This window comes from Girardinichthys multiradiatus, chromosome 13 (assembly GCF_021462225.1).
Source record: "Girardinichthys multiradiatus isolate DD_20200921_A chromosome 13, DD_fGirMul_XY1, whole genome shotgun sequence".
Classification (NCBI taxonomy): domain Eukaryota; kingdom Metazoa; phylum Chordata; class Actinopteri; order Cyprinodontiformes; family Goodeidae; genus Girardinichthys; species Girardinichthys multiradiatus.
This window is the reverse complement of record NC_061806.1, coordinates 38,973,624-39,205,700: the sequence shown is the minus strand read 5'-3', so window position 1 is coordinate 39,205,700 and position 232,077 is coordinate 38,973,624. Positions and strand designations below refer to the sequence as shown.

General features: G+C 40.0%; 2 protein-coding genes across 4 annotated transcripts; both read right to left on the bottom strand.

The window, feature by feature from the left end:
- Positions 1–677: 677 nt before the first annotated feature.
- On the bottom strand, positions 678–196,035 carry LOC124879941 (dolichyl-diphosphooligosaccharide--protein glycosyltransferase subunit STT3B). 3 transcript variants are annotated; one of them, XM_047384803.1, is made up of 17 exons: positions 193,618–193,679; positions 183,566–183,625; positions 85,122–85,230; positions 63,147–63,434; positions 48,076–48,141; positions 32,379–32,478; positions 30,137–30,235; positions 28,458–28,604; positions 23,987–24,035; positions 22,290–22,444; positions 18,202–18,413; positions 11,916–12,103; positions 10,255–10,426; positions 9,601–9,774; positions 8,739–8,852; positions 4,672–4,878; positions 678–3,859 (listed from the first exon to the last, which is right to left on the bottom strand). In XM_047384803.1, the coding sequence occupies exons 4-17, from the start codon at positions 63,417–63,419 to the stop codon at positions 3,785–3,787; spliced, it is 2,031 nt and encodes a 676-aa protein (XP_047240759.1). In that variant the 5' UTR covers positions 63,420–63,434; positions 85,122–85,230; positions 183,566–183,625; positions 193,618–193,679; the 3' UTR covers positions 678–3,784. The 3 variants fall into 3 exon arrangements, with proteins under 3 accessions (XP_047240759.1, XP_047240758.1, XP_047240757.1); XM_047384802.1 differs by lacking the exon at positions 183,566–183,625 and having other exon boundaries at positions 193,618–196,035; XM_047384801.1 differs by lacking the exons at positions 183,566–183,625; positions 193,618–193,679 and adding an exon at positions 140,096–140,628.
- On the bottom strand, positions 191,313–228,587 carry LOC124879943 (TGF-beta receptor type-2-like). The gene is made up of 7 exons (XM_047384805.1): positions 228,312–228,587; positions 219,136–219,277; positions 217,770–217,960; positions 211,588–212,342; positions 210,201–210,342; positions 200,932–201,056; positions 191,313–196,241 (listed from the first exon to the last, which is right to left on the bottom strand). Exons 1-7 carry the CDS (start codon positions 228,385–228,387, stop codon positions 196,062–196,064), a joined length of 1,611 nt encoding a protein of 536 aa, XP_047240761.1. The 5' UTR covers positions 228,388–228,587; the 3' UTR covers positions 191,313–196,061.
- Positions 228,588–232,077: the final 3,490 nt, after the last annotated feature.

Genomic DNA, 232,077 nt, shown 5'->3' with positions numbered 1-232,077 from the left:
TTACTTACAGCAGAGGTTCTCCAGCTCCAGTTCTCCTGTCCTGCATGATTCACCGCCGTTGATTTCAGTAGATAATTAACAGAACCAGGCGGAGACTGTGGGGCTAATCGGTTCCTTTAAATCGTGGGTTAGAGCAGCAGAGACATCTGAAACATGCAGGAGAGCCACGAGGCCAGTTATTTTTCACGCTTTCAACATTTCAATCACTAAATATGAGAAATGTAATTATCAGCTAAACAAAAGTATGGGTGAGGAGCTCAGAGTAGAGCCGCTGCTCCTTCACATCGAGAGGAGCAAGTTGAGGTGGCTCGGGCATCTGTTTTGGATGCCTCCTGGACGCCACAGCCGGAGGAGGCTGGGGCCTGGGAATGCGTTGGGCTCTGCCCACAGGAGCTGGAGGTGAAGGAAGTCTGGGCATCGCCGTCTCCTCCATTACATCTCAGATGTTGGCCTTAGTTTACAACAGGAATGTAGCCAGGAGCAATGATTTCCCTGGACAGCCTCTCAGCATGCCTTCCAAAGACTCCAGCTGAGCATGACGTCATTGTTCATGCAGATCCGCATGCAGTCAAAGGTGAATGCTGCCATCAAGTGGCTTCAAAATAAAAGCTCCAGAGGAAAACACTTTTATTAACACGATCACAGGAGTTCATAAAAACACCAGACAAACACAGCTGTTTTTGTTTAGGAGTATATTTAGAGGTGGCACAACAGAACAAAATGTAAAAATGTAAACTCTGAAGGTGAGCAGGGACAGGTTGAAGACTGCATCCAAAGAAAAATGTTCAGGAAAAACTGCACAGAGCCAAAAAAGCAACTTTTTCATCAGATTTAAGGAAAAGGATTATCACATAATGAAGAAAAGTAAAAGTACATCACATTAAGGCTTCATCTAACCTCCATCCCCTCCTTGCTAATGAGAATCCAAAAGACAATGCAGTTTTTGGCAGAGCGCAACCACATGTGTTCCAGCAGCCTGAAGCCTCCGACGGTGACAAAAATAAAAAAATCAAGAACAACAAAGCGTTTTAGATGCATTTCAAAGGAAACAAACTGATAGTAAGATGTCACCTTCTGTGTGATGTCTCCAAACAAATACAGCTGTATGTTGTGATGAAAGCGTCTCTGGTTTGAAAGAAGACAGAAAAAGTCCCCAAGGCGTGCATAAAAGAAACTCCTTCCAGTTTATGTGAACATGAGAAAACAGTACAGTGTCCTTTCAATAAAAGATGCAGGGCTGTGTCCCACATTCATACAGACACTCCGACTGAAGCCTTTTCAAACTGGGCAATGGAAACATTTTGTAATCAAGTATTCGTTGCCTACATTGCTAAACATGCACTAATGTACTTTAATGGGATTTTATGATCGACCGACACAAAGCAGTACGTAACGTAGAAGAAATATTAGATACTCCTTTTAAAAAAAAAAAATGTGAAAGGTGTGGTGTGCCTTTCCATTTCCCCACCTTCACACCAACACCTCTAGATAAAATGAAATCTACATTTTTTGGGAAGCTGAAACAGTGTAGCTGAGGAAGAGGAAAACAGTTCATGCGAATGCCACATCTGATGGCTAAAGTAGGGAGTCGAGCACAAACCACTCAGTTAACCACAACAGTAGTTTGTGAGCATAAAGTTTCAGGTGATTTCTTTTATAGCCTTTTTGACTTTAAGTGTTCAGTGTCAGTACCAAAGTCCGCTAATGTCGACAGATCTCTCCATTTGCATGTTAAGTCATTTGTACTAGGCAAATGAAGGATAGGTTTGACAGCAGTTGCAGTCTAATTGTGTATCAGTATTTTAACTTCCATCCCCCAAATTAGTAGCATTAGGTTGAGACAGACATGTTGATGTGGGGTTAAGTAACCGCAGACAGACTTCGAGTGTCACGACCGATGGGGGTCCTCAGAATAACGTTTTGACTGCAACATTAATGGCAGTGAAACTCAGGAGTAAAACGTGGAATATTTATGTGGAGAAAAGTGAGACTTGCATAATCACGTCATGGCTCACTAATATAAAGTAGGGCATTCTGGTGTTGGGTGGAATGATACATATGGCAGTGTTTCTCTGCATTTGAAATACAAAAATTCTGTGTGCTTCAGTTCTGACCGACATTGTAAAGTAATGATCTTGATCATAACTGGAGCCAACCCAAATCTTCACTTTACCACATTTTCTCTGCTTGGAAGTAATATTGAAATTCTGAGTGGTCCAGCCAGAGTTAAACTCTTCAAAATTGATTCTCCAATTAGTTTATTTTATTATCTTTTGAGAGATGCCTGACAGAACAAGAATAATTTCACAATTTAAATCCACCAGGGGTATGAATAATTCTGGCTTTATCCCAACTATAATGAGTTTCCGTCCTTAGTACAGTTAAAGAGCAAATGTTCGGCGACTGTTGCACTTTCCAGGATTGGCCTCAAATTTCTGTTTACAAGCACAAAAACGAAATTTTTGTTGTAAGTTAGCACTTTTTTTCCTGATAGAAAGGAGTTTAAATTCCTTTTTCCATCTTGTTGAAGAATTTTGATATGCAGTATAGTGTAAGGACACAGCTCCTGACATCTGTTAATCTTTTATCCTTCCTGGTACATCAAATGTTACTCCTTCACCGAGTCTACACCAGAAACCTCCTTCACATTTCTGTTTATTTACTGATTTTAAAAACAAAACAGAACGTAATCACCATGTATGGTCAGCAGCAGATGCATGTCGAACCAAAATAATAAAAAAGAGAAAAAAGCCAAAAACGTAAACTGCAACAAGGAAAAATCTGGCGATAAACTAGGCTTTGCTCAATCAAGAGCTCCCCCTGTAGGCCTAATTTATAATCACTACTTTTTTTTTTCTTTTTTTTTTAACAGTTTGCTTGCTTCTATTTTTAAAAGCACGAGCAGCAGAAATGTACAATCAATGCAATATAATGAGGAAAAAACGGGGGAAGATGTAAAAAGCTTCACATTCATTCTTGGAACAAAATCTGAAGCCCCTCTGTGTAGATTTATTGCATTCACTGTTCTCTTTGCTGTCATATAAAAAAACGAAAGAGAAAAACCAGGAACTGCGCATTTAAAAACTCACGATGATCCAATATATTATCATTTTAGAGCCTTTTTTTTTTTGTCTTTACAGAACATATTTACATATTAGGCCAATTGGTTATAGAATCTGTTGGAAACGAAAGGTCAGAGAGCCAGGCAGACGTTAAGGAGATGAGGATGGTAGAAAGGTTAATATTACAGATGTGCTGTGCGTAGACGGTGGCGTTCCTCCATACCGCATACTGTCCTCTGTACACGCGTCAGGAACAAAGTCCTCAGCTTTCACTCCGGCGTCTCCTCGATCCCAGCAATGAGTTCACATGTGCCACGGAGCGAGGTCGATGGGTCTTTGGTGCAAACGTTCCTCATCATCCCGCGGATCACCCGATCTCCTGACTGATAATCAGGTCATTAACAACACCCCCCCCTCCCCCCCCCCCCAACACACACGCACAAAAAAAATTTAATCAACATTTAATCAATTAGAGCAGCCCTATGCCTCGCCACATTCAAGTAAAAAGTAGAAAACAAACAAAAAACAAAAAGCAAGACAGACGTCCTCAGGATCAAAACAGACAACGGTTCTGGTCAGGCCAGATATGACGCTTCCTCGATAAATGAGGGCGCTCTAACAAGAAGCGCTTCAGACCAAGTGCCATTCACCCGGCCGCCCTTGTGTTCTTCTTCATTGTTCGTTGGAGGTTTCTTTGCGTTCGTGTGAGTTCAGAGCCATCTTTATTTCTTGGGGAGTTTTTTGCCCTTCTTCAGGACCAGCTTGTTCTTGATGTGTCCTCGCTTCCTCTTGGCAGTCTGCTCAGGGCCAGAGAAAAACCCAAACTCAGTGACATCAGCGGATAAAATGCAACAGATCTATAATGAACAAATCTAATTATTTTGAGAGATCATAGAAAAAACTATTTAACTTAAATTAAAGTCACTTGATGGTTTGGAGAAATGTGAGCTGAAAACTCTCCATAAAATACATAACATAACCTGTTTCAATTTATAGTAGGGTGGACAGTAAGCTGGATGGATAGCAGACTGCGGAGATGAATGGACAAACGGACTGATGGATGGACTAACAGATGGACGGATGTACCGACAGACAGGTGAGTCTGATCACGGTTGGATAAGTTGATATACAGATCGCTGGATGGATTGACAAACAGACAAATGAATCAATAGATGAACAGACAGGTGACTGAGCAAATGGATAGATAGATAGATAAATAGATAGATAAATTGATGGATGATGGGTAGATGAACAGTGATGAAGAGAAAGACGGATGGATCGATAGACCTATGAACAGATGGACGGTTAGATGACAGATGGATAGATCACTGAATGGATAGATGAAAGGATGAGAGTATGGAGGGACCAATGGATGCATAAATACAGCACTTACAAACAACCTTTTATAAAACGGCAGATATGGGTTAGCATGGGATTATGTGCCTTGCCTAAGGGCAGATCGACATTTGGTTCTGCACAGGCAATCACAGATGATGTCTCTTTATAAAAGCAGGAGCTTCACTGTGTGGATCATTTGAGTGGGTAAACACAGATCCTCTAAGCTCATCAGAAAACTCCTAAAAGCAAAATGCTCTTTTAAAAGCGTTACCTTTTTAGAGGTGTACTTCTGCTTGGTCACCACGCTGCGGAGCTTGTGGTCCAGTGTCTCTCTGTTGTCCAGCTCCTTCACCTTGTAGATCCTGACGAGCCAGTGCTCCGAAGTAAACGCCTCCTCCAGGTGTTTGAACTTAATGTCCTTGTTGCCAATCTCAGCGTTGCGAGTTCGGTCGAAGCCGGGTGGCGTTCTGAAATCCAGCTGGAAGAGAAACGGGTGTTTTTTTGTTTTTTTTCTCCCTGAGATTTAAGAAAATAGTTCTGTTTCTTAACCCCTGTATGTAGCAGTTACCTTGATACATCAGTTGATTAAATTGAAAAATGTATGAAAATATATTTTCAGATGAAAGCAGACAAGAATCTGATTAACACAGATAAATGATTTATTGGTGCTACTTCTGTTCTAGACATTTAAAAGAGGATTTAAAAACCTTAAAAAGAAGCATATTTCTTTAACGATGGTTTCATCAAGCTGCAGCATAAAGTAGGGATGTATAAACACACATTTTGGTCACAAAAACATTTAGGCTCACAAGAACAAGAGAAGAGTCCAACAAGAAATTTCTTTTTTGTTCTTCGCAAATAAAGGCCAATAAATACGCTGCTAGCCCTTAAAGGTTTCACAAATCACAGTCTGTAACCAGTGTCGAAACATTTTGATTCGTTTGACTTTTGAAAGTACAGCAATGTTCAAGCAGGACTTCATTTAAGTGGTCTTCATGCAAAAACTAGCAGTAAAACCTCCGTCTGTGTTTCAAGCAACCTTTGTTCAGAACAGAATAATCGAGCTCACATTCTGATCATTTCAGCTTTTGATCAAGAGATGTTTAGATGGAAAACTGAAGGCCTTTAATTCAGTGTGGATTAAAAAGGGAAACAAACCGCAACTGATTCACACCTCTCAAAAACTCCTTCAGCTCGACTAGAAACATGTTAAACATTATATCTTAAGAACTTCATACATTTCTCACCTTCAGTCATTCATGTAACTTTTAACAGTGAAAAGAAAAAGTCACAATTTGTTATTTCTACTTTTCAACTTCAACAAAAAGCTACCAAACACCAACACTCAGATTAATGTATGAACTCTATTTTTGGCATAAAGGCAGTTAGTTGTATCCAAAGAATTAAGTTAAATGCCAAAGCTGCTCAGCCAAATTTAAAGCAACAACAGATGAAACATAATAAAATAGCAGAAACTTAATTATAAAAAGATAAACACAACGTTTGAGAGCCCTTCAATAATGCTGTGGAGTTTCCCGTGAGAAACAAATCCATTATATTTTTGTGTTTGAGCCACTCGAAACAGCCTCTTGTGTCTGTCACTCTGCTCTAAAAGCTCGACAGCTTCGCCCTTCAGACGCTGCTACTGTTACTGTGTCCTTCCCACCTCTATTTTCTGAGCTACAGTTACATTCAACGTTGTATTTTTCCTCATATGTTCTGATCTTTAGACACAACTCTTTCTCTCTGTGCCACATTTACAGCATCTTCTTTCTGTTCTGTTAGTGTTGTCATACGTGCACAGCGCCAGCCACATTTATTGGAAATCTCGCTGTCAATCAGCATGTTTCAAACTGCAAAATGAGACAAAAAAATGCTTGCAAACCCCATAAACTGTTTGCATCGTGGGGATTGTTCCTCTTATTGTTTCAGCAATTTCTTGTTGTTTCCAAGCAAGCATTAATAAATCCTGCGTTTCCTTTTTAAACTATGATTGAATGCAATTACGATGTAGTTAAGGGGCCATGCTGAGTGAGTTGCAGAAAGGTGGTAGCCTATTGGATGGCGGGGATATTTATTGGTTTTTGTTAGGCTGTATTTAAATACTTCATCCATTTTATTATCATCATTATAAATGCCACCAAATATCACAACAATTTAATTCCATATTTCTCACACCTAGTGTAGATTAAATAAATGGTTCAGTATTTTCTTTTTTTTTTTTAAAGGGATTACATTTATTTAGATCCATTTTGTAAAAATTTTATAATTTAACATTAAATGTTATTTTTCCACTGAATAAATTGCTCAGTGTGAGATTATGCTGCTGCTATAAGAGAGCAATCTAATTTTAGGCTTTTCACACATCTTATTGGTGCCAATGAATGTGGCTGACACTGTACACTTACCGGCCACTTTATTAGGTACACCTTGCTAGTACCGGGTTGGACCCCCTGTTGCCTTCAGAACTTCCTTAATCCTTGGTGGCATAGATTCAACAAGGTACTGGAAACATTCCTCAGAGAGTTTGGTCCATATTGACATGATAGCATCACACAGATGCTGCAGATTTGTCGGCTGCATCCATGATGAGAATCTCCTGTTCCACCACATCCTAAAGGTGCTCTATTGGATTGAGATCTGGTGACTGTGGAGGTCATTGGAGTCCAGTGAAGTCATTGTCATGTTCAAGAAACCAGTCTGAGATGATTTGTGCTTTATGACATGACGCGTTATCCTGCTGGAAGTAATCATCAGAAGATGGGTCCACTGTGGTCATAAAGGGATGGAGATGGTCAGCAACAATACTCAGGTAGACTGTGGTGTTGACATGATGCTCTGTGCCAAGAAAATATCCCCCACACCATTACACCACCACCACCAGCCTGAACCGTTGATACAAGGCAGGATGGATCTATGCTTTCATGTTGTTGACACCAAATTCTGACGCTAACATTTGAATGTTGCAGTAGAAATCGAAACTCATCAGACCAGGCAACGTTTTTCCAATCTTCTGTTGTCCAATTTTAGTGAGCCTGTGTGAATTGTAGCTTCAGTTTCCTGTTCTTAGCTGACAGGAGTGGCACCAGGTGTGGTCTTCTGCTGCTGTAGCCCATCCGCCTCAAGGTTTGATGTGTTGCGCATGCAGATGCTCTTCTGCATGCCTTGGTTGTAACAAGTGGTTATTTGAGTTACTGTTACCTTTCTATCAGCTGGAACCAGTCTGGCCATTCTCCTCTGACCTTTGACATCAACAAGGGATCAACAGAACTGGTGCTCACTGGATATTTTCTCTTTTTCAGACCATTCTCTGTAAACCCTAGAGATGGTAGTGCGTGAAAATCCCAGTAGATCAGCAGTTTCTGAAATACTCAGACCAGCCCGTCTGGCACCAACAACCATGCCACGTTCAAAGTCACTTAAATCACCTTTCTTCCCCATTCTGATGCTTGGTTTGAACTGCAGCAGATCGTCTTGACCATGTCTTCATGCCTAAATGTATTGAGTTGCTGCCATGTGATTGACTGATTAGAAATTTGCATTAATGAGCAGTTGGACCTAATAAAGTGGCCAGTGAGTGTATATTCCAAATTGTGTATTTGTAAAGATTTGTTTAGAATATAAGGACCATGTTTCTCTCGTTTCTTCCTCGTGAAGCTCACAGGTCTCAGTTTCCCTGGATCTCATTTCTGTAAACCTAATCTACTCCCCAGACTCTCTCCCTCCATCCTGACCTCGGAGTTTGCCTCTTTGGACAACATTCTGAGCTGCTCTGAGCTTCAGCTGTCTCTCTATCTCTTTGTGGCTGCAGCTGCATCGATTCAGCCAAACGTGTTGGCCGAGTTGCATCTACAGCAGGGATGTAAGCACCTGGCAGGGCGGATATCCCATCTCTCCACCTGAAATCTGACACGAGAAGCTGTGACAGATTTTCAAAAAGCTTCCACCAATCCCTCATATTTCCTCTGACAGCCTCCAAAGCTGCATGCCCCCTGAAGCAATTCCTTTAAAATCCCTTTCTGTCAGCCCGCTCTGCTTTGAAACTTCAGCGGCAAGAATCCTTCACCTTTAGTGCTGGAAGATGCCTGCTATTTCCTGCTGAAACTGTGCACTCAAAAATAGAGTGGTGCCTTTCCCTTTGATTGGTGATGGCAGCTGCTTGTTAGTTTTTGATTGCACCACAGAGCTGGAGCTCATTATTTGTAACAGTGAAGTGGATCATAACACCAATAAAAAGAAATCTCCCAGGAGGGGAATTGTTCCTGAGACTTAACACCTCCCCCAGCAGGTGAAGAAATGATCTGCAGAAATGACTTTTTGTCGACGTTGGTCCCTCACCTGCATCTCACCAAATCGATAATACGACATCTTGTACATGAGGCAGTTGAGCAGAGTCGGTGAACCGGCCTTGTCCACTCTGAACTCTCCCTGAGGAGTGAAGTAGTCACTCTCCTGGAAAACAAAAGGAAATTATCAATAACACCAATAAAAAATAAGACTTGTAACTGACCGCAGGATTTACATGTCTGTTTGGTTGCAACTACAAGAAAGGCACTTTAAAGCCAGAAATGAATTTAGCTGTACTTATAAAGATGTCATAAAAAATATATTTTTGTTAATATCCAGGTAAAACATTTAGTGTAATTGTTCACTATGTACAGTTTACAAAAGATAAACATGAAGAAAACACACCAGAAGACATTTTAATGTCCCTTTCTTCATGGTCACATATAGTAGTAAGTTTAATTTTTTTATATTTCATGAACAGAAACAAAGAATATATGAAAGAGTTATAAAACAACAGCATCAGTTTGAAAGGTCAGAAAACTATTTCATTTGTCAACAGGCTAAACTAATGGGATTACATAGACCACCTGATTATTAATGTATTAGTAACAGCTCATTTGCCAACAACAATCACAACTGAGGTAGGGAGCTTCAAACCAAACTGCTAAAATGTTCATGAAGCCGAATTTACTGCAGAACCATTAAACTCCTTTAGTTAGATGTGTGCCGGATCACCGATGAAGATATTTGCTTTTCTGTTTGGATCAAATGAGTCAAAAAAACAAGATGAATAAAGCTTCCTTCATTTCAAATCTAATAACACACATTAGATCCAACATCTTTCATCTCCATCATCTGAGACTTCTTCTGTTGCGTCTCTGTTCCCAGATAGGTGCTGCTCTCCATCACTCACCCTGATGTCTTTGGGGTGTTCCCCTTCAGCGATCCTCACCATCCACAGAAACTTGTTTATATCGTCGCCAGAGTAGCCGATTACTCCACCGAAGATTATCAGCACGTAATCCACATCCAGAGACCTCATAATCTCATAGGCCGCGCTCTCGTTGGACGACATGGCCTTCCCCACCTGAAAACATCAACAACTGAAGTTAGACTTTAATTGGCGCCTCCTGTTTTGAAAGAAAGACGCAACACTTCAATACTTCATGGGCAGAAAGGAGAATTATTGAACAGAAATACAATCACGTATTCTCTGTAATTATATTTCCTGTGGATAAAACACTGCAGAGACAAGAGGCAGCAGGTAGAAAACAAGATGAAGCAGAGCTGGAAGGCTTTAGGATTTAACTACAAGATAAAAACATTTGTCTGCATTCTGTAGTTTACAGAATGAAAAATAAATCAAACCCAGAAAATCTGATAATAATTGACTTATTTTCCCCACAGTGAAAATGCAGCAGAACAAGTTTAAAGTTGTGATGATGCATAATGTGGCAATTAGATAAAAACTCACTAAAGAGCTGCAAACGATTCAGTTGCTACAAGAGGACGCCACTTGTTTCTCCGGGTATATTTAGGCAAAAAAAGACGACAGAAGAGGTCTTACCAGAGCTATATGACTGTTGTTCCACGTGTTGTTGTCTACCAGTGTGGTCCTGTTGGCCATGCCGGCTATCTGGTAGCCGTAGTCCCACCACGACATCACACGCGCGTGCTCGTCTGTGTTCTGTCTCAGCCAGTAATAAGCCTCCCGGAAGTCGTCGAGGATGTTACGAGTCCTAACGGGAAAATAATCACACTGAAAGGCGTACTGCAGAGTGGTCGGTAAAAGGGTCTACTGGGGTTTTTACATTTTTGTCATGTTACAAACTAATTGCATGTGATAAACTGAGGACATAAATGAAGTGGCCCTTAGTTTCTTTTTTTAATGATCTAAAAACTTTGACATGTACATGTATTGTAGAAAACATTCCACAGAAATGACAGCTGCAGGTCTTTAGGGGTGTTTCTCTGCCACTTTTGCACATCTGAAGACTTAATTCTTCTGCCCATTTTTTGTAAAGTAGATCAGGTATAGACAGAACAGATAAAAACCTTGGGCAAGACTGAAAAAATGATGTTGACAGATGTTTTCTATGTCGATCTAGGTGTAGACTTTGACTAGGCCACTTTAACACACAACTGTACCTTTATCTAAACCATTTAATTGTAGCTCTGGCTGTGTGTTAAGGGGCCGATGTGCTGCTGAAAGGGAAACCTCAGCTCCATTATCAGCTTCTAAAAAATAGCAAATTGCTTAAACTGGATTTGATTTAGGTCGGAGAAATGTGCAAGCCACACTTTTTAGATTTGCATCTATAAAATATGTTAAAAGCCCTGTATCCTTTTTCTTCCACTTCACAGTTATGCTGTACACTTTATGCTGGTCACATAAAAACCGAATTCATACATTAAAGTTTGTACTTATTACAAAAACAATATGAAAAAGTTGAAGCAGCACAAATAATTTGACATGGCCATATATCCCTGCAGAACATATTAATGTTTTATGAGCAGGTGCTTCTTCAATAAGAGCTTTCAATCTCATAAGACTTATCTGGATAAATAAATTATCTATTTATTTATGGGTTTGAAGCAGAATAGCAACAACTGATAAGAATAATCTGTTCATGATAAACTGAGAAGCTGCTGGTTATTAATTTTGCCTTAATAAGAAGATAAGTTAATTAACCACATGGTTTATTGAATCCATTCAATCTGGGGTTGTGTATTTATGGGTGTGGGTGTGCATACATCCAAAAGGAAGAAGCAAATTTGACAGCCACGTAGCTCAGAATAGCATGATTAAACTATTGTCTGTGCACCTACTGTAACGTCATCAATTTATGCATGAGAACTTGTGGGTCTACCATTTAGCCTTCAATATTTCTTCCTAGGGGCTTTACAAGGATAATTAGGCCTGTGAATCATCGCAGATAGAAAAATATATTAGATTTTTATAGATTCAGAGAAGGTCCACCGATGTTTGCTATAACCTAGAGAAACCATGTTAAACAATCAGATCTTACATCAATGTTTTCATCCCTGCATAAAATCTATATGTACCCATATGAACCCGCAGCAATGAGCAGTCCTGCATATGGGCTAATTTGCAAGTAAAGTGTTGGAATCAGTCTTCCTGCATTACGAACAATCACAAGGGACTCAGCTGCTAGCAGTTATTAAATATCCACCAACACAGTGAAGCAGCATCGGCACGGCTCTCACCCGTCATGGTTGTATGACGCCAGCACCACGCTGGGGCTGGAGTAGGCGTTGCTGGTCACCCAGGTGCAGTGGACGGCAAACATCATGAGCAGCATCAGCATCAGCATGGTGACGATGGACTTGATGTTCGGACCCAAACCCTCCTCTGCCTTCTCCTGCTCAGACACATGCTTGCGCACCTTGCCCGCCTGCAGGGGGAGACATGCACTCTTATTACAGACAGAAAAATCTAAACGCTATCAGATATATCAATTATTTAATGAAATGCATTATGAATCCATCTAAATGAGCAAAGTCTTTTGGAGTGTCCACGAGTTGTTTGTGCTGTGTGAAGACACGTCGGAACTGCTGCATGAACTCAGTGATGAGTTAATATTATTTTACAGCAGCTGAAAATCACTGCTCTGCTGCAGAGGAAGACTGCAAAATATTAATGTGTGCAGCTCCTTCCTCAGAGATCAAAATGCTGAGATTAAATCGGGAAAGAAAAATGTTCATGATGACACAACATCCGATTTTCCAGGTGATGAAATGTTAAGCTGAAACTAACACGTGTACTGGTATTGCTATATTCCTACAAGCATAAAACATAAAGCAAAGAGAAAATACAGTTTTTGTGGAACCAGCTCAGGTTTTATGAGGGAGAATACACTTAAAACTAAGATTCTCTACAATCTAAATAGATAGGCTGCTTTAAGCTTCGAGAGCTGGAGGACTTAAACACGTTTCTTTTGCTCTTCTCCAACAATGCAATATTATCAGTTGCTGCCATTAGCTATGGGTTTGGCCTTTTTATTTACCAAAGAAAAGACTCGTGGCTCAGTGCTTGTGTGTCTCTTTTGTGGAAGGAGTTATCATGGAGCTTTTGCTGGCTACTGATACACATGCCCTCCTTTTTGTTCCTACAGAGAATACTCCAATCTCAGTGCTTCTATGTGTGGTTATGTCGCTTTCTTGGACAGAGATCTTAAACTATTACCATAATCAACCATTGTATCCCTCCCCATGGATGGTACCCCGGCTCTGATTTTATGTTCAGCTGCATCTCTTCATGCACAGAACTAATGACACAGCTAATGCTGCCATTAACTTGGTATATTTTATTTTTCATAAAAAGTACTGTTGACTTTGTGTTTCTTTGTTTTAACCAAGTCTCTCTCTCTCCTGGGGGGAGTTTATGCTGCCATCAAGTATGTAGGTGTAGATTTTCCTTGTTTCTTAAAGATGATTCACCACGTATCCGAAAGGTTTCAGTTCTGAACATAGGTTAGGTGCATCAGGCTTATAACCTGTAGTCATAATCATGCTCTAAGGACAATAATAGGGTCTTCAAGGTCACATGAGACACTGGCCCTATCCTGAGTTCAGTTCGGGTTGTTGTCACTCATCCCAAACATGATAGCATGAGAGCTGCTTTGGCCACATGTCTCAAGGTGTGAATGGCTTTAAAACTGCCAGTGGAGACGAGTCAAGGCTGAAGTGCAGGTGTTAGAAAGATGAAACCCGAGGCCACATCCTCCATTTAGTTTCTTTTGAATTTGGAAGGCTTCATTTCCAGCTCTGTAGAGCCATCCATCGTCCCTGTGAAAAATGTACATGTTGCCATCTTCAAAAGAGTGTTACTGTCCTTGAACTGCTGAGTCTTGACCCTATGAGCTGGATCTTCAGCGTCTGGCCATCCTTTTCCGTAGCTGCTGTTTGGCTTCTCAAATCTAGCGTTTTGTGCTTCGATACTTTCAAAGCACAAGAGGAAGCATGAAAAGCCAACAGTAAAAAGAGGATGTGGCTTTAGGTTTCATCTTTCTCAAACCGACTGTGCAGTTATGATAAGTTGACAAGTTATAAGTCTGATACTCAGAAACAAATGTTTAGAACTGAAGAAACCGTTTGGATCCGAAGTGAGATGTCTTCAAATTAGAGAGGTCATCCAGTTCCTTTGTAATTTATCCCTTGTCTACATTTGTCCACCATCTTTTCTTTCCCATAGAAGGTAATCCTGTCCCAGTGCTTCTACGTTCTGCTGGATGAATTCACTATAACTGCCATTGAATGTGTGTACTCTGCCTTTCGTTCTCCTGGGAAGGACTTCATACTCAGTAGTGCTTCTGTGTTTAGCTACGTCTGTGATAGAAAGCTACACTGCCTTAACTGTAGCCAATAATACTTTGTTTTTCTCTCTCAAAGAAATGACTCCTAAGTGCATCTAAGTTTTTCTGTGTCACCTTTGTAAATCCTGTTTCCTTATCTTTCCTACTGAAATCCCTCCTGACTCACCGGTTCTGTGCGTCGCTGCATCTCCTGGAGTCATTGGTAGAGTTATTATTGCAACTGATTTGTTTTCTTTCTTCCACAGAGTGTTTCTGGCCTCATCCTAATGTGTTTCCTTTTCTGTGTCTCCTTCCTGTCCTCTCAACTCCCAGCTGGTCATGGTAGGTGGCCACTCATTCTGAACCTTGTAGAGCAGGAAGTTTCTTCTTGTTAAAAGGAGGAGGTTCCTTTCCACATTCGCCACAAGCACAGACTAGGTTTCCTTACGTTAATTACTGGCATTATATAAGTAATTAAATTTGACTGCATTGTAATTTTCATTGAATCTTTACATATTTTTTTACAGGTTCTTTATTTAATTTACTTTATGTAATCAAATCTGAATCCAATAATAAGAACAGGTCATAATGGAATGAAATGGATTGATTTTAATTCAATTTGAACCAAACCGGGTTAACCATATTTATATTAAAACTGTAAGGTCTGTTTAGTAATGTTCGTGGAGATCAACTGAATTGGAATGAACAGAATCTGAATTATGGCAGAGTTTACTCTACTGGCATTTGTAATGACATTTTGAGCTGCTGTGTGAGATAAATGTTTGCTGTCGCTAGCTTTCTAAAGTGATGAGAGGAGCTTGTATTTTCTTCACAGGTTGCTCTTGTGGAACAGACTCATTACCTTGATTAAACCACCCGAATAAATAAAACTTAATTAAGAGCCTAACTAACCAAATGCAAACAGGACTACTTCAGAGCACAGAATGCGTCGACAAACAAGCTCTCTGCAGGACGACAGCAGCTTGATGATACTGATTGATTTGCTCATGAAAGTAAAGCACTTATGATCTGCCTCAATAAGGCTGTCAGTATACTTAGATAAAATTATGTCCCATTTCATTCAATGCATTTAATGCTCCTAAATCAATACCTGCAGATGCATTATGCAACTCCAGATGTTGCAACCTCTATTTTCATGAGCCTTAAAACAAACACCTCGAGGAACGTGCTGCTGGGGTCACAGGGTGTGGAGGACATTTTCATGACTTAATTTTTCTCACCGTTTTGCAATGATTCAAGAAAGTGCCTCTAAATTCAACGAAGTGAGACAGCTAAGAGGATGGCAGCAACATCAAACTGTTACAGCTGAGTCACTGCTGAATCACAGTTTACTCAAACAGTTGGGGCGTGAAGAGGGAAGTAGACAAATGTGTAAATAAATTCAAACTGTAAAGATCCTGGTGAAGCAGGGCCAGAAAAATAAAGGGACATTCAGCTGTTAACTCGTAGCAGCAGTTCAGTAGTAGTTTTAATAGTCAGTCATACAGGTGCATCTCAATAAATTAGAATACAGATGAAAAACTTTATTTCAACTTGACAAGCAAAACCTTTATGTTTGATATAGATCTATTAAACACAGAGTGTGTATATACACTGCTCAAAAAATAAAGGGAACACTCAAATAACACATCCTAGATCTGAATGAATGAAATATTCTCATTGAATTCTTTGTTCTGTACAAAGTTGAATGTGCTGACAACAAAATCACACAAAATTCATCAACAGAAATCAAATTTATTAACCAATGGAGGACTGGATTTATAGTCACACACAAAATTAAAGTGGAAAAACACACTACAGGCTGATCCAACTTTGATGTAATGTCCTTAAAACAAGTCAAAATGAGGCTCAGTATTGTGTGTGACCTCCATGTGTCTGTATGACCTCCCTACAACACCTGAGCATGCTCCTGATGAGACGGTGGATGGTCTCCTGAGGGATCTCCTCCCAGACCTGGACTAAAGCATCCGCCAACTCCTGGACAGTCTGTGGTGCAACTGGACGTTGGTGGATGGAGCGAGACATGATGTCCCAGATGTGCTCAATCAGATTCAGGTCTGGGGAACGGGCGGGCCAGTCCATAGCTTCAATGTCTTCATCTTGCAGGAGCTGCTGACACACTCCAGCCACATGAGGTCTAGCATTGTCCTGCATTAGGAGGAACCCAGGACCAACCACACCAGCATATGGTCTCACAAGGGGTCTGAGGATCTCATCTCGGTACCTAATGGCAGTCAGGCTATCAAAGAAATGCCACCCCACACCATTACTGACCCACTGCCAAACCGGTCATGCTGAAGGATGTTGCAGGCAGCAGATCGCTCTCCATGGTGTCTCCAGACTCTGTCAGGTCTGTCACATGTGTTCAGTGTGAACCTGCTTTCATCTGTGAAGACCACAGGGAGCCAGTGGCGAATTTACCAATCCTGGTGTTCTCTGAGAAATGCCAAGCGTCCTGCACGGTGTTGGGCTGTGAGCACAACCCCCATTTGTGGACGTCAGGCCCTCATACCATCCTCATGGAGTCGGTTTCTAACCGTTTGTGCAGACACATGCACATTTGTGGCCTGCTGGAGGTCATTTTGCAGGGCTCTGGCAGTGCTCCTCCTGTTCCTCCTTGCACAAAGGTGGAGGTAGCGGTCCTGCTGCTGGGTTGTTGTCCTCCTACGGCCTCCTCCACGTCTCCTGGTGTACTGGCCTGTCTCCTGGTAGCGCCTCCAGGTTCTGGACACTACGCTGACAGACACAGCAAACCTTCTTGCCACAGCTCGCATTGATGTGCCATCCTGGATGAGCTGCACTACCTGAGCCACTTGTGTGGCTTGTAGAGTCCGTCTCATGCTACCACGAGTGTGAAAGCACCACCAACATTCAAAAGTGACCAAAACATCAGCCAGAAAGCATAGGTACTGAGAAGTGGTCTCTGGTCCCCACCTGCAGAACCACTCCTTTATTGAGTGTCTTGATTATCACCAAAGATTTCCTCCTGTTGTCTTTTCCATTTGAACAACAGGATGTGAAATTGATTGTCAATCAGTGTTGCTTCCTAAGTGGACAGTTTGATTTCACAGAAGTTTGATTTACTTGGAGTTATATTGTGTTGTTTAAGTGTTCCCTTTATTGTTTTCAGCAGTGCACATCCAAAATGTTTATTCATGTTTGATGATAGTTTTTATAGGTCTTATGTTTTAATAGTAAAAACCAACACAGAGAACTTGGCCAACTGAAAAGTTTGTCCATGTCTTTCTGAGTACAGTATATGCACTGAAAAGGATTTTTAAAACAGTGACAAATATTTAGAAGACTGTTGACATGACAACTGTCCAACAGACAGCCACTGACACGCTAAAAGGGTAGCCAAAACAGGACAATGCTAATGTAGCTGGCCTTTTTCAGAGTTTTGTATCCAAACGTGTCAATGAAAAATTTTGTGGAAGGAAAACTTTTGAGTAGAAAACAGTTCCACAGGCAGAAAGGTTACCCTCAGCCTTCAGAATGAACAAACACAAAATCTATGTTTGTTAAAGTCCAGAGTGAAGTTTTCCACAGTCAATGGTGATTTTGGAATATGTGTCTTCTGCTGGTGTTGAACTACTGAAGTCCAAATTTTCACAGCAAAATGTTAAAGAACCATACACTTCCTCATTGAGGCTGAGTTTTATAGAAATGCTCATTTTATGTTCCAGTAGGACTTGGCATCTGCCCAAACTGCCAAAAGCACCAATACTGGGTTTAATGACCATGGTGTCTCTGAGCTTGTCTGGTCTGGCAAACTGGTTTCACCTGAAACCCAAGAGACCAGAACCAACGATGCAGATTAGCTGAAGGCTGCTATTAGAGCAACCTGGGCTTCATTAACATGTCAGCAGAACCACAGACTGATCTCCTGCATTCCAAGCTGCATTGATGCAGTAATGAGTGCATATATTGAATAGTGCATGGACATCGTTTTATTAAGCATTTGTGTATTAAACATATTTTTTTATCGGTCTTATGTAATTTTAAAAACTTTCAGAGAAACAATTTTGAGTATTCATACGCTATTAGCCATAATCATCAAAATTAAAAACACTTGAAATATCTCAGTGTGTGTAAGGGATCTATATAAAACAACTTTTGAACTACTGAAATACTAAAAATTTGTGATGAGGTATTCAGTGTTTTCCACCCTGACTTGCCTTGTCGTAGAGAGTCCCAGAATTCCTCTTGTCGTCCTCGTCGCTGCTATCTTCAGCAGGAGGCTTCTCCCTCTTCGTGTCGTCTCCCATGTAATGCTCAAAGACGCTGGAGAACGCCACAGCAGACAGCATGCACACAACCGGAGTCAGCGTCAGCATGAGTCTCACCATCACTCCAGCAAAGTAAACGGCACTGATGGCGTACAGGGCCACTGGAAGTCAGAGAAATGAAAGTGGTAGGTAAGAAATTGTTTGCAGAACAAAAGGTCAGACAAGGATGAACATGGTGTGAATTTAGCTCAGTTAGACCCGAAAGGAGATAAACCTGCAAAATAAAGAGACTGAGCCGTAAAAATAAGGCAGCATAATAGGTCCTTGCTTGCTTTGCAGAACCCTGAACAGCGAGAACACTGGCTGATCATTGTCCTTGAAATGTGCCCACCTTACTCAACAGGTGCACGGCTAATCAATAACTGTTATTGGTTAATTAAGTGCTGAACAGAGACGGACTGCAATGACTGTTTTCTTAAGCACTAAAAGGTTGTCTGCCCTTGATCCCTGGAACGTCCTTTGTCACAAATTTAAAAAGTTTTGTAAAGATACCCAGAAAGAGGCTAAACTAAATCAGCTGAATCATGGAACAGGAGGCTGATGTAGCCTTCAACAAACACATCAGCAACATTCCACCTAGGCATGTAAAGACACACGACATTAACACTGCAGGGGGGTTTCAATGAAGTCAAAAGCAAGATTGAGTTAGCAATGATATTTTTAGTTAAGAAAAAATTATGAATTTTATTTTCTTACTTAAACAAATTTCGACTGTTATCCACGCCACTGCTAAGTTTGTGGAGAGTTCCTTCCCTGCTGTGTGGTGTGTATTCAACTATCTGACCTACAGTTTCATAACAAATAAGAAGGATAAAGCTTCTTATTCACTATTAAATGAGCCGAGTTCCACAAGTTTGTGAAGTTCTCAAAGATTGCAGTGGTCTAAAGTATGGGAATATTACGTTAGGTGAAGTTAAACTAAAAAGGTGGGGACTGTAAGGGTTCTTTACAAGCCAAGAACGAACCACGATGGGCTTCTGAAGAGATGACATCACATCCAGGTGCTACTGATAAGCCGACTGTATAGTCTGCTTTGTCACGCCAAATTTAGATGCATATTTCATTAACACTGCGCCTGCAGAAACAGGTTATTTTTCCATGACAGTTACACTCATAACAAGTTTCTCCACTTTTATTTTAGTCCTTTGGACACTTTATTTATCGATAGTTAAGAAATTTTCATATTTCTCAATTTAGCCTCCACCCTGAAGATACACTTCATGATGTATGTTTATGTATGTTTAATAACTACAAATATACACTACAGACCAAACGTTTGGGACACACCTTCTCATTCAAAGAGTTTTCTTTATTTTCATGACTATGAATATTGTAGCTTCACACTGAAGGCATCAAAACTATGAATTAAAACATGTGGAATTATATACTGAACAAAAAAGTGTGAAACAACTGAAAATATGTTTTATGTTCTAGGTTCTTCAAAGTAGCCACCTTTTGCTTTGATTACTGCTCTGCACACTCTTGGCATTCTGTTGATGAGCTTCAAGAGGTAGTCACCTGAAATAGTTTTCACTTCACAGGTGTGCCCTGTCAGGTTTAATAAGTGGGATTTCAAGCCTTATAAATGGGGTTGGGACCATCAGTTGTGTTGTGCAGGAGGTGGATACAGTACACAGCTGATAGTCCTATTGAATAGACTGTTAGAATTTGTATTATGGCAAGAAAAAAGCAGCTAAGTAAAATGAGTGGCCATCATTACTTTAAGAAATGAAGGTCAGTCAGTCCGAACAATTGGGAAAAATTTGAAAGTGTCCCCAAGTGCAGTCGCAAAAACCATCAACAACCATCTACAAAGAAACTGGCTCACATGAGGACCGCCCCAGGAAAGGAAGACCAAGAGTCACCTCTGCTGCGGACAATAAGTTAATCCGAGTCACCAGCCTCAGAAATCGCAGGTTAACAGCAGCTCAGATTAGAGAACAGGTCAATGCCACACAGAGTTCTAGCAGCAGACACATCTCTAGAACAACTGTTAAGAGGAGACTGTGTGAATCAGGCCTTCATGGTAAAATAGCTGCTAGGAAACCACAGCTGAGGACAGGCAACAAGCAGAAGAGACTTGTTTGGGCTAAAGAACACAAGGAATGGACATTAGACCAGTGGAAATCTGTGCTTTGGTCTAATGAGTCCAAGTTTGAGATCTTTGGTTCCAACCACCGTGTCTTTATGCGGCACAGAAGAGGTAAACGGATGGACTCTACATGCCTGGTTCCCACCGTGAAGCATGGAGGAGGAGGTGTGATGGTGTGGGAGTGCTTTGCTGGTGACACTGTTGGGGATTTATTCAAAATTGAAGGCATACTGGACCAGCATGGCTACCACAGCATCTTGCAGCAGCATGTTATTCCATCCGGTTTGCGTTTAGTTGGACCATCATTTGTTTTTCAACAGGACAATGACACCAAACACACCTCCAGGCTGTGTAAGGGCTATTTGACCAAGAAGGAGATTGATGGAGTGCTGCGCCAGATGACCTGGCCTCCACAGTCACCGGACCTGAACCCAATTGAGATGGTTTGGGGTGAGCTGGACCGCAGAGTGAAGGCAAAAGGGCCAACAAGTGCTAAGCATCTCTGGGAACTCCTTCAAGACTGTTGGAAAACCATTTCAGGTGACTACCTCTTGAAGCTCATCAACAGAATACCAAGAGTGTGTGGAGCAGTAATCAAAGCAACAGGTGGCTACTTTGAAGAACCTAGAATATAAGACATATTTTCAGTTGTTTCACACTTTTTTGTTCAGTATATAATTCCACATGTTTTAATTCATAGCTTTGATGCCTTCAGTGTGAAGCTACAATATTTAAATTGTCATAAAAATAAAGAAAACTCTTTGAATGAGAAGGTGTGTCCAACGTTTTTGTCTGTACTGTACATTATGTAAATATATTTACTGGTAAAATGTTACTTTTCCTATTTTTGGCAGCTTGAAGTCCGAAAAAGATGGATCGTCCTCAAGTTATGTTTTGACCACCAGTAGACAGGCTTTACGAAGTTTACAAAAAAAACAATCAATGGTCTGTTTTACTGAACTCCGATATATTTTTTTATGCTGAAGTTGGCCAATATTCCTTGAACGATAGACTATCATGGTGTTGATTTTTTTTGTCCATAATGTATATATGTAGAAATTGTCTCATCATAACTTCCCATTCCATTTAAAATAAATACTGGAAGGCTGAATGATATCAGCCAGGCTATCATTGTGTTTAAACTATCATGTTTTAACTGTGCTGTGTTTGGTCCAAACTCAAAGGCTGACACCAAACTGAGTCGTTCTCTAGAGCAGAAGCCTCTTAGGTATCTATGCCACAGTCCAGCACATTGGCCTTATCGTCTACTTGCAGCTGGTTTGACAAGCACAAAACAAGCTGGCCAGCTGCACTGAGGTCTAACTTTATTAACTGATGAACAAAAATGATCTAGGCTGTCTGCATTTTTCTTTGAATGCGGAAGATTCCTTACCGACTGAAAATACAAAGAAGCGTTCAAAGAAGGCTCTTTTACTCTGTGTGCATTAATAGAGACAATATTAAAAGCCTGTTTTAGTAGACCATTAAAAGCGCTGGTGAAGGGCTCACCAACTTATGTAACTCCAATGAAAGAGTGAGAAATTCAGATGTTTGAAAATCACGTTACTAAAAAAAAAAAAAACAACCTCTAAAGCACTAAAATAATCAGACATCATGGTTTGTGCCCCGTGAATGTAAAAACATGTTCAAATTATAGGAAATCTATGCAGTAGCTGATGACATTTTAGCTTGACTCAATCATGTATTAAGAAATGCAGTTTTTGCCAAAATAAGGAATATACTGTATACTAAAAGAAAAGGTGGACTAAACACACTGGTGGCAGCAGAACTAAAAAAAAAAACACTGAGGGCGTCGCATGTTCCAGCTCAACGCCACAGATCACATTTACGTTTAATGATGTAAACATTTTAAAAAGCTTCGCACCAAACACGCGTTCATCATTGATGTTCTTGATGCAAAACCAAAGGCCTGCTGGGAAGGTGCAGACCAGGATGTGGAGATCAAAGAAGAAGGACACCCACGTGGTTGGCTGGTGCTCTGACACCGATGCAATGATGGGGATATGGATCTTGGCGTAACTATGGAGACATGACGATAGGAGGAAAACACAGGTTATAATTCATGTACTCTCTCTGAAAGCAGGAAAATCACAACAGTTCTTCCTGATCAAGGATAAAAAAAATAAAATAAAATCAACCATATTTGGCCCACTATATACTAATTGGATTTAATTTCATAATGTCTGATTTGTTTAGTCAAAGTGAACATTTCTCATTTCTGTGTATACATAAACTATTATGTAAAACGTTTTTATCCCTTACTTATTACTTGTGTTTGTGTATCTTTTGTCACACTTAATGTTTAATGATCACTAAAAAAATGTTTAATATCAAACAAAGAAAACCTAAAAAGAAAATACAAAATGCAGTTTACAAACAATGATTTCATTCATTAAGAGGAAAAAATGCCATCCAAACCAACCCGGCTCTATGTGAAGAAGTATTTCCCCCTTTTTCAATCATGAAATAACTGATTAACCACATTTTTGGTTTAACTTCACAGCCACAGCAAGGCCTGATTACTACCAGACCTGGAGAATCAGGAATCACTTAAAACCTGTCTGACAATGTGGAGGAGGATAAAAGATCTCAAACCAAAATAAAACCACACCTAATGCCTGCAAAATTTACTCGAGTTATCCCAGAGGTCACAAAACAACACAGAACCTCTAAAGTACTGCGGGCCTCACGTGCCTCAGTTCAGGTCAACAATGATTCAACAATAAGACAAGAGACTAAGCAAAGAGAAAACCACTGCTGGCTAAAAAGAGCACAAAAGTCCATCTTGCATTTGTCAAAAAACATCTTGATGAACCCAAAAACCTTTGGGAAAATATTCTGTGAACTGATGAGACGAGAGTGGACCTATAGAAGACATGCATCATATTAAATCTAGTGATAGTAAAAGGACCTCATACCTACAGTGAAACATGATGGTGGAGGTGTGATGGTCTGGGGTTGAAGGAGAATGTCATGAAATAACCCTAATGATCCAAAGAACACCAGATAATCCCCTCTGAATGGGTTTCTAAAACATAATGACAATTTCTGAGAGGCCCAGTCAAAGTCCAAACTTAGATTGAGATGCTGTAACATGACCATAAACAAGCTGTTCAGGCTCAAAACCCCTCCGATGTAGCTTAAATAAATCAATAATGTAAAGTGGACTGAGATTCTTTCACAGTGACGTAAAAAAACAACACGACATTGTGGTTAGGTGCTACAGCTTGAAAAATCAGGACAATGCGGTTTCTAGGTTTACTTTCTGGGAGGACAGAGTTAAAAAAATAAAACCCAAATAAAATATCCCCATTCTACTTATATCAGCAAGCCAGGGTTTAAGGGATTGATTGGTTGTGCTGTAAAATCCCACACTTTGCAGAGCATCTAGAGAACACCGAGTGCCTCATGCATTGTTCAACACAGCCTGCATCAGCAGCGTTTTCCCTCCTGGGATGTTGCAGGATGGCTTTATTGCCGTCTCAGAAAAACACGCAGACACGCAGTTGACTGAACAAGTGCTTCATCGACGGAGGAAATGTCAAGGTTAGCTGAGCTTACCCGGTGTCCCAGAGCGAGTAGAAGCGACCGCTCCACGGAGCGATGTATCCTGCAGGCAGAAAAGACGATCAATAAGGAAATACTTAGATTTTAATGCTTTTTATTTAACTTTTGGCATCCTAGGTTTGTTTGTAAGTGTGCAGAAAGTTTGCTGAACTAAATTAGCATGAAGTGGAGGGGAAACAAAGGTTGTGATAAAAGTTTGAAAAGAAGCTCTTTTAGTAACAAAATGTATTACTTTAAAAAGAATTGTGCAGCTTTACAAAACAATGTTGAATTGGTGTGTCTATTGATGATGACAGATAAATAGGACAGGACTAATAGTAGTAGCAGTTTGGGTTTAAGGTCAAATCAGCAACAATAACAGCATAGATTAGACATTGAGAGAGAATTCAAGTATGATTATTTAATTAATTGGCAATAAAAACATAACTTTGTTTGAGTTAACTTACTAAAAACATTTCCCAGAAAATGCAAGTTGATATTTATTAGCCACACCAGGGCTGTAGAACCAAGACTCAAATGGAAACTGCTAATAACAAAGTAGGCTTGCGGATTTCAAGAAGTAAAGCATAATGCCCCAAACTAAAGACATTATAGAAGACAAAAGTCTGATATTAAAATTAGTTTGAACAAACAGGTGTTTCAGCCACCTGTTCCGTTTCCCTATTAAGACTCCTGAGGACATCCTACAACCTCATCAATAAAATAAATGTTATAAAATTACTCCAAAACAAATTTAGACAATTGCTGTCTAACAATTTATAGTAACGATAAAAACAAAGTGATCGAGTTTAGTGGAAAATGTGCTTGTTTTGTGATCAATCATTGGAATAGTTTTTATCAATCTACCCTAGTTTAAAGAAAATAATAAAAATCACTAATATTGACTTACAGTAAGTAAATAATGTATAACAAGTCCAATGGATCTTCCAGTCCAGTGGCTTAGTGCATGAAGCAAAGCTTTTTAACTGCAACCTATTCAAGAAAACCCTCAGCAGAGAACGTGTCGATGCCTAAAATAACCCGCTCAAAAGAATTAAAGGACCACTTTTAAATCAGAGTATAATATATAAAGTCAGTTTAACTTCTGGAATATTGATCTGGTCAGTTAAGCAGTAGAGAGGGTTGTTAATCAGTGTCAGCTGTTTTGGTGTTAATGAAATTAACAACAGGTACACTAAAGGGGCAACAATGAGACGACCCCAAAAACAGGAATGGTTTTGCAGGTGGAGGCCAAGCATTTTTCCCCTCCATTTCTTTTTCACTGCTTTTCAGTAGTTTTGCATTTGACCAGGGCCAGTGTCGCTACTGGTAGGATGAGGCAACACCTGAACCCTACAGAGGTTCCACAGGCAGTCCCACTCCAGCATGATGGCACATCAATACGCACCATCGCTTGTCTCAAGAGCATGGAGGAGAATCCAGAAGACAGGGAGTTACTCTACTACCAGAGCCCTACAAACTGACCTCCAGCGGGCCACTGGTGTGAATGTCTCTGACCAAAACATTAGACACAGCCTTCATGAGGGTGGCCTGAGGGCCCAACGTCCTCTGATAGGCCTTGTGCTCACTGCCCAGCCTCGTGGAGCTCAACTGGCATTAGCCAGAGAACACCAGAAATGGCAGGGGCAGCACTAGCACCTTCACACTCCCCTGACATAAATCCAATAGAACTACTCTTGGCCATCATGTTTAGGTCCATAGGACACCCTCCAGGCTGCACCTCAGAGTGTGCAGGACGTCAGTGATGCCCTGTTCAGCATCTGGGAGGAGATACCCCAGGACACCATCCATCATCTCATAAGGAAGCATGCCTTGACGTTGGCAGGCATGCATAAAAGCACATGGGGGCCATACAGACTACTGAGTACCATTTTAAGTTCCTGCAATGATTTCAACAAATAGGACTAGCCTGCTGCTTTAGTTTTTCAGTTTTAATTTATCGGTGACTTTGGAATAAGGCCTCTGTGGGTTGATACTTTTCATATTCATCAAATGATGAGGGATCCTTTTGTTCCTAACACATTACCCATTTCATATCAGCATGGATATCCAGCATGATTCTTTTTTTCCAACTGAGATCTGATGCGTTTTAAAAGTGTTCCTTTAATTTTTTTAAGCAGTGTATATTTTATTGATGCTATTTAATCAGTGGAATTGACTTGTTTCTAAATGTAAGTGAAACCATTTAAGTTGCAAATTAGAGCGCACAGTGCATTTAAAAATGTCTTCTCTTAGGCTTTGATCTGGAATACATTTCAGCTCAGTTTCCTGGGGGTTCATGGAGCCCAAACAAATTAAAATGGTACACACACTCACACTCCACTGTTCTTAAAATCTTTCCACCAACATCGAGCTGCACTCCATCCTGTAATTGCTCCATCGCTCAGGTGTTTTAAATAAGATGGAGAGATCTCTAAATAACAAGCAACTAAGCTGTAAACCAAACCAGGCAGAAACACAGATGAGGAAGTCTGTACAGGAATAAAAAGGTAGACACACAAGCAGGTAATTCATAGGATGATACCGATTTGACTGATCAATACCTGGCTCAGTGGTAAAGATACCGAGGAGAAAAAGTACTGTAAATGTATTCTGCACTCTGAAATAAAAAGGTTTGACAGACGGGGTCGAGCAGGTAGTATCTCTGATAAAAACTGGCACGACGCACCCAACAGTCACCGAGTCCTAATGCTAAATTCTGATGGCAGAGAGACAGCAATGTTTTACCAGACGAAGCCAGTGTCCAAGTGACAGAATGTCGGCATCCATGCGAGTCATCAGTCCGTACGTAATGCTCTACCATCTGTCTGCACTTGGAGAAGTCCTGGACAGGCTGTGTATATTATCCTGAGTAGCAGAACGCTGAATTTCAAACGTAACAGCTAAAACTTTGCAAACAAAGTTTCCATACACCTGAAGGAATGTCGACTGTTTCTCTTTCCCTTTAGTATGTACAGCGAGGCAATGCACCGCCATGTAAGGAAAGGCGAGGGGATGATTTCGAGATCTGGATCAGGAGAATTTATACTTTAAAGTCTGAAAGAAACAGATATCAATAGGATGTGAAGAGGAATTTTATGGCCTGCATAGTGGCCACAGCACGATGACATTTCTAGGAAAAACATCAACATCTCCAAAGTTCACGCAGCTGGCTGAACATGCAAAAATACAAAAACTAGTTCACCAACAGGCACAAAAAAACATCTCGTATGCAAAGCTCCAACATCCATGTCTGTTTATGCTTGTTTATCATTCTGCCTTCCAACTTAAATTTTCAGACGCACAGAATGCTGATTAGCAGCCCGCTGGGCCTGCAGGTCAGGCCATGAGAGGGATGGTACTGGATGAGCACATGGCACCATTTGGCAAAAATAAAGGAAAATAAAGATCTGAAATGGCTTAAATCCCAGGTCTGGATCACCATCAAACCTGATCTCTGCCCAGACAAATTAACTGTCCACCAACCACCATTTCTGCTACACCGCTGTCAAAATCAGGAAGAAAATGGATTTATTTGTGGTCTTTTCTTCCTTTAACAAGCTGCAATGTTGCACTGAATGTATAGTAATCATGTCAAGCTGTCCAGGTCTGTAAAATCATCCTTAGCATCACTTTAAAAGGAGCCCATTAGATCTGCAATTTTACTCAATTAAAAAAAAGGCAGCAATAAATAATATTGCGACAAAAAACTAAGGATGGTGAGAAATTGCTGAGAGATACTGCAGAGTTTTTCAGGTCAGGATTTAATATTTGTCCAGGCTGTCAGTTCATCAGGTATGAATACAAAAGTTCAGTGTTTAAAACTGTAAAAACTACAGACTGCAGGATAAATAGATGGATGGGCACCCCTATGTAAAAACAGATTAAAGTATAGACGACCACTTACAGACTTATTTAGTTTTTGCTTTTTTAATCACACTTTCTCAGAAAAAATTTTAATATTGGATAACGACACTTTCTTTAAAATATTAAGATAAACTTTACTTTTCCAACCGTTTGTTTCAAATTATATCAGGGCCTGGGTTTGGATTGGAAAATTTAGCTCAATGTAGTTTCATCACAGTTAAAAAGGGCAGCAATTACATTTTCCCTAAAGGCCACGTTGGTTTGGATATCTTTCCCCTAACATATGAAATCATGACATGAAAACTGCTTTTTGTATTTACTCACATTATCCAATATTAAAATTAGTTTGATGATCTGCAGCATTTAAGTTTGACATAAAAGAAAAAAACTTAAGAAATCTTACAGATTTCTTACGTTTCTGGAGATGGATGGACACCAGAATGAGATAATGGATGGGATGGAGCGAGGGAGGTAGGTACTGATGGATGGACACACGGGTGGATGAAAAACAAAACTGGCAGAGGCAAGGTCTGATTACAGCCAGGTGAGCTTGGTTCTAAATATTTTTTTCAAGTTTTCAAAGGCCATAAAAGCCTGAAGTCAAAATGGCGATACAGACCTGTGTAAGTGAGATAGATCACTGTGAGGAAGACGACACAGGCAGCAAGAGAGATCCCGAGGAAGAAGAGCGTCTGAAACTCCTGTCGGGTGAGTCTGTCCTTCAGGTACTGTAGGAAGGCATAGGCTTGGAGAAGTGCAAACACACCTGAGAAAAAGGCACAGGCAGACAAAAGATTGAGCAAACATCCAAAGGAAACTCCAGCTGAATGTTTGAGGAGGCTCGGATTGATGCTGCCTCCTGCTGAGTACAAAGTGGGTTTGTCATTTCAGCAGAGTTCTCTACAAAGAAGTCTATGAGATCCCCTTTGGCTATTCAGGCAGATGTTGAAGACTAATACCTCAGGACAACATATTTTAAATGCATGAGACGTTTCTGTGTAAACAAACCCATCTCTTTGGCTTGCCTTATCCTTATTCGCAGCACTTTTCTTCGTTCCTTTACTCTGGCTTTCTTTGAGCCGTTTTCTCCAGCACCTCTTTGCTTGTCCGGATCATTCAAAATAAAAATAGGAAGGAAAGGGCGACCTGGTTTCCCCATTTTGCATCACCTACCATCCATTCTCAAAGCTTGCATGAAAGGTTCCTGCCTGTCTCCTGGAGGGCTGCCGTGCTGCTAACATGCTTGTCAGTCTATGCTGCTCTGCTTTCCCGCCTAAGGGGGCAACGTTTCATCGGCCCTGATGGGTCTGTGGCTCAGTCATTCTTCACAGTTCCCACTGAGCTCCATGAATGCCGCCACCAGATGTTCTGAGCAGCTGCTACCTTGATGATACTAAAACACATTTGCTTGCTGAGAGATAGAGGGGAGCCAAAACCAGGGGGTAAAATGTTTTGATGTTTTTTTTTTTTTTTTAAACAGCTGCAAGTGACACTTCAACTTGCACCTGCTGCAGAGTTAAGAAAACTCTCCAAAAAAGGGCTTTACTCTGTTTTCAAAAGGTGCCAAAAAAAAACCAAGCATGAACAGAAGAATTGTGCCTTTTCCAATGTATTCATCCCTGTTTCCCAGGCAGCAGATGGGCCCACTTGAGAGTTCAAACTCGGCAGGCTTTAATAAACTTTCCAAAAGCAAAACTGGAGAGGCACTGCATAGGCTGCACGCAGGACCGGCATGGAAAGGTGCTTTCTTGTTTCATCTTTAGAAATGTACTTTAGATCCGTTTTCTCCTAAAGAGAGTGATTAACACTGGTAGCAGAGGAGGAAATTATTCCCGATTTATCCTGAAGAACATGTATCCACTGGTTGGAATGCATCTACAAATGATAATGCACTTTCCTACACAATCTCTCGACTGCCCAGAGTCCAGAGTCCTCTCTTATGCTCTCTCCAGCTAACTCCACGGGTTTTCTTATAGGATTTAGCTCTGAGGTCTCAGATGGCCATCGAAGAAGGCTGATCATTCATATCCGTTTTTGCAGGGTCCCTACACATTTCTCATCATAAATTCCATCTATTCTGTTGCATCGGTGATTTTTAAAAACAATTACCTACTAATCTGCCACATGTTTCCTCTCTGTATAAATTAACTCAAATTAAAGGCTGTTTTCTACATTTATCAGTGGGGGATTCGGGTTCTACAATAAAAGATTAATTTATTGGACGGCTTTTTTACAAAAAACAAAAGGGCTCTTATAAGCAAACACTACTCCCCTGCTGGTACGGAGGGTGGGTCTTACCTGCAGCAGCCATGTGCTCGCTGGTCCTGATTGGCTGGAAGCCGACAAAAGGGATCTGCATTGACAGTATGAGCCCCACTATGTAAAACGTGCTGTAAGCTGAGAAAAAATAAAGCAGATGGAGAGGAGAGACAAAGGGAACACCAGATAAGACATCCAACAATGAAAACAAATTACAGCATAAAACAAATCCATTACTGCACTCCAGTTTTGCTCCCACTAAGAGGGAAAATCAACCTCAATAGAGGTGTTTAAAGTCTATTGATTTTTCACTGCCGTACTTCACAGGGAGTAAATACAAAATAGCTAATCTAATGGCATTTGCTGAGAAAATGAGAGTTGGCCTGGTACAATGTGGCAGGGGGGCCGGTGTGACGAGGCATCCTGGAACAGTGAAACTCCCAGCCTACTGTGGCTTCGAGGGGGGAACCGATTCACAGACACACCAGCTTAATTAAGATTTCATACTCTTCCTGAAGAGTGAGGCTCGTGTCTGGAGTAGCTGTGCCTTCCCTCCGCAATCTCTTTTTCACACATCTGCTATTGATTCGAGTCAGAAAAAAGATGAATTGCCAGGGAACGTAACCTGCAAGGCATTTAATTTAAGCAGAAGATTCTTTTGTGTAGGATCCTTATTTGAGACAGAGAGACACCTAGTTCTGAAAAAGGAGCTCTGATAAGAAAGAAAAGAAAAAGGTAAATGTCATTTCTATCTTAAATATATGCATTTAAATTCATCTCTTTGTTACTCATTTGCTATGAAATGGGGTACAAGGTTTCTGAATAATGCCCAGGCTGCAAATATCAGTGGAAAAAAAATCATCTCACTTTTGAAGAACTGTTTGGAGTGAAGGTATGCCAAAGCCATCTCACCACAAATAGGCCAGAATGTACTTCAAATCTCTCAAACACTATGCTTTGTGAGTACAACTAATAGTCCATGCATGGATAAAGCTTGACATCATCTCATTTATCTTGACTGTTAAATGGGGGCCTGCTGTGAACTCCTGCCTACTGTAAGCTGACAGCTTCCATGAGAGACTACAGGAGGGACTGAGTTCACTGAGGCTGCAGAGCTGCTGTGTGGTAAAATGCCTTGCAAAGTATTAACTACCTATTCAGGTTTTTCTCATTACTACCACAAACTAATGGATGTTATTGCGATTTTATGTGACAAAGCAACACAAAGTAGCATAATGATAAAATGATAAAGTAGAAGAAAAAGAACAACGTTTTTCCAAGAAATCTGTAAATCAGTTTTTTCAAGCATTTGTTTTAGCCATCCTAAATACAATACATTGTTTAACCATCTTCCTCTGCAATTAAGGCTTCAAGTCTTTCTGCATATGTCTGTACCAGGTCTGTACACGGCTAGACGTACGTTTTTTTGCTTTTCAATGATTACTTTCTTTTTGCACCTCTTCCAGAAAGGCCAGAACACGACTAGCTGTTGTCCTGTTTACAGATTGCTCCAGCTGAGATGTGGATCATTGCAGCTCCTCTAGAGTTACTATGAGCTTCTTGATAGCTTATCTGATAAACACTCCCCATCCCCAGCCTGTCAGTTTAGGTAGACGGCCGTTTCTTGGTCGGTTTGTAGTAGTGCCATAGGATGTTGTTTCCCAACTTAAACCTGCACTGAACATCTTCAATTCTCTACATCTTTTAGATTTTTATTTGTAAAACATATTAAAACCATGTATCCTTTTCCTTCCACTTACTTATGTGCTACTTTGTGTTGGTCTACCAAATAAAACCACTCAAAATACATGGAAGTTTGTGGTTAGAAAGTGACAAAATGTGGAAACATTCAAAGAGGTACGTATGCTTTTGCAGGGTGCTGTAAGTGGAACTGGGATGCTTTGAGGAATAGCACAGCTTTGTGCAGATATTTGCAAAAAAAGGTAAAGAGGATCGGGTAGCAGGTGGTTGCTTTTACTGTAAAGAGGCATGTGGGCGTGAGGATGTCTGCATCGCTGATGATGAAGCGCCTGTGGTCGTCAGTAATGAGTACAGACATGACTGGGCACTGAAGCCTGTTGTGGGGTCAAATGCTGGGGGGTAACAATGTTTGGAAAAGCCTGTGGATCTCCTGTTTATTGCAAACATTTCTGATCCACAGGGAAAAGCTCTGAAAACAATGTCTCCACGTCATACACAGTTTGTGAGGGTATTATAATAGGAGGTCAAACAGAGAAAGATATTCTTTAGTTTAATTGCTTGTGCTTTCTGTGCAACTTACCGATGTAGACTCTTCTGCTGTAGCGTTGCATCAAAAGTAGAACAAACACATGCAGAGGAATCAAGTTGATAATAAACACATAACCTCCCCATGCCGACACCTAGAAGATACAACAAAAACATTTAAATGTCAGTAAGCAAACAGCAGAAAAATCTTAGCCAAGGTAATTATTGTATAGTTAAAGCTCTACAAACAGGTTTATATAAATAACAAGACCATGTTGGATCATGACGGATATAATCATAGAAACATTGTCTCTTTAGGCCTGGTTGACACGGCAAGATTTTCAAATTGTCGGTTGATTTTCTAAACCTGAGAGACCCCACGTGTGATAAAGAAAATCTTAGATATGACAGCTTTGGTCCTACAGTGTGAGATGTCCAGCCACACAGCGAGCAAATCACACAACATAACAAACAGATTTCCCTCACAAACATTCAGATGTCAGACGGGAAATCTCACAAACCCTCTCCAGATCAAACGTGAGTTCAGTCACCATGCTTTCTGATTGGCTACACGTCTCATTCAACAGACAGCATGCTTGTTTGTCCTCGGGGAACACCCCATACATATAGGGGGTCCAAGACAATCCAACATGTTGAATTTCCCCGATTTGAGGCCAGAGCGGTCCTGATGTCCTTCCGGTGACAGTCAAATAAATATATGAGCGAAGAGTGAATTTGCTTCTAAAAGTGCTGATAAAGACAACTATTTAAGAAGAAATAGTAAGTCAAGACCCCTCGTTTGAGAAAACATGCAGTTTACATTTACCCACAAATTAACATGTGGTCGATGAGCAGCAAAAACAAAATCAGAACAGAGTTGAATTTTAGTTGAAATTAAATTATTTTTCTTCAGAAAGACGTTGACCAAAAAGGGCATTTTTTAGTTGCACACAGAAATCAGCTGTTACCAGGAACCAGCAGATTTGTAGCCCTGACTTGTGACTGGCAGGTTGGACGCTCAAAAATAAGATCTTTTTCTAATCAGTGAATGCTCTTTAGTGTGGATGTTGCTACAGAGTGAAGAGCCCTCTGTCGTTGTTCAGCCTAAGTAATGGAATTAAAACAAAAGAAAGGGGACTCACAGAGATGAAAGAAGCCATTTCAAAAGAAAACTGTTTTCTACAACATGTTAAGACTTCATTCAGGCTGTGAGACAGCTAGAGAGATCAAGGCTCTACGCAGATAACAGGACGGCTATTGTCAGTGCTGCTCAGTTTCATTCTTTTGATCGTCAATCTTTGTCTCTTATGGAACATGTTGGATTTAGAAATGCTGGCAGAATTTCAGAAATCTCAGAGTGAAGGTCAGGGTTCACATCAAGTAGACCGCCGTAGCAACTCGTCGAAGCTTTTCAAAAAGAAAAGATCGGAAAGCGGCTTCGAATTTGGTGCGCCTCTAATTGTTCCCGCTCATTGGACTGAGTATAAAATTATAAAACCATAACATGAATCTTTTGTTGGACTGACCCCAAAAACGTTTAACAAAAGTGCTGATATGCCCTTTTCAAGTGGATGTCTTTTTACTCAAACTGCATGATTTAAAAAAGAACTTTCTTGCTCAAGCAGGTGTGGCTGGAAATGTCAGGCCTGAACATCTAAAGGCTCCCATAGAGTCGGCCATACTGCGGTGTACAGTGAGCGGCGTGGACTCCACGCGCACTGTCTGCGCCCGTTTGAGACTTCACAGGCGAACGTATCAATTTCCCACATGCTAATTTGCCTTGTAGCTAAAACAGAAGAAAGGAAAGTTGTATATAAGGCCATTGAACCAGCAGGAAACCAGCAGGAATTCTTCCAAATAGATAGCAGCAAGTTTGATGAGCTAGTTGAGCACCTAACCCCGTTTCTTCTCCACCAGGACATCCACCACACACCTTCGGTGCGGAGCAGAGAGAGGCAATGACACTGTGCATCCTCCCAGCAGTGTGTCGCTGCCAGCTATCGCCTGGCAACTGTGTCAAAAATATTGTCGGAGGTGAGTATCAAAGTAAACTGAGTCAGATTTTTGGCCTGATATTTATTAATACTGGGAAGGCAGTGGTGGGGGAACTAATTTAAAACTGTTTTCCAGATGTCTATCCAATTAAAATTGAAAAGTATGAGCTGTTTTATGTGTGAAACTGATCAATGTGGAGACTTTTTGGCACTGAGCAGTTTATTGTGTGACATTAAGTATGCGTGCGTGGTTGTAAAATCTGAGCGGACGTCTGTGGAGCAAAGTATGCCCGAGTCTGTTGGAGCCTTAAGAACTAGTGACACCAATCATTTGGCAAAAGGTTAAAACTGGCCCAGTTTACCTCAATCAATACAACTGTCTACAGCTCAAACATGGGAAAAATTTTAAATTCTGATTTTTCCTGTTCAATAATTGCACCAAATCTGAAAACTATTTGTTTCAGTTTAGAAACACAAAAAGTGAAAGGTGCTTAGGGTTTGAAATGACAATTTGATAGCAAACTGATATTAAGATAATACATTTCTTAAATTTAGAAAATAAAAGCTTTTGCCACAAAATAATTTTAATAATCCCTCAGAGTTAAGGAGACGGCTTCCAATTACCAACTTCCACATCAAAACCCCCCCAGCAGACACTGATACGTCTTTATTAGGCAAAAACACACAGAGCTATAAACAAACAGAATCTGTAAAAATTAAGCGGCAACACTTTACATGTCAGATGTAAAATCACAGATGCACCAGTAAACCTAAAATATTCCGACTAAAACAAGACCAAAGCTGTTGTTGAGGTCTGTTAAGTATTGCAGCATCTGATGTGTGGGCCATAAAAAAAGCTTTGTGACTTTGCAACAACTTTTTAATCAAGTGTCTGTGTCAACGGCAAAGGGCAAATGAAAGGACGGCAGTTTGAGTAATAAATACAGATAAAACAAGAAGTACTATGCTGGAAAGTACAACCTAGAAAGGCGATTACGGAAATGCAAATTGTTTGAGCCCTTTATCACAACAGCTTGTTAGACAGAGCCCCTTTGCACCAGATAAAACAAGCATTTATTACGCTTTTATAATCACAGGACAAACTTGCAAGTTTTATTAGAGAAAGCTGGAGATTCCCATGCAATATTAAGGCAGAAAATTAAAAACTAATCTAAATAAGCTTCTTGCTGCTGCAATTATCTTTTGGCAGTCACTCGAATCTGTTGTCTCAAACGGTGACAACCAATTAGAAGCCTGTGAACCATAACGTGAACGAAAAACAAAGATGACTTCAATTTAACACTCATTTTCAGTGTTGACACAGGAACAGCTCATCAAGACTATCTGGGAACTGACTAAAACGTTGCAGACACAGTGAGGGGCTACCAGCAACATCTTGCAGTGTTAATTTTTTAATGAACTGTGGAGTCAGGAAAGCTGAATCTGCACAGCAGGATTGAGAGGACGTCTGGGGGAGCACATTGGGAATGAATCTACATTTCCTCGGTACATCAAGCCAAAAAACACAAATTAAAAATCCTCTTTCCAAACAGCAGCTCCTCTTAACTATAGATGACCATGAAGTGAGAGCAGTGCCATTAAGCAAGGCATAGGGAAGACTGGCCATTGAACTTAAATTACTTTAAAGAACTTTCTACTCCTAAAGTAAACCTGATAAATCAGGGTTTTTCTTAATATCGACCGCTCAAAGTAACGTTTATTTTGTCCCCTTGCTGATTTCTTCAGGTCTTGCTTTTTGTGTCAAACTTAAGATATTTCGGGTCATCAAACAAACCTAATTATCAGACAAAAATAACACACGGTAAATGAAAAAATGCAGCTTTTAAATGACGGCTTAAAAAACGGCTATCAACACCAACCTGGCTCTCTGTGAAAAAGTAAATGCTTGCCTCTTTAAATCTTCAATTGTATTTAAAAAAAAATTTTTTGGGACAGTTGACTACTGATTACTCCAGACTCAGGATCGAGAAATCACTTAAGTAGATACCGTTTTATGATATAACAAATAAAGACTCCCTGGCAGTAATTGAAAGCCATTTAGTTATTAGGTTTAGGGGTCAATTACTTTTTAACATACTGTCTGGTAGTTTGGATAAATTTTGTCCCTTAATAAATTAAATCTTTATGTGACTTTAAAGCTGCAGTAGATAATTTTTGTTAAATATATATATATTTTTAACTGTTAAAACTGTCACTATGACCTGACAGTAGAACATGAGACAGATTATGTGTGGGGGAAAATAAAAAGCAGCTCCTCTGGTCTCCTCCCACTAGTCCTAATGCCATTTGCAGAAATACACAGCGCTGGGTCAGAAACAACCAATCAGAGCCAGGAGGAATGTCTCATAAATAATCTGAACTGAAACTATCTGTGTAGTTATGCTGCTATAGGCTTAGGCTGCTGGAGGACATAACGACCACTTTCACCCTCTTCGCTACATTCTCACACTACTCTCCAATTTTGCATTATTTGCTGTTATTTCAGCTTTTAACTTTATGTTCTCTCTCTTTTCTCTTCCTAGAAGCTACACCTGGCCTGGCTCTGTGTCTACCTGTGACACCTTTCTGGAGAGGGGCATCGTCCGAGCTTCTGCTGGCAACAACTTAATGCTCACCCTCTACCGATGATCCACATAGCCCTGTCTTTTAGTGTTTAACCCTTTCTCTCTCCTAGACATGGCGATTGACTGAGCTTAACTGTAACTAACTCTATGTTCTCTCTTTCAGACTCTAACCTTGGAAACTGGCTCAGAGTTTATCTGTTCTTTCTTTCTAGGTGAAACGACTAAAGGAGCTACATCCATTAACATTTACTTTTCCTTCCCATAGAAAGTACTTCTGGATCAGTGCTTCTGTGTTCTTTTTGTGTCTCTGCTCTGTTCTCTCAAACCCCCAGTCGGTTGTGGCAGATGGCCGCTCACACTGAGCCTGGTTCTGCTGGAGGTTTCTTCCTGTTAAAAGGGAGTTATTCCTCTCCGCTGTCACTCCATGCATGCTCAGTATGAGGGATTGCTGCAAAGTCAACGCCAGTGACTGTCCACTGTCTCTACATGCTCATCCAGGAGGAGTGAATGCTGCAAGTCACTGACTGGATGCAATCTGCTGGGTTTCCTTAGATAGAAAAACTTTTTATCCAATTTGAATAAATAACTGAATCTGACTGCACTGTTCAATGGTTAGAATTAATTGGAATGTATGAACTTGACTGTTGTGAAGTGTCTTGAGATGACATGTGTTATGAATTGGCGCTATATAAATAAAACTGAATTGAATTGAATAGCAGTGTAAATCACGCTTGTGTATGCGCTGCTCACAACCCTCCCCTGCACAGCAAGAATTGTCACTCAAACTCAAGATTGTCGATGTGCTGCAGCTGTGTCGATGATGTGAGGACCAAGTTTGCAGTCAAAGTAATGGCAGGCCATAATTAATTAAAGCACATCGATGTTTCTTCCCTACCAGTAAATCTGCCATAGCTGTTTACCCGCAGTCTACAGTGGCCCTGGTTACTAGCCTGCTAGGGTAAGAATCTAGCGTCATTCTGATTGTGTTATTTGAGACTTAACAGTCTCAGTCATAAATGGTATGAGTGATCAAAACAGTACAAGAACCTTTCGTGCAGATGGTCTGCTTTCGCAAGTATTTTTAGGCACTAGTGCCAGTAAATTAGCTTTAAATAGCAGAAAATTAGAGGCTGATGGGAATCTCATTAGAGCTGCATGTATCTGGTTGTAAGATTGAGCACTAAAAATTATTTCGACCTGATAATGGCTGCAAATGAATAATGTATGAAGGAAGTTATTCAAACACTGATGTGATTACAAGTCCAGGGCAACAAACGTGCATGAGTGTATTTCATGACAATCCATTTAGTAGCTGCAGGGACATTTTTCTTTGGAGGAAAGTCTGAATATCAAAAGCTCACAGGCTCTTTTAGATATTCTAGCTTTAATCAAACTTATTAAAATGTTTATTTTTTTATTTTATGTTTATTATCTATATTTTTCATAAGCTGCAAATACTTGGATATTGTGGTGACATTCATATAAATTGTCATCAGCGTCTATTCGGCTAACTAAAGAATGCAACTTGAAGAAAGTAAATTTTAGGCTTAGGATGAACACCATGGCACTCAGTCGACATTAAAGGACCATGGAAATACAAGGGACCCCTCTCCTGGTCTGGCTGTGGGTCATACAGGAAAATAAGTATTTGAACACCCTGTGACTGTGCAAGTTCTCTCACTTAGAAATCATGAAGGGGTCTGAAATTTTCATCTTAGGTGCATGTCTACTGTGAGAGACATGATCTAAAATATAAAATCCGGAAATCACAATGTATGATTTTTTTAATCATTTATTTGTGTGTTACTGCTGCAAATAAGTATTTGAACACCTGCCAATCAGCAGAAATTATGGCCCTCAAAGACCCGTTAGTCCGCCTCTAAAAAGTAAGACTCTAACAACTAACATGGCTAAGACCAAAGAGCTGTTCAAAGACACCAGAGACAAAATTGTAGACCTCCACAAGGTTGGAAAGAGCAACGGAGCAACTGCCGAGCAGCTTGGTGAAAAAAGATCAACTGTTGGAGCAATTATTAGAAAATGGAAGAAGCTAAACATGACTGTCAATCTCCCTCAGACTGGGGCTCCATGAAAGATCTCACCTCGTGGCTTTTCAATGATCCTAAGAAACGTGAGGAATCAGCCCAGAACTACACGGGAGGAGCTGGTCAATGACCTGAAGAGAGCTGGCACCACTGTTTCCAGGGTTACTGTGGGTAATTATACTAAGACATCATAGTTTAAAGTCATGGATGGCACCGGTTCCCCAGCTTAAATCTGCACACGTCCAGGCCCGTCTTAAGTTTGCCCATGACCATTTGGATGATCCAGAGGAGTCGTGGGAGAAGGTTCTGTGGTCAGATGAGACCAAAATAGAACTTTTTGGTCTTAATTCCAGTCGCTGTGTTTGGAGGACAAAGAATGATGAGTACCATCCCTACTGTGAAGCATGGGGGTGGAAGCATCATGCTTTGGGGGTGTTTTTCTGCACATGGGAGAGAATGACTGCATGTATTAAGGAGAGGATGACTGGGGCCATGTGTTGCGAGATTTTGGGGAACAACCTCTTTCCGTCAGTTAGAGCACTGAAGATGGGTCGTGGCTGGGTCTTCCAACACGACAATGACCCGAAGCACACAGCCAGGATAACCAAGGAGTGGCTCCGTAAGAAGCATATCAAGGTTCTGGAGTGGCCTAGCCAGTCTCCAGACCTAAACCCTATAAAAAATCTCTGGAGGGAGCTCAAACTCCTTGTTTCTCAGCGACAGCCCAGAAACCTGGCTGATCTGGAGAAGATCTGTGTGGAGGAATGGGACAAAATCCCTGCTGTAGTTTGTGCAAACCTGGTGAAAAACTACAGGAAACGTTGACCTCTGTAATTGCAAACAAATGCTACTGTACCAAATATTAACATTGATTTTCACAGGTGTTGAAATACTTATTTGCAGCAGGAACACTTAAATAAATTATTTAAAAAATCATACATTGGGATTTCTGGATTTTATTTTTTTTTTTAGATTATGTCTTTCACAGTGGACATGCACCTAAGATGAAAATTTCAGACCCCTCCATGATTTCTAAGTGGGAGAACTTGCACAGTCACAGGGTGTTCAAATACTTATTTTCCTCACTGTATCAACAAATTATGGTTCAAACACCCAACCATCTTCCAAAGCTAGACAGCAACAGCAGAGGGCAGAAATCTTAAAATGTTTGGAACAATCTTATAGCGGTTATCGCTTTCTGCACTTCAAGCCGGGCTTATCTGATGACCACAGAGGTACTTTGAAGAGGATTTAAAGAGCGCACCATGCAACAGGCGGGGGTTGTCTCTGGGAGGGTGCGGATGTATTTATCGGTATGGAAGTTCACAGTTAAAAGTGAAAAGCCTTGCAAAAGTATCTGCAACCTGTAAATGTTTTTTTACATTTTGTCACACAACCACAAAGCTTAATATGTTTCACAGGAATTTTTGTTGATGGAACAATACAAAGAAGTGAATCAGTGTAAAGTGGAAGGAATATGATGGACTTTAACTGGGCCATTCTAATTCATAAATCTGTTTTGATCTAAAGCAATATATTGTAGCCCTGATGGTATCTTAAGGGTCACTGTCCTGCTGGAAGGTGATCTTCATTTTGTTCCATCAGTCTTCCTATTGACCGACTAGCTAACCAATCCTTGCAGGAAAAACAAACATCCCCAATGCATGATGCTGCCACCACCATGTTTTCGGGCAGGGATGGTGTGTACAGGGTGATGTGCATGTTTCCTGTTGCCACTGATAAAACCTGTTGAGTATTGTGATGGCAATTAGTTGCACTTGATTTTATTTAGTGACGGTGTAAAAGAGGTCAAATACAAATGCAGCCCACACTTTTCAAGGTATTATTCAGGTCATGTATGGTCTGCCTTCTCAGGCCCCCTGACAGCCATGCCAGATGGCCGCTCACACCGGGTCAGCTTCTGCTGGAGGTTTCTTCCTGTTAAAGGGGAGTTCTCCTCTCCATCGGTACATACATGATCAATATAAGGGATTGCTGCCAAGTGAAATTGCAATGGACAATTCACTGTCGCTACATGCTCCTTCAGGAGGAGTGATTGCTGCTAGTCAGCCACGCTGTCCCAGGTTCGAGTCTCGGACCTGGCGACCTTTGCCGAATGTCTCCCCCTCTCTTTGCCCTCTTTCCTGTCTACCTACTGTTGAAAAATGATAAATAAAGGCCTCTAGTGCTGCAAAAAAAAAAATATCAATCACAAACTTAGCTTCACCCAATTTTTTATGACAAGGATTGAACATGGCAATATGTTTCACTAAAAACCTGCCTGTATCACTTGATTGAAATGACTATCTTTATGTATAAATTGTAGGTGGTTTTTCTGGCGATATATAAATAAACTAAAGTTAATTATTTGTAAAAACACAAACCACAACTTTCTTTCCTTGTCACAATTATTTGACTTCTGTGTTTCATATTCAGCAGGTATGGACTAACAGTGTACATCAGCATGCATGACCTAAAACACTATGATTTGAACCAAATTGGTGGATCGAGGAACTTAAAACGCCAATCATGCATGGATGGGCATCTCTATCCCTAGTCTTGCTAAGTGGCATCCTTTAAAGCATTCGCCTGAGCCCAGTGTTCAGAGCATTTAATCAGCATTTGATTGAGCTAAAGAGCTTTTGACACACTGACATTACAGGTTACTCCATTAGAGGATGCTGAAATGTTTAGGGAATTAGAATTTGGTAATCAACTGTCCAGTATTGGCTCCTGTTTCCAACCTCAAAAAATGATATGCAGTTTCCAGCAATGTTCTAAACTTTCCTATCCACATCAGTGCTTCGAATCGCTTGGTCCTTCTCCTAATGTTAACCACCTCTGTCATTTCTCCTTCGATTAATGCAACGTCAGACCAAGAGAAGAACTTTTCCTCTTCGTTTTTGTATCTCCTTAATGAGTGTGTCACATTCAATTAAGACACACTTGGAAATATAACCATGGCTATATCCTGATCAAATAACGTGGTAAAAAAATATCTACAGAGTCTCCAGCACTTTGTCTGCAATGCCAGACATAGTGGTTGCAGTGCAGACAGAGTTACTGACGGAGACATAAAAACCTGGTTTATTGCTCTTTGTAGGTGGACTCGTCTAGTAGGAACATCTAATCACTTAGGACAAGGAGGAAGACGTGGTTGTAAGGAATAAAAAATCTTACCAAGAATAAAGACCAAATGTTTTCACTGATTCTGACTAGGACCAGGTCTCACCTTTTTGTGTTCTTCCATTTTTCCCTCTTTGTCCTTATCTTTTAGCGCCCTTCTATACACCATTCTGTCCTCTCCCTGTTTTGTCTGCTGTTCTATTCATCTTTCCACCAACCCTCTCTCTGTAATCTCTCGTCTCCTCAGACCCCCACTGCAGTGTGATCGATGAAGCTGGATTTCGGTAATCTGCTGGATTTGACATTTGTCTCGCTCCTGGCCAAATAGCTTTAGCTTTGAATGAAGGAGACGCTAGAGACTTTCATAGGCGCCCATGCAAACAATCTGTCGCTGAGGCACAGTGCCTGAACTGTCTTTTTATCTCATCTCTCATTTGTCTGAATTGATAAATAATGCAGAAAAGCGATGGCTAAACCTACTAACAATTGTTTCAGATTCCCATTAAATTGCAGCGGAAAGGGGATAGGGGTGCAGAGGATGCTGTGAAGAGGTAGCTGAGAATTGTAGCTGCACATTTAAATGGCAAACATACAGGTCCTTCTCAAAATATTAGCATATTGTGATAAAGTTCATTATTTTCCATAATGTCATGATGAAAATTTAACATTCATATATTTTAGATTCATTGCACACTAACTGAAATATTTCAGGTCTTTTATTGTCTTAATACGGATGATTTTGGCATACAGCTCATGAAAACCCAAAATTCCTATCTCACAAAATTAGCATATTTCATCCGACCAATAAAAGAAAAGTGTTTTTAATACAAAAAACGTCAACCTTCAAATAATCATGTACAGTTATGCACTCAATACTTGGTCGGGAATCCTTTGGCAGAAATGACTGCTTCAATGCGGCGTGGCATGGAGGCAATCAGCCTGTGGCACTGCTGAGGTCTTATGGAGGCCCAGGACGCTTCGATAGCGGCCTTTAGCTCATCCAGAGTGTTGGGTCTTGAGTCTCTCAACGTTCTCTTCACAATATCCCACAGATTCTCTATGGGGTTCAGGTCAGGAGAGTTGGCAGGCTAATTGAGCACAGTGATACCATGGTCAGTAAACCATTTACCAGTGGTTTTGACACTGTGAGCAGGTGCCAGGTCGTGCTGAAAAATGAAATCTTCATCTCCATAAAGCTTTTCAGCAGATGGAAGCATGAAGTGCTCCAAAATCTCCTGATAGCTAGCTGCATTGACCCTGCCCTTGATAAAACACAGTGGACCAACACCAGCAGCTGACACGGCACCCCAGACCATCACTGACTGTGGGTACTTGACACTGGACTTCTGGCATTTTGGCATTTCCTTCTCCCCAGTCTTCCTCCAGACTCTGGCACCTTGATTTCCGAATGACATGCAGAATTTGCTTTCATCCGAAAAAAGTACTTTGGACCACTGAGCAACAGTCCAGTGCTGCTTCTCTGTAGCCCAGGTCAGGCGCTTCTGCCGCTGTTTCTGGTTCAAAAGTGGCTTGACCTGGGAAATGCGGCACCTGTAGCCCATTTCCTGCACACGCCTGTGCACGGTGGCTCTGGATGTTTCTACTCCAGACTCAGTCCACTGCTTCCGCAGGTCCCCCAAGGTCTGGAATCGGCCCTTCTCCACAATCTTCCTCAGGGTCCGGTCACCTCTTCTCATTGTGCAGCGTTTTCTGCCACACTTTTTCCTTCCCACAGACTTCCCACTGAGGTGCCTTGATACAGCACTCTGGGAACAGCCTATTCGTTCAGAAATGTCTTTCTGTGTCTTACCCTCTTGCTTGAGGGTGTCAATAGTGGCCTTCTGGACAGCAGTCAGGTCGGCAGTCTTACCCATGATTGGGGTTTTGAGTGATGAACCAGGCTGGGAGTTTTAAAGGCCTCAGGAATCTTTTGCAGGTGTTTAGAGTTAACTCGTTGATTCAGATGATTAGGTTCATAGCTCGTTTAGAGACCCTTTTAATGATATGCTAATTTTGTGAGATAGGAATTTTGGGTTTTCATGAGCTGTATGCCAAAATCATCCGTATTAAGACAATAAAAGACCTGAAATATTTCAGTTAGTGTGCAATGAATCTAAAATATATGAATGTTAAATTTTCAGCATGACATTATGGAAAATAATGAACTTTATCACAATATGCAAACATTTTGAGAAGGACCTATATTATACATTTTAAAACCAAAAACAACATTTTAAAACTAAATGAAACAGGCCGTGGGTGAAGAGAACGCAATAATGGGGTAATGTGTTCACATCATTATGACCCAGGAAATAGTTGGGCAGCTGAATTTTGGACCAACTGGAGACGGCGAAGGAAAGACAGGCTGACTCCATTATAAAAGGGAGTTGTAGTAATCCAGTCTAGAAAAGATGAAGGCTTAAACAGCCCTTTCAAGGAATTCAAGCGGAGAATAAGGCTCGACTTTGTTTATTAGCCTCAGATGATAAAAACTAGACTGGACAACTGCAATGACTTGTACCAGATAACCACAAGATTCCTAATAAAAAGGACCGTCCGATGAGTCCAAGGAGCTAACGGCACTGCTGCATCTTGTCAACAGGTCCGTTTTCCCAAACACAATGACCTCTATTTTATTTTTATTCAATCAAAAGGATGTTCAGCTCCCTCCATGTTTTAACATCCAGTAATTTTGTAAATTCTCTTAACACTGGGCTGCAACTTACTTTAAAGTAAATAAATCTGGATGTCATCTACAGAACAATGAACAGTGTCAGATTTTAAAAAAAATAGACCCCAATGGAAGCAAGTAGAAAGAAAATAGGGCCTAAAATGGAGCTTTGAGGTACACCACGTTTAAGTGGGGCTTCTGTGGAAGGAAACTGTCCAAGTTAGACAGAAAAACACCAACGGGGGCTTTTAACACCAACAGACTAAATCAATCTTCATAGAACGTCATTCTACGCTGTGTTAAAGGCAGCAGTGAGATCAACAGTTGAAAGCAAATCATTGCACACTCTAAGAAGAGATGTTTCACAGTGTGCAATGATTTGCTTTTACCTGTTGATCTCACTGCTGCCTGCGATACATGACTTAAAACTAGACTGATAAACAACCTACTTTAAATTTTCAGAAAGAAAAGGCAGCTTGAAAGTAAAGTTAAAAATAAAGCCTAAAATCTTCCACAAAGTGTAGCAGAAGAAGTCAGGCCAGACGAATCATAAGGATTCAAAATGGCGTCCAGAGAATAAAGGGTTTGTGGCTTGATGACATTCTTGGACATAAAACTGAAAGTAAACTGGGTCTTATTTTTGACAGCAGCCTGAAGTTAAAATGTTTTTAACCATCTCTAACATGCGTCCAAGTGCACAAGTGTGTCTAAAAAGGAGCAATAGCATCTAAAATATCTGTACAAGCAGAGTTAAAATCATCCAAGAGCTGATCAACATTTCCATGCAGCCAGAACTCCAGAGAGAGAGAAGCTCAGAGTCTGTAAAAACAGCAGAAAAATGTGACCTGTCTGTGCGTTGATCAGGCGAAGGGACCACACAGAGACATACGAGCGAGGTGCAGATGTTAAAAGACTGAACTCGCATAAAACAGGCAGATGATCAGAAATACCAGAATCATAGATCTCCTTAAATCTCCATGCAAACCAAACGTTCAAATCAAGTCAAGGTCATGTGTCTTTTCATGTGTTGGACCAATCAATAACTGATTCAAGGTAAAAGAGCTGATCAAGTTCAAGAAGTATTTTGTTAGTGCCTTGGTCTTCAACAAGCATGCATGTTAATATCTTCAACAATCAGATTTTGGTCATGACCTAAAATAATCGCTGACAAGTCTGCAAAGTCCTGAAAAAAGTTGTTGGCCGACCAGCACAGACCGACTAGTACAGACCGACCAGTACAGACCAACTAATACAAACCGACCAGCACAGACAGACCAGTACAGACCGACCAGCACAGACCAACTAATACAAACCAACCAGCACAGACAGACCAGTACAGACCGACCAGCACAGACAGACCAGCACAGACCGACCAGCACAGACCAACTAATACAAACCGACCAGCACAGACAGACCAGCACAGACCGACCAGCACAGACTGACCAGCACAGACCGACCAGCACAGACTGACCAGCACAGACCGACCAGCACAGACCGGCCAGCACAGACCGACCAGCACAGACCGACCAGCACAGACCGGCCAGCACAGACCGACCAGCACAGACCGAGCACCAGGGCTTTAACATTTCATCTCCACCAGCTGAACCTCAAAGCTGGTAAAACACTTTGTTGCTGGGAATAGATTTAAAACATTTTATTGGTTACTATTCTTAAATTTAGTGGTAATATTTATTTAGGGGTGGTATATTCCGAGCATCATGAATTCCTGCTTTGTGTGTCAAATTATATTTTCAGGATCGATTCTTTCGGCCTCAGTTCCTTCACACCACCGATAAAAACCTAAATGCTGACGTTTTTGTAACTGAATGATTTCCTAATATCATCCAGTCCTCAATGACCTGATGACACCCAAGAATAATAAAAAATATTCAACTCTAGCTTTCCATCAAACACGACTTCCTTCGCTGATGCTCCGTGTCAGCGCACCCTGTGTTGTTGGATCAGACATTTAATAAAATAAATGGAAATATGTCAGAAAATACAGTAAAGATTAAACTCAACAGTTAAAAGCTACAATGTGGTGAAAGTTTAAAGCAGAAGGCTAAACTTAAAATGGCAGATGAAATATTGATTTCGTGGAATTTATTACCATCCGATGTTTACATCGGTGTGTAAAGGTCAGAGAGGTCAAAACTAATGCAACTGTCTGAGAGCAACTAAAGGTTGCCTCAACGTGCCTCTTGTCTGAGATGTGAGTCAGGGTTGCTGAAGCCCTCTGTAAATATGAAAAGCTCAGGTCTAAATACACAAAAAGGTCTGCAAAAGGACAGATACAGATCATCTGAGCTGCTACAGCAGAAGATAACATAAAAGAGGACGTTTTCTGTGAATGACATATCCTGTTATTTGGAAGCTGCCATTAGATAAGAGTTGTTTTTTTTGCTGCAAAATGGATGAGAATAAAAAAGAGCTTCATAGAACTGAAAGGTAAGCTGACCTATGCCCTGAGCTTGCTTTAAAAATGTTTTTTAAAGAAGGCAAACACCTGGGTCCCAGGGTTCCTCTGAATGAGGATTGTGTGATTAGATATAAACTCTTCCTCAAAGAACGTCCAACGAACATCAAAACCTGAAGCTTGAGGTCAGAAGAAGTACAGATGCACATCATAAATGCCCATCTTGAATGCCAAATAATCCAATCAAGTAAAAACAATGGTTCAGTGTTTTTTTTAGCAAGTTAATAACCAATTTTTAGTTTAGTTTATAAATAGAAATATTCAGCTATTTAGGTAGATTATTTCTTTTACTATGAAAACAATCAATTATAAATGCTGTGAAACAAGTCGTTTGTTGTCCAAAGGATCTAAGGGATGTGTGTATCTATCAGTGGCTGTATGTGAACCTCGCTCACTTGGGATGGGATGTTATCCTGCCGTTTATAGTCAGAAAAAAAAATATCTTGACAAGGATTTGGATTTTTGTGATAAAAATCAAAGGCAAACTACAAAAACTGACAGTATGTTTGAGGCTGTTACTTTTGCCAGTTTAGAATCTCTTTTTTCACTGTTGGCTCCAAAAGAGCATAAAATTGTGAAAATACAATTTAATGCTATTAATGTCTACCGTTTACTGGTAGAATTGCAAGATTTTATATCACTGATGTTAAAATCGCCAATCCAATAACACCCAAGTTTTAGTTTTCCCTCAGTAATTGTCTCAGTGGGACCCTGACTGTATATTGTGATAGATGTCCTGCCATAAACATGATGATGATGGTGGTGCTTCATTTTTACCATCACTTTTATCCTTATCACAATAAATGCCTCAAAGTATAACATTTTAAGTTCAAATTTTCCCTTCCTAACTCTTACCATGTAGAAGTAGGAAAGACAACAGCCAATAGTCCAGAATACTGAGCCCGTCTTCACAGATTTCACCTGAGAAGAAAAACAGAAGGAGAAAAATTCAGTGGTTTGTCTGTAATGAAAACTTTGATGTCAGTCGATAGCGTCCCAACATACATTTAACATTTTAACTTCCAAACTGTCCCAGGGTCGTATAATACAAGGATCCACCATCATATGGCTGATATTTCTGTGGTTAGGCTTTACTTATGAGACTCTCAAAACACACACACAGACAGACAGACAGACGCATGGGTTGACGGACGAATAGACGGATGCATGGGAGGTCAGTTGGCTGGAAGGACAGTTGGATGGACAATGGACAAATGGCTGCACAAACTTAATGATTGGTGAAGCCTGAGACTAGCCTGCTAGTCTCAAGCTTTCTGCTGTAAATATAGGCTCAGGCTAGAAATTATCTAGACTTAGATCATTTCTACTATCACATTACATTTTTAAGCTGCATCAATCAACCCTTTTCACATTTAATATAGTAGAGTATGCAAACTTAAAAATTGCATCATAGTATGTTGATCAAGAACATAAAAAAAAGATAACAGTTTTGTGTTGCTGTTGCAGAAGAGATTAAACATGGCCAAACTGCAGGCCGGAAACAAGCTTTCCTCTGTGAGACAGAAGCTGATAAGAACCACAAACCTGGTTAACAACTAAAAACTCTTAAAGACACACCTACACAGTCAGGCAACAGAAGCCATATTTCAGAGCGGCTGGTTAAATGGGTGAGAGGTGTTGTTAAGAAGCTTGACTGCATTCAGCAATGCTCGTTTACTGAAAATAAAAGGGAATCAATGTTGACTGGACAAAGGAGGTCTACAAAAATAGCATGACACACACCTCTGGATCAATACACTACGAACTGCAGTGATGCTTTATGCAGCTAGTCCAGGTCAGAATATCCCAGAACAAAAAGGAGCAGGACAGAAGACAATAGTCTGATTTCTTGCCAACAAGGAATTTGTTTGTAGGAGGAAATGAGAGCATTTCAGAGCCTTGTAGCTTTATGTGGGTTGACATGACAACACAGTTAAAGCCCCAGTTTAGGGGGAAGGTTTTCCTCTCCTTGGAAGAGTAAGAATGGCATGAATTTCACTGCAAACATAGAATCCCTTCTGGATGCTCATGTTTCTTTCTTGTGTTTAACTTCTACATTCTCTGTCATTTTAAGTCAGTTTCTTTGTTCTCGTTTCATGTATTGATTTATTTAGTCTGTATCTGTTTATTTTGTGTTGAATCATCCATTCATGTAGTCTATGCACCTATCTGTTTTTATTGGTCTCTTTAATCTATTTACTATTGTGTATTCATCAATCAGTGCATCATCCATTTATTTAACCATCAATTTGTTTCAATTAATATATCCATTATCACCCATTCAATGCAGACTTTGTTAATCGTGTATTATAGAAATAAATTAAACTATACGCCTCCTTCCTGCTGTTAAATACCAGATTTGGCTGTTGTGTTGAAGGGGTCTCTAGGAAATGCTGCAGGAAAAACTGTATTTAGGTCATTTCAGAACTGAGACCATGAGTGATGTGTTTTTGTTTTCAGAACCGACTGATAACCGATTCTGGCTGTTTAAAAACCAGACTGTGACTGTTAAATCCCCTGCCCCACTTCATGTTCAAGCTTTCCCTTTTTTCCTATTAAAACACACATCAAACTGTTCTAAAAATCAGCCCAGCCTGAAGTACGCTACTCCCATCAATATAATTTAGTCCAACCGGGAAGGAAATACTTCAGTAGGGAACACTGTCCATTATGCCAAAGAATGTAAGTCTGACTGATTTAAACAATAAATCAACAGCTTTTTCAAACTCAAAGGTCAGAGCACACACACTAGATCCTGCTCTTTTCACCACTCAAAATAATATTCGGAATGAGATCTAATTGTGACCAAGACTGTGAGGAGAATTACCAATAGTCCAACTATGAGGGGTTTTAAAATCCTACTTCACACATCTCATTATTTATCGAACCACTTTGTTTGCCGTTAACTTTTCCCGGTTCTTTTTCTTCAGCTGAAATGGACTAAAACAAACCAAACTATCATCTATACCCACGTATGTTTGCATGGTGGCAGAGGGGGGGTTGTTACCTAGACTCCAGAAGCAACATACAAAAAAGAAACATCTGTAATAATTAACACAGGTAAATAACAGTCAATTTAATCACCCTCTGACCTATACTATAGACATAAATTAAATATCGGCTGGTCTTTAAATCAGGCCGATATTTTCCTTTTCTTTTTTATACATAAGTGAGGGCAGGTGCATTTCTTCGGTAATCAGTAAGGAAGGTCAGAAGATAGGAGACAATGAAGGAAGGAGAAAAGCAAGGAAGGGAAGGAAGAAAGGACACAAGAAAGATGCCCATGTGGAACCAGAGTCACTGCTAACCAAGCACTACCTCTGGTTCAGCCCTAACTGCTAAAGATGGCAAAATGTTGCCCATAAATGTCTCCACGTGGAGTCCGTGCTCCTTTTAAAAGCAGTTACCCCAAAATACTTTCCATATATTTTAGATTTTTCTAGACTCATTTTTACCTTTTATAAATGTATGTTAAGATATTACAAATATCTTAATATACATATTGTAACATTAAAAGGTTCTTGATAATGGATGGATGGCTGGATATAGATAGCTTTTAGATGGGAAATCTAAATAAGTCTCATTTAGTCTCTTCATTTAGTTTTTCCATACTCTTGATTTTTCATTCTTACCCACAAACTCCTAAACTAAATTCCAGACGTTTCCAGATTTTGTAGGAAGCGTGTAAGAGAGAGATCCATAATGACATAGGATAACAAGAGCTGCTAAACAAGCTGCAGCTTTTAAACAACATCCATACTACTGAAGCCGAGCAGCATGCAGCCTAGTGTTCAACCTATGGCCGGCACCCCACCCCCCCGGGGCTGCGGCCATTGTATAGCCACAACAGTCTCACAGTGTGGTACCAGACCAACTAATTAAATATGAGCCAAGAGAAAGAGTGGAATTACTGGTGCAACAATGCAGCCATGGTGTTCAGGGTTACAGATGCTGTGCAACTGTGTGCTGGTTGACTGTTGTTCTTATGCAGACAAATGGAGCAGCTCTCCTCTGTGTGAGTGGATTCAATTATAGATTATGCAAGGGTGTGTTGGGGGGGTTAACACAGAGATTAAGAGAATAGAATTGAATGGGTTTCTTACTGGTTAAAATGAAAGAGAAGGATAATGAAGATTGGGCTGAGACCAGAGAGAACAACGGTGTTTATCCCATGCAAAGTAGAGGAAAGTAATGAGCAATAAGAAGATACGAGAAGGTAGGTTAGGAAGAACCAGGAAGAAGAGGATGAGATAAAGACAGAGACAAAGGACAACAAAGATAATTAAAGCTAGACAATCTTGGAGAAGGATGAAGAGGAGGACAAGAAACCGCAAAGACAAATGTGGGTAAATGACACTGATAATGGGAAGCAGTGGTGCATGGCCAGGATGATTGTTTTTCAGGGCCCTCATCAAATTGAAGGGAAGATGTGAATGGGGGTAAGATGAGTGCAGCGAGATTCTTTTTGATGGCGCTGCTCTGCTCCTGACATGCCGCCTTAAGAGGCGATGATGGGTGCCGCGAGGAACACCGGCCTCACTCAGAGATGTATCGTCCCGCCACATGAGATGACATGAGGCCATTATGATGAAGCAGAAACAAACACGTGTCCTCTACAACCTCATATGCAGACATGCTGAGGGGAGGAATGGTTATGGCAGATGCGTCAAAGGTCTCTCAGAAGGTTAAAAGTTACGACACTGGTATGTTGTCACTGACAGTTGCTATTATTTATAACATTTTCTAATAATTCTGAAAACCTACTAAAAGCATAAGTGTACTTAATAAAACGATAGACGTATTCTGTCATGAAGCAGTTTATAGAGTCAGAAAGAAGCTGCAGCTAACCTCTAAAATTCAATCAATTGCAGCCCTCTGCCGAGGTTTCTGCCGACTCTGCAGTCTGTGCAGCTCAGTTCATCTCAACTAAATTCTGCTCTGTTTTCCCGGTTCCTTACCTTTCCTTTTCAATCTCAATTTCCAAGACAAATTACCTTGATATACAGAGCCTTACAAAACAGTTAAAATCTCTCAAATTTTTCTTCACTCTTATGCACTACCAACAGAAAGTAGCGTATAATTGTGAAGTGGAGGAAAAGGACATACATGATTTTTTTAATATTTTAATAAATATCTGAGCATTTGTATTAATTTCCTGTTGTTCCTTAATAAAATCCAGACTTGAGAAGTCACTTAATTGTTAAATGTATCCACCTAAAAGGGTAAATGGACTGAAGTTATACTGACCACACAGGGGTGAGAATGTTTTGCAAGGCTTTTGTGTATTTTTTTCCATTTTGTCATTATTACAGGTAAAGTGCCAGGGTCTAGTTTCCCATTTGATTCATGACCTTCTTATTCTTTGTTTATAAATGCATGCTTGTTTTGAATTTTACACTCATGTCAGTAACATTTTGTGTCTCTGACAGCATTTTTACTCAGATTCAGCTGTCTGTGCCAGTTTAAGTAGGACAGTAGTGTATGTATGAAGTCCTTTGTATGGAAGCACGCAGCATTCTCATCCCTTGTCCTTCAACCTGAAATGATTTCCCAAATGTTCACTGGTTCCATTTTCTAGATGCTGCCACTGCAGCAAAGACACTGTTTAAAGATTTGGCTCCCATCCAGTGGCTGTAAATAAAAGCTAGTGAGATTCTCATTATAAACACTGTTTGATGTCAAACATGGGTCAAGTGCAGTCAGCCTGTTGCAACCACGTATTTGAAGAAAGAGCCACAGAGTCATTACTTAAACTGAGTAGATCATGTTGGAATATGATAAAGGCTACAGTTAAGACATGTAGATCTGCTATAACCTGTTCGTTCAGCTGAAGGAACAAACTTTCACCGCACTGTCCGGCATACTGTAGTTCCAACTCAGCGCAAGTTTTTCCTCAAAACAGAGACATTTATTTAAAACTACTTAGCATTAATGTCTTCTTTTTTTTAACCCTAAGAGGCTATTTATAGAACTTCGATTCAAATAAAATATCTTACCATCTTCAAAGTTAAATGTGAAAGATGCATAGCCTGTACTATTCATTTACAGATTTTTAGATTTGTGTAAATCTTTACAGTGGTCTTAAGGTTTTCTTAAAGTCTTTAAACGTTTTTCTTTTGAGTTTTTCCTCCAGTCATTCTCCATAGCCTTTATGAAAATCATACATTTCACAATAAGAGCATTATTTACAGATCAGTATCATTTACAGCACACAAGTAAATCCAGAGAGATCACAGGGTTGTTTGCTTACGCCACATGCAGATGGGATTGCAGAACCAAAGACCTGTGGTTTAACACCACTGACACATGCCTGGCATTTCTGCTGTGGTCAGTAATATCTGGCTGATCTCTGGGAAACCATTCCGAAGCAGACACTTGTATTAGTCTAAATACAAGCAAAGTTCGACGCCATACTAAACATGTCATCTGCATCTTATGCTACTGATCAACATTTCCCACATTATTCAGGCCTTGGTCTCTTTGCACCTGTGAACTGTGCTGCTGCAGTATTTGCTTTCTCACACCGGTTCTGCAGTCCCGGTTTACCCTGTTAAAGCTCAGTGACAAACCCTCATGATAGATCAGAGGTGAAACAGGTAAGGTAAGGCCTGCAAACTTTCAGTCAATAAATATCACCTGAAGTCAATGACAAAGATGCACCAAAGAGACAAAAACAAAAAACAGCTGTTGACTGGATGATTTTCTGCCTACCATTTGGTCAGAAACCAGAAATCAGAATGTGATCTGAAAGGTCTAGCATGCTGTGTTAGCAGTAACCCTCTTCGGCGCTGAAGTTGTAACTGAGTGAAGACGAGTCCACAGCGTTAGAGAGCAAGACTTTCAGCAGATAACAGAAAGGCTGAATGCAATACAGCAAAGTTGCTCTGTTTCATATTCTTGAACTTTCAATCACTCTTAGAAAAGCCATATTTGAAAATGTTGGCAGTCTTTCAGAAAGTATTAGATTTGAGGATCTTCATCTTCTACTCTAGGGAATACGAACAGTGTGCTGTTTTAGCAATGCAAGACCCACAATGATTCAAGATGCTAAAGAGGGTTTAAAATGTAAACTCCATTATTTATTTTGTCTTTTTTTGAAAAGACCACAGGAACTGTTCTCTCACTGTTGCTTTATGTCTCTTTCTAATAAAAACGAATAATGGTCTCCTGAAGACTAAGGAGACTAAAAAATATTTTTTTTTTAATGCTGTTTTTACATCTTCTCATACCATAGTTGTTGGAATCAGCTCAAATCTGTTTTAAAATATCACAGACACAAAATTCTTATTTCTACTTTAAGGTATTTTAAAAAAACTGCAAGGACCCAACATAGAAATGCAGGTTTTAACATGCGTTCATTGAAAATTGTTATCTTTTGTATTTTTTTTTAATTTAGGTAAACATATTGAAACAAACTGTCCCTTATGAACTGCCTAAAGATCACATTTAAATTAGTTATTTGATAAGTTCAATGTAGCACCTTTACTAGTTCATTTCTGGAGTCTGACATATTCAATACAACTTTAGAAGACAAATTGTCTTCTTGGAAGCAAAATGACAAAATTAAAGTTAGTGTTACTACTTGCTCCTGATTGTCATACAATCTGTTTCACATGCCAGAGCTGACACAGAACATGCATCTGTTTATGATTGTGTTTGAAAAACAAGTGCACAGTGCATCTGAGGATCTAAGTTTACAAGAGCGGAACTATCGATGTGGTTACACTGCTGAGTCAGAGCATGCAACGATTGAATCAGGTAATTGGGAAATGTAGATACAAGCTCCAGGGACTGGACAACAAACTGTTTTCTCACTTTGTCATTTCTGACACTGAGCTACAAGCTACAAAGCTGCATCAAAGTAATACAACCTTAAAACCACATGTAGTCAATGTACTGATATATGGCTTAAAGGGACAGGAACCAACATGGGTGAGTATTTGGCTGTGGTCCTACATATCTTTTATCGAAACCTTCCATACTTTACCAAACTCTCAGTCCTTGAGGGTTTATTTAATTTGTATTTAAATACAAAAGTTAACTTTTAAATGATGGCAGCTATGACTTTAGTGGGAAGGTTTTTAATATGAAACCTGGAAACAAACTGGACAGCTGGATGGATGGAAAGACATAAAGGAAAGAAGGGATGAAGAAAAGAAACAAGAAATAAAAGAAGAACACAAGAAAGAAATGGAGGACACAAAGAAGTTAGGTAGGACACAAAAGAAAGGAAGGAAATACAACAAAAAAAAGAACCAAAGACAAGGAAGGGAGAGCAGAAAAAGGAACACAAGGAGGGAAAGAAGCAAGGAAAAAACAAGGAAAGCAAAGAAGGTAGAAGGGAAGGACACAAAAGAGGCAGAATACAAAGAAGTAAGGATTAAAGAAAGGAAGGACAACATTTAGACAGAGGAACGGAGAGTTACATCTGGAAATAAATATTTAACTTATAATTTATGCTGTCCATACTGCAAAGCTTTTTGATGGTTTTACACAGCAGTGACGCAGCCCCTGAATCACACCCTCTATTTGGATGAAAGCCTGCACTGCTAAGCATGTTTTCACATTTAAAAACTGATTAATATCGATGCCTCAAAGGTAAAATAAAATTGGACAAATAGCCTCTGATCTTCCATTAAAATCTGGCACGTTTAACAAAAGCTCTTTCTCACTTCACCAAGTGAACTCAGCTTGAATGGGAATAATCAGGACTGCAACTAATCAGGCTTTTTCCAACACTGGAGGCCAAGGCTTAGAGGTTGCATGAAGGAAATTGGTGTCTCTGAATACATTTATGCATTTAAATAACAAATATGGCACTTATATGAAACATTTCAACCAATACAAACAAAATCTGACTTGATAATTTGCAGGCTTAAGCATAATAAAAAGAGCCTGAGAAGATTCTCACACCCCTGTAGTTCCTGCTGCTGTACGCATATATCAAGCCAACAGATCTCATTTAAACATTTAAGGTTATGTATGTGCTCGTCTTCCATTACATACATTTTAAATATCTCCTCTTATTAGAAAACATTTTTGCACTACTTGACAAAACTAGTTAGCACTAGTTTTTATATAGAGAACTTTCCACATATAGTTATTCTGGTCCATGCGGGGAAAATGGTTGGAGACCCCGATGTAGAGACCAAATGGGATGTCAGCCATGCAGAGGTTTACCGCCACACAGCGGGAAAACATACATTCATGGTTCCTAAACATTTTCTATTTTTAAATAGAAAAGCCTTCGATGACAAGGCCTTCTACATGGCTGAGTTCAACAGGTAAAGCATAATGCTAAATTTAGTTTCAGATTTGGTAGTATGATAAAGGACTACTTCAATTATTTATATATTTTGACAAGCTAAGATTAGCATTATTTAAAAATATAAAATACTTTGAAAAAAGTGGCTTATTTTCACTAAATACAGCACAGTTTGAGATATCAGATTTCTTTATTTTGTTTTGGGAAAAAAAACATACCAAAAGTAACGTCAGTGCTCTGCTGGTTACTCAAACCAGGCAGCTTAAGAACCTTCGGTCAAATTTAAAACAAAAAAAAGGGTTTAGTGACCACTTTCTGATTTGGGAGTTAAGGCCGCATTTATCTGTGGATGGTGGCAGTAGCTCACAATTATCAATGAAGTGGATAAAAACTTAAGTCTGACATTAGAAGGGAGACATTGATGGGAAGTTATTGTCTAATTATAAATTCATGTATAAAGTCATTTTATGTTAGAAAATTCAGAATTTGATCTTTCAGATAATAAAATAATCTGGAAATTAAAACATTTTCCATACTAAATTTTCTTTTTCCATACTTTCCCAGATTTGGAAAATGATCAAATCAAATTTCATATGTATCCAAACTTTTAAAGACTGTGTAGGAACCCTGTCTGGTGTACAAGTACATCCATCCTCTTTCTTTCAGAATCACTTTTAAGATTTTACTTTTGGTTTTTTAAATCTTTAAATGTTCTGGCACCGTCTTACCTCACTGAACTTTCCATAAACACAGTCCTCAAACGGCACTGAGATCTGAAAACCAAATGCTTCTCATCTTTCCGAGGACTCAGATGGTGACTGAAGAAGACCGAGCTTATTCAGCGGCTGCTTCTAAACTGTGGAGCAGCAATCCACAATCCATAAATAATAAATAAAAAACAAATCACTTAAAAACTCATCTGATTTTACTGGCTTTTTTTTACCATGTCCTGTCCGGCAGAGTAGCGCTCAGAATTGTAGTCTGAGAGCCAAGAAGAAGCACAACAGATTTACTTTCACAAGTGGAGCATTAGAGATAACATGTTAAAGCTCTGCTTGATATTTATAAAACAAACTTTATTAGAAACTGCTTTGGGATTATTTCAATTGTTACAGACAAGAGCGAGCTTGTATATAGAGGGTTTATCCATAAAAATATGCAATAGTGAGTGTGAGGAGCCACAGACCTGTCCCCCTGGACCTGGGACAGATACGGAGGAGATCCGAACCATAGACATCCAAAGGCCCCCCAGAGCACAGGAATCCCAGAAGAACCATTGCCCGGACTACCACAACCCCCCCAGAGAAGAGCAGTGGAGAGTCCCAGGGGAACCACCCAGCAGCCACAGTGCAGAAGCCCCAGGGAGCTGCAGCGACAAGCCCACAGGCCCCGCCCGAGCAGATCCAGCCATGGACCCAGAGACCTGAGAACCCAGGACATATCAATTCCCAAGCAGAGGTCCGACAAAGCCCAGGGGTCCAGGCAACCAGCCACCAGGAGTGAGCCGGCACACACCAAAGCACCCAGCCCCGGATACCGAGAACCATAAGTACACCAGCGGGCAGACACCAACCACCTCCAGGTAGTGTGGCGGGGAGGAAATAGGCCCCACATTTGATGGGGGGCCTAAACTGGAGAGGGAGCAGTCCAAGACCCAATCTGACACAAAAAACAGGCGTACACAGTCACAATCACACATTCCCACCCCCATGGGTATGCATAAAAACAGTCACACCCACGCACCCAACGTAAAGACAAACAATAATAGACTTCGTACACTCACTCACACTCCCCATACATACTCTATACTCCCAGGTCCAGGTGCCGATACCCCATAGGGGCAACCAGCCCCCTGACCCAGGAGGTGGTCCCCTTCCCTTCAGGGGTGGAGACAGGCAGATAGCCCTAGCATCTGAACCTGGGCTGGGCTAGCCTGGGCTGGTCCCTGATCGACCCCGTCCTGGACCCCACTCCGACTCCCCATCTCGACCCCAGTCCCCAACGACCCCCATCCTCATCTGGAGTGGGGGACTTTTACAAATGAGGGGTCAACATGGTCAAAACTAGCCCGCCACAGGATGAAATAGTCCCAACCACCCAATGAATTCCGATCCTAACCTCATGAACCCCCCACTCCCAATGAACACCAAAAAGAATTTCCCCACAGAGCCACCCCCAACTAGGACACAGCGAACACATGCCCCTGAATCCAAACACCATGAATACCTTCCCCACAGCACAGGGGAACACCCCCATAGGTGATCTCCATCCCCGAAAAGCCAACAAAGCCACACCCACACAGCGCAAGCTCCACACTAGAGGCCGACAAGGGAGTGGATTTTCTCTCCTGTCCCATCCCGCTCCCACAGAAAAATGTCTTGTCCCATCCCAATCCCAGGCCAGCATAAAAAAAAAAAATAATCCTGTCCCATCCCACTCCTGGTAAATTGACTCCCACTCCCGTCCCGCTCCCATTTAGAACGGCTCCCACTCCTGGGCCACTCCCATTTTTGTTTAATTCATTTAATCTTTTGGTAATTTCTTTCTTTGAAGGACCAGTTAGATCCCTGTTTTTAGCTGTAGTAAAGGCCAGTTAATGTAAAAAGAATAATAATGAAGAAATAATAAAATATCAAACAAGGAAACAGACCATGCCTATCTTAGTTGAATAAACAAAATGTACATATTTGTATTTTACTCATTTATTAAGTGATTGTTTCCTTTGAACAATGACATTACTTTTATGTTTCAAATTGCTGAAACGAAAGAAAAATGTACCTAGCAAAAGAACTGTACATGGTGAACAAAAGTGCAAAAAGGCATTACCTTCATAATTTAGAAACTGTAGCTCAATGGTTCACAGCCCTGGTCCTCAGGGATCCCTTCCCTGCAAGTTTTAGATGTGTGTCTGCTCCAGAACACCTGATTCAAATTCTGACATGACCTCCTATACAGGCATCAAGAATGGAGGGTCAAACTGGACAAAATCATTATTAAATAAATAAATGTTGTGAATGTCCCATTAGTGAAGTAAATGTAACATGAAAGAAATTTAACATAAAATGTGCCATTAAATTAAAGTTACCATTTTTTATTTAATGCATCATTTGAAACAATAAATGTACCATTATATCATGAAATGGATTATTATACAATTAAATGTGCCACTGAATAATTAAGCATAATTTTAAAGATGACATGACATAATTAGTGGCACACTTAATATTTAATGATGTATTAAATAAATTGTACATTTAATGGTACATTACATTTTTTTCTATTTCACAACATATTTATTTAATATCTTCCCTTGATGAAGCCTTTCCCCTCTACAGTGGCAAAGGCTCTTAAATCTTTAGTACACATGCGAGCAATTTTGTTGAAACGTGATTGTACTTTTCGTTTGACAAATGAAGAGATGCAGGGCTGATTCAATCCAGTGTGCCTTACTCACTGGGGTACTTGATCACGACTAAACACGTTTTACAAGCAGCAGACTGCGTGTTAACAGCGCTACATTCAAGTCTCCTGAAGTTCGGTAATATTTTCGACTATCCTGTCAGCTCTATGATTTTAATAGATAAGTCCTTATTTCTGACTTGCAAATCCAATTTTACCACGTCCAGTTTTCCACCTGCCTTTGCTCCCTCCATTGCTGCGTTTTGAACGCAGGTGGAAAATGGGTGGGTCGTGTAGGTCGTTTGACTCGCATTATAGTTTAGGCTTCTTGAAAAAAACTACACAATAGCGGCGTCGATCCAACATTTTTTTTCTTAAAGTTTATAACAAAGTCTAAGTTTTACATATCCAAAGACAATTGATCCTAATTTGTTTTCCCTCCTATTGGTTAGCTCCCGCTCCCGTTCATGTTTTATCCTGTACCTTCCCAATCACGTGATCTTTACTAATGCTGTCTCCCATCCCGCGGGATTCCCATGGGAATCCAGTGACCTGTGGGATTCCTGAAAAAATGTCAGCCTCTACTCCACACACAGCCCCGCTCCAAGCACCCCTGCCCCCACCACACAGCACGCTGCGATGGCAAGGGCCCCGCGCATCGCTACTCCAACCCCTGCCCACAGGCGCAACAAGGCAGACACCACAGAGCACTGCGCCCACAACAGAACCACCGCCCCCACACCAAGATGGGACAAAGTCACCCGGCAAGAGGTCCCCGGCCAGCGGCAAGCACCTGGGGCCAGCGTCCTCCACCACGCCCCAGGCAGCCACACAAACACACTACATCACCCCCACTGCAACAATAGCCCAAGGAGAAACATTATCTAGTTCCGATCTACCATCGCCGCTCAGCTGATACAAATGCCGGTGACCTCACATCTAGAAGAGGACACAATCCACCCCACACGCTGCAGGCCCCTCCACGCCACCCTCTAGCCCGCCACCCCGATCCCCCCCAGCCAGCAGAGCAGCACACCGCCAAGTCCGCCCAACCATCCGGCCAGCGCCAGCAGCCCGTCAGTCCATGAGAGGGAAACATGCACCAGCCGGGTAACGGGCCAGGCAGGCCAACCGCTGCAGGCCAAGCACAACCCGCCAGCCACCTCAGTGCAGGCACAAGACATGCTCCACCGCCCCACCCACCCGACCACCAACTGCAGCCTAGTGCCCGGGCAGGGGCCAGAGCCACAGAAGGAAGCACTGGAGGAAGGCCACCACAGCACGCCAAGGACCTGGCACCCCGCCAACCCCACACCCAAAACCTGGAGGTGATTTTACTGGCTAAGTGTGGGGAGCTTGAGCTTCAGGCCAGTTATATTATATTGTTTTTGTATTTATTGCCTTATCTATTCTAACTGTTACTATAGGTGTTTTAATTACTTATTGCTTTTGCCATTTTATTTTACCCGTGAAGCACTCTGGTCAATCAACCTTCATTTATAGAGCACTTAGTGACCAATGTGCTGTACAGGCCCATAAATTAAAGAAAGAAAAAAAAACATCAAGACACAACCACCTATAATAAAACAGAAAACAGTCGTTAAAAGAAGATAAAAGACTAATGATTAAAAACAGCCCGATTTTTCTGCTCAGCTGGAATCAAAAGCCGAGTTAATGAGATTGGTCTTTAAAAGTGACTTGAAATCACTCAAGGTATTTCTCCATCCTTACAGTCAGAAGATTGTTCCAGAGGTCTGGAGCAAGAGCAGAAGAAACTCAGTCTTCTCGAGTCCTAAGAACATCTAAAAGCAACAGGAGCTCTGACCTCAAACATCTTGTGGGAACATGATGTAAAAGCTCTGTTAGATGAGGAAGTGCCAAACTGATTGGAAACATTGGAAGAACATAGTGGTATACAAGTAGAAGCTGATTGGTACTGCAACACTGTGAACATGTGGGAGATTTGTAAATGGAATGACTTTAGGAAACAATGTGGGATAAAAGGAAGATTTCAGAAATATGTCCACTGCGATTTAAATACTCGCGATAGAGAAATTTGTTAATTCTTCTCCAGCGTTCACCTCTAGCCTCGGCAGCAACAGATTTAACTCTGGGCTTTTATAACTGCAATAATAGCAGAAACACAACAAACTCTGTTAGTGAAATCTGTAGCAGTTAGGACTTTCAAAGCATAGTTTTTATGGCAACAAATGTGTACTCTGTTTTCATTCATACAACATTGTGAACATGTTTTATTTCATGTCATATACAGTACTTTCATCCTGTTGATATTGCACAAAAGGGTATTATTTAATGTCAAGAGCAGTATGGTCCTACAGCTAGAGCCGATTACGGTTGTCTTTCAAGTGCTTTAAGAGGAAGCTTAAGCAGAGTTCAAAAGCTATAAGTAAAACTAAACATTTGAACAATGAACTGATCCAGAATTAATGAAAAAACCATTAATGGCTGACAAGGTCAAGTTTAATATCAAGGAAGAGAGGCCTGCTGATCAAACCGTCTGCATAGCCGAGCGTTTAAATTTCACGCAGGCATGTATGATGCTTTCATGAAGATATCTGCAGGGCTTTGAGGCAGCTGCTGATGCAACTGAGAAAGCGGACAAACTTGTGTGAAAAGTGTCTTTCATCTTGAAGAGCTGCAGTGTGGTGTTTTGGTGCAGCTTCTGTAAACAACTGGGTTATATTTTAGCTGGAGGAAGAAAAAAACATTTTGTGGAAATACTTTTCTCAGTTGAGATGAAGGATAAAAAAAATAATATTTTCATAACTAAATAGGATAGAAAAATATTTTACAAGATAAAACTGCTGAACAAGATGAGATATTTAGTTGGTTAAAGCCCAACCAGCTGAGTGAACCTTGTGGATTTATTAAAAGGGAAGTTCATAAGAAATAGCAGCCTACTCCACCTTAATCCGGGTGGATTGTACTCGAAAAGGTCCTCTCATTGTGAACGTGTGTGAAGGTTTTTCTAGTGCAGCTTGTTGTCTTCTGTGAACCACGTGGCCTGCAAAGATCGCTAGCTCTCTTTTCATGGCTGCGGATAAATAATTCAACATCTGAGGCAAGCAAGACCGGAGAGGGGCTACATTCCTGGCTACATGAATCCTGTCTCTTAGGAAAAAAAGACTATACATTTAATATGATGAAACTATTACAAAAACATATTCGAATATTCAATATATTGCCTTTTCGGAAGAACATCATCTATTTTCCATTGAGACAAAGAATTCAGTGCACATACCCAGAGGTAGTAGGTGAACTGCAGAGCAAAGATGGCGATCCCCTCGTTGTCGAAGGAGCCCGCCACCGAGCGAGAGATGTAGCCTGGGACGATGGCGATGAAGCAGGCTGCCAGCAGCCCTGCGCCCTGGTTCCACAGCTCCCGCGTTAGCAGGAAAGTGGAGACGGCCGTCAGGCCGCTGAACACTGGTGCCAGGAACACACACACATCCCGGATGTGCACTGTGATGTGGAGCAGGTTGAGTACATAGTGGATGAGGCCGGCAGTCACCATCAGCCCTGGGTATACCTGAGGGCAGACACAGAGTTTAGAGCGACAGAAAACAGGGCAGCTGAGTTAAACAGGCTGTGTAGGAGAGAACTCACAAGGGAGAAGCAAGGGGCAAAGTTACCTTTAGACATGCATAATAATGTTCCAATATTGTCTACACAGATACTTGTGTAATCATTTATAGTTTATCATACAAAAATCTACCTATTAATTTTTACTTTGCTAACTGAGGGGTAGTTTTAAAAGTAATAACATGTCTGCATATCATGGTCCATATCACTAGTGGCTTATCTGTGGTATAAGCAATAAAACAAGGTGCAATCCTCAGGCTCGTTGCACATAGAGAAAGGCATTCGATTAGGGATTCCAGTTGGACAGGAGCGCAAACTTCTCCATATTGCGCATATAGGCTGGATGTGGTGAGACAAACAGAAGATTTTTCCTCAGGTCGAAGTTTAAATACAAAATGCATATGCTCGGCTTTCTAAGAGATGCATGGTAGTTTAGAGAAGACGAGCAAGAAAGAAGGAGGAAGAAGAGGAAAAAGTGGTAGAAGTCAACTCACAGGGTTTGGTTTACTACATAGTTTAATAATAGTTGCAGCACAACACATGAAAACACAACAGATCCACTACGAATGATCAGTAAAAAGGTCAAGATTGTGTTTTCTGCAGCAGTTATAAGAACAAATGAGGCTGTTTGGAAATATTTCCAGTTACTGAACATGCAACTTCATGGTTTTCATTGTGTTAAAACTAGAAAAGGACTACCAGTGATCTCCCTTATAAAGATATGTCACCGTTTTAAAAATACAGAAAGCCGGACTGATAAACCAACTCTCAGTCAGTGTTATCCACGAGGCGCAGAAGAGTAAAAATGAGAAATTTCTGCACAATAAGTACATAAAACAACTACTATTACTGCTACAGTGGCTTTTTATTCTGTGTATCAAAATCAAAAACACTGCTGCATCCCTCTTGTTTAATTTTCACTGTGATGTGTTTAATCTGTAACATTGCGACTAGATCTACACTGTGTAAAAATAAAGAAGTAAAACATGTTTTATTCCAACTTCATGCTTTATTTTTAGCAGAAGTCCGATTGATTCCTGCTTAGAAAACCATCAAGTCTGCTGTGTTTCATGTTTTTATGTATATACCATGCTGCAGTGGAATTGTGGCATATTTACAGTTGCTATAAATTAAAACCTTCAAACAGTCAATGCCTAGTTGGTTCTGCTTTTTTTTTTTTTTAAACCGCAAATGAGCAGTTTGGTAGCCTTTCAGTTTTTGGAGGCAGCAGCCCTAGTCTTAAAATACAAACCCCAAAGGTGAATATAACAAGTCCGTCCCTGTAGATCTTTTTTTTTTTTGTTTTTTTTTTACAATGATTAAAGAAGAATCTACAATAAGAACCCCAGTTTGTTTATTTCCACACTTCAGCACTACCACGGTTTCACATTTAAAAATGCCTTTGTTTCCATGAACTTTATTGTACTTACAGTATGTATGGAATATGCACATCAAAATGCAAGTATGAGATTTAGAGACTTTGTTACACATTTTTAGCCTTTTAAAATGTTTGAATGACAATGTTCACTTCCATTCTTCAGATATTCAGTGTTGTGGAAAATGTTCAATTTGTGAGACCATTTAATTCTTTTGAGACTCAATTTAGCGGATCAGCAGATCTAATGTGTTAATATCCCACAAACTCACTGATTCAGACCCAGAAAATAGTTCTGCTCTGAATGTGCTCAAAAACAGCCAATACCAAACTAAACATAACATTTCAGTTTAAGTCACTGGTGAATTTGAAGCTTGGTGGGTGCAGGCACAGCTGGTGCTACAGTCTATTTAATCCTCACCTTTCCCTGTAAAAATGAGTTCAGTTGATTTTAAAGATTTGCATATAATACAGCCAAGGATAAAAACATGTCAGAGAAGCTGCAGCTCATAAATGCAAATAAAATTCTGTTTAAACCAAACCATCTGGAGCATTGTTAGAGGTAAGCATCAATGAATTAAAAAAAGATGCGTGTCCTCCGCAGAATGTATAATTATGAGCTCCTCGTGCCAAAGCGAACTGTGGCCCCTGTAGCCGAGGCCGAACGCCACTGTATCGTCTAACCATGAGAGATGATCCAATTAGGGCCCGCTGTAGTGTACTGAAGATGTCAGAAGGAAAAAAAAAAGGTTATGCATAAAAGTAAGTGATCTCTGATGCATATTCAGTGTACCCTCAGTCTATACACGCTTCCTGCTAATAAACTCTTGTCTCTATGTTTCTAATTAGCCTACAAGTTCCAAGCTTCGCCGGTCAATCTGCTTCAATGAAAGTCAACCATTTCTTGCCTCATGGTTCAGAGGATGTGATTCTGTCTATTGGAGCAAATTCCCAAAATTCCAAGAATTAATCTTCCGGATTAATAGCTAGTTTTAAGTCTGTATTGTAACCCAGATGTGCAAAGTGTTACCATTTAAAATAGGGTTGATTTTTTCTGATCAGGTTTGCCCTAAGAAATGTTTTGGTTTTCTAAATGAACAGACATAGCTAACATACAGTGAGCTCTCATTATGAAATTTTCAAAACCTGACAAAAGCCCTTACAAAATATGTATTCCAATTGTCCTCGCAGAGACAAAGAGTGGGTTATCGACTTGACAGCCCTCTGTTGTTACAGGCTGGCACATTAAAGAGGCTTTCCTTTCTTATTTGCAGCGCAGAAAGAAACAGCAACTGACAGCCGTCCTCTGGGGAGAGGAGAGTGGGCCGAGGGAGAAGAGGGAATAAAAGACAAGGCCAACTGGACCGGTCTTTGTAGCGAGGCACTTCACCATCACATTCACGGATATCAAGTCATCTATCCTCCAACTGGTGCAAGCTACCCAAGTGCTTAGAGACGTAATGTTTTCATACACGATTAATGAGGGCTGTCTACATCTTCCATCCTACTTTGAATTAAAACACAGGGCAAGGTAAAGGTTGGAAAAAAGAGGAGAGACTTTGTGGATGGATTAAAAGCTGCAAAATGGTAGGGCAGAGTTGGATACTAGAGATGTCAGCCAATTTCCTTTGTTTCTTTAGGAACTACAAATACCAGCAATCAAAATATTTTTTTAGCCTTCCTGGGGTGAACAATCATTAAGTGTTTATAATGCAAACAAAAGCAACCTCAACCAGGGTGTGTGAGAGAGCGGTTACTGTAAATCATTGCTTTACTTTTTAAATCAGACAAAAAGATTACGGATTTGACATTTTAACTTGTCTTTAGCATCTTATCTTGGCGATTAGCATGTTTAGCATTACTAAAAACAGCAGTGTTTGTTTTAATTCCCTAAAGAAAGATGGTAGACCTTTTTCTGTAAATATGTTCCATTACACACAGAATTGACGGTTCAAAATGATAAAACCATAAAATAACCGTTGAAACACTAAAAGATTGAAGTTGGTGTTGAAAGAGTTTATGAAATAACATTTCTGGGTGTGATACTGACCACAAAAATCTGCTGGAAACCCCAAATTCAGGTATTAAGAATCATGCTGGCGAAAGGTGTAGAAGTTATGGGAAAGGCTCAATACATACTGGACTATAATTCATCATTGATTCTGTGTACATCATTGGTTTAACCATTTCTGAATTATTGTGTGGAAGTATGAGGGAAACACATACAAAAAGCAATAACGCTGGGCGATAAGACAAATTTATCGACCATCAATGATCGGCTGAGCCCTTCCCCGTTCGATTTTTTTAATATCGGTGTTTTGTTATTTTATTAGCCTACGGGTTAAGGCCAAAACATAGACGGGCGTAGCCTGATTGACCTGCAGACATATGCGCAGAGACTCAAAGCGTACGCCTGCCGGACTTGTCCGCGCAAAGCAAAATTTTTTTGACTGCATACGCAGTGCTACGCAAACTGCTCGGCGGGAAAAAGTCTCCACATCGAACTGTTTTATATGTGACACACTGCTCAAAGGAGCCGGTCGTGAGAACGCACTGCGTCTCGTCCACTATCTGCACCGCAATGACAGGTGTATTCCCCTTCTTTGTCGCTAGTCAGGTTTAATGGCCTTTAACACCACCTTGTTTTCTATATGTTTTCCAAAAGCTACACGGCAAATTAGCTCAGCCCCCCCGTCAGTTGACGACATGCCAGAAAGTGTGGGAAATGTAGGAATTTGGCACCAGAATTGTAGGAAACTGGTACGCTCCACTATGAACCTCAAACGTCCGTAGACTGTGGGTGTGGAGTTCACGTGCTCACAGTGTGCCCAACTATGTTCTGCCCTTATGTTTCGTGTTAGGAATAACCTTTATTAATATGCTCATAGCTGTTTTTCCCTTTTATACAATAGTGAAGTATAAGTTCTAATGTTTCCCTTTTGTTACAATAGGATAAGAATGCTCAGACATACAGTACAAGGACAAATGGCCCAAGGATTGTCATAAATGACCTGAAGCTGGGGCACTGCGGTTGATAGTGGAGCAGCCGGTATAACTGGGTTGATTAGAAACCTACAGCACACTTAGATTGTGTAGTAGCGGGTGTCCATACTTAATCTAACAGATGGACACCACAATGGTGACACATAGTCTACTGATAATCACTGAGGGAGTGCTCATCCATTGCATTGGAGTGCCAGATATAAAACTACATGTGACCTTCTATTGGGGCTCTTTGTCATCCTCTAACAGACGGCGACGGTCCAAGACGGGAGCCTCAGCGCTGATCTCTGTAATCATTCCTCTGCCTTAATTTAGATTAAAAGAGCTAAAAGTTAGAAACTGGTTGAGAGTGGTTCCTTTAATAGTCTTTAGATAGAGTGAGTGACTGTTTCCGGGGTTCCAAAGGACCGAAGGGGCTCCGTGGCATCTGACCGCCAACAGGGTGCGGAAGCTCGGAGAAATTGGTGTTCCTGCCCGCGCCCCGGAAGCAGAAACCACTTTTGGATAGGATAGGGTTGCCACGGAAGGCCAACACATCACAGCAGCGGCCGCAAACAGGTAAAGAGATACTTATTAAAAATCTCCAGTGTTTTTCCTGTAAAAACGCTCTGGCTGTGTTGTTAGTTTTGAGTGAGCTGTTTTTGTAATTCTTGTAGGCAGAGAAATGGTTCAGAATAATTGTTGTGTACTCAATAATAAGTGTTAAGACGTGTTAATAAGCGGTGCAATTTTAACGGTGACAGCCCGGGAAGAACAGTACACTCTTCCAAATTTGGGCTAAAATCTAAGGTTGTAGGTTTAAAGTTCCTTTATTGCATGCAAAGGAAGATAGTTTTCCATCGCACACAATATGAAAGCGACCCCCTGAAAGAGGCACGCGAACTCAGTTAGGGTCTGTCGGTCCAGATCGTTCCATAAGAACAGTCTAAAGATACCACCGAGGGGAAGTATTAGGTTTCGATAGCTCCTTGGACTTCTTAAAAGTCCTTAAAGCGGCTTACTTCCTTGTGAGTAAAACATGCAGAGATAGATGCGCCTCCTCGGCATGGTTTAAAGGTCCTGCGGTTCTCGTAAAAAACCCAAAAACGCCGCCGTGAGGGGGTCTTGAGTTTAAATAGGTCTCTAATTTTTCTATAAGAAAATTTTTAAAGCGGCTGGCTCCTTTTTGAATCAACAGCTGTATAAATATAAAAGTATACCATCAAATGGCCAGTATGAATGTGTGTGTGTCTATAACAGTGAGCGAAAGGAAGTGACGGGGGACATATTACACTGACGGACATTGACTGACTACTACATGCTACATGCTAAGCTAACAGGCCCTAGCTCACTGAATAAACTGCGGTGAATAAGCTTTGGTGTCTGAGAGATAACGAAATACGCTGTCATGTGGACCAGGAAACGGTGCTGTACCCCCTGGTTAGCCAGTGTGTTTGAAAGCGTGTGTGAAGTGAGAGAATGACTGAGACGTCACTAGAAAATGAGCTCCCAGCTTGTTCTTTAGGAGCAATGCTTGGAGACAGGGAGGAGAAATATATTAGCAAATTTCAACCACAAAGACGCTTTAACAAGTTAAAACAACAGTTTGATGGAGCTTGTTTGGGTCCCGGAAATAATTGTAGCGTCACCAGAAAAGGGTAAGAAATAATTTTTAACCATTAAGTAACACAAAGTGGTTCCACTCTAAAATGCTATATTTACAGGGTAACCGGACTTTTTTGTGGCCAATGTCTGTCCATTTTGCCTGTCTGTTTTTGTGAAATGAATGTCTGTTTCATGTTGTGTAAAAAGTAGGGTATATGTGGCAGGATACATTTAATTTAAATTGCTTTCTGACATGAAACTAATTGGAATTTTGAGTTTTTAGGTCTGGGGAAGCAGTCCTGGCCATGGACTGCCTGCTTGAAAGGTAAAAACATTTTAGACTATCTGATGCTCTGATCCTCAGCAGTACCATAATAATATTAGGTCAGTTCTTTATGATAACACCAGAAAGGGACAACCTCTCCCCTCAAAACATGATTTTAATAGATGGCTTGACTTTTTCCAGTCAGGTTCAGAATAATCAAATTAGACTCAAATTTATCACAAGATTAAATGCACCTTAACAGAATTACTGGACTGGACTAAATGGAGAAAACTTTAGCTAAATGAAACAAACTTTAGTTACCTGAAATAGATACAAAGTGTAATTAAAAAGGAAACTGTACAGTGTGTTTATAAAACTGGGAAAGACAAACTAAGATTATAAGACATAACATGCCCTTAATTTTTGTGTTCATCAATTTCATTAAGCTTTCTAAACAGATGAGTGAGTTTTTTTTCCACAGGACTCAGTTACAGTTAAATGTAATTGAACCAGATTTTAAAAATGGTATCAATAGTTCAGATTTAATACTTACATTCACAATTAAATGAATACAATACTCTGACCCTTTTTGATGCCTACACTACACATAAAAAGAGACCAATCGAGGTATGGAAAGAGATTAAAATAAGCACTAGAACTAATGAAATTAGCACTTCGCATTATTAGAATAACAACAACTAATAAAAACTACTGACCCCACTCTTAAATATAATAAGGACTTAATGCATTAGAAAATATAGATCGATCTAAATAAAGCTAGATTAGAATAGAACATTCAGAGCCGTTATAATCTTGCTGATGAATACCACAAAAATTGTTATGGAACCAGATGATTTCAAGAGAGCAGCTTTATCATGGCCAAACAGAAACATTTGCAGGGAAGATCCAATGTCCTTCGATCTGATTATGACTTTATTTAACCCTATCATGGCACATATTATGTAAGGAAAGAAATAAAAGGTATAAGTGGCAGCACTGACAACTGATTATTTCAAGGATAATCCCTTGAGATGCACCATCTCATTTTTGACAGGGTCTTTGCAGAACAGAAGATAAAACAATCCAAATAAATATGAAAAAAATCACATAAAAATACCCATAACATTCTCAAGGACACACACTCTCACAAACACAGTCACATACACTTAACATCAAGACACAAAATAAGACATCACATACAGATGCAGAGTTCCTGTGCATATCTCTCAGGATTAAGTCCAGAATAAATTAACCTTTGTTCTTACTGAAAGCAAGAGTAAGATGTTTTACAATAAAGTAAATATGAATAGCAGTGATACAGCTAAGTAACTGAGGCAAACTATTCAAGCTGATGAAGCTTTAAACGGAAATGCAAAACGTCTCATTTTCCTTATTCTTGGTGTAAAACACATAAAGATAACTTATCAGTATTTCTCAGGCCATGTTGTGAATTAAATTGGGTTAAGTACTTCTAAATACATAGTATTTCAAAGTTTGAGGGGATGAAGATTAGTTTCTGTGGCATGGCCACACAAATAACATCTGCGTGTTCTAGGATCGGCAGCACCAGTTGTGGAAAACTCTTTTGCGAACTGGAAGGAAAAAACATTCTCAGAACGATAATGTGACAATTTTAAGGCAACAGGATTCCAAACAATATTAAATTTAGGATTTTAGCTCGACCAGTTAGACTCAGATTTTATCTGACTCCAAAGGATGACTTGTCAAAAACTTTACAACAAATAATTGCAGTGATTAAACTTGGAAAAACTTTCACTCATTTAAGAGTTTCAGCGGGAGGAAAAATGCTGTTAACTTTATATAACTTGAAAAGAATAAATCTACATTGCCTTCTGACAAGATTAAAATTAATGTCCTATCTGTAGCATGCTATCTGTAGCACACAGGCCGGTTTGTGTTCTTTCTATGTTTTAAAGTTAAGATAAACTTTACTTGAAGGATGATTTTAAACAGAACATTGATCATAACGCACCGTCCGCGCTTATGCATTTTAACCCTTTTATTAACCCTGGTATTTTAAAGGTATGTGTTGATTCTGGTGCTAAACTATTAGCTTCTTTGTTAGCTTAACTGCTAACGGTAAGAACACGTGTTTGCTAGCACTAAGACTAGTCAACAGAAAGGTTGTTGGTTTTCAAGCTAGTGAATAATAGTCCCTGAACATCATTTACTAGATTTGATAACTAAGTAAACACCATTTACTAAGTAAGCCCATTTCTCCAGAAAGATTTGGCTCTTTTCCAAAATACCCTTTTTTTTATATTTCTTTAAATATTATTTCAATAAGTAAAGGCAGCTAATTAGACACTGTTGAGAAATGGTCATCCAGAAGGTTGGTTTTATTCAGCAGATCATTATTTAAAACATTATTTCATTAAAATAATATTTGATCTGATCTTGCAATGTGAATGGTTGTCTAAACGTTTGCTGATTATTGTCTAAGTTGGTTATAAGACTAACTTAACTTCATTTCCAGATTTTTCAAGATAATCCTTGGTTCTCAAACATAAACATTGCATGGTAATGTTGCATCACTCTTTTTGGTCAGGATTTCCAATCATCTTTAATCAACTTGTTTATATTGTACATAGCCCATTAGTCTTCATTATTCTTTAATTCTGCTTGGTAGTTTAGTTGGATTGTTTTAGCATAGTAAAGAGTTTGTTGATTGAAATATGTTTGACTTTGAGTTGACTTATTTTTGTTAATAAATTCTTGTATTTTAAGAAATTGTGTGAATTCATTCCATATATGTGCAGAGTTTATGCTGTTCAATAATGTCGGAGCTCGTCTCACACCTTTCTATTTTGTCCTAATACCATCGCCTTACTGGGCTGGTATTCACAGGACAACCCTTAACAGACCGAAATATTATTTGATAAAATATTAAAATATTAATATTAAAATATTAAATATTAAATAATATTCTCAGATTCATATTTACAACACTAATTAATGATCTGATTCCACGTCACGGTGTTCCCCTTTGCATCTGCTCGGACAATGGAAGACACTTCAGCTCAGACTCCTTGAAAAAAGTGGAGGAGTACTTTGAGATCAAACACAGGTTTGGGACAGCTTACCATCCAGCCTCTCAAGGACTTGCTGAGAGAGCTAATCGCGCAATCAAAGAACATTTGGCTAAAGTTTGTGCTGATACAAAAATGAAGTGGCTGGATGTACTGCCCTTAGTGATGTTTTACATCAGATCATCACCCACTGAGCTCACGGGTTTAACTCTCCATGAGCTGCTGACATGAAGAACCATGCCCTGACCTTTTACCTCCTCTCTTCAGTCGGGGTGTGCACCCAGTCTGGATTCACAGAGAGAACAACTGACATGTTAAAAGATTTTAATCTACTGTGAGGCTCTAACCAAAGAACTAACGGGAGAAACAAACTCTGAATGAGGGCAAAACTAAGGTAAGCAGATCATATTGCAGGAAGGTAGAGCCATCCTCCGAAGGAAACCTCAGAGAAATCAGAAAGCACCTGAGGAAGAACATACGAATAGGTTTGATTGGATATCTTTTGACTTAACATTTCATTTCCAGCTAACATCAAAAATGTGCTTGTGGAATTAAATTAATTTATTCCAGTAACCATAAGGTCAAACGGTAAGATTAACTTATCTCTTTGCTTTCAACTAACAAAATACAATTATGTGGAATCTGTTTCATACATGTATGAGTGAGCTGGGTTACTTCTACAGAGGGAACGTGATAAAGAAATTAACAATAAAAATTCTATTTGTTGGGTTAAAGCTTGAAGGAGTATGTCCTGGTAAATTTCACAAAATCAAAAATCACAGAGGAGAAGGATTTCTAAAGTAAAACTGTGAATAATCAACAAACAAATGTTTACTTCTGTGAATGTGGGAAATTGTGGAATAAATTGTATGAAGGGTTAAAGTAGCGTTCAACTATTTAATCAACTAACTTCATGAATAGAAATTATAAATTCCTGTGTGCTTCTGAGTTATTTATTTATAGATGATGTTTGCAACTTAGATTGTAAATTAACTTGATACAAGGCCTTGAACTTTTACTTGCTGCTGAACAGAAATGATTTATGGGGAATAATTGCTTTAATAATTAATAATTGCTATTGACTGGACAGGAAAGATGTGCCCTGGTTACCCTCTCATCCAGGATGCCCTGACACCGATTGGCCTACTCCGTCAGTGGGAACCTTTCAGAAAATGTTTTTGAATTTGATATTTCTGCTAGAATACAAACTGCTTCCTGTTAGAATCGATTCTAATCTTTTAAATGACACCACAGCAAAACAGGAGAGACAGCTGAAGGCTGTGTAAACAGGATGTTGAAATTATTTCTTGTCAAATTAGAATAGCTTTGGATATTATCCTAGCAAAAGAAGAAGGTTGTGTGGTGTTTTTGGAGAGACTTGTTGTTCTTTTATTCCCAACAATTACAGCACCTGATGGATCTCTAACAAAGGCCCTAAATGAATTGCAATCACTATACATTGAATTAAAATCGCACTCAGGAATCGACGAACAATTCACAAAAACGTTTGAGACGTGGTTTAGAAAATGGGGAACCCTACTGGTGAGTATATTCACCTCATTGCCTGTTGTGGTGACCGCAGTTTATGTATGCTGTTGTGCAACATGAATTCGAGCTCTCATTCTCAGGTGTATTGATTGTGCGATTGGTTCCAGTGATACCAGAGGTTTGAGATTACCAGAATATCAAATGGATGTGGTGCCAGAGCACACTGATGTTGTCCACTGAATATTTAAGCACAAGTGATGATGTGGATCTCATGGAACCAAACCAAAGTGCTGGAGAAATTATAATACTGTGCTATGAGGAGAAGGACCAGACAACTGCAATAGATAATTGAACAGGGTTTACGATTCAGGGTCTACAATATACTGACACACATTGTGCTGCTCATTTCCGCTGTGCTTCTAGCTTTTTATTATTTTTGTTGTTTTAAATTTTTCAACAGGGCATTATCATCTATTTGCAATGTTTTAATCATTTAAATTTCAGACACACATCAGCCTAGGTCTGTTCTATGGGAAACAGAGGAGGTGCGCACACTGAGGGGCAGTAGCCGGAGAGATGGTACTCCGTTTGGGGGACGGAGTTACGCAACGGACGGAAGGAACTGCCGCCCATATTCTAGTTTAGGTCCATATGCACTAGACACATTGATGTGAGGTGGGTTTTTCCCACCTCAACAGGGGAATTGTTATGGATGTATGATTCTGTGGCCTTTTCTTATTATCTCTTTGCTGCCTTAGTTAAATATATCTGCCCTTGTTGCTTATCTGCCACACCACTCACTGCTACAGCTTACACAACATCCTTAGGTGCATGACTACAACCATGGGCTTCATGGACTCAGGGGGTCCGAGAGTGACAACCGCCTGTCAGATGCCGATGGTTAAGGGGTGGGGCCCCTCAAATCAAGGGTGTAAGAAAGAGGGGGCCGTGATCAGGCTCACTGGATTGACAGAGGATAACCCATAAGTGAAAAGGAGGGGCCGCCATCTGAGCCGATATCCTTTACAGTGATTTCTGTGACTTAATGAATAATGTTGATATTATAGGAATCAGAATATTTGATTTGATGGTATGAATGCTGTATCAGATAAGTTAATGACAGATTGATTAAGTGGCATTAGTTAAGCACATGTCACGAATGAAAGTATTAAGAGAATCTCGCAGGTTATTTTTAGTTATGTGTTCACCTTTCCATAGGTTGATTTTTAGGACATGTGTTAAGTAATAAATGGAGGCTGCTTTAAAGTAAAAGGTTTTTAATTGTGCTAAACAAGTACATTGTTTCTGATTATGATGAAATATCTTTGACGAAGATCCATTTGATTAAGCCACTATGTGGACTGCTTTAATGATAATAGTAATTGATAATTACCTACAATTGGGCGTAATCTGCCCGGTATGAGCATATGATTTTATATTATATATATATATATTTATATTATTTTATATTTCCATTTTAAGACTAACCTTTTCAGGTAGCTGAACCTGCCAAAATACGCTTGGGGATGGATGTCGCTCAGGGGGCAGAGAAGACAGACGAAGACAATCAACTCTTAGGGTCTACATTAACTGATTCACATGATGTTAGACAGAATTTTCTGCTGTGCTTCAGGCTGTTGTCCTTTCTCTCTCTTTTCTCTAAATCATACACATACAGGTTTGATGGGGTTAGACTTGTCTCCACTAGCTGTATCAACTGTTGCATAGACACAACCAGGGATCGGAGAGATGGCGTTCCTCCTTGGGGGGGGGGGAACCACGTGACAGCTGGAAGGAGATTCCCTGGTCATATATAGGTTTAACACACATACAGGGTTGAATGATTGTTTCGGGGGGTGGGTACCCAGTTGCAGGTGGTCCACTACCCAGTGCCTAGGGGGTTAACTGATCTAAATTAGTGAGGTGCCTTTAAATGACACCTCATCGGGGGGTTGTTAGGAATAACCTTTATTAATATGACTCATAGCTGTTTTTCCCTTTTATACAATAGTGAAGTAAAGTATAAGTCCCGTTTCCCTTTTGTTACAATAGGATAAGAATGCTCATAGACATACAGTACAAGGACAAATGGCCTGAGGTTTGTCATAAATGACCTGAAGCTGGGGCACTGGGTTTGATAGTGGAGCAGCCGGTATAACTGGGTTGATTAGAAACCTACAGCACACTTAGATTAAGGATGGACACCCACTACAACACAATCTACCAGATAGACACCACAATGGTGACACAGTCTCCTGATAATCACTGAGGGAGGGCACATCCATTGCATTGGAGAACCAGATATAAAACTACATGTGACCTTCTATCGAGGCTTTTCGTCATCCTCTAACAGACGGCGACGGTCCGAGACGGGAGCCTCAGCGCTGATCTCTGTAATCATTCCTCTACCTTAATTTAGATTAAAAGAGCTAAAAGATAGAAGCTGTTTGAGAGCCGTTCCGTTAATAGTCTTTAGATAGAGTGAGTGACTGTTTCCGGGGTTCCAAAGGACCGGAGGGGCTCCGTGACGTCTGACCGCCAACAGGGTGCGGTAGCTTGGACATTCTTAATAGCACTCTATGTCTGCACAAGCGGCACACCACTTTAGTTGCATCCTGTGGTTTACCTTATTCATCCAGTTTAAGCCAAAGTAATCCCAAATAGGTGACGTTTGTATTTTTTGGAAACTAGCGTCTCTGTTTTTTTGGACATTTGTGTACAAAATTGGCAAATCAGTCACAAAAAAGTCCAAACACTACCTGTGCTAAAATGTCACAGATCGTTATTTGTTGGATTGATTAATTACAGTTGGAAAAATTTACATATCACCCAACCTTAAAATTTAAAGCATGGGGCAAATTACTTCCAGGCAATATTCCAAGAATGTTTTCTGACAAAGATGGGAGTTACAATCTGACAGGAGATCTCAACTTTCAGAAACATTGTGCTTGTACCACAAAGACGAGCATGTGTGCATCTGTGTGGGGTGGATCTATGGAAAAGGCTGAATGATGAACAAAGTACAATTAAATAAAATATACATTCTTGGGGAGTACATGGTGTAAAATAATTCACCAGGGAGAACTACTGCATGTATATTGTCTTTTTAAATAGTGGCAATAATTATGGACTTGTACTGTAAATAAATAAGACCTGAAAAGTTGTTAATTTGAATTAAAAAACATACACATTTTACTTCTACCTACTTTTCAGACATCTTATTTTGTATGTTTGTGGACAAGTTTTTTTTTGTATATACGGTCAAAATAATCAAAAAACAAACATATAGCCTTTCTGTTATCTGCTGAAAGTCATACTCTCTTCCAGCCTGAATGAACTCTGGACATGCGTTTATATATCACAGATTATACAGTTTGCTTCCTACAAGCTTCCTCTGACTTTATGAGGTGCTGAATTACATCATGGTAACAGATGTCAGGCAGGGAAAGAGGAAAATCTTCAGACCAGTTCACTAGCCAATTTCACAGTACATTACTGGAGAAAAGGACAGAAGATATGAGAGATTAACATCGAACATTGTTGGAGAGAAAAATGGGGGTACGGATTTTGACTAACTTAACTAAAGTTTTGATGGCAAATACCGTTAACTGCATTATGGTTAGGACTGAGGAAAAACCCAGCTCTCATCTGCACTCCTTGATGTTTTAAAAGCACAGGCTTGATGCAAATGAGAGCTCTCACACAATCATTTTATGAGTTTGAAAGCAGTGTGGGAGGTGAGGTAAATTTCATGTCTCTGAAGCATGGTTATGTTCAAAAAATGATTCGTCTCAGTCATGCAAACAAAGCTGGATTTTCCACATTAACCTACAAAACCAAGTGGCTTCCTGTAACTCCTGCAGCTGCCATCAGGGTGTCTGTGTTCGTAGTTTGAGACATTTTTAGCTCAAACAATGTCTGGCCTTTGCTTCATTTCATTGGACTTAAAAAGTGATCCTTTTGATCTGGGAAATGAAAATGTCTTTAATTAAACTGGTTTGTTTTGTGCTTATTTGGTTTAGATGCAAAATATGACAGGTTACATGCAGCTCCAACTCAATCTAACTTTTGTTAAGCTTCAGCTTTCATGATTCTTTAGTTCTATATTATGGCTCTGCTACATCCTTGTGAACCACCCCTGGATGCTGTACAAATTTGCCTAAATTTGCATGTTTCACAGAGATATTTGCATTTAGTTTGACCAAATGCCTGGCATCAAAATGCCTGTAGTCTCAGTATGGCAAAATGCCACGTGCCATCTGGCATTGAGCGTCTGCCAAGTCAACTAGGAGTTCTAGAAGACCTTTTCATATTCAGACGTTTTTGACACTCAAAGACCTCACAGGTTTTGTTATAGTATGCAGGAACGAATACATGCACCTAAACTTGTTAAAACACCTGAAAAAGCAGCTCAATAAATGAAAAATGCTCCTTTTCACAGTGAATGACATGAATGAAAACCATTTCAGACCAGAAAAAAAACAAAAAACAACAAAGTCAAGTCTTTTTGCACCACAACTGCTGGCAAGATGAAACTTACTTTTACAAATCAGTCAAAGTACTTTTAAAAGGTTTGTAGGGTGTATTCACACTTGCCACTTTTGGTCAGTTTTAAACGGACCAGAGTTCATTTCCCTCTTTGGTCCGGACCTTTTGTGCAGGTGTGAATACACTCAAGCAAACCCTGGTCCGGACCAAACAACAGGACCGAGACACACTTTTTGAGGTGGTCTTGGTCCGCTTCCAAACGGACTCTGGTGCGGTTCGCTTATGGTCTGAATACAAACCAGCTCCGATCCGAACCGACTGCAGAAAAAGTACGTCTCTTTGGACTTAACAAGCCACCGTAGCCGGTAGTAAAGCTGTACGTTATACTCAATCATACCTGGCCAGCTGATTGTTGCAACACCGGGCACGCAGACCACAGCGTCTTCTTCGGCATTCAGCACGCATTCTCCAACGTTGTTCCAAACTTATAAATAGAACGTCTCAAAATCTGTGTTGACTGAGCTGCTCTTCACCCTCACAATAATATTACAGCTGTAATAATGGCACAAATATGCAGAACAGAGTTTCTGCACGTCGTACATCTACAGCTGTTTTCCTAAATTTCCGGGTCTGTGCTGTGCCCCGCCCCTGTCATTTCTGTCCAATGGGAGCAATGGCTTTGTTTACAAGTAATAGTTCCCACGCAATACTTTTGCTTTCGCTCGCTAAAGTTGTTAATCACCTTGAGAACGCTGCGCATTTTGGAACAGCAGCACAGATGACAAACTGCTCACAAAACAAACTGATATGGCATTGATATGGTTTATGTATCATATGCTGGTTCACATTCGGTCAACAAAGCGATTAAATGCTTAGGATAAGAAGAACCGTTCAAATCCCTATAAAAACAAAAGTGACGTGCAAAAAAAGTACACATCATGCAGCAGTAATAAGCAAATAAAGTGTCACAGATGTGGTTTCGGGCAGTATTATTGTCCAGAGTTCAGCAGTTTGACAGCTTGTGGATAATAACTGTCTTTAAGTCTGATTGAAGATCATTTTATTTAAGGCCGATTTCAAAATGAAACTCAATAAATCTCAAAACGGGTGTAGTGTTTGTTCCATTTTTGCAGTTATCTGGTTTGGAAACTCTCCCACAAAGTATTGCGAGATAACACAAAGACTATTGCGTGAGAACGCAAATGTATTGCGAGGGGACACAAAAGAAAATAATTTCCCCATGTCCCCTCGCGGGCTCCGTAGAAGGCAAACCACACCAAACCAAAAAAAATAGTCCGCTTTTGCTCCAGACCAAAGGACTTTAGTGACCTCAGCCAGCGGTGCCGCAGGTGACAGACACTGAGTATCAGAAAATATTTTATTCGTTTGTACATTTTATGTTACTATTTTTTTTTTTTTTAGAAAATGTACAATTTGGGTTTTAGACGTTACGAGGACTAGCTCTGTATTTAGGTTGACAAAGATTGGGCCAGTAACACTGGATTGTGAGAAATCCTCTGTTGAGGGACATCAGTGAATACGGACCTAAACAAAGTCCTGCTCCTGGAGATCAGTGCTGGCCAGAGACAAGTAGGACCTGGTTGCCCATATTTTACAACCAGCACTTTACTCCAGATATTTTAGACTGTGGAACTGCACCTTGGTTGTTTCTTTTTTAACCAACGCTGCAATCCGGTTGTGGCTAATCAACTTTGCATGTAGCTAAAGGAATATGGTGACAATTAGCCACAGTGGCTAATACAGTTTGGAGCGAGAGAGAGAACCCTGCTTATATAACTGGCAACGTATGAAGTCATCAGAACATACAACCCAAAACCCTCGCTGCCGGAGTCTGATCATGACGGTGCACAACGGTTCCGTTCAAACCTATCGTTTTGAGAACCATCATTGCTTCTGATAAAATAATCCACAGATTAAGTTCGGTGACTTCTTCTGTCATTGTCACATTCAGTTTGTAGCAGAGGCGCCACCTGGTGTCCTTTGCTGCCGAGACGAGGTCCCCTTTAAATTTGGTGCGACAAAATATAAGTTTGATTCACTTTTCATAATTGCTGAGCTCATCTTATAAATTATACAAACTTGATTTTAGCTCATTTTGAGCTCAGGTTAAGTTTGGTTTAGTTTATTTACTATAACTCTGATGCTCTAGTTGCCAGGACAGCACCCTAAAAAAATATTAATGCAAATATTTATCAAGTATTTTATTATTTTACTGCACTTTAAAGCTACTGTGTTTTCTAGCAAAATCATGGCAGATAGTCCAGTATTGGATCAGGTTAGATTAATATTGGCAAACCCCAATTATTCTGAGATTAGTGACAGGCTAAGTAAAAGACACATCCTCGTCTAAACAAACAATACACTAAAAATATCAGTTTAACTGCTGAAAGTCATTTTAAGAGCAACAATAATAATGAGTGATAAATGATCCAACAGATAAGAGCAAGAGTTGTCTTCTAAGCTGTAAACTCCAGGTCTGAATCAATGAAAGCTCTCATATGTCACAGAGAAGGAAAATATTATTCACACTAAACTAAATGTGTGCAGAGATCAGTCCAGCAAAAACTAATCTGCTTCACATGAATAATGTGTGAGTTACTTAGCAATCCTTTCTTAGAAGAAATTAGATATAACTGTGCAGAGTGCAGACGGGGCCGGTGGTTTAATTTGAGCAAAAGGAAAAGACTGTCTGCAAATACCATGAAAATTAAGTTTGGACTAAACATGTTCTAATTCTAATTACCTGTCTAATCAAGAGTTTCAGTTGGAGCCCTGTGGAAACTAAGACCTAAACCAAGTAGCCATGAACTGTAACAGAACCAATAAATCCATTATTAGATGGTTTTGCATATGCAATTGCCAGCAGTTGATTATAACACCTCACAACAAATGAGGACAATTTGGATTCCAGTTCTTTGAGCTTCTCAGACAATATGGGAGAACATCAGTATACTTTCATCACCGTTACATCACCGTAACTATAGTCAAGTCAAGTTTATTTATGTCGCGATTTTCAGCAACAAGGCACTCAAGGCGCTGTACATAAGGAAAAACATTACAATGATACAGAAAAATCAAACAACAGAGGTAATTAAAAATATAAAGAGAATAAATGATGAATAAGAAAATGAAAGGAAAATTGGACTGAAAAATTAACTAATAATGTTTAGAGGGCCCAGTCAAACAAATAAGTTTTTAATCTTGATTTAAAGCAACTTATGGTTTCAAAGCTTTTACAGTTTTCTGGGAGTTTATTCCAGATTAGTGGAGCTTAAGAACTAAAAGCTGCTTCTCCATGTTTAGTTCTGGTTCTGGTTCTGCAGAGTAGATTTGAGCCAGAAGACCTGAGAGGTCTGGGTGGTTGATCCACTGATAACAAGTCAGTAATGTATTTTGGTGCTAAGCCATTCAGTGATTTATAGACTAACAGAAGTATTTTAAAGTCTATTCTCTGAGCTACAGGGAGCCAGTTTAGGGACTTTAGAACCGGGCTGATGTGCTCCATTTTCTTAGTTCTAGTGAGGACGCGGGCAGCAGCGTTCTGGATCAACTGCAGCTGTCTGATCGACTTTTTAGGCAGACCTGTGAAGACACCGTTGCAGTAATCAATTCTACTAAAGATGAACGCATGAATTAGTTTTTCAAGGTCCTGCTGAGACATTAGTCCTTTAACTATATCTGATTGTTGCACAGTAACACCAGCTCAGTGATGCACACCATTAACATTCCTCACCATCCTCTGTGAAATGAATCAGGAGAGTCAGGTAACAAGGCTCCACCTCATTGTTCGAGCTGGACTCGGTGTTGGCAACACCTTAGGAAACGTTTTTACATTTATCTTGCACTGAGTACTTTAGATTATGAACTGCTGCTGCATCATTAAGGAGTGCAATTAGAGCTCAAGAGTGTAACCCCGCTGCGCCCATGAAACGTGGTGAAGGAGGTGGCGTTGTAATAGGTGGAGGGAGATGGATAAACCTGAGGTATTCAACGCAGATGAGCCTCGCAGGTTGCTGAGCTGGTGTCTGCAGAGGAAATCCAGAGAAGATGGAAAGTATAAACAACAAAAGACAAAAATGTGTTTGATCAGCACCCTGGATTCATAAAAGGGTGACTGTTTCACCACAGTAACTGTTGCTGGTAATCAGAGAAGCCAAGGGGAATCTCAAGTTAATTCATCGCAGCTGGATCGTGACTTCAATTTATGATGCCTGGAAGCAGCTTATTCAGCTCCATGGTATCCAAGAACTGCACCCGGAGAACCACTGATATATTTCTCTATTATGCACAGAGACTAACGTGTCTTTAAGCCAGCTGGAATACATTGACTATGAAAAGAAAAACTGTTTTCCCTTCACTGTCCAACATTAAATCAAACCAAACATTTCTTGCTTTAGACCGGACTGACAAAATTATTTCCATTTCCTGAATATCAGCTTGAAATCATTTTGTTTCTAATCACTTTCTTCATATTCAGAAGTTTCCATACATTTCCTTTGTATTTAGTAGAATTACGCTTTTCAATGAATGACTTGTGTGAAACGTTTTGGGTTTCACAAACATGTCAGGAGAGGACACAATTCTCTGTGAATAATGACTCACTTACAAACATCAGCCAGAATCTTCACACGGTCTTTTTGCTTTTGTTTGGAGGTTGATTGAGACATTTTACACTAATACATGTTCCTCTCGAGGATACTGAACCCGTCTCCTCCTTGGCTGGAAATTCCCAAGGTGTTTATCCTTGCATAGAAATGTTTTAACAGCTGATTGTGGCGCCTTCAGCCATTTGGAAAGTGTAACCCAGGATGAACCGGACTCTTCCTGATATATTGGTTCATTTCTTTTAATTTTGCATCGGCGTCACACAAGGAAGCGGTTTGTTTGAGATGATGCCTGACAATGCATCCATATGGGTTTTTCCAGTAAACTCAAACCTCGTTTTTATTCCAGCATTTAGCATACAGAAATAATTTTGTTGTTCCTAAGCAGGAAAGGGTCAGTCTGCTATAATAACACAAACTGAGAAAAAATGTTATATGCCTTTATAGAGCATATGTAAACATCTGTTTTCAAATGTCATTATGTTTAAATTCGATTACATACCAACGTGATAGTAGAAGCTGAGTGTAAGAACGTCTTCTGAACACCTACAATGACTGCTGTTCAGTTCTGTGAAAACCACAACTATTTGACAAGCCCGACTGCTCTGGTTTTTAGCAATACAACTTCAAGCCTTTCGAAGAAATTCGCAGCAGTATTTGTACTTTTCACTCAATACCTGGATGTCTGAAGGCATTTTCACGAGCAGCTTGTCACACAGAAAAAACATTAGCTTTTTCCCCCCGTTGCCTCTGAGAAGTAAAAAAATAACAAAACACCATTTGGCCTGGTTAAATGGTGTTTTTGCACGAACAAAAAGCTCCCCAAAGAGCACTTAGGTAAAAACATAATATCTCTACATAGTTTGCTGTGTATCAATAAAAATAGTTTAGGTAATTTCACAAGGACAAAAGAAGCAGCGGCTGGCTAATAAAACTGAGTAGAGCAAATAAACTCTCTGAAAGCCCTGCTCTTAAGAAATCAGAAAATATTACAGGAAAGAGAGGCAACAATTTTCAGCTGATCCATTTACCGAATGTCATGTTGCAACTAATAGCCGTCTGCTGGTGCCACAATCCAATCCTAACCATTTTAACCTGAGTTATAGATGCATCTAAAGAAAAACAAAAAGCGATAAATTGTTTTCTCCAGCAGACTCAAACTAAAGTCTGATTTTCAGGGCATTATGACTAACAAAAGACTACATTGTTTCAGTTCAGCTAATTGTAAAATACTTTTAAAAGAATCTTTAAAAAGCCTAAACAATGTAAGACTTGTTGGAGGCTGAATATAAAGGAAAAAAGGATATCAGACATTTGACTTTTTCAACTTCAAAGTCAAAGAAAAATAGTTTTTGTATTTAAATATTCCTGGCATAGAACGTGTCAGCTGGTGGGTGGCAGGAAGGAAGGGAAGGAAAGGAAGGAAAGGAAGGAAGGAAAATACTGAAGTCAAATGAACCCTGGCTATACAAACACATTTGACATCGACAGAAATATTGTAGTACCTTTTGTAGGGCAGGGAAAACTTTATGACCCTTACATGTGGAATCTGGTCTACTCTTTTCAAAGATCTCAGTCCTACTTTGTCTGCTCTTACATAAAAAAAGCACATTTGAGCCAACTTTCAACAGCCTGACACATTCAGAGCAAAAAAACCACTTTATGGGCATTGTTAAATGCAGCTATGGACGCGATAAACATATGAAGAAAAGCCAAGTTTTACAGCATGATTGATTTGCTTCAAAGAGACACTCACTGTTCCACCAACAATCCTGCCCAGGGGGTACCAGGCCCTCTCATCAAACCAGTTGAGGAACTCATAGAAGCCATTGGTGGTGAGATGGTGTGTTGATCTGTAGTTGAACCTGAAGAAACACAATAAAAAGAAGAAGACAGATGGTTCATTATAATGGCAAATGAAGCTGACACACTGCGTTAGGATCAATTCATCTTAGAAAGACATGCAAGTAAAAAATGAATAAATAAAAATGAAGGACTTTAGAGAACAGATTATTTTATTCACAGATTTTAAGAAGGATCTGAGGAATATTAAGCTACTTTGACTTGTTGGATCTGAGATGAAAAAGTTCTCCATTCACAATGTGAGCCTTTGTGGTGATGCCAACAGCTCTAAGGTCAGGCTTTGGTTTATAAAAACGGTTCTACTCATTCTGTCACGTCTTAAAAAAAGCCTGCTGACTGTACATGAAATTTAAATCCCAAGTACTGGTATGTGCAGAGGTTAAACAAACCAAACATGCCTAGAGTTTCCCCTAATTTAATCAGCACCCGGGAATAAATATGCGGAATCCCATTTAAAAGAGGACCTAATTCAAACTGTAGCTGAGCACAGGCGAGGGGGTTGGAACGCTGTCAAACAGCCGAGAGAAAGAGCTGACAGTCCTCAGAAAACTGCTGCCGAGGAGAATGGAGGAACTCCATATTGAGCTCTCAGAGGCAGCTTCTCCACCCAACAGCTAATTAACCCGGGATGCATTATGGTTCAAGCACAGGCTCAAACGAATGGTGCAAATACTCCAGGTGCTAGGCAGAGAAGTCAGCTAAAGGCCAATTACCTGGGAGGTGTACAACAGAGCGAGCATGATAACCTTGTCTGGGAATAAAAAGCTGTTATAAACCAAAGAAATTCTTTGATTCATATTTCATCAAGTGAGGCAGTGTTATTTAATCATCCCATGAGGTAACGTTGTGCTGAGTAGATCAAGGTACTGCTAATCTCTGCAAAGTCCTGACAGTATTTAATCTTAGGAAGCTTAGTTTATATGATTCTGTCAAACTGAAGAATGCACGCCCACATTTCATTTATGGTTCCTTGCACAAGTTTTCACATTTTGCCACACTGCAACCAAGAGAGTGATAGATGTTTTTTTTACAAATAAAAGTCTGAAAAGTTTAGATTTATTTATTCCACCCTCCACCCCCTGCTGAGTTAGCACTTTACAGGACCCCCTGGGGTGTCTCTAACAGCTTAGCACATCTACAGACAGACAGGAATCTTTGCCCATTCTTCTGGACCTATGCTTTGATCCAAACCACTCCATCGCAGCTGCCCTCTGATGAAGAAAACCATCCCCACAGCATGATGCTACCACCGCTATGTTTCACAGTGGGGATAGACTTGGCTGGACATTCAAATTGGCGCCGACTTTTAATGCCTTTGGTGTAACGTGGTAATGACACATGATGTATCGACAGTTAATGGCTTTTTGTACACTGTAGCTAACAAAAAAAGAAAAAATACACACCAAGTTAAATATTGCTTTACCATGAATCCCTTTTCAAAACAAAGCAGCACATTCTAAACACCTCTGTTGTTCCAGCATTGCACCCTATTTAGCTGCGCCCATCTTCGCATCAACTCTCTGCTGAAGAAAAGCATCTCCATACTATGACGCCATCATGATGTTTCACGGTGGGCATGATCAAGGGGATGTGAAGTTCTAGTTTGTTACCCACCGCATTTTATGCAACCAAAAAGTTACATTTTTGTCTCAACTGACCAGAGCACCTTCTCACACATGTCAGCTGTGTCCCCCTAAAAAGTTACCATATTTTCCCGACTATAGTGTGCACCCTATAAGCTATAAGCCGCACCCACAAAGTTTTTGTTTTTTTAAATGGAAATGTACATATGTAAGCCGCATCAGGCTAAAAGCCGCTGATATCGACTGAACTGATTACATAGTTTAACTGAGCATAACTGAACTGATTAGTTTCCGAATGGTGCCTGTAGCATAAAAGTAAAAGTGCTGATCAAACAAATCAGCTCCATTTCCTTCCTGTACTGCCAGATCGATGGCCTTCAACTTAAATGAACTTGTTTGTGTGGTTTCCATGATGAGCGGGTATGGGTTTGAAAAAAAAAAATCTCCATCGTGCCTGCTGCTTTCATGTGCTAAATGAAAATTAGCGCTTTCTTTTTCTTTGATTTCCAATTTTGACTTCCCACCCGTCTCGTTTTTTTCACTTTCTGCTAAAGCACCCGCTGGCAGGTGAAGTAAAATCCAAAGAAAAGCCGCACAGTTGAAAGCATGGGAAAAGAAGTAGCGGCTTATAGTCGGGAAAATACGGTAAATTTTTTATTTAGAAAAAAGAAAGAATTAGAGACTTCTAAAGTAAAAATATGTGAACATAACCCCTCAGCTGCACCACAATTTACAACTTAAAATACAGGTAATAATGAAATCTAATACAATTTAGCTTTCTCCATCAACATGTATGCTCATGCAGGTAATCTTACAAGATTTTAAACGTATGAGTGTGATCACTATGCATGGGGCTTGTTGTTTAGACACTGCGGCTGGAATCAACCCTAGAATGTAAGAAAGGGTAAAACTGAGTCAGCCCGGTGTGAGAGCTCTTCCGCAGAGACGCTCTGAAGGTAGATGGAACTGGTCAGGCACTTCAGCCTCACTGTACAGCAATTGTCAGTTCAGCGAGGCACAGACAAAGCAAATTCAAAGAAAGATCTCTAAAGAGATAACTCTGCACACTGCCAAGGAAAATCCACGAAACCCATTTTCCATTGAACTCATGGACAGGCGAACAGATCATTTCATCCATGCCCTTATCAAGTCGATGGGACGAATAATGTAGCTCTGCCGGGCACATTAGCAATTTAATGCATAGCTACCTATGTGGTTTCAGGCCACAAAGCCTTTGATGACTAGCAGCTTCTCTTAGTGCCAGCAAAGATAAGCAACAAACACCCCTAACACAACACCACACTCCTGGGTGGATATCAGTAAGGATAAAGGCGAGACACGGCACCTATATAAACTCATATCATACCAAAGAGAAGAAATCAGGAGTGGCTTCGTTTTGCCTCCGTTTGAGAGACCTCCAGGCTTAATTCAAATCACAGCCTGTTTCACTGATTAACAGTTTCCTACTATGACGGCGCCATCATTGTCAGCATGACTAAGTGAGCTTCACTGCCGTTTATCATCTACAGTGTGCTTTATTCAGTATCCGCCACATACTCAAGTGCCTCATAGTCCCCTGCCCCCTTTATAATTAGCTACATGTGTAACTTAAAGTGAATAATCTGCAGATTACTTAAACGATAAGGGACAGAGAAGACAAAATTCGAACTAAAAGACACCAATATGTTCTGAGAATTACAGGATCATGAGTTGGTTTTTATGCAGGGCTTCACACTATTAAATTTCAGTACTGGCATATGCAGTATCCATGCTGCCAAGGACTGCCAGGATGCAATGTTTAGTAGGCTACTGTATTTTTTAAAATGCCTTTACCATTTGGATGGCAACAGATTTCACCAGTAAGACTGACTCACTGTTGGAGCACTGCGGTTACACACTGGTGACCAGAAATGGTTGATCTTCCATGTGATTGTCCCTTACCAGTAACTAAAAACCAAAAATCAGTGAAGGCACCAGCTTAGCACTACTAGATCCTGCTAACTCTTCAGTGTGGACGCCGTTACCGAGTGAAGAAGACTTAACCTCAGCAACGTCCAGTATCAGGAAGGTGTTTATAACTGAAGCCAGCGTTGGATTCACACCTCAAACAGGCATCCTGAGTGATGGCTGGACAGCGTGAACTACGGGCGGCCCATTATCGTTCCGTCTACAGTTACTGTGAAAAAGTATTTTGATTTATTATTTGATGTGTACAAAAACAAAAAATTATTACTGAGATTGTTACTTTTACAGTTTTTTACACTTTTGGATCCAATAGATATGAATATCAGAGGAATATTTGTGTTTGTGGGGATTTGACTGTGATTCACACTCACAGCGAACCGGTCTGTTACCAGAAAAGACTGATATTCGTTTTTTCTCATTTACATAGAAAAATACAAATATTTAAATTAATACAATTGATTAATAAATATTTTGATCTCCCATCCCTAGTGTGACCACATTCAGAAGATTTTAGGGACAGTTACCCTCAGATCCTAATAACACCTGGTACCAACAGTACATCCTGAGTAAACCAGTTGTGTCCAGACAGCGCTAAATACATGCGAACACAGTGAAAACCGGTTTCCTTCAGAGGTGGCATGGGACAGGTTCAACAGATTCACCAGACAGCTCTCAGTAAAAAGGAGCATTAACTAAACCAGTGTTCCTGTCAGGAAATGTGAAGCAATTAAACAGGTAACTGGAAGGATCTAAAAGTAACACTTTTTTCCAGACAGGTTTTACTTGTTGGAATCCAACAACTACAGTTCATTTCTAATCTCCTTTGGAGCCCACTGGGCCTGATGTAGTAACCACATTATAAACTTGACTCATGCAAATATTCTGTGCATGTAAAATGTCTACTCACAAACTAATGCAGGTGGGCACAGGAGCAGCCCCTCCCCTTTATACTGTTTTATGGGTTAAAAACCCCAAATTTATCATTCTTTATTCCTTGTAAAGAACATTTTAACCAAAATAAAGCTGCATAAATTAGACTCAGATGTATGCAAGTCAAGATTATGTCTGAAAAACTGCGTAGTTTAAGTAATTTGATGTGTCTGAAGTTAAAGAAACATCAGAAGACCCCTGGATCTCCTTCTAATGCTCAGATGAAAGGCCACTTTGTGACATGACTGCATCTTTATTAGCATTTAAAGTGGGCAACTGAGGTCCAATCACTCAGGATGGATTTTAAAGTCAAGTTAATCTGTTGTTGCTAGGATGGCCCACTTTCATCCTGATCAGCAAGGACACTTGGTTATACCAGGTCTGAGCAGGTCCTCAGTCTGTCGTGGAACAAGCTGGATTTAAAAGTGTTTGTTCATCTTTTCTTTCGTTTTAAAACTGCCAATCTCCGTTGCGTTCACACCAAAACAACTGCTTCCCATTGAACTCAGTATGGTAAGATGCTAAAGATGGTTTAAAATGTCAACTCCATAATCATTTAATCTTTAAATATAGAGATATAGATATCTAACAGTAAAGCCCAGTTTTAGAGTTACTGCTGTCTCCCACACAAAGTTTCCCCTGTCCATAATATTCAGGCACATCTCAGAAAGACTGAATAGCATGAAAAAGCTACATTTGTGTCAATCATTTCAGAAAGTAATACATGAGTTTCACTTTCTGAAATAGGTGACAAAAATGATTGAGCCTTTTCATGATATTCTATTTTTATTTGTGCCTGTATAGTCTTATACTCCATATGCCAGTTCTTTAGGAGTAACTGGAATCTGTAAAAGTCATAAAGGCCAGTCAATGACTTACAAAAACCAGAGACTGGAAACCTGACATTAGATCCAAATGGGTTGAGATGCTCATGAAGAATGATGTAATAAACAAGTGTGGAAAATGTGGGTTAAACATACCCAATCTATTCATCTCACTATTCAACAATTATATTCTAACGACATTTCCCCAATGTTGGAGAAAAGAGTCATATGTTGCAGTTTGTCTGACGAGTTGAAGCATTTATTTCGTCGCCTGGAGTTACTACAAAAACTTTAATTTAAAAAACAACCCTGCTGCTTTTTTCAGGATGTCAAGGTTAGAAAATCTTATTTAGTGAGCCGTCTGGATTTTCAGGGTAAATTACATCACAAGTCCCAGCATATCCAGCATTTTGATTCCCTCTCAACTTCCAATCAGGCTGTATTCTCTGTACCTCTGAAGGAAAAAGCAAACCATATTTGAGCCATCTCTTTTGCTTTACAGTGGGCAGCAAATTTTCAGCAGGATTTACAGACACACTTACTGAGACAGTAATATGATCAAGTGACATTGTTTTGAACCAGTATCCACAGCATCCGATGTTTTAGATTGAGGTAATAGGATCACAGTTTCCTCAGGTTTTATACATCTAGCTTTGATCATCCTCTCAACAGGTTATCCCTGGTAAAGATATAACTTCCTATAATTCATCTGATATTTCTGTCAGGCCAAGCATGTTCAAAACCGCTAAATATGAAAAAACATTTTTATTGGGGGGCAGTGAACAGCAAGCTCTAAGGTGAAGAAGTCCAAGAGCCGTTTACTGCAACACTACAAGACGTGACAAAAACAGATTCAACTTTATCTGAAATGTGCTGTTAAATTTTCACCCAAGTAATGAATTCAGAAGATTAACTTCAGTCATCATAGTCAGAAAAGGCATTTTTATAGTAAGAAAATCTACTGAGCAGCAAAAAAAGCATAAAAACATGAGCAGTAAAGTCATACAAAACCATTTAAGATGAGCACAAGCAGAGTTCCAACAAACCGGACCTCCATAATTCTGACAACACTAATTTCTAGATTTTTTATGTGCTTTCCAGAGCATTCTGGACATTTGAATAGGTAATCTTCACCTACACTCACCGGCCACCTTATTAGGTACAACTGCTCAATGGTTGGCTGAGACTGATGAGTCTAGCTTTGTTTTAATATTTGTATTTTCCACAAACTGCTAAACAATATAGCTTCTTTGCATCTGGATTAATTTACATGACCTCATTTCCAAACCTGTGGTAGGACGGCCTACAAACAAACAACACTTTTATATAAGCATTGTTTATTTCCTCCAGTAGCTCATCATTCCAAGAGTCAGGATATAGATTCTCACATCCGTCACTTTGGTCTGTATGAAAAACAGGGCTGCTGGGATAGGGGATTATACAGTTCACAAATAGAGCAGCCTAAAGTATTTGTCTTAGTCTAGGTAGTGGGTGTGATATGGATCGACATCCTGTCATCTACTCATATTACAGTGACAGATGTGTACGACACTTGTGGTTTGACACTGGATTCGCTTCAGTAGTATTGACAGCCTAAATTATTTTACCCATGCACACAGGCTATTGCTTACACCTTTGCACAAATAGCTTGGCGGTATCCGTCACAACAGCGCTGACTTTTAATGCCTTTGAAGTGATACGGTGATGACACACATGCTTATTAGCACATGTCATGTGGCAACATTTGAAGGACTGTAGCTCATGAGAAACGGGGGATGGAAACAGAAACAAACCAAGTTAAATAAGCTTCACTATGAATCCTTTCAAAAATAAAGTCACGTTCTTACTTGAGTAAAATTAATTTAGCACCAATTAACTGAACCGTAATGCAGACCAGTTAAACTATTACCATACCATCTTTATTTATGACGCACTTTAAAATAAACCAGGGTTCACTAGGTGCTGCACATATACTAACAACATAGAGCATAAGAAAATCAGAAAAGGTTAAAATAGACATGTTAAAATAGAGCCAACCTCTCATAATATGCAAAATGCTTTAGCAAATACAGGGGTTGGACAATGAAACTGAAACACCTGGTTTTAGACCACAATAATTTATTAGTATGGTGTAGGGTCTCCTTTTGCTGCCAATACAGCGTCAATTCGTCTTGGGAATGACAGATACAAGTCCTGCACAGTGGTCAGTGGGATTTTAAGCCATTCTTCTTGCAGGATAGTGGCCAGGTCACTACGTGATACTGGTGGAGGAAAACGTTTCGTGACTCGCTCCTCCAAAACACCCCAAAGTGGCTCAATAATATTTAGATCTGGTGACTGTGCAGGCCATGGGAGATGTTCAACTTCACTTTCATGTTCATCAAACCAATCTTTCACCAGTCTTGCTGTGTGTATTGGTGCATTGTCATCCTGATACACGGCACCGCCTTCAGGATACAATGTTTGAACCATTGGATGTACAGGTCCTTCTCAAAATATTAGCATATTGTGATAAAGTTCATTATTTTCCATAATGTAATGATGAAAATTTAACATTCATATATTTTAGATTCATTGCACACTAACTGAAATATTTCAGGTCTTTTATTGTTTTAATACGGATGATTTTGGCATACAGCTCATGAAAACCCAAAATTCCTATCTCACAAAATTAGCATATCATTAAAAGGGTCTCTAAACGAGCTATGAACCTAATCATCTGAATCAACGAGTTAACTCTAAACACCTGCAAAAGATTCCTGAGGCCTTTAAAACTTCCAGCCTGGTTCATCACTCAAAACCCCAATCATGGGTAAGACTGCCGACCTGACTGCTGTCCAGAAGGCCACTATTGACACCCTCAAGTAAGAGGGTAAGACACAGAAAGAAATTTCTGAACAAATAGGCTGTTCCCAGAGTGCTGTATCAAGGCACCTCAATGGGAAGTCTGTGGGAAGGAAAAAGTGTGGCGGAAAACGCTGCACAACAAAAAGAGGTGACCGGACCCTGAGGAAGATTGTGGAGAAGGGCCGATTCCAGACCTTGGGGGACCTGCGGAAGCAGTGGACTGAGTCTGGAGTAGAAACATCCAGAGCCACTGTGCACAGGCGTGTGCAGGAAATGGGCTACAGGTGCCGCATTCCCCAGGTCAAGCCACTTTTGAATCAGAAACAGCGGCAGAAACGCCTGACCTGGGCTACAGAGAAGCAGCACTGGACTGTTGCTCAGTGGTCCAAAGTACATTTTTTGGATGAAAGCAAATTCTGCATGTCATTCGGAAATCAAGGTGCCAGAGTCTGGAGGAAGACTGGGGAGAAAGAAATGCCAAAATGCCAGAAGTCCAGTGTCAAGTACCCACAGTCAGTGATGGTCTGGGGTGCCGTGTCAGCTGCTGGTGTTGGTCCACTGTGTTTTATCAAGGGCAGGGTCAATGCAGCTAGCTATCAGGAGATTTTGGAGCACTTCATGCTTCCATCTGCTGAAAAGCTTTATGGAGATGAAGATTTCATTTTTCAGCACGACCTGGCACCTGCTCACAGTGCCAAAACCACTGGTAAATGGTTTACTGACCATGGTATCACTGTGCTCAATTGGCCTGCCAACTCTCCTGACCTGAACCCCATAGAGAATCTGTGGGATGTTGTGAAGAGAACGTTGAGAGACTCAAGACCCAACACTCTGGATGAGCTAAAGGCCGCTATCGAAGCATCCTGGGCCTCCATAAGACATCAGCAGTGCCACAGGCTGATTGCCTCCATGCCACGCCGCATTGAAGCAGTCATTTCTGCAAAAGGATTCCCGACCAAGTATTGAGTGCATAACTGTACATGATTATTTGAAGGTTGACGTTTTTTGTATTAAAAACACTTTTCTTTTATTGGTCGGATGAAATATGCTAATTTTGTGAGATAGGAATTTTGGGTTTTCATGAGCTGTATGCCAAAATCATCCGTATTAAGACAATAAAAGACCTGAAATATTTCAGTTAGTGTGCAATGAATCTAAAATATATGAATGTTAAATTTTCATCATGACATTATGGAAAATAATGAACGTTATCACAATATGCTAATATTTTGAGAAGGACCTGTACATGGTGCTCAAGAATGGTTCAGTAGTCCTTGGTAGTGACGCGCCCATCTAGCACAAGTATTGGGTCAAGGAAATGCCATGATATGGCAGCCCAAACCATCACTGATCCACCCCCATGCTTCACTCTGGGCATGCAACAGTCTGGGTGGTACGCTTCTTTGGGGCTTCTCCACACCGTAACTCTCCTGGATGTGGGGAAAACAGTAAAGGTGGAGTCATCAGAGAACAATACATGTTTCACATTGTCTACAGCCCAAGATTTGCGCTCCTTGCACCATTGAAATCGACGTTTGGCATTGGCATGAGTGACCAAAGGTTTGGCTATAGCAGCCCGGCCGTGTATATTAACCCTGTGGAGCTCCCGACGGACAGTTCTGGTGGAAACAGGAGAGTTGAGGTGCACATTTAATTCAGCCGTGATTTGGGCAGCCGTGGTTTTATGTTTTTTGGATACAATCCGGGTTAGCACCGGAACATCCCTTTCAGACAGCTTCCTCTTGCATCCACAGTTAATCCTGTTGGATGTGGTTCGTCCTTCTTGGTGGTATGCTGACATTACCCTGGATACCGTGGCTCTTGATACATCACAAAGACTTGCTGTCTTGGTCACAGATGCGCCAGCAAGACGTGCACCAACAATTTGTCCTCTTTTGAACTCTGGTATGTCACCCATAATGTTGTGTGCATTTCAATATTTTGAGCAAAACTGTGCTCTTACCCTGCTAATTGAACCTTCACACTCTGCTCTTACTGGTGCAATGTGCAATCAATGAAGACTGGCTACCAGGCTGGTCCAATTTAGCCATGAAACCTCCCACACTAAAATGACAGGTGTTTCAGTTTCATTGTCCAACCCCTGTAGCTCCATCATACATCAGAGATCTGGTTGTTCTATATGTTCCAAACAGAGCACTTCGTTCTCAGACTGCAGGTTTACTGGTGGTTCCTAGAGTCTCTAGAAGTAGAATGGGAGGCAGATCCTTTAGTTATCAGGCTCCTCTCCTGTGGAACCAGCTCCCGGTTTTACTCCGTGAGGCAGACACCCTGTCTACTTTTAAGACTAGGCTTAAAACTTTCCTTTTTGATAAGGCTTATAGTTAAAGTGGCTTAGTTTATCAGGGAGGGAGCCTTCCTTCCTCCCTGTTGGTTGGAGTAAGGGGGAGTCAGGTTTAGCCTAAACCGGCTCAGTTATGGTTGAGGTGCAAACACACCCTCCATTTCTGCTACCTGTATGCCCCCTTCTCTTTCCCAATGGTTATAATCAGTTTGACAGAGAGAGGTATCCCAATCATTGTGGTTTTTAGTATAACAATGACCATCAGATATATATAGGTGTTTCACTTTCATTGTCCAACCCCTGTAGATCATTAAGGGTTTTATATGTGAGAAGGAGAATTTTAAATTCTATTCTGGATTTAACAGGGAGCCAATGAAGGGAAGCTAAAATAGGAGAAATGTGATATCTCATATTTTTCATCAGAACTCTTGCTGCAGCATTTTAAATCAACTGAACGCTTTTAACTGCATTTAGTGGACATCCTGATAGTAAAAAATTACAATAGCCCAGCCTTGAAGTAACAAATGCATGGGCTAGTTTTTCAGCGTCACTCCTGGATAGGATATTTCAAATTTTGGCCATGTTCTGGTGTATATGCATTTTAAAAAGATTCTTAAATTCAAAGGGTGACGAGGCTCATCTGACATGCAAAGGCAGATCATTCCACATCTTTGGAGCAGCTACAGCAAAAGCTTGCTCCCCTCCGGGCAGCTGTTATTATTGTGCAAAAAGCGGGCAGGTATATGTGGTTGTGTGAGTTCGGGGGGTGGGGGGGGGGGGCAGTCCATTAAGAGATTTAAAAGCAAATAAAAGAACTTTAAAACGGATCCTGACATATACGGGTAAACAAAGAAGTGAAAATAAATGGGGGTAATGTGCTCAGACTTTCTTTTCCCAGTTAAAAGTCATACGGCAGCATTTTGCACAACCCCCAGATGCCTAATAGATGCATCGCTAATCCCAAAATAAAGTGTGTTACAGTAATCCAGCCTGGATTCAACACATGCTTGAATTACTTTATCAGAAAGATTCTTGATAGGGCATGGCGCCGATGGTGTAGGGGTTAAGCGAGCGACCATATACGGAGGCTACAGTCCTTGAATCTCAAAAAGATTCTTGATAGAATGGGCTTTATTTTGGCTAATCTCATAACATTTATCTGGCTCTCAAGTTTTAGATGTGGATCCATCTTAACACCAAGATTTGTAATGATCGGCCTAACATTACTGAGCCAAATTCCCATGATCTATGGTAGGGGTCTCAGATGTGCCGCCAAAAACCATCACTTCTGTTAATTGCTTGCTCAAGTGTAGAAAGCTTAAAGCCATCCAGGCCTTTATGTCATCCAGACATTTAAACAGATAATCTAGTGAGTAATCCTTGTCCTTTTTTAGACAGAGATACATCTGGGAGTCATCTGCATAAAAGTGAAAAGAAACCCCAGGTACTGGGTATGGGCACTGTATCGGTTCAGGTGTGACAGGTACCCATCCCTAACCACACCGCTCCTGCAGGTTAATGTACTGTCAGTGAGATGGTAGAGAAGGTTACAGAGCCACTGTATGGAACACAGAGTAACACCTATTGTTGCATACTGCCTATCAGCTGGCTAAATAAAAGCTGCTACACCTTTTCCCCTCACAAGACAGATTTTGTTTTTGTTGAAACATTTCCGGTTGCAACTAGCACATTTCCAACTGTGACCTTAGTGGTGTTGACCACTAAGGTCACAGTTGGAAAGCAGACAGACTGATTATTGAACCAGATTAATGCCAGCTTGTTATGCTCCCAGTCTAAAGGACAAAACATAGTTGCGCATACTTGACTCCTGAGACGTCAGCCAGGCATGTCCTGGCAAATCTCAATTTTTACAACATAGTAGGTGGAGCTCCACATCGAACGGTTTTATATGTGAGACACTGCTCTAAGCAGCCGGTCGTGAGTACGCAGCGTCACGGCCACCCTCTGCTTCAGACTGACAGGTGTATTCCTCTTCTTCATCCCTAGTGTGGTTTTATGGCCTTTAACACCACCTTCTTTTCTTTTTGTATTTCCAAAGCAAATTAGTTCTGCCGCACCGTCCGTTGACGCCATGGCAGAAAGCGTGGAAAATGTAGGAATTTATCACCAGAAATCTAGGAAATTGGTATGCTCCACTATGAAGCCATGGACAGTGCACGCAGAGTCCGCGCTGCTCACAATACGCCCAATCCTGTTCTGCCTTTTACTCTACAAAGAGTCAGAACAGCAATAAAATATAATATGTGCAATAAGCATGTGAAAACTACAACTAAAGTATGAAACATAAATCATTATCATCCTATATTGTTCCAAGTGGATAAATAATTTTAAAATCATTTTGGAGAGCAGATAAATACTTTTTTTTTTTTAAGTATGCCTCTCCTAAAAACAGGAAGTACCATATACGAATATCTACCCATCATCTGGACCCTCAGTGACTAATGGGGTATTGTTGTACACAGGACTGATCATTTCCTTGATTTATAAAAAAATAAAAAAATAATAAGAACAGTCTTTTGGGAATACGTGCTTCAGGATTAAGATTTAGGAAAGGGGACAACCTGATTCTGAGCGAAGATACACATGTCACAGCTACGACTGATACCTCAAGCAGACTCAGATAGACTACTGAGGTGGATTCAGCTGTTTATATGGTTAACATTCTTTAAAAAAAAGTAAGAAACTGATTTTTTCCCTCACTGGTTTTAACTTTGTGTGTCCTCTCTGATGTCGACGGTTTCTGATAAATCAATAATTACTCTTGCTTAGATTTGTTTGCAAGTCCTTTCTTCTTCAGTGTCTGAGCAAAATGAAGGAGAGTATTTATCTGCAGCTGCCATCTGGTCGTATATATCAGTACTTTAATTTCCCTTTCATGCACCACATGTGTAGCATTAGCCTGAAGTGACTTCTAAGGGCCAAAGAACATGCTGAGGGTAAGCCAGCTGCAGGCCGACTTGAGGTTTGAGTGGCACAACTGTAGCATGTTTTCATGAGGGAAACACAGACTGTGTGGAGAAAAGTGAGACTTGCAAAACCGCAGCTTGGATTGCCAGTGTTTAGTAGAAAACTCTGGTTACACAGTTGTTGGGTGGAATGTGCCGATGAATGCCTGTGAACATCAGAGTAACACTGTTGGTCAGAAATGCAGCAAAAATGTGAAAAGCAGTCTTTCCTACTATGGTGAATTAAAGGAGGACCGGGCCGACCCCAGAGTATGTTCTCCAAGCTACTGCCCTCAGACTTCCTCCTCCTCTCCGGATACATTACTCTTATAAAACTTTATTATGGAGGCTTTGCTGTCACTACTACCTATCCAATGGTATGTATTGATGCCAGAGCTCAATATTCCGCATGTAACATAAATCTTCTACAATTCTTAGCTGTCTTTCCGCACGCCTTGTATCGTCTTTACATTTTTGTACCACCATATCAGTATGTTTTTGGATATAAACATTGCTACAAGCCTGAACACATCTAAAATTCAAAAGTTGTAACAATGATAATGTAAAAGTCTTTTTATCCAATTAAAACTCATAAATGTTAAAGATTAATAACTAATATCATTTCAGCAACAGTAGGAATAACTGTTGAAACTGCATTTAAAAATTATATCTTGTCTTACACTTTTATTTTAGATATTTTTTAAAAACACCCTGATTTTGTAAAACTGGTGCCTTTTTGCTCAAGGTTATACCATTGGAATCTCATACTGGCCTTATGCCCGATGTATTGCAGTGCCTTTAGATTACAGTTAAACAAAAAAGATGAAACTGACATTTACCAAAGAACAGATACCTGAATGCTTTCTTCAGGTAATTGTTGACAAACTGAACGTTCTTCAAGCATCTCCTGACTTTTTTTTACCCTCTAGGACAGACTTGAACTCTTCTTTTAACAATTAATTATAAGCCCCAGTTCTCCTTTCTATAATATCAATATTTTATGTTAAAGTTTTACAAGTCATGATAGAACCCCTTTTTATACAATTAAGCACCATTGTGTTAGCCATCCTGCAAAAAAAAAAAAAAAAAAACTATATGAAAAGGTGTTCTAAATAAATATGGTATTTTACATTTTGGTCCAATACTTTGTCACTAAAAAAAACTCCAACTCGGGGCGCAGCTCATGACACAGCAGCAGAGTGCCTGACCCATGTACTCAGGCCTCAGTACTCGACACGGATGTCCCGGGTTAGAGTCCCGGCCCGGTTACATTTGCCACATGTCTACCCCCTCTTTCCACCCCATTTTCTGTTGGCCACTAGTGCCGCCAAAAAAAAAAAAAAAAAAAAAAAGTATAGCCTAAAATATGATTTGAAGTAATTAGGGTTTCTGCAGGTGGTCTAATAAAGCTACACAGAATAACATCTCAGCATGAAGTTGAATAAGACATAGAAGTAATAGTTATACTGCAAACCTTCACATTCATGCCATTATTCTTTAATGGTTTCACAAGTTGTTGGTAAAACTTTTAAGATGTGCACAGGAACTTCACAAGAAAGAAGAGGTTAAATTGCAGGTACCTGTAAGAGTTCAGAGGGCTGTAAAAATCAAGGTTTGGTACACCGAATCATTTCACACTTCACTGCACCCTACATTCTGATCTCAGCAGCTACAACAACATTTGGGATGTTAATAAATCAACGTCCCGAGCCATTTGGCTTTCTGTTGCGTTGTCGCAATGAGGAAGAAGCTGTCTGGTCAACTGAGGCCAATCACTTTTGTAGCCTTGAGGGGACCGATTTCCACCATCTCAACTGTGATTTAAACATTAAAAAAATCTAACAAGGTAACAAAATGATGAAAGTAGGCAGATCATGTGGCTGAGTGCAGTCGGTGCCTTGAAGGAGTTTTTATCCATTGGGTATTAAATTTCAATGCCTCATTGTTATACTGGCATTAAATCTTCAGCAGATAGACATAAAAAGCTTTTATGTTCTTTTTTTTTTATCCATCATTTATGTAAATTAATTTTATAATATATAATAGATGATCATTACAGATGACAGCCTGAAATATGTAAATTCTTCCTTAAAAAAAAAGCAAAACATAAAAAGCTTCCTGTCATCAAATATCAATCACTGAACTTGTTTTATTCAACGTAAAGAACGTGCTATTTTCTGGCTTTTCAGTGTGATGGGGAAAAGGGTGGTGCAAAGGCTTTACAATAAACGCACCTTGAAATAGCTTTAGACAAGCGACAGGGGCGAGGGTTCATTCCCGGTACGTCTGCTCGAGATTATAAGCGCTTACAAAACTGTGGCCTGACGTGCAAGGAATTCCTCGGAAACAGAACAACTAAGGATTTGGGCCTTCTGTTCAATAACGCCATTCAGAAGTGAAGCACACAATTAACCAACTAGGGCTTGGTGAGTATCGATCAGATCTTCGAGGAAACGCGACACATCTGAGCTTCAACAGTAATTACTGTGGAGAGAACCTTCTCAGAGAGGATGATGGTGTGGGTGACACTTTAAACAAAAACGCTGATTGATTGAGCTAAACTACATCTTGCTCCCATCACTGTCAAATATTCTGAATGCCTGAAGACATGAAGCCTACTCTGTCAGTGAGTGGCATCCCTGTGATTTCCCCACAGCGCTGCCCTCTCCTCAAAACACAGACGACTAGAAATGGGAGCACAGCTCTGGGTATGTAAGCAAAATATTCAAACATGAATCCCCACAAGAAAAGGCCAGGAAGAAAATGGTTCTCCTGTGAAATTTAGAGGTTTTACAAAAAACAGCATGCACTTCAGTAAGAATGTGAAATAATAAATGCAGAGCAGGGATGTCTCCATCTGATTACTGCTGCCCACTAGGGATTTTCTTCCTCTGTTATTCCAACAGCTAATCTTTCAAATAAGCAGTTATTCTAAAGAATTATTTTTCCTCCCAAAAACAATTTATAAGAAAAATAAAATCGACACACAAAAGCTTAAAATTGTACAGTTTAAAACATGAATAGTGTTTGAATGCCACCTCCATTATGACAAAAATCAATAAGCTTTTATCATTTATGCCTTTACAAGAAATCCCAGAATATTCAAAGTGTTAAATATTATACGACTGAACTTAAAAAAATAAACAGCCAGAGTGGAACTCACTTTAATTACAAATCTTGCTTAAATTTGATTTTATCCACCATGTTTAATTTGAAATGGCAGCACAGAAGGTCAGTAAGTGACTGGAGGAGAACTCTGCTTACCTAAAGGCACTGACACACACGTCCTACTGCAGACCGCAGGGATGGGAAACACACAACCACTGAACAAGAACTATTGTACATATTGTTAAGAATTTTAACTGAAATCATAGAAATTATCTGTCGTCTAAAGATACCGAAATCGTTTTTTCTTGTTAACGTCATCAATGATGAGGAAGAACTGTGGCAGGCCTAGAAGAAATCCATGGCATTCCTACATTATAACAGCAGGATGTTTTTTGCAGCGCTCCCTAGTGTTCAGGAAACAAAGAACACTGAGTGTAGTGCAGAGGTAATGGGCACAAATCACTTTCACACTGTATACAAATCAAATATGTTTTTGCCTTTTTATTTTATATCCTGGTAAAGCACCTTCAATGTTTAGAAACAGTATTACACAAATATACTTTTGCATGTTTTCGCAGTAATGCAGCAGCCACCAGATAGGACCAGGTAGAGCTGGAGAGTTGGCACGGAAAAGTTATCTGGCCATCTTATACAATTAAACCCTAGAAATGGAGGAGATGGCAGGTCACACAATGGAAATGGGGGCAGAAGTTGAGCTGACTAATTCCTGTAGGAGCATTTAATTGAGGAGGGTAAAGCTTGATGGAAATGTGACGAAATCCTAAATTCCACAAGTCCATCCATAAATTCAGATCATGCTTCAATAGAAGGCTTTGCAGCCTGTTGCATGCAGCATTTTTAAATTTCTTAGAAACCCTTGAAATTGTTTAAATCCCATTTAGTAAAAAAGCCTCACCTCTGCCCTTTATTACTAAGCAAGAACCAATATCACTAGGATAAATCAATAACTGACCTAATTTGACTTAAAATACCAATATTTTAAGTCACCTGGCATGGTAATCTTAAAAGGAGAAACTATGCTGTGTTGACTAGTGATGAGTGGACTTTAGTTGCAGCAGGTGCTTCGACGACAGTAGCTCCACATGACCAATGCATCAAAATGTGAAATTTAACCTAATTTTAAGCATAAAATGAAACCGCTTAGTCTCACACAGTGGCTGGGAACAATTACAAGGACAGCTCATATTTTACCAATACATTAATTTAAAAACGTAGAGAAATTACCAGATCCTGACACATTTCCAAGAGAGTAATTGCAACAGCGGGCATTTAAATGTCACTGAGCAGCCCAAAGCTAACGCCCAAGAAATGTCTCCATGCAAGTCTTTAGATGTGTATAATTATCCTCCTCCTAATAATGTAAGTACAAGAGATAAGGTTTTATGGCATACAAGATCTGAAGGAGAGAGTTTTACCTCCTGGCCGTTTGAGGAGATACAGGACCAGCCAGGCCAATCGTTTCCTCTGTATTCCAGGCTTACTTCGCTCTGCTAGAGAAATTGCCAGCTAGAGCTGGACTTCAACAGCAGCTTTAGAAAAGGCTGCATGCTGTGAGCCTCCATCTTTAAAAAAGGCTTTTTGCTCCCAGCGTTCTGTTATTTAGAAGAAAGCCAAGTTCACATTCATTGTAAAAAGAGTTAATCTTTCTGCTGGCCAGACATTTTGTACAAATCTAGGATAAGGTAGTTGGCCCCCACATTTGAATCGTTTAAAAGGTTAATAATTAACTTGAGTAAACACAAAAATGGAGTTTTCAAATGATTATTTCTCACACAGGTTGGTGTGGATAGCCTTTTTCCCCTAATGAATGAAAGTCATTTAAAACGCATTTAGTATTTAAATCAGGTTATTTTTCTTATTACCTAAGACATACAAGTGTGACCAAAAAAATTAATTAGCAAGTGGGCAAATGTTGAACAACATCGCTGTATAAAATAGCTTTTAAGAAATGCAAGGCATGTTATAAAAAAGATTAGGGACATAAGGTTCCCATATTTAGCTATATTATGATTTTAATTTATTATCTCACTAAATTCACTGGACAGGAGCATGCGGTTTATTTCAAGCCTGGAATGTGACATCTTCTACGCCAGCGCTACAGGTTAAACATTTCCCTCAATTCTTTCCAAAATGCTGCAGAGCCAACAAGCCCAACTGCAAAAAAAAACAGCAGATTGTCTATAAAAAGATGGATTCAGAGGCAAAGAGAGATTTGTACCGCCGGTCATTTAATACGTAAGGAGGGAGATGAGAAATGAGATGCTCCCAAAAGCACCAAGTCGCTCAATTTCCAACAGCAGGATCTGAATCAAAGAGAATGGATGAAAGGAAAACCAATTCCACATTTAGAAAAGGAGTCCACTGGGACGTAGGCTTCTCTTTTATCAAAACCTACTGTTACCACAGAGCAGAAATAGGAAAAGCACTGGGAGAGAGCCAGACAGGAACAGCGGGAAGTGGTGTATTCCAAAGACTGGGAGTAATTACTGGCACAGATACAGCGCTGCAGTCATAACAGAGGGGGCTGATCAATGGGATATCTGAAATGCAAACATTTGAAACAGCACCAGTAATTACTGATGTAATTATCAAAGGCTGATATCTGGACTGAAAACAATTCCAAAATAACTCATTTCTGAATATTTCATGTTAAGGTAAAAACATACTGGCACCTTTACGCTCAGGTGCATTTTTGGTCAAGACAAGTGCACAACTTGAAGTTTTATTCATTTGAAAAAGAGCTGCTCGATCAATTTGCAATCATCACAATATACATTTTACAGATCTACAATCACAAAAGGACCAGTTGGATGGATTATCGGGTTGGATGTCATATTTTAAAGTGCAATGTCTGCACACCCTGCATGCCAATAATCTATTTAGTAAGTTGGATAGTCCAACTGCCCTTGACGCACACCATGTGCTTATTGTAACTCTTAAAAGCCAATTATTTAGTTGCTCCAACTTCAGCTGACGAGAAACTTTGCAAAGCTGAGCACAGGAGTCTATGTGAGAAAAAGATGCACCAACATGCATCGGGAAATCAGCAGATTTTGAACTTGACCTTTTCCTCATCGGTGACAAGTCTGTGGGAAAAAATCCGATGGATTCCGATGGATAAATGCGTCATAAAAAGCACTACCAGGTTGCACAAAACGCTCCGTTGTGGAGGTTGTAACGAAGTGAAAAAGACTTAAAGTTGATTGTGCTTTGTAGCAGTGGTGTGTCAAAACTTTAGGATGTTTTTCCCCACAGAAGCACATTGATTGTTCATTCAGGGTGCCGTTTAACTCTACCAGGGAAAGAGACAGAGCAGAAACCAGGAAGCTGAACACGTTAACAGCAAACATGCCCTGTTTTTTCCTTCTGAAGAGTCCAATTCTATAACGGATAAGGCTGGATAAGGAAATGTTGGGTGCCTTTTAGAAATCTCACAGTTAAGTCAACAGCCAACTAAGTCTCAAGGGTTAGGGTTTATGGGTAGTAACACAAACCACAAAGAGCGCCCTAGCCGCCAACATAAGCTAGTTGCTTAATTCATTTTCTGAGAGATTAGTAACACGCGGTTTAATTCTATTCAAAGATACTTTATTGATCCCTGAGGGGGATTCCAGTACAACCCATCCAAACATACATCATGACACAAGACAAGAGGGGGACGGGTCACCGAGGCTTTGCTGCCCACTCACAAGTGCTGCCCTTGTTAGATGAGAAAAGAGACCACATTAGGTAAGTAGAGGGAAATAAATCATATTTCACACTTTATCCTTAGCAGGATACAGTTTGAGATTGCAAAAAAACCTCAACACAAAGAAGCAACAAGTTGACAAAACAACATCATGCCGGGAACGGTGAAGGTGGTGTGAGGGGTTGTATATGTTTATCTTGAGCATGTGTGTGTGTGCAACTAAGTCCATGAAGCAATGTCACAGAGGCCATTGTCCTTGATGGTACGTGGGAAGGTTCTTCAACCGGCCACAAAGTTCTGAGCAGGTCCACAGATGTCCTCAAGGAAGGGAGGGGGCAGAGCTGTGTAACCTTGACTGCCCTCCCAACACACACACACCCATCGAGTGACAACTTTGGTCCTAATATTAATAACTGACCACCATTCATGACGCTTAAGGGTCTTTGAGTTTTTCCTCAAACATTAAGTTTGTACTTATTAAGAAATTATTTCGTAAAAATTTAGATTTTTTAATTTTTAAGGAATCCCTAAAAGAAAAAGAGAGAGAAAGGGCTTGGTAAGAGTTATGTTTTATAAATATTTACCTTCTTACCATTTTACTGGTAGAGCAGTTAAAGTAGTTATCATTTTCATGTTCTTAAAGAAAACTGGAATTAAAGCTTTACAAAATCATTTATTAGCCACATAATAAACAAATAAACATAAGCCAGAAACATTTAGATTATTACACAATTCTGCAGGATGAAGCATTGTAACTGCTCCATCTCTGATCATAATCATTCTGCTCAGATCTGTGGAGTCACTGAGACACGATGGAGGAAGTCAGGAAGACATTTATGCCTCACTGGCTTAAATACCCGAGTAAGGTGCTCTAAAACAGCTTCGTCCTGAAGAGATGAGGCACGTTCCACCACTGCAAACTCGACAATCATTAAGACAGTGTGCCTACATCATATTACAAGTTATTGCTGCCCCAGAGCTGCCATGTCTGCATGAACAGGCATGCCAGTGTCATTCTAAAATCCTCTGGGGTCAAAATTTGCTGCAAGGGCTGAGTAATTATACGCCGTCCTCTGTACCACTGAGGTCTCCTCATCATTATTTCCCAACACATGGCTGCATCTGCTGTTTCATATTCTATGGCTATGAGATAATGGGAAAGAACAGAGGGGTGTGCTTCTTTCATCTTCCTCTCTGTTCTTCTCTTGCAGTAGTGGTGACAGAGCAATGCTTCACTTATCCACAGAGGGGGGGATAAGTCAATGCTTATAAGTTCAGCTAAATCTATGCCAGCGACTTCAAATACAGTAAGTGTGTTTTTTTCATAAAGTGAAAACCAGAAGCTGACAAGTCGATGCCAACTTTTTCAGAGAAATAATATTTTAAATACGACAAAGGTCTCCGAATCAGGACCTATAGAGCTGGGCTCATTGTCGCTGCAACAATAAATAAATCAACAAGTTTGTTCTTTTATGCCCACAATGAAATCTACACACACACACACACACACACACACTACAAGTCAAACTTTTTATATCATTGCAGATCACACTGATTCAACAGAACCAACAAAGACACACAGCCAATCAGGACATTTGTTACATTTAATAGACAATCCTATGGAAGCATCAAGGGTGTACTTAGTTTTCCCACGACTGTATGTGTTAACAGATGAACAATAAGACCAACAGCAGAACACCTCAGAAAACCAAGACATGCATCAACAGACTTCTAGCCATCAGAAACCTTGAGCGTCATGAATAGCTGGTTCTACCAGCCATTCGGGTCTTCCTTGTTAAAGCTGGAACTGAACATCAACAACACATTGAAAATAAGACAAATGCATGCAAACCCTAGCGTTCTTGTTTGATTTAGCCGCCTTTAATGATCCGGGGCACGTAATGAGCTACAGTGCCGTTTACAGCCATCCCTCTGGGGGCTTCCAGACTTTGTGAAACACAAAAAAGGCAGCTTCCTCGTAACTGTGATTCTGAATGCTTAATTGTACAAGCAGAGGAGAACACAGTACTGGGAGGCAGTGGTGGCTAAATTGCTGTAATAATACCCAATAAAGAAAAGACGATGAGTCTATTACTCTGATTAAATGTCACCCAAGACACATAGAGGCTTCCGCACTTAAGGACTAATGTGACAAAAAATGAGGGTCTGCTTGTGGCAATGTAGAAAATACTGCAGCTATATGCATTTTTACTTCTAATTCAGGTCAAAAACTCCCAACAGATCACTGCGGCCGTGCAGCAAGAGTTTCCCCAGCACATCCACAGGGTCGCTGCAGTCTGAGATAACAATTATGCGTACCTCCCGACTTGTGGTGTCCGCTAAAACAGATGCCTATGACCTATATTGGTCTCATGGCAATAGAAGAACTGAGAGCCTGGGGGAAAAGTTACAGGCTCTCATAAATTACAAAGCGAACCTTTTACCCATGTGGGTATGTATTCATTTTTCAAGTTTTATCCCCATCGGTGCCTTACTGCTGGCCATCTTTTCTCTTTAAAGTTGCTGCAGCCGATCTACTGTCTCAGATTATTATGAAGGTAAATTATTGAAGCATATGATCTTGGCATTAAAAGATGACATTAATTAGTAAAGCTGCTGTGCAGCAATGCTAGGCAACCTCTCCTAGGATATGTGTACACAAATTAGAATAATAAAGTATTCATAGACATTGAACTTTTCCCCATTTTTATCATCTTACAATCTAAACGTTACATGAAACATTATGTGATGTGATACGCAACATAAAGTAGAACATAATTTAGAAATGTAAAGCAAAGGATAGAGAAATAAATCTAAAACAAATTTGGCATTTAGCTCTTGTCTGATGGCCTCAGCTTCAGAAGATTGCTACAAAACCTTAACAAACAACCAGCATCATGAAGGAACACAGACAGGTCAGGGATGGTCCAAGTTATGGTAACATTTACAGCTGGGTTACGAACTCTGGTTCACCTCGGGCATCACAGAATACTTGGTTCTTCTGCGTGAACCATAACTTCGACCGTGGGCGGGTCGAAGCTGCAGACCATAGAAGCAACAAGTACGGCCGCGAAAATGGAGAGCGTACCGTATAAACTTTTAGGTTACCAAAAACACACTAAACATGCATTGTATAACTACTCGTTTCCATTTCACTCGCAAATGCCGAACATATGCAAATAAATATTCTTTACATACCATTGTTCTTGCACGGAGTCACTGCTTTCTGTATTAACTATAATTTATGGATGCTCTCTTTTTACATTAAAAGGAACATTGCATGCAGCTCAGCAAGCTCCGACGTCTCGCTACCAAGTTTCCCCCCGCATTGTGTAACTCCCACCATTGATGACTCATGCTTGGTTCCCAACACTGGTGGAAACACGCGTTGGAGCTCAACAAAGCACCAAAATTCAAAGGCACGCGAACCGAACCAGTTCATGAGGGTTTCTCTGGTGGAAAAATGCCAACTGTGAACGGTGGTGGCACCATCATGCTGTGGGGATGGTTTTTTGCAGCAGGGACAGGGAAGCTGGTCAGGGTTGATGGGAAGATGGATGGAGCCAAATACAGGGAAAGCCTGAAGGGAAAAACCTGTTAGAGGCTGCAAAACATCTGAGACTTGGATTAAGGTTCATCTTGCAGCACGACAATGATCCTAAACATACAGAGCTACAGTGAGAGGGTTTAGATCAACATAACCGTTACGAATCCTAGAATCCAGTTCAAAATTAATCTGAGAATTCGTCAGGAAACTTGAAAACTCCTGTTCACAGATGCTCTCCATCCAATCTAAGCTTTAATTTTTTGCAAAAAACATTAAGTGTCTAGATGTGCAAAGTTGACAGATACACACCCCAAAACACTTGCAGGAGGGTCAACAAAGTACCGAAATGCACACCAGATCATCACAACAAAACCCAATAAAATGCAGTTTGTGGTTGTATTGTGACAGAATATTAAAAAGTTCAAAGAGTAAATGAAACCTTATCATACAATCCAGACTGAAAAGACAGTAGCCCCAACCCAGCTTCCTTCTTCCTCTGAGCAAAGATAAAAATCAAGCAGCACAAGCACTCACAGATAACGCATCTGTGCGAGGTGCACATTGATAGCATCTCAGTAGAAAATCTGGCTGCGGGCAAAAAGAATGCATAAAAAGGGACAATGAGTTTATCCTGGATGAAAACTCTTGTGCGTTCTCACCCCATACCCAACATGGGAAGAGAGGTGAACGAGAGCAAAGGCTTCCGCTCACTGTCGTCTGGGAAGCAACTCTCCAAATCCCAGCCAGAGGCAGAAACAGATCCAGCACCCTATTATGAGGAGGTCTGAGAGATGGGAGTGCATTTCACAGCCAAAAAATAAAAATACATTTATAAAAATGAGCATTTTTTTGTTTGTTGGGTCTCATCAAACGGAACCAAACCTTTGCTGGGAGTGGCAACATGACATTATGCCAGCTTTTCCTTTAGCACCCTTAGGGCTGGGTTGTGTGTCTGTGTGTCAGAGTAAGGTGGGAGAACAGCGTGATGGAGGAAAGACTCCCGATTGAACCGTAACCCAGGGATCCAAAAGAGCAAATCGCAGCTCGGATTTTCCGCTGCAAATACACGATGCTGACGCAGACAGCAAGATTAATGTCACAAGTAGCACACATAACATCCACTAGAGAACAAAATCACTTCACCAAGGCTAGACTGTGAGGCCCTGTGAACACAATAATGTTTTTGGTGAAAACAGAGAAGTGTCGTTGCATTTGTCAGTAGAAAGTAATGCGCACATGCAGAACCAACCAGTTTAAACCCCAAAGAAGATAAAAATGAATGGCGGGTTTCAGAGTACTGTTTGGGCTGACTGTTCTTCAACAAAGGGCTCATTTTCTACCCAGTTTTTTTGAAGCAGGGAGTGGTTGTATGCATGTTTCCAAAAAAAAAAACATACTGGCTACTAGTGGCGTGGTGGGGGAAGTGCACCGTTTCACGTTTCTACGAGTGTCGTGTAGACAGAGATCACAATGAAAACGTCATGCAGATGTTTCAACAGAAACAGAAAAACAATCCCGTTTTCAATGGATTGTTGCACTAACAGGGCCTCAGATGGCCTCCTTTAAAGTCAAGTGGAGCTTGCTTTAAAGGATCACAGCATTATCCACTCAACCTTTCCTGCATAAGTAGCTATGAGACAGATGGTCAATAGAGCAGATCAGTAATACTTGATTATGGATATTAAATGCATCCAGTAAAGTACACGCAAACAAAATAGAAACAGCCTACTTTTAAAAAAAATTTTTTTATTCGCATTCCAAAATAGTCATACTTAAAAATGTACATAGAAAATATGATATCGGTTTTTATTTGTACAATCTATACTGCCTTAAACATTGTTTCTGAGAACTGCTTCACATCTGTATGGCATGGAGTTGACCAACTTCTGGCAGCTGTGAACTGGTGTTCCAGCCGATCGGATTAAGGTCCGGGAAATGTGCTGCAAACTCCAGAATATTAATCGTGTCAGTCTGTTGCATTTGAGACTGTTGTTAGAACATCCATCTCAAAGGTGTTTCTCTTTATGCACGAAGCAAGAGCTGTCGTCTACTTTGGCTTGCAGCACGCATTCACCAACGCCGTTGTAAAATATTAGTAGAACGTTGCAAAATCTGTGTTGAATGAGCTGCCCTTGACCCTCACAGTGATATTGTGGCTGTAATAACGGCACAAATATGCAGAACAGTGTTGCTACACACAGCACGTCTACAGTTGTTTTCCTAAATTTCCGGGTCTAGGCTGTGACCCACCCCCTTCATTTCTGTCCAATGGGAGCAATGATCGTCACCCACGGGCACGTGACTTTGTTTTACAAGTAATAGTTCACTTGCAAAAAAGTACAGTGTGAAAGCAAACCGCACCAAATAAAAAAAAATAAAGGGTGTATTCACACTTGCCACTTTTGGTCCGCTTTAAACGGACAGGGTTTCGTTTCCCTCTTTGGTCCGGACCTTTTGTGCAGGTGTGAATACACTAAAGCGAACCGGACCAAACAACCGGCCCCGATCCGTACCAACTCTAAAAAGCGTACGTCTCTTTGGACATAAAAAGCCACCGTAACCGGTAGCAAAGGTGTGTGTTGTAAGGTAATCATACCTGATAAGCTGTGTTGCTTAGCGACGCTACTGGCTAGTTGTGGGACAAGGCACGTAGGGAACGTCAGCATTCAGCACGCATTCTCCGACGGGGTTCCAACATTACAAATAAAACGTCTCAAAGTCTGTGCTGAATTAGCTGCTCTTCATCCTCACAATAATATTGCAGCTGTAATAACGGCATAAATATGCAGAACAGAGTTGCTGCACGCAGCACGTCTACAGATGTTTTCCTACAATTCCGGGTCTGTGTTCTGTCCCGCCCCCGTCATTTCTGTCCAATGGGAACAATGATCGTCACCCGCGTGGCTTTGTTTACAAGTAATAGTTCACTTGCAAAAAGTACAATGTGAAAGCAAACCGTACCAAATGAAAAAAATAAAGTTCGCTTTTGGTCCGGACCAAAGGACTTTCCTGGTGTGAATACACCCAAGCGGACCAAAGACATTCTTAAATGGAAAAGAAAGAAAAGAGTCCAAAATGTCCAACTATAATCAATATCTTTATTGCAATGTTTAGCAATAACATCACAATATATTAGTGATATTGTGAAGCCCTAAAACAAATAGTGCCTTTATCCAGTTGGATAGGCTCTCAATGCCTTTGATGCCCAAATCAGTTATAAAATTTAGTTTGCCAAAATGCAAGAAATCACAGAATGATGTGTGGTGGAAGAAAAAGTGTAAGCAAAGTATATTCTGATATAATATTGAACAAAATAAAGACAATGCAAGATGTTTCCTGAGCAGCCATGGTATATATGGTGTTTTAATAAACCTCTGACAAGTTAGCCTCACTTTAAGATGCAACTCTGAATAACTTCGGTCACACATGAGCTAGTTTACCGTTTGGGAGCTGCAAATACATGACTAAGGCAAGGCAAGTTTATTTGTGTATAACATTTCAGTAACCAGAAAATTCTAAGTGCTTTCTGGAGAGACGAGTCATCGATGTAATCTAAAAGATGCGGCTAATATAAACTGAGGCTGCCGCTAAGAAGAGTTTCTCAATCAGATTGGCACAGGGACTAAAAGTTTCAAGGTCACATTAAGCAGTCACAGTAAATGAAATCATAATGACCGGGGTAATTGCTGAATCGTTGGAACTATACCAATATGGATATGTGAAAGTTTGGGGTCACTTATTTCTCCAAAAAAGAAAATCCCATCAGGTGTCTAATGATCTCTTTCATATACTGTACTCCAATAAAGCACTGGGAGTATTTTAAAGGAGAGGTGCCATCCTCAGAGCGGGATTCATTTGGGAGTTGGAAATATCCCCCTTGATCTCGCTAACTAGAGCGCATCTAGAAGAAAAAAAAAAAAGCTTTTGAAACTCGCAGGTTGAGATGAGAAACTGGGAGGTGAAGATGACACCATCAAAGGCCTACATTAACTGCACAGTTGACTGTAGAGCTTAATGTAAAAGACGAAGGAAGGGGAAGCAAGGAAGGCAGTGCTTTTCACAAAAAGAACTACATCAGCTGTTTGAAGAGCTATTCTTAAAATATTTACAGCGTATTTTAGTCCAAGAAGTGCCACGGTGTTCAAGCAAACTGGGTATTATGGAGTTTGAAAACTATATACACTTTATTATGAAGAGGGAAAAGGTTGCATTCGCTGAAAAAACTATTTGCGTGAAGGAAATATTTCTATGAGCATAAAAACATTCACATAATTTTCTACACAATTTCCATTTCAAAATTCCACTTTTTCTAGGTTTCAATTTCAACAATTTTCCAACAATGTGAGTGGTTCAGGCTTTATTATCTTAAAAGGTGTAGGTGGTAAAACAAAAAAGCAGAATAATGGCCTTTTATAAGAAGAAAAAAATATCTTTTGAGTGTTTGTGTGCGAGTTCTCTCCCTTAGCAGCTCTAAAAACCAGACTTTGTTTCATCCCTTTGCCTTTTTCAAAACCTGAGTTATCTACATATTTTTCTGATTTTTGTTGCAGCGTAAAGCATAGAAGAAGCCTGCAATATAATAAACACATTTGTTAAATGCACAACTATAATTAAATCAGTGTGTCAATTATTCAATACTCACCATTTCATAAATAAAATAAAAACTTGGATTGATACTTTAAAACATTTTGGGATTTCATAGTTTATTTCATTCCTGTGCTGCAGTCCATCCTGAAATAAGTTCAACTGGACTCCTGATTGGTTAGCCTGCACATCATATCAACTGCAGACCAATCACCTTATGTACAGCAGTTGTAGCTTCGCCTAATAAGTTCGTGATATGCTTTAGCACATGACTATGAAATAATTAAATATAAATGTTGAAATAATCATATGCTTTAAAGCTATAACAGAGGTCTGTTAAATATTTACAAATTTAAGTAGCTGATTCTGTGTTTAATAGGTTACTGAATATGCCACTGAACCCTCTGACCACAATCTGCAATCAAGGTGGGTGAAATGTCTTGCCCAAGACATTTCACCCACCGGCAACCCACCGATTACAGGACGAACTCCTACCGCTGCCGCCACAGCCTCCACTTCTTATAAACAGAAGCAGGAATAAAGTCACGAAACGCAAACAATTTTCATACTCCATTTTCTTTTTTCCATACTTATCCATACTTGGAAATGATCAAAATAAACCCCAAGGGCACGCCGAAGCACGTGGCGTAGCGGTAGAGCACACATCCCATATAACCAGGTTTTAGTTCTCAGTGTAGCTGTCCCTGGTTCAAATCTCAACCAGACCAAACCAGAGAGCAGAGTAGATAAAAAAAAACCTATATACTCTCAACTTCAAGTGGGTCAGTCCACTTTGGAAAGGAAATAGAGAAGGACCCCAGCTGATATGGAGTACACCTGTGGGGACAATCATTCAAATTTGGAAGGAAAAGCCCCGCTTCTCCTGGTGTGCCACATGTCTCAGGGACACATTAAGTTGTAGCAGCAGGCTCGGAGGAAAGGAAAATAAATATCATTATATTCATTAATCTCAAAAAATGTGTTCTGAGGACTTGGCTGCATCAGGAGAAGGCTCCATAAAGAGGCAAAATGAGTAGGCAAGAGATGTGGCTCTGCAGACAGAAAGGCTGTGAGATGAGACAGTAAGTGGAGTGAAAAAATAAATAAATCTCAAACTGACATCTTGTTGAATATGTGTGAAATCAAGCTATTGTTGTGAAGAGAAATAATGCCTAAAGTGTTCGATTTTAGTGCTGGCATACTGCGATACACTCACAGCACACAGGAGAATATAGTAAATTTAGAGCAACAATGCTGATCTCACTGTTGGCTCCATGTAAGTCGAGCCAAAAATCAATAAGAGCCCAAGGTTCATGATATTCTGGAAGCAGCGTCCTTGCGGCAGCTGGACGGGTGTGCAAAGCAGACATAACGAACAGATTACAGTCCTCATCCTTCACACTCTAAACATGTCAAAAAACAGATTGCAGACAACAGTCCATCCCCTATAATCACACAAGATCAGTTTTATTTCTATATCTTAAAAAGGAGCCGTTGTTGCGGTCATTAGTAGCAACAGTCAAAACCAATCATCCATCCAATGGCCGGAAAGTAAAACCTAAAGCAGGCTGCCTGCAGCTACAATAAGTCTAGCAATCCTCAAAGCACCATTTAAGACTTTTATAGCAGGAGGTTTTCTTAATGCCCACAGTTTCCATTAGCAAAACCTTCTCCCAGCAAGCAATTGTATTACAGAAAACTGAGCCTTCCATCTTCTCTCTGACTAGCACTGGTTTGGAGTTTATTTGCTTAAAGCAATCAACCAGAACCTGACATTTAAAAATTAAAATGCAGCTTCTGTTGTGGTTGGTTGGACCAAACTTTAAATAATAATACAACTATTAACTTTTAGTCTAAAAAAACTGAGTTTTCTCCAAGTTTACTATAAACAAAAAAGTTGGAAATTTGCAATTTAAATTTTTAATCAAATGTATAACGTCCAAAGCATGTCTTTATTATTTAGAGATTTATAAATAATAAAAACTGACAATTGAGAATGCCAAATATGATGGGATACTGAAAATAAAACAGGTCAGTCATTAGTGCAAATAGGAAAGAAATGTTTACTTAAAATACAATATTGATGACTAACATTTCTATAGAACGTACATGTGAATAATATTTATTAAAGTAGGTTTTATCGTCTTTACCAGGTTTAAATTCAAAATTTGTTTAGAGCTGTCCAATATCTCATACAGCAATGGCCAAGGACTGCTTGGATTCAACATTTAGTAACATTTTACATTTCAAGTTACATGCATTCACGTTCTATAGGTCAATAATATATTTGGGAAGTTTGATGGACTCCATCTGCTACTGATGGCCACTCCTGAGCTACATTTTTAGTAGCAGAGACAATAAAAACCAGAAAACAGTACAGACGTGGTGAGAATGGAAAGAGAGTCAGGAAAACATGGGTAAATTGTAATCAGTATCAGTATCACAGTAACAATAGCATTACACTTTTTTCTGATCTTGTGGAGCCCCAAACAGAAAGTAAAATTGATTATGTCCGCTGCACAAAGCCTGCGTATTAAAACAAGTAGGAATACTGATAAACAACCTAACATGGCTTTAAAAGTTACCTGAAACACTTATTATGTCTGACCTCTTAGATCCTGTCCACATGGAGACAGAAATGGTTTCACGTCAAAAACAATTTAAAAATCCTGGATCAGCTTAGGCCCCCCATCAAATGTGGGGCCCATTTCCTTCCCCCCACTCCCTGTGAATGCTTGCCGGGACCTGGGCCCCCTGGCTCTGTCAGGCCTCTGCCTGGGGAGTGATATGTCCCGGGGTCTCGGGTCTCTGGGTCCATGGCTGGATCTGCTCAGGCGTAGACAGCTCCCGGCGGGGCATGTGGGCTTGTTGCTGCAGCTCCCTGGGGCCTCTGCATTGTGGCAGTTGGGTGGTTCCTCTGGGATTCTCCCCTGCTCTTCTTTGGGGGGGTTGCAGTTGTCCTCTTGGGGTTCCCGTTCTCTGAGAGGCCTTTGGATGACTGTGGCTAAAATCTCCTCCGTGTCCATCTCAGGTCCAGGGGGGCAGGTCTGTGGCTCCTCACACTCGCTATTGCATATTTTTATGGAGAAACCTTGTATACACAAGTGCGCTCACACTCAGACCCATGGGTGTTTGGATTTGGGTGTTAAGAGATACACAAATGTTCTATATTGAGCTGCAGTTGCCACTAAATACATTTTGCATTCATTAGCACCGTGCATTTTTTAGGAACATTGTTATATATGTTTCTGCAGGTGTAGAAGCAGTCTTCAAGGGTGTTATCTTGTTATCTTCATCCGTCTCTCTCCTCTTTTTTCTTCCTTTTCTCCCCTTTTACTTTTAGCCCAACCTCTCTCTCTTTCTTGCTTCTCTTTTTTTTACTTTTCGTTTCTTTCCATGTCCATTGCAATTTAAATAATGTCAAAGTAGTTTCTAAAAGTTTTTTTTAATACATATCAAGCATTATAGCATTTAGCCAAAATGCTCCACTAGTGAAAGTAAATCTGTTGGGCGTCTTCTTTGCACTCAGATACCAATTCTGAGTGCTACTCGTTACATATAATAAAAAAACGATTTAGAAAAAATGGAGCGCCCACACAAGTGCACGCAACACCACCTAAAACGCTGTAGTATGTATGCCAGGCCCAATGGTGGCGCTGTGACACCGCCACAGAAACACACCAAAAACAGTGGACAAACACAGCGGGCATGCGCAGACAGTTCATGCACGGTAAACATAGCAACATGGCTGCAAAGAGGCGCAGAGAGAGGTGTGGCTACGCATGTACACAAGGAAACACTGAGACCAAAAAATCGTTTTTGTCTTACAAAATACCAGATCCATGTGGACACAGCGCCTACATGACGAAATACCTTTGCAGGTAGACCTAAACTCGTCATGGTGTGGACGGGGCTTTAGAGGATTCTTAGGGTGGCTTTATCTTTTCTGCTGGCCCATCAGTAGCCCCTGGGTGTCATCTCTTCAGATGGTCTTCAGGCATGGTGCTTGTGCCTGCCTGAAGAACATGCCTGAGCAACAAAGCATCAAAGAGCTTCCTAACTTCCTTTTTTTTCACCTAATGAATAGTACTCCCATACTTTAGACCACTTTGGCCTTTAAAACCTTTGAAAAACTTATGGCTCTGCTCATTTGAGGTTGAATCTGGCCAGTTTGACTGAATTTCATATGGATTTCCTTTAAAGTAGAGATGGCTTTCGTTTTGTGTTATCACCCAACATTAAGTCTGAAATGGGGTCTAAAATGGCCATTATGAATTGGTCCCCAGTCGTTCCATTGAATTTGCATTTAAACTTCCAACTAAGGTTAGTTTGCATGTAGCACTGAAGGAGATGTCACTGACTAAACAGAGCAGGCACCTAATGGTGTTGGAGGAAAAGTGCCCATGCCCCAGTGACTCTTCAAGGAATCTGCTTGATTGGGTTACAGTTTTAGAGCGGTCAGCATAACAGTGGCTGTTTTATAAGTCAGTATGGTCCATCTTCTTTTATAAATATGCAGATCTAATGCTAAACCTGTCATTTTCCCAAAGAAAGCTTCTACAAGTTTCCATCTAAACTTCCTAAAGAGAGTTTTATCATCTACAACAGTCTCTTACGTCCATCCTTCCACAAGTTAAAGTGCCTCCCGTTGGCCATTTAATCTCTGACGAAGGAGCGATTTAAGGGGCTTATACTCGTTCAGGTGACTATTTTCCAGCTCAGTTTCCTCCCCTGTGATAAAGACATTTCCATGAGTCATGTAGAAACTACAGAAATGTAATCTCTTGGTGAAGACGGGAGAGCCACACAGAGAGGAAAGGTCTGTGTTGAAGCATGTTCTCTCAAATACAGGAATGAAAGGATTAGAAGGTGCAAGCAGTTATATCGGCGCTAACTGGAAGAAAATGGCTTTGAACAAACACTAATCTACTTCATTTATCCTACTCTGAACAAAGCTTTTATTGGATAATCCTTCTAAGGAATATTATTAGAGACCGAAAGCTGACTCATGAGCCTGACCTGTGCATTTCCATTTGGCAGATCTGAATTCAACTGCAAACCAAGCATTCATAAATATAATCTACAGCACTACAGTGTGGTTTCAAAGTCAGTGAATTTCAGCCTTTTTCCAGGTCCAAGCCCTCCCATCTCTTTTTATAGCCGGGCTACCTGCCAGTTGGTCAACTTGATAACCCTCATGATATAAAAACCTCCTGACTGGCTCATTTTCAGCAACCACTCAGATTTGACAACCTATTCCAGCTGTCGCCATGTCCTATCTGCCCTCGTTTCATCCATCTGCCATTTCACATCCTCTGCCCTGAGCACTCTTTCACCCTCTTTCATCCCTTCGACTGCTCCTCCGTTCACCCCATGCTCTGCACCAACAGGAAGAGACCGTGGGCTGTTTTTGTCCTTGCCTGACTGTCAGCTGCTGTAACGACCTGAAACAAAGCCACGGCCCCAGATAGCGATGATCTGTAATGTCACGCCAGGTGAGCATGCCAATGGCGTGGTTGGGATAATAAAGCCATCCTCTCAGAATGGACCGGTGATAATGAGCAGGAAAGCAGCCCACAATAGACACATCTGCAGCAGGAAAAAAAGATGGGATCCAGCCAAAATGGAGAGATGCCCGTTGTTGAGCAAACAATGGGCAGGGATAATTATACATATGTATATAATTACTCTAAAAACAAAACCATTCAGCACAATTAATGCTTACTCTGAAGCCTAAAACAGTTGCTGACCAGATAGAAATGATATTACAAGTTTTAATGTGTTTCAGAACATTTTCCTAAGTAATATTTGAAGTTTCCTCCTAACCCCTGATTTAAAGAGAAGCAGACAGAATCATAATCATCAGAACCTCAACAACGATCCATACTGAAGTTCCTGTTAATCTGGTAAAAATCTTTCACGTTCTCATACATGTTTGTTCATTCATTCATTCATTCTTGCCCAGCGACCTCTCTAGGGTGGACCCTGCCTCTCGCCTGTAGGCTGCTGGAGATAGGCACCAGCTCCCTCGTGACCCACTATGGAATAAGTGGTATAGAAGATGAATGAATGAATGTTGATATCAAAAGTTAAATTATGTTTTTTTTTCCATGCCATTACCAAGTAAAAAGAGCTATTATTTTAGATTTTATCTGTTTACATTAAGATATAAACCTCAGACTGATGAAACCATTTTAAAATCTAATTTCTACTTCACAGCATAGCATGTTGCTGTGAACACAGTCGCCTCAAAGCAAGAGGGTTTCCAGTTCAACAGCCGCCTTGAGGCTTACTGTGGAGTCTTTATTCTCCATGCTCTGGCGTAGTTCTTATCCACGTTTTACGGCTTCCTGCCACAATCACAAACTTGCATTTTATAATAAATGGAGATTCCAACGTGACTTTAGGTGAGCATGGATGTTTGTCTCGCTCGTCTTCGTTTTGGCGCTTTGAACACCTGGCAACCTGCTCCTGATGCGTTCTACCTCTTCACCCGAGGGAAGGTTGCAACTCTACTGCAACCCTCAACAGGAGGAAGCCGGCGCGGAAGCCGAGTGCAGCGTCGACACGGACACAAGTCGCAAAAATATGCACGGTGCAACCAGAACTCTTGCCAAGGAAGTAGGGAAATTCATTTTAGAGAATAAATAATAATATGATGGAAAGCAATAAAAGGCTTCCCATAAAAAAGGACTGAAATGAAACAAACACAAAGCATTCAAGATGTGCCAAAATGAACACCAGTCAGTCATCTAACCAGGGAGCTGGAAACTCAGACCGAAGAAACAAAATTTTCATGGCAACCAAAGAATCAGTTACCAGCTCTATGTGCAGGAACTTAAAATACAGCACCTCATAAAAGTATTCATACCCCTCAAACCTTTCTGCTTGTTGTGTTACAAGCAAACATTTGAAAGTACTGGTCCTTCTCAAAATATTAGCATATTGTGATAAAGTTCATTATTTTCCATAATGTCATGATGAAAATTTAACATCTTTCATATATTCATATATTTTAGATTCATTGCACACTAACTGAAATATTTCAGGTCTTTTATTGTCTTAATACGGATGATTTTGGCAAACAGCTCATGAAAACCCAAAATTCCTATCTCACAAAATTAGCATATCATTAAAAGGGTCTCTAAACGAGCTATGAACCTAATCATCTGAATCAACAAGTTAACTCTAAACACCTGCAAAAGATTCCTGAGGCCTTTAAAACTCCCAGCCTGGTTCATCACTCAAAACCCCAATCATGGGTAAGACTGCTGACCTGACTGCTGTCCAGAAGGCCACTATTGACACCCTCAAGCAAGAGGGTAAGACACAGAAAGAAATTTCTGAACAAATAGGCTGTTCCCAGAGTGCTGTATCAAGGCACCTCACTGGGAAGTCTGTGGGAAGGAAAAAGTGTGGCAGAAAACGCTGCACAACGAGAAGAGGTGACCGGACCCTGAGGAAGATTGTGGAGAAGGGCCGATTCCAGACCTTGGGGGACCTGCGGAAGCAGTGGACTGAGTGTGGAGTAGAAACATCCAGAGCCACCGTGCACAGGCGTGTGCAGGAAATGGGCTACAGGTGCCACATTCCCCAGACCTGGGCTACAGAGAAGCAGCACTGGACTGTTGCTCAGTGGTCCAAAGTACTTTTTTCGGATGAAAGCAAATTCTGCATGTCATTCGGAAATCAAGGTGCCAGAGTCTGGAGGAAGACTGGGGAGAAGGAAACGCCAAAATGCCAGAAGTCCGGTGTCAAGTACCCACAGTCAGTGATGGTCTGGGGTGACGTGTCAGCTGCTGGTGTTGGTCCACTGTGTTTTATCAAGGGCAGGGTCAATGCAGCTAGCTATCAGGAGATTTTGGAGCACTTCATGCTTCCATCTGCTGAAAAGCTTTATGGAGATGAAGATTTCATTTTTCAGCACGACCTGGCACCTGCTCACAGTGCCAAAACCACTGGTAAATGGTTTACTGACCATGGTATCACTGTGCTCAATTGGCCTGCCAACTCTCCTGACCTGAACCCCATAGAGAATCTGTGGGATATTGTGAAGAGAACGTTGAGAGACTCAAGACCCAACACTCTGGATGAGCTAAAGGCCGCTATCGAAGCATCCTGGGCCTCCATAAGACCTCAGCAGTGCCACAGGCTGATTGCCTCCATGCCACGCCGCATTGAAGCAGTCATTTCTGCAAAAGGATTCCCGACCAAGTATTGAGTGCATAACTGTACATGATTATTTGAAGGTTGACGTTTTTTGTATTAAAAACACTTTTCTTTTATTGGTCAGATGAAATATGCTAATTTTGTGAGATAGGAATTTGGGGTTTTCATGAGCTGTATGCCACAATCATCCGTATTAAGACAATAAAAGACCTGAAATATTTCAGTTAGTGTGCAATGAATCTAAAATATATGAATGTTAAATTTTCATCATGACATTATGGAAAATAATGAACTTTATCACAATATGCTAATATTTTGAGAAGGACCTGTATTTTATAGGGATTTTATATAGTCTAACATTTAGATTATTGAATTCGTTCACAGTCCGATCCATTTCTGAAACAAGTCGAAAGAAACTTGAAACTCCAGTCATGTTAAACTTCCCTGGTTGTTTGGTGGAAGTTTAACAGGTTGACTAAAATGAGGGGTGTGATTTTTTTATAACATGAAACATGGTTTCCAAACCTTTTCACATACAAATCTGAAAAGTGTGGCACGCATTTGTAATCAGGCCCCTTTACTCTGATGCCTCTAAATAAAAATACAACAAAAGTCACAATCACAAAAAACTACTTGGATGCAATATTATATAGACAATTATATTTTTAGTGCATTTTATTAAAACTCTGCAAGCCAATATTATAATGGGCATGAAACGGAGAGCAAAAGTTATAGAAACAACTGCACAGGTATACAGCTCAGGTGGGAGAATCAGGCGACAGAGCAATTAGTTGTGCACCCTAAAAGGTTTACCTTCGAGTAGGACAATGACCTTAACCATACAGCCAGACCTACGATACAATGGTTTAGATCACAGCATATTAACGTGTTAGAAAGGTCCAGTCAAAGCACAGACCTAAATCTAATGGAGTCTGGGAGAAGAGAGAAAAATGTATCTTTGCAGGCGCTAATCAACTGATCTTTGGAGTATTTTTGCAAAGAATGTGCAAGAATCTGTCTGCCAGATCAGCAAAACCAGTAGAGACATAAGAGTTGCAGCTGTTATTACAGCAAAATGTGGTTCTGCCAAGCTCCGACTCAGTAGGCTCAATCTAAATGCTGACCACAGTTGTAAGATTTGTATTTAGAAATAAATAGACAATTTAGCGAAATTTGTCTTCTTGAAAACATTTAAAGGGGTATGAAAACTTCACGGTGCACGGTGGCGCAGTTGGTAGCACTGTTGCCTTGCAGCAAGAAGGTCCTGGGTTCAATTTCCGGCCAGGGATCTTTCTGCATGGAGTTTGCATGTTCTCCCCGTGCATGCGTGGGTTTTCACCGGGTACTCCGGCTTCCTCTCACAGTCCAAAGACATGCCTGTTAGGTTAACTGGTCTCTCTAAATTGCCCTTAGGTGTATGAATGAGTGTGTGCTTGGTTGTTTGTGTGTTGCCCTGTGATGGACTGGTGACCTGTCCAGGGTGTACCCTGCCTCTCGCCCACAGACTGCTGGAGATAGGCACCAGCTCCCCCGTGACCCACTATGGAATAAGCGGTAGAAAATGACTGACTGACTGACTGAAAACTTCAAAGGCTGTATTTTTCCAGTTTGCAGAATGAGGCCAAAACACCTTGAAACCACACCTCCTTCTGAAATCAATCAGATTTTTCCAGCAGACCGCCATCTTATTAGTTTCTCTGCCAGTTTCAACTAAGTTTCTGCAAAATGTTAGAGGGATTAGACTGAAAGGAGAAAATTACTTAGGAATAAGCCGAGCAAAGCCGTTTCAACTATTCAGTAAGTCTTCAGAGATGCTTTAAGCAGCTGATCTTATTAAACAGGCTCTGCAGTAAGCAGCCTATCAGCCACAGAACACGTTCAGTTTAACCTGAGGCAGAAACCATATCTTCTTTCCACATAAACAGTAAGACATAAATACAGTGGTACATATGAGCACAAACTGATGAGGTGGTTTTAAGAACAATGCAATCTCTTTGGCCTCAACACCAAAACCTTCCTCAGTTTGAACACTTGGCAGGCAGTCATTTCTTTTCTCCTCCTCTGCCTCCTACCATCCCACCACTGTTCCTTTCTCTCTCCTCTCTGTATGCAGGTGAGCTCACCCACAGAGCTGCATGCCGACTTCTGTCAGTAAGAAGACAAGGATGCATAAGAACAGATCCTCCTTGTTCCCCTCCACCCCACTTTTCCCCTTAGACCACCCAGAGGGCATGCAAGACCACTTCAACAAAAACAACGTAGTGTGGGGGCGAACGCAGAGAGATTGAGTAAATTATTAAAGGACTGTCTGGCCAATAATGCCCCACAGTAAATGTAAGCGATTTCATGCATATTTCTGCCAGCTTTCTTTGAGATGAGCATGGGTTTTAGGTTGATGTTGCACATCAATTATCCATTTCTGATGCTCTCACATTGAATTTGAAAGGAAAGAGTAATACAATTAAAGGGTCAGATTAATATCTCAAGCCCTGACAACCTAATTCTGACCACTTGCACAGAACAATTCCTGCAGAACAAGAAATCAGAGGAGGAAAAAAGTTCACGTGCAGTTGATGCCTTTAATTACAGCCTTGCATCCGATGAGCATGCATTCTGCTCCGTCTGTTCTTCGAGGGGCGGATGGGTTCTGCAGACTGGACGGTCACGGAACAACGATCGCGTCAAAACAACCGTGACGGTGCAGAACAAACAGCTTGACAAAAGATGCATCAACCAGCACTCTGCATGGCAACACACAGATGTGGTGCTTTTCTTCTCGTGGACGAGGAACACGGGGGATACATTTAGTTCTGCTATCTAGGTTTTGCTTCTGGGCCAACTCAGTCCTGCTCCAGGTCTTGCGATTCTATTAGAGATGACAAATAGGGCAGTGTGTATTAATAAAAGTAGTGTCTCTTCTTGCAAATACATGTTACATCTTTTTTTTTTACAAGATATTTCTAGTTTTATGTTAGGGAGAATTACTCTGCATTTAAATGACCAAAACATATTAAGGCCAAGCTCCAAAACTACTTTCAGTGCACCAACTATGAGAAAAGGGCTCTCATTCATACGCCTGACTGTAAGAACTCCATTACTGCTCTTTTGTTCAGGACTGAGGCTGCTGCTTCTTCTGACACTGCTCTGTTAACAGCATTGGTGGGAGTGGTGTGCAGGAAAAATGAGAAACACTGAGATCTGAGTAGATAAACAACCTCCTGCACTGTGATTCTCCAAAGAAATGCAGAAGGAAAAAGTTCAAACATACACTGCAGGAGAGGATTAACGTACCATGATGGCACAACTGTGTCGTGGCTCTCTGGTGGTTGAGGTATTATGGAAAAAACAATTCTACGCCGAGGCGGATTCAATAATGATCTGAAACCTGGGAGACAACCTTACTACCATGCTGGGCTGTATTTCTTCAGTTAGATACAAGACCTGGGACTCCTACAGTTTTGGTCAGAAGTTTACTCATAAACATAATATTCATTCATAACTGTAAAAAAAACATTTTTTAAGAGTTGTTCTTGTTGTAGTTAAACACTTACATGAATAATTAAGAGAAACAGTCAAGACAAAAACTGCAAAACAATGCAGAATTGTTAATGCAATAATATTCACAACATGCAGCACGGTTCTGTCCTCCAGGAGCTAAAAGCAGCACACAGCGCTAACATCAGCAGAAGGCACGATGCTACTGCCATAAGAACAATGACCAGGTTCTCAACACAATAAATTCATGTCTAAAATAAGGTTTGGTGTCATTTTAGCATTATTTGCAGCTTACCGCTTTGCTGCGTCCATCACTTCCACTGACGGAAGAACTGACCCCTTAATCAGATGACCTCTTTCAGCAAATCCTTCTTGATACTGGAGGATGTTGCTGAAGGAACTCATCCTTAAACTGGAAAAATAGGAATTTCCACACTGATGTGGGAACATTTCCATGAAAAAAAAGATTAAACCAGGTATTTCGAAGAGGTTCTGATGCTGGGGCACGGTGTAACGAATTGCGTGGGTTGACACACCCAACGACCGAACCGAACATATCCTCTTTCAGCGTAGCCATAATTGGGCTTGGACTACAAAATCATTGCGAGAAATTAAAAATGGCGGATACACGATAATGATCAGCTGGAAGTCTGTGACCTTATTTAGCTGTTCAGCAGCTAAGACTGTAACGTAGCAGTTGGATGATAGATGAGAGAGAAAACTGAACGGACCAAACATGACCCAAATAGAACATAAAGATATCTCCACAACACCTGAAGAGACTAAATTCCACTTTTCTGCTCTCCTAACGACTCCAAGTACACAGCAAAATGTATTTAAGGGGTAAAACAAGGGGATTTTGCATGATGTTTCCCCTTTAATGTCATCATAATAGTAATAATCAGTCAGTCAGTCATTTTCTACCGCTTATTCCATAGTGGGTCGCGGGGGAGCTGGTGCCTATCTCCAGCAGTCTATGGGCGAGAGGCAGGGTACAGTAATAATAATAATGATAATAGTGTGTTAGAATGCATTATTTAGTAGGGCACTGAAACCCAAGTGCAATGCATGCATAGTCTGCAAACCAATAATATAGTTGGCCTGTTGAATGGATTTTCTTTGCCGTTGGTGCCCACTCTTAAAGTATATTATTATTATTATACATCATACAGATTATCAAAAAGGCTACTTCAAGACACCAGATATGCTTATTCGTACAGTTTCAACACTAGACACCACATAATGCACTGCATTTCATTTTACATTTTAGAAGATACATTTATTGCTGCCCTCATGGAACCAACAGCAAACATTAAGTAGAGTTGATAACAACGGCACAATAATTGCCTATCCCTCGCCTGTATGTACAATTTCGACCCTGTTTGAATGAGAAAAAAAATCAATTTAAGTTGTTTTTGTTTGCTATAATCATTCCACCCTCGCAGAAGCTGAATAATTAGGAGATGGAAATCATAAATGCCACTCATGCCCATGATGAGTGCATGCCCTCTGCAGTTAAGATAATGCGCACCGCTCATTAGGTGGCAATGTTGCAGAGGCTTTCAGAAAAACAGCATCAAGAACACCGAATCACAGGCAAATCAGGAGCTAAAAACTGGGGCATCAGCTTCAGTTCAGCCTGATTGAATCAAGCACCACCTCACACGTCTGTGCTGTAGAAGGTCTTGATTTAGCTGCTTGGAAAAGCTTGCTGAGGAGCTCAATTCACAACCTTGGTCACATTATCCACAGCAAAGACGATAACCTCAAAATGGGAGGTCATGAAAGATGATGTGGTCATGAAAAAGTAGCCTGCTTAAGGTTGTTAACATGCAACATAAAGGGGAGAGGAAGACATTGGTCACTAAAGCAAATAAGACTGAAACCAAATCCTAAATCTTTCTTTGTAATGGGTGATGGCTTCCCCTGGCCAAATGCTGCTTCTGCAAACAAAAACTCATCTGCGCATGAACCCAGTGGCCTGGATCAGCTCCCCGTTTCACATATGCAGCATACTGCACTTCTACAAATTTTGCTGCCATGTCTGACAATATCCTCCAGGGAAAGCCTGCCTGGGAAGTAGGGGCTTGACATGAAGCCTCTTGGCTGAGGTGAAAGCAGCGAGGAAAAGTTAAGATGTGGAGGAGAAAGTAACTCAGCACAACAATTGGCCATGACAGTCATTAACTTCCTACAAAAAAAGGATGCGTTTCTCCAAACTGACATTACTCTAGCCAACTAATAAAAGCTGATGGTTTTATAACAACCTCGGGGCAATTCCAGGCCTTCTTCCCCATCATTCTATGATTGAATGAACATGCTAATATGGCCCTGCCAAAACAGACAGCAGCCAGCAACAAGTCCTGGTAACCGGCAGCTCTTTCCCTCGCTAGCCTTCTCTTGACATCTGGAAGCTGCAAAAGTTTGTATTTTATTTGTTCCTGGCAGATTTTCCTGACAAATTTGCACTGGAGCCGGACCCCAGTAGTCATGGTGTAAAGTTGCACAAGAAGCTTCAACTAAAACATGACTTTTTGGTCCCTTAAACTTTTAACGCTACAACAGTGATCGTTTTATATACAGTACAGACCAAATGTTTGGACACACCTTCTCATTCAAAGAGTTTTCTTTATTTTCAATCGAAATGGTTTGGGGTGAGCTGGACCGCAGAGTGAAGGCAAAAGGTCCAACAAGTACTAAGCATCTCTGGGAACTCCTTCAAGACTGTTGGAAAACCATTTCAGGTGACGACCTCTTGAAGCTCATCAACAGAATGCCAAGAGTGTGCGGAGCAGTAATCAAAGCAAAAGGTGGCTACTTTGAAGAACCTAGAATATAAGACATATTTTCAGTTGTTTCACACTTTTTTGTTCAGTATATAATTCCACATGTGTTAATTCATAGTTTTGATGCATTCAGTGTGAAGCTACAATATTCATAGTCATAAAAATAAAGAAAACTCTTTGAATGAGAAGGTGTGTCCAAACTTTTGGTCTGTACTGTATGCTGAATGTAAGAAGATAAAAACTTAACCTTTAGCGAAGGGGAGCCCTTACGTGATGTGATTAAGCTTGAAAGTGAGAAGTCTTGTCTGAAAGCTGAAACTGGAGGCCAGAATGCATCCTTTTTTCCATGGTACGTAGCATTAAGTGATTAAAATAGAGTTTCTGTTATAATTAAACATACAGGAATAAAATGAGCAGAAAATCCAAGCGCCATATGATTATGTTTAAAGAATTTCCATTTCTATTGCGGCCAGGCTTGTAACTCACAGTGGTGAAATTCATATCCAAAGAGTGCGAACATTAAGCCTGGAACCTAGTCTCAGGCGTCTCCGCTAATTTTAATAAAAAAATCCTGATATTTACTTAGCAAAACACCACGTGACACTCTGGCATCTACTTGCAAACTACAGACATCATCTGGGTTATTTCAGCTTCATCTACACATGTGATGATGTGAAAGGAAAGCAGTTTATACCACAAACTCTCAAATGTTTAGCCCCAGTATTCTATTATTATTTTCTGCGTTTCTATCTGGCTAGTTGCTGAGACTTGATCCGTGTGCTACAAACGTCTGCTGCATCCCTTATTCAGACCAGATAAGGCTAAAACCCGGTAGCCCCGTTTCCAACCAGTGCCAGTATACACAACAGATTTATTCTGAAAGATTGCAAATGTTTTTTGGTCTCTTCATTGGTTTATTCTTTAATTATGTTATGTGGGGAAAAAAAACAGTTATATGTACCATCTTTAAATTTAGAAACTACATGGGTAAAATCTATTGCAAAACTTTAAAATGGAAACCTTCCAAGTAAAAAGCAACCATCAAAAGCCTTTGCAGGCATATGACAATGTATAGTAGGGTATCAGTTGAGAAAAGGCCTTATAGTATCAAAATAAATACTCCTCAACCCTTCCAAGAGTTAGGAAGACCGCATTGTATTCTCTGTTGTCCTCAACAATAAGTCCCTGTCCCACGTTTTGCAGCCCTTCCCAGGATAATCAAAACTGCTTTGAGATAATAACCATACCTTGCATGTGAAATGTGAAAATACAGAAAATGAAAAAGTGTTGGTAGGAGGAGTATAGAGGAGCTGCTGCTCCCACCAATTGTGTTCGACAGGTTTAAAGAAAAAAAAAAAGCTGAGGTGCAACATTTTATGTGAGGTTTTCTTTTCACAGCACTTAATTTTCTGCAGCAAAGAATAATTCACGACGCCTCTAAGAGACGCTGCGAAATCCCTGCAAAGGCGTGAACTGATATTAGATGTTTCATGAAACTGTAGAATTGAATAGAAATGTTATAAAAAATGTCTTATATTCCAGGTGTTGAGGCAGCACCAGAGAACATGAGAACCTTAAAAGGTTTGTTTTGGTCCCACCCTCACGTTCATCATGCAGATTCCTGGGCCTAAACCTGCCACAGAGTGCAGAGTGGGCAGAAAAATCACACCTTAATATTTCCCAAGCACATTTTAGGGAGAAATCAGAATCAGAATCAGCTTTATTGCCAAGTTCGTACATACAAACAAGGAATTTGACTCCGGTACACTTTGCTCTTTTGTTTTATTTTTGCATTACAGAATATACAAATTTACAATTTACAAGGTACAATATACACATATCTAATAGAAAAGGTGCATTTGCAACATCTGTATGCTGTTGTTCTGTACTCTATTGAATGTTCATCAGAGAAACAGCCTGGGGGAAGAAACTGTCTCTGTGGCGGCTGGTTTTAGCGAACAGTGCTCTGTAGCGCCACCTGAAGGTAAAACTCTGAACAGATTATGTGCAGGGTGTGTGGGGTCTGCAGAGATTTTAGCAGCTCTTTTCCTGACCCTAGACCTGTATAAGTCCTGGATGGAGGGAAGGTCAGCTCTGATTATTCTCTCTGCAGTCCTGATTATTCGTTGCAGTCTGGACCTGTCCTGTTTTGTGGATGAACCAAACCACACTGAGATGGATGAAGACAGGACAGATTGAATGATGACAGTGGAGAAGATGACCAGCAGCTCCTGTGGAAGGTTGAACTTCTTGAGTTGCCTCAGGAAGTACAGTCTCTGCTGGGCCTTCTTTCGAACAGTGTCTATGTGTGAAGACCATCTCATGTACTCAGAGATGGTGGTTCCTAAGAACCTGAAGTGGTCCACGGCCGATAAAGTGTTGTTGAAAAGTGTTTGTTTTACATCAGTTTCTCAATGAGTAAGATTTGAAAGAATTTGAGGAACACCCTTGCTGGGTTTTAAAGAAGACAAATAAAAGAATTGACATAAATGCTGCTGCCTCCAAAAAGGCTCAAGTTTATTTTAAATCAGTGTTAGGGGGGACCTGTTTTTCAAGCCCTCAGCCCCAATGATTATGCTTTCAAATTACAGTTAGAGAAAAGCTAAAATCTTTGCTACATTGCTCAGGTTTTCACCGAAAAAAGGAAAAATAACTTTTGCAACTAAATCTGCAAGCAAAGATCAGGCAAGTTGAAAGCTGAAACAAGGAGAGGAGAAATAAGACTTTGTTAGTTGTAGACCTCTTTAGGCATCCTTCCAATAGCCTTCAGGCTTCAAACAAAGCTGTGTAGTGAGGAAATGTGCAGCTGGTAGAGACAACAGGAGCAGATGGTGAAAGGACAACAATCTAACTTGCCCTTAGCTTAACCTCATATAACTACACCCACACTTCAAACTTGGGAGGCTTATGCATAAGTTTTGCATTGCAGCTATAACCATAAATTCAGCCATCTTCACCAGCACCAGTAACCAGAACTGCAGCATGTCCATTTTTAAAGACATAAAAAAAAAAAAAAAAAAAAATCTATATTTTGTCATCCATTTTGCGATGGGTCACAGGAATACTGTACTTGAATACAATCCCAGGCTGACGGGTATGAAAGGCTAAGTTCTATCGATCAGTTGTAAGTATGCGGGTCACACATCAAAAACATGCTCCAGATTGTAGAGTTCATTTATTCCATTCAGATACTTTCATCCAATTAGAAGCTGACGGATTATATTTCCGCAGTGGAGGTTGATGATTGACCAACTTCTAGTGTTCACTGAAGATGAGGCCTTTGAAGCAACCAGGCATTGAAAATAAAAATTGCTGGCAGTCGTTTCAATTTGATTTAATTATTTCCATAAACAATCGTGAGGCAGACTTCTTGCTTTGCATTGAGGCACAAAGCGTGCAGACAACAGCCCAACACGGCTCATTAACTTCTGATTACAGGAGCACTTTAGTAAAGCCAACTTAACCTATATTCGCACACACGCTGTTTAAAATAATACAAATATGCTATTACGAAATACTGGCTGAACAGCAGCTCTGCTAAATATGTAGAGCATCAAAAGCTCTGGCTGTGCTGTATGATAAATATGAGTATAACAGTTTGTCTAATAGGATCATATAACAAACTACACAGAATCTGCTGTGGAAACAAGACTCTTCCCAGCTTTACCCCAGCAGAAATGTTTAAAACCGCTCCGCTCATATCCGGGTGACATTCACTGCCATTACTACAGAATGAAGGAAGTTGGTCTCATTGGATCACAGATCAATTAACCGACCAATTGTCCTTTTATTGGTTCTGATCAGCGATCGACAGGTCAAATACTAAAAAGTTAATTATCGGATTTTTATTGCTTATTCATAAAATGCATCAAATCTAAGAAGTCTCACCATCTTCAATCTATAACCCATGAATCAAGACCATGTACTTTGATGCACTGAAGAATTTAAGAAAAATTTTAATATTTATGCAACATTCATAGTTGTTCATTACTGCATAGGATCTCTCCATAACTTAGTTTTTCTCATTGTTTAAACATTATACTTCATTTAATCATTTTTCTCTTTATGCATCTGTGCAAGATCACGTCTTTGCTGCCGCTACACTGAGAATTTCCTCTACCGATTGACAAAAGATTATTGAACCCACCATAATAAACGGCATCAGGTCGAGCTCACTATGCTTTACGGGGTGCAAGTCGTTAATAAGGGAATATGTTCCATTTTACTCATTTTGAGTATTAGTATGGTGTTTTTAAAAATGGAGTCAAAGGAAACACGTCCACACATGTCTTTGGTTCATTCTGGCTGCGAGACAGCGAGAGAGAGCAAGCTATCAAACTTTTACACTCATGGAACAGGAAATGTTGCCTTTTGGAAAAACGGGTTAAAAAGGTAAGGATCTACATTCCTCAGGGTATGCATAGGGACAACGCCCTAATGTACGCTAATGTAAGAGGCCAACTTCATAATATTGTCTTTGCTAGAAAACAGTAAAACCCTGTTTTACAGAAGCTGCTCCCTAACAACTGCAGTGCAACACCCTCTCCACTCCCAACAGGAAAACCAGAAAAAAGTATAGCATCTCCTTATAATCTGGCTCCCAACAAGTAAACTGGAATCTGCTGGATCCGACATTAGTAGATTAAGCGCTACAACAACATTCTGACTGGCGCATTTCTAGAACAATGGGGTCATTCTTAGATATCAGTGTGTAATAGTATGAAGTCAAAACAGCTGAAAGCCATTGGGTTAGTCATTTGAAAAAACCTTTATTTTATTTTATTTTATGCCTTTCCATCTGCAATAAGATCCAAGAGTCAAAATTCACTGTTGTCATTCAATCTATATTAGAAAGTCCAAGAGAGTGCAATAAAATAATGTTTCTTACACATTAATGTACAAACATCAAATTTGAATTATCTTTAACATAAAAAAAAAGACACTAAATACATTTGGAATGCCTAAAAAATTGTGTTACATATAAATACTTTAAATGGTTATTTCCTGTTAACAATAAATAGAACTTTATCCAAAGATAATTCACACAAAAAAAACAGGTACAATTAAGCGAAGAACGCCTTGAAAATAAAAAGGGAAGTTTTACAAAAATAAAACCCATTTTTAGTCTTCATCACCCTCCTGTTCAGAACTTCAATATCTGTATGAAACAGACTGAAGACAACCTGAGTGGTTCTGATAACTGCGTGCTGCGTAATTAGAAATCATGGAACAAGCTCTTGAAGCTCTTGTCACACAAGAACACGAAGGACGTTCGGGAGAATACTCACATGCACATGCACTTCACAGTGAGATTTTCTGCTGCAGATGTGCTCTCTCAGCATGATGAACGAGTGAGGAGGAGGAGTACATGTCTGGAAGGCTTAGGAGGACGGGTATAATGCAGATATATAGCTTGTAAAAGCCTGTTTTTCTTACAGTATGATTCAAACTGTGACTGAGGCTCCCTTTAGAAAACAGCTAAATATATCCATCAGTAAATATACAGATCAGCCTGAAATGTGAAGCAGAAATTGCTAAAATGTGAACACTTTTGCTTCAAATGCTCTGCAGGGTGTCCTATGTTTACATATAGTCTCAATTGCCATAATTCCATATATTTGTCAAGAATAAGTGAACCATTTTACCAATGAGGTCCAATTCAAATGTTAACCTATGTGCTACAAAGTTAACAAACCCCTGTTGAAATGCCAAGGTTTATTTGATTTTTTTCAAAACTTTCTGCCTCTGATTTGACATAAATCCTGCTCAACACAACTGAAAAAAAAGTGTTGAGCAAAACATAAATAGGAGAGCTCCAATAACCGGGCTGCAAAGTGTGCACAAGCGCTTTGCGATTTGATCTTAGAAGTGTCCTCTGCTATGAGTCTATTGCTGTGCTACATCTCAACTTGGCAAGATATGGCTTAAAAATAAAATCCCTCTTCAGCTTTCTGGCAGACACATCAAAGTTTTTCAGTCAAATCTGCCTGGTGGAAGAACAGCAAGTCCAGACCAATATGCCACCACCACTGTGTTTCACTGAGGGCACAGATTTCTTTTGGTGATGCCAGTGTGTGTTGTTTGTAATTGTGGGACATAACAGACGAGAACCTGTTGTCCCACGAGGTTTTCAAAGATCTCACACCAGGCCTGGAGGTTTCTTTGGAACAAAGTCTTTAACTCTACCCGTCAGCCCAGACGTAGGAGCACAGGAGATTGTCGTTACACGTAGAACACAACCAGTACCTCACAAATCTTTCTTCAGCTCCTTTACAGATCCCGACATTTCTTTTCAGTCCCCCTGATCGGTTTATATCCTTGCTCATCCATCAGGTTTGGACAAAAGTTCAATTTTAGTAGTGTCACCACTGTCCCATGTTGCCCCCAATAATTGATGCCTTCCACCACTGGGCCATTATGTAAATATAATGCTGTCAATCATTTGTACACTCTCCTGAATGTGTCCTTTGCACATAAAAGTTTCTTTTGATCCTATTAAATCTCTAAGCTAACCATGGATATACTAATGGCTGCAAACAACCAATCATCATGGAGATCCTACAGGGACAGCAGAACTTTATTTCAGGTCAATCACATTCACTGTAGCTGACAGCTGATGTGAACGCTGACACCAAATCCAAAGTGGTCTTAGCAAGTCTCTTATGTAACCAGGTTATTGCACCTTTTCACTTTTGATATTTTCCCTTAAAACATTTTAAGTTGTAGTACACAAGATGCATCACATTTAAAGTAAAAGTTTTGTATACATTTATCATGGTTTCCTTTTTCCTCCCCAATAATCACTTTCTGTCTCTGGTACCTCCCTGTGATAGAGAGGTCCGTGGGACAGAGAGTCAACAGCTTGCAAAGAAAACCATCTATAGACCACATTACACAGCTCAGATTTAAGCATCTGTATTCATCAAATACTACAAAATAATAAACAGAAAGAAAAGTCTGTGATCCAGAGAGCCAGAACTCACCCTGATCTTACTAGAGGCAGCAGTGGACACCTGGAAAACACTAAAAAATGAGCTACGTGCAGCAGCCTGATTTATATATGAGTATGGTGACATCTTCACGCAACACACTTAACTAAAACCACCAAGCGACAGCTTGAAAGGACCATTAAGTTAGAGGTTTGTTAAGAAAACCAAACTTTGCCTTTCGATGACGACAACTTTGCAGAGGAATTGCCTTAACCAATAAAGAGCAGAAGAAGAAATATTACAAAATAAACAAATATTTGACTGAAATCAGAGCAGCCAGAAAACAAGTGAAACTCATCAAGGAGTCTTTGACAAAATCAGCACTGCTTGCGTTGTTTTCATATTGCTGAATATGCCTGACATTTTTAGAGTTTCCACAACCAATCATAATCTCACAAATTGCTGGCTTGTTTGATGTGATTCTTATCTGCAGATACAGAGGAACAGAAAAACAGCCGAAGAACCACAGCACCAATCAAGCGTGTCCGAGAACGATGATGGCCCTGTCCAATCAGCAAACGGTACATATCAAACTACTTAGTTTCTTGCTGTCAAAGAGGTAACAGTTTTATTGAAAACAAAGATGTCTATTTTTCTTGGCCGCAGAAAAGCACTAACAGCATGAGAAAAGTGCACCATAAAATAAACATGGAATAAAAAATGAAAGAGGAATTTTAGATGGTGGTTTTAGGCACTGTTCAAGGTTACACATACTGTAGAGGTCAGGAGAAAAGCATGAGAACAGATAACATTTTCAAATTTATCAGTAGCTAACTACAGTACCCTGCAAAAGTGTTCACAACCATCGAACTCTTCCACATTATGTCATGTTGCAACCACAAACTTTAATTGGAATAGGGTTTTATTTAAGAAAAACACAATGGAATTTATCATTTTAGTGCTGAAGGAAAGTGCTAAATGCTTTGGCAAATTAAAATTAAACATTGTCATGCAAGTTTGTGAACTATGACCCTGAACATACAACCAGAGCTACAACAGAATAGTGCTGAGCCAAGCATAGTGTTCGAATAATCCAGCCAGAGTATCAGCAGCAAGATTCCTCCTCTCCATCCAAATTCAGCTCCAGTTATCTTGCAAAAAAGTCCAGTCTTCAGACACCCACAGCTCCAAAAACCCTGCAGCCATAATTGCAGCACAAGATGGACTCAGGGAGACTGGTTGCAGATGCGCGCCACACTTTTCAGGTTTCCCTTAGTCAGAACTGCCTGAAACCATGTACACTTTTCATCCAGATTGCAACTGTCTTGTGCTTAAAATAAATTGAAGAGGTACGAATATTTGCAGGGCGCTGTACAGATACACCTCTGCTGTATCTCTGAGCTTTAATCAAAGCCGAGATCAATATAGAAGCACAACACTGTTTTAGACAAACTTACTGTTTTGAGCATTTTTTGTCTAAACCAGACGGATGAATTAAAGAAGCACTGCTTTTTCGGGGTGAAAAGAAAATGTTGAGAACAACAAATCATGACTTTTCATAGCTGCAAGGCCTTTTAAACTTTTGAGTATCAAAGCCAGTCTTTGCTCTCTTTTCTATGACAAGTTGCCAAGAAGCTGCACCGTTCTGTAACAGTAGAAACCGGTGCCACTTTACAGCCTTACAACTCAAGCAAGGGAGCTCCAACTGCTACAGTAAAGTACCACATGTAATATACTATATGGATCTGCTAATGAATGTGACACACAGGACCACCCATGATTAAAGAAAGGTCAGTCCTGCAAATTTACCTCCAAGTTAGACCAAGATCACCTGAACCATGCAGAAATCTCTGCTGGCTTTAAACCTTGGCTTTAAAGTGCAATCAAGTTATCAGCATAATTGAAAAGGTAAGTGTCACCCTGAACAAGATTGAGCACCTGCCCTTGAAAATGAATAAATGAATGCTTGTCATGGAGCCTGGCTAAAAGCCACACAGTATAGAAAACGGTGAAAGAGTGACGGTGCATCCCGCCAAGTCCACGCCTCACAGCCCATGTGACACAGTTACAGCAAAGAATAATCCTCCAAAGTGATGACAAACTCGCCAGACCGGATCAGTTGGCTTCCATGTCAACAGCCTGCTGTGATTACTCGGGGCTGGAATAGGGAGGTCCAAAAGTGACAAAAAGATCATGTTTTATTTTATTAATGTGATCATTTAAACCAAATTCAAAATACTTGCATTAAACTACACTCAATTTAAATATAAAAAATTAACTAACTCTAAAATTTTAATTTATCAAACAGTTAAATCATATTATTTTACTAGTTATTTTATGGTAATGTGCTGCAGCATGCCAGGTTTTTGTTTTATGTGGTCAGCTGCCAAACACAAGGCTACTCGTCTCCAGATTAATTACTGCCCACGTTGGCCAATCAAAAATAAGGGTTTACTTGACAAGTCACTTAGAGGGTTTAAAGTATTCTATGATGGAAAGTAGCACAAGAAATGTTAAAAATAAAATCAAATAATCAAATCTGATTGTAACAGTTATTCATAATTTTCAAATTTAGCTACTTATATATATATTTTTTATTTATATAATTTATTTCCCCATTGTTTTTACATTTTCACAAAATATTAAAAAACGTATTCATTAATTCGATTATGGCACTTTTTGGCTCTCCATAATTATGTCGATATGGTCCTGTGTACCCTGCCTCTCCCCAATGACTGCTGGTTATAGACACCAGACCCTAACCACTCTGCAGATAAGCAGGTGCATACATTGGATGGTGGGGAATTTAAATATAATAATAGTTTTTATATTATTATTATTATTTTTTTTTCCAATGTGTTTATTTTTAACCACATTGACAATGTTGTGGCACTCTTAGCCCTCCACAGAAACTCAATCAGCGTATAAAATGGAATATATCTCTACAGAAAACCAGCCTCAAATCAAGTATATCGACCACTAACCCGCATACAGGTCCTTCTCAAAATATTAGCATATTGTGATAAAGTTAATTATTTTCCATAATGTAATGATGAAAATTTAACATTCATATATTTTAGATTCATTGCACACTAACTGAAATATTTCAGGTCTTTTATTGTCTTAATACGGATGATTTTGGCATACAGCTCATGAAAACCCAAAATTCCTATCTCACAAAATTAGCATATCATTAAAAGGGTCTCTAAACGAGCTATGAACCTAATCATCTGAATCAACGAGTTAACTCTAAACACCTGCAAAAGATTCCTGAGGCCTTTAAAACTCCCAGCCTGGTTCATCACTTAAAACCCCAATCATGGGTAAGACTGCCGACCTGACTGCTGTCCAGAAGGCCACTATTGACACCCTCAAGCAAGAGGGTAAGACACAGAAAAAATTTCTGAACAAATAGGCTGTTCCCAGAGTGCTGTATCAAGGCACCTCAGTGGGAAGTCTGTGGGAAGGAAAAAGTGTGGCAGAAAACGCTGCACAACGAGAAGAGGTGACCGGACCCTGAGGAAGATTGTGGAGAAGGGCCGATTCCAGACCTTGGGGGACCTGCGGAAGCAGTGGACTGAGTCTGGAGTAGAAACATCCAGAGCCACCGTGCACAGGCGTGTGCAGGAAATGGGCTACAGGTGCCGCATTCCCCAGGTCAAGCCACTTTTGAACCAGAAACAGCGGCAGAAGCGCCTGACCTGGGCTACAGAGAAGCAGCACTGGACTGTTGCTCAGTGGTCCAAAGGACTTTTTTCGGATGAAAGCAAATTCTGCATGTCATTTGGAAATCAAGGTGCCAGAGTCTGGAGGAAGACTGGGGAGAAGGAAATGCCAGAAGTCCAGTGTCAAGTACCCACAGTCAGTGATGGTCTGGGGTGCCGTGTCAGCTGCTGGTGTTGGTCCACTGTGTTTTATCAAGGGCAGGGTCAATGCAGCTAGCTATCAGGAGATTTTGGAGCACTTCATGCTTCCATCTGCTGAAAAGCTTTATGGAGATGAAGATTTCATTTTTCAGCACAACCTGGCACCTGCTCATAGTGCCAAAACCACTGGTAAATGGTTTACTGACCATGGTATCACTGTGCTCAATTGGCCTGCCAACTCTCCTGACCTGAACCCCATAGAGAATCTGTGGGATATTGTGAAGAGAACGTTGAGAGACTCAAGACCCAACACTCTGGATGAGCTAAAGGCCGCTATCGAAGCATCCTGGGCCTCCATAAGACCTCAGCAGTGCCACAGGCTGATTGCCTCCATGCCACGCCGCATTGAAGCAGTCATTTCTGCAAAAGGATTCCCGACCAAGTATTGAGTGCATAACTGTACATGATTATTTGAAGGTTGACGTTTTTTGTATTAAAAACACTTTTCTTTTATTGGTCGGATGAAATATGCTAATTTTGTGAGATAGGAATTTTGGGTTTTCATGAGCTGTATGCCAAAATCATCCGTATTAAGACAATAAAAGACCTGAAATATTTCAGTTAGTGTGCAATGAATCTAAAATATATGAATGTTAAATTTTCATCATTACATTATGTAAAATAATTAACTTTATCACAATATGCTAATATTTTGAGAAGGACCTGTATAATCCCTTGACAAACCGCTTTTAATTTCATTCGCTCTCACTTGAGTTTGAAATGAATTACATTGCTCTGATCGAGAGCAGAAGAGCGTATATTCCCCGCAGTCTACAACAAAGTTGGACCTGCAGCTGAAGACTCCACACAGACTACAGCATCCTGCGGTCATAAACCACAGTTGCACAGAAGCCTGCAGCCTGGCCAGACTGGTTACCCAGTCAATCACGAGAAATCTCAAGGTCCCTCAGACACGCCGCACTCTACTCTGAAAATTAAAATGATTGTGCGAAGGACATGAGACAAAACCCTTACCTGATCATCATGGGGAAAACAAGCGTTTGTTTTCAGGAGAACGTAAAATCAACATCTAAATGAAGTTCAAAAACTTATGTTGTTAAAGTAACTTGCGCAAAGAGATTATTATGCGCCATGTTTATGTAAAAAAATAAAAATAAAAAATAGGTCGATTTAAGCATCTTTCATTGGCACACCAAGCAGCAGTTACTTGTAAATGGATCTGATCTGCTAGCTTACCATGGATCAAACTCGTGGATGATGCTCTCGAACCGGATCACAGCGAAAAGTCTGGAGCTGAATCCTGCCAGGCAGGCCAGAAAAATAATGCTGAATGAGAGTAGAGACTGCCACCCGGCCGGCTGTGTCAACCCGCCAGAGAGGCCTCCTTTGCCCCCTACTCCTCCACCACCGCCGGCACCCGGTCGGCTGTTTCCGTGCACCGAACTCCCGGAATTGCCGGACGCTTTGTGCTTGCCGTCGCTGGGTGCGTGGTGCTCCGCCATTTCTGCGTGCGATGTCGGTAGGATTCTAGAGCGTCTGTCCCTCCACTTTTCCTCCTCCTCCTGCCGTGCTCCCGAGTCTCCCTCCGCTCCGCAACCGCTGTAAACTCCCCTCGGTTGTCTCTGCTCAGGATTCCTCTCTCTGGAGACGCTCCTGGTGTTTGTTTAAACGTGTTTTCAGATGTGTACCGTAGCATTTATGTCCCTGTCCTCATACTTCTGCGCCACAGAGCAAGCACTGCTCGTTCACTCCGCTTCACGACTGAACGCCGGTGGGAAGAGGCGGGAAGGACGCGATGGGCGGAGCGTCCGGGAGAACTTGTGGCCTTTCACAGACCGACAGGTACGAGAGGGCGGGGCTTTAGGTTTATGAGCCAATAGCAAACAAGATGGTTTTAGATTGCCAAACAAGTTGACCAATAGATAAATAGATAAATTGTGGCTGGAAGTGATTGAAAATAAACGATCATCTGCTGCATAGATGGGCTCCATTAACCTAGAATAACTTGTTAAATTATTACTTATTAGCTAGCTAATTAATTACTTAATATTCTAAATCTGTCTGATGAAATGTTTTTGTTTTTTTACAAAACAGAGCCCAATTGACATATTACAATTTAAACCACGTGTCTGAGAAACAAATCACCACCTGGATTAATTAAATAAACTACATGGATTATTATGTCTCAGATGGCAAAAGGTTATTAAACCCTAACTGATGCAGTGAGTGGCTTCTCATTTCCTAACCAACCATGTCAACAGGCACATCCTGTGGTTGTTCAAAGGATGTTAGTCTGTTTCAAACCTAAAATACTTGCGTGTATCAAGCAAAGAAAACATCTATGGAATTTTACTGAAACTACTAACAATGGATTAAGAACTGTTCAACCAGAAAGACACTCGGAGGAACCAGTTTCTTTGCAGAAGAAATGTGGCTGGAGAAAAATTCCTGAATAAAATAAGTTACGATAGACTAACTTGTTACAGCTGCTCTTAGTAACACACAAGTCGGGTGCAAATAGTTATGAAAAAACGTGCAATCAAAGAAGTACAAGGCAAATGTGCAAAAACAAGTAGTAATAATAGAATGAAATAAAAATAAAATAAAATGACTTATGTACAGTAAAAAGTGGAGGTCATTTGTGCTAAAGTGAGAATAATTGTAGGTACAAATACAGCGGTTGATGCACTAGTTATTATACGGTAGAATTAAACAGTCAGACGGCAGTGGTGATGAAGGACCTGGGGTAGCGCTCCTTCCTGCACTGAGGGTGTCTCAGTCGGCCCTCAATGAGGCTGCCAAGTGGTCAGCCCAGGACAGAGCTGGCCCTGCTAACCAACTTGTTCAGTCTCTCTTCTGTCCCGCTTTGTGCTGCCTGGGGCCCAGCAGATGACAGTGCAGAGGATGGCAGAGACTACCACAGAATCATAAAAAGTCCTGAGCAAAGGCCTACACACTCCAAAGAACCACAGTCTCCTCAGAAAGTGGAGGCGGCTCTGGACCTTCTTGTACAGGACCATTGGTGTTTTGGAACCAGTCCAGTTTATTGTTGAGGTGAACACCCAAGTACTTAAAAATTCAATTCAATTAAAAAAAAGGTCAACTGTCTCAATGTCCTCCCACTGGATGTTCACTGGTGAGTGAGGTGGTGTCCTTCTCCTGAAGTCTATCATCATCTCCTTTGTCTTACTGGTGTTCAAGTACAAGTGGTTGAGCTCACACCAGTCCACAAAGTATTGATCAGTATCGACAACACTTTAAGATTTGGTGAAATCAAATTATAAAAATTCAAACAGCAAATCTCATGGCTGTTTTTAATATTGAAAGAGCATTTCCACAAACACACAATGTAAAAAGAACTCATGGGATTAAGACCAAACAGCTGTGCAGCCTTAAGAAAACCATCGAGTAGCAAGGCTTATTGAGAAAAAAGGTCAAATTTCCTAAGGAGCATAAAGATTAGACTCTGGAGCAATAGTAGGGCATGCGGTCTGATGAGTCCAGATTTACCTTCTTCCCTGTGCATAAGTTGACGCACCATCATGCTTAGTGCCTAACCTAGATCATGGCACTGCCCTCACAGGCTTGTATGGTAGGCATTATTTGAAGACATATTGTTGCTGAACTTAGAACTGAGGTCATGAATACTATGTGAATATACTGAATGGTCAGGTTATTCCATTAATAATTGTTCTTCCCTGAAGGCATAGGAATATTCCAAGATGACAATGTCAGGATTCTTTAGGTTCAATTCCTGCAAGAGTCTGGGACATAATTTTCACATATGGACATATGGATTGGCAACCACAGAGTCCAGACCTTGGCCCCATTATGAATCTTTGGGATGCGATTAAGAGAAATCTGCACAGTCTTCCGATGCTCCCATCATCTCTACAACATTTGACATTTTTTTGGATGGGAATGTATAACTTTACTCAAAGGTACCTACAGAATTTTTTCAAAAGTGTTAGCCAAATGGGGGCTGCTGATTATCTTGGGTGGACCACCAAAACTTAAAGTCATAAAAGAATTAAAGGGCCTTTATTATACTGAGATCATGTGTGTGGTGTGGGGGGCACGCAGGGGTAAAGTGTGTGACCCATATACAGAGATTAGAGTTCTCGAAGAAGTGGTCACGAGTCCCAGCCCTGTTTTCTCTTAAAATGGGGCATGGACATTGCACATTACCAAGATATGTTAAATAAATCTATTGGAAAATAATTTGACCAAATAAAAATAAAAAATCCTTACAAAATAACACTGATTTGTCTATAATTTACTTTCTAATTAAGAAATCCACATAGCTTCCAAATATAAGTTGCCTTGCTGTTGACATCAATAGGCAGGTGTGTGAAGATGAATTGTCTCCGTGAGAGCAATATTTCTGTAGCTCGTGGATGTTCAGGAGTGAGTGGCGAAGAGGTAAGAAAGACTGATGTGTTTCATCATCCTGTGTCCCACAGCAAAGACAACAACCCCACCATTCATCAATCTCTGAACGTTTTTATTGAGCTGAAACATTTTTTTCTGGCATTTCAGATAAATGCCTAAGTTTTAAAGCTGCTGGCCAGATCGTAAACCACTCAAACTCACTTTTGACATAGATTGTCACCATTAAACTAACATGTCATTGTCATTTTGTCTTGCTATTTTGTTGTAAATGATATAGTCAAGATAAAACATACCCTCCCAACATTTAGCTTCCAGGGGTCCATACCTTTTATGACATCACAGGTGGCATAAAGCCCCTGTCCTCATTGTTCTTTATCTTGGAATAAAAAATGTATAAAGAAACTAATCAGACTTTTTTTTAAGTGTATTTGTAATTTTATTGTTTTTATTGATTTTCCTCCTTCAAAGGCGTTTCCCTGTGTTATGTTCAGCTAAAATTAAAGGTCTGAGCTGCATGCATGGATTTCAGGAAAGGCTGGCAACAATGAAAACGGTTTGTGAAGACGTTCAGAGCCCACTGCAACGGCTAATATTAATTATTGAAGATCTTTAACATTCATTCCGAGGTGATTTGTTGGAAAAACACCATGGAGGTATTTTTTTTCCCTGTCCCAACCATATTTCCTGCAGAACTGAAGCATCACCCACAACATCTGCTGAAAATAATCGCCAGGCCAACGCCGGGCACTCCATCTTTCTCTAACAGTCCAAAAACATAAATGTAAGGGTTAACTGATCTCTCTCAATTGCCCCTAGCTTTAAGTGCGTGCGTGGTTGGTGGTACTCTGTGTCTTTGCCTACACCTGCAGTACAACCTAAAGCATCTTCATTATTCTAATCAACTCTAGAGCGAAGAAGTAAGACTGTTGCAGACTGTCACTGTACTGTTCTATACAAGGTGACAAGGAGAATACAAATTTTCCTCACTGTATGAGAGGTCAATATGTACTGAAACCAACCCGTTGGACACATTTACACTGGAATAGAAACAGATTCAGACCAGTTAGAGATCTGTAGATGACTATTGGCATGATAACCGAGTCAAGCCCCAGTTCAAACACGTAAGGCCAATGTAACCTAAAAGCAGGGCAAATGCATAAGAATTTATGTTGAAATCTGTTAAAAGGGGATTGCCAGCAGAGTATTATCTAAAGCCAACAAAATATTCGATTCTTGTGCCTCTTATGATGCAACACACACAAATTTACGCAAAACATAACCTAAATCCCTAGTGCGCTTTCTAAGAACACATGTTGTGAAATCCTGCACTGGATATCCATCCTTCATTACCCAGTGGGGTTTTTATGTGACTGTATATTTTCTGGTGGGAAAAAATTTATATTATCTGTACACTCATCATAAACATTAATTCTGTACTTGTAATGCATCATACAACCATGAAGTACTGAGGCATTATTGATTTATCAGAGTTGTGATCCTGTCCCAACAGAAAAAGGAACAGTATTCCTACCCTCCCCTACAAAACTATTTGTTGTCATGCTGTGCAGCATCTTCAACTTTTTAGCTCGAGGACATAGAGGTGCTTTATGTGAAAGCAACTTTAGTGAATAGTACAGTGCTTTATCCTTTATACCAAGGACATACAGGTCCTTCTCAAAATATTAGCATATTGTGATAAAGTTCATTATTTTCCATAATGTAATGATGAAAATTTAACATTCATATATTTTAGATTCATTGCACACTAACTGAAATATTTCAGGTCTTTTATTGTCTTAATACGGATGATTTTGGCATACAGCTCATGAAAACCCAAAATTCCTATCTCACAAAATTAGCATATCATTAAAAGGGTCTCTAAACGAGCTATGAACCTAATCATCTGAATCAACGAGTTAACTCTAAACACCTGCAAAAGATTCCTGAGGCCTTTAAAACTCCCAGCCTGGTTCATCACTCAAAACCCCAATCATGGGTAAGACTGCCGACCTGACTGCTGTCCAGAAGGCCACTATTGACACCCTCAAGCAAGAGGGTAAGACACAGAAAGAAATTTCTGTACGAATAGGCTGTTCCCAGAGTGCTGTATCAAGGCACCTCAGTGGGAAGTCTGTGGGAAGGAAAAAGTGTGGCAGAAAACGCTGCACAACGAGAAGAGGTGACCGGACCCTGAGGAAGATTGTGGAGAAGGGCCGATTCCAGACCTTGGGGGACCTGCGGAAGCAGTGGACTGAGTCTGGAGTAGAAACATCCAGAGCCACCGTGCACAGGCGTGTGCAGGAAATGGGCTACAGGTGCCGCATTCCCCAGTCCTGGGCTACAGAGAAGCAGCACTGGACTGTTGCTCAGTGGTCCAAAGTACTTTTTTCGGATGAAAGCAAATTCTGCATGTCATTCGGAAATCAAGGTGCCAGAGTCTGGAGGAAGACTGGGGAGAAGGAAATGCCAAAATGCCAGAAGTCCAGTGTCAAGTACCCACAGTCAGTGATGGTCTGGGGTGCCGTGTCAGCTGCTGGTGTTGGTCCACTATGTTTTATCAAGGGCAGGGTCAATGCAGCTAGCTATCAGGAGATTTTGGAGCAGTTCATGCTTCCATCTGCTGAAAAGCTTTATGGAGATGAAGATTTCATTTTTCAGCACGACCTGACACCTGCTCACAGTGCCAAAACCACTGGTAAATGGTTTACTGACCATGGTATCACTGTGCTCAATTGGCCTGCCAACTCTCCTGACCTGAACCCCATAGAGAATCTGTGGGATATTGTGAAGAGAACGTTGAGAGACTCAAGACCCAACACTCTGGATGAGCTAAAGGCCGCTATCGAAGCATCCTGGGCCTCCATAAGACCTCAGTGCCACAGGCTGATTGCCTCCATGCCACGCCGCGTTGAAGCAGTCATTTCTGCAAAAGGATTCCCGACCAAGTATTGAGTGCATAACTGTACATGATTATTTGAAGGTTGACGTTTTTTGTATTAAAAACACTTTTCTTTTATTGGTCGGATGAAATATGCTAATTTTGTGAGATAGGAATTTTGGGTTTTCATGAGCTGTATGCCAAAATCATCCGTATTAAGACAATGAAAGACCTGAAATATTCCAGTTAGTGTGCAATGAATCTAAAATATATGAATGTTAAATTTTCATCATGACATTATGGAAAATAATGAACTTTATCACAATATGCTAATTTTTTGGGAAGGACCTGTATATGGGAAATGTCACCAAAGGAATAAAAAAAAAAAACATGCATCCTTTTAAACATACAGCAGCAGTTATAAATGCCCTCGCTGACCTCAAAAACTTTGAGACTGAAAATGAAGGCCATGATTCGTGTATATGTGGCTAAAATAAAAGTTTAGAGTACAGCCTCAACCTTGAGCCAGCTGAGATGGTTCAAGTCATTTGATCAGGCATGTCTTGAAGATATAAAAACTTGGATGACTTTAAATTGTTTGCTTCTAAATTCAGACAAGACAGAAGTTATCGTCTTTGGACTGGAGTCTTTAAAAAAGAAACTGCTTAGTCAATCACTTAACCTGGATGGCATTAAATTGACCTCCAGTAATAACGTAAAAAACCTTGGTGTTATTTTTGACTAGCACATGTCAGTTAAATCCCATATTTAACAGGTTTCTAGGATTTTCTTCTTTCACCTCCGGAACATTGCCAAAATTAGAAATATCCTATCCAGGAGTGACGCTGAAAAACTAGTCCATGCATTTGTTACTTCAAGGCTGGACTATTGTAATTCTTTACTATCAGGATGTCCACAAAATGCAGTTAAAAGCCTTCAGCTGATTCAAAATGTTGCAGCAAGAGTTCTGATGAAAATTAAAAGAGAGATCATATTTCTCCTACTTTAGCTTCCCTTCATTGGCTCCCTGTTAAATCCAGAATATAATTTAAAATTCTCCTCCTCACATATAAAAAGCCTTTAATGATCTACAGGGGTTGGACAATGAAACTGAAACACCTGGTTTTAGACCACAATAATTTATTAGTATGGTGTAGGGCCTCCTTTTGCGGCCAACACAGCGTCAATTCATCTTGAGAATGACATATACAAGTCCTGCACAGTGGTCAGAGGGATTTTAAGCCATTCTTCTTGCAGGATAATGGCCAGGTCACTACGTGATACTGGTGGAGGAAAACGTTTCCTGACTCGCTCCTCCAAAACACCCCAAAGTGGCTCAATAATATTTAGATCTGGTGACTGTGCAGGCCATGGGAGATGTTCAACTTCACTTTCATGTTCATCAAACCAATCTTTAACCAGTCTTGCTGTGTTTATTGGTGCATTGTCATCCTGATATACGGCACCGCCTTCAGGATAAAATGTTTGAACCATTGGATGCACATGGTCCTCAGGAATGGTTCGGTAGTCCTTGGCAGTGACGCGCCCATCTAGCACAAGTATTGGGCCAAGGGAATGCCATGATATGGCAGCCCAAACCATCACTGATCCACCCCCATGCTTCACTCTGGGCATGCAACAGTCTGCGTGGTACGCCTCTTTGGAGCTTCTCCACAACATAACTCTCCTGGATGTGGGGAAAACAGTAAAGGTGGAATCAACAGAGAACAATACATGTTTCACATTGTCTACAGCCCAAGATTTGCGCTCCTTGCACCATTGAAATCGACGTTTGGCATTGGCATGAGTGACCAAAGGTTTGGCTATAGCAGCTCGGCTGTGTATATTAACCCTGTGGAGCTCCCGACAGACAGTTCTAGTAGAAACAGGAGAGTTGAGGTGCACATTTAATTCTGCCGTGATTTGGGCAGCCGTGGTTTTATGTTTTTTGGATACAATCCGGGTTAGCACCCGAACATCCCTTTCAGACAGCTTCCTCTTGCGTCCTTAGTTAATCCTGTTGGATGTGGTTCGTCCTTCTTGGTGGTATGCTGACATTACCCTGGATACCGTGGCTCTTGATACATCACAAAGACTTGCTGTCTTGGTCACAGATGCGCCAGCAAGACGTGCACCAACAATTTGTCCTCTTTTGAACTCTGGTATGTCACCCATAATGTTGTGTGCATTTCAATATTTTCAGCAAAACTGTGCCCTTACCCTGCTAATTGAACCTTCACACTCTGCTCTTACTGGTGCAATGTGCAATCAATAAAGACTGGCTACCAGGCTGGTCCAATTTAGCCATGAAACCTCCCACACTAAAATGACAAGTGTTTCAGTTTCATTGTCCAACCCCTGTAGCTCCATCATACATCAGAGATCTGATTGTTCCATATGTTCCTAACAGAGCACTTCATTCTCAGGCTGCAGGTTTACTGGTGGTTCCTAGAGTCTCTAGAAGTAGAATGGGAGGCAGATCCTTTAGTTATCAGGCTCCTCTCCTGTGGAAACAGCTCCCGGTTGTTGTCCGTGAGGCAGACACCCTGTCTACTTTCAAGGCTAGGCTTAAAACTTTCCTTTTTGATAAAGCTTATAGTTAGAGTGGCTTAGTTTATCAGGGAGGGAGCCTTCCTCCCTCCCTATTGGTTGGAGTAAGGGGGAGTCAGGTTTAGCCTAAACCGGCTCAGTTATGGTTGAGGTGCAAACACACCCTCCATTTCTGCTACCTGTATGACCCCTTCTCTTTTCCAATGGTTATAATCAGTTAGACAGAGAGAGGTATCTCAATCCTTGAGGTTTTTAGTATAACAATGACCATCAGTGGGACCCTTTGTGGGGTTCCTTTTGACGACATTGTTGTAAATAAGCGCCGTTTACCTAAATAATCTGAACTGAAACTATCTGTGTAGTTATGCTGCTATAGGCTTAGGCTGCTGGAGGACATAATGACCACTTTCACCCTCTTCGCTACATTCTCACACTACTCTCCAATTTTGCATTATTTGCTGTTATTTCAGCTGTTAACCTTGTTCTCTCCATTCTCTTCCTAGAAGGTACACCTGGCCTGGCTCTGTGTCTACCTGTGACACCTTTCTGGAGAGGGGAATTGTCCGAGCTTCTGCTGGCAACAACTTAATGCTCACCCTCTACCGATGATCCACATAGCCCTGTCTTTTAGTGTTTAACCCTTTCTCTCTCCTAGACATGGCGATTGACTGAGCTTAACTGTAACAAACTCTATGTGTTCTCTTTCAGACTCTAACCTTGAAAACTGGCTCAGAGTTTATCTGTTCTTTCTTTCTAGATGAAACGACTAAAGGAGCTACATCCATTAACATTTACTTTTCCTTCCCATAGAAAGTACTTCCGGATCAGTGCTTCTGTGTTCTTTTTGTGTCTCTGCTCTGTTCTCTCAAACCCCCAGTCGGTCGTGGCAGATGGCCGCTCACACTGAGCCTGGTTCTGCTGGAGGTTTCTTCCTGTTAAAAGGGAGTTTTTCCTCTCCACTGTCGCTACATGCATGCTCAGTATGAGGGATTGCTGCAAAGTCAACGCCAGTGACTGTCCACTGTCTCTACATGCTCATCCAGGAGGAGTGAATGCTGCAAGTCACTGACTGGATGCAATCTGCTGGGTTTCCTTAGACAGAAAAAGTTTTTATCCAATTTGAATAAATAACTAACTCTGACTGCACTGTTCAATGGTTAGGACTAATTGGAATGTATGAACCTGACTGTTGTGAAGTGCCTTGAGACAACATGTGTTGTGAATTGGCGCTATATAAATAAACTGAATTGAATTGAATCAGGATGTTGCCCTCAGAGGGGTTTTTCAGGCAGACATTGGTGGAGAGACTGTGTGTTGCAAAACGTTTGATACCTGTTTTCACATTTTGTCATAATATAGCCACAAACCTCAGTGTCATTTACTGGCATTTTATGTGACAAACAGGAAGTATTGCATACATGTGAAGTCAAAAGGGGAGGATCAGTGTTTTTAAAAATGTTTTGCAAATAAAGTGCTGAATAGTTGGGCATGCAGTTGATGTTCCTAAATAAAATCCAATGCAATCATGTGCCTTCAGATGTCCACCTGTGTGTATGTTATTCTCCGTATAAATCCAGCTGTTGTATGAAAGCCTCAGGTTTGTTAGAGAACATTAGAAAACAAACAGCATCATCAAGTCCAAGGGACACAGCGGACATCTCAGGGAAAAAGTTGTGTAGAAGTTAAAAGAGCAGGGTTAAATTGTGAAACAACAATCCAAGCTTTGAACAACTCACAGATCACAGCTCATCTGAAAATGAAATGAGTATGACACAACTGCAAACCACTGCTGAGGGCCATAAAAAGTCTTCTCTCCAGTTTGCTACAAGCCACGTATGTTAATGTCAAAATATATTAAGATAAATACAGGATGATGCTGCAAAACTTGTTATGGATGCAGATGAGATGATATAACGGTGGTAGAGACAATTCCTAAAACACCTGCAGCTGTAATTGCAGCAAAAAGGGGTTCTACAGTGTATTGCTATAGGGGACCGAATACAGATCCACTCCACACTTTTTTGATTGTTTTTATATAGAACCCTTTGCGGTGATGTATGGTTTTTGTCATTTTTTTACATTACAGCCTCAAAATGTAACATGTGAAAAAGTTGAAGGGGTACCCCCCCCAAACTTGTAACCTCTGCATCATATGGGATGGATGGATGGACAAATTGACAAATGGACAGATGATGTACACTCAAAGCACTGAGGATTGAGGATTATTTGGTTTGAAATCCTTCTAAAATGTTCCCAAATTCCCATTTGTACTGTGCACCGTCATTATGTAGAGTTTCCATTTCATCCATAAGACCATCATTTTAAAATGCAAATTGGATACCCATGATTAGATGGGAGATTGAGCCAGAGTTAACAAAGCAGTGGATCTACGCTGCCTTCTACAGAGACAATGAGGCAATAAGAACAAGATCAAAATAAAGATTTGGAGAGATGGGGAGATCTCTGGATAACAAAGGAAAGTCATGGGTGATGATTATAAAAACTCATGGGAGTCATCACTGATGGGAGAATAGATGGTGGGGCAGATATAGATAAGCATTTTAGGTTCAAAGAGGGATCACAAGTTGAATCTCAGTAAATACAAACAATCACATGCATAAGCCTCAGTTGGAAGTACAAGACAGTCAGCAGAGAGCGAAACATGTGTTTTACAAATACATGTAATCCAACAAAGATATTAACAGACAAATGCTGATGATTGCATCCCTGTGTGGGCATGCAACAATGTGTTTATGTGTGCATATACAGGGGTTGGACAATGAAACTGAAACACCTGTCATTTTAGTGTGGGAGGTTTCATGGCTAAATTGGACCAGCCTGGTAGCCAGTCTTCATTGATTGCACATTGCACCAGTAAGAGCAGAGTGTGAAGGTTCAATTAGCAGGGTAAGAGCACAGTTTTGCTCAAAATATTGAAATGCACACAACATTATGGGTGACATACCAGAGTTCAAAAGAGGACAAATTGTTGGTGCACGTCTTGCTGGCGCATCTGTGACCAAGACAGCAAGTCTTTGTGATGTATCAAGAGCCACGGTATCCAGGGTAATGTCAGCATATCACCAAGAAGGACGAAACACATCCAACAGGATTAACTGTGGATGCAAGAGGAAGCTGTCTGAAAGGGATGTTCGGGTGCTAACCCGGATTGTATCCAAAAAACATAAAACCACGGCTGCCCAAATCACAGCAGAATTAAATGTGCACCTCAACTCTCTTGTTTCCACCAGAACTGTCCGTCAGGAGCTCCACAGGGTCAATATACACGGCCGGGCTGCTATAGCCAAACCTTTGGTCACTTATGCCAATGCCAAACGTCGATTTCAATGGTGCAAGGAGCGCAAATCTTCGGCTGTGGACAATGTGAAACATGTATTGTTCTCTGATGAGTCCACCTTTACTGTTTTCCCCACATCTGGGAGAGTTACGGTGTGGAGAAGTCCCAAAGAAGCGTACCACCCAGACTGTTGCATGCCCAGAGTGAAGCATGGGGGTGGATCAGTGATGGTTTGGGCTGCCATATCATGGCATTCCCTTGGCCCAATACTTGTGCTAGATGGGCACGTCACTGCCAAGAACTACCGAACCATTCTTGACAACCATGTGCACCCAATGGTTCAAACATTGTATCCTGAATGCAGTGCACCAATACACACAGCAAGACAGGTGAAAGATTGGTTTGATGAACATGAAAGTGACCCCATGGCCTGCACAGTCACCAGATCTAAATATTATTGAGCTACTTTGGGGTGTTTTGGAGGAGCGAGTCAGGAAACGTTTTCCTCCACCAGTATCACGTAGTGACCTGGCCACTATCCTGCAAGAAGAATAGCTTAAAATCCCTCTGACCACTGTGCAGGACTTGTATATGTCATTCCCAAGACAAATTGACACTGTATTGGCTGCAAAAGGAGGCCCTACACCATACTAATAAATTATTGTGGTCTAAAACCAGGTGTTTCAGTTTCATTGTCCAACCCCTGTATATGCCCTGCACCTCTTCTCATTCATAAGTCAGAAGCCAGAGTCAGGAGCAGCACTACGGTTTGACACTTTCTACTCCACCTGCAAATTCTGAACTGACGACCTTTGAAGCAAACACAAATCAGACTGTGAAAATTGCTTTAGTCGGATCCATTGTCAAAAGGCCAGCCACCTCCTGATGAAAGCCAGCCAAAAAAGCGAGTTGTTGCCAGGCAAGGCAGCTTTGCTTTCCTCCATCTCTGAAGCCAGACTTCAGTGTTTGTGTTTGCCTTGAATTTTTTTCCCCTTAAGACAACAGAACAGATTTGCCATGTTTGCTTTGCGTTCTCAGACATCTACATTTTTATCAAGCCAAAACCAAGTCCTGCAGCAGAAGTAAAGTCTTAAGAAGCCAGAAATGAATTATTCTCCCCTATAATTTTGTTTGTTTTGATTGCTTGTTGAAATACCAAGCAGGGAGAAAGACATTATAGCAGATGGGGAATATCTGAATTAAAAAAAGGAAAAACATCTGTGAAGGCAGCAAAGGCTGTATTTATTTCTCTCAAAATACAAAAAATGCTCAAAATCACTTGGTAAGTTGTGCATATTATGTAACCATAGTAGAAAAAGATGATTCCTCTCTAAATAGTGAGCATACGTATCAAAAGGAGAGTCTATTCTCACATTTGCATTAAGTGAATATACACTTTTGGGTTCAATTTCACAATCGACACCCTGGCATGATTACTGCCAGACCTGTATCATGAAATAGGGTAAACGATCTCAAACATCAACACATCATGAACAGATCTAAAGAAACAAAGTCATTCACACCAATCAGTCTAGAAAGAGTTACATATACATTTCTCAAGACTCTTGAGCTCACATGCACCACAGTGAGAGCCATTATCCATAGATGGAGAAAACATGCAACAGTTGTGCACGATCCCAGAGAGCAAATCACTGACTTATTCAGGAGGTTACAAAAGAACCCAGAACACCTAAAGTTCCAAGGTGAAGACAACTAAACAGAAAGAACACAAAGGTCTGGCTTATTTGTGCAAAAATAACATCTTAATAATCCGTTAGACTTGTGGGATATTTTGTTGACTTAAAATTGGAACTTTTTGAAGGTGTCCATTCCTAAAACAGCATTTCAGAAAAGAAATCTACTTAAAAATGTAGGATTGTCATGTCCTGGATGACTGTAAATCTACACTAGCATATCCACAGTTAAATTAGAGCAGGTTGTCCTGGTTCAGACCACCACCATGTTTAAATATAAACCCTCATGGACAATTTGGAGCCATCAGTTAACAACCTCAAGCTTGAGCGATGAAAGACAATGATCCAAAGCAAACCAGCAAGCTCACCTCTAAATGGCTCGAAATACAAGATGGATTCAGACATTTTTTGGAGTGGCCTAGTCAAAGTCCGGGCTTAAATCCAATTGAGACGTTGTGGCATGACCCTAAATACAGGTCCTTCTCAAAATATTAGCATATTGTGATAAAGTTAATTATTTTCCATAATGTAATGATGAAAATTTAACATTCATATATTTTAGATTCATTGCACACTAACTGAAATATTTCAGGTCTTTTATTGTCTTAATACGGATGATTTTGGCATACAGCTCATGAAAACCCAAAATTCCTATCTCACAAAATTAGCATATCATTAAAAGGGTCTCTAAACGAGCTATGAACCTAATCATCTGAATCAACGAGTTAACTCTAAACACCTGCAAAAGATTCCTGAGGCCTTTAAAACTCCCAGCCTGGTTCATCACTCAAAACCCCAATCATGGGTAAGACTGCCGACCTGACTGCTGTCCAGAAGGCCACTATTGACACCCTCAAGCAAGAGGGTAAGACACAGAAAGAAATTTCTGAACGAATAGGCTGTTCCCAGAGTGCTGTATCAAGGCACCTCAGTGGGAAGTCTGTGGGAAGGAAAAGGTGTGGCAGAAAACGCTGCACAACGAGAAGAGGTGACCGGACCCTGAGGAAGATTGTGGAGAAGGGCCGATTCCAGACCTTGGGGGACCTGCGGACGCAGTGGACTGAGTCTGGAGTAGAAACATCCAGAGCCACCGTGCACAGGCGTGTGCAGGAAATGGGCTACAGGTGCCGCATTCCCCAGGTCAAGCCACTTTTGAACCAGAAACAGCGGCAGAAGCGCCTGACCTGGGCTACAGAGAAGCAGCACTGGACTGTTGCTCAGTGGTACAAAGTACTTTTTTTGGATGAAAGCAAATTCTGCATGTCATTCAGAAATCAAGGTGCCAGAGTCTGGAGGAAGACTGGGGAGAAGGAAATGCCAAAATGCCAGAAGTCCAGTGTCAAGTACCCACAGTCAGTGATGGTCTGGGGTGCCGTGTCAGCTGCTGGTGTTGGTCCACTGTGTTTTATCAAGGGCAGGGTCAATGCAGCTAGCTATCAGGAGATTTTGGAGCACTTCATGCTTCCATCTGCTGAAAAGCTTTATGGAGATGAAGATTTCATTTTTCAGCACGACCTGGCACCTGCTCACAGTGCCAAAACCACTGGTAAATGGTTTACTGACCATGGTATCACCGGGCTCAATTGGCCTGCCAACTCTCCTGACCTGAACCCCATAGAGAATCTGTGGGATATTGCGAAGAGAACGTTGAGAGACTCAAGACCCAACACTCTGGATGAGCTAAAGGCCGCTATCGAAGCATCCTGGGCCTCCATAAGACCTCAGCAGTGCCACAGGCTGATTGCCTCCATGCCACGCCGCATTGAAGCAGTCATTTCTGCCAAAGGATTCCTGACCAAGTATTGAGTGCATAACTGTACATGATTATTTGAAGGTTGACGTTTTTTGTATTAAAAACACTTTTCTTTTATTGGTCGGATGAAATATGCTAATTTTGTGAGATAGGAATGTTGGGTTTTCATGAGCTGTATGCCAAAATCATCCGTATTAAGACAATGAAAGACCTGAAATATTTCAGTTAGTGTGCAATGAATCTAAAATATATGAATGTTAAATTTTCATCATTACATTACGGAAAATAATTAACTTTATCACAATATGCTAATATTTTGAGAAGGACCTGTAGATGATACTATAAATTGTCTGATGTGGCCAACCAAAAGCAATTCTGCAAAGAACGGTGGACCAAATCGGTGGACCAAAAGTTTCAAAGTTATGTATATAAAGCCAAGTATTTATTTCCTGTTTGGGCAAGTTGACTTTGAGAGATTTTTTCATTTCAAATTAATCATTTGAAAAGTGCATTTTTTACTTGCTTAGGTTATTTTGAAATGTGTTTGTTGATCTGAAATATTTAGGTGTGACAAACAAAAAACCATGGGGCTGCCATTCTCAGGAATCATTGCAAGGCAGAAGAGCAAGTTGATTGATTTCCAATATAACTCAAACTGGGCCAAACACAGTCAGACACTTATGCAGTTCTCAGTTCACCAGTTATAAGTCTTCCAAAGCCTGAGTATAGCTTGGACACCAATAATTTGTTGTATCGCTGTGATCCATGTGGTTTGTTAAGAGTTTTCCTAAATGTATCTTCCTCTTCTGGTTCCTGCTTTTCATTGGAGCCTGTTTCTCAGTAGGTGTTTTTAACTAAATACCACAAATGTTTTAGTTACTTTTTACCTCCACCATGGCCAGACTTATGAAAGAACTGCGGTGCTTCTGCATAATGAAAGTAAGCCACATTGTCTTTTTCTATTATTTCTATCATTAAATCATTATCATTCTATCATAAATCATTATCCATACATCTAGAGGAAAATCTGCCCATATTCATTCAGCATGGCTAAGCTGTGTTAAACTATATTAGGGTTGATTAACCAGTCGGTTTCAGAATTGTAAATCAATCAGTCTGCAGTAATAATTCTTTCCCCCTTTTTGATTCATCTTTATCACAAAAAAGGGTTATTTAAATGATTAAAATCTAATAAATATCAGGAGCTTGTAGGATTCTTGGAAACCTGAGTGAAATGTTTTAGGCCTAATTCTGATTTTAATACCTAACTTCACTGAAAGGGGTGTCTTGGGGAAGAGAACCATTCAATCTTATTCACTTTCAGCACCAGACATAACTGCAACAGAACAAACAGCCCCCAAACCCTCTTTAGGACAGACTGGGCTTTTAAACCTCTGCCAGAGCCATCGTGGATGTCTGTAGGTGGTTTAAATAACCGGCGTGTCTGTGAGGGGGGTTCTGACACACAGCTGTTTAAATAAGGATGTGGTCGCTCTGCGGATGGAAGGTACCATTTCTCTTGGCACAGGTGTTGAATACTTAGTTATTTCTGTCTTTTAGGTCATACTGGGACAAGATATTAGAATGATCAAGTTAAAGCTTGATTCTCAAAGACCATTGCTGTTTGTGACATGCAGTGAGCACAAAAGAATTCCTGAATGCTAGTTGCAAATGTAACTCAGAAGAGAATATAAAATACCTCCCATTAGCCCCCTGCTTCTCTAAAATCAAGCAGGAATGCCTCAGATGGTATCTTTTGTCCTCTTATCCAGTAATGTTTCCTATTTTGAGTACACAATGTCTGTAATCAGCATACAAATTCACAAAACAGTGTGCAAAACCTTGAATCTGATATGCAAAATGCAAAACTTGATTACAATTCCCAAACATTCCAGCAGATAGTCCTAAGAGACATTAAGGACATCCTTCAATCCAACGAGGTGTGAAAATTTTGACAGGTGGGCGGGACTTCCGGTGGCTGGGCCTTCTTGTGACGTAACCGGATATCATCATTAATCGGATGTTGTCATTAACCGGAAGTTGTCATTACAAGGAAGCGAATCTTTCTAATTGTATGTTTTTAGATGTTTTTTACATCTAAAAACAAAACATGTAGTTTCTCCACTTTAAAGGAACAGTCAATTTAATGCAGGCACATCACACAAAATTCTGATAAAAAGAGAGCACCTGACAGATTGTAAATTCATTTTGTTTTAACACGGGGTTATTTAGATGCTATTTAGAAAAGAATGATGAATTGGCTTCTGTTGTAGAGATGAACTGAAAAAATAAAAAATAAAGGTTATAAAATCCTCAGACATGTCACTGTTTATTGAATTAAAGCAGACAACTTGTGTATTGTCTCAGACAGTCTTCACACCAACTGTAGTCAAAAGTAATTAAGAGGAAAATAGCACTTTCCTGGCTATAAGTCTGGAGCATTGTCTGACAATACACATCCACTGTTTAATGAATTAACGCGTCTGCGCTGTTGCTGAGGTGTCTCGGGGGGTATGGCCAAGGGGCGTAACTAAGCGCGCTGAAGGTGGTGTAGTCAGTCATCCCTGGTTCTATCGAGAGATACAGCGCAATCTTTACTGGGAGATCGGCTTCAAATCTGGTAGCTAAAAGTTTATTTTTAACCAATTACACTGAAATATTTTTAGAACACTTGTAAGGAGAAGCTGAAAAAAAAATGTCGGAAAATATTTCAGGAAACGAAGAAGGTGAACATTCTGCTTCTATCGAAAGATACAACGCAATCTTCAGTAGTAAGTATTCATCTTTAAGAATTCTTTAAGTGCTTGTGAATGCTCGTTGGATAATAATAATGTTTAACTTATATTCTTTAGAACCCACGAGTGATGAGTTGGATGGTATCGTTTTTACACAGTCTGACTATGGTAATTATTAACTGCAACAACAACATCTAGTTTAGTCAACTGGTGAATGCTATTTTGTGATTTAAAAAATAAATGAGATAAATTCTACTTACAGATTTAACAAGAGACATATTCCTGAACGTTGGAGAGGTCAGCGTTTGTAACCGTCTGCCTCCGAAAAAATCAAAGTTGAGATGGAAACTTGTCTTTAAAAAAGACAATCCGATCCCAGCTAAACATGAAATAGAGGGCGAAACCATTCATGTACCACAGTCACCTGACCGTGCGCCGGAAAAATTAACAGCTCCGGAAGAGGAGAGTAAGTAAAAAAATAAAATAAAATAATATATATATATATATATATATATATATATATATTTCTAAGCATATGTTTTCACAAGTCTATGCGATATTGCAGACTTGTTTTAAACCCTGATAAAATATTTTACAGATATAGTGAATGATTTAATCCAGAACCCAAGCCTGGATAACATTCAGCAGAACTGTAGCAGTTCAGTGCAGGAAGAGTTGGAACCGCCCGGAACCGTTCAAATACCCCGTGTACGGAGTAAGTTATAGTTATATTCAAATCTTCACAGAAACAAGATTTTTTTTTTTTTTCAAAAGACCTGCATTGTAAGGTAACTTTATTTTGTTTCACAGAATATCTTAAATTGAGGAAAAGACGGCGACTCTGTGCTCTTTATACCAGGGCAAGGCTTGTTAAAGGTTTATTGAATGGTAAGTTTAATTCTTCTTATACTCATTTACCTACTGAATTAATTTGCATATTTCATTAATTTATTTTTTTTCTTTATCTTTCCAGAGGCAACGTTGATGGTGGAGCAGATTTCATCGAGACCTGGACAGCAACAGCGCAGACAGAGAGTTCCCCTATCCTTACGTGACCGTTGTAATAAAGCATCAAGTTTAACGCTTCTGGCAGCATGTCAGACATTGTTAGTGAAACATTGCGCTGATAGCAAGGTAATTTAAACTGATCCCTGGGTCTTCTTCTTCTGATACTCATGTTAATATGGAAAGCCAGATCACACATGCGCTGAATGAGATAAGGAATGTTGTTGCTCATCTTAATGAAAGTCCTGTTAATGCTGATGTAGCAGATAACATTGGGTTAAATGCATCTCCTGCTAACAGTGAAAATGTAATAAATCTAAATCTGTACGGTGACTTTTTAAGCTCATTAGAACAGGCTGTTGAAGATTTAAATAGAACACCGTCTCCATCCAGCATTCAGCAAAATGAATAAGCTGACTTACAAATTCCTTCAACGTCACACGCCGCTGATCATACTGGGCAGCATGGCGGCAATTTCAATCCAGAGGTTGCAGTCAACCCTGATCAGATTGAGGGAGATCCTCCTGTGACTGTTGAACGTGAACGTTTTAATAACATTGAAATAAGGAGACCTTTTACCATCCCGCCTGCCTGCCCTGGTCATGTTCCTGATCTTGCTACAATCTATATAAACATCATGCATATTCTCACTGAATTAGCCGATACTGCAAGATCTTTAGCCAGACGTAACGATGTTGTGCAGCTAGAATTAGTAGGGGAAAATCTGAACCGTAACGTCACGTTTACCATTAACGATGATGGGAATATGATTCTGCCTGATTTTGAGGATTTTCTGGATGAGTTAGTACAGTCCAACGCTGAAATGCCTGCAGATAATAACCTGGAATTTGTTCTACAGGTAGTTAATGACCCTGCAGGAGGGTCAAAACGTAAGGTTAAAGGAACGTTAGACTGTGAACTGATTAATAAGAAAAAGCATCACCTGTATATTGTAGATAATACCGGTAATCAGTTATGCTTTGCCATAAGTCTTGCACACGTCTCTGACTCTAACCTTACTGATAATCAGGCTTTAGAGCTGGGGAGGGAGTGGCAACGCAGGGCTAGTTTAGATGATCAGACAGCAGTAACTTTCAGCGACATTGGTAAATTTGAAAACATTCTAAAGAGAAAAATTGTAGTGTTTCACAGAACCGTTACAGACTCTGCAGCTCTGTGTAAATTTGAGACTAGTTTCCCTGATCGATCAAACCCTCTCTTTCTGCTGTTATTTCAAGGTCACTACTATGGGATAAAAAATCTCAAGGGTTTTATAGGATCGAGATACATCTGTGCATATTGTTACGGGAGCTATGAAAAGCCAGACACACACCATTGTGAAGGCTATTGTCCGGTGTGTCACTCATACCAGTGTATGCGTGAAATTAACGAACCTGTCGCCTGTGCAGGTTGTCACAGAATCTGTCGTAACTCTTCTTGTTTCAGTAGACACAGGGAACTTCGCAAAAGACCTAGTGCTGACAGGCCCATGAGTGACTGTGAGTTGGTAAAACTGTGCAAGTTGTGCAAAAGGATATACGTTATTCCAATCAGCAAGCAGGATAATCCTATATGGATATTTTCAATATGTCTTCTGGAAACTGGAAGGTAGTGGGCAGGGTTAAACGTCAGAGTAACCATATCACTGAAGTCGCCTTGTACTTTGACGGTCCGCAGTAAAGGCGCAAAAGTGTCGCCTACTATTTGCGGGCTGACCACGTCGCTGTAACTGTATAGGTGATAGAAACCAGCCTTTATATCTGCCGGAAAAGGAGCCAGTTTTGGTTCAGATACATGAATCCATTCCCCTGGTTTCACGCCCATCATATAAGCCAGAGTGTTGAAGAAGCGTATTTCATACGGACCGCTTGCTTGAAATGCAAATCTCTTTTGAACTTTGCTGAATTTAATGCGGATACCCGAGTTAATTTTTTTGAAAAACAGTGCCATCTCTGTCTCGAGTTGAATAATGCTGTTATAGTAGCCACTTCTGATCCTTTGCGTATTGATCTCCACATCGCCAACCTTCCTCCATTCAAAGTAGGCATCATAATCCAGTAAATTATGCCATGTATGAGGGTATGAAATCTCTGCTAATGCAACCATCCATTGGCCTTCTAAATCAATATGTTGAGCTAAATTTACATGGAAACTCGAACTGGTATTATTTTTAAACACTTCCATGCTAGCATTAGAGGGAAGGGTAATGTAAAAACCGTCATCCTCTGCCTTGCGTTCCACGATGCTGTATGAATCATTAGGTTTTAGTACACACCTATTTTATACGTTTTGTAGTTCATCAAACTTGATCCAACTGTTGAATTTCTCAGGCCAATTTTTCCAGCGTACAAAAACCTGTTTGACACCCTTGACGGTGCGTTGATTTAATATTTTCTCCACTTGATACATCTTGTCCTTAAATATTTTTACTTTTTGAAGTTCCTCAGCGTAAAAAGAACCCTCAATAGGTTCTCAATCCAAATCTTTGAGTTTGTATACAGGAGGAGATCGGGGTATCCGCTCATACACTGTAAACACTTCATCTGTAAAACTCTGTATTTTTTGTCAAACACTCCACGTACCTTGGATATTCTGACAAGATCCCCCTGTTTAAACATTGTCACTGAGGCCCTGAAATATCTGTTGGAAGTAACATCGTACAGATTCTGAAACACTTGAAAGGCATTTTCTGAGGTCACTTCCATTGGGCTCATCTTAATGCTGGTGTGGTAGCTGTGGTTGTAGCTTCTAGTTAAATTTTGCAGGACGTCAATGTACCGCCGGGTGTTGTTAGCAGTAAAATATCTCCACATCCTTGTTTTTAACGTACGGTTAAACCTCTCAACCACAGAGGCTTTTGCTTCACTTGCTGTGGCAAAATGTTCAATACCGTGTTTCTCCATTAGAAGCTTAAATGTCTTGTTAAAAAATTCTTTCCCTGCATCAGTCTGAAGTTTTTTTGGGACCTGACTTTCTTTAAAAACTGATTCAAAAGCCTTTAGCACCTCTGCAGCAGTTTTCCTCTTCAAAACACGTACATACGCCCTCTTTGAAAAGATGTCAATGACTGTTAATAAATAATTGTAACCGTCATTTTCCTTGGCCAGAGCTTGCATGTCACAGAGATCGGCTTGGAACTGTCTCAATGGTCTGGTGACAAAAACTCTGTTTTTCGGGAACTTTATTCTCGCAGGTTTATGTAGAGTATAGGTATCTTCTCCCGATAAAAAATCTTTAACTTTTTCAACCGCTACCTTCTTCCCCGTTTCATCTTGTATAACCCTCCTCAACCTTTCTAAACCCCCTAAACTTCCAGGATTTGATGGGTTGTAATATACATTTTTCATGATCCTTCTTTCAGACATCCCAGTTTTATGCTCACTCTGACAACTACTTGTTAAATAATGAATAAAACAAACACCTGAGGGTATATTTATACTTCTTTTTTTATTTTGTACCCGTATTTAATAAAGAAACAGAAAAAAAACCACATTCAGATAATAAAGATCAATTCAAATATTGCAATCTTTAAAAAAAACCAAAACTGTTATACAGGTCCTTCTCAAAATATTAGCATATTGTGATAAAGTTAATTATTTTCCATAATGTCATGATGAAAATTTAACATTCATATATTTTAGATTCATTGCACACTAACTGAAATATTTCAGGTCTTTTATTGTCTTAATACGGATGATTGTGGCATACAGCTCATGAAAACCCAAAATTCCTATCTCACAAAATTAGCATATTTCATCCGACCAATAAAAGAAAAGTGTTTTTAATACAAAAAACGTCAACCTTCAAATAATCATGTACAGTTATGCACTCAATACTTGGTCGGGAATCCTTTGGCAGAAATGACTGCTTCAATGCGGCGTGGCATGGAGGCAATCAGCCTGTGGCACTGCTGAGGTCTTATGGAGGCCCAGGATGCTTCGATAGCGGCCTTTAGCTCATCCAGTGTTTTGGGTCTTGAGTCTCTCAACGTTCTCTTCACAATATCCCACAGATTCTCTATGGGGTTCAGGTCAGGAGAGTTGGCAGGCCAATTGAGCACAGTGATACCATGGTCAGTAAACCATTTACCAGTGGTTTTGGCACTGTGAGCAGGTGCCAGGTTGTGCTGAAAAATGAAATCTTCATCTCCATAAAGCTTTTCAGCAGATGGAAGCATGAAGTGCTCCAAAATCTCCTGATAGCTAGCTGCATTGACCCTGCCCTTGATAAAACACAGTGGACCAACACCAGCAGCTGACACGGCACCCCAGACCATCACTGACTGTGGGTACTTGACACTGGACTTCTGGCATTTTGGCATTTCCTTCTCCCCAGTCTTCCTCCAGACTCTGGCACCTTGATTTACGAATGACATGCAGAATTTGCTTTCATCCGAAAAAAGTACTTTGGACCACTGAGCAACAGTCCAGTGCTGCTTCTCTGTAGCCCGGGTCAGGCGCTTCTGCCACTGTTTCTGGTTCAAAAGTGGCTTGACCTGGGGAATGCGGCACCTGTAGCCCATTTCCTGCACATGCCTGTGCACGGTGTCTCTGGATGTTTCTACTCCAGACTCAGTCCACTGCTTCCGCAGGTCCCCCAAGGTCTGGAATCGGCCCTTCTCCACAATCTTCCTCAGGGTCCGGTCACCTCTTCTCGTTGTGCAGCGTTTTCTGCCACACTTTTTCCTTCCCACAGACTTCCCACTGAGGTGCCTTGATACAGCACTCTGGGAACAGCCTGTTCGTTCAGAAATTTCTTTCTGTGTCTTACCCTCTTGCTTGAGGGTATCAATAGTGGCCTTCTGGACAGCAGTCAGGTCGGCAGTCTTACCCATGATTGGGGTTTTGAGTGATGAACCAGGCTGGGAGTTTTAAAGGCCTCAGGAATCTTTTGCAGGTGTTTAGAGTTAACTCGTTGATTCAGATGATTAGGTTCATAGCTCGTTTCGAGACCCTTTTAATGATATGCTAATTTTGTGAGATAGGAATTTTGGGTTTTCATGAGCTGTATGCCAAAATCATCCGTATTAAGACAATAAAAGACCTGAAATATTTCAGTTAGTGTGCAATGAATCAAAAATATATGAATGTTAAATTTTCATCATTACATTATGGAAAATAATGAACTTTATCACAATATGCTAATTTTTTGAGAAGGACCTGTATATGTATACCAGTAGAAAGCCGAGAGAAAATACAGGTCCTTCTCAAAAAATTAGCATATTGTGATAAAGTTCATTAGTTTCTATAATGTAATGATGAAAATTTAACATTCATATATTTTAGATTCATTGCACACTAACTGAAATATTTCAGGTCTTTTATTGTCTTAATACGGATGATTTTGGCATACAGCTCATGAAAACCCAAAATTCCTATCTCACAAAATTAGCATATTTCATCCGACCAATAAAAGAAAAGTGTTTTTAATACAAAAAACGTCAACCTTCAAATAATCATGTACAGTTATGCACTCAATACTTGGTCGGGAATCCTTTGGCAGAAATGACTGCTTCAATGCGGCGTGGCATGGAGGCAATCAGCCTGTGGCACTGCTGAGGTCTTATGGAGGCCCAGGATGCTTTGATAGCGGCCTTTTGCTCATCCAGAGTGTTGGGTCTTGAGTCTCTCAACGTTCTCTTCACAATATCCCACAGATTCTCTATGGGGTTCAGGTCAGGAGAGTTGGCAGGCCAATTGAGCACAGCGATACCATGGTCAGTAAACCATTTACCAGTGGTTTTGGCACTGTGAGCAGGTGCCAGGTTGTGCTGAAAAACGAAATCTTCATCTCCATAAAGCTTTTCAGTAGATGGAAGCATGAAGTGCTCCAAAATCTCCTGATAGCTAGCTGCATTGACCCTGCCCTTGATAAAACACAGTGGACCAACACCAGCAGCTGACACGGCAACCCAGACCATCACTGACTGTGGGTACTTGACACTGGACTTCTGGCATTTTGGCATTTCCTTCTCCCCAGTCTTCCTCCAGACTCTGGCACCTTGATTTCCGAATGACATGCAGAATTTGCTTTCATCCGAAAAAAGTACTTTGGACCACTGAGCAACAGTCCAGTGCTGCTTCTCTGTAGCCCAGGTCTGGGGAATGCGGCACCTGTAGCCCATTTCCTGCACACGCCTGTGCACGGTGGCTCTGGATGTTTCTACTCCAGACTCAGTCCACTGCTTCCGCAGGTCCCCCAAGGTCTGGAATCGGCCCTTCTCCACAATCTTCCTCAGGGTCCGGTCACCTCTTCTCGTTGTGCAGCGTTTTCTGCCACACTTTTTCCTTCCCACAGACTTCCCACTGAGGTGCCTTGATACAGCACTCTGGGAACAGTCTATTTGTTCAGAAATTTCTTTCTGTGTCTTACCCTCTTGCTTGAGGGTGTCAATAGTGGCCTTCTGGACAGCAGTCAGGTCGGCAGTCTTACCCATGATTGAGGTTTTGAGTGATAAACAAGGCTGGGAGTTTTTAAGGCCTCAGGAATCTTTTGCAGGTGTTTAGAGTTAACTCGTTGATTCAGATGATTAGGTTCATAGCTCGTTTTGAGACCCTTTTAATAATATGCTAATTTTGTGAGATAGGAATTTTGGGTTTTCATGAGCTGTATGCCAAAATCATCCGTATTAAGACAATAAAAGACCTGAAATATTTCAGTTAGTGTGCAATGAATCTAAAATATATGAATGTTAAATTTTCATCATGACATTATGGAAAATAATGAACTTTATCACAATATGCTAATTTTTTGAGAAGGACCTGTACAGAAAAGACAAAACAAGTCATCAATCATCTGAGATCGGATCGTAGCACTCTGAGACAGAGTTAAGCTGCTTGAGACAATCATTACCGCTCATCTTATCGTACATATCAGTGATTGCACTATGGAAGCCTTGTACCGATTTCAGTTCATATAAAACCGTCTCAGCAATCGTTTTCACTCTGAAGTCATCTGCTTGTATGCCTCGAAGTGTCAGAAGTTTCCGAATAGCAGGAAGGAGCTTGGGGTTTACGAGTCGTCGCACGATGCGTTGAAAGTTGACTTGGTAATACTCCTCCTCCAATATCTCCAGGCACTGATGCTGTCGTTGGCTCGAGTGGTTCGTAATGCACCCATAACAGGTTTCTTTGACATAGTTCAAACAGGTTATGTTGAATAAATGAAGTATTGCTGTTTTCACCGTATTGATGAGAGCGCTTGAGATCCAGCCGTCAATTTCATCACCCTGATTACTCTCCTCCTCCTCTGGTGAAGGCTGAGAGGCAGGTATCGGGTCTGGAGTTTGTGGGGAGGTTGAGTAGCTGATGGTTGCCTCGTCCTCCACGATCACCCTCTTGTCTTCAGGTTGGATATCTGTGTGTACAGACTCAGCCACGCATAGCGGTGAATAGAGGTCGGGTGAAGGCGGATGATACGATCTGAGGTTGTATCCTGTCGGTGTCCCTGAACTGAATAGGGACTCAAAGAGCTGCGACGATGAGGCGGCTGGTGAGCAGGTCTGGAGAAGGTGGATGATACGGCCCAGTGTTGAAGCTTTTATCATCATGATCAGGAGAGAAGACTGCCTCTTCTTGCTGGCTGTAGAGGTCCCAGTATGGTGTTTTTCCGTACGCTCCATACATTCTCAAGGTCTGCCGCCCGCCGTTATGAAGAAGAAGAGTCTGTGAGCTCGCAGTTAGACCCTGATATATAGCGCAGGAAGGTGGGAGGGTCCTCAAGAAGGGGAGTGGGTCCTCAAAAGAGGGAGGGTCCTCAAGAAGGGGAGTGGGTCCTCAAAAGAGGGTGGGCTTTAGATCCACAACAGGGAACGTCAGGATTCTTTTCACTGACATAACATCAATCCAGCAGCGTGAGTTTTCGAAAAGGTTGGAAAGACGCTGTCCAATTTCATTCATCTTCTCAACCCAAGCATCATACGGTAGAGCCAGCACAGTCTTGAATACACCGCAGTTCTGATTGAATGCCTCCAACACAAACAGATATGAGGGGGTCGTCTGGTTATTCTTGCGTTTGCTTGCCTGAAAAGACCAGCGGCCATTTGCTGTGGTTTTTGACCCCCACACTGCACTAAAGAGAGGTTCTCTCGCAACTATTTCAACATCGGAAGGACACATTCTCATCCTTTTTGCTGGTCGAGGAGAGCTTTCATCTTCATCCTCCCTTTCGTACACTGAGACTGATTCAGGGTTATCGTTAAGGTGTGGGATTGCCAGCTGTAACACAGCCCAGTTGTTGTGGGTGAGAGTACACAGAGCCAATGATCCATTAAATACCTCGTCTTGATCCAATTGATACAGGCAGAGCTCTCCTATTTCGTACATGAAAATATACCCCCAGCTACCGCTCAGTCCATATGGTTCCAAAGACCACTCTTCCTGCAGAGTGTCGAACGGAGGCCTTTGTACCTTGCATAGGTAATATGTTGATTTCTTCGGGGCATCCATTTCACGGCGCGTATGCCTGTAGACGGTTACTGGAGTTTCACACAGAAGAGACGTACGTCTTAGCTGACCTGAGGCCTGTTTTTCATCCATTGTTGTTGGTGAAGTTGAATCATCATCTGCAGAGTATGTTACGATAGGAATTCCGATAGGTATCTCAGACGAGGAAATAGATGATGTAGATGGTTGTTCATCATCTTGGCACATCTTGCTTTTCTCCCCGGTTTGATGAAAAGCTCTCTTAACTCTAACCATTATTCAACAAGCGTTCTTTTCCAGCGAATGCTGCAGGTAAATTGTTGTGTTTTCCGCTAGTATTTAAAACAAACAATGAAGAACGCCCCTCTGTTTTTTAATTTGTTGATTCTAGCGCGCTTAGTTACGCTCCTTGGCCATACACACCCCCCCCCCCCGAGACACCTCAGCAACAGCGCAGACGCGTTAATTCATTAAACAGTGGATGTGTATTGTCAGACAATGCTCCAGACTTATAGCCAGGAAAGTGCTATTTTCCTCTTAATTACTTTTTGACTACAGTTGGTGTGAAGACTGTCTGAGACAATACACAAGTTGTCTGCTTTAATTCAATAAACAGTGACATGTCTGAGGATTTTATAACGTTTTTTTTTTTTTTTCAGTTCATCTCTACAACAGAAGCCAATTCATTGTTCTTTTTTAAATAGCATCTAAATAACCCCGTGTTAAAACAAAATGAATTTACAATCTGTCAGGTTCTGTCTTTTTATCAGAATTTTGTGTGATGTGCCTGCATTAAATTGACTGTTCCTTTAAAGTGGAGAAACTACATGTTTTGTTTTTAGATGTAAAAAACATCTAAAAATATACAATTAGAAAGATTCGCTTCCTTGTAATGACAACTTCCGGTTAATGACAACATCCGATTAATGATGATATCCGGCTAATGACAACATCCGATTAATGATGATATCCGGTTACGTCACAGGAAGGCCCAGCCACCGGAAGTCCCGCCCACCTGTCAAAATCTTCACACCTCGTTTGATTGAAGGATGTCCTTAATGTCTCTGTCCTACCTATACTATTCATGACCCAGCAAAGTTGGGATGAGCTAAGGATGGTTTGCTTTGGTCCGTTTCTTTGCGCTGAGGGCAAAGAGAGACCCAATGTTCTATATAAGGAGAGAGATTTCACCGTGCATCAATCTGTCTCCAATAGAAAACAAGGAAACTTATTTACGGAGCGAAAACTATGAGGGGTCAAAGTAACAAAAATTTATTTGAAATGAATTGAAGGTGTGAAATACTGAACATGGTAAAACTGAGTGCTGTAAAAACCACCATGTGTTTAATTTCGCCTCTGTGAAAATTAGAATCCGTGAATTTGCAGGTCATTAAAATAACATGGCAAATATTAATATTATAAATATAAAGGTTATCAAATTTAAATTGCCTGTTTTCATTCACTGCCTTGATTTTAACATCGCCATTTTTGCCACTTCAGTTTATTCATCGGGTTCACGGTGTAATTTTTTGTTACTTCCGGCAGATCGGAATATGGCAGAAGCCTGGGCACGACAGCGGAGTTGTAGTCCATGACCCACAATTTCCCATGATTGATTGTGTGTGGAATATGCGATGGAATTGGACGATGATGGCAAAAATTATGAATAATAGTGTCAATAATACACTTTCTGTGACCCAAAATAAAGCTTTAAGATGCTTGTAAGCGAGAATGTAGGTTTGTTGAACTCAAATATCTACTCGGTTTATCAAGATTCCACTTAATAAAAATAAAAAAAATGGTTTGGCGTTTCTCGGCGCCAGCTCGCTTGGGCGGCTGTCAGCGAACCGAGCAGTGTTTCCTCCCTGTTCCGGAGAAGGCGCCTGATTCCTGGCTCTTGTGTTGAATAGAGACTGAGGTGGAGAGTCTGGAGACCTGTCCCAATACTCGCACTTCCACCCTTGTGTCCCTGAATTGGGCGTTCCAGTTGATGGGTTCGAGTGCGTAGTGTGACCCAATTCTCCAGAGTGGTCCTTTGTGCCCTCAATCCACTCTTCGGCTACATGCGCATCTAAACGGACTTCGCCGAAGTATATTACCCACAGTTCACTGTTGCATATGACGTTCTGAGCAAAAACCAATCACAACTATCAATGTAATCAACCATCAAATGAGAATAATAAAAACTGCTTGAACTTTAGACAGCAAGCCGACTAACATATATTTTTTTACTGGTTTTCCAGGCTAAACATTGTAAGATACCAGTGGGTTCAGAGTGAGCCTGGGCAGTCAGGTCATAACACTGAAGTTAACGACAAGTTAACGACACTGGCGCGGAACTCCACTTTCACGCCGGGGATGTTGCCGTATTTCGATCTACCGGAAGTGTCAAAAATTACACTTAACGCGATGAATGATAAAACTGAAGTGATGCACTTCATGGTTTATTATTCAGAAAAAATTTGGATAAAATAAATCACCAATAATGATCCACAATTAATTAATTAATATCATCCACCTGTTTTTCATGTAGTTCTGTTCATCTTTGTTGCATTTAGGTCTGTGTTTTCTGTTCCCTCCTTGTTGGGTTGTATGTTGTGATCCTTGGTTCCTGTGTTTCCTTTGTGTTCTGTAAGTGCCTAATTTTTTTCAATAAATGTAACCATCCACCTGCTGATGTGCTGTGGTCCTTCACCACCCCAAACCTTGACAAATACGGTATAACTTTCACACAACGTAAGCTGCAGCTTTGCAGAAAAAACATAATTCCTTGTTGACACAGTATAATGTTGTTGCAACTTCACGGAGTATCTCTGTACTTTTACCGTTAGGCCCTGAAGCTGGGAGAAATCTTATTTTTTCCTCAACTGTGGGACCATTGTGTTTGTAGCAGAAGGTCATTTCTAAACTGAGAGGCGAAGACCACTGCGATCTGTTGCCAGACAGGTGCAAACTCCTCTCAGCTGCAAGTTTCAAGCTTGAACTTATTGTTCTTTCCATCTAAAAAGACAAATGCTTTTTTTTTTTTCAATGCACACAATGCAATTAAAACCTAACTTAAAAAACATTTAATAAAACAACTATTGATCTATAAAACATATATTGGTATCAGGCAGCATGGGATAAATTTTCACTTTTATGCTGATGATACTCAGCTTTACTTATCCATAAATCCTGATGAGCCCAACCAGTTAGATAGACTACAAGCATGTCTTGAAGATATAAAAACTTGGATGACTTTAAATTTTTTGCTTCTAAATTCAGACAAGACAGAAGTTGTCGTCTTTGGACCGGAGTCTTTAAAAAAGAAACTACTTAGTCAATCACTTAACCTGGATGGCATTAAATTGACCTCTGGTAATAAAGTAAAAAACCTTGGTGTTGTTTTTGACCAGGACATGTCATTTAAATCCTATATTAAACAGGTTTCTAGGATTTCCTTCTTTCACCTCCGGAACATTGCCAAAATTAGAAATATCCTATCCAGGAGTGACGCTGAAAAACTAGTCCATGCATTTGTTACTTCAAGGCTGGACTATTGTAATTCTTTACTATCAGGATGTCCACAAAATGCAGTTAAAAGCCTTCAGCTGATTCAAAATGCTGCAGCAAGAGTTCTGATGAAAATTAAAAAGAGATCATATTTGTCCTATTTTAGCTTCCCTTCATTGGCTCCCTGTTAAATCCAGAATAGAATTTAAAATTCTCCTCCTCACATATAAAGCCCTTAATGATCTAGCTCCATCATACATCAGAGATCTGATTGTTCCATATGTTCCTAACAGAGCACTTCGTTCTCAGACTGCAGGTTTACTGGTGGCTCCTAGTCTCTACAAGTAGAATGGGAGGCAGATCCTTTAGTTATCAGGCTCCTCTTCTGTGGAACCAGCTCCCAGTTTTGGTCTCTGAGGCAGACACCCTGTCTACTTTTAAGGCTAGGCTTAAAACTTTCCTTTTTGATAAAGCTTATAGATAGAGTGGCTTAGGTTATCAGGGAGGGAGCCTTCCTCCCTCCTTGTTGGTTGGAGTAAGGGGAGTCCGGTTTAGCCTAAACCAGCTCAGTTATGGTTGAGGTGCAAACACACCCTCCATTTCTGCTACCTGTATGACCCCTTCTCTTTTCCAATGGTTATAATCAGTTTGACAGAGGGAGGTGTCCCAATCCTTGTAGTTTTTAGTATAACAATGACCATCAGTGGGACCCTTTGTGGGGTTCCTTTTGACGACATTGTTGTAAATAAGCGCCGTTTACCTAAATAATCTGAACTGAAACTATCTGTGTAGTTATGCTGCTATAGGCTTAGGCTGCTGGAGGACATAATGACCACTTTCACCCTCTTCGCTACATTCTCACACTACTCTCCAATTTTGCATTATTTGCTGTTATTTCAGCTTTTAGCCTTGTTCTCTCTTTTCTCTTCCTAGAAGCTACACCTGGCCTGACTCTGTGTCTACCTGTGACACCTTTCTGGAGAGGGGAATCATCCGAGCTTCTGCTGGTAACAACTTAATGCTCACCCTCTACCGATGATCCACATAGCCCTGTCTTTTAGTGTTTAACCCTTTCTCTCTCCTAGACATGGCGATTGACTGAGCTTAACTGTAACAAACTCTATGTGCTCTCTTTCAGACTCTAACCTTGAAAACTGGCTCAGAGTTTATCTGTTCTTTCTTTCTAGGTGAAACGACTAAAGGAGCTACATCCATTAACATTTACTTTTCCTTCCCATAGAAAGTACTCCTTCTGTGTTCTTTTTGTGTCTCTGCTCTGTTCTCTCAAACCCCCAGTCGGTCGTGGCAGATGGCTGCTCACACTGAGCCTGGTTCTGCTGGAGATTTCTTCCTGTTAAAAGGGAGTTTTTCCTCTCCACTGTCTCTACATGCTCATCTGGGAGGAGAGAATGCTGCAAGTCACTAACTGGATGCAATCTGCTGGGTTTCCTTAGACAGAAAAACTTTTTATCCAATTTGAATAAATAACTAACTCTGACTGCACTGTTCAATTGTTAGTATCAATTGGAATGTATAAACCTGACTGTTGTGAAGTGCCTTGAGACGACATGTGTTGTGAATTGGCGCTATATAAATAAACTGAATTGAATTGAAATTGAATAGAAGGTATTCAGTAAATAATTCCACTTATTAATAACAAGAACCCTGTTTGTTTACCACCAGTGAGGATGGTCACTATTTGTAAATCATCCTCTCAGCTTGAGGAGAGAAGCTGTTTAACACTCTGGTAGACCTGCTGCAGATGCTCCTGTACCTTCTCCCAGAAGGCGAGAGGCAGAACAAGCTGTGAGAAGGATCGTGACACTCTTTAATGATGGATGTGGCTCTGAAGATACAGTTCTGGTTAGAAATCTTCCTCATAAGATGTTAGAGGGGCACCAATGACTTTGCTGGCCGTTTATACAATGCTGTTGAACTTTTGTCTGTAAGCTTTGCAGCTGTCAACCCAGGATATGAGGATGTAGGTCAAGCAGCAGTAGTAATCACATCAATGGCGCCCTGGGCAGCTCCCTTGCTCTGCCACCGCTCTCAACCAATTAAAATTCAAGAAATTATCTGAGATTCTGGGAGGGACAATATCTGTTGCAGCAAGCAGGTGGTGCTTATAGGGGTTCCAACTCTCCATTGATTGAAACCAATAGAAAACTTGGCTAGGGCACAACTGAAAAAGTGATTTTTTTTCTCTACATTCAGCAAACTCACTATGCCATTTATTAAAACCTACAAGAGTGGTGTCATCTGCATACATGAGGATAGGGTTAATGTCAGTAGTTGCAGCACAGACAAGGGATAACAAATTGAACAGCAGGGTGCTCTAAGCTCTTCTTTTTGTAGAACCTGTGCTAACAGTGTGTTATTGATGTTTGGCTGCTAACTTAAATGTCTGCCACTGCCATGTTAGGTGACCGTTCTAGATTGCCGTGTCCACCTCCAAGAGCCTGAGATTTTCAATCAGTTTTTGTGGCATAACAGTATTTAAAGCTTAGCTGAATCTAAAGACCATAGGCACAGGTGCATGTGGCAACGTAGTATAGTTATTTGCTTTGTAACTTAGATGAAGACATTAAACAGATGTACAATCTGACCTAAAAGTATTTATGCCACACATTGTGTTAAACTCACCAGCCTCATTCCACCTGTTCAAATGCTTGTTATCACAAATTAGCCGATCATGCAGTAGAAGCTCAGTGGATTTAAGCATTAAGACATGGTGAAGACATCTTGGTAAAGTTCAAACTGAGCAGAATAAAGAAGAAAGGGTATTTAAGATACTTTAAGCGTGGAATGGTCACTGCTGCCTGATTTTGACTCAATGACTTTTCAGGCTTACAGAGAATGGCACAAAAAGAGAGAATCTACAGTGGGCGACCGTTGTTATAAATGAAAATGTGTTTTTGATATCAGTCAAGAATTGGCAGTGGGCACTGGTTTGAGATGAAATAAAGTCAACAGTAGCTCAGATAACCACTCATCACAACCAATGTATGCAGAATACCATTTGTAAACAACCAGAATGTTAAACATTGAAGCAAATGGGCTTCAGAAACAGGGGACCACTCTGGATGCCACTCCTGTCAGCTAAAAGCAAGAAACTGAAGCTACAGTTCACACAGGCTCAACAAAAATGGACAATAGAAGATAGGAAAATCTTGTCTGGTACAGTGAGTCTCAATATCAGCTCCAATAATGAGATGGTATGCTCAGATTTTGAATTAAACACCATTATAGTATGGATCCATTTTGCCTTGTACAAACATTTCAGACTGGTGGTGGAAGATTAATGATGTGGCTGCTATTTTCTTGCCACACTTTACTGCCAGCTGAGCATTGTTTAAACACCACAGCCTATCTGAGTACTGTTGCAAACCATGTCTTTTCCTTAAGGAACACAGTGTGCCCATCTTCCAGTTGCTAATTTGAAAGTGGTGGAACAGATGATTCACATCATTAATGTGAAACCGACAGGTTTTCGGCAGCATAAAGCTTAATGCCACCAAGGGTCAAAGTCTCAGAGAAATGTTACATCTTGTTAAATCTTTGATACAAAGACTTAAAGCAGTTCTGAAAGAAAAAGGGGTTCTAATCAGAAACTAGATACTTAACCTTCCCATCAACTCTTAGGAGCCGTTGAGAGTGCATTTGAATCATCTTGTGGACTTTATACTGTTGTCTGTATTCTGGACCTGAACTCCACCCAAACACTGCAGCTTCTGACATTATGTTTGCTGGATTATTGTCTTCTCAATAACTTTGCATTGCACCCCACTAACCACCATCATCCACATATGCAACCCAGAGGGAACCTCATCATATTATTTTAAAAAGAATTATATAAAAGCATATTTTATTATTGTGAGTCCCGGAGGCTTGAAGATTCTCTCACTCTGTTCTGCTGTGATCCAGTTTAAGAGGATGATTAGTCCGGGGAATGCCACTGCACTCACTGATCTGCCAAACAGTCATTAGAAGAAATTAGAGCTCTTGAAGAAAACTGTAAAAATCCCAAAGCATCCAAGTATTATCAACTATTTATTTACTTGTAGTCAACAGAGCTGCATACATGCAGTTTGTTTAAATACTCTCCAAAAACTCATTCTATAAAGTAAAGCTTCAAAGAGCTTTCAATGATATCTTCTGTAATTAGAAAGCGTAATGAAGAGAAAGCATAATGACCTGAGATAACTTCAGCCTGATGGAGAGTTTCTCACTAAGCAGACTGGGTTACCTGTTCAGGCTCATCAGTGGTGCAACATTTCACACTGAGCATGCCTCATTTCCCTAACAGCCGGTCCAGAACACAGAGATAGTTAAATTTACAATACGTGAATCCAGCTAAGTCCCTCTTTACATATTTGCAGGATACTCCACAACTCTGCTCAATGTGTAAATTTTGGCTTTGATGGAGGGTGTGCTGGCAAACGTTCAGACATTTCTGTTCCCGTGGAGTGACAGAACTGTTAATCTCCATCCGCCTTGATCATCTACGGTGCTGCATTATTCGGGTATTCATATGCAAAATGCACAGTCGAGCTAGCAGACTACATCTTTAAAGTAATTTGTTTGTTGTGATGGAATATGAGATAGCACAATAAGCCTCTGTGTTTTGGTACATAATGAGGCATGATCTATCATCCCAGAGATCACAGAAGTTTTGCTCATTTTATAAAAGCTGTGCCCGTCTCAAGATGCTTTTGCATTCATTGGATTCCTCTGTCATTTTTCAAAGCGTAAAGGAAGCAATTTCTAATTCAAAGGATGTGAACTGTCGAGGCAGTGACAGTGTTCAATTGAAAATATTTTTTCATACGTTTTCTGATGAGGATAATACCTAAATCTACCAGACAGCCAGAAATGCTATGATGAAAGCATTGACAATGAGCTTATTTTATTCTTATTAAAAATGTCTCTGTAGTTGTGCAACTAGTGAAATGTAAACAAAGTCCATCATTTTAACATCTATTAAAACTTACAATGCCTTACAAAAGTATCCACACCCCTCAAACCTTATCACATTCGGTGTCGTATCATGTTCTCGAATTTGACTAGGCCATTCTAACACATGAATATGCTTTTATTTAAACCATTCCGCTGTAACTAGCTGGATGTCTAGGATTGTGTTGCTAAAGGGGGGCTCCGCCTTATTTTCAAGTCTTTTGCAGGTTTTCTTTGGGGATTTCCCCTTATTCAGTTTCATTTACCTTCCCATCAACTCTTAGGAGCTACCATGTCAAGGTTGAAATAAACCAACCCCACAGCATGATGCTGCCACCACAAATGTTCAACGTTTAAGGTGATGTGCAGTGTTAGTTTTCTGCTACAGTATTTGGCATGGAGGTCAAAATGTTTTAGTTTGGTTTCACCTCGCTCTCACCAGCTTCCATGTTCATTCTGAAGAAAAGCAATTCCACATCATTTTGCAGCCACCACCATGCTTCACGATGGGGATGGTGTATTTACAGTTGACCTCTAGTGTCAGTTTACTGCCACACAGGATTTTGCATGTAGGAAGAAAAGTGAAATTTTGGTTTCATCTGACCAGAGAACTTTGTTCCAAATGGTTGAAGTGTGCCCGTCGTAGCTTGTGGCAAACTGCAAACAGGACTTTTTAAGGCATTCATCTCACCACACTTCCCCAAAGCAAAGAGTTGTGGAGCGCATTACCAATTTTTATCCTAGAATCTCCCACCTAAGGTATGAATCTCTCCAGCTCCCCCAGAGTTACCATAAGATTCTTGATTGTGTCTCCTACTCACTCATTGCTCAACCTGTTAGTCTAAGTGGACTCAAGTGGCTAAGTACAGGTCCTTCTCAAAATATTAGCATATTGTGATAAAGTTAATTATTTTCCATAATGTCATGATGAAAATTTAACATTCATATATTTTAGATTCATTGCACACTAACTGAAATATTTCAGGTCTTTTATTGTCTTAATACGGATGATTTTGGCATACAGCTCATGAAAACCCAAAATTCCTATCTCACAAAATTAGCATATTTCATCTGACCAATAAAAGAAAAGTGTTTTTAATACAAAAAACATCAACCTTCAAATAATCATGTACAGTTATGCACTCAATACTTGGTCGGGAATCCTTTTGCAGAAATGACTGCTTCAATGCGGCGTGGCATGGAGGCAATCAGCCTGTGGCACTGCTAAGGTCTTATGGAGGCCCAGGATGCTTCGATAGCGGCCTTTAGCTCATCCAGAGTTTTGGGTCTTGAGTCTCTCAACGTTCTCTTCACAATATCCCTCAGATTCTCTATGGGGTTCAGGTCAGGAGAGTTGGCAGGCCAATTGAGCACAGTGATACCATGGTCAGTAAACCATTTACCAGTGGTTTTGGCACTGTGAGCAGGTGCCAGGTCGTGCTGAAAAATGAAATCTTCATCTCCATAAAGCTTTTCAGCAGATGGAAACATGAAGTGCTCCAAAATCTCCTGATAGCTAGCTGCATTGACCCTGCCCTTGATAAAACACAGTGGACCAACACCAGCAGCTGACACGGCCCCCCAGACCATCACTGACTGTGGGTACTTGACACTGGACTTCTGGCATTTTGGCATTTCCTTCTCCCCAGTCTTCCTCCAGACTCTGGCACCTTGATTTCCGAATGACATGCAGAATTTGCTTTCACCCGAAAAAAGTGCTTTGGACTACTGAGCAACAGTCCAGTGCTGCTTCTCTGTAGCCCAGGTCAGGCGCTTCTGCCGCTGTTTCTGGTTCAAAAGTGGCTTGACCTGGGGAATGCGGCACCTGTAGACCATTTCCTGCACACGCCTGTGCACGGTGGCTGTGGATGTTTCTACTCCAGACTCAGTCCACTGCTTCCGCAGGTCCCCCAAGGTCTGGAATCGGCCCTTCTCCACAATCTTCCTCAGGGTCCGGTCACCTCTTCTCGTTGTGCAGCGTTTTCTGCCACACTTTTTCCTTCCCACAGACTTCCCACTGAGGTGCCTTGATACAGCACTCTGGGAACAGCCTATTCATTCAGAAATGTCTTTCTGTGTCTTACCCCCTTGCTTGAGAGTGTCAATAGTGGCCTTCTGGACAGCAGTCAGGTCGGCAGTCTTACCCATGATTGGGGTTTTGAGTGATGAACCAGGCTGGGAGTTTTAAAGGCCTTAGGAATCTTTTGCAGGTGTTTAGAGTTAACTCGTTGATTCAGATGATTAGGTTCATAGCTCGTTTAGAGACCCTTTTAATGATATGCTAATTTTGTGAGATAGGAATTTTGGGTTTTCATGAGCTGTATGCCAAAATCATCCGTATTAAGACAATAAAAGACCTGAAATATTTCAGTTAGTGTGCAATGAATCTAAAATATATGAATGTTAAATTTTCATCATGACATTATGGAAAATAATGAACTTTATCACAATATGCTAATATTTTGAGAAGGACCTGTAAGTGTGTGTTATATCCAGAGCTGTGTTCAGCTTGGTGTCTTTGTGCTTCTGTGATAACCCCTCTCTCTGCAGGGTGTGACCAGTAGGTGAAGTCACTACAACTACAGCTCATTAAGGCTCATCAGGAGGAGCTTAAAGGGTTTCCGTGTCGACATGAGTGATAATCAGACCCTTTATCTCTGTGTTTTGCTTTTCCTGAGTATCTTGACTTACCTCTTGCTATTTTCCCCTTGACAGAAAACATTTTTTACAAAGAGGCTTAGTTCCTGGAGTTCATTGCTCTTCTGGGTTTTTCGGCCAAATCTCCAGACCGTTACTCTGGCTACTCTTCTAGAACTTACGGCTGGGATTTTTCCAGCAACCATCCGCTGTACTCACTTGCCTGTCCACCTTCCAATGTCATCACCTGACCTCACCACTGCCATAAACCTGCGGAAGGATTCAAAGAAATAATCACTACTAACACTATTCACCAAACACCTACCACCCTCAGCTTCTGTGAACATATTCACCGCCTTCTGGGAGGAGTCCACTGTCCAACAACCAGTAAGAACTTTTCCTCATCTACAAAAGTTTGAATATCGCAGAAAAATTTAAAATCTTTTGTCACCAATTTCAGAAATTGAAACTGTATAGATTTATTACACAGTATCAAATATTTCAAGCATTTATTCCATGTAAGTTTGAGGATTATGGCTTACAGGTAATGAAAACCCAAAGTTCACTGTTTCTGAAACTTAGAATATTGTGAAAAAGAAAAATATTGGAAACCTAATGTGTCACACCCTAATGAGCCAATTAATTGGAAATGCCTGCAAAGGTTTCCTCAGTCTCTAAATGGTCTCTTCTTCCTGACCCGTCTGCTGTGTTCCTTGGTTTTGTTCTCTCTTCTCTGCAGCCTTCACAGAACAGCTGGATTTATACTGAGAATCAATTACACATTGGTATGCTTCATTTTGCATTTAGGTGACCTCTAAAGGCTATAATGTTTACTGGATTTTATTTAGGGTAATCAGAGTAAAGGGATCTGAATTCAAATGCATATTACATTTCTCAAACATTAATTTGTGACCAATGACCACAGGAGACATGTCCCAGATAAGCAGGTATAGACACTGGATGGATAGTAGTAAAACAATTACTTTATATTTATGATTTACTTTGGGTTCTATAAAAAAAATTCCCAAAAATACATACATGTCGGCACGGTGCTGATGGTGTATGGGTTAAGCGCGACCATATACGGAGGCTACAGTCCTCAAAGCGGCCGTACCGGGTTCGAGTCCTGGACCTGGCATTTGCCGAATGTTTCCCCCTCTCTCTACCCCTCTTTCCTTTCTGCCTACTGTCAAAAAATAAAAATAAAAGGCCACTAATGCCGAACCCCCCCCCCCCCCCCCCCCCCCAAACAAAAACCATACATGTGGTTAAAATGCTGAACATTTTAAAGACTTATGAATAGTTTACAAAGTGTATGGAAAAATTCGTGATTAGGAGACTTTACAATACAAATATGAAAATCAAATTTTGGCATTATTTCTTGGAGAACAACATTCAGAAATATATATAAACAGACATTTTCGGAAAACATTCAGAAATCCTTTTGATCTGTCGACACTGCTGAAAACTCCAACAGCATTGCCTAAAATCCTGTTGGCACGCTCTGCAAAAAGGTACATAAAAGAGCGAGAGATGGTGATGGCTAAGGAAAACATAAGATGGCATGAAGCCTGAACTGTCTGCAGGCAGAGTGTCAATCAAGGAAACTGCCTCTTATTTCTGCCTTTTCAGAATAACAGCTGCTTCATCAACATTTCTCTGGCTTTGGTATGGTTTCAGCAGTACAAATGTCCATTGAGGCATTTGCCGTTCAGATATTGGAAATGTGATGTGCAACTTGGTTGAAAATCCCTGCTGGCGAGAAAAAAATATTGACTTGTGCTGAAAGTAGACAAGCCTCTCGATTTTCCAACTGTCTCTGCTCGAGAAATGATCTTTCTGCCACTTTCTTGAGTGACCAACATGAGATTTCTCAGTTCACAAGTTTGGTTTTCTGATATTACTTCAACAACTGCGATGAAACGTCTGAGGCAAAATTAAAGCTGCTGCACTCAATGCAAGTGGAGCAGACACATGAGATGAGCTTTTGAAGGATTTCTGTACTTTTTGGACATGAACGTACAACTTCAAATGTGTCTATAAGTAATTTGGCTGCAGCATGAAATCTAAACTAAAGATAATGTAACACTTCAAAAAAAAATGTGTTTAGGTGGATATATTACAAAAACAGCAGGTTGATTTTTTGTCTGTTCAAATAAAAAATAATTTCCAGTTTTGTTTGATCATTGCTTTTTATTTTTTATGTTTGGATCAGGATATTTTTGTAACTGAAATGAATTGCCTCATGTTTTAACATCACACTGCAAGGCTTTTCCATGGATTGCTGTATTTTTAAATTGAAATGAGATGAGGAAATTCAGCATCCCAGGAGATTTTCCTCCTCAGACATTCTTCTCTGTTTTAGTGATCAGATTTTGATTTGACAAGTCTTGACTGCAGGCAGGTCAGTTTATTACCCTAGTGTTTATTTTAGGACATGCTGTTGCAGGACAAGCTGTGCACCAGCTGCAGAACATCAAAACCCATCAGGCTAAGTTCAGGGATCCCCCAAGGGTGTGCACTAAGCCCACTAATGCAGAGTATGAATCAAACCTCATCATCAAATTCACTTATGACAAAACAAAAGAGACGGCTGTTGATCTGTGGAAAAGGCCTTCCAACCACCACCCCCTGTTCATTTGTGGGTCTGAGAAGGAGAGAGTCAGAATCACAGTGTGAAGCCAAATTCTTTAGTTCACCACATTTGACCAAGGTCTGGTTTCTGTCTGACCTGTGGAATCAAGAAATCCCTAAAATAAAACCTGTCTGAAAGCATGATGTAGGCTAAAAGGTCTCAAATGTCAACACATCATCCCCAGATTTAAGGAAATTCAGAAACAGATGAGGAACAAAGTTATTGACCTCCATTGGTGTAGGAAGGGAAACTAAGCCATTTCTAAGGTGTTGGGACTCCAGCGAACCACAATGAAAACCACTGTTGGAGGAAACATAGTGAAACTTCCCAGAAGGGACATAGCTGCCAAAATTACTCTTGAAAACCAGACTTCACTTTTCTCAGTTAAGATCAGTGTTCATTACCCAAAAATGAAAGTCTGGGCAAAATGGCCTCTATAGATAACCAAAAATAACACCCAAAAAGGCCCATCTCACATTTACTAAAAAAACATCTGAATGATCCCCAAAATAAAATATTCTCCAGACTGAAAGGTGTGTGTCCAATTACATCTGGTTTGGTCAAACTAAAGTCCTTTAAGGAAAGGAACATCAAACGTCCGGGGCAGTTTTGCTGCTTCAGGACCTGCATGACTTGCTGTGGCTAATGGAACAAAGACTTCTGCTCCACAGCAGGAAATCCTGAAGGAGAATATCCTGCCATCAGTTCGTGACCTTAAGACCAAACACACCCAAATGTGTTCGGTCTTCACTGGTTGATTTGGCACAACCAGTTATGAGGTTTTGAGGGCAATTACGTTTCACATTGATTTTGATAGCTTTTAACTTTCAAAAAAATTAAATCTGGAAAATGCATTTTGTTATCTGGTTATCATTGTCTAATACTAATTAGTTTTATGTTACATTTAAATAATACAAAAAACCAAACCAAAAGAATTCTGTAAAGGGGTAAGTACTTTTTACAGGACTACGTATGTTGTGCCGTCAAATCCATTGCAATACTATTTACTCTGTTGTACTTCTTACATGCACCTTGAGTCCACACAATATTTCCCATGTTTGGTAGAATGATAAGAAAGTCGAGTTATACTGTTGCATTTTTTAATGATTTAACTGAGATAAAACAAAGCTTTATAATAAACGACTTGGCCTAAACAGCAGTATATATAGGCTATAATTTTACTCTGCATTAACAGTGTTGACTGTCATTCTTGAATACTAATGCAAATTCTAATAAGCCAATTGTTCTCTTTTCCTTTTAGGCCTGGAGGGTTGAACTTCTTTCATTTCTAAAAAATAATGAAAAAAATTTCATTAACTACTTTCCTTTCAGCCTTTGCTTCAGTCCACCTTAAATGTTGGCCCAGAAAAGCCAGCTGCATGGCTTACTCAGTTTTATCTTTGTACTTCTCTTTTCATGACAAACATTTTAAGCTACACATTTGGAAGTGAACCGTGGTCCCCAATGGTGGTTATTAAAAGATTTTATTTGCTTTGATTTTTATGAAATCTTTTCTTATACTTAACTCAGCCTAAGGGTTTGTAGACAACACATAATCAATGTTTCCTTTTTGTCCCGTTGAGCTTTTTAAGAATGCTGCAAATCTTTGAATGATAAATCTCCCTACTTCTTTGCTATATTAAAACAAAAAGTGATATTGAACCTTTTGTCCACACAAGTCTCCCACAAAAGGAAGACACTTTCTCACCCTGTTACTAACCTCCCGATAAATAATCTTGTTAGATCTATTATATTCCACATTATGCATTAAGCATTGATACTACTACTTTTTAACATCACATCCAAAGTCAGGTTTTGTTTTATTTATTGATTGTTCTCCTTATTTTGACAAATTTGACATTTTTGTGATGCCTTTCCACCATATTAACACTAACCTGAATTTTCTGCTCCTTTGCTTTAATGCTCTTTTGCACATTGTGCAGATATTTTACATCACAAACCAGCTCAGGTATATTTATTTTACCGAAGCGCTCTCTCCAAAGGCCGTTCAATACCAGGCGGCTTCTTATTTAGAAGTATACACCTCTGTGCCCAGTCTTGACCCAATCGATTTTTCTCCTGGTTGCCCTCAATTGGCCATCCGACAGAGCTCTATTCCCACCTTTCATATAAAGTTAAACTTAGCTGGCCTTTTCAGTGGCAACAGAAGAGATGGGATGAGAAGGGGGAAGTGATAGTTGTAGAATAAACCAAAAAATATGAAATAATTTCACTTCTTAGCTTTTCTGTGTTCTGTTTACCTCGGAAGTCAGAAGCATGATCTGGAAATCGAGTCACATCCAAACCCAACTGTGTTCCAACTGCAAGTTAAAAACAGAAGCGAATTTTAGCAGTTTAAACTAAAAATGCTTTTCTCTGCATTAAAATACCATGGCAACATGCACAAACTTGCAAATTGATCGTATCCTAGTTCTATTTGGTACTGAAATCATTTATAGTAACCTCTGACTTTCCAAGTCAGAAGCCGCAATGCATACTGGTGGCAGTTGTACTGATTATTCGACAGATTAGATGGAATAAAATAAAAAGGAAAGCTGATGCAGTCAACATGAGGCTTTCAAACTTAAGAACACAGTATCAACTGCTAAGCATGGTGGTGGCACATTCATGCTATGGAGCAATTTTGCTGTCAGTGGTACTTGTACATTGGACGAGCTTAGGCTTTCAAACTTAGGAAGCGTGTATCAAACGCAAAGCAGGGTGGTGGGTGCATCATATTGTGGGTATGCATTGGTGCCAGTCAAACTGGTGTATTGCAAATAATGATGTGCTCAAGAAGTCCAGGTGAGGCTTTCTAAATAAGAAGCCTGTACCAACTATCACGCAAGGTGGTGGCACCATCATGCTGTGGGACGGTATTCTACTAACTCAACAGTGAGACAATTGAATCAGGGCACAATTGGGGTCTTCCAATTGGACAATGGTCCCAAACACACTTCAGAATTGGCTTTGGAATTGATAAAGAAGCTTACGTTTTTGGAATGCTCTGGCCTCGGCCATATGGAAAACATTTAGCAGAATGCTCAAAAGCCAGGATAACAACCCGTTTAAAGTAACTCTACCAGTTTTGCAACCAGTCAAAGAAGCAACCATAATGATGCCAGAAATGTGGTGGGGGTGAACTTAAAAGATATTTAACCAAATATTAGAGGTGGTGTGTCCTGAATGGATAGTTTTTGACTAGTGTGGATTAAAAAAGGAATCCACAATAAATTAACTGAATTTTTATGTTGTATGATCATGAAAAAGTAAAGTTGAAATAAATCATTAAAAGTTCCATATTAAAATACCATTTATGCCTGTATATAAGCGTCTCACTGGAGCTGTATTTCTACCTGTTTCTCAGCCTAAGGCTACAGACATGCTGCATCTTTATTTATAATCCAGATATAAATAGATATGTATAAGTACTAAACCCTCATCACATAAATCAAAAAGCATACAGGAGATCGAACAGACTGGCACTGCCTTTTTCTGCTCAAATAAAAAAATTCCAGGTTTTTTTTTTAGAAGAAAATTGCAACATAAACGGAAAACACTGTGAGAAATAAACAATGAGTTCTTCCAGGAGAAACACCTTCATATCTAACATAATGCCATTTGTGACACAGCCGTGTTTGTCCTTTTTTTCCATTAAGCACTCTGAGAAGCTTATAGCTGTGAACATAATGACCCAATAGTTCATTCAGGCATGAAAGAAATTAAAGTAGGATCTGAACCATCAAGCCTATTGCCATGAAACAGAACTATCTGAGAGGACAGCAGGGGTAATGGCTCCTGATGCTCCCGCAGCCTCATCTCTTCATCTCTCCATCTCTCTGCCTGCTGCTCTTATCTTGGCAGGCACATCATCCCTCTGGACAATTGCAGCGTACAATTTGCAGCTCAAAGCCTGAAATTTTGCTCAAGAAAAGCGTCTCCTGCTGCTGCCGCTGTTGATGGCAATTTCAAAGTTGTGCATCTTGAAAAAGAAAAACCCCCAAACCTGCATGGCAATATGTCAGGTAAGAATCTGAATCACACGAGTTAGAGTGGAAATACAGTAGATCTTTAAATGGCTGAGATGCTGGTGGGGGTTGGAGGGAAGGGGGGGGGGGGGGGGTGTTCTGATGTAACCAGGACCCAGAAACCTGAGAGAAGACCTCGTCATCTCCTTTACTGGAGCCTAAAATATTGTTTATAGGTTTTATCAACCAACGCAATCCGCCAGCAGATTTGATTGATGCACGAGGCCTCACCATGGCAACCTGCATGCTGGCAGGATGAGTGACTTTGGCAGAAAAGCATCTCCTTCTGGATCATCAGGACCACCTAATGGCTGTGTGAGTGTTTGCCTCTATGCGAGCACATAGGAGCAGAGACGGGTCGGGTTTTTTTCTTGGCTAACTGCTCGAGTGCCGCCCACTCGAAGGGTTAATCAGGTTTGGCAGTGTGAAGCTGACAAGGATTCATATTGTTCCACAGGAATGGAATCTGAGCAACATTAAGCTGAAAATGTCTGAAGGCTAAAGCTTACAATATCTGATGCATTTTGACAGATTAGTGATGATTAAAAGCAAAAAAATAGAGTGATTGATAATTCACAAGTGCATCTCAATAAACAACATACGAAAAGTGAATCACGTACTTCTGTTCAAAGAGTGAAACACAAAGGTTTATTACACACAGTGACATAGCTTAAGTGTCCATTTTGTTAATTTTAGTTGTTGTGGTTCCTCTGCTGAGGTGTTAAAGAATCTCAGGGTGCTTTTATAGCAGCCTTCAATGTGTCTGCAACGTTTGCTCAGGTCTCTCATTTTTCTCTTGACAACACTCCATAGATTTCCTGTGGGGTTGAGGTCAGGCCTTTATTCTTGCCAATCAAATGCAGTAACAGTAACATGATGGTCATTAAAGCAGGTATTGGTACTTTTTGCAGGGTGGTGCCAAGTCCTACCGGGGGAAAAACAGCCAAGAGAGAGAAAAATGAGGTGCCCTAACTTTTCCACTGACTATTGACTTGATGAAAACACAGTGGACCAACACCAGCAGATGACATACATTCCTAAATCATCAGACTGTGGAAACTTCCTAGTGGACCCCCTTTTAATTCTGTGCCTCTTCTCTCTTCCTCCAGACCCAAAGATTTAGATTTTCATGAAATTCAAACTTCTGTTCTAATCTGAAGAGGATATAAGACTACTAAGCAACATCCCAGTCCTTTTATCCTGTGCCCAGGCAAGATACTTTCTGATGCCATCTTATGTTCAGGAGCAGTTTAACATAAGAAATGTGACACGTGCAGCCTATGTCCCAGATATGTCTGTGTGTTGTGGCTATTAAAGCACAGAGTCCAGCTGCAGCCCATTCTGTTTGAAAGTCCCAGAAAACGCTTACATTTTGCTTCACAATCCTCTCAAGCCTTTTCACCCACACTTGTCCTTCCACTAAACTTTCCATTGCACAGGCTTAGATAAAACACTGAAGATTCTGTTTCTTTAGCAGAGACCTTTTGTCTGCAGGACAGCTGTCAAGTTAGCAGCATTTGACCTGATTGTATAAGTCATAACCTACCCTTCTGTCTTAATAATCCTTTTTAATTTGTCAGTCATTTTCTACCGCTTATTCCATAGTGGGTCGCGGGGAAGCTGGTGCCTATCTCCAGCAGTCTATGGGCGAGAGGTGGAGTACACCCTGGACAGATTGCCAGTCAATCACAGGGCAACACACAAACAACGATACACACTCATTCACACACACACCTAAGGGCAATTTAGAGTGACCAATTAACCTAACTGGCATGTCTTTGGACTGTGGGAGGAAGCCGGAGTACCCGGTGAGAACCCACGCATGCACGGGGAGAACATGCAAACTCCATGCAGAAAGACCCCCGGCCGGGATTTGAATCCAGGACCTTCTTGCTGCAAGGCAACAGTGCTACCAACTGCACCAACGTGCACTGTGAAGTTTTCATACCCCTTTAAATGTTTTCAAGAAGACAGCCCCCTTTTTAATTTGTCATATATGATTTTGTTATTTTAGAGAATTAGAATTTTGTTTTCATTAGTCCTGAGCCATAATTATCAAAATTAACAAAAATAAACAGTAAAAAAAAAAAAAATTACTCTATATTGATATATTGAAATGCATCTGTAGCTTTGGCCAATCAGATCTTGGTGTTCAACTCGTAGCATAAATGTTAGCTCTGTAGATCATGCACTTCCCAACCAGCTAGCTGAAGAAGACACCACAGGCAACACGTTTTGTATACAGCATCTAGTAGAGCCACTACGCCCTCTTCTGGCTAGAGTACTAACTGCAGGCAGATTTGGGTGCATCTGATTTCTCTGTAGCCTTCATTAAATCAACATCACAGGAAATAATTTCCATTGATCGACCATGTGTTGCTTTTTGTTACCACAAATTGCATCGTTTTTAGTACATTTAATTGAATTATGCAGGAATGTTGGACACATGCAGAGTTCAATTTGTAAGCTTTTTACGGTTTCTCCATACTGTTACCAAACTGCAGCTAGGAATATACTCCTCTCTTTTAAGTCAGTGTAAAGTAAGTTTTCCACAGGGTACCTGGAGGCTTTTTCTGTTATCTTCATCTCCCCAGTGGGAGCCTCTTTGCCATATGAAAACTTAGTTTTTCTCATAATTCTTAACCATCAAATCTCTTTGACTCTCCTATGGTAATCCACTTATAATGCAAAGATTATACACCATCCATCATCAGCTTACATATAAAAACGTCAGCAGCGTCTGTGGTGTATATTTGGTGCAACCCACGCAATGAATGCCTGTGGCAGAGTTTATGTAAATAGAGCATTTGAACTGTGGGAAGGGGCAATCAAAGAAACTCCCTGTGAGACAGCAACTCAGCTCACTGAAGCTGAAAAAAAGAGAAAACTTTCCAACTGTTCCCAAGTGCATTTTTTTACACCGTTGGTGGATTTTCAACCTTCAAGAATGCCGCCTTCATTCAGATGCTTTGTATCAAACAAAGAACCTTTTGATAGCAGAATCAGTCTTGGAAAGTAAAGCTTTGAAAAGAGAAAAAAGCATTCAGTAGTGTGCAAGTCTAGAGCGATGCCTTATTTCTCTAAACTTTCTTTCTAAACCAGGCTTTCCTCTGATCTCTTCCAGTGGCCTTATTGAAGAGTTCCTCAGGCTTCCTTGACATTTTTGAAGATTTCCTTTGGTCTTAACTTACTTTTATACCCAAAACCATTTACAGGGGAATGTTTTTGTTTTTAAAATTAAATCTGGTTAAATAATTATTTGGGAGTAAAACAATGCTGCAAAACACAAAGGATGGACCAGTGTTGTACCTGTCACAAAGACACAAACGGCTTCTTTTGAAAGAAAGCTGAAAACGTGGCATATAAGATGCATCTCGCAAGATCTCTGTCAGGTCTTTATTGAATGTTATCCTATTTTCTTAATCCTATAAATGCCAAAATGTGTTAATTTTGACATCCACATTTCTGGGATCACGTCTCTTTAACAAAGTTGGCCCTTTCCTTAAAATAACAATCAAATTATGTCAAACCCTATATGTGTCTCATGCCCTCTGTTGGAGGATGTAAGTGGGGAGTGCTTGTATTGTACAAAAATCCAAGATGACTAAATGCACCTTCAAGGACACTGTTGTGACGGCTGGTGTCCTGCAAGGTTTAGATAAATTTCTACGTCAACACCCCAGAATGAAAAAATTAATTAATTAGCAGACGACATGCTGAGGAGGTAATTCAGCCATTTGCTTCAGGTTTATTGGACCAGGGACATATTGCGAAGTTGCAGAGCCATTTACGTAGAAGACGCCGAGCTAGTTTTCTTAAATACATCACAATATTATACTAATAAATCATTTATTGACCATCTATAGTAGACAAATGTCAAATTCAAATAATATTTCTTGTGTATATAAAGTTTAAATGTATTGGAGTTTTTACTTTAGTATTAATGGACAAAATAAGCCATGAAATCCTCTAAAAACAACTTGTTTACTAAACCATAAAATATACCTATATACCTGAAGTATCACAGCAGATATTCTTTAGTATTTAAAAGACAAAGCAATTTTTTTTTTGTATAGCACATTTCAGCAACAAGACAATTCAAAGTGCTCTACATGATGAAAGGACATCGCAGTTACCAAAAAAACCAAAAAAAAGTACATTGCAGTAGCATGATAAAAGAAAGTAAAGAAAAGTCTCAAATTAATGAAGGCACTCAATGTTTTTAGGCCTATATGTTCTTAACATGCAGTCAGTATGAAGCATTTAATATTGTTTTTCTTGTTTGACTTTTTAAAAATGTTTTAAAAATAGTAACTTTCTTAGTTAACAAGGTCTTTATAGTACATTCAAAACTGCTTCTTAGATGGTGTGTGGAGCCATCTTGAATGCTTAAACACATGGCGCAGGTCACTTGTAGTACTTAGAGCTTCCAACAGAGGGCATAAGACAATTATGGGATGTAATACAGCAGATTTTCGAGGAAAATACGTACTTTATGTTACCATTTCCAGTACGCCCCTATTAAAAAGTATAATTTCTAAAACAATCAGTTATTTTAACAGAAACTTCTCAAATCTTGCAAATATAGGACTTTAAAAAGCTCCAGTTAGAAGTCAACTTAGAAGTGTACTGCCATCTTGGTTTTTTAACAACAACTAACACTTGCCCACTGTAGTACTCAGATTCTCCAGAGGGCAGAAAACAAGTTTATGATTAAGACATCAAGTTTCTGAGGAATGTACAAACTTTGTCATAGAGGTAGAAGTCTCAGAAATGAATCAAAATGACACAGCATTACCTGATTAATTTACATAAGAACCCTTTGCTATTAACAAAAATGGCACATTGATTTTGAAATGCAGTCAGTAAAACATAAAGAATAAGAAAGATGTGTAAAAAAGCAGACAAAGACCAAAGAAAAACATTGAAAGATCCACAGAAATCCTAGAGAACTATCGATCCATTCCAAGACTAGAAGAAAACCCGTCTCTCTCTAAGGAAAGTATAAAAATAATAAAGGTAGATTCAAACTTCTAAACAGCCGCCTGGTGCATCACTTTCAGACAGAAACCATCTCACTTCTCCTTTGGCTCTGAGCACCGAGGTATAGTTCACTGATCAGCTTGTGCTGAGTGCTAAAAGCAATACTGGGAAGATCTGGTATGCAGTAAGAGAATTAAAAGCCTACAGATTCTCGCAGAGGCACAATCTAAAGAAACTGAAAAACCGTGGCTCAGACATGTAGGCAAGATGCTGTTGATAGAAGCAGCTGGAGTCAGATATAGGGGCAGAGAATAAAAGGTCTGTCAAACACTGTAGATGTCATTTTAACAAACACTGAGTCGACCCACTGAAGCCCTCATCTTATCTCGAGCTTATTCAGCCCACTGTCAGTGTAAAAACACACAGCTCTGTCTATCCACTTTGAAGGTAGCTCTGAGCTTTGTTATATTTGTCACACCATGTCTTTGGGTACATCTGAATAAAGTAATATGAGCGTTTAGATATGTTCTGTTGGCTCTACTCATTACAAACAGATGAACATGCTCAATCAAGAAGTGGTAAGAAAATAGCAAAGATTTCATAAATCTGAAAACATCCTTTAAAGAATCTTTGCTCCCAACAATCCAGGTCAGGTTTAATCAGTCTAACTGAATCTACTCTGTTACAAATAAGTGAATAAGCTCATATTTGCACCTAAACTGTACATAAGAGCCTGGAACTCTTGCAGAGTTTAAAATGTTAGACCCAACAGCAGCTAATGTAAAAACGTGTCTGTCTTCCTTCCCACAGTTTGGCATATTAAAATACATGTTTTTTAATATATAAGTGTATAGAATTCTCCTTTAGCACAGAGAAGAAGAAACATTTATTTCCAGTGAGGAGTTTACATCGACTTATTGTGGGTATGATCCTCACTGATTTTAGGCATCCAAACATGTATCAGATTTATTGTTATTATGATAGAATAAGAAACAACTTCAATGACTTTTTTTATTAAAACAAGTTAGAATTTATCATGGACATTTTTCTAATGCACAGGGTGAAAATAAAGCTTACAGGGTATAAGAGATACATACACTCAACAATATTGGGAGGAAGTAGCACTTTAACCACTGGCTTTTCAAACCCATGAACACAACTTTTATGCATAGTTCCCACAATTTCAGTATAGTTGAAGTTAGAACTTTACAGAAGCTTAAAGTTAGCCTGCTTTATCAATCATTGTCATTCTAGGACACACAGGTGGGTCCAAATTCAAGCATCTAGCCATCAGTTTGAGGCTAAATTAAATAATTTGTAGGCAACTCCTCCATTATTCCACTCACTTTGTCCACTGCATGTAAAGAACAGGGAGTAAAACAGACAAGATCCTACCACCACAGTGCATCACAGTTACTGCGATGTTGCTGGTTTTGATAGTTTTACCTTCAGTCCGTCAAACATATCTTTATTAATCATGGCCAAATATCTCAATCTTTCAATTGTCAGAGCATAAAACCATTCTCAAGAATTTTTTACCCCATGTAGCCAACTTTTTTCTTGGTGAGGTCAATCTCAGTCAGCGTTGATACAAAACTGGATTCCCTGCAGAAAGTCACACGTGCACAGCGTAAGCTGTGGTGATTTCTAGGGTTGTTTCTCAGGCATCCCAACCATTTTCCTTTCGTCTTAGTTTGGGTCAAAAGGTTTAAACGTGGACAAAATTGGGGAATGCAACAGGACAATGATCTCAACATTACTTAGGCCATTAACTTTTGGCAGTGTCCTTCCCAAAACCTCAAAAAATGGACCAACGTTGAATAATTAACCACCGGATGAGTGGTTAAATATCAGAATTACTGCAAAAGCTTGTAGAGGTCTACAAAAACTGAATTAGGGGTGCTAAAGGACAACTGACCAAATATTAGTAGGAACACTTTTTTATTTTAGTCTGACTGTATAATTCTGACTCAATGTGGAATAGAGAAAATTCACAATAAAAGTTCAAACTTAAGCATTCAATGCTTGTTTTCGAAATCACAGATGTTTTGTATTATTACTAACCCTCCCTGGAAAATGGTTAAAAAAATATCATAAAAAGAACAAATTTGAGATATTTTAATGCCCATGAGGATTGGGTGTTAACTTCTCACCAAACCAATATAAAGACGTTGAATCTATTCATTGTAATCTATTCATCAAATGCTACTAACAAACAAGTTTAAGATTTAACAATTTTGGGGTATGGGCCTCTTCCTTGCAAGGTCAGTTTTGTATGCTGGTGCTGAAAGATTTCCTGTAAATGGGTACATAAATAGGAACCAAATCAAAACAATGAGCTTAAAGTTGCCAAAACATTTAGTTAATTAAGATTGGTAATATTTACAAAAGCTCCACTTATTAAATCTTAAAGCTCTAGTGATTGAAATAGTCATAAAATAGATTTCGTGTATCAAAATAACTTCAGGAATCTGTACAAAGTGTAACTCAGAAATGTCAAACCAAGATTGGGAAACACATCAAAACACCAGAATAATAATACAAAAAATATATATATTGACTTTACACTTCTATACAGAGGTCTGATACAAAATATTTCTGGAGATTTGTTGAGGCGTTGCTTTTCTGTATGAAAAAAGGCACGTTACAAAAAAAAAAAAAACTCATAGCATAGCATGCTCAGCTCTTAGAAAATACAGAAAAGTGGGTTTTTTTCTTCAGTTTAGCATCCTTGAGACATTATGTTTTCCTTATTCTCTCTAGTCTGAATAAACAGACCTAAAATCTAAAGTCCTCTGAGGAACAACAACCACATGCGCACACACAAACACATACATATGTATGGTAGATATCAATATATTACTGTGAAAAACTCCTGAATCACTCTTCCTAAATTTATGGTAATCTAGTAAAATGGACTTGATTATTAGTTGTACAGGCTTTCTACAGGGTTTTCCTAAGGTCATTAGCTGCATGTTCCATCATTTTCTGTCCAGTTCTTATTTGAGGAAATTATATGGATCTGCCAATAACAAACACAACTGCATCACATTACTAATTTCTTTGGTTAAATGTGTGAAAATAAGTATAAAATTCAGACCAGCTTAAGGATAAGGCTTTTCTTAGGTGTCCAAAAACAGGGCTTTGCTGGATTTATTCATCCAATTATTAAGGCTATTATATTTCATATACTGCTAACCTACTATCAATCTAGTGCCTATTCTTGTTGGGCCCACCAAGTAAAGATGAGTAAAGCACATGAAGCAGCATAATCTCACATTGATATTATAGAAAAATCAAACCTATTGTGGGGTCTCCATCTCCAGTCATCAAGAGCCACCATCCTGCAAAGTTAAGATGCATTCCTGCTCCAGCACACCTGAATCAATTTTTCCTGAATGATCTTCTGCAGAGTTCTGGTAACGAACCATTCATTTGATTCAGCTGTGTTGGAACAGGGGTGCCGCTAACAGTTGCAGGATGGTTGCTCTCAGAGATTGGAGTGGGAGTCCTTTGCTTTGTGTCAGTAAATTTATCCTGTGGGGAATAAATACCATAATAAAACACAGTTTGTAATAAAATCAATCCACTTAACTATTCCTAAAATGTGTGTAACTGAACCATTTTTGACAAAAACATCATTATTTACTTTAAGTTGATCTGATTGTCTAGGAATGTTTAATAAGGAATTCATACCTTTCAGTTTCAGTCTGATAATTATCTGAATTAATTAAAAAGTAGGCCATGTCATCAGTTAAACTTGCAGTTACAAGCATCCTGCATGCAGAGGCAAGTAAATCCTCATCTGTGCAGACAGCATAGCATAGCGTGAGATTTAGATATATTATTAGTCATTGCTGTGATATTTGAGTCCCAGCTGTGTCTGTTCTGTAGCAGTGCCATGTCTAGAAAAACTGTAGCAGCCTGGGTTATCGATCAGTGAAACTGTGTATGGTACAAAGTAATATTTGCTGAAAAGCATTTATTATTCTTGGGCAATGTGTCCTAGCCCGGGGTCTGCAACCATTTCTAACCCTCGCTCAACAAAAAGTTCATCTAGACCTGCAAAACCTAGGTTGCCAACCCCTATTCTAGGCCGTTAAAATGAAAGGCAGATTTGCATTAGATTGATTTAATGCTATGTCACTTCCTCCTGCAAACAGCTGTGCTACAGTTTAAATGGGTCATCATTTCTTCTGGCCTGTTTGGTGCAATAAAAGTAAAAACAAAATCCAACAAATGGGTTTTTTAGTTTTAAAATAAAATCACACCAGAAAAGCCAAACAATTATTGGAAATAGCTGCTAGTCTCTGATTTAAAACGTTTTCTAGAAAAGCTTGACAGGAAAGGGACCTTCAATGCATGTATGCTGAAGTGACATTTTGTTCTATTGGTTCAATATTTTTTTTAATAATAATTAAAAATCAGCAGGGTTAGCAAACGGAAACAACATTTATTGTTTAACTTGCCTGCCACGACATCCAAGGACCCAATAACCCTAATGCCTCAGAAGTTGCACTGACTGCCATTCAGACCACAAGGTCTACTTTCTCCCAAAAGGGGTGTGGATGTTACAGTAGAGCTAAGGACTAATAGGGGTACATGGGAGGTAAAAAAATCTCCAAAGCTTCCTCTTAGACACTTGCAGCAAAGAGCATTAGCAACACAAAAAGTATCCAATATATATTTTAAGGCTTATACACATCTTTACCAGGTATCCCAATAAAAGCAAAAGACCTGGTCGTTTATTAGTTTTACTTGTCCACTTTCCTGATATAGTTGTAAAGTCACACCATTCCTCCATTTTTTAGCTAAATGCTCCTTTAAGAAACTCAATGCTGGTGCAAAAAGACTATTTTATGCTTTCACAGAAGTTAACTTTGGCACTTTTTGCAGATATAAGTAACGTAATAAGCATAAACAATGTTACCCTATAAGGATACAGCTTTAACTGGTTCTTACCCTGTGAGAGTTCGATGCCTTTCATTGGTGAACGGAAAGCACACTTTTCTTTGGATTCATTTAAAGAACTGAACAAAAATTGAGCTAAAAAAGGTTACGATCTTCTGGAAAGATGGGAGAAAATTTGGTTGAAACAACATTATGAACAGAAGGAAATGAGGGTGGGTAAAGAGTTTTGTACAGAATTGCATCCGCTCCTCATTCACGTATTCATAAACAGTTCATAGTCCTTGCGAAGTAATAACCTCCCTTGCACATTACATCGCTGCATAGATTTTCATTTTTCTGTGAGTTATTTTATTCACAGAAATCCACCTTGCATTGTTTTTCATGACATTCATCCAAAACCATAGATGCAATTTAAAAACAATATAAGCACTTGAATACAAAATAAGCAGTATATTAGTGTATTAAATTTCTCTGTAATTTACATTGCCTCCTTTTAAAATGTGGGCAGTCCCTTTATTTTTTATACCTGAAGTTTTTAGCTAAAGCTGAAGGTTCCATCCACTTTAGTGTGCATACATATAAATTCTTATTTATAAAGTGCAGATAGTACTTGGTGAAAAATGATGCATTATTCGTTTTCCCATGTTTGTTCCTGACTTGATCCTGATAATTTGTCTGGTAACAAATCACTGTCATGTAGGTCATCTTCCAGTTCATCTCCTGTATCACACATCTGATGGAATAAACAACTCGTCTGCTGAAAGTCCTTCCTTTCCAAGCTGTTTGGTTGTAATGCCTCAGCCACCCTGGTGGGGGCAGCGATTCTGTTGAGAGGTTACTTCTCATCCACGACAATGATTTCCTCCAGGATCTTCTCCTCTGAGTCGGAGCAGTCTGACAGCTTGTCCTGGTCCTCTATGTCGTTAAAGCGCTCAGCGATGCACTGTGCTGTGAGGCGGGCCTCTGGGTCGTGGTCCCAGCACTCCTCTATAGAACCACACACCATCTGGATGCCCTGCAAGGTGACAAAAGTGACAGTCAGTCACAGAGATAGACTGTGGAGCGGAGGTGCAGACTGCTCAACACACCAACCTGACATTCCTTCCTACTTCTACTTACAATAGAAAATATTCAGAACATCAATATCAATTCATAAGCTATTATTTTTTTTAGTGATGAAACCAAGGAGAAAAAATTATTTTTAGTAACTGAGCAGGTTTAGCTGTACTTTTACTGAAGAAACCAAATCTGAGACAAATCAATTCTTTCTATTGTTGGAAACTTTGGAGGGCTGATTACCCCAGAAATGGACCCTTTGCCTGTACAAGAGGCTAATCTCCAGTTTTAAAAAAGGGTTTTAAAGAGAAAAAAGCACAACGATGGACCGTTATTATCTCAAAAGTTGAGTCTCAAAATTATTCATACCTTCATATTCATACCTAAAATTTAAATTTCAAATTTTATTCAACCAATATGTTCGTTTCTGGCTGGAAATGAGACAGGCATCTCATAATAAAACATAATGAGTAGAGAGCAGATTTAATAAAAAAATAAATTTTTCTCTACATTTGATTAAAAAAGACTTGTTGAAATTTATTTATACCCTTCTCCGTAATCGAATCTTTCTTGGCATTAGAGCAACCAAACGCTTCTTACAATCACTGACCAGCTTTTTGTCTGTTTCCACTTCTACCTCTTCAAGTCTGCTTCAGCTGCAATTCTTTGCTAGATTTTTCATTTCAAAGAATGCTACATGGTTTCAGTAATCAGAATCAGAATCAGCTTTATTGCCAAGTTCGTACATACAAACAAGGAATTTGACTCCGGTACACTTTGCTCTTTGGTTTTGTTTTTGCATTACAGAATATACAAATTTACAATTTACAATATACACATATCTAATAGAAAAGGTGCATTTGCAACATCTGTATGCTGTTGTTTTGTACTCTATTAAATGTTCAACAGAGAAACAGCCTGGGGGAAGAAACTGTCTCTGTGGCGGCTGGTTTTAATAAACAGTGCTCTGTAGCGCCACCTGAAGGTAAAACTCTAAACAGATTATGTGCAGGGTGTGTGGGGTCTGCAGAGATTTTAGCAGCTCTTTTCCTGACCCTAGACCTGTATAAGTCCTGGATGGAGGGAAGGTCAGCTCTGATTATTCTCTCTGCAGTCCTGATTATTTGTTGCAGTCTGGACCTGTCCTGTTTTGTGGATGAACCAAACCACACTGAGATGGATGAAGACAAGACAGATTGAATGATGGCAGTGTAGAAGATGACCAGCAGCTCCTGAGGAAGGTTGAACTTCTTGAGTTGCCTCAGGAAGAACAGTCTCTGCTGGGCCTTCTTTCGAACAGTGTCTATGTGTGAAGACCATCTCAGGTCCTCAGAGATGGTGGTTCCTAAGAACCTGAAGTGGTCCACGGCCGATACAGTGTTGTTGAGGATGGTGAGGGGGGTGTATGGGGGTGGTGTTCTCCGAAGGTCCACCTGGGGGGCACCAGTACTTATTGATCTGGATCGGGAGAAGATGCACCCCAGTCTCACCTGCTGCTGTCGGTCCATCAGGAAGCTGTTGATCCACTGACAGGTGGAGGCTGGGACGTTGAGCTGGGTGAGCTTCTGGTGGAGGATGTCTGGTATGATGGTGTTGAAGGCCGAGCTGAAGTCTACAAACAGGATCCTGGCGTACGTCCCTGGACGGTCGAGGTGTTGCAGGATGAAGTGTAGACCTAAGTTGACAGCATCATCTGCCGACCTGTTTGCTCGGTAAGCAAACTGCAGGGGGTCCAGCAGGGGGCCTGTGATGTCTTTCAGGTGCTTCAACACCAGCCGCTCAAAGGATTTCATGACCACAGACGTCAGGGCTACAGGCCTGTAGTCATTTAATCCTACGATGGTGGGTTTCTTGGGAACCGGGATGATGGTGGATCGTTTGAGGCAGGAGAGGACCTCACATTTCTCCAGTGACTTGTTGAAGATCCTTGTGAAGATCGGGGCGAGTTGATTTCCACAGGCTTTCAGGCATGATGGGGAGATGTTATCAAGTCCTCCAGCTTTCTTTGTTTTCATGCGCTGAAAGGGCCTATTTACCTCTTCCTCGGAGATCTTTAGTGCAGGCAGAGGATCTGATGGTGGGGGGTTGGTAGTTTTGTGGGAAGAACTTGTTCCTGAATGGGATGTAGAGGAGATGATTTGAGGTGTGAATGGCTTCTTGTCATGTCTGCAGTAGAAGCCATTCAGACGGTTGGCCAGGAGACGACTCTGTTCAGGATGGGTGGGGGGGCTCCAGTAGGCAGTCAGGTTTCTCAGACCAGTCCATAAAGCTGAAGTGTCACCAGTAGAAAGGCTGTTCTTCAGCTTCTCACTATAGCTTCTCTTAGCTGCTTTGATCTCCTTTGTTAGTCTGTTCCTGGCCTGCCTGTACCGCGCCCAATCTCCACTGCTGTGAGCTTCTTCCTTTTCCCTGCGCAGATTCCTGAGGTGTGGAGTAAACCATGGCTTGTTATTCCCAAAGGTGCAGAAGGTCTTGGTCTGCACACATATGTCCTCACAGAAACTGATGTATGATGTCACCACATCAGTTAGTTGGTTTAAGTCAGTGGCTGAGGTTTCAAAAACAGTCCAGTCTGTGCATTCAAAGCAGGCCTGTAGCGTCTGCTTTGATTCCTCAGTCCACTTCTTAACAGTGTGAACCATGGGTTTGGAAGCTCTTAGTCTCTGTCTGTAGGTTGGGATGAGGTGGATTAGATAATGATCTGAAAAACCCAGAGCAGCCCTGGTAACAGCATGATATGAGTCCTTTAAAGCTGTGTAACAATGGTCCAGTGTGTTTTTGTCTCTGGTGGGACACTTAATATGCTGTCTGTATTTGGGGAGTTCATTTGAGAGGTTTGCGCTGTTAAAATCTCCCAGTATTATGATGAAAGAGTCCATGTATTTTTTCTCCATGTCTGTAATCAGCTCAGAAAGATGTTTTTCCGCGGCAGAAGTGCAGCCATGCGGTGGAAAATATGAGCCAATTATATAAAAACTCTCTCGGTGAATAAAACGGTTTACAGTTTATATAAAATGACTCCAGATCAGGACTACATGTTTTCCCAGCACTTTTACATCTCTGCACCAACTTTCATTTATAAAAAAGCAGATTCCGCCTCCTCGCTTCTTCCCCGATAGCTCCGCGCTGCGATCCGCTCTGAGCAGCTGAAAGCCCGGCATCAGCAGTGCTCGGTCCGGGATGTTTTAACTCAGCCATGTCTCGGTAAAGTAGAGAACCGCTGATCCGTGGAGGTCCGTGTTTTTACAGGTAAGAAGAAGCAGCTCATCCATCTTGTTACTTAGAGAGCGGACATTTGTCAGGTGGATTGAAGGCAGTGGTGTGCGAAGTCCTCTTTTGCGGAGCTTTACCAGCTCGCTTTCCCCTTCGATGCTTTCGGCGCAGTATCCCATATAGAGCCGCAGCTCCGCTTGCCAGGAGCTCAGTGAACGTGAAAGATGGTGAAAAAATCCCAAGAGAGGACTCTCCGAGGTTGAGAAGTTCCTCTCTACTGAATGAGACCACAGGATTGTGACTCGAAAGACATCTATGTAACTGGGATATTGTGTGATAGGCCAGCATAAAGTAGCACATAATTGTGAAATGGAGGGAAAATGTTCTCAACCACCTTTTCACTGTTGAATTAATTTTTTGCAAAATGGCTGCAAACCTCAGATTGGACTGTGTGTCTATGTACTGTAATTTACAAGTCTATACATATTCTCAATTTGCTTTAGCCCTGCGCTTTGACTTGGCCATTCTAACACATAAAACCTTTCCATTGTAGCTCTGTCTGTATGTTTGGGGTCATTGTCCTGCTGAAAGGTAAACCTTCCCCCAAATTGTCCAGGTTTTCCTTCAGTATTGTCCTGTATTTAGCTCAGTTATCCTCAATCAAAAAGCATCCCCACAGCTCGAGGATGTCACCACCATGCTTTTACCAATGGTGTTTTCAGAGCAATGCACAGTGTGGTAGTTTTCTGCAAAATATAGCATTTTGCACATAGGGCAAAAACCTAGATTTTTGCTGTTGTCTCACCAGAACAACTTGGCCCAGATGTTTGCTGTATTCCTCTCATGGTTTGTGGTAAACTTTAAAAAACTATTCCTATAAGTTTCTTTTAACAGTGGATTTTTTTCTTGCTACTCTTCCCTGATTAATGTCAATTTAGGTGGATAAATAATCATGTCTTGGTAAGTTGTCCATTTCCAGATGATGGACTGGACAATGATCTGTGAGACGGTTAAAGTGTGTGATAATCTTTTATAACCTCAACCTGCTTTAAACTTCTCCACAGCTTCATCCCTGACCTGTCTGCTGTGTTCCTTGGTTTTCATGATGCTGTTTGTTCTCTAACGTTCCATAACAAACTTATGAGACCTCACAACAACTGGATTTATCCAGAAATTAAATCACACAATGGTGGACTCCATTTACTAACTATGACATCTGAAGGTCTTGGTTGCAGTTGATGTTGCACTACTTCGTGCTGGTCTACGACATAAAATCCTAATAAAAGACACTGAGGTTTGTGGTTGTAATGTGACCAAATATTGATGGGTATGAATACTTTTGCAAGGCGCTGCATCTGTATTTGAAAATAACTAAGTTAAAAAGACACGCATACAGATTTTCAAACACATCGTTATGAAAGTGTGGTGCCTCTTACTGTGTGACTCGTCCAGCTGTTGGGGATCTCAGGTCTTCCTCTGTCTCGGAGAACGCTGTCCTTCATGCTCTCAACACATGGGTGTTCCCTCAGGTTCCCAAACGGGGGCTTGTACTCCTTCACCTCTGTATGAAAGATCACACAAACAAGGTACAAAAACAAAAAAAGTTACCTTCACTCTTAAAAATTGTGGGCTCTTTTATCCAGGCAAAAACCTTTGAAACAGATCTTGCCAACTGGCAGATACAGCTCTGCAGTGCAGATGACAGTGGACCATTGCATGTTTCATCTTCTTAATGATCTGTTACGATTTTTTGTTCGGAACTTCTCTTGAAACCACAACAAAACATGCAACTGGAAAGGGAATACCGCGCTTGACTTTAGGCAGCAAAGCAATGTTCAGTGTTTAGAAAATCTGCAAAAAACTGCAAACCTTTTCTCCAGACTATAATGCGATTTTGACAACAGGAGTGAGAAGACGCAGCCCTTTTTGGAATTTAGCGACTCAGCTGCACTTTGCAGTTAAACTACTTATGTACCCACAGTTCCTCTTCCATCTATTCGAGTTTGCTTAATAACAAAGATTTTTGTGTACTTGCCTATGCCTGCCACATATGATTTAAACTCTTCTATAAATTGACCCCAGAATGCAGGGTACACACATCCAGCTCTCATTCATTACCGTGATGTATATGAGCTGATTGTTTTTCAAAACTGGAAGTTAATGCTATATTTAACTTGTTATATCCTTAACATAACATGTTTTAGACAAAAATTGATGTGTAGCTACTAGGAGGTTCTTCCAACTACAGTTGAAGAATTATTTTAAGATAGATGCAGTGGTTACAATAATAATGATCATTGATACTCCTGAAAAAGCTGCTTACAAAATCCTTAAAACAAGTAGTTTTAAAGGTGCTGTCAGTGGTTTGCTATATTACCACAAATGCTTGCATAATGAAAAATACATGTCACACAATTAAAGGGAATTTTTCAGAACATCCAATCCATTCCTGTCATGACTATGCTTTTGATGCACTCCCTGTTAAATCCAGAGTAGAATTTAAAGTTCTCCTCCTCACATATAAAGCCCTTAATGATCTAGCTCCATCATACATCAGAGATCTGATTATTCCATATGTTCCTAACAGAGCACTTCGTTCTCAGACTGCAGGTTTACTGGTGGTTCCTAGAGTCTCTAGAAGTAAAATGGGAGGCAGATCCTTTAGTTATCAGGCTCCTCTCCTGTGGAACCAGCTCCCAGTTTTAGTCCGTGAGGCAGACACCCTGTCTACTTTTAAGGCTAGGCTTAAAACTTTCCTCTTTGATAAAGCTTATAGTTAGAGTGGTTTAGGTTATCCTGAGCTATCTGTGTAGTTATGCTGCTATAGGCTTAGGCTGCTGGAGGACAAAATGACCACTCTCAATCTCTCTGCTACATTTTCATACTACTGTCCAATTTTGCGTTATTTGTTGTTATTTCAGCTTTTAACTTTATGTTCTCCCTCTTTTCTCTGTATGGCACCATGTCTTCTTACACAACTGAACATTAAGGAAGAAATACAACAGTCTAACGGCGTATATGGAAGCTTGGTAGCATCCAGATGCAATAATTTGTTGGAATATTTACAGTGAGAATAATTTTATTTTTCTTTAACCACACTCACCATCCTACTCACTGTACACAGTGGAAAGATAAACATGGGTCCTCGGGCAGCCTCGTTTGTTACTGTTCCACCTGCTCTAAATGCATTTATTCTTCTGATTGTAGATATGGGCAGGTTCAGGGGGGAAGCTATTTTCTCGTAGCCATTTCCTGACTAATAAAAATGAACAAACATCTGGCTTACTAGAATTGCATGTTCTCTTGTCTTTCCAAGTTTTTCAAAGGTGGCTAAGAAACTCTGTGTTTTGCCATGTTTACACCCCACAGCAGCAGCAAGTCATGGTAAAAAGGCTTCAGTTAGATTCCCTTTAAATGAATTGTTTGAGTTGCCACTAATAGTGAGACAATAATACTGATACGAATGATAAATTAATAAAAGAATAAATGTTATTAAATTAAATGTTAGATTTTTTAAAAACTGTCGGTGTCAGTGTTTGCTAATGCGATACAAGATTAATTTAGTTCAGGGCTTTACACACAGTGTTCAAGGGGACATAACTGTTTCAAAAATCAAAAATTTAAAAACAATTTAAACTGTTAGATCAAAATATATTTTTGCTCCAATGTAAAAAAAAAAAAAAAAACCTAACTGGGAGAATCTGCAAAGCTCATGGATATAAAAACAATGGCTTCAGGGACCCTTACAGTGGCTGTAATTTTTTTTTTTTAAAGCAGACATCTTTCTGTTTCAACAAACAGCAGCCAGCCTCCACGCAATATTCTGATGTTTGATTTAGTCTAAAGAGAGCGGAAACTCTGACCATCGTTGTAGAAGATGAATGCAGGGAGTAAAACTGTATCAAACCCTCGACAGAATATTATAGGCCTGCACAGTTCAACAAAACTGACACATATTTTCCCTTCTTTAGGTCTTTTTCTGAGACATTTGTCAGAAATGTCTGTACAAACCATCTGGGACTCCATATGAGAAATTCTACTTTTTGCCTCTACTGCAAACTTGGCTGATCTTTTCCCTAAACTCCCACCTTTTTCTTTTTCACTGACTAATGCTTCCCTGATAACTACTGTTTTTCTGCTCTCCTGCAAATTCATATTCAGTCTGTGAAGTCTTAAGAACACAGATACAGCCAGGTTTCTTGCATGAACATGGAGATAACTTTGTCTTTGGAGCCCTGACTAATCAACTGGATGGCTTTCATTGGGCTGTGGTGGCACTGACACTTGTTTTGCTTTGTGAAAGTCATGCAATACAGTTGTATGTGAGTTTATTACGCTTTAGTGGAGCTTAGTTTGGAACATATGGCACTGACTGAACTTACCATTATCTATAACTTATACAAGCTCTAACCCCAATAAAGACAATAATGCCACTTCAATAAAACCAAACGGGGTAGGCAAATTTTTCCCTTCACTTTCACAGATCAAGTGGTTAAAAGAACAAAGTTTGCTCCCACATGTGCAGTAGGGCAGTTAGATCCCCAACACCCAATCTCTCTGCTCAAACATATACATACACCACCATTATTCTCTACAGTTGCAGAGATCTTATTCTGACATCTGGAAAGCAGCTGCCCCCAAGCTCTCCGCCTACTCTCTACTACAGGCCAGCCTCTTCCTCTGGGGCATGAAAGCTTTTCTCCATCTGTAGCTCCACATCCCGCCTCACTCCACTATTATTCCCCTTCTTCGCCCCACCCGGCTGAGGAATGCCATTGCAGCCATTTCAAGCCCTAAATCTGGACCGCTAAATTAAACAGCGGAGAAATTCAAAGAAACAGAGAGAGGGAGAGATGTAACAGATTAAGTTTTGAATCCAGGTTTCCCGACTTTACAGTCTTGGAAGATAAAAGAGACAGCAAAGCAATGACTAATGCTTGACTGTCTGGTTCTGTGCACAGACAGAGCGGTTCTTCTTGCCTGTCGGGTCTCAGATCAGGCCATGGCTACAGAAAGTGAGAGGGGATCTGAATGCACCAACAAAATGCAAGCAAGGAATTTCAAAGAAAAAAGAAACAGCTTCATCCAGTCACCAGAATAAAACTCTCAGATATGTCTTTCTGAGACATATCTTGCTCTCATGTTGTCTTAAGCGAGTTGAGTCATGGGTGACTCACTCACTACTTGGGACAATTTAGGAAAAACAAGAGGCGGAGCATGGAAGCATGTAGCTCTTTTTTATTGCACTCTGTACACACATAAACGTAATGCTCGTGTACCTCTGATTCAGGAATAAAAACAGTATATGGTAGCATACCAGCTGCGCAAACATTTATAGCCATCAGTAAAAAACTGCTACAGTACATCAAGGTTTTAATGTTACTTTCCTCCTTAAATGGGTACTATAGATTTTCTGAAACTGGGATTTCAGGGGAGCCGTTGACAGCTGTTAGTATTTTACTTGCAGTAGACAGGGTTAAGAAACAGAAGGATGTTTAAAAACCCAGCTAACACCTGGTTAAACTGTGGCCAGTTGAACAACTGCTGCACTTTAAAACATGTTGAGGATGAACAACGACTTTGGTCGGTTTAAAAACACATTTGAAAAGTCTGAATGACGACCGTAATACTGCCTATTTGGAAATCACCTCACACATCTTATGCAATGCCCAGGTGAATGCTGTGTTATAGGCCACGCCTCTTTTTTGGACCTGCAGCCACATATCATGCTGTGTAAGGACACAGGACCCCTGATATTGACAGATTGACCCTCCTAAACCTTTGTTTCTAGATAAGGAAAGTCTTTTCAAGGGCTTCAAGGCTATTTCCTTAAAATGGGATTCAGCTTAAAAACCACGGTAACAGTGTGTTAATCCTTCAGATAATTTTACAACCCGCTCACAGGTAACATGAATTCTGCAAACTCTATTATTCCATAAAGCAACTCGTATAAATGCAAATAACTAGTTACTCATGAAATTGGCATCTGCAGACCACCAGATTATTATCATCAGAGGATCACTAATTGTTGATAAATGGTAAACAATACTATATTGCCCATCCCTTGTTTGTACAAAGATTTCATCTTTGGATATTAGCCCTTATCAGCTTCACCCTGCTGCCCATCTCGGAGAACTGCCAGGTCTGGAAAAAAGGGAACAGAGATACAGTATACAGAAGGCAGGAAAAACAAACTGCCCCAGTCGCTTCTATCTTTAGTCCGTAGGTGGGACGGGAACCCCTGTGCTTCCCCTGTCAAGAACATCCACCACAGCAGCCCATCCTCCCTTACCATCTGCTTCTGGCTGAATTAGAGAAGTCATGCCAAAAACGGTGGGACAAAAAGAAAGGAGGACAACATTTTAATACAGGGTATGGAAAAACAGTTTGGAAATGATACAAATATTTTTCCATTCTCTCCTTTTTCCATAGTTATTCAGACCTGAAAAAACACTAAAATCAGACTTTTCCAGACAGCATAGAAACCCTGTAACAAGTTTAGTCTTTAATTTCTGTTGTCGTTTTTGGCCTGACCTGCTGTCAAAAGAGATTGGCCACATAGTTCCCAATTAAAGAAAGGATAGATCCAAATTTCCAAACTTTTTCAAACCTCACACTAAAAACATTGTAACTCGGAATTGTGCTCGCTCCGAAATAGGATATGGTCTATTTTCTTTTCAAATGCACCCACAGGGCTCACATATTCTTACAGCTGGAAACGAAGAGAGGGTTCGGGTCACATGGGTGGCACAAGCTTGGTCAACATAACTGCACTGATACACTTCAAGGAGATCCCCCTAGATAGGGGTTGTGGGCGCAAAACAGGAAAGCACCAAAGCAGGAGCGTTCATGTTCCAAATGCGGCACTCAATCACTGCTCTGACACAATGTAGACAGGAGCAGCGGCAGAAATGAAACGGGACTGCAGAGACGTTGAGGGGAAGTGAAAACAAATGGCCGAGCAATGACATGAACTTCAACACAATGTTCCGCCTGCAGATAATCACTCATTTCTATTATTTGCATACATCCTGACCTTGCTGTTCCTGCAGTCTGACACACACACAAGTAACAACACATTAGTGCAGCAGTGGGCTGATCCCTGACACCTCTGCCACAAGATGGATCGCTTGTTTGACAATTTTCGACTTTGCTTCTATGACTAATGGGTCATTGATGGGGTTTTTGTCAGGCATCTTGCAATGAACACAAAGAGAAGCTTAATGCTGCTCAATGCTTTTATTCTCTACAGGTCAAATTTTATCTTTAAGCAGGACTTCAGAGTAAATTTCTATAGACTCCAAACGAAATTTGATCAGTATAGATTTAGCAATCCAAAGTAATGTTTAATCTGCAAACAAAAAATGGTCACACGTAAAATGGGAGAATTTGCTTATAGGACTATGAATGGTAGACTCCACAATCTAGTTTTATGGAAGAGTAGCAGGAAGAAAGCCATTGTAGGGGTCACAGCACACACGTGGAACAAGATGCTCTGGTCAGATTAGAGAAAAAACATGCGACTTTCTGGTCGGACCGAACACTGAACATTACCATGAACACAACATCTCAACAGTGAAAAATGCTGGTGGCAGCATCATGGTGTCTTCAGCAAGGACAGAGAAACTGGTCAGAGTTGATGGGTGGATGGATGGAACTAAACGCAGGACAGTACTGAGAACATTTTGTTGGAGCAGGGCATCCCAATCAGTGGAGACTGGACCAACACTGGGCCACGGAGCAATCGGAAAATATGTGTGGTAATTTCAGCTGTACTGACCAGAGAAGTATGTGAGCGGTTTTACTTACTGAAAAACTGGAAACGCTCTAGTACTTATGCCGGTGTGATTGTAAATTAGAAAGATTTGGAGTAAAAGGGTGAAAGAGACCAGGAAGACAATCATGTGAGTCTAAGGGGGGCTGAATGCATTACCTTGAGATAGTCTATCAAATAAAACATTGATTAAATACGTTGTGGTTGCAGTGTAGCAAAATATGAAACAGTCCAAGGGATATAAGTATGCACCAGTGAAAAATACCTTCATGAGATTATGAAACATTGCTCTTCACTACGTTTTAGCATAATTTATTCTACTGTCTGTCATATCGACATCAAAGATGTGATAGAGGATTTCATTTAAAAACAATTCAAAAATCTCAACAGGCCATATAGGTCCGGGGCTGAAGATGGATAAAGCGGTTCCCTCTGGCCCCAATTCAAAACAAACATGCAATCCTTTTATATGATTTTTATTTTTTTATAGGTGAACTGCTAACTTTTTTTATGATGTGCTGAGCTTCTTGCTTGAATCTCCAGTCACTCACTGCAGAGTAAATTAACAGGTAGGGATATTTAAAGGATTCATTGATATTTACTACTTGAAACATTTTCTGGCAGAAGAACATGACGGACGTCAGGAGAACAGGTAAGAGGGAATGTTTTAAAGCATTTTTAAAAATAAAAACCTCTGATAACATACAGCATTGTAAAAAGGTTTTAAATCACCCACGTTTCTTTCAAAACCAATAAAAAAAACAATAATATTCAACAGTTCTTCAGGCTTTCTATTTTGTCATATACTAATCCTTCCTTATTATGAGAACAAAACAACTAGTGAAAAGCCTAAAAACTATAGAGATTAAACCAACAGTATCCGAATGCCTTGTTTTATTTAGAAAATAGGTGGTACTTTTACATGGATTTAACTAAATAAATTAGAACCAATGATGCCTTTGTGACAGGGTGATGGTAAAAAAAAAGTATCTAAATATCCTATTTATATATGGTTCTTTGCTAAACTGTCCATCACGGCAATCAAAACACTGGTTGATTGATTGAGTGAAAGAGACTTTTTATGTCTGAATTATTCATATGTCAAAAAAATAGCCTTAGCAAACAAACAAATGTCTCCTTTTTACCAAGCCAAATGATAAATGTCAGATTTGTTTTTAGGTTTTTTGATAAATGAATGGATTTATGTGTATATGCATGGTTGTATGGTTAGGAATATCAGTCAGTCATTTTCTAACACTTCTTCCATAGTGGGTGGTGGGGAAGCTGGTGCCTATCTCCAGCAGTCTATGAGCTGGTTAGGAATAGGTTTGTGCTAAATATGATAGTGGACGAAGACCCTGGAGAAATGCTGATCAGGATCACAAGAAAGTTTAGCTGATTTGAGGAAAACATGGGTGTCTTAAGAGTTTTGCACGATCCTATTTCCGTATATATACATATATCAAGGTGTTATGCATTATTTGTCTATGTTTACTGGCTCTTACATAGTTTCCATCTTCCCATGACTAAATGTGACCGGGAACAAAAAAACCTATTTGTAATTTTCTTAAAGAAGAAGTCAAACATTTTCCCAAATGCTTGTCTGCTCTTTTTAATACATTTTTTTACCATTTCCAGTGGAACATGTGAGAAAGCTTACTGAACAACACATATTTATGGAAAATGTCTCTGAGAAAGACGGAACCAGTCAGCCGATCCCAAATCCCAGAATTCTGTCCTTTATCCAGACAAAATGAACAGGTTAATCCATTTATCCGTATGATTTCCCGTGTAATAACACGGAGCACTTTGGGAAGCCAGACCTCACTGCTATATCTGAAGCATTCCTCCTAAAACTCAACTAAGCTCATAAATACTGACTCACATAATCATCTAATAATGTTCTGCTGTAATAAATAATTCACATGAAACGTATAAGTGCAAATATTTTTGGTGAAATTCAAAGTAGGATTGCTTTAATCCTTATGTAACATACAAGGATTTTCAACAACGAGAATTTGGTGCTCAAGTTTAAATTTGGTGTGCAATTCCTTTAATCAAAGCTTGAACCATCTCATCCAATCTATCCACCTCAGGAGAAAGGAGATTAATTAGGACAGCTAGATTAAAAAGAATAACATTAAGTTGAAGTCTTCTACCCCATTAAAGTTAATGCTTAAAAAGCGGGGTCAGTGTCAGGAAATCAACCTTTTCATTCAAACTTTACAAATTCTGCCAAGAAGAGTGGTCAAACATCTAACCACAATCATGTCTTATGCAAGTCGATGGCTGCAGAAAGGGTGGAGCTTCCTCTGCGTCTTCTTATAGGACATTTATTCAAATATTAGCAGAGCTGTATGTATATATTTGAGCCTGTATGTATAATTTAACACCTTTTACATTAAAGCAAATCCACTAAAAAATTCAACTCAATTCCATTTGTGCGTTGCATAATCAAAGAACAGTTTCATAAGTCAGCAAAAGTGATTGACATTTATGCTGATGAGTGTATGTAAACCTTTGACTGGGATTGTATTTTTTAGCAGGAAACAATTTGTGTTTTGTATTAAAAAACACAATTTTCAAAAGCCTGGCCTCTTCACACTGTAGGCTGAAAAAGCTTCATAGATAGAGTTATTACCAAACATCTGTTCTTATTTTAAGCAGCATTTCATACTACGATGATAGTTTAGTTTGTGCTTTTATCCAAATCCTAAACACATGGAGTTTTCTTCTAAATGCACGAAAAGACCGTAAAACAAAACAAATCAAGACATGAAAACACCAGACACCTGAAAGCAACCTTTTGCCTTTAACTGCAAAACAAATTACCTTTAAAAAGAAAGAATCACATTTTAATGCCTGAATTTACTTGCCATGCAATATTTCCTAAAAGGTGTCCAAGAGTTTCTGTATTTCCCGCCATCTTACCTCCAATTGCACTGCACCTGGAGATCATCTCCCAGAGAACCAGAGCCATGGAATAAACATCTGCTTGTTTGAAAGACTCAATGTTTTCCAGATTGATTCTGGACTCCAACACCTCAGGAGCCATGTATCTAGCTGTGCCCACCTAAGAGAAATCAGAGAAACATTTATAAAAAGCCACCTTCTTTAACCAAAACTTTAACACAACTATTCTGTTGAAGAATACTTGTTGAGTAGAAAATCTTCAGCTGTAGTTGCAGGAGTAATTGTGTGACATGCAGTCACTTAGTGCCTGTGCATTTGTCACTACACATGTATTTGGATCAAAACATGATTGATATGAAGAATAATCAGAAAGTAAATGTGTCCCTGAGCTCATCAATGCAACGCTTCTCTTCAACAACCTTATTATAAACTCCTCCATGTGCATTGAAATGCATTAGCAGTGCTGTGATGAGACCTTTTCAAGATAAGTCATTTTAAAAACAGTGAGCCATTACATCAGAAAATTTAGTCCATTAAGTTTCAATGCTTGTGGTTATGAGAAAATAACCTGAAACAATTCATTAAGATATGAAAAGTTGATTTTCTTTCCTTAAACTACATAAGTGCAAGTGAAATATTTTTACCCTTTGAACTTTAGAAACAAAATTCACATTACCATCACAAACTTTATGATATTTTATTGGCATGATTCTTGGTTTTTATCATTCTTTGTATATATTTTTGTATCCAGACACCCTGAGTCAATAATTAGTAAAAGCCACTTTCATTGCAATTACAGCTGCAAGTTTCATTGAGTCTTGATGACTGATTCAGTGGAACTCTGCAGCTCCTCCAAAGTTACTGTGGGCCTCTCAGTCGCTTCTCTGATTAATGCTCCCCTTGCCTGGCTTGTCAGTTTATGCCCTGTTTTGGTTTGTAGTTGTGCCACAGTCTGTGAGATGTTCAAACCTTGGGATATTGTTTTTCAATCTAACCCTGCTTTAAACGTCTCCACAATCTATGTCCTCTGTTCCTTGCTCTTAATGATGCTGGTTGATCAATAATGTTCTCCAAAATATCTGAGGCCCTCACAGAACAGCTGTATTTACAGATAAAACACAGAGACCTTTTGAAGGTACCTGGTTGCTAGATGTTCTTAAGGGCTCTCAGAGTAAAGGTGGATGAAAACCAAATTAAATCACACTTTTCAGAGTTTTATTTGCAAAACCATGCATAGTTTGCGACTTCACAATTGAAATTGAAGCTTGCTAGTAATGTGACAAAATGCAAAAAGGTTCAAGGTGTATGAGAACTTCTGCAGGCCAATGTATGAGCACTACTTGGAGCACAGGGAGAGATTTTGGAACTGAAATAAAAGAATAAATCAAGTATTAGGAGGTCTTACCTGACCACTGTTGGCCAGCTCGTCCACAGACAGAGAGTTGTCCAGCCGCAGTGCGAGGCCAAAATCACACAGGCAGCAGGTCATGTCCTTTTTCACAAGTATATTGGAGCTTTTAATGTCCCTGTGAGCGATTGGCACCTTGCAGCGACCGCAAGACGTATGTTCACTATGAAGGTGCGCCACTACGCTGGCCAGCGAGCTCCCCAGCAGCCACAAGTCGTGCCAGGAGATAATGTGATTGGTTAGATACTCTTGGAGGTTTCCTAGTGACTGGTAAGCCGTGATCAGCCAGTACTGTCTCTGCCCCTTCCTCTCCTCTGCTGTCAGAAAGTGAAGCACGTTCTCATGCCTCAGGTCTGCATCTGAGAAAATGTCCTTCTCGTTCTTCCAGGAGGCGTACTCCTCGTACGGGAAAATCTTAACTGCCACCGTCTCAAAGCCGTGTTCCTCACTGGCTGATGAGCCTTGCTTCAGCTTGGCTTTGTAGACCTCAGCGAAGCGTCCTTTCCCGACCAGAACATCCAGCTCGATGGGCAGTAGCTCATTGTTGTGGTTTAGATTGTTGGCATGCATGGAGCTGCTGTCTGAACCATCATTGTCCATCATAGGCTTCTTGTCACTGTGCTGCTGACCATCCTTGTGTGGGTTTTGCTGCTGACGGTAGACCCGGTAACAGTAGAAGGAAGTGATGACAATGACGGCTATGACCAGAAGAGGCACCAGGCTTACCAGGATGACAGGCAACACCTGAGAATCTGTAATGAGGACAGTAAGAATAAGGATTAACGTTTGAAAGCTCCAGATAAAGGTGTTTCCAGCTAAAACTAACACTATGAACACACGTTAGAGTAATATTGTGTCAACATTTTGTTTAACCACAAAAGCTTAAAGACTACAGAAAAGAAATGTGCTTAGATTTTAGCATTAATCGAAAAATGATCTATACTATCGATTCAGAAAGTGAACATGCCCTGTTAAGATTTACAGGTCTTCGGGATGTAAAAATGAGACCATGATGAGTCTTTAATACATTTTCTCACTTTCAATGTAAACATCTTTTGGTGGAAAAACATAAAAAAAAAAAAAAAAGCTCAATAACCAGGTTAGAGTACACCCTTAAATAAATACTTAGTTTTTTTCTACCTTATTCAGTTTCCAAATTCTCTCTTCTTAGGGACAAACCTAACATCAAGCTGTTCTAGTAGGATATTTGCTGCCTTCAGCTAAATCATTAAAAACTTCCACTACATTCTACACAAAGCATGGTGAAAAAAATAAGGAACATAAACTTTCTGGTTCTCTAAAGTTTACTGAAACTAGTTGACGAGGGAAAACTGTTTACATGGCGCTTTTTGTGAGTTTGTAGAGGTTTATGTTTGTCCACTTTAATTCATCGAAATTGTGTCTTAGTCTTTTTAATCTTTAAAACAATGTTGATGCTAAAACATCATTGACTTTGCTGAATTTTTTCCTGGCTAGTGGAGTATACATACAAACACCAGCTGCATGGACTATTTGGTTCATGCAGCTGATGAACATTTTGTAAAATTCATCAGTTGCATCAATATTCAATGGATATTCTTGCCAGCGGTTTAATTTAGATCATTTTACATAGTTATCAGTAGAGAGTACATCCCAGTAAGTGTTTTTGTGATGCATATTATCCAAAACACATGAAAAGATGGACATTTAATTGGTGCAAATGAAGGTTTTGGTCTTCGCAATATGATCTCATGATCTAATAGGCATAAAGCAGAATGTCAAGAAAAATATATAGCTTTTCATTAACCTTGTTTTTCGCCTCTTTTGATGAGTATTTTATCCTTTTAGTAGCATTTGACTTCTCTACAATTATATTTAGCACAATTATAATGTGTTTAAGACTATCTAAGATTAGCTTGTGGCAGACTCATCTGTACCGGTTTAGAGTCCAGTATTATTCCTAGGGCAGCGGAAGAACTGGTTCTTGCTTATGGAATGTCCATTTAAGTTGATGTCTGGACCACAGATCTAAAAACAAGTCCAAACCCTGAGCCAGTCAACCACATATTGTGCCTCTTTATAGAATTTGTTGTTTTTCTGTAAGTTAGGAGAGTGTATCTGGAACCTGCAATGGTTCTGGCAAACAGCAACAGCTCAGAACTCGGCATTTATAGTACACTTTTTGAAGCTTCAGCTTCAGGGACGTATAAACAATATATCACCACATCCAGCGGGTAAGTAAGAACAACTTTTTCCAATTTGATCCGGTTCAAACTTACTTTCAATACTTTCTTTTTTTTTAAAGACATTCATATTTTAATCCTCCTTTTTCCTGCATTAAACCTAAAGTGCAAAAAACACATGTTAACATCTTCCATTTGTCTTAATAAATGACAAGAAAGCGTTTTTGGAGGTCACTGTAAGACAAAGGCCCAGAGTCAGACTGAACAAAGTAGGATGATGAATGGAGAAGTCATCTCGTTGACTACCCCGACCAAGCCCTCCTGCTCTCTATAATTTTTTTCTAAACAGGAAACCACATGTCTGAAATCCTCTGCAGGGCCCCAGACAGACAGTTTGTTTTGATTTTCGTAGAGTGAGAAGCTTTTTCTCAGAGTAACCTGTCACTGTGCCTCCCAACGCAGAGATTAGAGCAAAACCCTCAAGTTGTTGTCTAGAAAGTTAAATGGTCTGCAGTCCTTATGTTACATGAAATTTAACCAGTAAGATTAAATCTTCTTATTTTAACCTAAATTAAAAGCTGTTTACACATGTTAATGTAAGAAGCATTCACTATTAAAAGGTAAGGTTTACAGCATTAATTTAGTGCAGTGAATTGATTCCACACTATGTGTTAATAAATGCTATATATTTAAGACAGAGGATCATTGACAACTGTTGAAGTTACAACATCTCTAAAAGGAAAAAGTTAGGAATTAATCCATTTACTACAAATATGTTAAATTATCCAATGAAAAAAGGCTGAAAAGGAAATGTCCTGAGTAAAATTTGAAAAGACCTAAAACAGACTTTAATGACTTGCATGTACATGCATATCTTGCTCAAAAGTGAAAGGTGAAGACTATGTAAAAGAATTATTGGTTTCTAAATGTGGTTGTATATGTTATTTGGGTTGACAAATCAGCTAAATCAACCCTGACTTTCAAAGTCTTTTTGTTAAGGCCAAATTGTAGGGTAAAAATAAGCTAAGATTTTAACAAATCATTTAAAGAGATCAACTCAGCCTGAAATCAACAAAAAGGAGGAAATATAGTGTATGACCTGATTAGCCATCACATAAAAACAACAGGGTGAATAGGGATGTAAGGAGGCAACCATTTTAAAGCTGTAAACTTTCCAGGTGTGGCTGTGGTAAATTCTAATGATTGTACAACACAACAGTGTTGTTTTATAGCTTATCAGGGCATTGCGTTCTTTCAATACTCTGAATGATACAATACCTTTGAAGGAATACCTCATTTTAGTTGCTGCCTTTCTAACGCTTTGTAGCAGCTAGCTGTTCAGCAGTGGAAATGGAAGATAAGCAGAAATGGCGAGAAAGAAAAACTGTTTCATGTGTTTTTTTTATTTGTCTTTTTTCACAACAACAAGAATGAATCATATCAAAGTCTCATCACTTCGGAAAGAATCTCTCAAGGGCGTTTTAAACTGCAGCTTTTCTGACTTCCTGTAGAAGCTAGCTGTTCTGCAGTGCTAATGCTACCTTGTATGTAAACAGAAAAAAGTAGAAATTCAATTCTGGATGCTTTATTTTGTTTCTGTCCTGTTCTATGATAGCCATACAGCAACAAATAAAAGATATTGATTACACACAATGAGGGATTTTAGGGCCCCACTTTTTTTTGCTATCGGTGATAATTAGAGTACAGAGTAGCATATGTATATTTATTTGTTTAAAGATAAGAAATAGGTTGAAACTGTGATTGCTTATCTTTTGTTTGTCACACGACTAGTAATCCGGGTTTTAGCATTTTTGATCATTTTTATAACATGGAACATACCACAAACATCTTTTTCACTCTTGTAACCTGAAAACATGTTCGTGGTAATGTTGCAAAGTCAATACTTATTAATGCTAATCGCAGAAGTAAAAATAAAATGAATCTGCTTTGCATTTCAATGACATTCTCTTCGTCTTTTTCTGGGCAAGTGTTCCCGTTTACTACACCCACTTTGCTATTAAAAACAACAAACTTGTTAAACATGAGTTTAGACATTCTGTTCAGTCAGCCAATATGGTATGTCTGCAAAAAGAGCAGGTCAGTCTCTTTCTTGGGAGAGCAACAATATTGTGCCAAATTTGCTGAATTAATAAGGGATGCTGCCTTTTTAAAGTTCCTTCGTCTGGTCATTGAATTGACTTTCAGATACTTTTTATCTGGTGTGGATAGTTTTTTAGACCTGAGACTTTTGTCCTCCAATTGTCCACTTTTCTTGTTTCTTAACCATCGAATTGACTGTTATTGTCAGCTACAAGGACCGGAAAAAAATACAAATGTGGCCAAAGTCTTAAAAAAAGCTTTCAGGAAAACTATTTTTCAAGACCACTTTAAAAGATGACAAGAAAATCTGGAGTTTGGAAAATAACTTTTAAAGAAATTGGAGATGTTTTAAACAGTTTCCTGGTACAAAAATTCTTATGATGTTGAGAAAATATAAAATAATAATATGAATAGAAATATGATTTGCATCTTTCTTCCAAAAGAACAAACAGTACCCAAAAACAATTTTTTAGAACAAAGAGATAAAGAAAACTCTATGAAAGTCTAAAACAGCTGTCCACTGTTAATAAATAATGACGAGAGACAGATTCATTAGAATTTACTGGAATCCTTGCTTTCCAACTTGTACTTCATCCAAATACCCTTTATTTCTGCAATGCACCTCTTACTCACTGAAGTTACAGAGACTGCCCAGACATTCTCAAGAGTGCGCGAATGCATTTCCATGACGCGGTTTGCACTTCACAGATGCTTTTAATTTGGCTCTCTGCTGTTCTGAGCCTGGTCTCGGAAATGTACTGCTGTACTGTTACTGCAGAGATGCTGTTGTCAAAATATGAGGGATTCCAGTGGTAAGAACGTAACTGGAGACGACAAGGAAACGTCTATCCCGAAGCTGTTTGTAATCAGAAGGGGACAGCATCAAAGCGCACACGTGTACATGCTCTGGCATGACACCCTACATGACGAGCTGATAGTAACTGGAATATCGGTTCACACATTAATGTAATTTTTATTTAATAATTATACACAGATCCAGGATGAACTTTAACTTACAATCAGAGGCAGAGCTTGTCCAAGCATTGCAACATAAATATGTCATATGTATTTTATGACTTTTAAAAACACGTAACGTATGAAAAGAACCCTTTTTCAAAATTATTATAATTAATCTGCATGGATGATGCCAATTGACTTATATTAATTTAAAGTTATTAGTTTGTAGCTCTTAGCTTGTTCCATCTGATTGCTTTGGTTTTACAGGTTGTAATTTTAACGTTCAGGTTTAATCTCACTGCTTTCATCAAAAGAGTTATCTAGACCTGGTGAAGACAACTTGCTTAAGTTCAGGTTGAGCATCAGAATGGGAAGGAATAGGCTGGTCTGAGTACTTCAGAAACTTCTGATCTACTGGGATTTTTACATACAACTGTCTATCAGGAAAAGTATAAATTGAGTGGGTGTTTTGTGGACCAAAAAGCCAAAAGGTGACGTCAGAGGTCAAAATTGAATAGGCAGATTGGTTTGAAAAGAACAGAAAGGAAACAGTGGCTCAAATAACTAGTTGTCACCATCAAGGCATGCAGATTATCATTCCTGAGCGTACAAGTCTTTGAACCTTGAAGCAGGTGGGCTATAACAGACCACACCATGTGGCACTCCTGTCAGCCAACACCAGGAAGCTGAGGCTAAAATGTGCTCATGCTCACCAAATTTGGACAATAATAGATTGGAAAATTGTTGCCTGGTCTTGAAGTGTCTAGATTTAAGTTGCAATGTTCCGATGGTAGTTTCAGAATATGAGTTAAGTTCCAAAGTGAGAGCTTGGAAATCATTCTTAAAATGTGTCCAAGCAGTTGTAAAGAAACTTACTGAAGAATGAAAACCCTACCATCAGGATCCCCCATCTGCACTGCAATTAAAATACAAAAACAAAAGGCAAAAAGTCCAACTTACTTGGGTTAAAAATGATGTTCTCATTGCATTCTTCATCGAAGCAGGAGCAGATGAAGAACTTTGAGCCCATGCCCTTTTTCTCCTTCATAATACACTTGGTGTTGTTGTAATCTTCCAGGACCAGGCCATACAATGTAGAAACTGGATTGTGACACAGCGTTTCAAATGTAACATTGTCATCTTTCTTCCTCCTTGGAAAGACAAATCAGAGAAAACAAAGCATTTATTGATTAGCCTTGATTTGTGATCTTAAAGAGTTCTAATCCCTTAAACATATCGCTAGTGTGCTAATAAAATAATTTTTTTGGCCTACTCTTCTTTGCAGAAAATCTTCTGGTTCAGTCACATCGGAGGAATTTTGAGCATGAATGGCCTGTTTAAGCTCATCTCATAGCATCTCAATTAGATTAAGTCCAGACTTCAACTAGGCCACTCTAAAACCATCATTTTGTTTGAAAAGACATTTTCTTTTAGGATTTTCAGCTAAAAAGTAGAATTCCTGGTTCCATAAATTGTGCAAAGTTGTTCTGGTCTGACGCAGCAAAGCAGCCTCAGACTATTTATTATACTACTGCTGCTGTCAGAGGAGGTCTTTTTCGGAAATGCTGTTAGTATGATGGAAGAGTATGCTGTAAGGTGGGCAGGAAATTATCTCCATCTGCCCAAATGTATTTATGTCCTATAAACCTAATGTGGTTGTTTGGTACATGTTTTGTTTGCAGAATTTACACAAAAAACTAATCATCAATACATAAGAAACCAACAAAATGAAGAATAAATAATTAGTTTTTATCAATCCACACAAAAAGAGTTAATTTTCTCCCTGAACCCCCTGATTTTCTATTTTATGCATGGGATATGGCAATTTGCTAAAGCAGCTGGAATATGAAATCGCACAAACCAGTCAACAACCTCATATCTTACTCTGTATGTGTGAAGCAGCAGGAAGCAGATTTATATAGGTGGGAAAAGGCCACACTTCTGTTTCTCATTATATTGCCAATGTAGCGGTCATGATAGGAGCTGAGGTTAGCAGAAAGCTAATGGTACATGGACAGCAGTGCCTCTTTAAATTGTCCTTCAAAAGCCACAAATCCAGGACTGCTCAGCAGGAATTTAGAGTACAAATATTGTCCTGCTTGAGATTTTTCCAAACTTTCTATTTGCAGGGATTCTACACAGTGTGAAAAAGAATGGAACTTACTGTGGTGTGAAATGTACTTGCCCCATTAAAGATTTTTGTTTTTGCTTTTTTGTCACACTTAAATGTTTCAGATGAAATTGATTTTAACATCACACAAAATCAACCTGAGGCAATATGAAAAGCAGTTTTCAAATTATGATTTAATGTGGAAATAGCACTTACCAAATACTGACACACACTTCGTTATCATCGGCGCAGATGGAGGTAATTTCACAATCCACCTTGCAGACTCCCTTACCAGGGCAGCTGGTGGCCCGCACATCACAAAACTTGCACAGCTGATTTATCTTTTTAATGGAGGGCCCTAAAATGAGAGGGGTAAAAAAGCAAGAAGACAGAGAAGGACAGTTATATTATGGAACGACACAAAAATAATCTATCTAATCTAACAGCATTTATGATTTTTATAAGCAGAAAAAGCAAGGAAAACAAAAAAGGGTATTTGCCTCCGAGTTGAAGTAAAAATATTCAAGAAAGCTAGAAAAAAATCCAAAGTATTTGATAGCAGAGAGGCAGATGAATTTTTCTAAGACCCGTTGGTCTTGTTCGGGCATGACTTTTCTAGCAGGCACGCTCAGATCAGTCAGACAGACTGAAATGTGTGATGAGCACCTGCGGGCTTGATAATCACCTAAGACCTGAGACAACTGCCAGACGGGCAAGTACAACAAACAGAGGAAAAGCAAAAACATCTGCTGGCTGAGAACCCTTTAATTTGTCATCCTGATGAGTCGGTTCCCCATTTAAAATATGTGTTGTGCCAACAACTATAAAAGAAATAAAGAAAAAAAGAAAAAACAAAAGGATCCAATCTGTTATTATGAATGATTGGAGGAAGGAAGAAAATCATTTATTTATGCAGAGATTACACTTACTTGTCCTTCATGATAAAAACATAAAAATAGCATGCTCTTTGGACATGGAAAGACCTTTTTTCCTTAAAAATCAATTAATTGTTACTGGTACCCCTGGTAAAGATATTTAAAAAGCTTAAAAATAATCAAAACATTTACTACATTTGTATATTCTCACTGAAAAAGAAATGTAGAAAACCTTTATTTTGAGTACTTTTATTCATAGGGGAGAAAAAACTAAATCACTGGTGCCACATTTAATAAGACTTTTTAAAATAATAGTTTTGACGACTACCAATAAGTAAACCACGACTTTAAATTTGCCTGAAATATAAACTTGACATGACATAAAGGCCCATGCAAATCAAGTAAGGAAGGCATTTTTAACCCTCATAATCCATAACATGTATTCTTGTTCATACCTTAACTCAGAGTAATAACTGAAAAGTTTAAAACCACTGTGACAAACAAGACTGGGTGGGAGGATAAAGAATGTCAAAAGCTCACCATTAGAGAATGGAGCAAATTGTTTAGTGTTTAGATTATGCCACTGAATTAATGTTTTCATTTTACAGATCTCTGTGCCACCTCAAGATTAAGGACAACATATATTGTGTTTATCTAATCTAAGAATCCATGTGAATTTAGTGCCTTGCAAAAGTATTAATTTCCCTTTGTTGAATTGAGCCAAATTATATCATAATTTTCAATGTATTTTATTGCAGTATTAGGAGATATACCAACAAAAATAAAGCATTTTTGTGAAGTGGCAAGAAAAGAATACATTTGCAAATTGTGCTTCAGCAGTTAAATACCTTCTTAACAATAATCAGCCGCTTCGGGGTCTTCCAGTCAGGTTTCCGTGCTCGCCACAGTGTCAAGACAGTGGCAAGGTGTTCATAGAAATCCGCAGAAATGCAGACTGGAACAACCACAGTGCTGGTATTACTGGACGTCAGCGCAGCATTCAATACTGTTGATCATAGTGTATTACTGGAGCTACTAGAAAACCGGGTCGGTCTTTCTGGTACAGCACTTGAATGGTTTCAGTCTTGTTTGTGTCAATAGGTAACTGTACATTGCAGTTGACAAAAATCACATGTGGGGTTCCCGCCCATTCAACATCTACATGCTCCCCCTAGCTCAGATCATAAACAACAAGATAAGTTACCATACCTATGCAGACGATACACAGTTCTACATTACAATGTCACCAGGTTACTATAACACCATTGAAGTGTTGGCTAGATGCATAAAACAAATCAATGCCTAGGTATGCCATAATTTTTGTTAGTTGAATAAAATCAAAACTGAAGAAGTTATTTTTGGACAAAAGGACGAGCAGTCAAGCGACAGCACACAGCTTAAGTTATTTCAGCTAGAAACCACTGATCTGGCCCGAATTCTAGGCATAGTGATGGACCTGAAGCTTCACAGTCACATAAAGACAATCACTAAGTCAGCCTTCTATAACCTAAGGAACATTTCAAGATTAAAGGACTAATGTCCTAGCAGGATCTCGAAAAACTCATCCATGGATTTATCTGGAGTTGAATTGATTACTGCAACTGTGTCATCACAGGTCTGCCTAAAATGTTGATCAGACAGCTGCAGCTGATCTAGAACCCTGTGGGCCACGTCCTCACAAAAACTAAGAATGTAGAGCACATCATCCCAGTTCTACAAATCATTGTATGGCTTAGCACCAAAATTCTTTAAAGATTTGTTCGGGCTATATCAACCTTACAGAGCACTCAGGCCTTCTGGTTCAAAAGCAGCATTCAGTTCTAATGCTCCACTAATCTGGAGGAAACTCAAGATTGATGATGCTGTATCCCAGAGTTCGTTTAAATCAAAGTTATAAACCTATTTTTTTTAGAGTTACCTTCTACTGTTCTCTGTAGTACACCTTTTCTTTACTTTCTTTTATTATGCCACTACTGTACTTTTTTCTGTGTTTTCTTTTCTTGATGTTTTCATCATGTAAAGCACTTTGAGTCGTCTTGTTACTGAAACTTGCTACACAAATAAAATTGCATAGCCTACCGAAACCTGTGTTTGAAAGCCACAAGCCTTACAGAGGTCAAACATGTGGAAGAATGTGCTCTGGTCAGATGACACCAACATTTACATTTTATACACTTCGCCTGTCACTGTAAGGTTTGCCTCAGCCAAATAACAGGACAGGGCCAAACTCCATGAACAATCAAGTTTGCAGCAAGGATCATCAGGGTTGACCTTCTCTCCATTCAGAATTTGTACAACTCTAGGGTCAGGAAAAGGCCTGGTAATATTTCTGCAGATCCCACACATTCTGCACACAAACTGTTCAGACTTACCATAAAGTCAGAACCACAGGGCCATTTCCAAAAACAGTAGTCAAATTCCTTCTTTGTGGACACAATCTTGGGCAATAAAGCTAATTCTGAAATGGGTACAACACTATGAGTGTCAAAAAACTAACACTGCACACCCCCCTATTGTGACACAAGGTGGTGTGAGCTGTGGGATGCTTTGGTTTAGCAAAAATGGTGAAAACACTGATAGCTGATGTGAAAAATGGATGTTGCTAATTACAGGGCAATCCTGGAAGAAAACCTATTGAAAAATACTTGAGATTAGGCCAGATGATCATCTGCTAGAAGGACAAAGACGCTGAATATACTGCCAGATCTAGTACAGATACAAATGCCTTTGTGAAATGGTGGAAAAACTTTTCCAAGGATGGTCACCATCTGATCTTACTAAGCTTGAGCTATTTTTCAAATAAGATTAGGCACAAAACATTGTCTAGAGATAAATATAGCTGATGGAGACCTACAGCAAAAAACTTGCAGCTGCAGGTACAGCTGTATACTCCATGAAGCATTGACTCAGAGGGGCAGAATATACATACTGCAACAATGTACTTTTTTATTTGTAAAAAAATGGAAACCATGCATCAATTTCTTTCCAAATGATGCACTATTTTATGTTAGTCTGTAACATTAAATTGAACTTAAAATACCTTACAGTTCATAGTTGTAACACTTTTAAAGGGTGTGAATACTTTTGAGAGGCACTGTAAGTCTTGAGCAAAAAGAACTACGTAGAAGAGTAAAGCGTAGTAAAAACTTAGCCTTACGGCTGGGAAATAAGACAAACTGAAAGAAAATTTAAGAAGCAAGCAAAAAGGCCTCAAGCATGTGACTGCACTGTCTGCTAAAGGGAAACCACACAACCACACTTCAGCTGGATGCTAACTCTGTGCACAGGATTATCAACCTGCTTAGAAACCAAACGATTCAATGTGCAACCATACTGAAAGTAAGTAGGGTTATTTTCATCAACATTAGGTTTTTTAAGAGCATCGTGTGAAGGTTGCAAACTATGCAAATGTCCTTCTGAACCCTGGTACAAAAATTCTTCTGTGTCAGCCTAGCCATGATGCAGGGTGGGCTTATGGTAAAAGAGCAGAGCTTCTGCAAAAACATGAAGAGAAGAGCAGAAACGTTTAGAGTGAAATGCATCCTCACATCCTGTTTTTGCAGTGTCAAATAAAACCTGTCTCAGGAAATTGTGGGCACATATTGTTTTCTGAGCTTGTCTCCGCTTAAGCTCCCAAAGTCAAAACGCATCACTTGAACTCCAGACTAAACTAAATGACTTGGCAATTTAAAGTTGTGCCTGAGGCCTCGAGAGGTGTTTTTTGAAGTGGAACAGCAAGGAAAAGGGAGAACGGAAGGGGGGAGTAGTCCATGCCTGAGTGGTAGGAAGGTGGCTGAGCTGGAGTAATTATATCATTAGAGTAGCTCCTCTCAAAGAGCATGTCATTTTAACCCAGGAGGCGGGCTATGGAAGGGATGAATGGTGGTAATTGTCACCCAGGGCTGCATATAATTGCAGAGTAGTGGGGGGAAAGGGGATTAGTAGCAGCCAGAGCTACTTGGTGCCGCTGGGACTGAGTCTGAGACAGATGAAGGTAAAAATTCCTGGCAGCAGGGTGGCTGGGTCAAAGATAAGACAGATAGAAAGATAAGGAGGAGTATAAAGGCTCTGACAAACGTTTCAAACAGAATACAGCTCAAATGCAGAATAACATGCGGTTGGTCGAGTGAATATAGGACTTTGAGTAACTTGGGCCATGATGAGTAAAGAGCATTTTACTCCCATCTTGAAAATCATATAAGGTTGGCTCAACAGCATACCACTAAAGTCACACGTCACAATGGATGCAGCAGGCTGTGGCCAGCATCAAGCATGACCCTGACCCCTGGGTAATTTACCAAACGTAGTAATGACATTAACGTGTATTGGACCAAACAGCTGAATTAGAAATGATGTAAATCTATCTTTTAATTAGTTAGTTCCTGTCTCAAATTACCAAATGAGATGTAGCAGTTTGGGGCAGCATTTACAAAGCACAAAATGAACTCCATCATTCATGTTTGCACATAAAACCTGATCGGAAGCTGGAAATTTTAATTATAACATAAAACCTTTAAGTAGATGTAGATTCATTTGCTAACAGTCTGATTTGTAGAAGCAAGAACTAAAACATAATACCATGTTACCTTGTAATAAAAAAACTACTTTGTAGCTTTTAAAAGAAAATGTTATCATGTATTTTAATGCACTAACAAAAAGTACTATAGTTAATTTTGTTAATTTAATATATATTTAGTTAATTTAATATATTTTATATATAATATATTTTAATATTTAATATATATTTTTTTTATATAGTTAATTTAATATATATTTAAACAGACTTATACTTATGAATAGTCAGACTGCAAATACACTTCAGGATATCAAAACCTAAACTACAGAGAATATTTATTTTACAGAAAGGCCACCTTCCTCAAAATGTGGTACTTGGGCTGTCTTTAGTGGTCCTCAAAAGTGTTTCTTTGCAACATTTCTGCATTTTGTACTTCAGAGCACTGTAGCAACATGTTTGCTAAAGGCAGTATAGTTCTGATTTAACGAGACACAAAAGAGTATTTAAACGGTTTCTTATTTTGGGAACAACTGAGCTTTCTATGTCTTTAAAAATATAAAAATATTTCCAGTTCGTGTATGAATGAGTGTGTTGCCCTGCGATGGACTGGTGACCTGTCCAGGGTGTACCCCGCCTCTCGCCCATAGACTGCTGGAGATAGGCACCAGCTCCCCCGCGACCCACTATGAAATAAGCGGTAGAAAATGACTGACTATTTCCAGTTTGTTCATGTATGGACATCACAGGGCAACCATGCACACTCATTCATACACCTAAGGGCAATTTAGAGTTACCAATTAACCTAACAGGCATGTCTTTGGACTGTGGGAGGAAGCCGGAGTACCCGGTGAGAACCCACGCATGCACAGGGAGAACATGCAAACTCCATGCAGAAAGACCCCCGGCCGGGAATTGAACCCAGGACCTTCTTGCTGCAAGGCAACAGTGCCACCGTGCAGCCCGTTGCAGCAAGAGTTCTGATGACAATTAAAAAGACAGATCATATTTCTCCTATTTTAGCTTCCCTTCATTGGCTCCCTGTTCAATCTGACAGAGAGGTATCTCAATCCTTGTAGTTTTTAGTATAACAATGACCATCAGTGGGCTCTAGATGGACAAACTGTCTACTTTTAAGGCTAGGCTTAAAACTTTCCTTTTTGATAAAGCTTATAGTTAGAGTGGCTTAGGTTATCCTGAGCTATCTCTGTAGTTACGCTGCTATAGGCTTAGGCTGCTGGAGGACATAATGACCACTTTCTCCTTCTTCGCTACATTCTCACACTACTCTCCAATTTTGCATTATTTGCTGTTATTTCAGTTTTTAACTTTATGTTGTCTCTTTTCTCTTCCTAGAAGCTACACCTGGCCTGACTCTGTGTTTACCTGTGACACCTTTCTGGAGAGGGGAATCGTCCGAGCTTCTGCTGGCAACAACTTAATGCTCACCTTCCACTGATGATTCACATAGCGCTGTCTTTCAGTGTTTAACCCTTTCTCTCTCCTAGACATGGAAATTGACTGAGTTTAACTGTAACTAACTCTATGTGCTCTCTTTCAGACTCTAACCTTGAAAACTGGCTCAGAGTTTATCTGTTCTTTCTTTCTAGGTGAAATGACTAAAGGAGCTACATCCGTTAACATGTACTTTTCCTTCCCATAGAAAGTACTCCTGGATCAGTGCTTCTGTGTTGTTTTTGTGTCTCTGCTCTGTTCTCTCAAACCCCCAGTCGGTCGTGGCAGATGGCCACTCACACAGAGCCTGGTTCTGGTTCTGCTGGAAGTTTCTTCCTGTTAAAAGGGAGTTTTTCCTCTCCACTGTCGCTACATGCATGCTCAGTATGAGGGATTGCTGCAAAGTCAACGCCAGTCACTGTCCACTGTCTCTACATGCTCATCCAGGAGGAGTGAATGCTGCAAGTCACTGATTCGATGCAATCTGCTGGGTTTCCTTAGACAGAAAAACTTTTTATCCAATTTGAATAAATAACTAACTCTGACTGCACTGTTCAATGGTTAGGATTAATAGGAATGTATGAACCTGACTGTTGTGAAGTGCCTTGAGACAACATGTGTTGTGAATTGGCGCTATATAAATAAACTGAATTGAAATTTAATTGAATTTACACTTCTGAGTGTATGTGCAAGCACAGCTTCCACCCCTTTGCTTCCATTTGTGCAGCTGAAAAATCTCAATTTTTAAGGGCTACAAAGTCATTCCCATTTGTCCTTCCCCTGCTTTGTAGAAACAGCGTACTCACTGTAATTGTTATATTGAATGTTAAGAATGATAGAAGGGAAATGGTTGATTTTAATTTAACTTTTTTTTAAAATACCTAAATAGAACAGCATCCAGATCACAGAGAAAGAGTAAAGGACAGCGACAACATGTTAAAAAGTATTTGGGAAGAAGGAGAACAAGTGGAGGGAGGATAGGATGATGGAATCTAAGGAGTAAAGCAGAGAAATGGAAATGGCAGACCTGAGCAAGGACATGGAATATCCCCAAACCTGCGCTCCAAAGATGTTTCAAACATGTTATACAAACACACATTATGCAGAACGGAAGAGCATCAGTAACATTGTACTGACAGCTGGAACTACAGTACCAGCGGTTTCAAAATTCCTCAGCTTCTGATCTATAAAAATAAGAGTGCAAGAGACTGATAACCACAAATAGTGATGAATTATAGTACTATTAGTAAGTTAAACTGTTGGGATGTCTCCAGAAAGTTTTGAAAAGGTTTTTCCAAATGGGGGCCACTGATAATCCTGGGGAGGCTCATCAAGACTGAATACCACTTAGTTGTATGTTGCTGTTGTTACATATAGGGCTGTGGAGGATGGGCATTCAAAATTAGGAAAAAATAAATAACACGAGTAAAAATAATCAGATAAATGTTGCAACTAGTCATAGGTTCGATACCGGTGTCAAAGTATACCAAGGTTTTTAAAGCTACGGTTTAAAACCACCACCATTTCCTGTCATATATGTCCTACAGTCATTTTAATGAGATGCAAGAGAAAGTGCTGGAGTGAGCAGATTGTTTTTCCAGTTTTATGACACGTAGAGGAACACAGCACTTCCCCTCCCCCACTTGTTGCTGTGCACTGTCAGTCAGCTGGCTGAAAGAGGGTTACTATATTTCTACCTTGCTTACAATAAAGACAATTCAGCTGTTAGGACATATTTCCAGATATAAAAACCACAGACAGAGCATGTTACAGATCATTTTATTATAACTAATAATCAGTATGTTCTGTTATTGTAACATCAGCCGAATGTCAGTTGTTTTTTAGTTGAACGCCCCCCCCCACCCAAAAAAAAAAAAAAAAAAAAAACTATTAACACTGAAACTCTCATGCGGACTGTAACTAGTTGCAACTCATTCAAACCGTATCTCCTCATCTTGTATATTTATATATTGAAAGCATACTATGCGTCAGTACTGCAGCCCCCACCCAAAAAAAAAAAAAAAAACCCACCCTTGTGGGCACCACTGTTTGACGGATAAAAAAACGCCACAAACAGCACCAGGAGACAATATATTGTTTATATGTTTTTATAAGGATCTCATATATATAATTTGTCACCATAATTTCTGTCGTTTTCTTTGATTATGAAGATGCTCTCAGGACTCCATCTTTAGGAACCGTCGGACTGCATCACTGTGCCAAACATGCCTCTTAAAACTTGTCTTGTGTTATGTAATAAAGAACCATATTTTCGTAAAATATCATACACCTATTTTTTCACGTAAAGTGAGACAACACACCTAGAGGAATTCAAAGATTTATGACACCTTCGGTTAGTTTTTAAACGCCGATTTGCGATTCACTCTACGTTTGTGTTTACTTAAGTTTTTCTGATTTAATTTACACCGGTGCAGTTAAGGTCTGCATTAAACACGCCGTACAGTACCTTTATTGTCACGTTTCTTTTAGAAATAAGGAAGTTCTTTGTTGAAACTTCTGAGTTAACTCTTTTAATAAGTTCAACTCACCCGTCTCCACCGGCAGCAGCCCACCACTAACCAGAATCGCTCCACAGCAGAAAACGGAAAACCGAAGCAGCTCCATCTAGAACCGGACCACACGCCCCCCTTTCTTGCTCATTAATTGACCCTGGACAGAGGGGTTAAAAATCCGAGTTTCTCTGGGTTGCAGCCGCCTGTTGATCCTCCACAAAACGCGACTTTACAGCTCTGTGTAGAGGCTGAGTAAACACGCAGGACTTGCCCTATATGAGTCACAGTATGTGCGCTTTTCCTGAGACAGGAAATCTTCAGAGGGGCTGGACGGTTTCTCTCTTTCTCTCTCTCTCTCTCTCTCTTCTTGTTCTTCTTCTTTTTCTTCTAAGCCATGCTTATGTAGCTCACAGAGTTTTGAAGCATGTCATTAAGAAGCTCAGAGCCAGCAGAGCAAAGGCTTGAAATTACATGCTCTAGAATTGCTAAATTAAAGGCTTGACTTTTAGGCTACATGTATGTACAGAGTTACTTAAGAGAATTCATATTTTCATTTAAACGTATCAGACCTGGGCATATTCATAATAAAATGATCCTTTTTTAAAAACCCATAAACAGGGTGGCCTAAAGTTAAATAAGGCCCTGGGCAGGCTGATTTGGGGGGCCAATTCCTGTTAAAGGGATACTTCTAGAGATTTTGAAGTAAGGTTCTGCGAGAAGGTAATAAGTAGAGGTGTAACAATACATCCAGCTCACAAGACAAGACGATACCAGGTAGAAAGGATTGAGAAAAGACAAGATCGTAATATTTTTGGGGAAAACCCCCTACATAAAAGGTTTCACAGAACACAAACTGTGCTTATAAGAGACTGTAATCACTGGAAATAAGGGAGTTCAAGTCTGACCAACCTAAACATTTGAAATATTCAAACAAAAGCGCACAAATGTAGTCCAAAGACATATTGTCATGTTTTAGTAAAGCTTTTTACACCCCCAGCCATTTGAAACTCCTCTCTAACCTCTGCCCTTAATATAAATAATAATGACGTATCATGGCAGAGGACTGGAAAACAAAAATTTGAATGCTTTTCCTAGGTTTAAGTTGTAGTTTTAAAAGAGAAATCAGAAAAGGAAGGCCTAGGCATAGTTACAAGTAGTATGTTCGTCAGTCAGTCAGTCATTTTCTACCGCTTATTCCATAGTGGGTTGCGGGAAAGCTGGTGCCTATCTCCAGCAATCTACGGGCGAGAGGTACACCCTGGACAGGAGTACGTTTGTCTATTCTTTAAAAACCTAAATAGTCCTTTTTGGCTTTTATTTCTGTTCATTGACCTTTGAAGCAAATTTAAAAGCAGGGTCATATTTAACAAATGTACATGCACATTTTAAGTTGAGAGATCAGGTGCACCTTCAGGTCCCTTCCACATTTCCTGCTTTAATAGTTTTGGTTGCTTCTCATTCAGGTTTTTTAAAATGTATGAAATGGAACCGTCTGGCTAGGGACATTTCATACTCACCATGTCAGTCCTTTTAATACCAGCTCTGACAACCAATGATTTAAAGCAATTAGTTGTAATTTACCTTGAGTCTACTGTAAAATGGTAATATTTCACCAGTAAGTAATAAGTAAACCAGCAGGAGGTCACTTAGAGCCATTTTGGTTTGATTGAGACTAATCTGACCAGGACTGAATAGACCAAATTGGGGTCAAAACTAAATCAAACAGAAATAGGGTCCAACATGAGGCTTTCAAAGATCTCTTAAGCCCGAAGTGGTGTTCGTGAAGTTTGTACTCAAAATAACATGCCAAATCGAATTGAGTGTTTGTTGGCAGTTACAAACTATTTAAATAATCTTGGCATCAAATTAGGCTAACACTTAGGAGACTCCATTAGAAGGGAAAATATCACAGTAGCTACTATTGTTTTAGAGATAATGAGGATGGAACACAGAAAATAAATTAGGATATTTTCCCTCACCAGAAGTTTTTCTGCATTGCACAGTATATAAACCGTTTAGAAATATCATTAATAAGGCTACAAACGTTTGAAGACCCTAAATCAACTTGTGGCATTACCTGTGCAGCTGAGGTAAACTAAAGCAATGTTCCAGAGCTTTTAGTAAAGACATACCCAGGTGTTTGCCCATTGGCACAGTATGGTACATGTTGGCCCCATTTACAAAAAATGGTGTTTTTACTTGCAAAACTTAATAAATTTTTTTTACATGCCTAAAATGTTTCATTTTAAAATATTCGTTTTTTAAATTACCGAAATTTATTTTCTATAATTATTATAATTATCATATTCACTGACAGGCAGCTTTTCGCAAAGCAATAATTTGTTTGGTTGGTCCGAATTGCAAAAACAACCCCTCCTTTTCATCTGTAGAGCCAGTAGAATCAGATTATACTAAACACGTTTACATAAGTACCACCAATCACCAGCTGTAAAAAGATGAAGACCTGTGACGCAGACTAAGTGACTTTTACGATTTTCCAGTCAAGCAGGAAATGTGCAAAGCCTGCTTTCAAAGCACACTGGGGGGTGTAGTTGTTCAGTAAATGCAGTTTAATGCCGTTGGATTTAGGATTTTGGGAAAAAAAAGACACAGATAAAAAAATCTGAGATTATGTTTTTCATTCGTGAGTGATAATTCTGGTCCTTTGCTGCTCGTGTATTTGTGGAATCTGTGCTTCAGCGGTGGGGGTGAGGGGGCAGCTGAGACCAAGATTTGCTTGTGCTGACAACATTCTGTGGAGTTTGATTACTTTCCGATTCAACTGTTTTTAGTTTTAACTGTGTTTGGTGTTTGTAGAAGTGGTTTATATCAACTTTCAGCAAAGAGTGACGTTTTAGAGGATACCACATGCATATGTTTACCTGAGGGAACGTAGAGCAATGAACGTAGATTAAAAAAAAAAGGAATACTCCTTGCCCGGTTTTGGGGGATGAGACTGATTAATATACAATTAAATGAAATCATGTTAGATTTGAAAATTTGTATGGCTCTTTAGTAAATCCATCAACCCTTTAAAGCCCAATAATTTAAAATTATGTTGAACACATTTGCTCTAAAGCAGTAGTTTTCTATAGAGCATGAAAAATATTAAGTTATTTTTTGTATTATGACTATATTATAGACATTTTGTTAAAGAATAAGTCTTTAAAGAATAGACTTTAACTAGTCTAGTCCATGCATTTGTTACTTCATGGCTGCAATATTGTAATTCTTTACTATCAGGATGTCCACAAAATGCAGTTAAAAGCCTTCAGCTGATTCAAAATGCTGCAGCAAGAGTTCTGATGAAAATTAAAAAGAGAGATCATATTTCTCCTACTTTAGCTTCCCTTCACTGGCTCCCTGTTAAATCCAGAATTTAAAATTCTCCTCCTCACATATAAAGCCCTTAATGATCTAGCTCCATCATACATCAGAGATCTGATTGTTCCATATGTTCCTAACAGAGCATTTCGTTCTCAGACTGCAGGTTTACTGGTGGTTCCTAGAGTCTCTAGAAGTAGAATGGGAGGCAGATCCTTTAGTTATCAGGCTCCTCTCCTGTGGAACCAGCTCCCAGTTTTAGTCCGTGAGGCAGACACCCTGTCTACTTTTAAGGCTAGGCTTAAAACGTTCCTTTTTGATAAAGCTTATAGTTAGCGTGGTTTAGGTTATCCTGAGCTATCTGTGTAGTTACGCTGCTATAGGCTTAGGCTGCTGGAGGACATAATGACCACTTGACTCTCTTTGCTACATTCTCACACTACTCTCCAATTTTGCTTTATTTGCTGTTATTTCAGCT

Bases quoted from the DNA above. Each gene is read 5' to 3' on its own strand.
- LOC124879943 (XM_047384805.1), bottom strand. From the start codon at position 228,387: ATGGAGCTGCTTCGGTTTTCCGTTTTCTGCTGTGGAGCGATTCTGGTT. The intron at 210,343-211,587 runs GTAAGACCTCCT...GATTTCTCTTAG, and splicing joins AGCTGGCCAACAGTGGTCAG to GTGGGCACAGCTAGATACAT. The intron at 196,242-200,931 runs GTAAGAGGCACC...GTCACCTTGCAG, and splicing joins ACAGCTGGACGAGTCACACA to GGCATCCAGATGGTGTGTGG.
- LOC124879941 (XM_047384801.1), bottom strand. From the start codon at position 140,361: ATGGCGGAGCACCACGCACCCAGCGACGGCAAGCACAAAGCGTCCGGC. The intron at 63,435-85,121 runs GTGAGTGTCTCT...GTCTGCCCTCAG, and splicing joins GCAGGATTGTTGGTGGAACA to GTATACCCAGGGCTGATGGT. The intron at 22,445-23,986 runs GTAAGCTCAGCT...ATGTCTCCATAG, and splicing joins TACTCGCTCTGGGACACCGG to TTACGCCAAGATCCATATCC.